General features: G+C 41.2%; 1 protein-coding gene, 2 long non-coding RNA genes and 1 pseudogene across 12 annotated transcripts; 2 read left to right on the top strand and 2 right to left on the bottom strand.

Annotated features, from left to right (window-relative positions):
- Window positions 1–57,911: 57,911 nt before the first annotated feature.
- On the bottom strand, window positions 57,912–150,607 carry LOC119622481 (uncharacterized). The gene is made up of 3 exons (XR_012092853.1): window positions 150,251–150,607; window positions 148,492–148,641; window positions 57,912–61,495 (listed from the first exon to the last, which is right to left on the bottom strand). It is a non-coding gene; the product is annotated as an uncharacterized lncRNA (long non-coding RNA).
- A 2,465-nt stretch (window positions 150,608–153,072) lies between these two features.
- Window positions 153,073–272,724, bottom strand: LOC140711510 (chondroitin sulfate proteoglycan 4-like). 9 transcript variants are annotated; one of them, XM_073014767.1, is made up of 6 exons: window positions 255,940–266,345; window positions 249,760–250,239; window positions 247,481–247,655; window positions 231,732–231,931; window positions 208,025–208,175; window positions 206,424–207,694 (listed from the first exon to the last, which is right to left on the bottom strand). In XM_073014767.1, the coding sequence occupies exons 1-2, from the start codon at window positions 256,351–256,353 to the stop codon at window positions 250,216–250,218; spliced, it is 438 nt and encodes a 145-aa protein (XP_072870868.1). In that variant the 5' UTR covers window positions 256,354–266,345; the 3' UTR covers window positions 206,424–207,694; window positions 208,025–208,175; window positions 231,732–231,931; window positions 247,481–247,655; window positions 249,760–250,215. The 9 variants fall into 9 exon arrangements, 6 of the variants coding, with proteins under 6 accessions (XP_072870867.1, XP_072870864.1, XP_072870863.1 ...); XM_073014765.1 differs by lacking the exon at window positions 249,760–250,239 and having other exon boundaries at window positions 255,940–256,410; window positions 257,800–266,342; XR_012092771.1 differs by lacking the exons at window positions 206,424–207,694; window positions 208,025–208,175; window positions 249,760–250,239 and adding exons at window positions 153,073–154,523; window positions 155,472–155,662 and having other exon boundaries at window positions 255,940–266,347.
- On the top strand, window positions 248,136–249,451 carry LOC140711579 (uncharacterized; annotated as a pseudogene).
- On the top strand, window positions 271,899–278,335 carry LOC140711511 (uncharacterized). Of its 2 annotated transcripts, none has more exons than XR_012092775.1 (3): window positions 271,899–272,007; window positions 277,708–277,965; window positions 278,233–278,335. It is a non-coding gene; the product is annotated as an uncharacterized lncRNA (long non-coding RNA). The 2 variants fall into 2 exon arrangements; XR_012092774.1 differs by having other exon boundaries at window positions 271,965–272,190.
- Window positions 278,336–288,358: the final 10,023 nt, after the last annotated feature.

The raw sequence follows: 288,358 nt of genomic DNA, 5'->3' as shown, positions 1-288,358 counted from the left end.
TCTACCTCATTCATTCATCTAACAAAAACTTTCTGAGTGTCCATTATGTGCCAAATATTGTTCAAGGTACTGGAGATTCAGGAATGGAGAAGACAGATGTGGTCCCTGCTCTCGTGAAGGTTTCATCCTAGTAGAGCAGACAAACACATTATAAAAATGCCAGCTGACAGTATGATGGCTTTTCAAAAAGTTAAACATAGAATTACCATATGATCCAGCTGACAGTGTGATGTCTTCTCAAAAAGTTAAACATAGAATTACCATATGATCTACTATTAGGTATAACACCCAAAGAATTGAAAGTAGGGATTTAAACAGATATTTTGGGCACTGACATTCATATGAACATTATTCATCATAACCAAAAGGTGGGAACAACCCAAATGTCTACTGGCACATGAATGGATAAATGAAATGTGATATGTGCATGTAATGAAATACTATTGTCTTAAGAAAGAATGACATTTTGGTACATGTTACAACATAAATAAACTGTGATAACATTACGCTAAGTGAAATAAGCCAGAAACAAAAGGATATTATGTCATTCCACTGATATGAGGTACTTTGAATAGTCAAATTCATAGAGACAGAAGGTATCATAGAGGTTACCAGGGGCTGGGGGAAGCAGGTAATATGGTGTTACAGAATTTTAGTTTGGGAAGATGAAAAAGTCCTGGAAATGGATACTGGTGATGGTTGTGCAACATTGTAAATATGCTTAATGTCATAGAATTTTATACTTTAAAAAATGGTTAAAAGGGTAACATTTGTTATGTATATTCTGCCACAACAGACAAACAAACCAAAAATGGCATGCTGGTAAGGTAAGAGGATGACTGGATATTGATTTTAGATTGGGTGGCTAGGGATGGCCTCTCTGAGGAGTGTCATCCACACTGAGATCTGAATGTCAAGAATAAGAAGGAAGTAATGCGCAATCAGAAGGAAAAGCAGTCCCAGAATATGGAACTGTAAGATCAAATACCTGAAGGTAGACATAGGCTGGATATTGGAGGAACAGAAAGGAGACCCTCTGGTCTTCCTCTGGTGGAGGAAGTGGGAGGGATGGCGAGTGGTCAAAATGTAAGATCTAAGATGTAAGCAGGAGACTTTCCAGTCAGCATGAGGCCTGACTTCTACTGGACTTTATTCTACCTTAACAGGAACTTTCTGGAGGATTTTAAGCAGTTGAGTAACATGAGAAAGAGGAAATATATTCTGTCTTGGGTAATTTTAGATGGATTCATAGAGGTAACATTTTACGTGGGACTTAAGTCATAGACATTCGTGGGGAGAAAAGCTAGCAAAATTGTTCCAGAGTAGTACCAGCAGAGACTCAGAGTTAGGGGCTTAGACTTTTTTTTTTTAAAGAAATATTTAATTTGAAGATCTTAGAAAATATAAAGCCACGCTTATCGCAGTAGTGTTATGAATAAGGAACCACATGGGCCATAGAGTAATCATCTTCTTGGAGGTAAACTTTGCTCAGATTACTGAACTTTTTCATGTAATTTTAATTAAAATTTTTAAATTGAAAACAATATTTTTTAAAAAGTTTAATTATATGTTTCCTTTAACCCAAAATATCTAGAATAGTATTATTTTAACATAATCAACATAAAAATTATTGAGATTTTTTATGGTCAATTTTGAAACTTATTTATTTATTTTTGAGGCAGGGTCTTGCACCGTCACCCAGGCTGGAGTGCAGTGGCACTATTGAGGCTCACTGAAGCCTTGAACTCCCGGGCTCAAGGGATCCTCCTGCCTCAGTCGCTCAAGGAGCTAGGACTACAGGCATGTGCCAACGCACCTGGCTAAATCTAAAAACTTCATTTTTGTAGAGACAGGGTATCTATCACTTTGTTGACCAGGCTAATCTTGAACTCCTGGGCTCCAGCAATTCTCCTGCTTCTGCCTCCCTAAGTGTTTGGATTATGAGTGTGACCGGCCGCGCCCAGTCTAATTTTGACACTTTAAAAATATGTCACCACTTTTTAACAGTCATGTCTTCCTTTTCTTTGAATTGTGGTAAAATATACATAGTATAAAATTCAATGTTGAAAACCGTACTTTTATATTGCAATAAATAAAGATGTATTATGCAGTGTAATGTACTATTTGTATAGATTTTCCAGGTGTTTCAGGTTTTGGATGGCTGCCTGTGGCTACACATCAGACCTCCATCCATTCATACATCTACTCTCATCTATTGTTAAGGAATATTTCATTGAAAAAGTTTGTGAATGACTGAATTGTAAATGACATCCCTATATAAATGGTTATCAGATAATTCTTATGTGAATCTTCTTTTGCTATTGATTCATCTATCATTAAAAAAATCAGTTTTCAAGTCATTAGGCTGCCTCTGAATTTTTTCTTGCCTTTCTTTGTATTTCCAGGTTAGTTCCTCTAAACAGTTACCCAGCTTTTGGTCTTTATGATAGTGAAGACATCTGACCTCTGGTTGGCCATTACATTGTTGAAGAGGACTTCGAGAGACCAGGTAGTTCACTGGGTCAGTTGGCTCAGTTTAGAGGCATTCGCTCATTCTTGCCCTTCGTCCCAGCCCAGAGTGTCCTGTAATCCAAATGAACTCTCCCTCTCTGATCTAAGCATTTTTCAGTTTGAAATTTTAATGGAGAGAATTCTAGGTTCACATGCAATTTTAAGAAATCAGATGGCTAGATCTCATGTATTCTTCACCCAGTTTCTCCCAATGTAACATTTTACAAAACATTAGTATATTATCACAACCAGGAGATTGACATTACTACAATCCATCAATCTTTTTCAGATTTTCCCAGCTTTATTTGTACTCACATGTGTGTATGTGTGAAAATTGCACAGTTCCACAAAATGTTATGACCTGTATAGGTTTGTGTATCCACCACCACAGTCAAGATACTGACAGTTCCAACATCACAAGGATCCCTTATTTTGCCCATTTACAACCACTCCTACCTTCCTCACCCACCCCATCACTATACCCTGGCAACCATTAACAAATATGTCCTCCAGTTTTGAAATGTTGTCATTTCAAAAATGTTTCATAAATGGATGCATACAGTATGCATTCTTTTGAGAAAGGCCTTTTTGTGGTTCCTATGTAATAATAATGAGTCTGACTCCATTTTCTGATGTGTGCTAGTAGCTTTTATACCCCACTCTTCTCTTTTCCCATTTTGCCCCACATCTGGGCAACCTGATAAGAAAGCCTGGGTTCTTCCGTTGGCTCTGAGATTCCAACCAAGTGGGCTCCCACCTGCATACAGGAACCCTCACCCCAGCCCTACTCCCCAAAGCCTAAGAAAATTCAAGTCAGTTTTCTTTCCCTGTTCTCTTACGCTGCTTTTGGACCTGTTTGGGAAACTTTCCCAGCTGTCTCCAGAAAACTTCATTATGTGCGTAATAAACCTTTTCACACTTTCTCGATGTCTATCTAGTGTCATCATTTGAACCGTATTTTAGGTGGGAATTTATCCTATTTCTACAGAATGGCTACAATAGCATAATTCTTGGATATTCATCCAAGTTGTTGCCTGTATAGTATTCCATGGTAGGTATGCATCACAATTTGTTTAACCATTCACCTGTTGAAGGACATTTCTGGCCTTTACACTCTTTACCTATTACAAATAAAGCTGCTATGGGCCAAGCACTGCGACTCATGCCTGTAATCCTAGCACCCTGGGAGGCTGAGGCAAGTGGATCACTTGAGGTCAGGAGTTCACGACCAGCCTGGATAACATAGCAAAGCCCCATCTCCACAAAAAAATACAAAAATTACCCGGTTGTGGTGGTGGATCCCTGTAGGTTCAGTTACTCAGGAGGCTGAGGCAGGAGAATTGCTTGAACCTGGGAGGCAGAGTTTGCAGTGAGCCAAGATCACGCCACTGCACTCCAGTCTGGGTGACCAAGCGAGACTCTGTCTCAAAACAAACAAACAAAAAGAAATAAAGCTGCCATAAACCTCACGTACAGGGTTTCGTGTGAACGTAAGTTTTCCTTTCCCTGGGATAAATGCCCAGGAGTTCAATTGCTAGATCATATGGTACTTACACATTTGCTTTTTAAAGAAACTGCCAAACTATTTTCCAGAGTAGTTGTACCATTTTGTGTTGCTATCAGCAATGTTTGAGGGATCCAGTTTCTCTGCATCCTCATCAGCATTTGGTGGTGTCGCTATCTTTTTCTTTAGTCTTTCTGATAGGTGTGTGGTGATATTGTGGCTTTAATTTGCCTTTCCCTAATGGCTAATGGTACTGAACATCTTTTCATGTGCTTATTTACCATCTGTATAGCCTCTTTGGTGAAATGCCTCTTCATGTCTTTTGTCTATTTTCTAATATGACCTGTGCTTTTTATTTTTTTATTGTATTGTATTATTTTTAAAGTTTTCTTATTTAAAAATAGAGATGGGGTCTCACTGTGTTGCCCAAGCTCATCTTGAACTCCTGGGCTCAAGTGATCCTCTTACCTTGGCCTCCCAAAGTGTTGGAATTACAGGCATAAGCCACCACACCCAGCCACCATGCTTTTTAAATAAAGGACTGTGACCTGTTTGTGTACTGACAAGTACTTATTGGGATATGGAGATAGTCTGAGCTGTTTAAATAGTGTTGTGAAATCAGTGTTGAAAAACACAGTTAAAGAAGGAAGGATGACTGGTGTGTCTGTGTGGGGGTGTATATGTGTATGCATACTCGTGTATGACTGCAGCAGATATTAATCTTAGTTCCCTGTATTCAAGTGTGCATCACTTTATTCTTTTTAAATCATTTGGTTCTCTTTATTCACTTTATTCTCTTTAAATCCTCTTAAACCCTCCTAGGCTGGTGGGAAATTCACACTCAGTCCTTGGTGTCTCTCCCTGCCCTCCAAAGTGTGTAAAGGTCATTAGGTCTTATTAAACACTCTGGCACAGGGAAGACTGTCACTGTGGTTTACAGTTGTGGATCCACACTGTTTTCGACTGAAGCACCAGTCCATTGTCCCAACCTGTGTATCTCATGCTGGGTAGCTCAGCTGCTAATTCTCCATTCTTAGAGCACAGGACTCTGTGATGAGGCTGGGAGCATCTAATCTCCCATGTTTCCTCACAGCCTCTGAGGTCTTGACACCTTCTCACAGTCCAGTAGAAATTTCTGCAATGATGGAAATGTTCCATAACTACTCTGTCCAGTATGGTAGCCACTAGACATATGAGGCTATAGAGCACTTAAAATATAGCTAGTGCCACCGAGGAGATGAATTTTTAATTACATTTAATTTTAATTAATTTAGAACTTAAAAACCACACATTGATAGTAACTACTGAGGTAGGCAGAACAGCCTAGGGGGTACTGCCACATTCTTGGTTATGATTTATCCTTCTATTTTGGCTTTCTAGCACCTGAAGAAAATCTCTCTGCCTTTCTTGTTGTCCCCAAAAACACATCTTATCTCTCCTTGGGGACATCAGCCACAATCTCTATGATGGTATTCATTTTCTATTTATTTACTTATTTATTTATAATATTTTATTTTTTAGAATCAGAGTCTTGCTATGTTGCTCAGGCTGGCTTCCACTCCTGGCCTCAAGTGATCTCCCACCTCTGCCCCCTAAAGCTTAGCTTTCATAAAAGACTGAAAGAGCCTCAAATCCCTCTGTTTGCCCTACCCTGCAAAAGGGCTAAAATAAAAAAAAATGCCGAGGATTTGGCTACCTCCTTGAAATTGAGAAGAAAGAAGTATAGGGAAGACAAACACGAGTCAATAAATTGCCATGCCATGGTGATATAGTTTGGACGTTTGTCCCTGCCCAAATCTCATATTGAAATGTAATCCCCCATGTTGGAGGTGGAGCCTGGTGGGAGGTGATTGGATCATGGGAGTGGATTTCACATGAATGGTTTAGCACTGCTTGGTGCTGTCCTTGCAACAGTGAGTGAATTCTTGTGAGATCTGGTCATTTAAAAGTGTGTGGCACCTCCCCTCTTCCCTCTCTCTCCCTTTATTCCTACTTTCACCAAGTGACATACCTGCTTTCTCTTTGCTTTCCTCCATTACTGTAAGCTTCATGAGTCTTCCCAGAAGCTGAGCAGATGCCAGCACCATGATTCCTGCATAGCCTGCAGAACTGTGAGCCAAAGAAACCTCTTTTCTTTATAAATTACCCAGTCTTTGTTATTTCTTTATTGCAGTGCAAGAACAGACCAACACACACAGTAATACAGTAAGACTTAGGTAGGTATCTCAATGATGTGACACCACCCTTGTGTCACATCTGTCAAGAGCTTCAGTCTAATGTGTGTATAGCACTCTGTGGTTTACCAAACCTCACACCACTGAACATGTTGGTACATTGCTCCGACTTTACACACAAAGGAATGGAGGTTGGAGCAGTTCGCAGAAGCTTAAGCAAATGATTTCTCTGGCTATGGTGAGACTTGAATCCACCCCTGCACAGCATCCTGGGCTGGCCACTCTGCAGGGCAGAGGGAGTGTGATTTACAAGCAGAGCTTTCCACTCAGCCAAGATTGGAGATTCAGATGCTTCCTCTCTTGGCCATATTTTCTTTTGCAAATAACCAGGCAAATAACCTGATCAGGCAAATAACCAAAGAGATTATTTGCATAATGTTATTGCTTTGGTGTGTTATTTGTTGGAGTGTGTTAAATAACTACAAATGTTTATTAGTCAGATCTTCCTCTGCCAGCAGAAGAATGTGGTCCCTGAGATACTTTCGCGTCCTGTTGCGGTCTTGAAGTAATTAGGGGTGTGTAACAGGGAGGGGGTTAACCCTTGTTGCAGCCTTGACTGAGGGGAACATATAGATACAAGCTCTTTAAGAGCACAGTCACTTAGCAGTCTGATATTAGCACTTGAGAAGTTACCCTTAATCAGACATCCAAATTTCCCTAACATTGTCTGATTCTTTAGGAAAATACAGAATCATCTATTGGCTACATTTACAAATGTTTTAGTTGATTTGTATGGTCACCCTCTACCCTAATCCAGAACAGAACAGATTGAATATTTAGGGATCATCGTATGTAAATTCAGTCCATTCATTCAACCCCTGCTTTTTAAAAAATCTCCTTACAGGCGTTTGCCCCATAATCTTTGCTTACTTTCCAGGTTTTGAGCTTGACCTGCTGAAGAGTGTCAGTCTCAGGCTGCTGCTAGTCCCTTGATAAGATAGATGCACTTCCCTGAGAGATATATTTTAAACATATCACTTCCTTCTGGTTTTTAAGATCATTCTGCTGTCCCTTGAACATCTTCAAGGTAGCCCTAAGCCTGCTGGGCTCACCCGCCCCAGTAGGAAACATGCCCAAGAGGGTCCTTTCCCCACCCAGAGAGAGAATCACCATGTCCTGTCTCCTGAACATGACTTTGACTCTACAGTAAAATAAAACCCTTGGACCTTTGTTCCCTACTTTACCCTGTGAGCCCCAGGGTAGCCTGCTGTCTGTTGTCCTCTAGGTCCCCTTCCAGATTCCATTCTCCTGCTGACTAATGGTGTCTGGAGTGACATTCTAGCAATTATTTCCTCTCCAGGAACAACTTAAGGGGGAGGAAGAAGAGGATGCCAGCTAGAAAATCACGATTGCCTGCAATGTTAACCCCCGGTATTTCCAAGAGGTTTCAGTCTGTACCTACTTTAGCTTATTCCTGAAAGCATAAACCCCACTCACATAAGCCTTTATCTGGTAAAAGAAAGGAGAAGTGGGACTGGGGGCTGGAAGTGATGGGGAAGCAACTTGACCGGTTTGAGGGGGAATGTTTACAGTGTTGGGGTGAGGCAGGGTGCCTGGAGCAACACATCTTGAATTCTGGAATTTTCTCCTTCTTCTTCTTCTTCTTCTTTTTTTTTTTTTTTAGTTAGAGACAGGGTCCTGCTCTGTACTCCAGGCTGAAGTGCAGTAGCACAATCATAGCTCACTATAACCTCAAACTCCTGGACTCAAGTGATCCTTCTGCCTCAGATTCCCAAGTAGCTAGGACTACAGGTGTGCTCCACCATGCCTGGCTAATTTTTAAATTCTTTAATGTAGAGATGATGTCTCACTATATTGCCCAGACTGATCTTGAACTCCTGGGATCAAGTGATAACTTGTTGTTATAATAGTTAATATTATTGTTAGTAATGAGCTATTCCTAATAAGGACCATTCTAGTTACTGCTTTGGCAGAGGAGCAATTAAAGAGTAGATTATTTCCAATTTTCCTCTTAGAGGGTGGGAATTTTTTTTTTTTTTTTTTTTTTTTTTTTTTTTTTTTTTTGAGATAGAGTCTCACTCTGTCACACAGGCGGGAGTACAATGTCATGGTCTTGGCTCACTGGGCCTCCCGGGTTCAAGCAATTCTCTTGCCTCAGCCTCCAGAGTAGCTGAGACTACAGGTGCATGCCAAAACACCCAGTCAATTTTTTTTTTTTGCATTTTTGTATTTTTAGTAGAGACGGTGTTTCACTGTGTTGGCCAGGCTGGTCTCGAACTCGTGACTTCATGATCCGCCCGTCTCGGCCTCCCAAAGTGCTGGGATTACAGGCGTGAGTCACCGTGCCTGGCTGGGAGTGGGATTTTTAAACTTGGATTTTATCGGCATATGCACTGGGGCTTACATTTGTCATAAATACTAGAAAAAACAAAACCTTGTCCACTTAATTTCAAGGCTATAAGACATGGGCAGCTGATCTGTTTTCCAAAGCTGCAGCCATAGGTCCCTCTTCCTTTTCCACTGTCACCCGAGCCCTGTTCCTAGCTGATCTCTCTTACAGTCTTCACCAGAGGTAAACACTGACTCAGGGGACAGTGACAGGAGGCAATCTGTCATGTTTCTCAGTCAGAGACACTCTCCCAGCCAGCATCCCTCGACCCACCCTCACCCCAGACACTAGATTCCCACCCTAGGGCAGTTAATCCAGACCTAGGACATCTAATAGGAGACCTTTTCCCTTCCTCCTTTCCATTCCATCCCCCACAGCAAAACTGTCATCTTGTGTGTTAAACATTCCTGGCCTTGCCAAGTAACTGACTAATGGGATAAGCTGCTTGTACTGTGACAATGGGTTGTAACAGCCAGAGCCTGGGATGGGGGTGGTGCTCAGATGCCTTCAAGGGCAGGTGGGTACCAATGTGAGATGTTGGGTATGCCATAATTGGGAGATACTGGGCTAATGGCAACTCGGGTAGCAGCAAAAACTCTGCCTATAGGGATTATCTTAGTTCGTGTTATGCTTCTATAACAGAATACCTGAGACTAGGTAATTTATAAGAACAGAGATTTATTTCTTACAGTTCTAGAGATTGGGATGTTCAAGGTTGAAGGGCTGGCATCTGGCAAGGGGTTCTTGATGCATCATCCCATGAAGGAAGGCAGAAGGTCAAGAGATCACGCACATGAAAGAAAGAGGGAAGGGGCTGAACTCATGCTTTTATCAGGAAGCCACTTTTGCAATACAGGCCTTAATCCAGCCGGGAGGTCTCTGCCTCTTCACCCTCATGATCTACTCATCTCTTAAAGGTCCTACCTCTCAGTGCTGTTGCATTGGGGATGTTTCCAACACAAGAACTTTGGAGGACACATTCAAACCCAAGTAGGAAATTAAATTTGATTCAAAATACTGGTGGCTATAGTTTGCTGTCCCACATGAAAGTGTGAACCTTTTTGTTTTAATCAATCAGTAAAAGGGTAAGACCCTCTTTTTTGTTGTTTATTTTTTTGAGATGGAGTTTCGCTCTTGTTGCCCAGGCTAGAGTGCAATGGTGTGATCTTGGCTCACTGCAACCTCCGCCTCCTGGGTTCAAGTGATTCTCCTGCCTCAGCCTCCCAAGTAGCTGGGATTACAGGCATGTGCCACCACACCCTAATTTTGTATTTTTAGTAGAGATGGGGTTTCTCCATATTGGTCAGGCTGGTCTTGAACTCCCGACCTCAGGGGATCTGACCGCCTCGTCCTCTCAAAGCACCGGGATTACAGGCGTGAGCCACGGCACCCTCTTTTAAGAACCCCAGTTTAGTGTTCTGAGGTGAAGGGCTGCATGAGATAAGAATATGTTTGGGATAATTTTGAGCATGGTCTTCATTAGCAAAAGAAATGTTTCTTCTGAACAGAAGTTGCTAAGGGCATTGAAGTTAAACTGCTTTGATAAAGATAATGGCAAGCAGCTCTGCCAGCCCATTGGCCATCATGGTTCTCAAAGACTTAGGGAGGAGAAAAAACTTTGGAGCTGGAATCTGCAATTCTGTTGTTGGTTCTGGGACTAGAAATGGAAAACTAGGCCCTGCTGGAAACAAAAAGAGCCTCTCCCTGATAAGACCAAGTAGGCAGATAAGAGTGGTTTGTGGGATTTTATTAGGATCAGAAGCCTCAGAGCTAAACTTCTAGATTTTAAACAGTTTAGAGTAAGATTTATGGAACAAGATCAGTGATTAGTAACGTCTAATTATAGTGCGATCAAGTACTACTTGTATAATATACATGTTCTAAGAATTCATAAACAAGGATAAATAATAAGAAAGATTTAAGGGCTAGGCACAGTGGCGCATGACTGTAATCCCATCACTTTGGGAGGCCGAGACAGGTGAACTGCTTGAGCTCAAGGGTTCAAGATCAGCCTGGGCAACATGGCAAAACCCCATCTCTACAAAAAACAAAAAAATAAAAATTAGCCAGTCGTGGTGGTGTGCACCTATAGTCCCAGCTACTCACTCTGGAGGCTGAGGTGGGAGGATCGCTTGAGCTCAGGAGGTGGAAGTTGCAGTGAGCCGAGATCACATCACCCAAGCCCGGGCAATTAAATCTTTAAAAAAAATTTAAAAGACATAGATGCTAGAAATAAAACTAGTTGAGTATTCTATTCCAGGTACCGTGTTAAGCACTAACTTAAACTGTCTTACACACTAACTTAAACTTCTTAACAACACCCTAAGAAAAAGTTATAATTATTCACATTTTACAGATGAGGACATTGAGGATCAGAGAGATTAAGAAACTTGTCCAACTCACCCAACCAGTACATGACTCTAGGGGCCATACTCTTTCTGCTTTGGTTTTTATGGAAAAAACAGTATAGATGGAGGGGATGTTCAGGGCTCTGGAGCTTAGTTAGAAAGGTTTGGGAGAAGCCTGACCCTTATGGGATCCATTTTGATCTAACAATATGATCATTCATGTTCCAAGCCAAAATTGGAGTACATAAAATATTTTTGTCTCTCAACTTCTGGATGCCTACCAGGTAAAGAGAAAATTCTTGAACACAATCTAGAAGGTTCTGTCTAGTTCCCAGCTACAATTCTAGCCTGTCTCCCCTCTCACATGCCTGTAGTCTACCCACCCTAGACTAGCTTCCAGTCTCTGGGCTTGTGTCCCTACTGCTTCCATTCGCTGGGTGTACCCCAAGTCTGCCTCATGCATTCCTACTCGCTTTTTAAAATCCAGCTTGGGTCACCTCCTCTGTAAGGGTATTCTACCCTTGCCCCCTCACTTCCCAGTCTGACAGACAGAATTCGTCACTGCTTTCGTGCTCTCATACCCCAGGGCACATTTCTCTTAGCGACGTGATTGCATTGTATCACAACGTGTGTTTCAGTCTGATGCAGTCTTAAGATTTTAAAAAACTTCTGAAAATACAGTGCCTATCTTGGGTATGCCACCTAGTTTGGGCTTTAACCAAATGTTTCTAGACTCTAATGAAGAGTGTACAGTCCTTCAGTTAATAGGGTAGCTCTTGAGGAAAAAAAATATGCATGATCCTCAGGTAAAGCACATCTATTATTCATATCTTCAATAACAGGTGCTTTGCCAATTAGCACAGTTAATGCCAGAATTGTTTTTTACAGGTGAAATTGGTGGCATGTTGATTAACATGATGAAAGTTAGAAATAGGATCTCTTTGGTGAATATAAAGATAAGTAGACTAGTTAAAAGAGCTTGAAGACTCTCCACTCTTGCATGAATAAAATACCCAGCACTCTCAGAGTGATGTCTTTACCTGGTGTTGGGCCTAGCCATAAACTATGGAAGATTCTGGTTGCTCAATGCTGGCTAAACTGGCAGCATTATTCTGCCTCTGGAATTCCAGAAATTGTCTTAGAGAACTTTGCAAGGAAGATTATATGAACTACTTTTTTGCTGGCTTATTAACAAATATTTAGTTAACAAGTGTCTGTGTGTGCAGCAGAATTTGGCCAGTGGCTTGCTTTGTTCATGATTTCATAACGTTTGTGGAGAAGAATAGTTAACAGTTCTGACTTAACAACTCCTAGGTTGCAATCATTCACACATGACCTATCTGGCTCAGGTCAGTTTTCAACACCCACTCACTGGAGTGTGTCCATACTGCTTCTCTATTTTCCAGGTGGTTCTTATCTATTTAATAACAACTTACGGGAGGCTGAGGCAGGAGAATGGCGTAAACCCGGGAGGCGGAGCTTGCAGTGAGCTGAGATCCGGCCACTACACTCCAGCCTGGGCGACAGAGCGAGACTCCGTCTCAAAAAAAAAAAAAAAAAAAAAAAAAAAAAAAAAAAAAAAAAATAACAACTTACTTCTTTAGGGGAAATAGACTATCGCATTATTACATGAACTATTCACTCTGATTGTAGAAACACATCCTGATTTCAGAAGCATTAAAAGATGAGAGAAATGTGCATCTTGGCCAGGCACAGTGGCTCACACCTGTAATCCTAGCACTTTGGGTGGCTGAGGCAGATGGATCACTTGAGGTCAGGAGTTCGAGACTGGCCAATATGGTGAAACTCTGTGCCTACTAAAAATACAAAAAATTAGTCAGGCGTGGTGGCAGGCACCTGTAATCCCAGCTACTAGGGAGGCTGAGGCACGAGAATCTCTTGAATCCAGGAGACGGATTCAAGCTAAGATTATGCCACTGCACTCCAACCTGGATGACAGAGCAAGACTCCATCTCAAAAAAGAAAAAAAAAAAAAAAGAAAGAAATGTCCATCTTAGAATAAAAGCAAACACAGTGTCAGATCTGCCTTCATAGCATGACTGTGTTTTAACCAGGTGCTCACTGCCTAAACTCAAATGCAAGGTAACTGTGGGGTTTCTTATCTTGTGCTGGGACAAGCCAATGGGAGACATTTGGGGACAGGGAAGTCTCTCCAGGGACCCTGCAATCACATCAAGCTGGTTTTTATCTCTGAGTCACAGACTTAGCTTTCTTCCCCTAGTTCCTTCCACATGAAGGAGGTCTCTTGATTTTGAGATATAAACACTGAGGCAATGAATGAGAGTAAACAACCTCGTCAAAGGCCCCTTCAAAGAAAGTCAATGGTAAAGCAAAACACACCAGCAGTGTTCCAACTCTCAGTTAATTCACCAGTGAAGCCGCAAGGCCTCTCCTTTCCATGGGCTCCAGCATGAAGCATTTTGATGGATGAATTCCTGACCTGAACAATTCCTTGCCTTTAAAATTCATAAAAGCATAGCAGAACAGAACAGAACACTGAGTGCAAATAAAACTGTCCACTAGTAGTTCTTATAGCTCCTGTTTGGTTCCACAAGAAAATAACAAGTGAAAATATTTCTTTAAAAAGCAAGGTAATATTTAGAAAATATTTCTTTAAAAAGCAAGGTAAAAATGGTGTGCTTCCCCCTCCCAAGTAAAACTTCTCAAAATTTTCAGTTTTCAGGTTCTCCTGGTCTGTCCATGGCGTTATTAAAGATGTCCTGTGTTTAACAGAGAATTGAAATAGACTGTGGGAGGGATGGAGAGAGGCGTGCTAAAGAGACAGAAAATATGGTTTCAGCCCTCAAGAAACACAAGTTCAAGATTAGGAGACACACCACAAAGAAGATAATTATAGCACTGAGTGAAGTTCTGGAAAGCATTTGTTCATGTCTCTGTTGACGAATCTCTCTTTTTTCCCCTCTCTCTTTTTCTTTTTTTTTAAATAGAGACAGATGTCTCACTATGTTGCCCAGCCTGGTCTCCAACTTCCAGCTTCAAGCAATTCCTCCTGCCTCAGCCTCTCCAAGTGCTGGGATTACAGGAATTAGCCACCATGTCACAGGCAAACTGGCGTGATTTTGCAAGGGTTTATTTACAGTGTGACTTCTTGGGGAGGTGTGGACATACAGGAGGCATAAGAGATGGTGCAGTATCCCAGGGCAAATATCAGCAGAGCTACTGTCATCCCTGGAGCTTTGGGGAAGGAAAAAGCTACCAGAACCTGGAAGGAGAGTCACATAAAGGAGGCTACCTTAAGAGAAGATGTCATCTTCAACTGAGGGATGCAGTCAGCCTGAGGTAACCTGTTAGAGAGGAGTCAGGTGAGTGAATATACTGAGGTCACTGTCGACTTCCTTCTGTTTCCCTGGGTGGCCTCCCACTTGCCAAACCCAGCCAGAAGGCAGAGAGTATTGGAGCCCATTGATGTAGCCCATCCTGCCTTCAGGCAGTCAGCAGATCTGTAGGGGACCACAGAAAATATCTGACATAAGAACAGAGGTGTTGCGGTGGAGGAGGAGCCAGATAGGAAAAGAACTAGAATTTGGCTGGTACATTAGTTGGGTAGAGTAGCAATAACAAAATACCATAGACTGGGTGGCTTAACAGAAATGTATTTCTCACAGCTCTGGAAGCTGGAAGTCCAAGATGAAGGTATTGGCCAGCTTGGTTTCTTGTGAGTCTTCCCTCCTTGACTGGCAGGTGGCCACCTCACTGTGTCCTCACATGGTTTTTTCTCCGTGCGCATGCATTGCTGGTGTCTCTTCTTTTAACAGCAGTCATATTGGATTGTGGCCCCACCCCTCTTTTACCTCATTTAACCTGAATTACTTCTTTTAAGGTCCTGTCTCCAAATCCAGTCACATTAGGGGTTAGGAGGGGAACACAGTTCAGTCCATAACAGTTGGCGATAGGGTTTACACCCCCAATAAGCCCTTTATGGTTGCTATGAGTATGTAATTGGAGTAGCCCATGGAACTCCCAAAGTCTCTCATTCTGGTGTGACTGTTCATCACATTATTCCTCCAAACCTCCTTTTTCTGGTATTGGATGTCCACTTCTAACCCTCTGGCCACAGGCACTCTGGCCTGGGTTATTGATTTCCAGGTGCTGACCCGGAGAACTTCATCCTAGTCTAGCATTTCATTCAGTCCTATGAGTAACTTTGCATTCTTACCAGCATTATGAATCAACAGTCTCCCTTTTTACAAGTCTATTTAGTAAAATCTGAGTTGGATTCCTGCCAGTTGTGTCCCCAAGTCCTGACTAGTCCTGACCAGGGATAAAGGGCACTTATTTGTGAGAATTTTGTTCTAGTAGCAGGAAAAATTAGAAGTGTCATCCTTAAGATTTAAGGCTAGTGTTCTAAAATAGCAACAGCTTATCCCTTCCCCTAGCAGATAGGTCTACCCCTTCAAGGAATCTACAGAACCAGGGAGGAGACACAACACCCCTGTTTAGTGACCGCTGCAGCCAGTCATGATGTTCCTCAACAGGGACTTTTAGAAAGATACCAAGCACAACGACGTTACTGTTCACATTCAGAAAAACGAGAAAGTGCAATGAAAGGGCATTCACAGATTACTCAGGTATCAAAGAAGGGTTAAAGATAGATCCCTCTGGCTGCTCATTTAGCCGCACTCCTTGTTCTTGATGAGATGGGTGGGTTGTCTCCAGGATGCCCTGGAGACAAAAGCAGCTTAGTCAACCCTCCAATAAAACGCCCTGAATACGTTGTCTCAGAGGCTGTAGACAGCCACTGTGCTAAATTATTCACCCTGACTTTTACTGGATACCTTCCTCCCATTTCAATTACTTGAGATTTTTATAGAAAATTGGCTGTGGGAATTTGACCGCTCCAACTGCCTGGTAATAATCCGGTCTGAATAGTAAACTCAGCATGGGCTGATTCTGGGACGAGCCAGAGCATTCTCAAAAGAATTCGAGAGGAGCTGCCCTTGGCTGCAAAGAAAACTAGGAATCTGTTTATACAAAATGATGCTATTTATTTGTGAGAATATTGTGCTATTTACATAGTAGGAGGAAAATGTTAGAAATGCCACCCTTAACAAAGATTTGATGCCAGTTGTGAAAAACAGCAACCAGAGCCAGATGTGGTGGCTCATAAGTGTAATCCCAGCACTTTGGGAGGCTAAGGTGGGAGGATCACTTGAGTCCAGGAGTTCGAGACCAACCTGGGCAACAAGGTGAAATCCTATCTCTACAAAAAATACAAAAATAATCTAGGTGTGGTGGTATGCACCTGTAGTCCCAGCTACTCGGGACAGTGAGGTGGGAAGATTGTTTGAGCCCAGGAGGTTGAGGCCGCAGTGAGCCGTGATTACTCCACTGCACTCTAGCCTGGGCTACAGAGCAAGCCCCTGTCTCAAAAAACAAAAGAAAATAAAAAAAGCAACTAGCTCTTTCATAAATACTTTGACCACTGTAGGGCCCTGAAAATGCTTTTAAACATCTGTATTAGAATATAAACATAATATATAATAAATATAAATACATATAAGTATATATATTAAATAAATACATAAATATAATACAAGGAAATCTTGACACAGTCACACATCTATTAGCTAAAACCTTGGCCAGGTGCTTATTCTGTGCCAGGTACTATGCTCTATTTACATCTATTAATTTATCTAATGTTAACAAGAAGCCAATTCGTAATGATGGTGTTATCCCCATTTTGCAAATAAGGAAGTTGAGACTCTAAGATTAAGTGACATGGTGACTTTAACACAATCTCTAAGTGGTGGTTTGATTTCAGAGTCTAGTTCGTCATTGCAAGCTAAAATACTTCAAAGTTAGATATGTTTGAAGCAGAAAATAATAAATATCAAATCCTTTAGTTTTCTTACACACCATGGTTAATGCAAATCATTTCTTGAGTGTTCTTTCATTCATATCAATAGTGCTTATAAATACAATAAAAATCATTTTGGATCCCCTTTCAAACACATGACATTATGTTTTAGACTGTGGGCTCAGTCTCACTTGATTAGTATCTATAGTGATTATCTGCTTATGTGAGTACTGGAGGGTGTCTAAGTTTGAGGGCAAAGACTGATGCCCAGAGGGGTGGCAAGACTCACCCTGAGGGCAGAGAGAGTCGTTAGGATAAACTTGGTTTGAGAATAGGAGGCAGAATGAGAAGGGAGTTCAATTAGAGCTTTCAGGCTTTGCTCTTTTTCTGAATCCTCCAGAACATGTTCCAGAGCACCAGGGAGAAGAACTAGTAAAACTCAAAGAGCCAGGAGCCTTTTCACTAGTGTCTTCAAGAGCTCAATGGCAGGAGGCAGTGTAGCCCAGCGTTGCTGCACTTCAGTGAGGGGTCTGCCTGAGCACAGGCCAGAGGGCTGCATGACTCTGAAACAGGGCAGGGTGGATGGATCAGACCAGCCTAGATCCAGCATAGAGAGGTAGCAGTCTCCAAGCAGGAGAGAGGGAACTAGCAGGTACTACATTGTAGCTACAAGAACTTACCAGAGGAGTAATGTTCTCTATTCACAGTCAAGTCCTCTCCATTCCCACACTCAGTTAATCTACCCAGGAGCTTATGTAACTACTTGGGAGAATTTTGAGGGAGCTAGACTTTCCCCAAATGCATGGGGTGCATGGGTTGGAGCTAGATAAATACTGTCCTATTGCCATTAGTGAGACTGTGATGGTCTAGACATTTTTGAGGGGAGAAATATGTAAAGAAAGACCAATAAGCCTCTTACTAAACAGGTGGGACTCTCATTGCCTTCACTCTTCAGCAGGTTCATTAGATGCATCACTCTTCCCCATGGCTTCAGAATTTGGAAATTTCTCCAACTTTGAGGTTGGAGAATAGAATTCATTTAACCCCAGTTATGAGTAACCATATCTTTTCAAGTGTGCTCAGTTCATTATAAATAAATGTAGTTAGTAAGAATCTCAAGGTTTATGGAAGGATTACAGCTATCCAGTAGATCATTGAGCAGCTATTTATCTGAAAGCACATACTGACTGAATCCATCAACGTCCCATTCAGCATCTTACAAGATCAAACTGCCTGGAAAAATAAATTAATCAATCAATTGCATACTATATAGTATCAATTATATACCGCACTATGCAGTAACTGCACAAAATAATATATTCTCAATGGTCCTAGGTAATAGTGTCATGATGTTGAATTCTCCTGGTATTCAAGTTCTCACCACTTTATGACTTTTCATCATGGGCAGTTAGCAGGGGTTTGGGCTCCAGGGGGTTATCATTAGCAAGCCACAGTCTCCTTAGTACTTCGCTTTCACTCTTTCTAGTGATCAGATATTTTACAGGGATTTTACTTTTCCTGATATATTTACCATGAGCCAGGTATAGTAAATGAAGATATAGAAGTGAGCAAAACCAGGAAAATGCAGTCCTCCATATAACATATATTGGAGCACCTGAAGCAATTCAGAGCTTACAAGTACTGTATTTTAGTACTTCAGGGATATTTTGGAAGAAAAATTTTAATCAAGACCTCAAAGCCAATATTTCAAAATTGAACTGCACATTCATGATACCATGGCAAAAAGTTCATGGATATTTCAGCTGCTTCTTGGATTGTTCAATTTCCTGTTTAATCGGGAAGGGAAATAAAGTATCCCTTTTAATAGAGAGTATGTCAAAGCTAATATAATAATGGAAGCTAGGCATCCAGAGCAGACAGGTCTAAAGCAATAGAAAAGTTCCACTCAAACTCAGTCTCCAGCAGTTTCTGTCTCAGGGAGTGAATGGAGGGTAAACAGCTGTCAGCACCAGGCCAGCATCCCGCAAACCCCGTAAGATGTGGTTTTGCAAAGTTTCTTGGAAGCCAGGTTGGTACAAATCTATTCCTGATGAAAGTTTACATTTTTTTCCCTCTATGGGTAAGATGTCAGAAGAGTGAGCAATTTCTTTTTGTATTTTGAAACTTATATATTCAGTTAAAAGAGCTTACATGGGATGTTATAATGAATATGTGTTTTTGAGTGCCAGAATTCCCTTGGGGCTCTGATTTCCCCATTCTTAGGCCATAGTGTATGAGGGGAAGGGAGAAGGGGATAGTAGTATTCGTTTTCTATTGTGTATAACAAATCACCCCCAAAACATAGTGGATTAAACAACAAACACTATCTCACAACTTCTGTGGGTCAGAATTCTGCGGACCAGGCCTTACTGTATACCTTTGCTTCAAGGTGTGTCACAAGACTGCAATCAAGTTGTCAGCGAAGGCTGTAACCATCTCAAGACTCAGCTAGAAGCAGGGAGATCTGCTTCTAAGCTCGCTCATATGGCTGTTGGCAGCCCTTAGGTCCTTGCTGGATCTGGGACACAGTTATCAGTTTTGTGACACTTGGATCTTTCCAAAGGTTAGTTCACAACATGGCAACTGGCTTCACTCAGAGTGAAGGCTCTGAGGGAAAGAGAGACACGGTGGGCAAGGCAGAAGTCATGCTCTTTTTGTAACCTAATCTCAGAGGGTGGCATCCCATTGCTTTTGCTGTATTCTATTTATTAGAAATGAGTCCAACCCATACTGAGTAGAGAAGGGTACACAATGAAGACTAGGAGACAGGAACCAATGGAGGCCATCTTGGAGGCTGTCTAGGGGAAATTATCTGGAATATTCCATTTCTCTGACTGCAGTCATTGGCTCATGGATAGGCACGTGATCCAAACCCGGCCAATGAGACTTCACCCTGGAACTTTGACTGGAACTCTTGGGAAAGAAATCTCTTTTTACTAGAGTTTGTATGATGTAAGCATGGACCCTCAGTGGCCAACTCTGTCACCATCTGGAAAAAGCCCCTTGAAAATAAGAGCAAAATAGAGGAAAATATGATCAAAAGATGAAATATTGCTGGTGCCATTGTTTCAACAACTTGATGCAAATACATCTAGAGCCAGGCCTATCCCTAGATTTTTCTGTTCCATGATCCAATAAAAAAGACTTCTCTTTTTGGCTTAAGCTAACTTAAGCTACCTTAAGTTGGATTTATTTCACTTTCTACTGAAAGACATCTGACATACAGATACAGTATAATAAAGATATGTCATTACCTTTTAAAAATTTCTGTCTGGTAAAAAAGAATCAGCAAGAACTTCGGTGTGATTGGAGTGATGATAGACAAATGACTTCTCAGGACTGTAGTAAACTATTTATTCACTCAGTACCCTAAATGTGAGATAATTTCTTTTCTTCTTTTTTTTTTTTTTTTTTTTTTTTTTCTGAAAGACAGGGTTTTATATGTTGCCTAGGCTGGTCTCAAACTCCTGGGCTCAAGTGGTCCTCCTGCCTTGGCTCCCAGAGTGCTAGGATTACAGGCATGAGCCACTGCATGCAGCAAAGAGAATTTCAGTTTACTTGTCCTAAGTCCTTGTCTCATTGTAATACCATGTAGAGAGCAGCTCTCTGCTTTGCTTCTGATGCTTAGCTGGCTGCTGTGTCTGGATGAACTTTGGTTTGAAAGGTAATGTTACCATAAATCAGTGTTCCTCAACCAGGGATAATTTTGCAATGTCTGGAGACATCTTTGGTTATCACATCGGAGTGGGAAGTGTGCTACCATCATTTAATGGGTAGAGGCCAGGCATCCCTCTACACATCCTAAAATGTGCAGGACAGCCCTGACAACAAATAATTATCCGGTCCAAAATGTCAGTAGTGCTAAGGTTCACAACTGCTGCTCTAAACTATCTGTGGGTAACACAGCAAAGTACAGGGGGAGGCTGTGTTCCCTTGTTTATGGTTAACTAGTAATATAAGGAGGTCCAGGCTTGAACACGCATGTAGAACATGTTGCTTGGAGGATAATCTGTTGTCCTTCTGCTTCACGTGGTGGGCCTTAAGGCTTGGAAGATGGCATAACAGAGAATGGGTTCTTAATGTTTTTCAATAGCTGTTCACTGATGGATTCCTCTGACATATATTCCTTCATGCTCTCCGTTCTGTTCTCATAGAGCAATGTCCATTTCAGGATGATCTGGTGTGCTCAGTAAGAAAAATAAATGATTTAGGATCCCCTTGATGGGATCTAGTTCTACACCATGCTCACAAATGTAAATTAACATCTACGTCCTGATTTTAACAATGAGGGACTTTTGTTGTAGCTGAAAAGCTGAGCAATTAATATTTTAATCTGACATTAAGATCTGAATGGAAAAACTGGGAATGAAAAATATAATTGTACTCTTCCTATTAGTAGGAAATTTAATTTTTGCATGATCTGGTGGTGTTTAGCTTCTCTGATGCTTCCTCTTACCTTTTCCTGGGAATATGTTTTGAGACCCATCCAGTATTGGATGGCCATATCCAGACATGTTATTTGTTTATTCACTTATTTAATGCACATCTGCATAATCACCTGGAATGCCTAGTGCATAGTGAGTATTCAATACTCTTTACACTGTTCTTTGTTATAAAGATTTTCCAATCTTCAAAAACAGCTTCATAAGTCTGGGCCCTCCTGGGGTCTGCGGGCTTGGGAGGCTTAAGGTTTGTTATTCAAGATCCAGGGCTGCCTCACACGGTGGCTGAAGCTGTGTCAAGCAGGAGGGAGCATGTAGGGGGACCAGTGGTGGGAGTACAGATTCCAGCCCATGCTCCCCTTTCCAAGCTGTGTGCTTGACATGGGGCTGTGTTCACCAAAGATCCTGACCACTGGCCAAGCCACACTCCCTATAGGACTACATCCCTCCATAAGGGTGCCCTGCTTTCAGTGGAGGCCAGAGGAGGCCCTGTAAGGATGAGAACCCGTAACTAAACACCCATTGGCTATTTGGCAAAGACTTTTCAACATGCATGCAGGTGTTCTTGAGCTCCTGGAGCCTTACTGCAGATTTCCATTACCCACATCTACACCTTAGTTCATGGGCGGTATAATTATCATTGCAGTGAGACCCTATTAAGTCCTACTACCCAACCAGGAAAAGATGGCAGGTACTTGTTAGGCCCTGACACACACCCAAAGACAAATTACTTGGGCACTGTACTGAGAGCAGGGGCCTGTGTCTTCCACTTGAGGTCCAGGATGTCTTTAGGTTTTACTGCAGGGTAATCATTTGGAAGTAGAGCTGGGATGTTGTGCTTCACCTCCTGCAGTTAATAATTAGCTAAGCTGCTTAACCAGGAAGGTGAGTGAAAGGGAACCACTTTGAATCAAAAGGTGAGGTCTGAGAGGTCATCTGCAGTGACCCAGATCCAAGAAATGAAGCGGAGAGGCTGTTCCAAGCCCACTGCACCATTCTCTTCCCTCCTGGGTTTCCCTTCTCAGTGAGTGGCACCGCCACTCTCCCCATTCTCCCCAGTATTCAAGTTGGAGACCTGGTTGTCACTCTGGTCTCTGCTTTCCCTCCCTCCAAGCTGGAAGAGTGACTAGATTCTGTATCTGCCTCTTTAGTGCCTTCTTCATCACCCCCACCTCTTCACCCTCAGAACCTCACCACCTTAGTCCATTGGTCACCATCTGTCATCTGGCCTATTACAGTGGGGTGTGCCCCCACCTCCAATCCCCTCTCCAGGCAGCTGCCCCCAAGAAGGTAAAACACAAATCTGATCATCCATTTCCTGGTGGGGACAGTGCCTATGACTTGGCCTCCACCCAATCTTCTTGTCTCATCTCTCTTGAGCCCCTATCTCCTGGAGTCTGGCCTGGGAAACACCTTGCAATGTTCTGGATCAACCAGGTTGCCTCATGGCTCTGTACTTTAACCTGTGCTGCAGTTTTGGCCTTAGCCTCCTTTCTGCCCATCCTTCTGATGAGCATCTAGCTCCTCGACCATACAAGTCCGCTCATGTGTCTCCCCTTCGACAAAACCCTTTGTTTTCACTTTTCCAGAATTGGTGTCTCCCTGCCAGAACCCGAACAGACTTCTCCAGCACACCTGTGTCCCCTACACCAGAAAGTCCTTCTTCAAGGTGGGAGATCTTCAAACTACAATGTCCAACATGGCCCCTGGGGCTGAGTGGCTGCTTATTAAATGCCTGTGATTTGCCAGAACACTGTTTCATTCTTTATTGCTTATTATAGAAAACACTGTCCCACTTGAAAGGTCTTTCCTGGAAACTTGCATTCTGGCTCTCGGGAAAGTCTCCCGATATCTTGCACCTCAGTGTCCCAATCCACAGCTATTAGTGGACTAAGGTCCATGTTCACATGGGTATGATCACAGCTATTAGTGGACTAAGGTCCATGTTCTCAGTCCTGCAGTTGCTTCTTGAATGTGAAGAGGAGCCACCATTTATATATGTTAGTGAGTTCAAGTGCTGCCAGGCAAAATGTAAAACTTTTCATCATTAGCCCCAACTTTGAAAGGAAAATACACATTTCAATTTCCACTTTTCTGTGCACTCAGATTCTTATGTTTTACATGCAGAGTACGCCTCACTGTAGAAGTTTTTAAAATGAATCTGAATAGATAACAAGCATACAACTTAATACCTCTGATGGACAGTTGGACTTCTGACCCGTGTTTGAAGCTTCAAGGCAGGTCAAGTCTACTATGGCATGAATATGATTACCATTGTGCCTAGGGTGTTGCATTTACCCTGATGAGTCTCCTTCCTACTGAAGCCAAGGAATAATTCAATTAAAACATTGATTAAGTACTTACTGTGTATTTTCCACAGCAACTTTCACAGTGCTTTGTACAAAGTTATCTGAGTTACAGAAGTCTTGGCTCTTTCTGGAAGAGTTTGTGGACATCTCATCCTTCTTATAGATTAGAACTAAAAGAGTAGTTTAAATGTGACCATTACTGAAAGAGAGGATTAGAAACTAGGAGCATAAACAGGCGAGATCATGCCCAGCTGAGAGATCAATCCACCCTTGCATTATGGAAGGAAAATTAGACTTTCCCTTAAGAACAAGTAGGAAATAATATTAGCTGATATTTATTGAGCTCTTATCATATTAAACACTTTAAAAGATTATTTTATTTAATCTTTGAGAGTTCCATGAGGTTGGTATTTATATTCATATTTTACAGAGGAAGAAACTGAAGCACAAGGAAGCAGAGTCAGATGAGTGGCGGTGATGGGATTTTGAACCGAGAGAGTTTAGTATCAGGTTCCTCTCGATTTACCCATTGTCTATACAACATCTGCCAGTTTCTGATAACTGCATCAGGTCCCACCTCTGCAAGTGAACAATTGACAAATGTGCCCCAGCTCTGTTGTACTCAGTGCCCCCAGTCCCTGTTCTGTGAACATGGTGGGGAAAATTGATGGAAGAGTCTGGATCAGCTCTCTCTCCAAAGTTGGAAGTTCCAGACTACTTACACAGGATGGCTTTGAGTTTGGGAGAGAAATGGAGTAGACTTGTGTACCTGTGTGTGTGTGTGCATGTGCACGTGCAGGGAAGTGAGGAGGGGAGGCAAACAGGCAGGAAGACCCCTTGGAGTATCTGCACCCTCACTGCTCTTGGAGCGTCTTCTCATTTTGAGAGCTGACCCACCATCTTGGTGAAAGTGCTGCTTCTGGTCTGGATCCATTGATTCTACTGAGAGTGAAGCATAACCTCTGACTCTTTTGCCCTTGAACTAAAGACCTCATGGCCTTTAAGACCTCATGGAGGCCAGGTGTCGTGGCTCATGCCTGTAATCCCAGCACTCTGGGAGGCCAAGGTGGGCAGATCACTTGAGGTCAGGAGTTCAAGACCAGCCTGGCCAACATGGTGAAACCCTATCTCTAATAAAACTACAAAAATTAGCTGGGCATGGTGGCATGTGCCTGTAATCCCAGTTACTCTGGAGGCTGAGGCAGGAGGATCGCTTGAATCCAGGAGGCAGAGGTTGCAGTGAGCCAAGATTGCACTGCACTCCAGGCTGGGCAACAGAACAAGACTCAGTCCAAAAAAAAAAAAGAAAAAAAAAAAAAAGGCCTCCTGGAAAGACATACCAGCCAACATCTGGTGCAGTAAGCAGAGCTCAGGCTACAGATCTGCCACTGCATAGTCACTGTTGATCTCTCTTTCAGGCACCCAGAGGAGCCCAGGTTTTCAAGCCTCTCTTCACTGAATTTAAGTCACCTACAGAGGCAAAAATGAATTTTAGAAAACTGTAGAAATTCAAAGCCAACCATAACAACCCATCTCCCTGAGGGTATTTGAATTTAGCTTCTGATGAAAATAAGGCCACTTCAATGACATCATATAGCCACGTTTATATCATCCTGCCATCTCCATTTGGAGACAGCTCAGTGCTTGTCCCCAGCCAACTAACAGCCGGACCTCTTTTGCAATGTTTAGAAGGCACTCTTTTACTTAGTGCTGAGAAATCCTCTCTAAAGGAATGTTTCATAGAACTATGCTCAAGATCCTGCTCTTTTGTAGGAAAATAAATCCAGGATGGTTGCAAGGATAATCAATTATCATAGAGTAAAAATTCATACTTTTAAACCAGGCTATTATTTCAGCAGATGTTTAGCTTATATCATTATAAAGGCTTCAAATAAAACAATTTGGTAAGCTTTTTTTTAACCTCTCTTTCTGCCAATAAATAAATGCTGGATATCATAGTCCACATGATGAGTTTATTCTCCTCTATACCAAGCTGTTATTCACATAACTTTTATTGAGCATCTACTGTATGTAGGCCTCTATTCTGGGTGCCATGGCAAATGTAAAGTTGAAAAAGATACTCTTTTGCCTCTCTGGAGGAGACTGGGAAGATATTGTCACATATGAAACATCTCAATGTACCACATTACAGTCAGTACTAGCTGACAGATTCCCCTAGAAGTCAAGAGGAGGAATCTTAAAGGATGGGAATTCGAATGGCACCTACAACTATGTGCAAGGCTTTCTTGAGTAGATGTGAGATCAGAACAGTCATACATGATTATGTCGTACAAGTGATTGGAGAATGGCCTCATTCACTATAACCATTCCTTATCAATGAATGCTGAAGTCTGTTTCAACCCCACTGTAAAACCTCAAACTGGCCCAGAGCAGATTACACTAAAAAAAAGCATTACCTCTTTAACAGGGACAAGAAGAACTTTACTCCTACCCCCTGCACCTCCTCTCCTGGGGAACAGAGAGGAGTTCATCAGAGATTTCAAGAAGCCTGGCATGTCCTTGCTCCCATCAGCAGTCTGATCTCCGAAAAGGTTGAGGGGTGCATGGCAGTCTTGGGAAGATGCTGGTCCCTGGTCCATAAGGAGCTGATCTCTGAAGCCCATTTCCCATGTGGGGTCCTGTGTTTAACCAGACAAGAACCCTGGCTCCCCTGCTACCACTTGGGCCATGTTTCTCTCTTAGCATAGCTTCCCAGAGATGTGCAGACGCCAGGGGAGTGGATCCAGCCAAAACATGTCCTTGGCAGAGATGCCAAGACAGAGCCCTGGAAAACAAAGGAAGTTTGGCAGATAACTGGCTCTCCCTGAAGGAATCTGGAGTTTTGACTGCCCACATTGAGCTGTTGGCACCAGCAGGAATGGAAACTGGGCCTTGCAAACACAGTCCCAGCTTGTCTGTGCACCACGGCGGCCTGAACACAGTCAAATCACATTCTCCCACACCCCCAGCCCAGCACACACGCAGGCTGAGTGAAGGCTGCATGCAGGACATTGCAGGGCTCCCTGTTTGTGGTGTGGTCTTTCCTAGAAGCCCAGTCAAACTACTGAGAAGGGAGCATAGACACACACAAGCACCTGTGGGCTCCAACTACCAGCGAGGTCTGCTCCAGGCTAGGGAGGGATGAGGGGATTTGTTGTGATTTCCTCACATACACACTCTTTATATTTATCCAAGCCACAGATAAGAAATAATCCTTCTAACCCAGAGCAGTAATTTTTTTTTGAAACGGAGTCTTGCTCTGTCACCAGGCTGGAGTGCAGTGGCGCAACCTTGCCTCACTGCAACCTCCACCTCCCAGGGTTCAAGTGATTCTCCTGCCTCAGCCTCCTGAGCAGCTGGGATTACAGGTGACTGCCACCATGCCCAGCTAATTTTTGTATTTTTAGTAGAGATGGGGTTTCACCAATTTGGCTGGGAGGGTCTCGATCTCTTGACCTCGTGATCTGCCCGCCTCGGCCTCCCAAAGTGCTGGGATTACAGGTGAGCCACCACGCCCAGCCCAGGGCAGTATCTCTCTGATATCAGAATCATTTGGTTTGCTCGCTAAAAAGAGATTTCTGGTCTCCAACCCGAATCGGAGGATAGAAACGGAGAATTTGCACAGTTTAAGAAATGCCTCAAATGAGTCTTCCGTCCTAGATCAGTGAAATAGTATCTCAAGTTGCAAATAGAAAGGGCAAAGGACGGAGAAGCTTGCGTTTTGTATCCCAAGCAGGGGGTGATGGCATCATAGAAGACACAAATGGAATTTAAGACATTCACTCACTTCCCCAAACATACTTAGATCCTGAAGCTGAGGTGCTGTGGTAATTTAGGTAGTAAACAGTGTAGTAACTGCACTGGCATCCCTCCTACCCTAACTTGTTTTCTTATCTCAGGCAAGAGAGTTGATACATCTGAGCCTTGGTTTCTGCATTTTAAAAGGATAGAGTTGGGTGGTTGAATAAAGCTGGAACCAAAAGTGTGCCTGGTTCTGTCTGGGTTAAACATAGGACCTCACAAGGAAATGGACTCCAGGAACCAGGTTTATATTGTATCAGTAACAAGCATCTGCTTTTATCCTTCTGAGGGTTAATGCTTAAGAACCTGGGCTCTGATCCTATCTGAATCCAAGTTCTGACATTTAGTAACTGTAGGATATTGGGCAAGTTAGTTAACACCCCTATGTCTCAGTTTCTCCATCTAAAAATGGTTATAATATTATATACCTCATAGGTACTATAGGTGTGTAATGCGCTTAGAACAGTGCTGCATGGTAGAAAAACACTCAACGAATGTTACCTGTTACTATGCATTTTGCATTGCACTAATGATCTTTTGGAAGATCTTCCAGCTTAATTAGTGAGAACTTAATGGAGCTTGAACATTAAATTTCACTTTGTGTGCTGGGATAGTAAGCCATGTTCCTTTAGAGTCAACACATTTTTACTGAGGCCCTACCTTGTGCAAAGGTGCAGAGGAAAGGTGTTTTGCCTTCATGGAGCTATTCATCTTGTTGGGAAATACTTATTTTATTGTTGGCTTACTTGTCCAGAAACACACAAAGTATTATGAACAAGAGAAGCATCTGTCAGTACTTGGAATCCTTTCTGCTTTGCTTTCACGGCTATAATTTCATTTTGACCCTAAACAACAGCCCTGAGCAAAGTGTGTAGTACTTTGGAGAGTGGTTTTCAATACTTAATGAGTTTGTTGGTCCTTGGAAACCAACAAGGGTGGCAAATGACATTGATTTAAGGGTCTCCCTCCTCCCCCATATACACACTTTTTCCAGCCAGAATTCCTCTCCTCTAACATGGTTATTGGATTTCCTTATAAGGCTATGGTTGAATCAGGGTCCTGCTAGGTGTAGAGGGTGGGGTGGAAGAAGAATTCCAAGGTGTGGCTTCGTCCTGGGCAAGTTAGGACTTCTGAGGAACCATGCCACTGAACTGATATACTCAGGAAAGAGGGGCAGAGCTTAGTATTTGCTTCCCTTTGGGTTATTCTCAGTGGATAGGAACCTATAAGCCAAACTTGTCCAACCTGTGGCCCAAGGGCTGCATGCAGCCCAGGACAGCTTTGAATGCGGCCCAACACAAATTCATAAACTTTCCTAAAACATTATGAAATTTTTTTTGTGATTTTTTTTTTCCAGCTCATCAGCTATCCTTAGTATTAACGTATTTTATGTGTGGCCCAGGACAATTCTTCTTCCGATGTGGCTCAGAAAACCCAAAAGATTGGACACCCCTGCAATAATTTAGACCCCACTAAAATAATTTCTGAGCACCACTTCTTCACTTACAGTTACACACATAAACCCTGCAAATATCATGATGAAATAGGGGAAAAGAACCCCAAATTAAAAAAAAAAATGCATGACAAGTCTGAAAGACATGTAATACATTTCTAAACACACACCGTTTTGGAATATTTTTTAAAATTGAGCCTCTTATTCATAAAATAAGCATCTTTAGGATAGTTAATATTTGTCGGCATACTTGTTTCAGTGCACTGGAAATTAACTAACTGAATTTCCTTTAAAAGCTAAATTTTTGTTACAAATAGAACTACAAGCTATTGAACTTACAATTTTGCAATTTTAAAGCAGCCAGAAAATAATTTTATAGTGATTCATTTTTGAACTTTGTGTCCAGAATATATTTTTCCAGAAAAATATATTTTGAAATTTGTGTCTAGAATACTTTTTTCAAAATGTGTTTATGTCTTCTATTGGTAGACATAAACGCACTTTGTGTTTTCTAGCGTCTCAAAATATATTTGTGTTAATCTGGGCCATTTGATGGAGAATATTCTCAAAGTCATGCTTATTATAATCATAAGCCTTAATTATTGTTATTGACATTATTATATTACATATTGTTTTCCCTTCTAGTCTTTAGCAGAGTTCATTTTGAAAATGCCAGCTTCTCTTTGCTGTGGAAAGGGAAAATACAAGAAAATTCTTACAGACAATAAAAACAGTAGAAAAGCCACCAGGTTGCTAAAGTACTTGCTGGTCTTCCATGTTTCCCCGTAAAATCAGTGCCTCGGATCTTCTGCTCCAGGCTTTAAGGAGTGGCACCATTTTCCCTGGTGCATTTCCTGGCATTTTTTTCTCCTTGCTGTTTGCCTTGTTTTATTTTATTAAAGTGACCTCATCATGTTGGTCCCAGCAGGTCAATCAATTGCCACATTGATTTCAGGAATGGAAAATAATGGCCATCTATGGACTGGAGGTAGCATACGTAGTGGATGCTGTGGTCTCAGCACAGATCTTTCAGGATGAGGTACTCATATACCAACTACGGGGAGAGTTGGCAACTGAAGTGCTGGTCTCTGTCTCCCTGGCAATAGCCCTTGCCCAAGGCCATGCCCTCTCCCTAGAGTGGCCTGCATCCAGTGACTGCTGGGTGTACAATGTGGTGAAGCTGTAAAGATTCTGGTCCCTTGTCTCTGTAGGAGCAACCTCAGCCCCAGGGTTCAGGGTTTCTTGTGGGATCACTGAGGTCTCTGCTGCAACTGTATTGCAGTTCTGCTTCTCCCCTTGCCGATCCTGCTTCCCTCATCTCCTTACATATGCGTTTCCAAGAGCACTCCCCAGTGAGCCTCCGGCATGCTGATCTGAGGCATTCAATGTCTGTTTCCAGGGAACTGATCTAGGGCAGACAGGGCTGACTTCATGGGCTTACAACCTGTGTACAGGGCCCCATGCTCAGAAGGCCTCACATTTGATTTAATGCTCTGCTGCTGCCATCTTGAGATTTTTACTACTTTTTGAACATTGGCTTCAACATTTTCATTTTGCACTGGGCCCTACAAATTATATATCCAGTCCTGATGACCGCACTCAAGGGGAAACCTACCTAGAGCATCATGTGCAGTGGAAACCTGAAATGTTCCCTGAGCTCATCAGGAGTGACTGCTTTGATGTGTTGGCTCTGCCTACCATGGATGTGGGAAGAGGTGAGGGGCAGTGGGGATGCCAAATGCTTCCCACTCCTGGCTGACTGGGGCAAACACCAGCTTAGAAGAAAGGCTTTGTTGGGTGCTCCAATCCTCTGGGCCCACTCACTTCTTTGTTCTGGTCTAAGAGATGCTAGATTCTAGCCTTCCTAAGCTTCTGAAACTTTCCATGATGCTCAGTCAGGGACGTCCACTCTTCTTCTTCCCTCTCCCCATCAGGCCCATTCAGAAGTGGGCCTGAACTGGGATGAGGCTTTTAAGTCTACTCATTTCACTTTTTCATTTTCACAACACAACAGTACTTTACCTGCTAAACAACGAAGCTCATGACATTTTGATGAAGTCTTCCTGGTGCAACCTTTTAATCTCTAGAGCATTTTGCTATGGGGAGAAAAATCAAGCAATAAAACCTTCAGTGAAAAAAAAATTGAGTTGTATGCACAACGGAAACATCATCTCATCTCTTCTGTTCTCCTTTAATAGCACTTTTACAAAACTACCCAGTAAACCTGTACATTGTTCATGCCTGAGCCATGCTCAACCTCTATACCTTTTCCCAACCTCTACTCTGCTTCTTGCCCCAAACCTGCCTCTTTCCACAACCACAATTTCTATTCCTAGAGTTGCATCAAAACTGAGTAAGAAAAAAGAAAACTGCTTATTATTACTAAGTGGAATGTTCATCTAAACAGATAATGCACACAATTTTAAATTAGTAAAAATAATTGCTAACATGTATATAACACTTTAAATAATGTCTGGCACAGATAATAAGCACTTTATATAGAACTCACTTACTCCTCACAGTGTATTGCAGCACAAAGAAATTAAATGAATTTCCTAACATTACTTTACAGTGTAAGTGGATGGGGCCAGGATTCAAAACCAGGTTGCCTGTATTCTTTCTTAACCACTATGCCATCTCCACATGTGTCCTCAAGTCAAATGGTGAGGACTTCATCAAACATGTTATTTTTTTAACCTTAAATATAAAGTTTAAGAGACCAATGTGGCAATGGCCACATAGACAACTTGGTCAAAGTTTGCACATTGACAAATGCAAATTCCAGTTCAGCGTGGAACAGTGGATGTGTGACAATTGGTAAATCAATTTTATTTATTCAGTCTTGAAAAGACCAAGAATATGAGCAGAACATGTAAAGGGAAGAGCCATCATAGAAGTGCTTAAATGTACGAGAATGGAGAGAAGAATTTTGAGACTTTGAGCCTGAAAAAGGAATACAAAGGCAGAACTACTTCCAAATATCTGAGAGAAATTTCCTATAATTCTCTTATGAATCATAAATGCAATATTATCTTTCAACCTTTTGTACATTTTGAATAAGTGTTATCATAATTCATTTTAATCAAATATCCTTTGATTAAACCTGCCTCTTTTCACAACCACAATTTCTATTCCTAGAGTTGCATCAAAACTGAGTAAGAAAAAAGTGGATTTTCAGATATTTTATTAGTGTCAATTTTATCAAAACAAATTTTCTAATAATATAGATTTTGCCAACTGGTACCAATAAGGAGGAATGAAGTGGTGGTGGGGTGGGGTAGGCTAGGTTCAGGGACAGGGAGTGGAAAGAGGTGTGCTAGAAAAGATAATAAAATTAGTACATAGTAGGTAACAGGTTTCAACAAAAATGATAATTGAGGAGACACGCCAGAGTGATGTGAGGGTCAAAATAGGGCAGTTGACATTACCTGATAATTTATTCTTTAAGCTCCGTGTTAAAACAGTTGTGTCAAAATAGTCTCTTGGTAATCCCCTGCATAACAACTCCATGGGGTAAGATGTGTGAAATGCCTGGGATGGTGCCTGGTCCTCTGGAGGGTCTGTACTCTACATGACCCTGCAAATGGCTTCTCTTCCACAGCTCTCCAGAAGAGCAAACCTAAGTGAGAGGGGCTTGTTCCAATGAGCTCTAGGCTTTTGCTTTCACACAGCAGGAAACCTTGGGCTGCTCTTCAGCTTCTGCCAAGACTTCTCCCAGCTTTCAAACTGCTGGACTGGAGAGACAGAGAGAAAGAGAGAGAAAAAGAGAGAGAGAGAGAGAGAAAGTACATTTTCTCCTATTTCAAAATCTCTGTACAGAACTAGTTGGATGATTTCCTGCACCTCGTGCAATTGTCCAGTAATCACCAAGGTGCAGGCCTCCATCATTCTTTTTGGAATTCATTCCCCATTGATATTCTAACTCTACATGAAGCTTTCTTTAAGAATGGCTGCTGCATAGATAGTATGCTGACTTTGGTAACTTAAAAATAGCTGCCAGGGTGCATTTTTAGATATAGTTAATGGTACTTTCTGAGAATTTCTGGTTTTTGAAAAACAGTGATCTTCCCCTCAACCCCAGTCTACAGATATATGAAGCTAAAAAATAAAAAGGGGGAGGGACTTGGAGACAGACATCCTGAGCTTATGCTATGTTTTTCTGACACCTGTGAGTTTTATAAACTTAGAGAACCATTCTTGGATCCTGAGTTTTTGTACTTATAAAATGGATGTCACATTACGCCTCATCTTTAAATGAAACTTGAGACAGCTGAATTGTAGCAGATTACATTTAAACAATTTTTTTGGTGAAGAATTTTTATTTTAAGAGGGCATTGGTACCTTTTGTTTATTTGTTTGTTTTTTTACACCTATTTCCTGACATAGGGTATTGGTATCTAAAAGGATCGCTCATGAGGAAAAAATATAGACCAATGACTGGCACTGACTGCTAATATTTATTGTATATGTACAAATGTTTTACATGTATCACTTCATTTTAGCCTCATAACACTCTTACAAGATATGTATTTTTATTATCTACCTTTATAGAAAAGAAAACAAGCATAGAGAGAGTTGAGCCAGCCGCTTGCCTAAGGTCAGCCAGGAGAAATGGTAGAAGCTGGATCTGAACCCTGGCCACACCCCTTCAGGGCCTGACCTCAAAACCTCGTAACATCATCTTTTGAAGGCTTGACGTGGGACCCTCTGCACCCCCACTCCATGGACCAGATACTAGAGCAGTAATTCTGCTCAGACATAAGGTCTCTTTTAAAATATTATTTACTTTTGATGCATTCTACAGGCCTCACTTTAGATTGTATTTATCTCAATAGAGAGGAATACAAATGTGGAGAAAAATCATGTCTACATTTTGAAAACTTCATTAGAAAAAAACATTTTAATCTCCTGCCTTGAGTTTCCTAACTTAGTCCTTTTGATGCTGACAGTAAAAATTTGCCTTCAGAGGTAACAGTAGGTAGACCACCAAATGCTCTCCCAATCAGAGAACTTGCAGTTTATAACCAGGAATCTGGGGACATGAGCATTTTAAAATTCGGTTTTTTTTTTTTTGAAGGCATATCATGTTTAAAAAAATAAAAAAACTCCGGAAAAAGCAATGCATTAGAATCCATACATGTGTTTGTAGAATGTATGGAGTGGCTGTTCTTAATTGTGGCTGATCACAATAGCTGGCATATCATAGGGGATCAGTAGATACATTTCAAATGAACAGATGGACAAATGAACTTGGTAAAGCCAATGTCACTTCCAGTTCTTGCCAAAATAATAGTATCTAATATTTATTGATAGTTGATTATATGCCAAGTATAGTCTAAATGTATAGAATGCCCTCACTCATTTAACTCTCAATTGACGCTAGGAGGTAAGGACTATTTTTAATCTTCATTTTTCACAGGAGAATCTTGAGGACCCGAAATAGTAACTTGCTCAAAGTAAGTTACGCACCCAAAATTTAGACTTGGGTCCTGTGGCCAGGAAGCTATGCTGGAAGCAACAGGGACAAGCCTTCTCTCGAAGAAACAAAGCTTATCTAGGCCTGAATAAGCTATGCTCAAGCATTCTCAGGGGGGAAAATCTGCGATTTGCAGATTTTCTGAAGGGGCCTCCTGGAGTTAAGTGATTAGGCTGACCAAGGAGGTTATGCAAGGGTATTATATCTCAGCAAAAGCAGGTGGACAATGAGAAAAAGTAAGCGATGGGCCCAGGCACTATAAGGAAAGGATTAAAAGAATCATCAGTTCTTGAGGCCAATGGAGATGACACTCCATTGTAAGGATTCTGTTGGGGATCCAGTTAGAAATATTCTTTGATAAGTGAATGAGACTGAACATATAGGGATTATGACCTTCAATTTTCAACATCTAACTTCAGTGCAGTGTTCAATATCTCACCCCTGGCAGAATGGGCAAAAGGTCAGAGAAGCCTAACCTCAAATACTGTGTCTGGAATTGGTGGGTTCTTGGTCTCAATGACTTTAGGAGTGAAGCTGCAGACCTTCGTGGTGAGTGTTACAGTTCTTAAAGATGGTGTGTCTGGAGTTTGTTCCTTCAGACGTTCAGATGTGTCTGGAGCTTCTTCCTTCTGGTGAGTTCGTGGTTTCGCTGTCAGGAGTGAAGCTGTAGACCTTCGTGGTGAGTGTTACAGTTCTTAAAGGCAGCGCGTCAGGAGTTGTTCCTTCTTCCCGGTGGGTTCATGGTCTCATTGGCTTCAGGACTGAAGCTGCGACCTTCGCAATGAGTGTTACAGCTCATAAAGGCAGCGTGGACCCAGAGTGACCAGCAGCAAGATTTACTGCAAAGAGCAAAAGAACAAAGCTTCCAGGGTGTGGAAGGGGACCCCAAAGGGTTGCCGCTGGCTGGCTCAGGCAACCTGCTTTGATTCCCTTGCCTGGTCCCACCCACATCCTGCTGATTGGTCCATTTTACAGAGAGCTGATTGGTCCACTTTACAGAGAACTGATTGGTCCGTTTTGACAGAGTGCTGATTGGTGTGTTTACAATCCTTGAGCAAGACACAGAGTACTGATTGGTGTATTTACAAACCCTGAGCTGGACACAGAGTGCTGATTGGTGCATTTACAATCCTTGGGCTAGACACAGAGTCACAGAGTGCGAGTCCTCCAAGTCTCCACTAGGTTAGGTAGTTACAGAGTACCAATTGGTGTATTCACAAACCCTGAGCTAGACACAGAGTGCCGATTGGTGTATTCACAAACCCTGAGCTAGACACAGAGTGCTGATTCGTGTATTTACAAACCCTGAGCTAGACACAGAGTGCTGATTGGTGCACATACAGTCCTCAGGCTCAAAAAGTTCTGAAAGTCCCTATCCGGTTCAGAAGCCCAGCTGGATCCTGCACCCAGTGGATCCTGCAGGGGGGCTGCAGGCAGAGCTGCCTGCCAGTACCCAGCGGCGCCTGTACTCCTCAGCCCTTGGGCTGTCATGGGACCCGTCGCCACAGAGCAGGGGGCGGCCCCCCTCGGGGAGGCTCAGGCCATGCTGGAGCCCACTGCAGGGGGAGGAGCTCAGATATGGGGGGCTGCAGGTCCCAAGCCCTGCCCTGCGGGGAGGCAGCTAAGGCCCCTCGATAATTTGAATGCAGCGCTGGCGGGCCAGCGTTGCTGGGGGACCCGGCGCAACCTCCGCAGAGTAAGCCCCTCATTGCCCTGGGCCAGGGGCGCTGGCTGGCCGCTCCCTGTGCGGGGGCCTAGCCGGTGCCCGTGCCGGCGTCCGCTGTAACTTGCACTGGCCCGCGAGTGCAGCACCCGTTCCCGCCAGCGCCTCTCCCTCCACACCTACCCGCAAGCAGAGGGAGGTGGCTCCGGCCTCAGCCAGCCCAGAGAGGTGCTCCCAGGGTGCCTTGGCGGGTCGAAGGGCTCCTCAAGCGCAGCCAGAGTGGACACCGAGGCCGAGGAGGCGCTGAGAGTGAGGGCTACTAGCACATTGTCACCTCTCATTACCTCCTTAAGCTACAAGGACCGTGACATGGGGGAATAAAGTTCATCACTGTCTGTAGAAATAGAGTCTCTCTCTCTCTTTTTTTTTTTTTTTTGTTGTTGTTGAGACATGGTTTCACTCTCGTCACCCAGACTGGAGTGCAGTGGCTCTATCTCAGCTCACTGCGACCTCCACCTCCCAGGCTCAAGCGATTTTTCGGCTTTCTCCTCCCAAGTAGCTGGGTCTATAAGCATGTGCCACCACACCTGGCTAATTTTTGTACTTTTTTTTTTTTTTTAAAGATGGGGTTTCGCCATGTTGCCCAGGCTGGTCTTAAACTCCAGACTCAAGCAATCCACCTACCTTAGCCTCCCAGATTGCCGCGATTACAAGGCATGAGCCACTATGCCTGCCAGAGTAGGGTCTCATCTTACCCTCTGGCCTATAAGACGAAATAGTAATTCCCAGCAGGAGACCATCTGGATAGATTAAAAAGGTATTCATAAAATTGTGCACCCTTTACAACCTCTCTTTGACCATCATATTGAGTAAAAGGAGTTTGTGGGGACAACTCAAAAGAGGGTTCTCCTAGGGCCCTTCAGTAGAGGGGGATGGGGTAATCAAGGCTTGGGAATCTGTCTATTAAAATCAGATTGATTTAAAAAAAATCAGGAGGCTGGGTGTGGTGGCTCACACCTGTAATCCCAGCATTTTGGTGGGCCGAGGTGGGAGGATCACTTGAGGTCAGGAGTTCGAGACCAGTCTGGCCAACATGGTGAAACCCCATCTCTACTAAAAATACAAAAATTAGTTGGGTGTGGTGGCACGTGCCTGTAGTCCCAGATACTCCGGAGACTAACACAGGGGGACTGCTTGAATGTGGGAGACGGAGACTGAAGTGAGCCGAGATTGTGCCACTGCACTCCAGCCTGGATGACAGAGCAAGAATCTGTCTCATTTAAAAAAAAAAAAAAAAATCAGGAAGGAGTATAAAGAAGTTCTGAGAGCTTGACATGGTCCCATCACTCTGTTTCTTTTCTTGAGACTCACCCAGAAGTTCAATACCACCTTGTTCTTCACCAGAGTCAGGCCAGAAAAATACAAGACAGTCCTTTCACAGGTGTGACCTGTGCACCAACCACTGCTGCTTCAGTATTGTTGTCATATCCTGATCTATTTTTACAAAGATGTTGTATTATTATATATTATAATACATATGTATATGTTTGTGTGTGCAGACACACACATACATATAAACACATATATATGATGTGATATTCCCCAAATTCAATGGATACAAGAGACCAGTAGCTTTCAAAAATGTTTTTAAAAAAGGCCTTTTTTAAAAAGATTAATAGAATTATGTTTGGAATCTCAGCACATAAAATAAACAGGAGCTCTCTGGTTGAAGTTGGCGTGGCTTGGGGCTGGAGCCATTCTGCCAGGAGTAGTGGAGGGAAGGCTGGGGGGTCTTCCTACAAACCTAGCCACCCACAGAGAAGAGCACCTTTAGGGCACTGCACTCAGGGTTTTGGGCATGCACTGCAGAGGGTGCACCACAAAGGTTTTCAAAGAGCTTTGAGTATCTACTATTTCCCACAGCACAACAAAGATTTTTATCCCTTGAGAAGTGACAGGGAAACTACAGAGTCACACTGAGGAGGATGCTTTGCTGCACCTCGTTTTCCTGCAGGCTCCTTAGCCCGTTATAAAATCGTGGGTACTGAATGTGTGTGTGTATGTGTGTGGGGGTAGCAGGTGCAATGCAGCAGCATTGCTTATCACCTCCCACCAAGAGCAGCCATGCCCCAGTTCCTTGCTGAGTCAAAAATATTCCCTTCCATACTTCCTTTCAAAATGATTGGTGGTGACTTGCCTTAGATCTACTTAACCAAAGAGCTATTCAAGGACTTCTTGAAAAATCATAGACGGCGATTTTATAATAAAAGGCTGACAGTGTCTCTGGGACGGAGGGACGGACCTGAGTGAGTACTAGGATTAGAAATGGAGGAGATTGGTGAAGTATATGATCTGCCGATGCTACAGCAGCAGCACAGCGGCTCATTCCCCAACTATCAGGAACCGTGAAAGGTCTGAGAGAAGGAGGCTGGGAACTTCTTTGTCCTCCGTCGGGTCACAATGCTCCTGTAAATGTTTAACAAAACATAATTAGTTGTTTATCTACTTCCCCTTTAATCCCAGAGTTCCATTTACAAAATATTTGGTTGCTGTTTTTGCATATTATCTCAGTGCTCTAAAATTACCCTACCCAACGTGCAGGAATGGGTAAAGGCCCCTTAAATAAAAATGGAATTAGTTATGTTCGGTTTTTTTTTTTTTGCTGTTTCACTGTTACAATTCCCCACTGTCAAAGGCTCATTCCACAATTCTGTGGGATTAGGGACAATGGGATGTCATCTCTCAGTTGGCTACTTCCTGCTGAACAGGGTCAATGTGGGGCAACTGTGGAATGAAACTTTTTGACCTGGCAGTGAGCTGATGTTCAGGCCCTTGTTCCTTCTGGGTCTTTAGGAGGATCTATTTCTTGGTTGAAAAGGATGCAGGTCCACATCCATGGGATAAGTGATTTTGCTAGAAGCAAACTTACAAACAAAACTTAATATACTACCTAGTGTCTTAACATATTTGGCATTTGTTAAATCTCTTAAAGCATTGGTTGGTTCTCACGCCAGGGCAGAAACCTGGAATGGCCTACCATATTAGCAAGAAAATCAATACATATTTTCCCTACTGTCAATTGCATCTAGGGCTCCTGTGGGGATATGATGATAGATTGGCTCAACATACATATTTAACAGGTTACAGAAGTAGCTATAAATATTTATGAAGGTGGTCTTGACACATGTGTACTGAACAAACATGCATGTAACACATGACCCACGTTTATCTTGGGGTGGAGACTTAACCCTTGCCGGCTATGGCCTTAGGTCCTGTTTATAATCTGGTATCTTATTGCCACAGGCTGTGCTGCCAGTCTCATGATCTCTACTTTAACATTAATGCTCTTGTTGTGTCTAAACTATAAAGGCAGGGGGGATAACAAGGCATACCCAGCCTCGTTTCTCGTGTCTCACTTTCAAGCAGTGGGCGGCTGAACATGGGCTCAGTTACACCAACATGTTCAGGTAGAAGGACTTCTTTTTTTAATACTTGAATGCTACATACTCTCACATAATGGTCATTATATTTTCAGTATCTAGTGATTGCTTTTTGCCATAATGTATTTTCTCAGATAAAAATTTAGTCACATCTTAAAATATTCACTAATTAAAATTCACTAATTTCACTAATTAAAACTGCACCTATAGGACTTGAAAAATAGTAATAAATAGAAATGAAAAACACATTCAATTTATAGCAATGCTTAGCACACATATAGAGTCATGGATTACTCTCCTCCCCCACAAAATCTGATGGTTGAATCCATCTAAATAAATCATATTACCTTTTTTTAAAAAAGCAACTTTTGGTTAATTTATATAAATTATTTTCCATGAATGTAGTTCTAGTCATAATGAATGAATGCGCTGTTTATTGAATTTGCAAATTGTTTTTGTTATCTCAGATTGAGATTTTGGAGGGATCAATTCCTTGAGATGGGAGGAGAAGGGAAGGAAAACAAACAGCTACCTTTTTCTCTCCTGTTGTGGCTGATGTGCACTTTCCCTGTCTTCTACATCATGACTCAGGAATCGGGGGGCATCTCAGAGGGCACCCTGCCTGTGTTCTCTGTTATTGCCTGTGAGCCACCAACAGATACCATCATTTTAATCACTCAAGAAGCCTTCCTTTCAGGAATATATATTGCTTCTTAGCCTCTGCCTACTCCCTGGAAATCCTGGGCAAAGAGCCAGGGAAAAACTGTGAGTGCTCAGCCTGAAATCAATGGGCTGGAATTGTTTCTTCACTTTGGGTGACTCCACTGTTACTCAAGGAATGAACTGATTGGCACCAAGCAAGAAGAACAGCACATCCCCTTGGACTCATTCCCTTATTTATAAGCCATAACCTTAAGGACAATAAGCTACAGACCCTGCCAGTATCCTTGAGCCAGGATCTCATCTGATGTCACAGTAGCCATGTTTCCCTGACATCCGAGAGCACAAGGACGCAAATAAGCCCTGGGTCAAACCAAGCTCTGACAATTAATGTTATTGCAAAGAGGAGGCAGTGAGGGTAGGAAGTTCTGGTCCCCCTCATCTTACTTCAAGTTTCACAGCCAAGGGTGATGATGGCTTTAGTCAATAAGCACAATCAAGGAGCCTATGAGACAGAACTTGTCACAAAGACAGCTGATGTTTCACATGGACCTTAACAGAGTAACTGGTTTCTCTTCAGGAATGAGGCACAATCCAGAGGTTACTAACCACAGGTGAGTAAGAGGATCCACAACAATCTCATCTGACTCATAGTAGAGATTGCTGGCATCTACCCAGCATTCATTCTCCCTTCTTCCTTACTAAGAGAAACTCAATTCATTGTAATCAGCAACATATTCCCAACAGGAAAATCACATTTCAAGCCTTCCTTTAGATAGGTGACTACACTTTTGACCAGTGAGATATGAGTGAAAGTTGTCAGCTGGGCTCCTCCTGACAGCTCCTTTAGAAGAGGCTGACCCAGCTGTGCAGCCATTTGTCCTGGTGCTTCCTCCTCTCTGCTGACTACAATAGAGGTGTGATGGCTAGAGCAGCAGCTGCTATCTTGGGACAAGAGGAGACCTTGGGGAAACAGATCCTAGGATAGTAAAGCAGAAAGATAGAAGAGTCTGGGCTTCTGATGATGTGGCAGAATGGCCATACCAGGCCTGGACTGCTAATCTCTGACTTAACTTTCAGGAAACAAAATTAAACTCTATCTGGCTCAAGCCACTGTTACTTTATGGACCAACAGCATTGGCAGCACTTGGGAGCTTGTTAGAAAGGCAGTTTCTCAGGCCCCTTTCCAGGGCAAATGAATGAAGATCTGCTTTGTAGCAAGATCCACAGGTGATTTGCATGCACAGTAAAGTTTGGGAAGCCCTGGTCCAGATGTAGTTAGTTTTTCTGTTTATGAAATTATTAACTGATATATCCAGGGAAATAATGAATTCTATTTGCCAGTACTAAAATATGGTAAGAATGATATAACCATAGGATAGAACAACTAAAATGGCCTGAGTTATTTAGATACAAAGAACGAAAGCATTCATGTCAATTAGTTAATTAATATTCCAGCCACTATACTCGGCACCAGAGAAGTAAAGATATCCCTGCTCTAGAGTTCATAGTCTAACAAGGGAGACATATAGATACTGTGTATTGTGTTGCATTGCATTATAAGAACCATTTGGATGCAATAAGAGATATGCCCAGGTGTTCTGGGAAAACAGATGAGGGGTCTAAGCCTTCCCTCCTGGGCTAAGGAGTAGGTTAGAGGAAACTTCTTGGAAGAGATGTCACCTGAGTAGTTAGGAATTATCTTGCTTCTTCCACCAGATTCAGGAATCAGAGGCCATCCTTTGTGGGCTTAAGTCAGCCTACTGGCCTCCCTAGCTCCTTAAATTCTCAGATTTGGCATAAAAGACACAGGTTACAACATGAATGTCTTGGCCCTACACTGTCTTTAGTTTCTGACTTTACAATGTGGGTTCCTTGGCTCAATTTTACATATAAAGGAAATTTGGACATTGAATAGAGAGTGAATTTCAAAGGATTCAGAGAAGGCAAACCCATATGAGGGTTTAGAGTTCGTTGATCGCTAATATCTTCTTAATTTTGTGAACACCGGGTTCTGAATTCCTTCATTGAGTAGCCATTTCTCTTCATCTGTCATCTACAAACAATCTGAAGTTGGAAATCCTTTTTATTGGTGTTTAGAATAAGTCAATGTTTTCCTTCTCTTTATATTTCTACTTGATATTCTTCAGTTTTCTATATTATTAAAAATGAAATCACATTTTTGGATACTTGTGGTTTGGCTGGCTGGTTGGGAAACTGTTTTCTGGCATTCATTATTGCTTTTTTCTTTCCATTTAAAGAACATTTACTAGATTTGGTACTTGGAGAAAGAAACTGACAACTTAAGAAATGAGAGAGAGAATAAATGCACTGTGCATACTGAAACCCCCAAAAGACTTTTTTTCTCCGATTTCTTATGGAATTGAGGTGTTGGAAACGGAAACATTGTTTCAAACAAAATCCAGATTTTTATCTCTCTCTCCAAGAGATATGACTTTAATCCTTTTTCTTTTTTCTGCTGTTTTTCTGAAACAGTCTGCTAGGGGCTGATTTCCTCTTCTTTGAAACAGACCAAAATATCCCTGTGGGTGAAAAACATGCCGGAAGTGAAACAGAAAGACTCAGCTTGCCCCGTGTTCGTGGTCTGTCAACTTCTCTAGCCAGTGCCTGGGTCCACAGCTCACTGCTGCTGGTTGCCCTGAGTTAGCCACAATGCGGGGAAGACAGGAGAGGCTTGAAGGCTTTTTATATTCTATTCTCTTCTGAAGAATTCACAAGTTAGCAAGCACTCAACCACTACTAACTAGAAGGTGTTGCCAAGCATAACAAACTACACACATCAACAAGGCCTCCCTCATATTGCAATCTCAGCAGAAAACGATGCAGGAAAGGCACTCCCCAAATCTTGGTTGCCTGCCACCCAAGTTCTTATGCCAAGATATGTGTTTAGCCAGTTCTAAGATGCTGCCACCTTTTCATGTGTCCAACATTAGGCTTTCTACCATAGTTCCCAGTTCCCTCTACCCAGAATGTATTACTTGGCTCCTACAAATGCAAGAGGAAGTGCCCTTCCCTGAACAGAAATACAAACACAGGGTGAAACCACGACTTGTTTTCAACAGGCCTCCCATTGTGAGCCCTCCCAACTGTGCTGGCTTTCTCCAAGAGAGCTGGGACTGGTGACTTGAAGCGGTATAACTGGCCTGTGCCTCTTCCTGAGGCTGCCTATAACAAGGGTCTCAAGAGCAATTCGTCATCAGCTGGAGATTTACCAACTTGGCTCACTGAGCCAGATCGTGCTTTGTCAGATGTGAAATTCTGATGTTCTAATACACGACTTGTTTGCAAACTATGCCTTAAATAAATATATTCAGGATATTTACCAATATAGTGCTCTGAACTAGAGCATCATTTACATCTTTGTTTATTCAATAATGATTTACTAAGTGCCAAATATATGCCAAGTACTATGCCTGGTGCAACAGTTAAAACGCAGGAAAGAGATAGTATTGCCCTTACTGGGTTATAAATTCAAATCTCTGTCTCATCTCATCAAGCAATCCTTCCGCCTTGGCCTCCCAAAGTGCTGGGATTATAGGCATGAGCCACCACACCTGGCCCAGGAGAGCTTTCTTTAAGGAGTGATGCTTGATCTCAGTTTTGAAAAGTATAGAGGTGTTCACCTAGAGGGGAGGAAAGAACAGAGCATTCTGGAAAGACAGGACTGTGGAGCTAAGGCAAAGAGATATTACATAGCCTGGCATGGTCTGGGAACTATAAGTAGCTGAAGTTGGTGGTGAATGGGGCATGAGAGGAAGTGGAGCTAGGCAAAGGCCTGATTGTAGAGAATGCTGTATTCCAAGCTAAGAACCAAAGTCATCATCCTGAAGGCTGTGGGGGCAATATTGAGGAGGTTACCCGAAAGTGAGTGATATTTACTTGTCTTCATGACAGCAGCAAATTGAACAGTAGGGGTTGAAAACAGGGGTAGGCTCAGTAGCAGATCATAGCAATAGTCCAGAAGAATGAAGGCTTGAAACTTCAATGGGCAACAGGGATGAAGAGGTGAGAATAGATTTGAGAGAAGTGAAGGGAGCAGGATCTGCAGAACTTGGAGACTGACTGGATTCTCGAAGATTAAGGAGATGGAGAAGTCAAGGGTGAATGGTTCCCAGTTTATTATTTAGGCACCTGAAGGAATGCTGGTGCCTCTCATTTGAAAGGGATGTAGGAAGAAGAGCTTAATAGGGTACTCTCAGAAAGAGAATGCCAGGTTCTCTCTTACTGATGGCTTCCAACTGTTGATGGCACTGCTCTATCAGCTGTGAGGGGTGTGGCAAGCAAAGTGCAGGGGAGCTTATCAGTCCCAGCTTCATGTCGTAGGTGGCTAAAGAGCTTTCACTCATATCAAACCCAGAACAGAAGCTGCCTGCTTTAACACCACAGAGAAAAATGTCCTTCCAAAGCTGTGGCTCCATTGGCTTGGACCGCATCGGGGTCACACTTCATCACACTGAAGAAGCCAGTGTGTGCCATTGATTCTAGGGGGAAGATGGTGCTGGGACTTGGCCTGACATCCCAATCAAAGTAAAGCCACCGAAGCATATTCTTTGACACAGGCTGATACGATTGATGTGCCATACAAAACGAAAAGTCCACACTCTGTAGCACGAATAAAAGACACTACTGTTTAGCTGCAAAGTATGCATATACTCACATAGCAAAAAAGTGGCCTGGACTAAATCTCTTCTTACTGTTTGCTATTTTATATGTATGTATATGCATATATAAATGGTTTATATGATATGTAAATTGGTGTACACATATATGTATATACAGAATATCATATAGTCATCCCAATATCCATGGGGGATTGATTTCAGGACCCCTATGGATACCAGAATCTGAGGATGCTCAAGTCTCTCTTGTATAGAATGGTGTAGTATTTGCATATAATTTACACACATTCTCTTATATACTTTTATTGTCTCTAGATTACTTATAATACCTAATAAAATGTAAATGATTTGTAGATAGTTGTTATACTGTATTGTTTTTATTTGCATTATTTGTATTGTCATATTTTTATTTTTTAATTGTTTTGTATATTTTTCTGAATATTTTCTGAATATTTTTGATCCATAGCTGGTTGAATCCACAGATGTGAAACTTGCAGATATGAAAGGGCTGGCTGTATATGTCTAAGTATACATATATATAAAGTGGTTTTTGTAAGAGATGAATTATATATATCGTAAATGTATGTTATATACTTATCTTTTTAGTTTACAATTTAATGGGAGTATTATTTTTTAACGTTTTATTATGGGGAATTTCAAATATGTATGAAAGTAGAGGAGATAATGTAATGTATCCACCCATGTATCCATCACCCAGTTGTAATCATTAGTAAGTCATGGTTAATCTTGTTTCCTCTGACAACTCAATATCAACAGATATTGCCCCCACCAATATCTCCTCTTGCCTCCTGGATTATTTTAAAGCAAATATATTGGAAGCATGTGTATGTATGTGTACCTGTGTATTAGAAATACTTTTTATTTTGGAACAGTTTTAGATTTAAAGAATTATTTTAAAAATAGTACAGAAAATTTGTCTCTACTGCACTCTATTTCCCCTATTAATAACATTTTACAATAGGATGGTACATTTGTAACAATTAGTGAACCAGTATTGACACATTATTGTTAACAAAAGTCCATGCTTTCTTCAGATGTCATCAGGTTTTCCCTAATGTCTTGTTTGCGTTGCGTGAGTCTGTTGGAGGGATATTTTATTCTGTCTTTACAAGTCCTTGTGGACTTGGGATACATGCTCCACTTCACCTATTATCTGTGAGTTTTTCAGGTCTAGGAAGCCCGTATGACATTTCAAACCCTTTCCTCCCCTCACCTTTCTCTCTTTATCTCCCATGCTCCAACTTAATTGGGAAAGGATACCAGAGCACACATGTCCCCATTAGGAGCACTGATACCTCTATCACCCTTTGGAGCACTGAGGGCACTTGCTGGATTCCCTTTAAACTGCCATTTTGGAACTCATGCCAAGGCACCACTGAATGTAATTTGGGACAGCCTATGAAGCAGAGAATTCAGAAAAAGCCCATGTACCTTTAAAAATACATTTGAGAGGACCACCACATTAACCAAATGAAATAGAACCAACGGTTCCCAGGCTGTTTGGGTTAATTTCTACTTTGGCTGTTCACAGTGTGGGGATTGGGGGCAGTGATTTAGAGGCTCCACGGAAACCCTGGGAGGCTCCACGGAGACCCTGGGAGGGTCCAGTCAGTTTGCCCTTCAACACCAAGCAGCCCCCTGGGAGGAAGCCCTGTGCTGTCTCTGCTGATGGCACAGGAAGTCAGTTCTCTCTGGAGGTGCTTTGCTTAAACCAGTGCTGTTTATGGTGCCAGGTTTCTGATGCAATGGCTGCCTCCAGCCAGCCTATCAAACAGATCGAAGTGTGATGGGTGGCTGGCTTGGGGCCAGCGTGGCGTCACTGCCCATTAATAGAAGTTGATGGAGCTCAGAAAAACGCTTTCAGTCTGGCAACAATCCAACTCCTCCTACACTTTGTCTGCCTTGAGGCAACTATATGGAAAAATCAATTTAGGGATGCTTATTTTTACCAGTTTGTGTTAATTTAAGCATCAATTTGCCTAGTTACTGTTGGATTTTTAAAAAATGTTTTGTGACACATCTTGTTTTTTTCCTGATTTATATAGTCTTTCACAGGTTCTGTTTCCTTCCAAAAAAAGATTTGAGGTGACTTATTACAAAGGACGCTTATTATTAGCATGGAAGTTTTCTCTGCTTTGTCTTGATAATGTTCTACTTATGTAACTATAGTTGATTAATTAGAGCTTATTTATCTGAGTATTGATATTTTACTTTATTCCACAAAACAGGGGTGCCCAACCTCCAGGCCATGGACCATTACAGATCCACGGCCTGTTAGGAACCCGGCTGCACAGCAGGAGGTGAGTGATGGGCGAGTGAGCATTACCGCCTAAGCTCTGCCTCCTGTCAGGTCAGCGGCATTAGATTCTCATGGGAGGGTGAACCCTATTGTGAACTGCACATGTGAGGGATCTAGGTTGCATGTTCCTTATAAGAATCTAATGCCTGATGATCTGTTACTATCTGTCATCACTCCCAGATGGAACCATCTAGTTATAGGAAAATAAGCTCAGGGCTCCCATTGATTCTCCATTGTGGTGAATATGTAATAATCATAGAAATAAAGTGTACAGTAAGTATAACACGGTTGAATCATTAGAAAACCTCCCCCCACATTTGTAGCAAAATTGCCTTCCACAAAACTGGTGTCTGGTGCCAAAAAGGTTGCAGACTGCTGCCATAAATGGTATGTACAAGATATACAGATACTTACGCCATACAACAAGGTAACACAAATTACAAATATGTGAGAAAGGAAAAAGGAAACACAAGTTAGTAACATAAAATATAGCTGTAAAATAGGACTTCACAGAAATTCATACCATGAAGTCCTATATACTTACTCCAAATGGGTCGCACATCAGTAAATAAGGCTCAGAAAAGCCAGTAATAAAGGAAAAACATGACCATTTGGGCAAACTATAGTTCCAATAATCTAAAAAGAAGCCACACAACTCTTTCTGATACTCACATCAGGAAGAACTTAAAGAAGACACTATGTAATAAACATCTTTAACAATCTTCTTATTGGAGACTGTTATGGGCTGACTTGCGTTCCCCTCATCCCACCCCTTGTCCTAAATTTATATGTTAAAGTCTTAACCCCCAGTGTCTCAAAATGTAATTACATTTAAAGATAAGGTCTTTAAAGAGGCAACTAAGTTAAAGTGAGATCTTTAGGGTAGACCCTAATTCAACATGACTGGTGTCCATAGGATATAGACAGGCACAGAGACAAAACCATGCGAAGACAAGAAGATGCCAAGGGGAGAAGACTCAGAAGAAATCACCTCTGCTGATACCTTCTTCTTGGACTTCTCGCCTCCAGAACTATGAGGAAATAAATTCTATTGTGTAAGCCACCTAGTTTGTGGTACTTAGCGATGGTAGCCCTATCAAACTAATACGGAGATACAGTAATATGTTTCCTAAGGGCTATCTCTAGTGCCATCCCTCTTTTCAGGCTGAAGATAGCACCCTAAGGTACCCAGATTCCTCCTTCCCCACTTCCCAAGCCTGCCCCCACATCCCACTGAAATTCACATGGCCATTGTGGGAACTATGTGACCTTGCCATGCTGGCCACAGCTAATTGGCCTGGAGGCAAAAACCTGACCCCAGCTGGCCCAATCAGTCTTTTCCTGGGATTTTTCCACCTGGAACTGAGAGTGATTGACATTAGTCCTCTCTGGCAGCAGAAGTTATAGGATGCAAGCCTCATAAGCAGTCAGTGGCCATATATTATCTCAAGTAGGGAAGGTGAATCTGTGAGAAGGATGAAGCCAGACAAAGACAGTCTTAGCTTCATTCCAATCTCTAGTTCATTCTTTTATTCAACATTATTTATTGAAGGCTTAGTAAGTTCCAGGTACTGGCTCAGTCACTCCTGAAGTCCGTTGCATCCCTGCTTTCCTTGCAACATAGTTATTCCTACCCTTTCATTGATTCCACTACCAATAAAGCCCCCTTTTGCCTACGTCAAATGGGGTTGGATTTCTGTTGCTTATAACCAAAGTATACAACACAATCCCCTACATCCTCCTTTCCCCTCTGGTTACTCTGGATCGCTGGCAGCTTCTTGAACAATTTCTGTTGTCACAGGGTAACAAGAATCAGGTCAAGGGGTAACTATGCTTCTTTTTTTCAGTGTTTCAGTGTTATATAAAAATAAACAATGTTGAAATATTAATTATGCTGGTTTCTTTGTTCTGCTTGTAAAAGCTCATGTTTTACCCCCAGATACCTGAGCTGATCCAGACACTCTTCACTCTCCTAGACTTGAGGGGATGGTCACAGAGGCTTTTACTTACAACCACGTGATTATTTCAAAATGTAGGAAGTAGCTAACCACTTTTATAACCTCTCCTAGTGCAGAAATGACTGGTGGTGATGAAATTCAATCATGAACTCACATTGTATGTATTAATGACACTTCTTCCATGTAGCGAACTCCTCTCATTTCTTCAATTTTACCGTTAAGCATCAAGCTGGTACATTATTTGTCCATTTCATATGAAATTTATCTTTTAAGAAAGAGGCACACAGATTTTTGTGTAGCTTACTTATATTCTCATTTTGTGGCTTTTATATTTTTCCCAGGACAGAGATCAAAAAACTATTAACTAACCTTCAGCCTTAACTAGGAAATGGGCACTCAATCAAATACTTTTTTGGAAACATTTCCTCATAGTAGGTACCCATTACATATATGTAGAATAGATGTATTCCTAGTCTGATAAATAAGACCGAAGTGGAAGACCTAATACTGTTTTTATTCAGAAATATCGGCATTATTTCTATTACTGGGTGGAAACACACGGTTGTTAGCAACTTGAGTTTGCATACCAGAACCGCTATTTAGTAGGTGGTAGGCCTCTGTCAAGTAGGTAACTGGACTGCAGAGCCTCAGTTTTTCTCACCTATAAAATGGGAATTAAAATACCTATTTTGCAGAGTAGTGAGATGATTAAGTCAATAATGTATATAAATGACTGTCATGAGTGCCTGCCATAGTGTGAGTGTGACTGTTAGTTTTAGGTGTCAACTTGACAGGATTAAGGAATACCTAGAGAACCAGTGAAGGATTACTTCTGGGACGGTCCATGAGAATGCTTTCAGAGCTGACTGGTTTGTGTGTTTGTGGACTGAGTGGGGGATATTTGCCCTCAATATGGGTGGGCACCATCCTATTGGCTGGGGACTTGATAGAACAAAAAAGGCAGGGAAAAGGTAATTTTTCTTCTCTCTTTCCTGTAATTGGGCTACTCTTCTTCTCCTGACCTTGGACATCAAAACTCCAGCCTTTCTTGCTTTTAAACTCCAGAGCTTACACCAGAGGCCCCCACCTCTGGGTCTCAGGCCCTCAACCTTGGACTGAGAATTATACCGTCAGCTTTCTTAGTTCTGTAAAAGCTTTCAGAATTGGTCTGAGCCATGCTACCAGCATCCCAGGGTCTCCAGCTTACAGACATCATGTCATGAGACTTCTCAGCCTCTATAATCATATAAGCCAATTCTAATAAATCCCCTCTTATGTCCTTGTGTCTGTCTATCTATCTATCTACCTATCTATCTATCTATCTATCTATCTATCTATCTATCTATCTCTTATTGGTTCTGTCTCTCTGGAGAATGCTACTATAATGGACATTCAAGAAATTGCATTATTGTTCAATTCACTGTATAATTGCTTGCCTGTAATCTTCAATTGCCTTATATGTTACTGTCTATCCTTTCTTTTATAATTTTCTTGTTATCATTTGATACATATGATTGTGCTTTGGGTGACAGAAGACAGCTACCCAGACCTCTTTTTTTTTTTTTTTAACTTTAGTATGCCTTTCAGCCAAAGATGGGCAGGAACACATCTGTTGATTTTATTACTATTGCAGGGAAGGAAACCACACACCATGGGGAACCCTCTTAGTAAGAGGGAATTAGAAAGGACTTACAGGATTTAGGCTTGCATTAGGTGACTTAGGGAGCAGTAAAATAAATTTTGTATGGGTTGGATGATCTCAGGAAGAAGGAGTAATTCTATGATTGGGTATCTTAATAATAAATCTTCTGTAAAAAGAGGGAGACTAAGATTATAATTGGTAAAGAAGCAGCAGTCACTCAGAGTAGCAAGAACAGGGGGATGATTGGTCCTTGTTGTGGTTTGGGCAATGTTCATATTTTTGTCTGTGTTCAGACATGATACACAGTGGTCTTGTTTATGTCTTGATCCATCACGGTCAACAGAGAGACCTTGAAGATGCTGATGTTCTGAGAAATTGTTTTTATTCAACAGAAGAACTTTTGTCTGTGTTCAGACATGATACACAGTGGTCTTGTTTATGACTTGATCCATCATGGTCAACAGAGAGACCTTGAAGATGCTGATGTTCTGAGAAATTGTTTTTATTCAACAGAAGAACACTATGACCCATCTCTAAGTGCCAGGCTAGTTCCTAACAACAACAAGACCTAGGTGTAAGTCTAAGGCCAGTTTCCAGAGGTCAGGCTGCTTTTCTCATTCTTCTGTATTAGCATGCTCTGTAATAGAATTTAGGTGCAGACAACAGATACCACTCTAGCTATCTCACGAAAGCATGACTTAATATAGGGAATTAGGTGCTTACAAAATCGTTGGAAGGACTGGAATAACAGATCTGGCTTGGAATCTGGGAACAACTCCAAGAACTACTCCATCGAGCTAGTCCTCCATGGAAGCTGCCAGGTATTCCTTCTCCACCTTTGTGATTGTGGTGACCACCACTGAAGTTCTTGGCTCCAGAACACATTAGCTAATTTGCTCTTCAGGGATCAGGAAACTGCTGTTGCAACTATTACTTTTATTTATTTATTTATTTATTTATTATTATTATTATTATTAGATGGAGTCTTTCTCTGTTGCCCAAGGTGGAGCGCAATGGAGCGATCTCAGCTCACTGCAACAACCTCTGCCTCCTGGGTTCAAGTGATTCTCCTGCCTCAGCCTCCTGAGTAGCTGGAATTACAGGCATGCATCACCACACCTGGCTAATTTTTGTATTTTTAATAGAGACGGGGTTTCACCATTTTGGCCAGACTGGTCTCGAACTCCTGACCTTGTGATTCGTCCACCTCGGCCTTCCAAAGTGCTGGGATTACAGGCAAGAGCCACCGCACCCGGTCTACTTTTTTTTTTTTAATGTTTTATTTATTATATTTGTATGTGTTATTTTATTTAGAGATGGCGTCTTTCTCTGTCACCAAGGCTGGTGTGCAGTGGTGAAATCATACCTCACTGCAGCCTCAAACTCCTGGGCTCAAGAGATTCTCCCACCTCAGCCTCCCAAGTAGCTAGCTAGGACTGTAGGCTAATTTTAACGATTACCTTTAAAGCCATACAACACCTGCTAGGTCCATAGTAACTCCTCTGAGTCCTGCATCTTGGCTGTCACCAGTAGTGACCAAAGCAGCACAACCTCTGGTACCTCTGCCACAATATAACCCAACATTGCAATGACCACCTTTGCCAACAGCAGCGGCACAAGTTTCCAGTAGCCTATTTGCTATATCACTTCCAGTTTCCAGCTCTCACTTCTACAGTATGATTGCCTTAACCCAAATCATATCCAAAACCCTAGCTGCAAGGGAGTTTGGGAAACATACGGTTTTAGGTTCTCCAGTCGCTACAGTAGGAAGGCATACTATAAGGAAAGTGGAACGGATGTTAATTTCCAAGCCAGCCTATTCACCACCAGCCCTAACCAGAGAAGTAAAGAGGCCTGGATCTAAGCCTGATCCAGTCACTAATTTGCTATACAAAGTTAAAAAAATTCTCACTTTTCAGAGACTTAGTCTCCATGACCAAGTTACACTGGTTGATAACCAAGTTTCTTTCTGATTCTAGAATTCTATAGCTCTATTACGAATTTTGTTGACGTTTTCTTAGGTGTGTTCATTTTGAAAAGCATTTTCCATACTTTTTAACATAGTAATGTTTTTCTCATTGATACCCAGAGTAAGAATAGGAAACTTCCAAGATACCCCCCAATGAGTTTTACCTCCCAGTATTGTCACCTTCTCATGTTGAATATGGCTGACCTGTGTAACCAATAGGATATCGTGCAAATGACAGCATGTGGCACCCAAGGCTAGGTAATTTAAAAATTGCAGCTTCTATCTTTGCTGTCTCTTGGATCACTTACTCTGGGTGAATCCAGCTGTCATATCATGAGGACACTCAAGAAGCACAATGAAGAGGTCCACATGGTGGGATCTGAGCCCTCTTGCCAACAGCCAGCATCGACTTGCCAGCCATATGAATGAGTAAGCAAGCCGCCTTGGAAGTGAAGGGCTCAGTCCATGTCAATCCTTCTGGAGACTCCACCCCTGGCTGATATCTTGACTGCAGCCTCACGTGAAGCTTTGAGCCATAACTACCCATCTGAATCACTCTTGAATTCCTGTCCCACAGAAATCATATGAGATCATAAATATTGAATGCTGCTTTAAGACATTAAGTTCTGGGGTAAACTGTAATTATGCAGCAACAGAAAATTAATGCATTCCCTGATTAGTATACAAAATAGTATGAGAATTACTAAATTTTGTTTCCTAGTCTCCAGCATCAAATTTTATTTGCTTGTCCTTTCTGACATGAAGCTGGTAGCCTTTGAGATTGTATCTCTAGACATATCAGAAGCCATTAAGAAGTGTGTAAATCTGAATGAAGATTAAGTACTTCTTTTCTGATATTTAAAAAAAAATGTGGTAATGGGAAGACAGAAAAATTCCTTATTGTTAACATTCTAAATATAATCTATTTTCTCAGGAAAAATGCCAGGCATTTGAAACTTATCATAGGACTAATATGTCCTTTAATAATAAAGCTAGCTGGAAATGGTGGATCACACCTGTAATCCCAGCATTTGGTAGGCCAAGTCAGGAGGATTGCTTGAGGCCAGGACTTCGAGATCACTCTGGTCAATATAGTATGACTCCATCTCTCATAATAATTAATAATAAAATAAACAAATAATGAAAATAAAGCTAATGAAAACATAATCATTGAAATGATTCCTTCACAGATATCCCAATCAACTCTGCAAAATGACTCTTTATCTTAATGAAGGAACTCTGCTGTGTTTAGAGGTTAAAAAGAGTCCCATCTGTTAAGGAAAATCAAAGTTGCTTGCTAATGAATTATTTTGGGTTTTAATTTAAATGGTAAAGAAATCAATCTAATTTCTTGTATTTTATGATGGTTTAAAGTTTAGTCTAAGAAAGAAAGTTCAACAAAAGTTATTATATATTTTTTGACTTTTATTTTTATTTATTTATTTTTAAAATTGAGACGGAGTCTCTCTCTGCCACCCAGGTTGCAGTGCAGTGGTGCAATCTCAACTTACTGCAGCCTCTGCCTCCTAGGTTCAAGCTATTCTCGTGCTTCAGCCTCCTAGAGTAGCTGGGATTACAGGCACCCGCCACAGCCTCTGGCTAATTTTTTTGTATTTTTAGTAGAAACCGAGTTTTACCATGTTGACTAGGCTGGTCTTGAACTCCTGACCTCAAGTGATCTGCCCACCTCAGCCTCCCAAAGGACTGGGATTACAGGTGTGAGCCACTGCTTCTGGCCATATTTCTTGACTAACATTAATTTTTATTAATGCTCTTTTCTGGATCCTGCACCCATGTCTGGTAAGGACACAGTTACTTAGAGCAGCAAACTTCTTATGAAAAATGAGACTGAGTGAGTTTTGGAGAGGTTAAATAGAAGTCTGAGTTGTAAGTACCACAGACTGTTTATTAATCGGCTTGAGGAAAAAAAAAAAGAATTTACTGGACGGCCACTTTAGTGTCCTGGAATTCAAGTCACAGCCAAGTTAGGATAGAGCTAAGACCTTGGGCACCAATGGCGTTAGAGCGGGAAACCCTCACCTCTCTCCCCTCGCCTCACCTCTGTCGCTCTGGATGCCAGCTTTGTCTTCTGCAGACTGGCTTTCTTTTTGTTGTAGAAAACATGGTTGTTGGCAGTTCCTGAGTTTCATACTTTTCAGCTTTAGTCACTGAAGACTTGTTCTCTGGTTTCAAATGCCAATTTTCAATGATCTCTACCGGGGCAGGAGGCCATGTTGATCAACATGGCTGCTCCTGCAGTAACTGGGGAGGGAGAGAGATTTCCCAGAAAAATAAGTGGGTTGGGAAGACAAAACCATATGTACCATATGTTAGGTTTCTAGGGCTGCTGTAACAAACTACCATAAACTGGCTGGCTTAGACATCAGACATTTATTATTTCACAGTTCTAGGGGCTAGAAGTCCAAGATCATGGTGTTGTCAGGGTTGGTTCCTACTGAGGACTCAGAGAGAATCTGTTCCAGGTCTCTCTCCTAGTTTTTGGTGGTTTGTTGGAAATCTCTGGCTTTCCATAAGCATCAGCCTGATCTCTGCCTTCATCTTCACACAGCATCTGTTGCCCAGGCTGGAGTGCAGTGGCACGATCTTGGCTTACTGCAGCCTCGACCTGCTGGGCTCAAGTGATCTTCCCATCTTAGCCTCCCAACTAGCTGCAAGTTTCCCTCTTTTATACAAAGCATCAGTCATATTAGATTAGGGCCCACCATATGCCAATATGTCCTCATCTTAACTGAGCTAATTATATCTTCAATGACACTGTTCCCAAGGAAGGTCTCATTCTGAGGTCCTGGGGGCTAGGATTTCAACATATAATCAAGTTTATCTAACTCGAGGCCCGCTGCAAGCCGCATGTGGCCCAGGACAGTTTTGAATGCAGCCCAACACAAATTAGTAAACTTTCTTTAAAAAGTATGAGATTTTTTGTGTGATTTATTTTTTAACTCATTAGCTATTGTGTTAGTGTAATTTTTTTTTTTTTTCCTGAGTTAGAGTCTTGCTGTGTCACCAGGCTGGAGTGCAGTGGCGTGATCTTGGCTCACTGCAACCTCTGCCTCCCAGGTTCAGGCGATTCTCCTGCCTCAGCCTCCCGAGCAGCTGGGACTATAGGTGCACACCACCATGCCCAGCTAATTTTTGTATTTTTAGTAGAGACAGGGTTTCACCATGTTGGCCAGGATGCTCTTGATCTCTTGACTTTGTGGTCTGCCTGCCCCGGCCTCCCAAAGGGTTAGGATTACAGGCATGAGCCACTGCGCCCGGCCAGTGTTAGTGTATTTTATGTATGGCCCACTACAATTCTTCTTCTTCCAATGTGGTCCAGGGAACCCAAAAGATTGGACACCCCTGAAAGGGTCTATCCAACCCATAAGATTTCATATAGGACAGTACCTCACACACAGGGTATCAGAGATCAAAGAATGGAGGCAAGAGGCGAGGGCAAAGAATCATAAACTAGATTGATGAATTCCTTCAGATTTCATCTTCCAGGAGAGAAAAATAAGTAACAAAACCTGCATCCAGAGAAAGAAATGCAGAATTTTTTTTGTGATAGTAGAGGTAAGATAACCATCAAACATGTAGAATATAAACTAATGTGAAATACCACTGTGGCTGTAGTGGCAAATCAGACATGTCAACCTGCTGGGCCTGCTCCATTTTTCTTCCTCATGCTCACCTCCATTTAGTGACCTCTATTTGCCAGGGGTGAGGGTGGGGTGGGTAGGGGGTGCTAATGGAAATCAGCAGAACAAAAAACGCAGCTTCTTGTGCTCCCCAGCAAACCTGAACAAGAGAGGGGAGCAGAGAGACTTTGGAGAGAGGAGGAAGTCAGGTGCGATGGTGAAAAGCCCTGCTTCCACTCGTACCTCCGAGTGCTGAAGGGGGCTTGTAGTTTGGCGTTCAAGAGTCCCAGCACTTTGGGAGGCCAAGGTGGGTGGATCACGAGGTCAGGAGATCGAGACCATCCTGGCTAACATGGTGAAACCCCGTCTTTACTAAAAATACAAAAAATTAGCCGGGCGTGGTGGCAGGTGCCTGTAGTCCCAGCTACTCGGGAGGCTGAGGCAGGAGAATGGCTTGAACCTGGGGGGCAGAGGTTGCAGTGAGCCGAGATTGCACCACTGCACTCCAGCCTGGGCAACAGAGAGAGACTCTGTCTCAAAAAAATAAATAAATAAAGTGATGGTGGACCTCTACCTCATTTCTCATTTTCTGCTGGGGCCCCTTGAGAGACAAAGCCCTGTAGATGTCCCCTGTTGCCATGAGTATTTGGAGGGCATCGAGACAGCAACAAGTAGCTCCTGGGGCCCAAGATGACAGAGGAAACCAGCAAGATCCCTGGAACCTTCATCTCCTCGCACTGCCCATCCCAACAGACCAGATGGAAGTCTCCACTGTAGCAGCACCCGCGGACAGATGCAAACCAGCCACACTGCCATAGCGGCTGCCTGTGAACCCAGGTCCATCCCAAGGCAGGGGAGGGGCAGAATCTATCATTGATGGAGTGTTTAATCAGCAGAGACTGATAAAGTACTCAATTAAGCTAGATTTGGTACCTGAAATTAACATAAATTAACAGAATTAAGGTTTTCACTGTCGAAGTGGAAAATCAGAATCAGAGATCTGATTGCTTATAAAGTTCAATGACCAAGATGAGTGTGTAAAAGATGAAAAACTATTCTTTGTGTTATGCTTTCATTTATTTAGCCATGGGATAGACTGAACACAAGCATCTCATTTGCACAGCAAATCAGAGGGTTGTACTATTTTTATTACCATTTTACAGATAAGAAGACTGAAGCCTAGGGAAGCTGAAAAACTTGGACTCCAAACCAAGTTTGAGTGAATTGTACGGCATGTGAATTTTATCTCAAAAATGCGGCTACAAAACAAAACAAAATGAAACAGGTCTGTTTGGTCATAAAACCCATATACCATACACCACAGATTATATCTGGTTTAAGTTGGGCTATTGCTGATAGGAAGAAATAGGTTACTTCAGGTCGCATTTTTCCTTTTTAAGAGAGTGTGATATATCCCAAAGCAGAGATTTATTAATTTTCTATTAAAAACAGTTCAAAGGCCAGGGCCTGACAAAACAAACTGATAAAAGTTCTGCGTTTGGGGAAAAAAACAACAAAAACAAAAAAAACAAAAACATTTTGCACTTGTGCATTCACTGGGATGAGACTTCCATAAAGAGTTACATTGTCTCCTCAAAGCACTAAGCCCATACTGAAGTCCGCTTTGCTTAAGAAAGGGGAAAATTTACTTAGTTTTATTCAATGTGGCTTTAGTGCTTTGGACATTAACTTAGATTCATCACTATTCTTTTTTCTTTTTTCTTTTTTTTTTTTTTTTTGAGACAGAGTCTCTATCTGCCACCCAGGCTGGAGTGCAATGGCACGATCTTGGCTCACTGCAAGCTCCATCTCCCAGGTTCAAGTGATTCTCCTGCCTCAGCCTCCCGAGTAGCTGGGATTACAGGCATGTACCACCATGACCGGCTAATTTTTTGTATTTTTAGTAGAGACTGGGTTTCACTCTGTTGGCCAGGCTGGTCTCAAACTCCTGACCTCAAGTGATCCACCCTCCTCGGCCTCCCAAAGTGCTGGGATTACAGGAGTGAACCACCACACCCGGCCAGATTCATCACTTTTCAAAACTATGTTTTGTGTGATATTAATACAAATCTTAATTTAATCCCTTATTTAAGGCACTGGTACCACTTTGAAGAGGGAATCACCAAATACACTAGGAGGAATTCATACTGTTTTTATGTCCTTCTAAATGCAAAGTGGATCATCACATTATAAGATTTATGAAGAAATATTCATTCTGTTTTTTAAAGTTTCTTCTAAGTTTGCAAGCACGATGACCTCTTGTTTCATAATTTATGGTAATGAATTCACGCTGTAGCTCATTTTGTAATACATTCTCTTAGAAAAATTAATTGACCTGGGGTGTTAAAATGGGTATGTACTGAGATGACAAGTTTGAAAGCCTTTCAAGAGTTCTGTTCACAAGTCATCAGAGGAATGAAGGCGACATTTCAGAGTCCTTTAATTATCTCAGATGATGTGATAAGGAAAATAATATCCTAACTGACAAATCAAAATCATACGTTGGGATGAAGTCAGTTACATACACAATAGATTCCTTTCTCTTGAAAGCCATGGTCTGGACACATTTCAGTAACTTTCTTCTTTAGCCACAAACAGTGAACCACAGAGAAAGCATGAAGTCTGCATTTCTGCATGGGGCACTTTCAAAACGCTGACTTGCTGCCATGGAAGTTCGCCCAGGATACTGAGCAAAGTGAAAAAAATGCAAGTTGCACAACAATGCGTGCAGTGTGACACCATTCACAGGGGAAAACAGTTACGATAAGATGTATTATGACCTGATACAATACTATACTATCTTATGTTATATAGAAGGACAATTCTGAAAAGACCCAAAGGAAACAGTTAATAATTGTTGCTTTGGGGAAGAATAAATTGGGGATGATGGTGTCTTTTACCTATTATATTTCAAAAGGTTTTATGTTAGTGATATTAAGAATAATAAAATAAACAAGTAAGGAAAATAGAGAAGAAAAGAGAGTTGCCACATTGTAAAGAATAGCAGGTAAGGAGGCTGGATTTGTCCAGTGGGAATGGACCCCAGCACCCCCAACTTGCTCATCCACCAGCGATTAGTTGACTCCTTATATGTGAACATCCTCATGTACTGTCTCATCTCCTTTGATACCATACACTGAGCTGTCAGGAGCTCAGAGCACATTGCTGGGGTGTGACTGAGCCTTCTGGAAGTCTCCACAATATCTCTTCTACCTTCTGACGTCATAATTACAGCACATGTGGAACTACTACTATGGTGGTGGTGGTTGTTAGGATGTATATACCACAGCATTTTAGTAGATACTGAGGTTCACTAAAACTGGGAAAATTCACACATAAAAAATATTTTTCTTTTGAAAGAAAGAATAATTAACTGAGCTAATTATGTTTTCACTGATACTGTTTCCAAATAAGGTCCCATTCTCAGGTGCTGGGAGCTCGGATTTCAACATATAATCAAGCTTGTCTGACCTGCGGCCCACAGGCCACATGTGGCCCCAGACAACTTTGAATGCAGCCAGACACAAATTTTCTTAAAATATTATGAGATTTTTGTTTTGTTTTCTCATCAGCTATTGTTAGTGTGTTAGTGTTATCGTATTCTATGTGTGGCCCAAGGCAATTCTTATTCTTCCATTGTGTCCCAGAGAAGTAAAAAAATTGGACATCCCTGACAGGGTGTCCATTAGATTTCATGCAGGGTAGCAACTTATACGCAGGTTGGACAAGCTTGATTAGCTCATTTGGTGTGAGAGAATCAACAACAGAAAAATAAACCCTGGAGAAGTTCAGTTTTGACCTTTTCCTTGTTCCATCGTCCTGCTGATGTGGAATATTGAAAACATCTATTCTATGAGGTTTGTAGAATACAGTTTGATTTATTTTACTTTATGATTCAAATGTATGCTTTCACTTTTTAAAAGAACCACATATCCATATGGAAAGATAAACATCTATTTTCTAGACATTTTAAACCTTCTCTGAGCCGTCATTTTATTCTTCAGAGTCTATTTTCCTTCAGCTGGAGATCTGACGTGCTGTTAGAGAATCAATGGTGGTATGTTTGAAAAATCAATGCTAATGGGTTCCAACATGAAATCAAAAGGTGGGCATTTCCAGTGAACACTTTCAAGTGTGTTAAAAATAGCACTCGATTGGTTATTTCTTAATAGAATGTAAGATTTTGAAGAATTTGGCAAAGTGTCAGAGATAGGCTACAAGCAAGTCTGTGTATAGGCAAATACCTGCCAGCCACGTTCTCTGAGCCAGGGGGCTTTGCTGTGCTTCTCTCTGATTTCTGAGATGTGACATGCCCACAGAGAAAACCTCCTTTCCAGGATATGACAGAGAAAACTAGATTCCAGAGATGTGGCCTTGTTTTCATATTTCTGTCCCTTAAAAGTGCTATGTTCATTCCCACTCCGGGTTCTTTGCATTACTTTTCCTTCTGCTTGGAATGGTTTTTCCTACAATCTTCACATAACTGCCTTTGTTCCATCATTTAGATCTGTGATAGGCAAAATAACAACCCTCTTCCGTGCCCATGCCCTCCTACCCTCAAACCCTGATGATGTCCTAATCCTTAGAACTTTATGGATGTGATTAAGTTGAGGATGTAGAGATGAGAGGATTATCTAGGTAGGTCCAATGTATTCACAAGGGTGCTTTTAAGTATAAGAAGATAAGAAAGGGAGTATCAGAAGCAGAGAAGGATCCGAAGATGCCAATCTGCTGGTTTTGCAGTTGGAGGAAAAGGACCACAGGAAGGAATGCTGACATCCTCTCAATGCGGGAAAAGGTAGGGAAATGGGTTCTTCCTAGACCCTCAGAGAGAATGCAGCCTTGCTGACAACCTGCTTTTAGCTTAATGAGACTTGTGTTGGACATCTGACTTTCAGAATGATGAGCTCATAAATTTGTGGGATTAAGTCATTAAATTTCTGGTAATTTACCATGGCAGCAATAGGAAATTAATACAAGGTCATAACTCAATTGTCACCTCTTCGAACTTGTTCATACCCCAATTAAAGAGTCTTCAGTCACTCTTTACTGTGCCATTTTATACTCTTCATAGTATTTATCAATACCTGAAAAAATCTGAGATAGTAAGTACAATTTTAAATAGTTTTCTTCCATTCGAATATGAACTCCTAGAGACAGCAGGGACTGTCTTGTTCACCATGGTGACCCAGCACCTAGAATAATGTCTGGCACATAGTAGGTCCTCATGAAAACAGTACTGCTCCTTCCTTTACAGTCTTTCTTATTCCTCCTCCTCTTCTTTCCAGAATATATCTGTGGGAAGAAAAAAAAAATTTTATTTAAAATGTTTGTTTTTATTGGAAAATAAACCATTTGGAGCAATTTTTAAATGGATGGGCAGAAGAGTCCTCTTGCACCTCTCTCCTCACCAGCTTGCTTTTTTCCCAAGGTTGAGAATGAGTCTGACCAAGTAAGTTATTCCAGAATTCCATCAGATCATTCAAGCCAAGAAAGGGGCGAAATTCTAAGATTTGTATCTCTGGTAAATTCACTGAGGGATGAAAATTGGGCCTGAGCCTGATATACTTCTGGATATGACGTTACTGTTCATTGGTGGTTTAGTGGAAATCTTCCACAGGCAAGTACTACAGAAGAGATTGGGGGATGGGTGGGTGGAGGCATTTGTGAAATGCCTGTGCTTGGCACACAAGAGTCCTACCTTCCTTGGCCACTGTGGACTTGTCCAGCCTCATCCTTACCCAGGTTATATTCCAAGATCCCTGGAATTCTTGCTGATCCCTTGAAACACTGTGTTTTCATTCCTTGTGTCTTTCTCTTGCTGCTTCTGAGCTTGAAAGGTCTGTCTTTGCTTTGTACCTGTGGTAAAGTCCCAGTCTTCCTTCAGAGAACGGTTCTCCTCTTCTATTCCTGTCTGTGTCTCCCTGGGTAACCTGCATCTGCTAAGAGTTCTAACAGATATGTCTTCATGGTCATCTGTCTGAAGACAGGGACAATGTCTTGTGCCCTCTTGAATCCCAAATGCAAAGTATAGATATGGCACAGTCATTTTCCGGAGGTAAGAATCTCTGTTCTGCATTAGACTGCACCAAGATCATGTACTATTCATTCCTGAATCTCAGAAACATGATGGCTCAGAGTGGCACTGCATATGTGTTTAATGGCTAGACTTGAATTAAATGGCATGGGTGACAGAGACTACTCGCTATCCCCTGGTTAGTGGTATTTTTAACTTATAAGATTTTTACCTTGACACCTAGCTAACTAGAACATTTCTCAGCTTTATAGCTAGGTATGGCCAAGTGATCATGTTACAGTCAATGAAATTTGAGCAGAAGTGTCATGTGGCAGATTCTAGAAACCTTTGTTAAGAGATGGATGCAATGTGCCCTTTGACTATTCTTTGAGTTCTGTCTCTCATCCTCTGGTTTGGAGCATAGATGCCTTTAGTCATGTGTCATCAGAATCCCAGTGCAGTACCCTGGGACTAGTAACAGTGAGATAGTGTTACCACTCCAGGCCTGCGGCAAAAGAAAGGAGGTGTTAATTGGGTACCTGGAAGAAGAGTGTTCTTGGAGAGGGCCTCCCATCAGGAGCCATAACTTTCTATGGAAAGAACTAGCAGCCTGCAGGGATGTCGCTAAGAAAACAAATATCTGACCCCTCACCCTTCTGCATCCTCAAATAGATGCTCCCTATAAGCTGAACCAACCATAAATCAGAAAATAAGGGAGCCCATTGATGTGAACCTTGGAGGCCCATCTCCAGGGGAATAACAGGTGGAGTAGAGATATCGAGCACACCTGGGTAGACCTGCTTTCTCATTTTTAAAATAAGGGAATTAGATTGAATGATCTCTACTATCCTTTCTGGTTGTGATATTTCAGTGGATTTTCTGCATTTGAGCATTTTACAAACCTTCCTGTTACCTGTAGTCAGGCATTCCTGAGCATCAGGTCTTATAGACCAATGTTTGCAACTCAAAATTATGTTAATTGATGAAAGGAAGACAACTAGAACAATGGGTCATATTAAAGAGTCCATAAACAGACCCACACATATATGAACAATTGATTTTATGACAAAAATTGCACTGTAGAGTAGTGGCAAAAGGAAGATCTTTGTAATAAATCATGCTAGGTCAATTGTATTCTTATGCAGAAAAAATCTTAACATGTAACTCACACATAATTATATTTGGACTATGAGCCTAAATGCAAAATAAACAAAGCTCCTAAAGAAAATATAGGAAAGTATCTTCATGGCATTGCTGTAAGGTAAAAGAATGAACAAACGACTTGAACAAGCATTTCATAAAAGAAGCGTATCCAAATGGTCAATAAACATAAGATAAGGCATCTAACTTCACTGGTTGTCACCAGGATGACTAACATTACAAAGACTGACAGTAATACATGTTGATGAAGATGTGGAGCAACTGGAACTCTCATACTCTGCTAGTGAGCATGAAAATTGGTATAGCCACTTTGGAAAACTTTTCTAGTATCTTCTAAAGTTGAACATATACAAAACCTATGGCCCAGAACAAATAGGTATATCCACAAAAGATATGCATGTATATATTCACTACAAAGCATATACAAGAATATTCATTGCAACCTTATATGTAAGGGAGCAAAACTGGAAAAATGAAAGTGGAAACCAAGAGTACAGTGGATACAAGACTTGAGGTGTGTTTATATAATTAAATACTAATGTAGAGCAATAAAAATGAATGAATAATTGCTACATGCAACAAAGAGGCTGAAACTAATGAAAAGTACACAGAAAAGCAAATACTGAATGATTACTTTTACATAGATTAAAAACAGGCAAGCAATAATGATGTCAGAAAGCAGGGTTAAGATTACCTTTTGGAAGGATGTAGTGATGGGGTCAGGGCAAGAGGACAGCTACTGGGGTGCTGGTAACTTTTCGTTTTTTTGATCATGGTCATGGTTCTCTCAGTGTGTTTACAGCAAAACCTCTTTGAGCTATACACTGATTTGTGCCAATATTTTTTTGTGGGGGGGGATGGAGTTTTGTACTTGTCGCTTAGGCTGGAGTGCAATGGTGTGATCTCGGCTCACTGCAACCTCCGCTTCCCAGATTCAAGCAATTCTCTGGCTTCAGCCTCCTGAGTAGCTGGGATTACAGGCACCTGGCACCATGCCCAGCTAATTTTTGTATTTTTAGTAGAGATAGGGTTTCACCATGTTAGTCAGGTTGCTCTTGAACTGCAGACCTCAGGTGATCCTCCCACCTCAGCCTCACAAAGTGCTGGGATTACAGGTGTTACAGGTGCCCAGCTGGTTTGTGCTTATTCTTATAAATAAAGACTTAGAAATTTGTTGACTTCAGTAAATAATTTTTTTCTTTTTATGAAAGCTGGGGCAAGAACGTGAACACTAGTCCTTCCATATTCAATAGTAATGTAAGGATCAGGACAAGAGCATGTCTGTGTTGCCATAGAGGAAGTAACAACAGTGAACACTTCCAAACAAGATTTCTTTGAACAGGTGTTCAAAACCAAAAAGGTTTCCTAAGTCATTTGTGAAACTAAATTTTACTGCAGTCTGGAGCCCCGGGTATTGTGTCAGGAATCATATGCAATGAGATCATTTTCTTTTGCCCACATTTCTGCCTGATAAAGAAAATAAATCTATTTGACAGAACAAAGAATTGCCTCATATGAAAATATGTTGAGAAAAAGGCAGCATTATTCTCAACTCCTAATGCCTAGGAGAAAAATGATATGAGGTTTAAAAGAGTTTTCTGTCCTGAGAAAGATTAAATTTTTACAGATTCTCTCAGCAAATAGTGCATTTATGAAATAAACTCTGGGCCATCCACAAGCTAATTCCAACAAGTATTGTAGGTAACTTACCTAAAAGACATCAAAATAACGACAAAAACAGCAATGATAACCACAACACCCCAAACAAGAGCCATGTTGATGACAAGAGGGGTGAGAGGTAACAGTTTTAACATCAAATCTGTCTATGCTAAAGAAAGTTAAACAAACTGAGCACCACACTTAACTATTACCATCCTGGTGGCCAAGGCAAAAAGAAACTTCATAAATAGTTTAGCTCATTAAAAAAAAAAAAAAAAAAAAAAAAAAGGAAGGAAGGAAGCATGCTAGTGCAACATGAGAGAAAAACATTCCTAGCATACTAAGAGAAAGTAATCAGGAGGGTTTGCTTTACATATGGTTTTAAACATTGTAATAGAATTTGTCATTATAGGAGGTTTTAGAGTATATGTGAAACATTCTCAATGATCCCTGGCAAAAGGCAAAGGCATAACAACATTAAGTCGTGGTTTCTTAAAGGCACAATGTAATAGACGAACTCCTGGCTTTGAAGCAGTTGTGTAGTGTCCTAGAGGATGTGATGGATTTGTGTAGCCTGAGTTTCCTTGGTCACACTACTCTGGGGCAAAGTTAGAGTAACCAGCAGGGTCTGTCTGGCTCTGACCCTCATCAACACTGCAGAATCCCTCCAGCTGCTCCTGGGAACCCCCAGGGGATGGCACATGTGTGCTCACCATATGGCCCTTTCAGCTACCATGTGACCCTGCACTCAGCTTCCCCCTGCTACAGTTCACTGCAGTGATGTTTGTGTTGGGGTATGACAGACCCACCCCCACTGAGGACACTGACACCTCCAAGCCGCTCTGGCTATGCTTCAAAGCCACAAAATGTATCCCCTGCTGCTGCAGCTGTTGGCACTGACCCCTCTCTGTCTCTCTCATGCCCACCAAATGTGATGCCTCCCTCTCCTTCTTCTGCCCACACTGGGGCAAGGTGGCCCCAGTGCAAACTGTTTTTTCTGGACTCCATACTACTCCAATCCCAACCCCAACCAGATGGCACCATAACACTTTCTTGTGCTCTCCTCTGGCCCATCCAAACACTGCCTTCTGGACTGCCTGACAGTCATAATCTTAGTCTTACATGTTCCTACAGCGTCTCTTCTTTAGGACCCAGCTGAGGGGGGCTAGACCAGAAATGTTCTGATTTTGAGGAAAGTGTGGAGTTTATGAATTTTCCTTTCTGATATGGGTCTATTACCTTGAACCAAGCCAGTCTGTATGCCAGACTTTATATCCCTAAAATGCTCCTTTCCCAAAAGGAGGACCATCTTCCAGGGATGTCCAGGCATGTGTGAATCCATGAGGAACATGGCGTGAACCCGAGCAGAGACTCCACCCATATCAGCATGTCCTTAATATCTCCCCAGTGTTTGTGTTTACTGCCTAGATCTTGTCCAAAGTCAGGCTTTTCCAGAAAGTGCACATTCCTCTTCTGACCTTGCATCATGCCAGAGAGGCAGCTCCATTTAAATAGCCATAGTCATAGTTGCTTAATGCCGGTTTCACACCATATACTGTGAGGCATTATTTCTGCTTTTCACAGTCACTGCCAGGAAAGTGCTGTTATTCAAATTTTAAATACAAAGAGGTCAAGTAGGTAGGTTAAGTGACTTCTCCAAGGCTACAATGAGTGGTCAAGCTAATACTCAAACCCAGATTGGTTGGAATCAAGCCTAGGCTTGTCTTGTGTAATACAGTTCAGTATTACACAGGCCCTGGAACCGGAATCTGCGCAGGAACAGCTCTCTTAGGACATATTCAAATATTTTCATCCTCTTTGCTGAGAATTTAAGAGATGAATGTGAACTCCCAAACACACAGCCTCTTGAGTCCTGGCATAAAGTCTGTTCTCAGATTTCTTTTCTTTAGACAGATTTCACACTGTCATCATTTTCTAACCTAGGGTAGCTTCCACCTCAAGTACAACAGGAATAAATTCTAGTAGTTGATCAGTTCAAATTTCCTCCATTTCCACGATTCATTCTTGGCTCAGAAAACCCTGAGCCGACTCAGGCTGAGGGGGACCCCTCTTCTTGTGCTTCCAGGTGTCATGTGATTGAAACCACTTTTGCAAAGATTATGACAGCAAGAGAGGTCTAGCATGGCTGACTCCATCTTGCTTCTAGTCTCATAGGCTGGCCGTCCTTGCTCATTCCTGGGCATACACCAATCTAACCATGGGAGAAATTTAGTTTATAGATTAACTTTAGAACAAGGATGATAATAGTCCCTCCCTAAAACTAACCTCCTTCTTGCTTAGGGACAGAAGCTGTCTTTGTAAAACTAATGGAAGGCCATGAGATTAAGATTATGGAAGGGGCCCAAATTCTGCTAAAATGTAGGCATAGTTTTTATAATCTGTATGCTCAAGAGCATGTGGCCAGAGGCCATAATATTTGTGACTTTCCCAATTATTGCTATAGATAACATCACTATTGTAGAACCTAATATTGGTCTTTTGAGACATTTTTCAGACTTTTGCATTCTAACAACTGACTGACTCCACCTGGACACGTAACTCATGACTTAATCATACCCGTGGTCCCAACCCAGAGGCAGATTCAGTACACAAGGACCATTTTTCACACTCTTATGATTTCATCCCCAACCAGTCAGCAGCATCCATTCCCTACCCATTTGTCCACCAAATTAATCATAAAAACTCTAGCCTCTGAGTTCTTGGAGAGGCTGATTTGATAATAATAAACTCCTGTCCTTCTGTTTGGTCAGTCTTGTATTAACTAAATTCTTTCTTTATTGCAACATTGCTGTCTCAGTAAATTGGGTTTATCTGTGCAGCCAGCAAGAAGAACCCATCAGGCAATCACATTAATACACCTGTGAAAACCCTGTCCCTGAAATCAACATTTCTTGCTATCTTGCTTTTTCCTGTCCCACAGCTCTGTTTCCATTTAGGGATTCCTGTGCAGCTGACTCTCACACCTGCCTCCAGGGTGGAGCCTGTGACCATCTTTTGATCATGTAATTGATTAGCTCAGCTTAGCCACCAGCCCCACCCTGAATGACACTGAGTCTCAGGACATTTTCCAGGAGTGCTGGGACAAAGACACATTCTTTCTCATGGGATTTGAAAAAGGAAGCATATTACTCTGAGAGTTGCTTATGGCCATTTTGGGACTCTGAGTGGGGCCAGCCTTAGAATGCAGCCAATATCCCAGAAGGCAAGTGGAGAAATGGAAAAGAAACCCAATGGCTGAGCTGCTGGGAGTGAGCTTGTCTGAGGCAAACCTTCCTTGAGAGTTTTCAGTCATGTGAACCAATCAGTTTCCTTCCTGGTTTGGGCCTGATTGAGCCAGATTTTCTGTTGCTTGCAATACAAGCATCTTACATATACATTTTGCATAATGGTCAAATTTTTTGTTGTCTCTCTCCCTAGATTGTGAGCTCCTTGATCCCTAAGAGAAAACTGGTTGAAGGAATGAAAAGACAAAAAGAAAAAGAAATCTGTTGCTCATACGTGTTGAGGACTTGTTTAAGGCCATTGCTATTTAACTAGCTATTCATTGCTCTTCCTGATTCATGGACATTCCAACTAAAGAGCTGGATCCTTTGAGAAATCTTCAATACCAAAATCCATGGTCAGGAACAGTGCTCATTTAGTAGAAAGGAGTTCAGCTCCACCAGAACTTACGACATCTGCAGAGCAAGGAACAACTCACAGAGAATCCTGCAAATGAACTTGCATTTCTTATCATGTGATAAACAAAAGAAATTTTAATTTATCCATCTGTAAATTAGGGTCTTGGAAATAAAGCACTGGGGAAATGGATGTCTATAGGCGCCCTCTGCAGAAATGTTGCCCCTTGACTCCAAGCTCAGAGAGGCTTGTATTTGAAGATGTCAGCAGCCTCCTGCTCCACAAATGAATCATGAGAAGGAGGGAATGAAGGTGGTTGAAGTAGGTGCGGGCCTTTCATCCTTTACAGTATGCCTATCATGAGTACCTGATGTTGTTATGTGCATTCATTTGTACTTGCACACATGCACCCATCTAAGACAACATTTTCTGTTGGGAATTTCAAAAGAAAAAAGTGAAGCTGTGACTGAAGCCCCAGGAGAAAAAAATCTGCATAAATGAGGATGGATTTCTTGCAATCTCCCCTGGTGCTGCTTGTCCCAGTCCTTACCGTACCCACCTACTATGCACACTGGAACAGCTCCGCAATAATGTATTGCAAAATGTATATGCAGGAAATGCTAGACAGGAGGAAGTGCCCTGGCCTTGACCTCTTGCTTTCACAGCATCACAGGTCAGTGGTGGTGAGTGCCCTGGAGGAAGCATTGCATGCATAACTGAGTTAGCAAATAGGAAAGAGGGCTTTCAGAGAGCAGTGGGGAGAAGAGAAGGGGTGGCAGAAAGTATTGCTGCAAGAACTAGGCTCTAGACCTGGCACTGCCATCATATTTGAACAAATCCTTATGCTTCTCTACACCTTTATTTCTTCAATGGCAAACTGGGGAGGTTCTGGGTAACAAGATAAGGCACAATGGCTGCTACCACCTGGATATATCTATTTGGAAACAAGAAGGAACACAAAATCCATTTTTCCAGCTCCTCCAGGGTTTGTCCCACCACCACCACCAGCTACCAGGGAGACTGTGTCCTGAATTCCTTCTTTTTTTCCCATAGGTGTTCAACAGCCTCTTCCACACTCAGAGTGTCTCATTTCCAGAAGGCTCATGACTCCTGCCATGCTGTCCCATTTATGAACAGAGAAAAGGAACATTTACTAGGTACTCCAAAACTGTGGGGATCACAACACAAAGACCACCTGAAAGAGTGTCACAAAGAAAAATACACCTTTAAGAGGCCACTAACCAGCTGTCATCCTATCAACAGCCACACACTCATTCATTCATTTACTTGTTCAACAAATAGTTATTGAAGTTAATCACTTACTCAACAAATATTATACTGCCAGGATCTGGAGGTACAAGAGTAAATAAAGTATAGAAATTCCTTTTCTGCTGTTTAATTTAGTAGGAGATACAAGTAATAAAGCAACCCTAAAAGCACTATAATTTGATTGCCTTGGATAGAAAGTTATAGAGTGCTATTACAGTGCACATGCTGGTGGGGGCAGTGGGTTGTTCCTAGTCTGTCCAAAGGAAGGTAGAAGGGTGAGCAGCAGAAGTGATCAGGGAAAGAAGAGGTGGGATTGGGTCTACAGAGAGTGTTCCAGGCAAGGAATAGCCTGGGTGAGGCCTAAAGGTGAGAGTGAGAGAGGACAGGTGGGTTGCAACAGAGATTGCATGAGGACAAGGGTGTGGAAGCGGGGAAGCCTGAATAAAGTGGTGGTAATAGGGTACTTCGGTAGATTCTTGGGCAAGAGCACGACCTTATAAATATACTTTAGGGAAAAAAAACCAGACTGTTTCCTATATTCAGCATGCATTGGAAGTGACAGAGACTAGAGGTAGGGAGAAGGGCAAGGGAATTTTAGTAGTAGTGAGGACAAGGACCAGAGTGCAGTCCCTGTAAACAGAGAATAAAGAACAGATAGAGCAAACACATGGAATCAACCCAAATGCCCATCAATGACAGACTAGATAAAGAAAATGTGGGACATATTCACCGTGGAATACTATGCAGCCACAAAAAGGAATGAGATCATGTCCATTGCAGGGACATGGATGGAGCTGGAAGCCATTATCATCAGCAAACTAACACAGGAACAGAAAACCAAACACCACATATTCTCACTCATAAGTGGAAGCTGAACAATGAGAACACATGGACACAGGGAGGGGAACAACACATACTGGGGCCTGTTGGAGGGTGGGGTGGGGGCAGAGCATCAGGATAAAGAGCTAATGCATGCAGGGCTTCATACCCAGGTGATGGGTTGATTGTGCAGCAAACCACCATGGCACACGTTTACCTATGTGACAAACCTGCACGTCCTGCACATGTATCCCAGAACTTAAAATAAAAATTAAAATTAATTAAACAAAAAAGAACAGACAACCAAGAGGCTGTCTTTCAGCTTAGCCATTGCTGTACTAGGAGAGCCTGAGAGAGAACTCTGTTTAGAAATAAACAAGCCCAGGGATTGCCATCTACTTGCCCTACATTCACTTGGACTTATTTATCATAGTGCTTTTTCAAACTGTGTTCAAAAATCCCTGGGGTTTTCCAGAGGTGCTTTAGAGACCCCATTCAACCATGTTGACCTATTTTGGACAAACAAAGGCTTGAAAACCACCAGCATACCTTTTCACAGTGTACATGCTCTGTCCGAGGTCCAGTGCTCTTGGTGGTTATTAAAAGTGGATTTGTGTGCGTGTGTCCAGACTGCCACGCACTCTCAGAATTTCACTCGGTGCCCCCCATTCAAGCCTCTCTTGAAGACAGGAATCTCTCTATTTCTGGTTGTTCTGCCCCTGCTCTCCCTACCTAAATCCAGACCCTACTGAAAAAGGAAAATGCTTTCTCAGCATTCCTCCCCATGTTCATTATCTGGCAGGTCTTCTCTGGAGGTTGGAAAGAATTAATCCATTATTGTTATCAACAGCAATCATAATAAGACATGAAAACGAAATGATGAGATTTTTTTTTCAGTCAAATCTCTTGAAGAGAAACAGAAAAAAAAAAAAAAACATCATTTTATCCTTGACTAAAATGATTATTTCTCAAAGGAAATAACTTCAGTCCCACACTCTGTGGGAGGAAAGGCACAGGACATGGAGGATGTTCAGCACTGTGCCTGGTTCACAGACGTTGTTCATAAATGTTTGGTTCATAGTTCCTTTCATTCATTCTATAAGCATAAACTCTGATCTCTAGGAGGAGAATTTTATTTGCCTCCTGAACTATCTCTTGGCAATGCCAGGTCACCACACAAATGATGCAGGCGACTGCCAGCTGGTTTGCAAATTTCCTGAGTTGCCCAGGTATAGCACAGTGAGCATGAAAATCAAAGGCTCTCAAACCTGGAAGGAACCTTTAAAAATGACCCGAGGTCAATTGCCCAGGAAAATCCTGCCAAGTGCTGCAAATTGAGGTTGGAAGTGTCCAGTCTCTGATGCAGCCAAGTCTGTCTTTGAACAACTCTGTTAGAAAGCTCTTCCTGATATTGAGTTGAAATCTATCACTTCATAGCTTTTCTTTATTGCTCCAGTAAATCCTGCATGAGAGACAGGGAGGCAGAACAGAATTGTTCTAATCCTCCTTCTTGGCAATCTGTTGAATATTGGAAGACAGGGGCCAAGTTATCTGAGTCTTCTCTTCTCCAGGGCCTCTGTCTCCCTAGCCTTTCAAACATTTCCATGGGATAAGGTTTTCAAATTATCCTGGTCCTTTTCCCATTAAGAAGCTTTATTTTCCTACTCTTAAAATAGGCTGTCTAGAATAGAAATAATCCCACGTGACTTAACCAGTGCAGAAGGGAAGAGACTCTGCTAAATCTGATTTCAGAGACTGCCGCTCACTAGCAATGTGGCTTTGGCAAGTTACTTCCCTTCTAGGAAACATGGTTTAATATGTAGCTTCACATAAAGTGCCTACTACAGTGCCTGGTATAAAGGTGTGTCAATACCTGGCATCTGCCTATCAATTGCTATTATTCTTCTGTCAATGCAGTTTCACATGGCACTAGACCTTAAGGTGACAACATCACACTATTGACTCCTAGGTTTTACCCACAAGTAAATTCAGAGTATTAAGTGGTTTTAATCTATGGCTCCCCCATCCTTTACTCACACTGTGTGTGTGTGTGTGTGTGTGTGTGCATGCGCGCCTAAGCATCAGAATTTCCATTTATCTTATAAAATTGTATTTGTTCATTTCAGATCATTGTTTAATGTGAGCAAATTTCATAAACAAGCCTATTTCTTTTTATCTAAAGCTAAAACTAACAAAAATGCCTCCAAGGTCGTGGTACAGAACCAAGACCTGCTACCACTAGAAAACTTTCTTCAGGCTGATCCCTATCTATGAGCCATTATCTTTGAATAAATTAATTCAACATGTAAATAATTCACTTAATTTCATTTTATCTTGGAATAATTTTTCCTCTAAAATAAAAGAATATCATAGCTTTGTCAAATGATTTGGGCAAGTCCAGAAAGACCAGAACTGCTGGGTTTTCTTTCTCTATCTATCTGGTAAACGATCACAGGAGGAAACATGCTCTTTGTGAACTCCTATAGCTTTCTCATGATCACAGTTTTCCTGCCTGGATGTTTATACCTTACCTTAATGCCACACTTGGGAACCTCAGTGAGAAATAGAACTTTTCTATTTCCTAAAATAATTTTACTCATGAACTAAGGTAATGCTAGCAGTTGAAGCAGATATATCCCCACGTTTTTGGTGACTTAACCCAGCAGAAGTTGTTTGTTTCTCATTCATGTCAAATCTGCCAGGGGTGTTCCTGATCTGTGGGCCATCTTCTCCCTAAGCAGTAATTCAAGACTCTTCTATTTTGCAGTTCTGGAATCTTCCTAATAAACCCAATACAAAGGATAATGCAGGATTAAATGGAAAATATTTCAGTAAAGAGAAGGAAGAGACTTTCAGACTGACAGAGAAATAAAGGAAAGACAAAAGCAGGGACGCAAAGAAGTATAGAGTACATGACATTTAAACCAGGTGTGTGGGGAAGGCTTCTAGATGGGATCTGTGCCTTCGGGTGAGAGATGCAGATGATTTGTGTGTAAGGCAAGGAGGTAGCCGAGGAATATATACCCTGAACTCACTCTCCCTCTCCAGGGCTCCACGTTGTCAAAACTGAACTAGTAGCCAGAGGGGAGGGAGTTTGCTGATGTGATACAGATTGGCCATCAGGACAGAAAATGGGAAGAAGGGTACAGAATGAGTCTGCAAAGGCAAACAAAAGATAGCAGCATTTTAGAGGTGAAAACAGCACACTCTGACCTGTGCTTTACAGAGACTAATATGGTAGCAGTGGAAATGAGGATGGGAGTGGGCAGATATTGGAGGCAGGAAGACCTTCAGGGAGGGAGGGCCAGGACAGAGGGGTAATCACAGGACTAGAGGTAAGAGTTGAAAACTGGAATCAGTGAATGGTTAGATATGAGAGGCATGAGGAGAGTTGAAGGGGACTCTCAGATCATGGTTTTGAAAGGCAAATGACAAGTTCATTTGGGGACATGATGAGTATAATTTGCTTTGGGACATCCATATGGAGATATTTTGAGTTAGCTCAGCCCCGGGGGAACTGATTTTGTCATCTGGCTCTGCTCCCTTCGGGAAAGCTCTCAAAAATACATGGATAGTTAGACCTGGTTCAAAACAAAATCTTAGATGCCTATCGTAATCATCTTCCTCTTAAAAAAAAATCTGGGGATAAAAAAACATTTTATATGAATTCCATATCTTTAAAATTTTTTTGTTTGATGCTATATTGCATTTGTTTACAGAAGATGCATGTTATGGATGAGTAGAGGGTAACATGGGATACCTGAAATTTAAATTGAACTTAAAAGTGCATGCTGGATTATCTCCCAAAGGGAAAAAACTAAATTAGAGTTTGTGTGTAAACTTTAGCCCTTGTCTTAAATGCATATTTTAAATCTCAAATCATCTCTCTTTAATTCCTTGTTTAAAAACATAAAAGTCCATAAAACAGCTCATGAAGCTCAGTTTCTTGCTTGTCAAATATTTGTCCAAAATTAAGACTACTTTGGTATAACAAACTCAATAATCAAACTTATTCTTGACTGAATATTGGAAATATAATTCTAAGTTGAATACAAGTAAACAAGTCTGAAATTTACTATGGGTGGCAGTAATCCCTGTGTAGCCCCACATTTCCATTCACTTAGAAAATATCTTTGTACTCAAATATCTATAATAATTATCTTTATCACTATAACCATCTAATTATCTAATTACCTTTCTAAGGGGATTTGGTTAATTTCAGGCTGAAACATTTTAAATAAAATTATGGCGGCTTTAAAATATTTCCATATTTACACACTGAAGTACAAATAGTTATTCTTGTATTAATAGACAGTATAGTATCAGTGAATAAAGATCAGAAAAGCATTTCGAAAACAAGGCAAGATGTTGCAGACAAGATTTAGGATAGATTAGGCAGCAATAGTTAGCCATGCATATAATATCTCACCAGCCTAGCTAGTGTCATAAACATTTACTTTGATAACATTTGCAGTAGGTGAATCACATTTTTAAGGTGATTGACTTTTCAGGGTCCCCAGTAAATGGGAAAATGTTTGATTCTTCCAAAAAGAAGTTTCTCTGAAAATAAAGAAGTATGAAATAGTTTTTGGCTTTAGTTATTGCTGCCTTGCTGATCAGTTACTCTAAATAAAATAGAATGGATTATCCTGCAGTAACAAACTAAATTCTCAGTAGCTTAAACCAACAAAGTTCATTTCTCACTCAGGCCACATGTCCATTGCACTCCAGCAGGAGCCTCTGCTCCACGTAGGCACTCAGGGAGGTAGGCTGATGGGCCTCCACTAAATGGAACACTGCTGATCACATTGACAAGGGGGAAAGGACCATGGCAAACTATCACTGGCAAACCCTTAAAGACTTCCACCTGGAAGAGATACATATGACTACCATTTAACTGTCATTGGTTAAAGCAAAACACATGGCTATGTGTCTAAGATCAGGAAGGCTGGGAAGAGTAATCCTACTAATGCCTAGAAAGTTATAGTACTGAAAATTTTCTTGTCAGGCAGATTTTCGGACAGCTCAATCTGTGTCAAGATGACCAAATGTACATTGATTCTAGCACTGTTTTCGTCCTCTAAATCCAGGAACTCCCAAATACCAAGTTCAATTCTCTCTAATTTCTTGATCTGGCAACTCACTTTTGAACGTCAAAACAAACTTTCAACAAAGGTGGGTGTGGCAGGCACTGGTACTTTTCACCAGTACAGTTGTTGTTATTCAGCACAGGCTGGAGTGCAGTGGCACAATCTCGGCTCACTGCAACCTCTGCCTCCTGAGCTCAAGCAATTCTCCTGCCTTAGCCTCCTGGGTAGTGGGGATTACAGGTGTCCGCCACCATACTTGGCTAATTTTGTCTATTTTTAGTAGAGAAAGGGTTTCGCCATGTTTGTCCTGGATTTTGAGGACAAAAACAGTGCTATGATCAAAGTACATTTGGTCATCTTGACCCAGATTGAGCTGTCCGAAAATTCACCTGACAAGAACATTTTCAGGAATATAATCCTGATGGACGATGAGTGTGTGAATATTGGACAAGTCCGAATGAGGGAACATTTCTCTTCGGAAGGGTGATCTGCCTTCTGATCTCTCCTCACCAATAAAGCTGCTCATTCTTGAGGAGCTCCAGCATTTTTGCTTTGGGAACGCCTCGTATATTTGTAGCTTAGGGAAATAATTCCTGCCAAATGGTTTTAATTAAAAAGAAAAAAAATCCTCCTTTCTTGGTATCATCTGTATTCAGTTGAGAGGAATAGTTTGGGAGAACATTAATTTAAACCATCCTAATTTTCTTATTTTCCAATTCATTACTTTTTATTTTGGATCAACTGACTTTTACCCTTCCATTTTTACATTTTTTCCCCTTAAGTGTCTTACAATGTTGATTCTTTGGATTTTTGAAGAATGTAATAATTTGGCATTAAACACAGTGTCCCACATTGGATCCAAGCACACACTGATTTCCCTGTCACTCTTATTTTTTATCTGTTAAATGTTTTCTGAAGCCAGGTGGGATGTTTATTTTAAAAAGGCAGTCTCCAGTATGGAGTCGTTTCTTCTGAATATTGAACAATCAAGAAATTTCTTTAAGCCATCCTATAATTAGAAAGCATCAGAGGTTGGAATGAATTTAAACTCTAGTTTAAATTTTCATTGAGGACAGACAAGATGAAAACCCAAATTGGCAAAGAGAAAAAGCTGGCTTTAGAGAAAAAGTTGGCCCCAAATCTTTATGGAGTGGCTCCATCCATCAGTGGGCTCTGGAATTGCTGTGACTGCTGGATGTATAGAGATTTTTCTGGAGGACCGAAGTGAGAAAAGAAGGAACTAGCTAAGTCCTACTCACAGAGCTCCTCATTCTCCATTCCTCATTTCTCCATAAAGAAAATTTTTTTCAAAAGTTAGCATACCTTTTACCCAGTCAGCATGAGTATAAAGACCCATAGGCAAACTACCCAGAGCTTGAGTTTTGTAAAGCAAATTAAAGTTTCATTTAATAAAAAATTAATAAACTATTTTTGGAGCAGCTTTAGGTTCACAGCAAAACTGAGTGTAAAGTACAGAGAGTTTGTACATCCCTGTCCCCACAGGTGCACAACTTCCCCAAGTATCAACATCACTCACCACAGTGGTACATTTGTTACACTGAAGAACCTACATTGACACAACATTACCACCCAAAGTCCATAGTTTACATCAGGGTTCACTCTTGATGTTTTGCATTCTATGGATTTGGAGAGGTATAAAATGACATGTATCCACCATTGTAGTATCCTATAGAATAGTTCCACTGCCCTAAAAAGCCTCTGTACTCTGCCTGTTCATCCTTCCTTCCACCTAAAACACCTTGCAACCTCTGATCTTTCATCATCTCCATAGTTGGAATCATGCAGCATGCAGCATTTTTAAATTGATTTCTTTCATTTAGAAATATGCATTTAAATTTCCTCCATGTATTTTTATGGCTTGATAGCTCATTTCTTTTTAGTGCTAAATTATATTATGTTATCTGGATGTATATTAGTTTATTTATCCATTCATCTGCTGAAGGACATCTTGATTGTTTCCAAGTTTTGGCAGTTATTTACAATAGATATCCATGGTAGATTTTTATGTGGACATAAATTTTCAACTCCTTTGGGTAAATATCAAGGAGCACGATTTATCAATCAAATGTAAGAGTACGTTTAATTTTATAAGAAACTGCCCAGCTGTCTTCCAAATTGGCTATTCTGTTTTGCATTCCCACCTACAGTGAAGGAGAGTTCCTGTTGCTCCTCATTGTTTTCAGCATTTGGTATTGTCAGTGTTTTAGATTCGGGTCAATCTAATAGGTGTGTAGTAGTATCTCATTGTAATTTGTAATTCCCTAATGACATATGATGTTAAACATCTTTTCATATGCTAACTTGCCATGTGTGTATCTTCTTTGGTGAGGTGTCCATTCAGATCTTTAGCCCATTTTTTAATTGGGTTGCTTGTTTTCTTATGCTTCAGTTTTAAGTGTTCCTTGTATATTTGGAATCACAATCCTTTATCAGATATGTCTTTTGAAAATATTTTATCCCACTTTGTGGCTTGACTTCTCATTCTCTTGATGTCTTCTTTCACAGTGCAAAAATTTTTCATTTTAATAAAGTGCAGCTTATCAATTATTTATTTCATGGAATCATGCCTTTGATATTATATCTAAAAAGGTATTGCCATACCCAAAGTCATCTAGGTTATTCCCTACTTTTTGTCTTTTAGGAGATTTATATATAATTTTGTGTTTTATGTTTAAGTTTATGATTTATTTTGAGTTACTTTTTTGTAAAGGGTATAAGATTATGCCTAAATTCTTTTTTTATTTTTGTTTTTCTGAATGCGAATATTCAGTTGTTTTGCCACCATTCTTGAAAAGACTATCTTTTCTTCGTTGCTTTGTCTTTGTTCTTTTGTCACAGATCAGTTAATTATATTTATATTTATATTACTGAGCTCTCTATTCTGTTCCATTGATTATTTGTCTGTTCTTTTGCCAATGCCACACTATTTTAATTACTGTAGCTTTATTGTAAGACTTGAAGTCACGTAGCGTCAGCCCTCCAACTTTGTTCTTCCCTTTCAGTTCTGAGTTGGCTATTCTGAGTATTTTGCCTCTCTATATAAACTTTAGAATCAATTTTTTAGTATCCGCAGAATAACTTGGTGGGATTTTGATTGGATTTGCTTTGAATCTATAGATCAAGTAAGGAAGAAATGACATCTTGACAATATCGAATCTTTCTGTCCATGAATATGGAACATCTCTCTATTAGTTCTTTTAAAATTTCTTTCATCAGAGTTTTGTAGTTTTCCACATATAGGTCTTATACATATTTTTCTAGATTTATACCTAAGTATTTAATTTCAGGGGTGTTCATATAAAAAGTAATGTGTTTTAAATTTCAAATTCCATTTGTTCGTTGCTGGTATATAGAAAAACAATGGGCCTTGTATATTTCTCTTTCATCCAGCATGATAATCACTTGTGATAATCACTTATAGTTTCAGGATTTTTTTTTTTTTTGTCAACTCTTTTGGATTTTCTAAATAGATAATCATGTCATCTATGAAAAAAGAGTTTTATTTCTTCTATCCTAATCTGCATACTTTTTATTTCCATTTCTTGTTGTACTGTATTAGTTAAGACTTTCAGTACAAATGTTGAAAAGTGATGGCAAAAGGAGACATTCTTATCTTGCTCCTGATTTAGTGAGAATGCTTCTAGTTTCTCCATCAATTATGATGTTACCTGTAGGCTTTAAAAAAAAAAAACAGGGTCTCACTCTGTCACCCAGGTTGGAATGCAGTGACATGATCACAGCTCGCTACAGCCTTAACCTCCTAGGCTCAATAAATCCTCCCCTCTCAGCCTCCTGAGTAGCTGGGACTACAGGTGCGCACTACCACGCTCAGCTAATTTTTTGATTTTTTTTTGTACAGACAGCGTCTTGCTATGTTGCTCAGGTGGTCTTGAACTCCTAAGCTCAACCAACCTCTTGCCTTGGCCTTCCAAAATTTTGAGATTACAGGAGTGAGGCACCATGCCTAGCCACTGTAGGCTTCCTGTAAATATTATTAATCAATGGAGAAAGCTTTCCTCTACTTAGTTTGCTGAAGGTTTTTATTATGAATGGGTGTTGGGTTGTGCCAAATGCTTTTTCTGCATTTATTGATATCATCATGCAATTTTTTGCTCTAGCTCATTGTTACGATGGATTACATTGATTTTCTAATGTTGAGCCAGTCTTTCATACCTTGGATAAATCCCACTTGGTTATGGTGTGTAATTATTTTTAAACATTGTGGGAACTGATATGATAATATTTTGTTGAGAAGTTTGCATCTATATTTATGAGAGTTATTTGTCTGTAGTTTTCTTTTCTTATAATCTCTTTGTTTGATTTTGGGGTAATAGGTAATTAGGGTAATGGGTAATGCTGGCCTCATAGAATGAATTACAAAGTGTTCCCTATATTTTCATCTTCTGAAAGCAATTGTAGAAAATTGGTATAATTGTTTCCTTAAATACTTGGTAGAATTCACCAGTGAACCCATCTTGGCCTAGTGCTTTCTCTTTCAAAAGCTTATTAATTGTTGATTCCTTTTTTTTTTTTAATGGATGTAGGCCTATTTAGATTTCTATTTCTTCTTGTATGAGTTTTGGCAGATTGTATCTCTCAAGAAATTGATCCATCTTATCCAGGTTATCAAATTTGTGGACATAACATTGTTCATAATATTATTTTATTAGTCACTTAATATCCACAGGATCTGCAGTAATGCTCCCTCTGTCAATTATATTAGTAATTTGTGTCTTCTCTCTTTTTTTCTTAGCCTGGATAGAGGCTTATTGATTTTTATTGATCTTTTCAAAGAACCACATTTTAGTTTTGTTAATTTTCTTCATTGATTTCCTATTTTCAATTTCATCGATTTCTGCTCTAATTTTTATTAGTTCTTTCCTTCTGCTGAGTTTATATTTAATTTACTCTTTTTTTATCTAGTTTCCTAAAATGGAAGCTTAGATTATTGATTTTAAATCTTGTTTTCTAATATATGCATTCAATGTTGTAAATTTCCCTCTAAGTATTGCTTTTGCTGCATCTGACTAATTTTGAAAAGTTGTATTTTTATTTTCATTTGGTTCCAATTATTTTTAACTTTCTCTTTTCTACTTCGATCCACATGTTATTTAGAAATGTGTTGGCCAGGCACAGTGGCTCATGGCTGTGATCCCATCACTTTGGGAGGCTGATGTGGGTAGCTCACCTGAGGTCAGAAGTTTTCCAGCTATCTTTCTGTTACTAATTTCTAGTTTAATTTCAATGTGGTCTTAGAGTACATTGTGTGATTTCTATTATTTTAAATTTGTTAAAGTGTGTTTTGTGGCCCAGAATGTGGTCTATTTTGGTGAATGTTTCATGTGAGCTTGAGAAGAATGTGTAATCTGCTGTTATTGGATGAAGTAGTTTATAGATGTCAATAATATCCAGTTGATTGGTAGTGCTGTTGAGTTCAACTATGCCCTTACTGATTTTTTGCCTGCTGGATCTGTCCATTTCTAGTAAAGGAGTGTTAAAATCTCCAATTATAGTAGTGGATAATCTATTTCTCCTTGCAGTTCTGTCAGTTTTTTTCTCTTATTTTGATGCTCTGTTGTTAGACGCTTACACATTACAGATTGTTATGTCTTCTTGGAGTACTGATCCCTTTATTATTATATAATGTGCCTCTTTAACTATGATAACTCTGGTTGTATTGGAGTCTGTTCTATCTGATGTTAATATAGCTGCTCTCTTTTTTTATGATCAGTGTTAGCATGGTATATCTTTTTCCATCCTTTCACTTTAAATCTATACATGTCATGGTTTTTATATTTAAAGTGGATTTCTTATAGACAACATATAGTTCAATCTTAATTTTTTTATTCTTATGTTTTGGCCCACCATGACAGCCTCTGTCTTTTAATTGATGTATTTAGGCCACTGACATTTAAAATGATTATTGATATAATTAGATTAATATCTATCATATTTATTACTATTTTCTATTTGTTGCCCTTGTTCTTTGTTCCTTTTCTTGTCTTCCACTCTTTTTCTGCCTTTTGTGGCCTTAACTGAGCATTTTATATTATTCCATTTTCTCTCCTTTCTTAGTATATCAGTTATATTTCTTTAACATTTTTTAGTGGTTGCTCTAGAGTTTGAAGTTTACAACTAATTTGAGTCCACTTTTAAATAACACTATACTAATTCACAGGTAGTACTAGTATCTTACAAGAAAATATTCCTAATTCATTGCTCCCATCCCTGGTATCATTGCTGTAATTCATTTCACTTGTGGATATATGCATACCTATTGAATACATTATTGCTATTATTTTGAGCAAACTGTTATCTGTTAGATCAATTAAGAATAAGAAAAATAAAAGTTTTCGTTTTGCCTTTACTTATTCATTCTTTGATGCTCTTTCTTTCTTTGGAAACCTGAGTTTATGACCTTTATTATATTCATTTCATTTCAAGAGCTGAGCTTCTCTTAACTTTTCTTGCAAAACATATCTGCTAGCAACAAATTCCCTCTGTTTTTTGTTTTGTTTTGTTTTGTTTTCCTGAGAGACGTTTTATTTCTTCTTCACTTTTGAAGGATAATTTCACAGGATACAGAAATCTAAGCTGGTCATTTTTCCCAGCACTTTAAATATTTTATTCTACTCTCCTCTTGCTTGCATGGTTTCTGAGGAGAAGTCATATGTAATTCTTATCTTTGCTACTCCATAGGTAAGATGTATTTTCCCCCTGGTTTCTTTCAGTATTTTTTTCTTTATCTTTGATTTTCTGAAGTTGAATATGATATGCCTAGATGTAGTTGGGTTTTTTGTTTGTTTGTATGTTTTATTTTTCCTGCCTCATGTTTTCTGAGCTTTCTGGATCTGTGGTTTGGTGTTTGACTAATTTGGGTGAATCCCTCAGTCACCATTGCTTCAAATATTTTTTCTATTCCCCTTTCTCATTATTCTCCATATAGTATTTCTTTAATTTGTTTTAGTTATTTATATAAACATAAATAACTCCTTTTGTAGTTGTCCCCACAGTTCTTGGATATTTTGTTAAGTTCCCCCGCCCGCCCCCCGCATTTCTTTTTTAATCTCTGCTTTTCGGTTAGTTTTAGAAATTTCTATTGTCATATCCTCACGCTCAAAGATTTTTTTCCTCAACTGTGTTCAGTCCACTAATGAATCCATCAAAGGCATTCTTCATTCCTTGTGCAATGTTTTTTTCTCTAGAACTTCTTTTTGTTTTTTCTTAGAATTTCCATCCCTTTGCATACATCGTCCACTCGTCCTTGCATGTTGTCTGGTTTTTCCATGAAAGCTCTTAGCATATTAATCATAGGTTTAAGAAATTTTGAATCTGATAATTTCAACATTCTTGCCATATCTGACACTCGTTCCATTGCTTATTTAGTCTTTTCAAGCTGTGTATTTTGGCTTTTAGTATGCCTTATAATTTTTTCTTGAAAAAGGGACACAATGTGCTGGGCAAAGGAAACTATGGTAAGTAGGTCTTTAGTAATGTAGCAGTAAGGTGTGAGGGGAGGGGATGTATTCTACAGCCCTGTGATTAGGTCTCAGTCTTTTGGTGAGTCTGTGACCCTGGGCTGTGAATTTTGCCAGTGTTTCTTAGTTTCTCTCTCTCTCTCTCTCTCTCTCTCTCTTTTCACTCTCCGAGTGGGCAAGAGTGGGTTAGAGTTGAGTAATTATTTTCCCCCATATGAAAGACTAGAAAGAACTGAAGTTGGGTATTTTTCTTCCCCCACCTGGAAGGCCAGAGTGAGCTGGAATTGGGTAATTACCTCACCGCATGTGAAAGGCTAGAAAGAACTGTAGGTGTATATTTCCCTTTCCCCAGGTGGAAGGCTAGAGCTGGCTACAGCTGAGTTATTTTCCTTCTTCCAGTAGGTTTAGGCTGTTATAAAACCACAGTAAGTGAAGCTCTAGTACAATAGCTTCTCCTGGGCACAGGTCTTGTTAAGAAGAACAAAATGCTCTGGTATATGTTAAGATGGTTCCCTTTCCCGTTCCCTGACCAGAAACCCAAGAGGATTTTTCTCTGATACTTATGGTGAGAACTTGGTAGAGTTCCTGGAGGTAAAACCCATGAAAGTGTGCCACCTCCCTCATGACTTAGCCCTCCTGGAGTTTTAATCTTCACACTTGTTCACATCTAGTCTACAGCAATTTATCAATTACAGTTCAGGTTTCTCTACGCAGAACTGATTCCTATAGAGATTTCTACTTCTGGATTTCTGTCACAGTAAGTTGTGATTCTCTGTAGATGGTTGTCTGTCTTTTTAATTTTGGAGACAGTGGTTCTCCTTGTGACCTCACTTCTTTGGCAGACCTAAGAAGAGATGCCAATTTTTCAGCTAGTTCAGCTTTTTGCTTATTGTTAGGATGGAGTGATGAATTCTAAGCTCCTTATGTGCTGGGCTGAAAACTTGAAGCCCCACTCACTGGTTTTTAAACTTTAAAATATTGAATGAACACCCCACATTATAAAATGAGTCAGAATTCAACTATAGTGGTGTTAAAAAGAAACATACACACACACACACACACACACACACACACGCGATTGTTTTATGATCTCTAAATCAAGCTTTCTCTAGGCTGAGGTGTACGTTTTCTCTCTTCCATGTTGTGATGTTCTCTGTTATGGGTCTTTACATGGGAAAGCAAGAATTAGAGTCTTGGGATAGATTTAAGAGCTGGTGAGGCTCCTTCTCCTCAAACTTCCCACCTTCCAGAGCCTAGAATCACTCAACTGGGAATGGACTTTGGCTCCTTCTCCTTTAGGAGTTCCTAACAAGGCTTCTAGAACCAGTGACTACAATCTGAACCACTGGACCCAGGGCAGGAGGAGCTTGCTCTTCCATCTGTCTTCTGGTCCTTTAGGGCTCCCTGCAGAGAGGCTCTGGGGCAATTGCGCACAACTGGCTGGTGATATGAATGTGGGTAGATTCAGTAGGGGCATGAGTATGGACTCCCTGTTCCTAAACATTTTCCCAAGTTTTTCTGAAATCCATCAGTATTTACTGCCTTCTCCTTATCTGTTGTTGTTGTGGGTTATGGTGATTTTTACAGAATCCCTTTTAAATAAGATAAGGCCTTTCTTTTCCCATTATTTTTTAAAATTCTTTTTCAAAGCTGATCCTTACAGAGCCAATATTCTCAAATTCTGTTCTCACTGCTCTCTCATTTCCCTTCATCCCTGTTCCTCTGTTTGAATATACACAACACACACACACGCACACCCCAAGAGGGGACTCCACTAAGGATAACTCACCCATTTCCCTAGGAGGGAGCTAGGCACCTGCAGGTCAACATGGACTGAGAAGCCAGAGTTGTTTAGAGTGTGGGCTCCGCCTTAATGTGAATCTGTTTCTTTAATTAATATTTCCATGAACTAGGCTGGTAATGTATCCTCTCTTTCTTCATTTTCTTCATCTGTAAAATGGGGGTGATGATCATAGTACCTACATGTAAAGTACATTACAAAAGGATGCCACTCCTTTATTCTTTGCTAATAATGGCCACATTTACTGAGGCCTTCTAGGCCAGATGCTGTTCCAAGTGCAAGTTTTGGTAGGCAGAATAGGAGAGATTGGTGGTGGGGGTGGGACTGCTATGAGCATGACATGGGAGAAAGAGAAAGAGCACCAAAAACGGAGCTAAGAGTTGCAGAATAGCAAAAGCTGAAATTCAGTTCAAAACAAATTTCATCTCTTCTATCTCCAGTTTTCCTAGACTTAGTCTTGATCAATTATTCCAGAAAACCTACAGGAATGTGGCTGAGGGAGACAGTGAGGACTAATATTTCATTTCTCCCCACTCCTCCTTCTGAGGAACCCAGGACTTCATTGTGGACCCCTGTATTAGTCCATTTTCACACTGCTACAAAGAGCTACCTGAGACTGGCTAAGTTACAAATGAAAGAGGTTTAACTGACTCATAGTTCTGTGTGGCTGGGGAGACGTCAGGAAACTTAAAAAGGTGATGGGAAGCAAGGCACGTCTTACATGGTGGCAGGAGACAGAAAGGGCAAGGGGGGAAGTGCCACACTTTAAAACCATCAGATCTTGTGAGAACTCACTCACTACCATGAGAACAGCATGGGGAAACTGCACCCATGATCCAATCACCTCCCACCAGGCACGTCCCTAACAGGAGATGAGATTTGGGTAGAGACACGGAGCCAAACCATATCAACCCTTTTCTACCTCCCTACTCCAAGCACCATCTCCCTGGGGGGGGGGGGGGGCTCTGTAAACTGGCCCTTACTTGAATGAAAGAAGCCGGCTCAGATTCAAAGTTTTGAGTGTTTTTTGCCATGTCTCAGCTGAGTCAACCAGGTGAGCACCAGGCATTCTGGCTTAGGGTGTGGAGGATGGTGTTTTAACTGCAGCTTGAGGTATTACAAGTCCAGAAAATCCCAGAGGACAAGACTACATCAGCAGCTGACAGCAGGCCACATGAATAGCAACCCTACATGATATGTGTTCAGGGCTTCCCAACGAACCAGTGAGAAACACAGGGAAACATATTGCCTGCTTTACAGAGTTCAGTGATCTTCTCAAGGTTAAACACTTGGAAGAAACTGGTGGGACTTTCTGATGCACATTTCTGTGTTTTCTGTTTGCTTTTAATGAGTTGTTGACTACTTCCTGCTATATAAACTGCTATACTTCATTTTGCAGCCCGGATCAGATTACAATTGTATATAAAAAAGAAGAATATGATCTCAAAATAGAGAGGAATTTTTTCCATAAGTCACGAAAGCAGCACCTACAAAGCAAAAGATTACTTATAGTGTTTTTGTTGTTTTAAGTTTTAAAATTTAATGTAATCTGAGTGAAAAACCAGCCACTGACTGGGGAAGATAACTGATCTTCGTGTAATCATCAAAGGAAAAGTATCCAACACATAAAAAGACTTTCTATAAATCAGTAGGATGAAAAGTCAAAATATTCAATAGAAAAATGGGCAATGGATATAAACCAGCAATACACATACACACACACACACAAAGAAACCAGAATGTGAAATCAACTAAGAGTAGGAAAATGCAAATTAAAAGAATGAGCTCCCATTTCCCCACAATATTTCCAATACTAGGGAATGTTAGACTTTTCCACTTTTGTCAATCTAATGAGTGTGAAATGATAACTCTTACACACAATGTGGGAGATGGTCCAAACTGGTGCAATCAATTTGGAGAAGAATTTGACAACACGGAAAGATAAAGATGTACCTACTCTTAGACCCAGAAATTTCATTCTATTTATCTACCCCTCAAAGACTCCCATACACATATAAAGATACATTAATGAGAAAGTTCATTTGTGGTATATTCATAATTGTAAAAAATGAAAATAAATGTACGTCAACAGAATAAATAAATAAACGCAGCATATTCACAATGGACACATCTACAGTAGTTAAAATTGATAAAGAGATGCATGTATCTACAGATATAAATCTCAAAACATATGGTTGAGTGAGAAAAGCAAGCTCCTCTGTGCTCCTTTCAGCTCTAACTCTCTGTGGATCTGATCCTTGAAGGTGGGGAGGAAAACTAACGATTCTGTGCATCCCTCAGTCAGTGAGGGTCCTCCCTGACAGATAGGACTAAGCACAGGCCCCCAAGCATCCCATGCCCAGTGCTGATGAGTTTGCTCCTCAGCTGTGGTACTAGAAGCTGCTCCCCCAGCAGCCCAGAGCAGATTCCAGGGCCCTTCCCCTTGCTCTTCTTTCCACGTATCAATGTGGGGCAAAGGTATCAGTTCCGCTGGGGCAGGAGGAAGCCCCCAGCAGGCAAGGAGCTGGCATAGTGCTTAGGGCCTGAGCTCAGAAAACAGTCTGGGCCCTGCATTAGGTGGAGAGTCTGAGGCTGGGTGGTTGTGCTGGGAGCCAGAGCACTTTGGGAGAAGCTGCCAAAATCACTCAGACAAGCACTTGGGGGAATTTCAGTTGTCCCCAAAGTACCTTTTAATCTGAAAACAATCGGGAAGCAGGTCAGAGGATTTTTCATCATTTGGCAGTGAGTGGTCTTGGAGAGCCTGGGCTGTGTTGCTGCAGGCTCCAATTAGGTGTGAGAAGTGGGGGCTAGTGCCTGCCAGCTGGGCAGGAGCCAAGCAGCTCATCAACCCTGGTCTAATCAACATCAGGGGCTCCAGCGTCAAGTACACAAAGACCAATGGTACCATTCATCACACGGAGCTCTCCAAACACGGAAGGGTGCTCAGGGGTTCTGTAGCAAATCTATGCACTGAGGGCCCAAGATGATACCACTCAGAGGTTTCATAAAGTAGAGATGCTGGTGACATAGTTATAGTAAATGTAAGTGGTTAAATGGCGCTGGGCAACTTCTCTCTGTCCAGGCAAAGGAGGAGGGGTAAGGACAGCTTTAGACAGAAACTCAAGACAGATACGGAACTAGGTGACTGCTTCCTGGAGGGGGCTCTGAGGTGTGGGCTCTGGGTCAGGCCAGGATCTCAGCTGGGTGATCACGGCCAACTGTTTGACCTCTCAGACCCAGAGTCCCTGGTTGTAAAATGGGGTCATGATAGTGCCAAATTCATAGAGTGGTGGTGAAAAGAAAGAAATCAACTCAAACACTGGATACAGTGCCTGAAGCATAGAAAGTGTTCAAAAAGACAGAGAAGATTATATAAATAATAAACTAACAAACTGCTTTCCTGAGGCCTAGGAGGTTTGGATTAAAGACTGTCAATTGCATGACACTTAGCATTGAACCTGAGAAAGGCTTTTGTAAAAATGTCAGATGTTATTAGCAGCTGGTTTTATAGATGAGGAAATTGAGGCTTCAGAAAGCAGTTGCTTGTATGAGTTCAGGTAACCGGTTTGTTAAAAGGTTGGGATAAAAATCCAGGACTTTTGACTCTAAATCCTATCTTGTCATCATAGCACACAGCAAGCCATTTAAAAAATTATGTCAATTATATCTTCTAAAGCTAAAGTATGCAAGGTATAAATGTTAGAAGAATAGAAAAAAAAAAAATCTCTAAATGTCCATGTTCCCTAATGTGGAATATCCCTTAATGGTGAGATGGTCCAGGTTGTATCAGCATGGCCTGCACTGCACTGTGGACCTGCCTGTCAGAAAGAAATCTTCTTCCCCAAGAAATTCTGTACCTGTAGCAACAGGTGCCATTTGAAGAGGGTGCCACTGCCTTCACAATCCCTTTCTAGGCATTATTTCATTTATTTTTGCCCTGATACAGCAACCCAAGAGTCACTCATTTTTATTATTATTTTTTTCTTAAAAAATCACTTCCATGGAAATATAGAAGTGTGTTTATTTTTTGTTTGGGTTTGTTTGTTTTAACACAGAGTCCTGAAGGGAAACACTCAGAAAGTTGCAGTGCCTAGAAAGGTACTTCAGACACAGGCTCTTAACAAAATTCACACTAAGAAGGGTTGACCCATCAAGGCTGAGGTTCATTGTAGTGTGTTTATACCCGATAAGGCATGAACTGCCTTCTACGACCCCTGCATTTTTCCTCATTGCTGTATCAGTGTACTCGTCTTCTTGTATTCATTTATTTACATATCCACTTTTACTTGAGAACAGGATCAGTGTCCTTCTACTCTGTGCCAGGCAGGGCCTAGCACTGATGATACTGAAAGCCTAAATGCATTGGAAGAGAGTGTTCCCACGTATTCTGGATCCTGCCGTTTGGGACGTCGTGCAGATTTTACCAAATGATATTTTACTTCCCATTGTCTTTATTACTCAAAAGTTGTGTTACTGAGTCCCTGGCCCTTGGAGATCTGGATCAAATTAACTCAACCCTGCTCTCCCAAATCCACCACTGGCAGGAGCCCATGAGTCCAACGAGTCTCCACTTTCTCATGAGGTCCTCCTCCTATGCTTGTCCCACACTATGTGTTATACCATGAGGACCATACAACAGAACACCTGTCCCCTTTCTGAGTTCCACGAAAAAGAAAATATGAACAGAAGAGTCTTTATGGATGATTCTGGAGCAGAAATGGAGTCTCGTGACACAGCAAGGCAAGGAACTTCATGTGGAAGAGCAGCCTCACCATGCCTCTCCCACAGCCTCATCCAGCCCCATGACTGTGCGCTTCACCTGCCGGTACCCGCACCTGGTCCTCTCTGTCCACTTGGCTCCATGCTCTGTCTCCCTCCTCCTTGCATTTCTTCTCTTCTTGTGTATCTTCTCCCTTTATCCTCAAAGCAAAATGTGAATTTCTCTCATATCCAGTGCAAGCCAGTTTTACATTATACTTTGAAGTTTTGTGGCCAAGACACACCCAAGCCCTTGGGGTCCCAAAACATTTCTAAGCAACAGCTATTAAGATAATAAAACTTTATTTCATCTCATTATGTAAGGATCCCATAAAGTTTATAAATATTGCCAGATAGAAAATCTTCTCAACTCTGCTTTCTATCAAGAGGAAAGTGAATGTTTTCGTATTCTGGGACAAAATCAAAACAGAAGCTAATTTTCAACTCATCAGCCTGGTTCTCATGCATCATGTGAGTATCAGTGCCAACCTGCCCAAGCTGTAAACTCCAGAACCAGAATGTCCCTCAGACACATTCTTCCAGGGCTGCAGAATTTCCTTTTTACCTTCACTCTCTCCTCTCGTTTTTTCTTCTCTCATGAAAAACCAGTCACTGATGAGATAAGTAAATGGGCAAAGTGGCCCGCCCCTCCAACTCTGTGAGTCCTGTCAGCCTCAAGCCCCTCCTTTTCTTGCCCTCCGGGCAGAAGTGCAAAGCTGCTGCTGCCAGCAGGCCAGAGCGCAAAAGGACAGGGTTCTCAGCTTTAGAGCTGGGGAAGGACGGCGTGGGGAAGCTGTGGAAGGTCAGTGTGGGGAGAGGAAGAAGTATCTACTAACTACAAGACTCACTGACAACTGCTTGGCTCACAGCCTTTGAGGCCTGAATTTGAGGAAACAATTTTGCTTTGGATCTGTCAAGAAAGTACATTAAGCACTTAGATCATTTACAATCCTAATAGACTTTCCCCCTCGCATTAATTGCAGGGAATTCATATGCATATGTATTCCTTTGACTGGCAGCCTGGGCAAGTCTCTTTCTCCAGGGCTCTGGGTTCCAAGTAACCAATTTGCAGGGAAACTTTACAGAATCCTATTTAGTGTTAATGCTGGGATGCCTGGATGACACTACTGGTTGTCTTCTTTAAAAGGCTTTAACTTACTTGTTCCCTCTTTTCCTTTAACCCCATGGCTCCCCAAACCAACAAAGACATCTAAAGGTAAATAAGTCCATGAGGTAGCTCATAACTGAAAACACCTATGTTATACTGGAACCAGTAAAACAGGCCATGGTCGGTTAAACTTCCCCACTGCTCTTCCACCTCCACTCCCAAAACCAAAAAATAGCCAGCTCTGTTTTTAAGAGTGTCTATTTTTCTTGTTAAAAATAGATATTTCTAAATTTAGTGTTTGTTAAAATTAAAAAATCTGAAAGCTTATTTGCAAACCAGCAAAGAACCTAATACCAAGAAATTGCATTTAGATTGATCTGGAGGGAACAAGAACAAACGGGCTCCGCATTAAAGTGGTTCCCACAGCTGTCGTTTCTACTTGATTACATTAACCTCAAAATGATACGAATATGTGAGTGTCCTCGAATAGAGGCTAATTTAATCAGAGTCTATTTGCAGTGGTTTGGGAGATGGGGCATTGTTGTGGGGAAGGAATAAAACTTTGTCTCTACCAACGCTCATAGTAAGTGACCCTTAGTCACTTAGTGATTTTAGCTAAAGCAACTTGGTCATACAGTGGCCTTCTCTAGGGGCACTACATCTGAAGCTCTCCATGGGATAGCCAGCGGCTTGTCCCCCATGTCCCTATTTTAGTGCTATTCCTACAATTTCCACCTCGTTATCGATGCTGCTGGCATTAGAGTGGCCCACTATCAGTAAGAGAAATGGCCTGGGTTCTTAAAGCTAAAATGCAAATACTTTGAATCAATTGAGTGTTTTCGGCTGTGAAGAGGGATGGTCACTAGCTTCCCCCTCCTAAGAATCTGGACTTTGTTGGTTTCTCTGAAGTCATTGTCAAATATGGGAAGAAGTGGGATGAGTTTGGTAGGGCATATACCAAATGTCAGGAGTCCTGATGCTCCTTGCAGAGTGATTTCTAGGAAACGTCCTGAAAGCTTGTCCAGATTGTCAGAAAGCACAAAGGCTTCCTGTCCCTTAGATAAGGTTCTTAAAATTAGAGGATGTCTGAAGAAGAAACATCTGTACCCCAGTAAGGTACAGAGGCTCAACTCAATGAAGACCCGAGTGTCACAGGCTGGGTCTCCTGAATAACAGACTTGAACACAGGAAGTTTACACAGGAGTGCTTTGGGGATTGAACACGTGTAAGAGAAGAGAAGAAAGTAGGACTGGGCACAGTTGAACTGTGACGCTGAATATCTCAATGGAAGACATGGTCAACCCTGCAGGGAGTTCTGAAGGTGAAATCATCTTTAGAGGTGCCCCACATGGAGAAGAGGAGAGAAAGGGGATATTATGTCTCCATATTCATTAGTCACTGGATATGAGCCACCCAGGAAGGAACCCAGGAAGTGTTTAAAGGCATTTTGTTTGTTTTTACAAAAGTTGGGTGGTGCTATTGGACTCTTTGTAGTTTCTCATTCCTTGGAAACATGTTTATTTCTTTAAACATAATACACTGGCCGGGCGTGGTGGCTCAAGCCTGTAATCCCAGCACTTTGGGAGGCTGAGACGGGCGGATCACTGGGTCAGGAGATTGAGACTATCCTGGCTAACACGGGGAAACCCCGCCTCTACTAAAAAATACAAAAAACTAGCCGGGCGAGGTGGCGGGTGCCTATAGCCCCAGCTACTTGGGAGGCTGAGGCAGGAGAATGGCGTGAACCTGGGAGGTGGAACTTGCAGTGAGCTGAGATCCGGCCACTGCACTCCAGCCTGGGGGACAGAGCAAGACTCCTTCTCAAAAAAAAAAAAAAAAAAAAAAAAAAAAAAAATACACATTTTGTAGTCTGTATCTTATAATTCTAATATTTTAGGTCTTTATGATCTGATTCTATTGTCTATTTTTTTCTGCTGGTTCTCATTTATGTTTTCATGTTTGTGCAACTGGTCATATTTGACTGTAGACTGGTTGTTGTATTTGAAAAATAATTTGAGAGTGATTGAACTCTGAGATGACAGAATTTTTCTCTGGAGACCATTCTTATTTGCACCCAGAGCATTACCAGTAAGGGATCTGCTTAGTCTAAGTTCAAGGATTGAGGCTCCTTGGACCATCCAGTTGATGCAAACGTGGGTGGCAAATCCAAGCAAAAGTTGGTTTCCTTTAGGCTTTCCATTTCCCTGAGGGCATAGACCTTGGACCCAGTTTAATATCTATGAAGACAATAGGCTCCTCACCATGGGTGGACCCAAGCTTTCACTTTTTCCTACTTGCTTTGTGAGGCCACCAAGACAGCACTTCAGTTTTGCATGTTTCTTCAGGTTTGGAAAATGCTATTGGGGTCAAAGTAGATTTGTGTACTCAACTTACCTTCCTGGGATTTTGTCTTCTATACTTTTGTAGATTAAATCTTCACTATCTTATTAACTGTTGGATTTTTTAAGAAAAAAAATAAGTAAGAAAATTATTTCTCCCAGCTTTTTAAAAACTGTCCTTATTGGGAAGGAAGAAACCTCTAGTGTTTCTTGTTTATAGTCAAACCCTGTAGTATTTTCTATGAGAATTCAAGGTAGGTGGGGAGGCATTTTAGTAAATACCTTAAATTTGCAAGCTTCTTTTGCTTGTTGAAGTTGAGGTCAATTAAGTCATATATTAGCTGTGCATTTTTCTAAGAATTTAGAAATAAAATTTAAGACCCATACTAAGCATGGATCTGATTTTCTACTTAGAATGTAACAACATAAACATAAAATTTTATATCAAACTATCAAAATTTCTCTCAATCCGATAGGATATGATACCTAAACTTTTAAAATAAAGCTGTAGAAATATCTATATCATCAATGGTGTTTTTAAGTTCTTCATAGTTTACCAGTTTTGATACCTTCTTTGAGGATAAGAAAGTCCACTATTTTTTCAATATAGTAGAGACATCATTTTCAGTGACAGGAAGAAAATTCAGGCCCTCCTTATAATTAGAGAGTCAGCACATAGTAATTACATGAGAAAAGCCTCTCAGACATAACAATGTAATTGTAACCATCCAGTGTAGGATAATTTTCCTTACCTAAAAAGTGCCAAACACAATTAACGTTGACTAACTTTCAAAAGAATTATGAACTTTCATCTCTCAGATTCAAGATTAGTCCAGCCTAGAGAGACGAGTTCTCTATTTCGGGAACTAGTCACCCACAAATGGACCCTCATGACATAAATGAAACCCGAAACTCTTTTAAGTGCCAGATTTATTTCCGTGAGGTCGATTTAAACCAAAAAGATTTCATTCTCTCAGAAAAATTATTCCTTCTTCCTTGCAATGCTGTGGTTTATAATAGAGTTATTATTAGCTTTGACCACAATTATGCCACTCTGACAGCTCCCACCTGCCTGGACCAAGAGTGACCTCTTATCCCTGGAATGCTGATTACTCTTATTCTTCATGCTACTGGGCTGGCAATCAGCATTGCACAATGACGCTTAGCCTTTTATGGGCATGGCTATTTCCTGAAGGAGACTGAACTCTTGGAGGACAAGGACCCTGCCTTGCTATATCTTACTATAGATCCCCGAAGTGCCCAGTACTGGCCCCTTTTACAGAAGATGCTCAATATTTGTTTATGATGGTAATGATGATTCATGTTTGACTTGGGTGACAAATTAATTTTATTCATTCTGTTTCCTCAACCCCTAGCACATTGCCTGGCCCAAAGTAAGTACTCAAGAAAAGCTTACTGAATGCACGAACAAATGAATTAATGAATCATTAGAATTTTAAAAACTAGTTAGAAACACACACATACAGAATGGAGAACATTGTGACCAGATTATTTCTTAGCCTTTGTTTTTAAAAATACAAAAATAATCCCGCTTTCTTTTCTTTTAGTTGACCACAAGAAGATAGGTTGTGACTTAATTGTTTTAGCCAAGTGCTATTAAATACCACACTCCTTTTTCTTGACTGAGGAATACAGAATATAAATGTAGAGTGCCCTCCTGTCTCCCCAATGTCATTGCCTTGTTCTGTGAACAAACGCAGAGGTCCAATGTTTGTGGCAGGCAGTCTTCTACTCACTTCAGAAGAAGAATACGACAATGTGACCCATCCCCGGAGACGGTGAGCACACAGGACATTGGAAAGCTCCCTTTGATCATACCAAGAAGAAGATGTCAAAATGATGTAAAGAAACAAGTTTAAACTTCAGCTAAAAGTTAAATGACCAGCACTGATTTCACATTGAATCATTCCTTTGCTAGAGTATTACTTTCCTGATTAGACATATTATGCTCTAAGAGTCCTTCCAGCTCAAAGATTCAATGCAGTATAGTAGGAAACAATAGATTTTAAAATGTGAAGACCTGGGTGTCAAATTCTAGTTTCACCTTTTACAAGTTGTGTGACTTTGAGTAAGTCACATAATCTGTCTGACCCTTCAATTACTCCTGTGTGGACTGGGATGTACCATTCCTGCATGATTTCTCACAGGATAACCCTGAGTCTCATTGAGGACATGCATATGAAAATGCTTACCACTAGTCAGATGTTAGACATTAATTGATAGTTAAGGAAACAGGGGCCCTGAGAAGATAAATATCTTCCCAAGAGACTCTAGAGATCCTCTGGCTGAGCACTTCCTGAAGCATTTCCTTGCCAACAGTGTTAGTTCCACAGAACACTCATTTCACAAGTGGCAATAGCCATGACATAACATAATTATTTCAAACAAGTATGGGAAATTCTGTGCTGAACAAAAATAAGCACATTCTTTAACTGCAGGACTTATCAGAACCATTAATATGGTCATGTCCTTTGTGACTGTCTAAGCATTTCCTCCTTTTAATAGACAGGCCGTCACAAGATTAGGATTCCATGGAGCACAATGTAGGAAATGCTGACCTAGTTTATTGCCTAGGCTTGATTTCACAGTCTGCTAATTCAGTGCTACTGCAAGTACCCAAACACCAGGTTGCAGGTTGATAAATATTTGTTCCTCATCTGTGATAAGAAAAAAAGCTTATGAAATTGTAAATCCACAAGTCATCAAAAAAAGTCTTGCTACCACCACCACCACCACCACCAACAACAACAACAGCAAACGTCTGTCAGTGGAACATAGTGAACTTATTCTGGTGCAAGCTCCACTGCTGTGCATACCAGCAGTGGTCCCCAGGCTACGCTTTGAGTAATACTTCTCTAATTAATTGGATAAAGATGCAGCTTTAGTGAAAAAGCAGAATCTAAAGAAAGGAAATCTTTTTCACACCTTGTGCTTGGTAGCACGTGTGAAGTCTGGAAGTTGTCTGATTCAGAAAGCCCCAGGCTCCCAGTGGTCAGAGGGCTGGCCATCAGGCAGATTGGATTGCTGGTTGGCAGCGTCCACCCCAGCCTTCCTAACTTCAGTTGCTAGTGCACTAACTGGATGCTACCCTTAGTCATCACACTGAAGAGATGATCATCCCAACAGGATACAAAGCCAAGCCCTGCCAGGCTCCTTTCCAAACAAAAGCTGATCTAACTGAGGTGTATAAAGGGTAGGCAAATTAGCTTCCCATTAGCTCTTCAAAAATACTGCAGAAACGCTCACTAAACAATAATCCCCAAGTCAGGGTTTCCATGAGAAACAAGTGAAGCAGTTGAATGAGGGAAACTGAAGAGTTTCCAAAAGGGCTAATTTGCAAAGTTGTACTGGGTTAAAAGAAACCAGTGAGGAATAGTGATTGCTGAGCATGGAGTGCTGTTACAACCCTTAGAGGGAAGGTCACTGGACCTGAAAGGTATGAAAGAGAGCCACCTGCTTGACAGGTGCTTGGCCTTAGATGGTGGAACACGGACTCAGACTCATAGCCCTGCAGGGAGAGCAGGCAATGCCCCAACCTCACTTTTCCCTCTCCATGCAGTCTCTGCCTGTGTATCTCATTGGCCCTCTAACCAGAAGCCAGGGGACAAAGGAGCTTGTCGCTATGGTCTGTAAATGTCTATCAGCAGAACAGAGTGGACAGAGGATCTGGAAAGGTAAATGAAAATCACTCATCACAGCTCACCCTGCGTGCTCCTCTGTGGCTCTCAACTTTGTGAGAAGCACATGAAGGGTGTGGGTCAGTGTAGAGAAGTGGAGAGCAGATCTGGGAGGAAAACTGAAATCCATCTAGCACACTGTCATTCTCTTCTGAGCTCAAAAACAAATTGAGTTACACTTGCAAAGGCTTTTGGTTTCTGTTGGCCTCTCCTGTCAAGACTTTTGTCAATCCAATCATTTTTCTCCCTTTCAATGCTTTCGTGGTACCAGAGTACCGACAGCCTTTGTGCTGATCACAGTTTTTCAGAATCCAATTCTCAAGACAAAATTAGGGTGGGTATGTTTGTGCACTAAAAACTCTGCTAATAAACACTAATATTTCAAGTATCGGTCTTACTTATTTAATTTTTCTCTCATTTTTAGAGATAAGGTTGATTCGATGTTATTTTCATGTACTCAGACTCCCCATTAAACACATTTTCCTGGTATAAATCTGTTACTCCCTACCTAACTACTCCTTACAGGCTTTTTGCCTTTAGGGTTCTCAAGATGTTATTACTGTTACAGACACATGGATATTAAGTGTTTACATTAAGCATCTGTCTGTAGGAGTGAGCTGTGGATTCAGGCTGTGCAAGCTGTGAAACGCCTGGATGCTGAGTGGAGGAGATGGCTAAGTAATTGCACTTTGTGCATACGCATTACAGCACTTAGAGTGGGCATAATGCTTGGTTGGGTGTCTGACCAGAAGCCCAGGAGAGAAGAAACTCTTTGGAAATAAATACTCTGTATTATCTTCCTCTGTATTACTTCCATTCTCTCCAATGGTTACCAAATAAATTTGTATTGATTAACACAGTGACAGAAAGCCTACATCCGGATGAATAGTTCTCTTTTAACAGGATCACTTTTGGAGGCAATGTAGTGGTTTCAACAATTGCTGAAAGATCTTTGTCCGCATCTGCTTCCACTGGGCAGTCTCAGTCTTGTTAGTAGGAAATATTTGTTTTGTGAGCAGATTGATTGATTGATTGATTGATTGATTTGATTGATTTTTTGAGACAGGGTCTCTCTATGTTCCCCAGGCTGGAGTACAGTGGCTATTCATAGGCACCATCACAGCACACTGCAGCCTCAAACTCTTGGGCTTGAGCAATCCTCCCAACTCAGCTCCTGACTACAGGCACATGGCACTACAGGCACATGCCACCTGCCTTATTTTTACATTTATTTTGTTATTTTACTTTATGGCTACCAAGTCTGGCAGTTATGCATCTGACAACAGTTTGAGTTAAAAAGAAAATTATAGCATGGTTGGATCGGTGTTGCTGTGTGGCTGGCATACAATTTCAGGCTCAGTTGCAGAAGACAGACTCTATTCTAGCTAGTTTGAGCAAGAAATTATTTATTACAGGGTGTCAAATGGAGGTTTGAGAACAAATTTCAGGTTGTGTTTCCAATAGTGACTCCCAAAACTATACCCCAAGATCAGGCCTCCAAGAAGTTGTCTACCTTTCTTAAGATCGGGAAAATGCTGGCTCCGAAACCATATCATCATTGTCACCACTGCAGCCATTGAGGAGCCTCCCTCAGGAGATGTCCCTACTGCTGCCAAGTGCCAGGAGCATGCCACATTTGGTATAATCAACATCAGTAAAACAGATGCTCCATGTCCTGCCTTTCAACAACGATGACAACAACAACAACAACAAGCGTTTTTGCCTATTTACAGGCAAAAAAGCCAAATACTTGATTCTTAATTACAGTTCACAATCCCTTGTTTGATCTCCTTGGGGGCCACATGTGCTTTGGAATTCAGAGCTGCAACATTTTCTAGAGGAAAATGAGTACTCACCCAAAGTAGGACAGGAAAAGGAAGACTATGAATGAACTCACAGCAAGGTCAAGTTTTGACGTCAAATGAATTTGTGCAAATTTATGAAAGCAAATCAGTGCTTAGAGTTTTGGGATTTTTTGAATTGTGGAGAAGGGATTTGGGACTTGAAGTTTATGGGGGACTCCGAGTGAATCGCCTATTAGAGAGGTGATATAACAAAATTAAATATCCCCATGTAGACTCCATCCCCTTGTGGAGTTCACACTCGTTCTATTCCCAATATTTCCTAAAGCGTCGCCTCCTGTTTTCTTCTCTACCAGTTTACCAGTGTTACAACTTGGGGGAAAAAAGTGTGACTCTGAGATGTACCAGCTGTTATGCCGGAGACAACCCTCAGATCACTTGGGACTTGCTTCTTGTTGCCTCCTCTTTGATCTTGGTAGCAGAGGGCCTTGCCAGTCTCTGTCTTCACAGTCCCCAGTCTCTTGGTAAGTGCTACTCTTCATACCTTCAAACGAGCTCTAAGAAATAGATGGAAAGCTGACAATATTTGGCAGCTGTTCTCCTCCATGAACAATTGAGATAACTTAAAAATGTTCTGCAGCAATGTAGATCTTCTACTTTTTGCCCCACCTTTACTAAAAATAAAACGCTTCTTGACTCCAAAAGATTGGTAAACATTTGCTGAACAGAAGAGTAGCAGATTCATTTCCTTAAAACTCTGCCGTGGTCATGTCATTTTTCTGCTCTACTTTCCAAAGTTCTTGCAAATTTTCTAACCTGCAAAGCTTTCACAAGCTCTCCATGCACACCGAACAAAGTCTTTCAGGACCTTTATGCTCTTCCTTCTGGCCTCTTCTCTAGTGTCCTGGAGATGTGCAATGTGGTTGCCCTGACTCTGCTAATCCTCTGTCTTTTCTTCCCTCTTTCCCTTGCTTCCTTTCTTCCACAGCTATTTAGTAAGCATCTTGTATGTGTCAGGCAATAGATGTACAGTGGTAAATAGAACAGATACAGTCCCCGCTTTCATGGAGCTTTCGTTGATCCCCTACCCATCTCCCCTCACCACTTCAATATGTCTGTCCGACTTACAGTGCTTGCATTTTTTTTTTTTTTTTTGCCTGGGGGTTTTCTCTGGGCCACAGAGCTTACTTTGTCACCCATATGGCAGGCTGCTTAAAGTGTTAGAAAATTAACAGCCCCCTCAGCATCCTTTAGCCAGTAGCTGGAATACATAACTACCCCAGCTCCTTCACCCCCTTGGGGAGGTATAGCCAGGAGGAGCAGGTTGTGTGCACTGAATCCCTGAATTCCGCAGCTGGACTGAGCTCTAGCTGTAGTGGCAACTTGCTTAATAAAGAACGCTTTATCAGTTCTCTTTCCTTCTCTGCCTCCTTTCCCCATTCCTTTACCAAAGTTTCTTGGAATCAACTGCAAAATAAATTACTTGCACTTGAGTTTTATCTGGTCTGGCTTAGGGGAGAACCCAAAATTATTTTTCCAATAGCTTTACACTGTGTTATGTTTACATAAGCGGCAGCACAGGATGGTAGGAACACACAAATTTTGCATAGGCAGACCAGGATTTGAATCCTGGTCCTGCCACAGACTAATAGGTGATTCTGGGTAGATTTACAGAAGGGGAAGCTTGGTCTTTAGCACCATATGAGGCTGATATTGATAACGACACATAGTTGGTATTCTAGCTGAATTTTGTCTTTCCAAATATCTGTATCTTGAGTCTATTCTTATTGGCTGAAATCTCCCACCGTTTTTGCCTATAGGAAACTTGCGTTTGCCTTTAAGTCGGCCTCAGCCATGATGTCTTCTGTAAGTAATGCGACAATTTTAAGTCTTACTTTTGATACTTACCTTCATATTTCTGAGTAACATGCTTATATTGCTAGTTCATTTTCCAAAATGGCTAAAACTAAAGAATCAAGATTTAACTTTTTTTCATAGCATCAACCCCCTCCTACAAGCCCACTTCTCATCCCCTTATTCTCTCGATACAGTATATTTATATGATAATGTAGAATGCATCAATAATCAGTGTTTATATAATTAGGACTATGTAAACACTGCTCACCATGGAACCATGTTTTTTATATATATATATATACACTCTTACTTTTTCTCTCTTGTACATTTTCTGTTTTCCTAGAAGTTAGTGATTAGTTGTCTTATTTTATAATTGGCTTAGTTTTCAATGTACTTATCATTAATTAGAACTGATATGTAAATAGATATCACCAAAAAGTGCCTCGGGAGCTCTTCACAAACCTCAGCTCCAAATACTCCCATAATGTTTAAATGTTCTCTTTGTATTTTCAAATATATCAAATTCAATTTCAACTTCTCGAAGACATCTTTTTCAGATGGAATTGTTCTGATATTTTCTATTCCAGACCGGTCGCTCTCTACCTTAGTACACAATTGTCATCTTGAGAATCTCTCTTCATTATAATTCCATGTGTCCCTTTTACTTCTCTCTTTTTAAGACCTTGCATGTTTGAAAATATTTGTATGCTGCTGTCATATTAAATTGAAAGTTTGGCTGGCTGGGTAAGAGAGCTCTCACAATTTTAAAGGCAAATTCTCTATTGTCCTTTAACTTCCACTGAGGATGTTTAGAGATTCAAAGCAATTCTAATTGTTGGGCCTTATACAGGAACTGTTACGTCTCTCTGGAAACTGACAAGATGTTGTTTTTTCCCAGTGCTCTGAAATTTAGTGATGACATGCCTTGGTGTGGATCTACTTTTATCCATTGGGCTTTGCATCAGTGGGACTCTCAACTTCAAAACTCATGTTTCAAATTTACTTAAGTTATTCTCTTTGTTAATTTATTTCCCTCAATTTTATACTCATTCTGGAACTCCTATTATTTAAATATTAGATCACCTGGATGGATCCTTTAATTTTCTTTTCCTTTTTTCCTGTTTTCCTCAATTTTATTTTCCAACTTTTCTAATGCATTTTACATTCCTGCCATCACAGTTTTAACTCCCCAGATTTCTTTCTTAGTCCATGGTTATTCTGTTTCTGTGGCATCCTATTCTCCTTTCATGGATATAATAATTTTAAAAAATCTCTCTAGGATCAAGTTAATTTAAAAAAAATTTATCTACCTTTACAGTTTCTGTTTTCTCCAAGCTGCGTTTGTCTTTTCCTGTACGTTTTGTTTGTTTGTTTGTTTGTTTTGTCAAGAATAATGAAGAGTCTAAGACTTTTAGCCCACTTTCAGTCTAACAAGTTAGCCTACTACAGTTGCTTGGATGCTTTAAGAAGGCATTAGACTTCTGGGTCAGAGACAGGACTATGTTATTCACAGCAATGGCCACAGCCAGAGTTTCAGCATTTGTATCAGTTTCCTGAGCATTACTTCCCACAGGGCAACACAAAGAAGCCTGGGTAATGCCTGTATGCACAGTAGGTCATTATAGAAAAGGAACCCCAAGCTTAGGGGACTCCAGTCTTTTATAATGGACAGTGAGCCTATCTGACTTTTGTTCCAGAGTGAGACAGTATACTGAACAGCAAATGAATCTGCCCTTTGCTGTGGTAGGGCATACTGTTTCTTTTAAGGCTGTTTGCTGTACAAAGGCCCTTGAAAGGATAGCCTAGAAAAGCATTCTGTGCCTCTGCTTGAAAGATATGCATAAATATGAAAGACCAAAGGGAATTATCTCCCAACATTTGTTTGTTTTTATATTTCATATTAAACACTTTCCTCGAACGCTTAGTAATCCTTGGTTATCTACTTATACTTAAGAACTGTCTTAAAGCTACTACAAACTTGGCCACTTGGGTTTTGAAAACCAATGGAAGAAAGAAGGCTGTAGGGGGATAGTGCAGTAGGAAAACAGGTGTCAACATTTAGGATTTAAGCTTTTACATAGACCCCATTTTCAGTGTAGTTCTTTTGCTTTCAATTATGCCCGGTATCCCTCAGTCCAGATTATGTTCTGTAAGCTGCACCGTTTAACGCAGTAGCCACCAGCCACGTGTGGCTATTGAGCACTTGAAGTGTGACTAGTTCAAATTGAGATGAGCTGTCAGTGTAAAGTACTCAATACTTTCAAATACTTAGTATGAAACAGTGTAAAATATCTCTAATAATTTTTATATATATCATGTATTACAATAATTTATTATTTATTTATTTTTGAGATGGAGTCTCACTCTGTCACCCAGGCTGGAGTGCAGTGGTGTAACCTCGGTTCACTGCAACCTCCACCTCGCAGGTTCAAGTGATTCTCCTGCCTCTCAGCCTCCTGAGTAGCTGGGACTACAGGTGCGTGCCACCACGTCCAGCTAATTTTTTGTATTTTTAGTAGAGACGGGTTTTCACCATGTTAGGCAGAATGGTCTCGATCTTCTGACCTCGTGATCTGCCTGCCTTGGCCTCCCGAAGTGCTGGGATTATTTTTAGATACATTGGATTAAATAAAATATATTATTAAAGTGTGTTTAACACTTTTTAAAAATGTGGCTAATAAAAAGTTCTGAGGTTCGTGAAGGTCTTCTTCAGTACTTTCTGGTGATATCTTTTCACCAGAAAACTCACATAATTTTTTAATCAAATGAAGTAAATGTTCAGGGATATTTATGTCCTTTTCCACAATTACCCAGAAAGTCCTTTGGCTATCACAGCATCTTTCTCTTTGAGCACCCCTAGGAAACGTTCTTTGCTTTTAAGAACTCATGCAAATGTATTTAGCTCACCTAGATAATCTAAGTTAATCTCTCACCTCAAGGTCTACATGTAACCTTAAACACACAAAGTTCATTTTCCAGGTAAGGTGACATAGTCATAGCTCTGAAGATGAGGACATGCGCAGTTTTAAGGGCCATTATTTTTCCTATCACACTATTATTGTGTCCATTTGATATGATTTGGCTGTGTCCCGACCCAAATCTCATCTTGAATTGTAACTTCCACAATTCCCACATGTTGTGGGAGGAACCCAGTAGGAGGTGATTGAATTATGGGGACAGGTCTTTCCATGCTGTTCTCATGATAGTGAATGAGTCTCATGAGATCTGATGGTTTTTAAAATGGGAGCTTTCCTACACAAGATCTCTCTCTTTGCCTGCTGCCATCCATGTAAGACTCGACTTGCTCTTCCTTGCCTTCCACCATGATTGTGAGCCCTCCCCAACCACATGGAACTGTGAGGCCAATAAATCTCTTTCTTTTGTAAATTGCCGAGTCTTGGGTATGTCTTTGTCAGCAGCATGAGAACAGACTAATACAGTAAATTCTTAACAGTAGAGTGGGGCACTGCTGTAAAGATACCCAAAAATGTGGAATTGACTTCGGAACTGGGTAACAGGCAGAGGTTCAAACAGCTTGGAGGGCTCAGAAGAAGACAGGAAAATGTGGGAAAGTTTGGAACTTCCTAGAGACTTGTTAACTGACTTTGACCAAAATGCTGATAGAGATATGGACAACAACATCCAGGCTAAGGTGGTCTCAGACGGAAATGAGGCACTTTTTGGGAACTAGAGCAAAGGCAAGTCTTGTTATGTTTCAGCAAAAAGACTGGCAGCATTTTGCCCCAGCCCCAGAGATTTGTGGAACTTTGAACTTGAGAAAGATGATTTAGAATATCTGGCAGAAGAAATTTCTAAGCAGCAAAGCAATACAAGAGGTGACTTGAGTGCTGTTAAAAGCATTCAGTTTTATAAAGGAAGCAGATCATAAAAGTTTGGAAAATATGTAGCCTGACAATGTGATGGAAAAGAAAATTCCATTTTCTGAGGAGAAATTCAAGCTGGCTGCAAAAGTTTTCATAAGTAACAAGGAGTTGAATGTTAAGCTGCAAGACAATGGGGAAAATGTATCCAGGGCATGTCAGAGGTCTTCACAGCAGCCCATCCCATCACAGGCCCAGAGGCCTATGAGGAAAAATGGTTTCAGGGGCTGGGGCCACGGTCCCCGTGCTGTGTGCTGCCTAGGGACTTGATACTTTGCATCCCAGCTGCTCCAGCTGTGGCTGAAAGGGGCCAACATAGAGCTCAGGCTGTGGCTTCAGAGGGTGCAAGCCTCAAGCTTTGGCAGCTTCCAAGTGGTGTTGAGCCTGCCAGTGCACAGAAGTCAACATTTGGGATTTGGGAACCTCTGCCTAGATTTCAGAGGATATATGGAAATGCCTGGATGTCGAGGCAGAAGTTTGCTACAGGCATGGGGCTCTCATGGAGAACCTCTGCTAGGGCAGTATGGAAGGGAAATGTGGGGTCAGTGCCCCCACACAGAGTCCCTACTGGGGCACTGCCTAGTGAAGCTGTGAGAAGAGGGCCACTGTCCTTCAGACCCCAGAATGGTAGATCCACTGACAGCTTGCACCATGCACCAGGAAAAGCCACAGACACTCAACGCCAGCCCATGAAAGCAGCTGGGAGGCAGCCTGTACCCTACCAAGCCAAAGGGGTGGAGCTGCCCAAGACCATGGGAATCCACCTCTTGCATGAGCATGACCTGGATGTGAGTCATGGAGTCAAAGGAGATCATTTTGGTGCTTTAAGATTTGACTGCCTTGCTGGATTTTGGACTTGCATGGGGCCGGTAGCCCCTTTGTTTTGGCCAATTTATCCCGTTTGGAATGGCTGTTTTTGCCCAATGCCTATACCCCCATTGTACCTCGGAGATAACTAACTTGCTTTTGATTTTACTGGCTCCAAGGTGGAAAGGACTTGTCTTGTCTCAGATGAGACACTGAACTGTGGACTCTAGAGTTAATGCTGAAATGAATTAAGACTTTGGGGCACCGTTAGGAAGGCATGATTGGTTTTGAAATGTGAGGACATGAGATTTGGGAGGCACCAGGGGAAGAATGATATGGTTTGCCTATGTCCCCACCCAAATCTCATCTTGAATTGTAACTCCCACAATTCCCACATGCCATGGGAGGAGCCTGGTGGGAGGTGATTGAATTATGGGGCAGGTCTTTCCTGCACTGTTCTCGTGATAGTGAATGAATGTTACAAGCTCTGATGGTTTGCACAAGCTCTCCCTTTGCCTGCTGCCATCCACATAAGATGTAGTTGGCTCCGTCTTGCCTTCTGCCATGATTGTGAGGCCTCCCTGGCTATGTGGAACTGTGAGTCCAATTAAACCTCTTTCTTTTCTAAATTGCCCAGTCTCAGATATGTCTTTACCAGCAGTGTGAAAATGAACTGATACACCATTTTACAAATGATAAAACTGAGAAGTGCTATGCTCAAAGTCATACACCTAAGTGTTAGAGTTGCATTTTCAACCCACGCTGTTTAGAACCAGATCTTGTGCTACATTAGGGCTGGGATAACTGGGAGCCAAGAACAAAATAGGGCAAAAGTCACCTCTTAGCAGAGGCCTCACACATGTCAACTGCATTCCTGCTGAGGGCTTATCTCGATTATTTTTAAAGGCTTAGATAAAGAAAAAGGAAGAAACATCCTTCTTTTGTTGTTGTGAAGTGGCTTAAATCATGTAGGGGCCCATTCATGATGACAAGTATATAGGCTCTAGGAAAACCGATCAATTGTGTATTTGTTTGAAATTGACAAAAATTCCTGACCCCCAGGAAACTGGGGACAGAGAGCTATGTCGTTTATATCTTTCCTGACTCATCAATTTGATGAGGCCTTTGTTTTACAGCTGGGAAAAATGTAAGGAAGGGCATTGTGGATGTGATTTTTTCAAACCAGGATTCAACTAAAATTTATTTTATTAGTTCTCCTTCAATCTATAACCTTCATTATTGTTATTGTTGTTGTTACTCTCCTGGCCAGAGTATTCTTGTCACTAACAGTGCCTTGCTGTAATGATTCTCACTGGGGGTGGTCAGGGTTCTGAGGGGGTGGTGGCTGGAGAACACCTGAACAAGAGCAATGAGATCTGGGTCTACATGGGATGCAGTCTGGGCTTGGGGCACCCCAACAGAGGCACTACCGATCAAGGCTGTTCTTAGGTACTAGAAGAGGATTTAGACAAATATGAGGAAGACACTCTAAGATGGGATCCCTGCTGAGGTATGGGGTCTGGGACAGGGGCCCTACTTGCCCAGGTCAAGGGAAGTATAGGAGGTAGGGCAGGGATATGGAGAATGATCTCACAGTGGTGGGAAAGGTGAGTCGAAATGTGTCTAGGTAGCATATTCGGGAGTTGCTCTCTCAAATGCCACCAGAACTCTAGGCATGCTCCTCCCATTCCCATTTTCACATCCTTCATTTATTCAGCAAGTATTGATTGAGCACTGAATGTGTACCAAGCACTGTTCTAAGTATACTTCTAGCCAAAAATGCCTGCCCTCATATAACACACATTCTATTAGGGGAAACAGACAACAACATATGTAAATAAAAAATATGTGTTATATAGTGAAAAGTGATAAGGAGGAACCATTAATGGCATGTGGTGAGAGTGAAGGATAGGAAACACCAGCTGAGAGTGAGATGTTATAATTGTTGATAACGTGTTAGTTACCTCTTGCTGAATAACAGACTACCCCAAATATGAGTGGCTTAAAACAAGAAACATTTATGATCACAGTTTCCGTGACTCAGAAATCGTGTGCCCAGGATCCTCTGGCTCAGGAAGTCACAGGCTGGGCCAGGGTCTCAGGTCTCACAAGGTTGTAATCAAGGTGCTGGCCAGGCATGCAGTCATCTCAGGGTTTGAATAGGGGAGGATCCACCTCCAAGATCACTCACATGGTTGTTGACAAGGATTCGATTTCTGGCAGTTTGTTGGACCAAGATTCTCAGCTCTTTATCAACTGGTTGGCAGAACCCTCCCTCTTATCCTGGCCACATCAGCTTCTCTAGGGCAGTTCACAGCGTGGCAGTTGGCTTCACCAAAGGAAGCAGGTGAGAGAGGAAGGGAGGGCAAGCTGTAAGTAAGCCAGATTCTTTGTTACTTAATCTTGGAAGTGACATGCCATCCCTCTTGTTGTTTTCTTTTCCTTAGAAGTTGGTCACTAGATCCCACCCACACTCAAGGACAAGACTATAGAAGGACACAAAGACCAGGGGATGAGGATCTTTCAGGGCCATCTGAGAAACTCCTACCGTCGAATAGGCAGATTGGAGATGGCACGGAGAAAGTGGTAGTTGAGTAAAGAAATGTAGGAAAGCAGGAAAAGAGCAATATCTGGAAGAAGAGCATTCCACGCTCAGGGAACAGAACAGGCAGAGGTTTCCAGGCAGGAGTAAGGCATGTATAGTCAGTCTGTAAAAAATAATCTACTGATAGTCTCCAACAATTTACCTGACTTTAGCATATTTTGATCCCATAAGCACTAATCAATAAGATCTCTTTATCCCATAAATATACACCATCTTCCATACGTTATGATCTGTGCATGGCTAAGAGTGTCAGCAACCCTGAGCTCAACTAATCAAAGGGAAGCTTGTCAGGCCTGTGCACTGGCCCTGCAGTTTTGATGAGAAGAGGATGGTCTGTAATATTTATTACCCCACAGCATTTCTCTTTAGACACAGAAATTGTCTAGGGAGTGACATCAGCACAATGGTGGACTAGGAGGATCCGACCCTCCTCCCCCCAAATAAACAGCAATTTGACAATTATCTATGGACTGAAAGAGCACTGGGAGAGCTCCAGAGTGAGGTTAAGAAGCTGCAGCCACCCAGTGGAGGACAAAAACTGAGGACAGTCAAATAGAAAAGTATAGAAAGCGTTTTACCTGAGTAAGTCTGCTCCCTTAGGGCCAGCTTATACACTGAAAATTATAATACATTGATGAAGAAATTAAAGAAGACACAGATAAATAGAAAGAAATCTTGTTTTCATGGATTAAAAGAATATTGTTAAAATATACATACTCCCCAAAGTGATCTACAGACTCAATGAAATTCCTATTAAAATTCCAAAGGCATTCTTTATAGAAATAGAAAAAAAAATTCTAAAATTTATATGAAACCACAAAAACCTCTGAATAATCAAAGCAATATTGAGCAAGAAGAGCAAACTGGAAGCATCATCTGTCTAGATTTCAAAATATGTTACAAAGCTATAATAATCAAAACAGCATGACACTGGCATAAAACAGACATATAAGCCAATAGAACAGAATAGAGAATCCAGAAATAAATACACTGATTAACTGATCTTTCACAAAGGTGCCAAGAAAACGCAATGGGGAAAAGATTGTCTCTTCAACAAATGGTATTGGGAAAACTGGATATCCACATGCAGAAGAATGATATTGGACCCTTATCTCACACTATACACAAAAATCAACTCAAAATAAAGACTTAAATGTAAGACCTAAAATCAGAAAGACTACTAGAATAAAACACAGGGCAAAAGCTTTTTGGCCTTTGTTTGGGCAATGATTTTTCTTGGATATAACCCCAAAAAGCACAGGCAACAATAGCAAAAGTAGAAAAATGGGATTCTATCAAACTAAAAAGCCTGTGTACAGCAAAGGAAACAATCAACAAAGTGAAAGGTAACCTGTGAAGTGGGAGATAATATTTGCAAACCATGTATCTGATGAGGGCTTAACATCCAAAATATATAAGGAATTCATAAAAACTTGATAGCAAAAATCAAACAACCCAATAAAAAAAAAATGGGTAAAGGACATAGACATTTATCAGAGAAGACATACAAATGGCCAACAGGTGTAAAAAAGGTGCTCAACGTCACTAATAATCAGGAAAATGCAAATTAAAATTACAATGTAATATCACCTGTCACCTGTTAGAATGGCTATTATCAAAAAGACAAAAGATAGCATGTGTTGGTGAGGATGTGGAGAAAAGGAAACACTTGTACACTCTTGGTGGAAATGTAAATTGGTATAGCTATTATGGAAAACAGTATGGAGGTTCCCCAGAAAGTTAAAAATAAAACTACCATATGACTTAGCAGTCTCATTTCTGGGTATATATGCAAAAGAAATGAAATCAGTATCCTGAAGAGATATAAATACTCCAATGTGCTATGAAGCATTAGTCACAATACCCAAGATATAGAAACAACCTAAATGTCCACAATAGATTTTAAAATGTGGTATATATGTATACATATATAAAACAATATCATTCAGCCTGAAGAAAGGAGATCCTGCCGTTTGCAACAACATGGATGAATCTGAAGGATATGATGCTAAGTAAAATAAGCCAAACACAGAAGGACAAATATTTCAGGATCTCACTTATATGTAGAATCTAAAATAGTCAAACTCATAGAAGTAGAGGGTAGAATGATGGTTACCAGGGGCTGGGGGGAGGAAGAAATGTGGAGACATTGATCAAAGTGTATAAAGTTTCAGTTTTGCAAGATGAGTAAGTTCCGGACATCTAACATACATCGATGTGACTATAGTTAAATTATGTGAGGTGAAGATACGTTAATTAGCTTGATTGTGGCTGTCATTTTACAATACATGTGTATATCAAAACACCAAGTTGTACCTTAAATGTGTACAATTTTTTATTATACCTCAATAAATTGTGGCTGTGATTTCACAATATATACATATATAAAAACAACAAATTGTACACCTTAAATGTGTTCAATTTTTTAAATTATACCTCAATAAAGCTAAAAAAAAGTCATGAATAAGAAAGACTAGAAATTGCCCGGAAACAAAGATGCTTTCAATCTATCAGAGATTGTTAACCTGAGGTCTGTGGCTAGATTTCAGGGTCCAGGAAACTGGATGAGAAAAAAATTTATGTCTCTATTTTTACTAAGCTATAATGAAAATTTAGCCTGTCCCTCTGTCATGAATGTAGGTGTGATAGTCGGCTTCCCAGGTGGTTCCAGGGACCCCCCCTCCTGATGTTCACATCCCCGTGCAGTTCCTCCCATGTAGCCCCACATTGGTCCTATGTGACATAGGGCACAGGAGGAGTGATGGCTGTTACTTCCGAGGTTAGGTTATGAAAGCCTGCAGCTTCTGTCTGGAACTCTTGTTCGTTTTCTTCATCACTCACTTTGAGGGAATCCAGCTGCCATGTCTTGACATGTGACAAGGAACTAAGGCATCCAGCCAAGAGCCAGCAAGAATGTGAGCCCAGCCAACAGTCACATGAGTGAGCTTGGAAGTTGGAAGTCTATCTTCCTGCCTTCAGACGGCTGGACTCCTGGCCAACAACTTGACTTCAACCTCATGGGAGATTCAGAGGAGAAACAACCAGCTAAGTGACTCCTAGATTCCCAACCCTTAGAGACTGAGTGTGATGTTTGTTATTTTTAAGTTGCTAAGTTGTGTTATACAGCAGCAAATAACACCATAGGCAGCAAACACTGTGGTATTAGCAGTACTTGTGATTCTATCACTTTATCACTAAAATATTTTGTTTACTGAATTTTAATATGATTCGTGTCCGTTAGGTCCTTTACAATTCTAGGTATGTATTTAAATTTTTGCGTTTAGAAACATTATTCTGAGAGGGCCTCCACAGGTTTTACCAGACAGTGAAAGGGCACAAAATAAAGGTTAAGAACCCTGAATTTGCAAGTCATAGTTTCTTCCTGGTGATGTACAGGAGGACAAAAACCACCTCCCAAAGGTGTTAAGTAAATTCTGCACAGACCACAACTGCAGGATCTTCCAGGGGCTGGGGCCAGCTGTCTGCTGTGGGGACAGGGATGAGCTTGGTGGGCTGGGCAGGGCTGTCCTCCACAGGAGGGAGGAGCAGCTTCTGCATCCGGTCTGGACTCCTCCAGCACCACGAGCGCCTCCTGCCCACACTTTGCACCAAACACAGCTCTCCCTTCCCTTTTCATCCAGTGTCAGAACTGCTCTTTTAATTGGCTGCCAAACCTGAAGCCAGGAGAATGCAGAGGAATGCAGTCAATGTGTTGACGGCTCATGTGAGAGTCAGCACAGAGCACCTGCTGGGCTGAGCAGTATGAGGTGGGCTCCTTCCCAGGGCAGCCCAGAGAAGGAGCTGAAGGTGAAACTCCTGTTTGGCATTTCCTGGCCCAGGGCAGTAGAGATCATGACACCTCCCCTTGATCCTCAGGAATCTGGATGCTCACTGTCTAGAGGGGAATGGACCTCAGAGGCATCTCCACAGCCCTTCATGGAAAAGTAACCGGCACTAGTACCTCCATTTCCAAGATACGAATTTGTGTTCCTGGTCCTACAGGTCCCAGGTGGAGCTAGGAAAACGTTAGAAAGTGTTGGCCACCCTCCAGTCTCAGTGTCAGCTTACAGATGTGGACACTGAGAGCAAGAAAAGTGAAGTGTCTTCTCAGGGTCACAAGATTCGTTTGGCAAGAGCCAAATCAAAACCCTGGTGTCCTGACACACTGTATCCGTCTTATTGACTGTTATATTCCTAAGCCCTGGCAGAGGGTCCAGCACATAGAATGGTTGAAGGCTTAGTGAGCACATCCAATCTGAGTGTTCTTTCTGTCCCATCAAACCTTTCTCCACGTTCACACAAGGAAATGGAAAAAACAGTGCGCCTGGGTGAATCTTTTCATTGTCATTTTCCTCTTTGTCAAAACGAATGATGAGTTGTCTCCCCATCTCTACTTCCTCCTTTTCCACTTCAGAATCTAAAAATCACCCACATTTTTTGGCAAGCTGTTAGATTACAAGAGTGAATTTTGTTGTAAATTTGGTAATCCTAGGATCATTACTAGTTTAGCTGTAAAATGAAGATGTACTCTAAGACTATTATAACAAGACAGGAGAGATGAGGAGAAGAAAGTGCTGGGGACTCTCTGGCCCACGATGAGATGGGAGGGATGAAGGAGGGAGCCTCACCTCCTCTGAAGCCAGAGTTGAGTCACAGGTATCTGAAGAATTTGTATCTCCCCTGCCTAGAGTAGTGCCATGCACACATTGTATACAGTAGGTGCTCAATAAAGATTTGTTGACTCCTGATTGACTGACAGAGGGGTGAAAGCACCCTGCAAGCTGACCCAAATGGTGGTCACCACAGCCTCCCATGTCTTCTCCCTGCAGATGAGATAGGCCACCAAGAAGTGAAGTCCTAAGGGATCCAAGTCAGAGCCAAATCTCCAATGCACCCTTCCAGGCTCTGGTAATGAAGAAATGAGAAGCCCAGGGTGGCAGAATCCAGGTAGACCTCTGTATTGCACGTGTGTGCATACATGTCCCTTGCCAATGTGTACCTCTGTAATCAGCTAATAGGAACTGGTAGACATCTACAGAGGACAGTCAGCCAGAACAAAGCTGTGGCATCATGATCCCAAAGCTGAAGGAGTTTATCTTCACCATCTCCATTACTGGTCTTAAGTCTTAAGGAGACACATGGCCACACTGTGGCTTTCAAAAGTCACCCCTGGCCTGAAGTTTTTCAATGAAGTATACCTCATGACACACAGACACACACACACACAACATATATACATATATATACATATATATACACACACACACACACACAACACATATGAAAAGTATACTCTTTTATCTAGAAATACTCCCAGAAAAATCAAGGAAGAAAAACCTCAAACATAAAAAAGTATATTCTATTTTAGTGTGTTTCCTTTTTTTCCAGTCTCCTGAAAATCCTTGGATGCATGTTAAGTTGATGAGTTCATGAGTTGGATACAGTATGTGTTTTGAATTTTTATAAAATCCTTGGAAGATTATACCGGATAAGGCAGTTTTTTTCTTCCTGTGACATATTTGAAAGGCAAGGAAAAACAGGAGGCATATGCCCCTGAATAGTTTAAGGTAATGTGGTTTTAGCCATTCAGAGCAATAAGACACTATATATAAGACACTGAGCAAGTGCCTTAGAGAATCAGAAGTGAACATGATACGTCCCCATAGTTAAGGATTTGTGCCTCTGGGTACCTACAATCTACTATATACACAACAGATGAAGTGTATACACAAATGATAGAAAATGCATGCAGAAAGTGCTAGATGTGGTAAAAGACTCCAAACAACATATTCTGGAATGACAAAGAGCAATTCTAGGAGAATGAAGGGTTTAAAGGGTGAATGAGAGGTGAGATTGAGGAGACATAAGTACAGGAATTTAGAGTTAAGAAGCTGAGGACAGTACTGAAGTGAATGACAGGGTCAAAAAAAGAATTCTTTCTCTCCAAAGGGGACGTATGGAACCCATTTCTACCATCCAGTCATGCGCTTGCTGTTTCTCTGTCTCTTTCTCCCTCTAGGTTTCAGAATCAAATGTACAAAGTTAAAGGTTAGCATGCCAAAGACCATTTTTTTTCTCAGAGACCTGAGAAAGGAAGGTTGAAAGGTCCTATGAGCAAATTATTTTTCACTTTAAAACCTGTCTTTACTTTCCCTAAGTGGTTTTCCATGTCCCTGTCTCCTTAGCAATAATGACCAACGTCAAGATGAAATAAGATGAGAGGAAGTATCTGAGTGCTGTGTTTTGTATTTCAACCAGGCACCTAAATACATCCACAAATCAACTCTACTCAAAAGGGCAGCAGCCCGGAAGGCACTGGCGTAGGCCTTGATAGAGTTTGCATTTTTTTCTTGGCCAATTTTCTTCAGTAATATTCTTCCTGTTTTCTTTCTAGCCACAATGTTTTATCTATCCTACCTCTGAATATTATTTCATCTCTAGCCACGCATTAGCTTAACTACTTATTCTTTCCTGACTATCACCTTTCTACAAACTTCCCATGTCTCTTTGGCACTTTTCCAGCCATTTTCCATCTTACCTCGTATTTTGTGCAGAGTTCATACAAATGTATATGTATTATACATATAACTCATTCTCATGGGCAAGCTTCACAGGAAGTGTCTTATGAGGCACCATTCATCACATCCCACACTATACCCTGGCCCCAAAAACTTGTTTAAAGGTTTTCCTCTGATAGCAGATTCTTTGTAAGGCAGGCAGAGCAGCATGCTGAGAATGGAATCTAACTCCCCCTTTCACTCTCATTTGTCAAATGAGATCACGTATGTGAAAAGGCTTTGAAATTTATTTTATATTATATTATATCATATCATATTTATTTTGAGACAGGGTCTCACTCTGTTGCGCAGGAGCACAGTGGCATGAGCACGGCCCAGTGCAGCCTCAAGCTCCCAGGCTCAAGCAATTCTCCAATCCCAAGTAGCTGGGATTACAGGCACATTCCACCATGCCCAGCTATTTTTTGTTTCTTTTGTTTGTTTTTGTTTTTGTAGAGATGGGGTTTCACCATGTCTCCCAGGCTGGTCTACAACCCCTGGGCTCAGGCAATCCCCCTGCCTCAGCCTCCCAAAGTGCTTAAATTACAGGCATGAGTCACAATGCCCAGTCCAGTTTTGAAAATTTTAAAGCATGTCCCTGTTGTTAATACAGTTTGTTTTCTTGCACATTAGTTAAACAAGAATTTATTGAGAAACTTCTGTGTGTCCGGCATTAGAGGTAAAACGTGAACAAGTAGCATGGTCTAAGATGCAAAAGGAAAGGAAGGATGGACAGAAGGAAGGAAGGAAGGAAGGAAGGAAGGAAGGAAGGAAGGAAGGAAGGAAGGAAGGAAGGAAGGAAGGAAGGAGGGGGGGAGGGAGGGAGGGAGGGAGGGAAGGAAGGAAGGAAGGAAGGAAGGAAGGAAGGAAGGAAGGAAGGAAGGAAGGAAGGAAGGAAGGAAACAAGGAAGGAAGGAAGGAAGCAAGGAAGGAAGGAAGGAAGGAAGAAAACCGCACAGTTCCTGGCTTCATAGGTTTTATAGTCTACAGCAGAACATGGGTGTTAATCAAATAGTTATATGACTAGGTATAAAATAACCACTGGGCTCATTTTATACCCAGTGCTATGAAGAAAAGTTTTATCATACCATGTAGTAGGGAGTAGGCACATGATCCAGTCTTAGGAGGAGTCAGGAGTCACCCTGATGTATCTGAGAACTGGAGGATGATTGGGAGCAAATTCTGTCCAGGCAAACCATGAAAAAGCACCCCAGGCCCAGTGCATGGCTTTTGCGAAGGTCCAAAAGTGGGAAGAAGTAGGGCTGGTTTCTCCAGGACCTGGAAGAAGGCTGATGTGACAGGATGAAGTCAAGATGAGTGAGGGATGTGGTCCATGATGGGCTGGAGAAAAGCTAGTTGGGCTTTCTAGACAAGGTCAAATTTCATGGGGAATACTAAGGGTTTTTAGCTATAATTCAGGTAACTGTGGGAAGACAGCAACTTTGAATACAATAGCAACAGACAGTATTAGAGGGAAGAGCAAGCAATAGTCCACCTAAAGAGTCCATGGGGGAAGTGTAGGTGAGAAGGATGATCATGATTTAAGCTTGTGTAGTGACACCAAAGTTGGAAAAAGTTAAGAGAGTCAAGCAATACTTAAGAGGTAAAGGTAAAATTGTCAGAATTTGGTAACAGAATAGTAGTAGAGGATGAGGAAGAAAGCTCCGTAGAAAATTTCTACAGGCTTTTCCACTTGAGAGATTAGATGTACATGGAGGCATTCACTTGGCTCTTTGCCTATGGAGTAGCAAGTGCAGCCATTCTGAAAGAGTGTCAACTCCAGCACAGGGGTGTTGCTGAGTAATGCCATATCACAGGGGCTGAGACATTCCTGGATGGTATCTACAAAAGACACTACTGGACAGTGTCCCTGAGCTTCAGAGAAGAGGATGGCTCCATTCAACTACAGATCAGCAGCCTGTTGTTCAACAGCCCTCCTGAAACACAAGGTTGTGACCGATGGTCTGGTCCAGTCACTCCACAGGCACTATGCAATGTCCACTCACTACAGTCCTTTCCTCAGTCCACCAGCCCTGGACCCGCTAGAGCCACAGAAGGATCCCAAGACTGGCTCTCACGCTGAGCATCCAACAGACTTCCTGCCCCTTCTCATTCCTCAGAATGCTGGTACCTCTTTTCGCTATGCCCTAAAGCACAAATGCCTCATCCTAAATGCTTTCCAGGACAAGAGACCTGGATTGCCTTTCTGCTGAAGAAAATACAAAATGGCCTGTTTACGGGTTGTTGCTATGGGTGTAATGGATCCCAATACAAACCTGGAAGCTTCTTTTCTTTCTGGTCTTCTAAACTCTAAAATGTTGACCCCTACCTCCTTTTTAGACAATAAAATATGATTTCCTTCAAGAGAGCTCTCACCTACAAATACAATAGATCTGTTTACAACCCCACCTTTGTAGCAAGAGATGGCAGAAGAAATGTCTTGAGTCACTGTCTAAATGCTACTGAAAGATCTTCCATGCCTCACTTTCACAGTTCAAAACAAAAGTCATCAGTTTTTAATCTTCAGCAAGCCATTCCACTACATTGTCAGTGAAGCTTACATTTGTGGAACATTCCAGATGTCCTACAAAATCCTGCCTCCTCCTTGACCAGCTTAGCTCCCCCAACTTCCCTTGTAGTTATGTGTGTCCATAAAACCCTCTCACTGCTGGCTGACTGTAAGGTGGATGCTCAAGGTGACTTTGAGATCCACATGTTGAATATGACAGAGCAACCCTCAACCTGGGTTCCTGAATAAGGGAGCCTCTCCTCCTACAAGAAGACCCTCCATGACTCTTACATGAGAAAGAACAGCTTCTTTTCTTTAAGAACCTAAACTTCTGAAGTCTGATAGCTACTAGCAACGCCTTTTTAGTCATGTATGATGCTCATTGGACATTTCTGGACCATAATCTTGATAGATTGGGTAGATGGCTCTCCTATCATCTTCTTGAACTTGCTTTAATTATAATACTTAGGCAAGTAAACAGATTAATGACCTGAGATGGCTCTCCTATTAAACCATGAGCTTCTTGAAGGAAAAGACTACACTACACCTCATCTTTCATTCAATCTACAGTTCCTAGCAGTGCTTGGCATATATGAAGCTTTCAACAGATAAATTTTTATTGTATAGTATTGCTTACGAAATATTGTGTGATGGGCTTGCAAAATTTACTCACATAACAGTTCAGATGTGCAGAGAAGATATACCTCTGGGCCTAGTCTTTCTCATGATGCTTCCCTTGCTTGGTTGTTGGGATATACCGAAGAGGATGACTCAATGCCGAATCCAGGTAAACCTTTCTCTACTGCTACAATGTAAATAACCTCTTTGAGTAATACTTGTACTGTTGGAATAATTGCTGTTATTTATGTTCACTTTTCTTTTTCCTAGGTGGTGTCTAGGATACGAAAGGAAAAACACTGGAGTAAAACAGTCTCAAGCCCACCTGATGTCCTCCCAATCCTAGGTGGCCTTGCCTGTGGGGAGTCTGCTTTGCAGTGGGCAGCTGCTGAATTCTTTCTCAGTTTAGTCAGGATCCTGTGGCTACTTTCTGTTAATTTTGTGGGGCAGACTTCTCTGAGTCTTTGTTATGTCCTTCCAGAGCCCCAGACCACATTGTTCTTCCCCAGCCTTTATTACGTGATTATCTCACTCCAACCATGATGGCCCTAAGAATGACCCCCTGGCTCTCTCCTGGTGTTTATGCCATACAGAAATCAGGAGAGACTCAGAAGTGTAATCCAGATCCTCTGTCTAGCCTGCTGCTCTCTTAGCTGAGCTGTGCCTTGTTGGCATGATGTCCATTGCACAGATGCCTCTTGCAGATTTCTAGCAGGAAGTAAAATTAAAGCCTATCAAAGGGAATTCAGGACTCACATGTCTGACAGCCTTCCTTACCTACCTCTGCCTCCCTTCTTTTCATTGTCTCCTGGAGCTAAAAGGGATAGACTTTTCCTGCTTCCTGCACATGAAATCCTCCTTCTATTCAGGGAACACACTTCCTGGCCTGGTCATTGTGGCAGAACGTTTATCTGATCCAAATACTTATTCCTTGGTGTAGAGAAATGTGGTCCAGGTATGATTCTTGGTATGTTAAATGAGAGAGAAAGAATTTCGGAAATCCTTTCTTTGTCATAAATCTGTCTTTCAAATATTTTTAGAAAACTCGTTTTCAATGTCAGATGCTAACAAATCTGAAAATGTTGACAAAACTCAAGGGAACAAATCTTGTAAGAGCCATGGTTGCTGCTGGGCATGGTGGCTGGCACCTGTAATCCCAGCACTTTGGGAGACCAAGGCAAGCAGATTGCTTGAGCTCAAGAGTTTGAGACCAGCCTAGGCAACATGGTGAAACCCTATCTCTACCAAAAATACAAAAAAAGTAGCTGGGCATGATGGCACACATCTGTGGTCCCAGCTGCTCAGGAGGCTGAGGTGGAAGGATCCTTTGAGCCTGGGAGGCGGAAGCTGCGGTGAGGTGAGATCATGCCCCTGCATTCCAGCCTGGGTGAAAGAGTGAAACTCGGTTTCAAAAAAAGATATAATTGCAAGTTGTGTAAATGCTTTCTGCAATCCTTTTATAATAAGCCCTCCCAAATAATCAAATAAGTCTCTGGGATACAGATATACCTTCAGTTGACTAGAAAGTCACACACTAGAAAATAATATTCCAACTCCATTTGGGACTTAGAACATCCTAAACCAGTGGCTTGTAAAAATAGGATGAATAGTGTGTGAGAGGACCATGATCTCATCTACTATTGAGGTTTTTATCAGCTGAGATGTTGGAGTAAGTTACTGTTGCTTAAAAGCTCACTCTCTCTCTCAAACTACATGGAATACAATTGCATTTACAAAGAAACCCTATCGGCTCTGACTTCTTCCCAAGTTTGGACAGAGGATATCTTGGAAATGAATGTAGAATAAGACAAACAAGAAGTAGTTAGTTAGTTGCAGTGAATTCCCAAATTATCTAGGACTTCATTAAACTAAAGATGCCTGAATAATCACAAGACTTGTTTATCTCTTTTTTCAAAAAGGTTAAGTCAAACATTCAGGTCAGACAATCTAAAGTAGGCATCTTATAGAAAGATAGGAAGACTAAAGCCTTACAAAGATATTCGTGTGTATTAATCATTCTGATATGACAACAACAAAAGAGGTTTTTTTTTTTTTTTTTTTTTTTTTAAAGAAATTGTTGTGAAATCTTCACAGCAACCCAAGGAAATACTCACCATTATTATTATTATTATTTTTATAGATGAAAAAACTGAGGATTGGAGAGACTAAGTGGCTTAATAAGGCACAGTTAGGAAGCAAATAGTAAATAGAGTCATGACTTGAGCCCAAGTCTTCTAACTTTCAGGTTTCTTTTCATTCCACTGCACAGACCATCAGTCTTTGTGTCAAAATCTTATTCCTCCTGATTTCTATCATCTGCTTCTTTTTTTTCTTTTTGATACCACTGTTGGCATGTTACTTGACCAGAGCCCAAACAAACAGATGATGATGCTCTACAGACTTCCATTACCTAGGAACTGGCTTATTAGCAATTTAATTCATGCTAAAAAATAATCCCACTCCTACTCTATTGCTTTATGCCATCTGCTTTGCAATGATCAGAGTTTCAGCCTAATGGGAAAAAAAAATTGAATTAGAGTTTTTGTTTGTTTGTTTGTTTGAATGCTAATTTAATACCAGGCATTGCTGGAAGGCATTTGCCACAGACTTCAACTAGGTCATCTGCCTTCGTTGTGTGCAGAGCAGACACCTGCCAAGGTTTGCCTTTCCAGGATCTTTGTCTGTGAGAGAACAGGGTGTGGGCAGCAGGAAGAGCTTGTCTTCCCACTGAGCTCCATAGGCTTGCCAAACCAGAAACAATACTGGAGCAAGCCAATATTGCAAAAAATGCATTTATACATTAACCAATTTGTCTGGGTTCTGTTTCTTTTTCTACATTACAGTTTGTAACAGTTATTACAAATTTAAATTGTCCAAAACCACAGACCAATTTTTTAAAAAGGAGAAGGAGGGAAAGGAAGAGGAAGAGATGCATTTCTCTCTTTAAGCACTCTAAAACCCTTTATGGAATGAAAGACTCTTCAAACACTGAGCCTGGCCTCCCCGGTCCCTTTTTTGCTGTGCCAAGGCAAGCCATGTCCTACGTCTACCCTTCACTTTTCCTTTTACACTAGTTTACCTCAACAAAACATTCATTAGTCTCTCCTGGTGTGCTCACTCTAAGCAATAATTCATCACTTTATTAATTTAAAACATAACTACTAGCTTATGTCTTCATGCTATGAAACTTAATTCTAGAATTGATTTTTTTTTAAAAGCCACTTAAATGTAACTGGCTACATGTGAAAGTGCATTAGTAAATTTGAGCATTTAACTGACCAGAGTCATGTCTGCCGTGCTCCTGTATCAGGTCTGAGCTTCTCCCTCTTGCTGAAATTTCTTAGCATTGCTCCATAGGCACTTCCCTATTAGTATCACTTCTTAGGAACCTTTAGCAAAAGATTTAAGCATTTTGGAAAAGCTTATTTATTAATTTACACATTAGCAGAGATTAACTTCAGCAATCCCTATTCCCATTTGCTATAGAAGCCTGGCACTTAATGCCCGAGCCAGGCTGAGTATACGATGATGAATAAAAAGGTATTTGAAAAGAAGATGTAAATCAGTTTAGTCAGAATACCATTTTCAAGCCAGCATGTGAGTTGTTCTCAAATGTATCTCCAACTTCCATTTGGTAATCACTGGTTTATGTGTTCACTAGAAGGACAACTGAGTCGTTTTTCATGATAGAAATCAAATTTCTAAAGAGATAAGACCCCTGAACTCATTGACTTTGAAGAGGCAAGGTGGTCAGGACCATGGATCCTTAGTGACCATTCCCCATGTGGTTCTAGAGGTTCTGAGGAGAGCAAGAAGGTTGCTTGGGGAGCTGGCAGGGACACTGCCAACAGTAGAAGATCTAGTTCCATTCTTTCTAAACTTAGCCCTGTTTTCTGTCTCCAGTCTTTGGTCTCGTTATTAGTTTTCTCTGTAACCAAACAGCAAAATGTCCGCAACTCCCGTACTTCAGTCACATCTATATGACTTATGAGAATGTTACCATCATAATGAAGAAACCCTACTTTTCTTCTGGAAAGTGTTTTTGTTTGTTTGCTTGCTTTGTTTCTTTTTGTTTTCTTTTTCTGAGACAGAGTCTCGCTCTGTCACCCAGACTGGAGTGCAATGGCGAGATGGTGCGATCTTGGCTCACTGCAACCTCTGCCTCCCAAGCTCAAGCAATTCTCCTGCCTCGGCCTCCCGAGTAGCTGGGATTACAGGTGCCCCTCACCACACCTAGCTATTTTTTTGTATTTTTAGTAGAGAGAGGGTTTTGCCATGTTGGCCAGGCTTGTCTTGAACTCTTGACCTCAGATGATCCACCTACCTCGGCCTCCCAAAGTGTTGAGATTACAGGCATGAGTCACCACATCCAGGCTGGAGAGTGTTTTAAAAAAAATAGTTGCAGAACCTGCCTCTTACTGAGTGAAAATGAAGAATCTTTCCAGCAACTCGGCACCTTTTCACTTAAAGAGGCTTCAGGAATTAAAATTCGGATGAGCACAACAGATATCCCCTACTGCTGCTGACAGCAGCATCTTTTGGTCAGACCAGCACTTCCTGGGGTCATGTCTTTCATCATCATCACAGATTTCAACAGGAGCTGGCAGGCAACAGCTATTGAGCACCTAAATAAATCTAAAGAACACTCAGTCATAATTTGGAATTTGTGAGGCACATTGGTATTATTCTTGCTTTCAAAGCAGATTATAGAATCAAAGATTAAGAACATAGTTTTTCTAACTCCTGACCATAAGAGAACCTCAATAATTAAACTCCACACTAAGAATCAGGTGTAGACTGCATGCTCTCACTCATAGGTAGAAACTGAACAATGAGAACACTTGGACACAGGGTGGGGAACATCACGCAGTGGGGCCTGTGGTGGCGTGGGGGGAGGGAGGAATAGCATTAAGAGAAATACCTAATGTAAATGACGAGTTAATGGGTGCAGCACACCAACATGGCGTGTGTATACATATGTAACAAACCTGCACGTTGTGCACATGTACCCTAGAACTTAAAGTATAATAATTAAAATTTTAAAAAAAATATTACCCTGAGAGGGCCAGGCGCAGTGGCTCACGCCTGTAATCCCAGCACTTTGGGAGGCCAAGGCAGGCAGATCACGAGGTCAGGAGATCGAGACCATCCTGGCTAACACAATGAAACCCCATCTCTACTGAAAAAAAAAAAAAAAAAAAGAAGTGGAAATCTTATATTTTAGAATGCAAACTTTCAGAAGAAAAATATACATGTCAGAGGAAAGAAATTATATGTTGTTTACAGTGCTTAGGCCTAATACGGTAGATTACATTTTGTAGATGCTATTGTAGTTTTCTCACCATTACATTTGATGGTAGAAGAATTAATAGCTCAGGGATTTTGAAAATCTATTATTTGGAGCAACATGAGACTCAAAAGCTTGGTCATATGAAATAGGGAGAAAAATTTAAAAATATTTATCATCTTTGGAACCAAGAATTTGTATCAATATATGTCTCCTTTTTTTTTTGTAACTCTTAAATTGACACTTCTAGAAATTCACCTAGAAGCTTATTCAGATCTCAAGTATCTAAAAATGGAAGTTATAGATAAGAAGCACCATCTGCCTCATGGAGTACCTTACTGACTGGAAACTGAATCATCCCTAAATTATGATCAGAATTTAGTGCAGAAATAGAATTAATAACTCAGCAGCCTAATATGTAGGCAATTATTTATTCTATCTCAGTTCCTCATCTGTAATATGGGGAAAACATATACCTTATTTATCTTACAGAATTGATGTAAGCCTTGAATAATGCATTATATTTGCAAAGCCTTGCCTGAATAAGTAAATATTATCACAGTACTAATATTACAAACATTTATTTAGCTTTATGTGTCTAGCACTCTTCTATATTCAAGAAATACCAAGTTAAAGAAGACATGAATTCTTGCCTATAAGGAGATCACCAGCAGCTAGCTCTTGCTTTGTAATCCAATTTAGCAATCTACATTTTAATTGGAATGTTTAGACCATTTACAATTAATGTGATTACTAATACAATTGAATTGAAGTCTACCATTTTACTATTTGTTTTCTTTTAGACCCATTGATTTTTTTGTGTCTCTTTTCCTTCTTTTCTACCTTCTCTTCAATTGAATATTCTTAATAATTTTATTTTTTCTTATTTGTTGGTTTATCAAATGAAATTCTTTGCTGTGGTTCCTTTAGAGCTTTTATTATACATTTTTATTATGCATTTTAACTTCTTGTAATATTATACTTATTCACATGTCAGAGCCTAACAAAATTATACTTCCATTTTTCCCCTCCAAGCTTTATGTCAGGGTAGTCATGCATTTTTCTTATATGTATGTTACAAACATCACAATGTGTTGTTATTATTTAAAGCAAAAATGAAACTTCATAATACATTATTATTATTTTTGCTTTAAAAAGTAGATTACCTCTTAAAGAGATTTAAATCTCTTTAAAATAATAAGAAAAAGTTTTTATATTTACTCATGTAGTGATCATTTCTGGTGATCTTCCTTTCTTTATGTAAATCTAGGTTTCCATATGGTATCATTAAAACTTTCTTTCAAATTTCTTATAGGATAGGTCTGCCAATATGTGTTCTTTCAGCTTTTGTATGTCTGGAAAAGCCTTTATTTTTGCCATCATTTTTGAAAGTTATTTTCACTGAATAAAAACATTATAGGTTGATAGTATTTGTTTTTCTTTCAGCACTTTAAAGATGTTGTTCCTCTGTCTTCTAGCTTGCACTGTTTCCAAAGGTAAATCTGAGGTCACCTTTGTGCTGTATGTAACATGTTTTTCTCTGGTTGCTTTTATGGTTTTATCTCTATCAGTGGAGTTAAGCAATTATACTGTGCCTAAGTTTAGTTTTCATCACATATTTCATGTGTATGAGGTTTGTTGAGATTTCTGAATATGTGGGTTTAGCTTTCATCAAATTTGGAAAAATATTGACCATTATTCCTTTAAACGGTTAATTAGGCTCCCCGCCACCACTTCTTTAGGGACTTGAATTACACAGTATTTGGTTGCGTAAATTTGCCCCACAGTTCAATTATTGTTTTGGGTTTTTTTTTAAGTTATTTTTTCCCCATCTTTCATTTTGGATAGCTTGTTTTGTCTTGAAGTCTACTAATCCCCTCTGATGTCTTCTACAATGTCAAATCTGCTAGTAATCCCATTCAGCTCATTTTTTATTTCAGACATTATAGTTTTCATCTCTGAATTTTTAACTTCGATCTATTATATATTTTCCATGTCTCCATTTAACATGTTAAATCTGTCTTCTAGCTTCTGGAAAATATGGAATATATTAATAATAACTTTTAATGTTTTTGTCTACTGATTCTATCAGTTGTGGCATTTCTGGGTGTTTTGATTACTTCATTTTTCTCCACATCATGGGTCTTATTTTCCTAGTTTTTTTTTTTTTAATCCTAGTAATTTTTGATTGAGTGACAGACATTGTGAATTTGGCTATGTTGGGTGCTGGATATTTTTTATTTGTGTAAATATTCTTGAGTTTTCTTTTGGATGCAGTTATTTTATCTTTCAGGCCTTGCTTTTAACTATCATTAGGCTCAACCAGAGCTGCATCTAACTTAGGGTCAGTTTTTCCCCATTACTGATGCAACATCCTTTATAATACTCTAATTCTATCCAAATTGCTAGATTTTCCCCCTCAGGCTGTTGGGAACAGGCACTTTTCTCAGGCTTGTGTGAAGTCTAAGGACTGGTCTGTTTATTCCTTTTAGATGAGTCTTTCCCTGGCCTTGGGTAGTATCCTCACATGCATGCACTCAAGTGAATACTCTAGAAGGACTCTTTTCACATCTCTGGAGTTGTGTCTCTGGGGAGCTCTCTTCTTTCCAGTATTCTGCCTTGTAAATTCTAGCCACTTTGGCTTCCTGGATTCTGAGCTCTGTCTTCTAAACTCAGTGAGACAATTGGGCTCTTCCTGGGTTCTCTCTCCCTGCGCTGCAACCTGGAAACTTCTCACATGCAACAGAGAAAGTTTCTTGGGCAATTGTCTGGTTCATCTGATTTGTTTCCCATCTTTCAGTGATCATTGTCCTTCATTGCTTGATGTCCAATATCTTGAGTGACATTGTTTTCTATATTTTTGTTCAGAGTTTAAGCTGTCTCAAGTGGGAGGGTAAATCTAGTTCCTTTTATTCTGGTTTACTCAGAAACATAAGTCTTTTTAGGACAGATTATAATTACTTCAATAGAAGCAGTCATGATGGTAAGCCTTGTCATGGAATTAGAAGACAGAAAACTTGACTTCATTATACTAAGCAACATTATAGACTATCCAAGGCAAAGGAAGCTAACTCTTCTCCTCCTCTAAGCTTGTCTTACTTGAGCAGTTGAGTGCCATCAACCAGCTTAAATGAACAGCTGGAATTATAATATCCCAAGAGCTCTGAATTAGATTTGTGTGTAGTGTTATTGAGGAGCTGCATTCTAGTCCTAGAAGGATACCCACAGGCATCTGATATCCCTTCATGCCTGCGATGTTCTGAATATTTGTGTTCCCTCAAAATTCATATGTTGAAATCTGATTTCCAGTGTGATAATATTAAGAGGTGGGACCTTTTGGAGATAATTAGGTCATAAGGGTGGAGCCTTCATACACGGGATTAGTGCCCTCTATAAAAGAGGCCTGAGCAAGCCTATTTGCCTCTTCCACCATGTGAGGACACAGCAAGAAGAGACCATCTATGAGCCAGAGAGTGAACCCTCACCAAACACTTAATCTGCTAGTGCCTTGATTATAGACTTCCCATCCTCTATAACTGTAATTAATACACTTACATTGTTTATAAGCTACCCAGTTCATGGTATTTTGTTATAGGAATCCAAATGGACTAAGACAGTGCCCAAGAAAGACATTAGGGGAAGAGTACCAACTGATAATACATTCCAAAGATGCTGTCTCCAGCACTGCATGGGACAAGGATGAAGCCTCATCAGCCAGCTGAATTGCAACAAGTATGTTCTAAAACTCCATCCAATTTTAATTTTTCTATTTTTAATGCAGAGTTCATCCATACCAACTTTCTTAACCATAAAGCCATTCCAAGCACTAACTTTTGTTTAATTAGCACTTTGCAAATTAGAACTTCAGTGTGAAAAGTATGTTAAGCATATTGGATGGAACAAAGTACAGTTTGAGAATGTTATCAATCATATAGGAATGGATTAGACAGAACACTGTGAAATCAACAATGTGCTTTTATTAATATTCCTCAATCCCAGTCATTATCCAAGAAACCTGATTTCTTCCTTCCTTTGTACATTTTGACACTTGGGATCATCACTAAAGCCCCTTTCAAGCTTCAACATTCCGTTTTTCCCAGACATTTGCTAGTCTAGTCAATTAAGAACTGAAATATAAAGAGGTAAAATGTAAAATAATCCGAGTAGTAGAAAGAACACTGAATTTAAGAATCAGAAAATCTCTTTCAGTCAAGAATGTGTACATTTGACTGTAAACTTGGGGCATAAATCATTTTAACCTCTCTAGGTTCTATTACTATCACTATTGGGGGGAGTGAATAAATTATAAGTCTAGACTCACCTATGATGTGAGAATGAATTAAGCAATATGGAAGCACTTTTGAAACATAAATTGTGATTGCAAATGCCCAAGGCCACAAAAGAAATTACTAAAATAACTCAAAGGAAATGTTATATATCAAGGATTCAAAACACAAGAAACATCCCCAAAATATAACATTCTAACTAATTTTCTTAATGATTGATGATTTTTAAAAGTCACATAAGAGTAATAACTGAGGGATGATCTGCCACATCTTGTGGCCTGTGGTGTGCTGTTCGGTGACATCATTGTGGCCAATGAGGTACCAAAGAGCAGGCGATCACAGTGACATCATGGCAGGATCACTGAAAATGCTCATAATGTGACAGCTCTTTATCATTTATATGCTGGGCTGGTTATAAAGTATTTATTTGGTATTGTTCACATCTATATCATGTGATAAGACATTCTTGTCACCATTATTCAGTTTCTGAATATTCTTGGTGAATGATCTTCAGGGAGCCCTGGCTTCTGATTGAGAGTTTCTATCCTTTGTCAAGCCACCCTATTCCCTCACTTTTCAATCACTTTAGCTATGACTAACAGGAAGTTCAAAACAAAAACCTATTGATTAATCTTCAACTAGCAATAGATCATAAAACACATTTTGCATGTACATTTTTTGATTCCCATTCTCCTGACTAGAGCAAACTGACTGGAAATAAAGACATGTAAAAAATCTCAAGCAGTTGTAATAATTGATCTAAGAGGAAAAACGTAAAAGATATAGATACCTTGATTGTCTCCTCTTCATCCCATTGGTGAGGGAGGGATTCCACGCTATGTTTATGGGGATGGCCCAACACATGACAACTAATACCGGACAGATGAGATTGATAGTAGTGTACAGTCCAGGGGAGGAGAGGAAGATACTGCACCATGCAGGGCTGAATGGGGGTGTGCTCAGGAACAGAGTGAATAAGCAGACCTTGTGGAGAGCAGGCTTTATAGTAGCAAGAGCATGGAGTAACTTCTTGTTTCTACAGATGGATATGATAGGCTTGTTTGAATAATTCAGTGGGCTGGCAGGGAACTGAAGTCTACTACTCAGGGATAAGCAGGCACTGTGCCTTGTCCCTGTAACAAGGAGGGTTGTTTGGCTAGGAGACCTTATCAGTAGGAGCAAAGTGGGCAGGATGATACAGTTAGGACATCAGAGGCCCTCCCAGTTTAGATGTCAAAGTAGCACACCATTGTAATTTTAAACCTTACACCACAATCAACATCATATAAAGACACTTACTGATTTGGACCAGGAGGCACATCTCCCATAACTTCTATCGTCCATCACCTTTTACCCCTGCTCATACGTCACACAATAAAGGAAAGTCTTAGACAGAATTAGGAGTGCTAAAAGCATTGTTGAGGCCATTCCTAGCCTTCCTTCTTGTTCAGAAACCATAGATCTAAAGTCAAGGGGCCCTCCTTGGCAGCCTGCAGCTGGTGACTGCCCTGTCTCCAGCAAAGGTTTTTGTGACTGTTCAGACAGATGACTGTGACTCCCCACGAGCTCCCCTCACCTTAGGCAGGCCCACTTACATTTACCAAGACAAGATAACACAGTTAATTAGCCTTGTCAGTCACTGTGACTATAACTTAGAAGAATAGAAGCCCAGTAATCACACTTAATGAAAATACAAGGTGACAAGAAAGTCATCTGCAGCTGTTTATGGACAAGAATTTGGGGAAAGTGTATTAAGAACAGTTATAATTAGAGATATACACAAAAACAGATATGCAATATGCTATCTTATAACAAAATTGACATTATAATGTTTACTATATTTACATACTGAATACATTTAAAACAATAAAATTAAGCGAAAACACTTTTGTTGTTCTTTTCTGTTCAGTGATACTGTCTTGGTTTTTTATTAAAGTTTTAAATGTTAAATGATGGCATTTCAAATATACAGCCAAGTACCAAAATTATTAATAGACACTCATGTACCAACCTACCATATTAACAGATATCAACATTTTGCTTTACTTGCCTTAGAATCAATTTTCTCTGTTTTAAAAAACAGAAAGCATTAAGCATAGATAAAGCACCCCCATCTCATCCTCTACCTCTCTTTCCAGAGGTAACCATCACCCTGAAGTTAGTATGTTTCTTTTCATGTACGTACATTTAAACTTTTGTTAATATTATATAGACATGTCCATAAATGATATATACTGTTATTTTGTGTTCTTTAAATATTTATACAAATACTAGAAACCATATGGTACATTTTCTTTTGTAACTTGCTTTTCTCATCAACATGTTTTGACATTTATCTGTGTTAATATATTTAGATCAAGTTTGTTCATTTTAACTTTCTGTAGTATTTTATTACATGAATAAATGAGTTTATTTACTCACTGGCTTACTGAGAACAGTGGTGTTTGTTTTTTGTTTGTTTCTGAAGCAACAGGAGATACAACAGAAACAATCTGTGCTGCAAGGAAGATTTTGTCCATGTCTCCACGGGCACATAATGTAATAGCCACTGTAGGCATTAGCCCTACATTTGATAGATGGAAAAACATTCGTTTTTGATGGCTCAGCTTAGATAAATACGATATATTCACTTTTGTTGTTGTTGTTGTTTTAACAAATCTTCCTTTCATGATTCTTCTAATAACATTAAAAAGTTAATTTTTCTTTCTTATGGGAACATGAAATGCAAGTTCCCTGATAAATAAACACTATTACCCAAAATTCTTCAAATGAATTTATGTCATCTGTTTTAATATATAAATGTTGATACCACTGACATGTAAAATAAAATGTGGGTAGAAACAGGGCATTTAACATTAATATACCTCACACGTCTACCTATGTTAACAAACCTGTATGTCCTGCACATGTATCCCAGAACTTAAGATTAAGTTAAATTAAAACATTAATATACCCAATGTTTGCTGATGGCTAGCTTACTTCCAGAATAACTGCAGGTTCTCTATTCCTCCACCTGGGCCTTGCACAGTTGTTTCCATGAGTTCCTTGGGTGCCTGAGATGCTCCAGTGAGCTGTTGCACAGTCCTCTCATGGTGTCTGTGTCTGGCCTCCTCCTCAGTGTCTGCTTTCCCCAAGCCTGTGAGGTTTCATCTCATCCTTGTCTCAGAGCACCGTGGCCTCTGCAGCTGTAGATGCCCCGGTCTAGAGTCCTGCTTCCGGATCTACTGTCCTCTCAACTTACGCTGGAGAGGAGCCAGCCCTGAGCCCTCACTGTGACTAAGCTGTGCTGACTTCCAGGGAGAAGTGGAGGAAACATTCCTCTTCCCAACTCAGCATCACTTGGGCCTGGATGTGGCACTCGTTATGCCTAAACCCCACAAAATATGACAAAGCCTTTCAAAACCAGCCTGCTGGGCTTATGGGTCTAGCCCCTCTCTCCACGGGGCTAGGTTGGGGAGCAGCCAATGGTGACCATTGTCCTTATTCTCTTCACTGTCCTTTCTCTACCAATGTACTTCACAGGCATCCCTGCATAAAACTCCCTCTTGGCAGCCCCATTCTCTACGCAAATACTCATGCAAATACACTTCCGAGAGAGCCAGTCCCACATAACCTGATAGGTCAGGTCTAGATTTCTCTTTGGGTACAGCCAAGATCCCTGCCCACAGATACAACACACAACGCACACACAGTCGACATACCCCACACCACACCAAACATACTATCAGTATCTTCAGTCTTCAACAGCTCTCTCTCTCTCCTGGCTCCTTCCCACGGCTCCTTCCTGTGTTTCCACGTGTTCAAGTCTCTTTCATCCTGAACTAAACAAACAACTTAGACCTTCCATAGACTCGCCTCCTCTCTACTGCCCCAACTCTCTTTCATCCTTCACAGACACATTTTTTTCTTTTAACCTGATTTTAAAATTTTACCAATGTTAACTGCAGACACATCAGTATTATTTAATGTTTACAGTGAATTTTAATTTATAACTAAAAAAAAAAATCATAGTCTCCACGATGGGTTGAATTATGTCTCTCAAAAAAGGAAAGTTCAGGTCCTAACCCCAGGACTGCACAGTGTAATCCCATTTGGAGACAGGATAATCAGGTTAATGAGGTCATTGTGATGGGCTCTAATCCAATAGGGCTATCGTCTTTATAAAAAGGGGAAATGTGGACACAGATGTTGGCACAGGGAGAACACCATGTGAAGATGAGGGCAGAGATTGGGATGATGCTTCCATAAACCAAGCTACACCCCAAATCATCAGCAAACCACTAGACGCAAGGGGGGAAGCTTAGAACAAATTTCTCCCTCAAAACTCTGAGATCAAGTCTGACTTGACCTCAGACTTCTAGCCTCAAAACTATGAGACAGCAAGTTTCTGTTATTTAAGCCATTCAGTATTTGGTACTTCATTTTGGCGGCCCCAGGATACTGATACTGTCTCTGAATCTCCATTCCCAAATTTCAATGGTGTCCTCCATCCATCTCTCTCCACCACCTCATCTCCCACGCATGCATCCACTCATCGATACTAGACCTCTGTGCTCACCATTCTGCTCTAATTTTCTCATCTAAGCCACCAATGACCTTCTTGTTGCTAATACTAATGGAACATTCTTTAGCTCTTTCCCAACCCCTCTGCAACATTTTACCTTGTTTCTCTGTCCCTTCTTCCTCTTGTCTTTCATGGCACTGCGCTGCCGAATCTTTCTGCTGCTTGTCTGGTTTGCCTTAGTGCCCTTTGGATTTCCCCTCCCATTGCCCCTTCCTTAAGTGGAAATGTTCCTCAGGGTTCTAGTTCAAGTCCTCTTAGCTTGCCAGGTTAGCCTATTCTTGAGGACTCTTATCCATTCCTGTTGGCTTTAAGCATCATCTGTCATCAGAATCTCATTTAGATTTTTCTCCCGGATTTCAGACTCCTTTGTGATCAGAGCTCATTTGTTTGATGGAAAAAGAAACCCACTCAAAATAGTATGCATGAAAGGGGGTTTATTGGGTGGAATCAGGGTTACTTGACTGCTCTAAATAGCAAGAATCACACAGTGCACAAATGAGGGACGGAAGACTGGAGAACAAAGCCCAACTTTCTCCACACCCCTCCCCCATGCCACCTGCTCTCCATTTTTTCAGCAGATTCTAGGGGAGAAACACCCAGAGACTTCCCCTGGGTTCCCTATGCTTGCCCTCGAAGGAAGTGCAAGCTCAGTTACCTATCTGTAGTCTGGTCTCTGCTTTCCTCCCCACCCTCATCTCTCTGCTCACTCAGTCACTTTCTAGGTGCCAACCACACCAGCTTTCTCCAAATCCTTGCAGGCCTCCAGCGTGCTGGCCTCCAGACCCTGGGCATGACTCCTTTCATCTTCCTGGAAAAAGCCACCTCCCTTTCCACTTGGCTAACTCCAACTCCTCCAGTACATTGTAGCTTACGTCCACTTCCTTTTGGAATTTTTCCTGCTCACCTCTACTCCACCCCCAGCTACAAGTCTGAGTTTATTATTCTGGGTTTGGGGCCCCCAGCACCCAATGTTTCCTACATCATGCACGCAAACGGTGTGGCATTTCCATCTATTCTTCCATGCCCCTCCCTGAGCTGAAAAGCTGGAAGCATCTGCGGAACACGGCTGAGCTTGGTAAGGTGTGTTTGTTAAAAATCACAGGAACCCTTGAGCTAGTACAGGCCAGTGTCAACCTCAGTACCACTGACGTTTTGGGCTGAATCATTCTTTTGGGGGAGAGCTGTCTTGTGTGCATCACAGGATGCTACACAGCACTCTTGGCCTCTACCCACTAGATGCCAGTTACACTCTCCCCTCCCTCAGTAAGAAGAAAAAAAAAAGTCTCTAGATGTTGCCAAGTGTTGCCAAAGTGTTGCCAAAATTGTTCCTGGTTGAGAACCACTGGTTTAGGCTAACAGGGGTGTTTGTCACAGGGATACTGATGAGAACCAGGGGATTAGGGATTCCAGCAAGGGACCTTCCTATGTTCCCCAGAATCTTGACATAGGGGCTGAAACAGCTCTGCAAATGGCATCTGCCTGGAGGGTGACGTCTGTGAACTACGAAGAGCAAGGTGCAACCAGCAGGAGCTGATGCCCAAGCGTTAGGCAGGTCGTGGAGGCCATGCAGGAGAGTCGGGCTTTCTCCTCCTCGCATGCTGGATGCAGACAGAAAGCAACATGGTGACATTTGCAATGTAGACAGATGGAGGCAGCAATGTGAGCAGATGTGCAAGGGTGGAGGTTTAAGACAAGAAGTCTGGACTCTCCATTAGAGGGCTGAAAGGCTGTCACAATGGTGTGAATGAGAATGTGAGAGCTTCAACTGAGGCAGCAGTTATGTCACCTTCTCCCTCTTATTATTTGTGGTAATGCTTGGATAAGTATACTTTTTAACCTTTTTATTTGGTAATTTGTTTCTTCTTGATAGGAACAAAGAGCTGGCTACAAGAAAGGAAAATAGGGTACTTAACTAATTTCCTAGGCTACCTTAAAAACTAAGGTAAATGAAATTGTATGTAGAAAAGAAACATAATTTGTTTATAACAAATTACATCGTAATTTAAATGTGAGGCATTAGAACAATTTAGTTTTTATTCCTGTCCATATTATTATGTACTATTCTTCCTTGTTTTGAAACCCTTAACTAGGTGAGGCAGAACTAGGAACTGTCTCCTGGCATACTTTTCCTGAACAATGGAATTCCAAATTTTTGCTGGCCTCATAGCTTTTGGAGTAAGGTTTTACAGGTATGATAAGGAGACTAAGTTCTGGCCTAATATAGCAGAAGTGAGGAATGTGATTCTCAGAAGTTTTCCTAAAGGAAGGAAGTGAATTCTTTGTTCTCTTTTGCACTGGCTTGAAGGCAGACATGGTGGCTGGCGCTTCAGTAACTATATTGGGCCATGAGGTAAAAGCACATGTTGAGGATGTGACACAGCAAAATAAAGAAGCCCCACTTCCTAATCCTACAGAACAAGGGCCAGCAAACTTTTTCTCTAAAGGGCCAAATCTTCAGTTTCGTAGACCTACAGGTCTCTGTCACAACTAGTCAATTTTGCCATTTGAGAGTGAAAATATCCATGGATAATATAGAATAAATGAGTTGCTAATGTTCCAATTTGTTTTTCGATAAAACTTTATTTACGAACATTGAAGTCTGAATCCCTTATAATTTTCTTCTTTTTTAAAATTCTATGCAAAGAGACAGTAGAATCTCTCGTCATTCTCAGCCATTTAAAGATGTAATAGTAATTCCTAGCTCCAAGGCTATACAAAGACCATGGGGCCAAATTTGGCACGGGGCATGTTTTGTCCACCCCTGAAATAGATCACCCTGCAGCCCCAAGTTGCAGATCCTTAGGCTTTACCTACAGAACAGAGACACTTCGGTGTTGCTTCTGCTAGATGGAGTTCGCTCCAATTCAGCAAAATGAATTCCTGACTCATGGTTAGTAGACGTAGCAGCCCCTGGGGGTGCTCCACCCACACAAAACCCATATCAATTCTTTTCCAGCTCTGTGCACCTTTCTGGGTTTCTGTGGTTTGCTTCCAAGGCTCAAACTTGCAACTCTCTTTTAAGATAACCTTAGGTCCACTGGCACCTGCGGCTGGAAAGTTGGAAGTACCTGAGAATTTACACACCCTCTGGGCAGCCCTTCCCTAAAGAACCTCAAAGCCTTGCTGACTTTTGCATCTGGATGAAGTCAGAGAGAATTTATACCTTGGAGTTCCCCTGTAGAATCAGGCAGAAGCCTCCCTCCTCAGGACTTTGCCTGACATCACACCTTTGTTTGGTTTGCTCCCAGCTCCCGTCCTGTTTCTCCTGCTCTTTCCTGGACTTCCTATGGGAGCACTTCCTTCATAATTCATGTGTACACAGCCCTTGTCAATGTCTACTTCTGGCATCTTCCATCTAAGCCATAGTAATCGTCTTTGCTCAGAAGATTTTTCTCCAGACTCCAATAAAACAGAAGAAACAGCAGTCTCCTCTTTATAGAAATAAAAAAGAGTGTTCTAGCTAAAGCCCTTTTTACAGAGCAGCATAATGGGTAAGAGCAGGGGTTCCAGAGTCAGCCTGCTTATAAACAGTCTTTCAGAGCCTCGAGATTCTTCATCTGTAAAATGGAGCTAATGACAATGACGGCACAGGGGTTGTGTTGAGGCTATGTTAAATATCACCGCACTTACACATCCCGTCCAGCACACAAGAAACACTCCATAAAAGTTAGTTACTATGAGCATCATTAATATGTTGTCTGAGGCATTTTGACACAACCACTGCTACTTGTAAATTCCAACACAGCATTTTCTTGGTACATAATAGAAAAACAAGTGCTATCTGCTGCTCTGTGAGAAGCTGATGATGAATTACCAAATAAGATTTTCTACTTTGTAGGTATATTTGAATATCAGTATGTCCAATTAATTACAGTATAAATATAAAGTAAAGGACACATCCTGCTTGAAAATGTCAGCAGTAAGTTAGACAAATGGCTGCATTCTGAAACCAGGCATACCTGGACCATACTCCCAAATATGCTGCTTCTGTAGAGATATTAGCATTGATTTACCCAATCAGACTGCCAATACTTACCTCCTAAGGTTATTGTGAAGATCAGACAAAACTGTGCACAAAAAGCACTTAGCTACTCTTTATTAGGAACTTACTATGTCCCCGGCACTGTGCTATTATTATCCATGCCCTATTCTCCGGAAGAGACGTTGAGAGATTCCAAACATTACTGGGATACCTTTACCCTGACGACAAAGGCAGCGATGGCACCAACTCCCAGAAGATAATCTTTTAGAAGATAATCATGTGTTTTTTTCCTCGGCCATTAGCCTTCTTGGGTCAATTTGCTAGAAACCAACCCGCACCACAACAAAGAAACATCAAGGAAAATGAGCCTCTTCATTGCTGCTGAAAGCAGGGGGAGCCGCGTCCTCTTACAGGCTCTTTACTATGGTTGATACAAGTCTCCATTTTTTAGCTTCAGCACCATCCAGTCAATGCTTTGTAGGAAGAGCTGCATGTCAGGGTGTTAACATGCCAGTGTTTGTGTATCTCTCTGGGAGCCCTCCTGGCAGAGCCCTCCTCTGCACCAGCACAGAGGTCTGATGTGGGGCAGGCAGGCTGTCAGAGCTCAAAGAGAAAACAAATCTCTTCTGTATAGGCCACAAAGGCCTCACCAAGGAGACTTTTTGCTCTGCTTGGGAGGGAATGGAAAGCAAAAAAGGGAAAACCATACCCTTCGAAGTCCTCAGTAAATATTTGAAGCGTGCCTAGGTTTGACCAAACGAGAACTCCCCTTATTTAAGTATTTATGAAATGATCAAATAGCAGGATTGTATTTCCATGAGCTAGAGAGTTCTTATTTAGTGGCACAGATTTTTTTTTTGTTCAAACTTTTTTCTTTTTTTGCCACATTCAGCAATTGCTATCAGATGCTGAATGTCTGTGGTCACATACTCAGCTTCCTGTTTATAAACACGCTCTGTTTTCAGTGAGTCAGCAGTTTCTTGTTCTACAGAGAGGTAAAACTGGCCATGTCAGGGCCGTGGGGGGTTGAATGAGCTTTGTGAATGGCCCAGTGTGTGCTGGGTCTCATGGTTGTGTGAACAGGTACTCACACTGTCTGCGGCTGTCCATAAGCTAAAATAATTCAGCCCAGTGAGTTTGGTGGTTTCTCATCTGATTTTGTCCAAGTGCAACAAAGCCAGACACTAAAGTGTTAAGGACAGATATTAACCAGTAATAACTACTGCAGTAGGGAAGAGTACAATGTAAACTGAACTCAGCTTTGATTTGTGCAGAGGTGACTGGACTTTTTTTTTTTTTGAAATGGAGTTTTGCTCTTGTCACCCAGGCTGGAGTGCAATGTCACAATCTCGGCTCACTGCAACCTCCGTCTCGCAGGTTCAAGTGATTCTCCTGCCTCAGCCTCCTGAGTAGCTGAGATTACAGGCAACTGCCACCACACCCGGCTAATTTTTTGTGTTTTTAGTAGAGATGGGTTTCGCCATGTTGGCCAGGCTGGTCTTGAACTCCTGACCTCAGGTGATCCACCCGCCTGGGCCTCCCAAAATGCTGAGATTACAGGCATGAGCCACCACACCCAGCCTGACCAGGCATTTTTAAGGAAGAATGAGGGAATAGGAAGGAGGCCAGAGAACCAGTAGGGTCAGGGAAGTGAAAAATTACAAAGTGCTGTTCAGTATAAATGCAATCAGACCAGTTGTGCCTGCTAGCTGGCAATTAGGAAAATTAGGATTCTATCCTCTCTGAGACTGGGAGACAGAGGTCCTTACCTGTCCTGATGATTGCATTTAAAGGAATAGCTTCCAGGGCCTTGAGAAACACACTCCTGGGTTATAAGAGATACATATACATCTCAAAGGTTACAGAGCAGGAACTCAAAATTGCCCTTTTAAGTAGGTGCTCTAAGAAAGAGTGGTCAGGCTAGCTCCAGGTGTGGGCTGGAGCAAGCAGTCGATTCCCCTGGCAGCCTTGAGCTTTCTCAGACAGTTGTCCTGAAGCGGGTAGGAGCATCCTAGGGATGTGGCCTTGAGGTATTGGAAACTTTGTTAGCAATTGTGCAAGTGTTTTAGGGCAAGGCTGAGGCCTGGCTGAGAAGAGGGCTCAAAAGAGCCTGGCTAGAGTCTGCTGAAGGTCAGAGTCTTTGTCACTGGGAGGCAGCCCAGGGTCTCTCTTTTCACTTCACTCACTTTGGTGCTACTGCTTCCTGACCTCGCCTACCAGTCCCCTTGTCAGCTCCCGTGACCTCTAGCTGCCAGGTGGGCTGGAACTTCAAATGACTGATGTTCTTGAAGAACCTGGGAGTTCTGGACTTTCCGGCCTCCCCTCCCCTGGCCCCAGCACACGCTGCTCCATCCGCCCCTCCTTTCACACCCCCTTGTAAGCCAGCTCCACATAGCCTTTGGAATTCGGTTCTTCATCTCTTCCTGTGAAAGCCTTCCCTGAGCTCCAAGACCTGGGTTTGGCATTCCCACAACACCAAGCTCTTCTCTCTTGGAGCATTTATTGCACTGTATTTTAGAGCATAGTTAAGCATCGGTTTCCCCCACTAAACTCTAAGCCATAGGAGAGCGGGGACTAGGTGCAATTCAATCAGCAGGTGCTTACTAAGTGCTTGCTGAGGAGTGGATGGGTGGTACCCGTCCTTTGATGCCTCCTCTCAGGACCCTGTTCCTGATTGGGAACACAGGTTCTGGGTTTGAATCCCAGCTTTTCCAATTACTTGCTGTGTGACCTTGGGCAAGGTGCTTCACCCCTCTATGCCTTAGTCATCTCAACTGTCAGGAGGGTAGATGATGATCTCCATCTCACCAGGGGCTATAAGGGTTAAAGTTGTTGTATGTGTACCTGCTTGGAAGAGAGCCTGGCACAAGGAATCCTCGGTATTACTATTACTATTATTACCATTGTGTGCTCCAAGGAGGCCATCAGCTACTCTGCCAAATGACTGGAACTTCATTCGTTGAGTGAATAAACACCCAACAGAGCACTGGTCTTTACTGCTTCTGTTTTCTAACCAAGAGGAATGACTTTGAGAGACTCATTGCCTTACTACCCACCTAAGCCTGGCTGGCTGGTGTTCTGACGTGGGGCAGGTGCCACGTGGAGCCATGGAAGCTGAAGGGCAGAGCTGTATCTGGCCAGGACACTGCCTCCGCCTCAGCAGCTTCCCTCCCTGCTCTCGCATTTCTGTTTCCCCCAGAATTGCCTGCACTCAGGTGCAGCTTTCCTTCCCTGCCCGTTCCAACCTGGACCCTCCCCACAAACTCTCTCACACTCTCTCTCCATCTCTCTATCACTTACACCCTCACACACACATCCTCGCAGGCACACTCACACTCTCACATGCACACTCTCACGCATATATCCTTACACTCACACACATTCTCATACACACTCATGCACACTCACACACACACACTCATTCTCACACTGTCTCATACTGTCTTCATCGTTCACAGATACACAGTCACAAACACACACTCTCACATGCACATTTACGTTCTCACATACTTACACCCACACATGCACACACTTTCTCATGGACATTCACATATACGTGCATTCATACTCTCATACTTTCTCCTTGTCTCTCCCATGTACACATACACACACATACTTTCTGATGCACTCACACTCCCACATGAACATTCACAGTCACTCACAGACTCTTACAAGCATACACACGCACACTTTCTCATGCACACACACTGTCATAGGCACACTCACACATGTTCATACTCTGCCTCATGCTTTCTCTTTGTCTGTCCCATGTACATATACACACACACTTTCTGATGCACTCTCATATGCACACTCATGCACACTTATGCCCACACTTATACACACTCTCACACTGTCATCCATAAAACAACAGGAGCTAAGATCACCAGTGGCCTCTGTGCCATGCAGGCCCGGGACATTTTCAGTCTGCAGTTCCTCAACCCTTCCCAGGAGCATCAGAGTTGCTGGGTCCCCTTCCCCATCAGGACACTCCCTCCTTGGATTCCAGGGTCCAGCGTTCTCCTGGTTTTCCTCCCACCGGTTCTCTGTCTCCTTTGCAGGTCTGCCCTTTCTTACTCGGCCAGTAAATTCACAGACTCTTCCTTCTCTCTCTTCCTGCCCTCTGCCAGGACATCCGGCATCCCTGTGGCTCCAAAAACCAGCTACAGGCAAACAGATGATAAGCAACCTCCCTCCTTACACCTGCTCTTCCTTCTGCCTGGAATGTATCTTACTTCTCAGTCTCTGTTCAAACATCACCTTGTCAGAGAGAACATCCCTGGTCACCAGAACTAGAGTAGCCCTTACTCCTTGTCACCTTCTATCCCGTTAACCCTGGTTTAGTTTTCTTTCTTCCCTGTTACTGCCTGAAATACTCTATATTTGTTTATTATCTATTCATCCCTACAAGAGGGTAAGCTCTGGGAGAATTTGCAGCAGATGCTAGTCTAGGTGCCAGAGACATAGCAGCAAGCAAAAATGTTAAGGTCTCAATGAATAACTGAATGAAAGGAAGGAAATGAAATTTTAGCTAGAGCATTCCTCCGAGCTCCAGAGCAATACAGTCAATTGCCAGCTTGACAGCTTCTCCTGGATGTCTCAGCGACATCTCAAACTCAGTCTCTCTAGACCAACAGAACTTTCTATGACAATGGAAATAGCCTATATCTGCACTATCCATGGGGTAGCCACTAGTCACATTTGACTGGAGCACCTGCGATGTGGCAAGTGTGACTGATGAGCTGAATTTTTAATTCCATTTATTTTTAATTAAACCTAAAATTAAAGAACCATATGTAGCCAGGGGCTGCCATACGGGGCTGTGTAGTTCTTATCTGAACTGATGATCCTCTGCCCATACCTGGTCCAGAGGTCTCAACTTAACAAATGGCACCACTATCCACCCAGATGAGAAAGCCGACAGCTAGGAGTCATTTTCAACCAGCTGTCTTTCCTGTGAGTCAATCCATCACCAAGTCCTATTGATTTTGCCTCATATATATATGTATTTCCATTCATCCCACTACTGACACCACCCCAGAGGAAAATACATCATCTTTCATCTTGATTAAAACCTCTTCACTGAATTGTTTACTCCACTTTCCCTTTCTCCTATTCAGTCTCTATATTCCTCCAAAGGGAGCCACAATGCATGGGGTGCACCCCGACTTTGCATCACCCATTCACGCAATTGAATATCCTCTAATGGATGGCTTCTTTGGATGGCCTGCAGGTTCCTGCAGGGGCCTGAGTCCTGCTCACCTTTACTGCAGGCTCTCTGCCATTCTCTCTGGGCTCCAACCACAGGGGCATTGCTCCAATCCTGCATTTGGGTCATGCTCCCTCCCACCACAGTGTCAGTCTTCCCTGATCACCAGGCAAGGTCACATCCCTATTACATGTTTTCACACCACATACCTGTCCTTGGCACTTTTATAGTAATGTAGCAATTAACTAACATTTTCCTTTTCCACTGGACGGTAAATTTCCTGGAGCAGGAACCTCATGTGTTTTCATGACCACTTTGCAATATCTGTCTAAGTAGAAACTCCATGAATATCGTTGAGTAAATGTTTAGCCAGATAGTATTTTGAGATAATAACTATGTTTTTCTTTCTTTCTTTTCTTTTCTTTTTCCTGTTGCCTGATTGAGTCAATGATAGTGGATACAGCTTAGAACAACAGAGTCAACTGGGGAGACCAGCTTGGGAAACATGGCAAAACCCCATCTCTACTAAAAATACAAACATTAGCAGGGCACGATGGCACATGCCTGCAATTCCAGCTACTTGGAAGGCTGAGGCATGAGAGGCATGCAGAGATCATGCCACTGCACTCCAGCCTAGGTGACAGTGGCAGACACTGTCTCAAAGAAAAAAAAAAAAAGAGTCAATTAGGTACCTCAGTGAATGTTTTAGACCCATACCAAACACATGTTAAAAGGGTGCTTGAAAAAAACAAACATTTTTTAAATCTTAGCTTTGAACAGTGAAGTCCATGTTCTGGTTATTATAGCCACATGATAAATCATCCGCAAACCTAACGACATAAAGCCATAGCTATTTTAGCATGCTCACAGATCCTGTTATAGGTGAAATTGTGCCCCCTCCATCAAAATTCATATGTTAAAGTCCTAACACTAGGGGTACCTTAGAATGTGACCATAATTAGAGGTAAAGTCTTTAGAGTGGTAATTATGTTAAAATGAGGTCACCAGGGTGGGCCTTAATCCAATAAGACTGCTGTTTTTGTTTTTTGTTTTTTGTTTTTTTTTAATGGACATAGACATACAGAGGGAAGGCTCAGGGGAAAGACAGCCCTGTACAAGCCAAGGAAGAGGCCTCTGAAGGAACTAACCCTGACATACCTTGATATTGGACTCCTAGCCTACAGAACTGTGAGAAAAATAAATTTCTGTTGCTTAAGCCAACCAGTTTGTGGTACTTTGTTATGGAAGTTCTAGCAAACTGATGCAGATCTCATCAGTCAGAAATTAGGAAAGGGCTCCATAGTGACAGTCGATCTCTGCTCTGTGATGCCTGGAGCCCCAACTGGGAAAACTCATAGGAAGGGGGTGATCCCATGACTGGAGGGCTGCGGTCACATGCAAGCTTGTTTACTCACACATGTGGTACCCGACTTGCTGGCATGGGGTGAATTTGTGTCCCCCCACTCACCGTCATTCATATGTTGAAATCCAAAATCCCAGTATCCCAGAATGTGACGTTAATGTAAATAGGATTGTTGCAGATTTAATTAGTTAAGTTAGGATTAAGGTCATACTAAAGTAGGATGACCTCTAATCCACCATGACCACTCTCCTTATGAAAAGGGGAGAGTCGCACACAGGCACACTATACACAGGGAGAACTTCATGTAAAGGTGAAAGCAGAGACGGGGTGCAGTGGCTCATGCCTGTAATCCCAACACTTTTGGAGGCCAAGGTGGGCGGATCACCTGAGGTCAGGAGTTTGAGACCAGCCTGGACCAACATGGTGAAACCCTGTCTCCACTAAAAATACAAAATTAGCAGGGCTTGGTGATAAGTGCCTGTAATCCCAGTTACTCGGAAGGCTGAGGCAGGAGAATCATTTGAACCTGGGAGGCAGAGGTTGCAGTGAACTGAGATCATGACACTGCACTCCAGCCTTGGTGAAAGAGTGAGACTTTGTCTCAAAAATAAAATTAAAAAAAATTAAACCAGAGACTGGGTGATGCAGCAGAGGCCAATGAATGCCAAAGATTGTCAGCAAACCACCAAGAGCTGAGAGAGGCATGAAATCGATCTTTCCTTGCAGTCCTTAGAAGAAACCAACTTTGCCAACATCTTGATCGCACACTTCCAGCCTCCAAAACTATGAGACAATACATTTCTATTTGTCTAAGTGTTGTGTAAGCCACTCTGTTTGCAGTACTTCGTTACAGCAACCCTAGAGACAGAACACAATCGGGAAGACTTCGGACCAGCACACCTATCCATGGACTTTCTGCGTAACTTTCCATGGACATTTCTGGCTTCTTCCATAACAGCTCAGGATTCCAACCATGTGTGTGTTCCAGTGAACAAGGCAGAATTTGCATCACGATTTATGGCTGAGTTTTGGAATTTATTCACTGTCACTTCCACCATACTCTATTATCAAAGCACCCCACTAACTCACTCAGATTCGAAAGGAGGAGGATTCGTTTCCATCTCTTCATGAGGGACTGGGAAGATCTCATTGTAGATGACCATGTGAAATGAGAGATATTGTTGTGGCCACTTTGGAAAATGCAATCTGTCACTACCCAGAACTTGAAGAAGAGAGCATAAAGCATTCAACAACAGATAGAAAGAGACTAGATGAAGAGCTAGACCTATGCCTTCCTTGGGTGGAGACACGTGGTTAGTGACACGTACAGTTCTCCGAAAAACGTGTGAGAACTCTACTCTGCTGAGTTGAAGCCCTGGCAGTGACAGTGAGGGGACGAGACCCAGGACACATCTAGGAGGATGCCAGGGATGGGGACCTGAACCTTGCTGCCCAGATACAGTTCAGGAGATGCTGGTCCCACAGATAAGCTCCTGACCGCCACAGCGCCAGTGTGGTAGAATGAGAAAGGCTGAACGAGGCACTTAGGAAGACGTGCTTGAGGGCAGCCACAGAAAACCCCTACCACTCTAGCACTGGTTGGAGACAGCACACAAGAGTTCTCCTGGGAAGTGTCCCCTGGGGACGTGGTGTGTGGATGTAGAACCAAGGACATTGGCAATGGGGGTCATCTCCTTGATAATTCTGCATTTTTAGTGCCTTTAATTGTGTTTTTTCAGTGACATTATTCTGAGGTTTGCTTTGTTATTTTTAAATTAACATATGACTGATTAACATTACAAATTTTAAAACCTACTTCTACTTGTTGCTTTTAAGTGAAGCTTGTGAATAAAGTTTGCTAGTCTTGCAAACATTTATATTTGAACAATAACTTTTTAGAGGATTTTTGCTTAATATTTGGTCCATTTACAAAGTTAAATACATTCAAATATTTCAAAAGATATTTATACTTTCAATATATCTATTTCCACTTAAAGGTTTTCCACTTCATGTCCACTTCAAATTTCTAACTTCCGGAGTTAGAAATTTATTAGAATTAGAAGGACTACTTAAACTTAAATATGGTGAACCTAAGTTATCTTAACTGTTCCAGTGCTATATAAAACAGTAAGACTTTTGCTTAAAAATAACAAGGTAAAATCAATTACTCAATTACGCATTTTAAATTGGACTTATAAGAGTGGCAATTTATTTTATTTTATTTTTTTGGAGATGGAGTCTCGCTCTGTTGCCAGGCTGCAGTGCAGTGGCACCATCTCAGCTCGGCTCAATGCAGCCTCCACCTCCCGGGTTCAAGCGATTCTCCTGCCTCAGTCTCCCAAGTAGCTGGGACTACAGGCATGCGCCACCACACCTACCTAATTTTTCTATATTTTGTAGAGATGGGGTCTCACCATGTTGGTCTTGATCTTTTGACCTCGTGATCCGCTCACCTCGGCCTTCCAAAGTGCTGGGATTATAGGAGTAAGTCACCACACCTGGCCCCAAGTGGCCATTTATTCTAAGTCCAGTTCTCTTAAACATTATAAACAAATGGAATAAAACATATTGTATATACCCTAATATAAAATTAATATAAAATATTAATATTATTGCTTGAAGTCCTCAAATATTTTTATATGTAATTCCAAATCTTTCCAGTTCCACCAAGGAAACTACTATATAACTCCATACAATACTTACGGCTAACTTTTTCAAATTTCTTGTTCTTGCATTAGATCAAACAAGGGCCTGGGAGGCCTGGCAAGGGCCAGAAGACCCTGGTGGGTTTATGCAGTGGACAACAGAGCTTTAAGGAGATGACCTCTGCCTGCTAAGGTCAAGTTATGAATGTCCTAATTCTACTGTCTGCTCAAAGAGATTGAGACTCGTATCAGGATTGGTGTTAATTAAAGCCTCTTGAAAAAGATATTGATGTATTTTAAGAAGCAGAGAAATGGAAAATCTAAAGAGGAACTTGCATTCTTTCAGATCTGTCCAACCTTTGGCCCTAAGAATAGTAACATGCTCTGTGGCAGAACTGTGTGCAGCCCTCATGCCTTCTCCAATCAGGGAGTCATTCAGCTGACACACACTGAGATGAATTTTACCTCCATCTATGCTGGCCTCTACTGATGACCACCATAGACCAAACAGCTCTGCCCAGGACTCTGCTATACTGTCCTGGAGCCTTTGTGTGAATCACTGAGAGATGCCTCTTCCTCCAAGTTGAAACCACCCCACGCAGGGCTCCTACTTGGAGAGGTGAGCAGAAGGGAAGAACTGCAGCCTTTGCTTGCCTCCAGATCCAGGCACTTTTTTTTTTTTTTTTTTTTTTTTTTAAAGAGATGAGCTCTGGCTATGTTGCCCAGGCTGGTCTTGAATTCCTGGACTCAAGCAATCCTCCCACTTCAGTTTCCCAAAGTATTGGGATTACAGGGGCGAGCTATTGTGCCTGGCCTCCAGGCACCTTTTGAGAGGCAAACAGCACAACTGCAAACAGCATAAACAGTTCTGCCCCACCTCTTTGATTTCAGAACTAAGGATAAGACCCCCAGTCTCTTAGCAACCCCTGCATAGAAGGGAAGGAGAAAAGAGAGAGGGATAATCCTGAATTAACTGTTTACTCAAAAGAGACTGAGAAAATCCAGAACTGCCAAATTACTCTGATTGGGCAAGATTAAGATTCTCTAGAGAGCACAAATCGGGTCTCAAAAGCAAGGTTCTCTATAAAGCACAGCTTGCATATCCACCATGAAGGAAGGCATCAAGATAACATTCCTTAGCCTGTCTGGGTCTCAGTTTCCACATCTGTGAAATGGGATGTTCTCTAGACCAATGCTTCTCAAATGTTATTATGCATAGAAATCAGCTAGGAATCTTGTTAAAATGCAGCTTCTCTTCAGTGGGGATAATGCAATGCCTGGGATTCTGTATTTCCAGCAAACTCTCAATTGTTTCAACTCTCTGGATCACAATAAGTGGAGATAATTCTATGGTCTGCTACACTATGGTTACAAATTATCTGTTGTGAATAGACACCCGTCTTATGCTGAGGACCTGCCCTACAAAGCTAGAAATCACTTTTTAGTTGAGCTCTATGTCTAAGAGCCATAAAGCTGCAATGTTTCTCTATTTTTGAAAAAGAATGACCCATCTCTCCCCTCTCTGGTTGCCCCTTATCCTCTCTAACCTCAATGCCATCCTTTTGTTTTTCTTTTATTCACTTCACGATGTCTGCATCAAAGAGAGAAAAAAAAAAAAAATGGCAGTGCCACCAGAACCAAAGCTGAATGCTTGAGAGAGCCTTCAGAAATATATTTAGGGGAGGACAAAAATATATCTCTTGATGAACTTTAAATGGGTGATTGTGGAGGGTGGGCACGGGGACTGATGAAGGTTTTAGAGAAAACTGAGTAGATGGTGAAATATCTTAATGAAACGTGAACATTAAACACTGAGACCACATATCCTGTTGACCAGTTCAGAAAATATGTTTTGAGACAAAACAGTTGAAATAGCAATTGTCTCAGAAAATTCGTAGCAAAAGGTCTCTGTGATGCTGATTTTATAGCAATTGTCACTCTTCTTCCCAGCAGCAGTGTGGGGGGAAATACATAGACTGCATACATGCACACATACATGTATACTCACACATAAACATATGTATTATACACACATACACCATATGCTACACACACACATACACACACACTCTCTTTTTTAACTGGCAAGGAACTAAAAAAAAATAACCAAGCAATGTTCTTTAATAGAAGCCTCACTTCCTTCCGCACAAACTCATTAAGCCTCTGTTAGTTACCTCCTCTCCTGCCCACTCCAAGTGACCCCATGCGCTGTGATAGGTCTCACTTTGGTTGCTGTTCCCCAACAGACTTAAGAGTCCTGAACGGGGGTCAGGCTCCAATGCACAGAAGCCCACACAGAAGCCTGCCAGCTTCCCCTTGAAGCAGAGCATCATGAAAAGGCAAGCAGTGGGGTTCCACCTTTTTTTCCTCCAAAGGTTTCAGTGGGCCATTGAGACAGCCTTGCTCTTAAGGCTCCCAGGCCAGGGATATTCCCAATCTTCCATCAGAGCAACCTCTGTTCAGTGGCAGTGAGAGGTGACAACGTGCTCGCCTCTAAGCCCTCACTCGCTCTAGGCGCCTCCTCCGCCTGGGGCTCCACTCTGGTGGTGCTTGAGGAGACCTTCAACCCACTGCTGCACTGTGGGAGCCCCTCTCTGGGCTGGTCAAGGCTGGAGCCGGCTCCCTCCGCTTGTGGGGAGGTGTGGAGGGAGAGAGGCGCAGGTAGGAACCCGGGGCTGTGAATGGCACTGGGGGTGGGCCCCGGCTCTGTGGGCCCACACTCGGAGCAGCCAGCCAGGGCCACCAGCCCCAGGCAGTGAGGGGCTTAGCACCCGGATGAGCAGGTAAAAAGGGAGCACGGGGTCCCCCAGCACTGCCTACCGGCCTTCGGGGAACTTGAATTCTAGCCAGGCCTCAGCTGCCTCCCCAGGGTCAGGGCTGGGCACCTGCAGCCTGCCATGCGGGAGGCTCCACCCCCCACCCCCAATTGGCACTCTGTGTCTAGCTCAAGGTTTGTAAACGCACCAGTCAGTGCTCTGTGTCTACCTCGGGATTTGTGGATGCACCAATCAGCATTCTGTATCTAGCTAATCTGATGGGGATTTGCAGAACTTTTGTGTCTAAATACAGGGTTGCAAATGCACCAATCAGCACTCTGTGTCTAGCTCAGGGATTGTAAATGCACCAATCAGTACTCTGTCAAAATGGACTAATCAGCAGGATATGGGTGGGGTCAGATAAGGGAATAAAAGCAGGCTGCCCCAGTCAGCAGTGGCAACCAGCTCGGGTCCCTTCCGCAGTGTGGAATCTTTGTTCTTTCGCTCTTTGCAATAAATCTTGCTGCTGCTCACTCTTTGGGTCCAAACTGTCTTTATGAGCTGTAACACTCACCACGAAGGTCTGCAGCTTCACTTCTGAAGCCAGCAAGACCACGAACCCACCAGAAGGAAGAAACTCGGAACACATCCAAACGTTAGAAGGAACAAACTCTGGACACACCATCTTTAAGAACTGTAACACTCACTGTGAGGGTCCACGGCTTCATTCTTGAAGTCAGTGAGACCAAGAACCCACCAATTCCAGGCACATCAGGACAGATAGGAGTGTCAGTCACCTGTTCTTCCCAGCAGGAGCCCTCATGTTGAGATTACAAACAGACCCCGAGTTTTGTCACCTGTTCAATAATAAAAATGGGTCTAACTGACAAGGTTAAATTACCCTGGGCCCATGGTACAGGGGCAGCATCCCCTAGTCTTTGGATGTGCTTCTTTAATTGTTGTCTTTAATTCTCCTAAGGAGAAGAGGATGATTCTCCTCCCAGTTTCTGATTGTTGATTCAGGTTTTTGATTTGGTCTAACTTTAAGAATTTCCTTGTGACATCGGTGAGGGAAAACATCCATATGGATTCTGAAACACCTACTTCTAAATCAAAGAAACCCGTTTTAGAGTTTGTTTGTATTTAGAAAGCTAGCACTTCCTCCCTCCTTCCCTTCGTTTTTTCCCTCCTCTCCCTCCTTCACTCCACACACATCTACCACAGGGCAAAGATGAGTACTAGGCCTTATGAGACTCCCAAGACATATTTCCTTTACTGGATTGTAAACTACTTGATGGCATAGTTAAGACACAAATACAAATGTTTTCAATCTAAATAGCCTAAGAGAATTGTTAATGAGATTTCAGAAAAAGGAGTGATACCAGCTAGTTGGAGATAATTCAGATTAGACACAACTGAAACCCAATGAATGGGGCCTTAAGTGCACAGGAAGTCACCTGGCATTCCTAGAAGAGAAGCCCAAGTAAGGCCAGTTGCCAGAAAATCAGGGGCTGCCTAGGGAATGGCACATAGTTCACTCTAGCTGGAGTGTATGTATGTGAAGGATATAAAGATGGGGGAAGTATGTGGTGGCCAGAAGGTCTGGGTGCCAAACAAGGACATTTGATGACATGGGTCTACACTGCAGTGACGTTACACAAGCGGCTTTGGGAGGACTCATTTGGTGCTGTCTTTTAGGAAGGACTTGGTGGGAACAGAGAAGAAACACCAATTAGAAAGCTAAGTGGGGCATGATGGGGGCTGGAGTTGAGAAGATGACATTGGGAATGGACAGGAGGTAAAGGATGGACTAGGTAGATGCCACTTGGGGACTGGTTGGATGGGGGTATGTGAAGAGGGGCAGGGAGTAAACATTGACTGCAAAGTAGCAGGCCTGGGCAGGGCTGGTCCTGCACCACCAACCAGGTTATGCACTTCCCAGCTCTGGGGACGTCATGCACACAGCTACAGTACAAATGGCACCTGCCCCCAGCCATTGGGCAGCCAGAGTTTGTGAACCTGGCTGACTGTGAGGAAGGTAGCACCAGAAATGGAGATCAGAGCTGACAGGAAGAGGAATAACCCCTGGAGGAAGTACGTGTGGGCAGAAGTACTTATTAAGAGAAACAGAAAAAGATAACGAGTTTAATTTTGGACGTATTAGAGAACGTTTCCACATTAATGGTTATGAGAAGAAAAGAGTCTATATCAAAAACTAGAAGGGACTCCTTGACAAGAAGGATGCTCCTGTCTAGCTCAGCCTCCCAGCCCCTCCTCTTTCCTGCCAGTGCTCCCCATGCCTCTAGTCACCGTATTGAATTAGAAGCACAACTGACAAGTATGCAAAGCTCAGAAACCCCAGAGCTACAGTGGGTAAGAAAAACAGGTCGGCGAATGCACTCAGAGCCTAGGAAGACGGGAGGCAGGGCCCATGGCAGTACCCAGGCAGTACACAGAGAAACATACCTGTGCACATCTGGAGAGAGAGAAGCTCCTGGAGTTCAGAGACCATCTTGCCATCATCCCATGGAAAAATGTCAGGTTCTGTTAGGATCCCAATCCCTCATTTCCTCAGTAATGATGTGTGCAATGGTTGCTGGTGGGTATGGAATGGGTGAGGTGGAGTAGTGAGTAGGAGGATGGTTTCAAATGGAAACTCTGAGTTGTTTTCATCCTGGGAATCAGACATGCCTCAGCATATTTAGAGGACTCAGGCTTGCAGAAACTATCTGGCATACTTTCTTCTCTCTTCCTTTGCATGAGGGACAAGGACACTTGGGCATGATTCATGTTATTTGGTTTAAGGAAAATATGTTGGGGTCGGGGTAGGGAAAGAATATTTTGAGCACAGGAGCGTTGCTGTAAGAAATCATCCCACAAGACTAATGTCCTGTGAATCAAGCCTGTGTCCCACAGAGGAGAGCCTTGGGGCCAAGATGCCTGTGGGTTGTGGCAGCATTGAGCAGTCCTGGGTAACACTGCAGTCACACCCACAGGTAGCACAAATTCAGGCATTTATTAAATGTTCAGTATGGAATAGGCTTGCACAGATCCTGGTACAAGGAAAGTACCCATTTAAAAATTTTCTTTTATTATCATTGCTTCTTTCCCATTAGGTGGGCACTGTTATAATTTTCATTTTACAGATGGCAGAGAGGGGTTAGGCCACCCACCCTCCCACAGTGATACCAGCTGATATGTGACAGAGCTGGATGCTGATCCCTGTGCTCTCATCCCCCAGGCAGTGTTCCACGGAACTGAGAGCAGCCTGAACAGTGAACTTTGTTCATCAGCAGCATCAATTGCTGGTGATATTATCATGAGGAACTCACTTGATAGAGGTAGTTGTTTTCTAACCAGAGGCATCAATGCCTAGAGCAGAAGCAGAGCAAAGATGCCATGAGGTAGGTGAAAGGTGATCAGGTTCTCCTCGGGGGCTTTCAGAACTGGTTAGAGAGGAAACCAGTGGAACTTGGGCATCATACATTAATTATGATTGGATTGAGCTGAGAGAACAAAAAACTCCAAAATAGCAGTGGCTTAAGCAAGTCGAGGTAAGTGTTCCAAAATTGACAGGGCAGAGTCGTGAACCTCAGGGACCCAGGCTTCTTCTACCTTGTTGTTCCATCATCCTTGGCATAGCTTCTGTATCTGTAAGCGTCCACAAGATGGACGCTTAAGCCTCCATTGTGTGTCAACATTCCAGACAGCAAGAAGATGACAAAGAAAAGAGAATAGCATGCTCCCTTGTGTGACCACGCTTCTCAGAAGTTGCACACAGCACTTCTGCTTACATCGTATGGACTGGAATTTAGTTACACATCCAACCTAGCTTCAAGTAAAGCTGTGAAATGTAATCTTTATTTTAGGTGACCAGGAGTCCAGCTAAAAATCCAGGAGCAATAAAAAGAAGATAAGTGAATAATTAGAGAAATAGCCATCCTGCCATACAACCTACCCAGGATTTTCCCTTCCCTAAATTCCGGGCTCATGACTGTCCTGTGGTCAGCTCTAAGAAAGTGACTTTGGGCTACTCTGTCAGATGCAAAAGCTCAGCAGCTGGAGACCAACAACTGAATGGGTCCTGAAAGGGTAGCCAAGAAGACCTTATGGTGACCTCAAGGAATTTACTTGTGTTGCTTAAGTATTTCTTTTATTTTCAATCCTTCCTTTGAAAAAAGTTTAAAATTGATTTTAGAACTACACAAAATGAAATGGCAGTCTACATTTTACAGTAAATTAAATAAAAGCTAATATCATATACTTTATCTTATTTTGTTTTATATCTTTTTATTTTTTCAAGGAAACTATGAGAAATGGGTTGTGTGATTTGCAGAACTTATTTGTTGAAGAACTGAATCATAGTTGCTAAACTAAGAAATTCTTGCAAAACTACAGGTAAAGGAAGGTGAGGGCATGTGTACACAAATGCCCGAAAAATGGATATAAAAATATTTCTATTGAGAAGGTAAAATTGTGAGAGGGAAATTGTCAGAGCATGGTGGTGCCTATAGTCCCAGCTACTCGTGAGGCTGAGGCACAAGAATTGCTTGAATCTGGGAGGCAGAGGTTGCAGTGAGCCAAGATCATGCCACTACACTCCAGCCTGGGTGACAGAGTGTGATTCTGTCTCAAAAAAAAAAAAAAAAAATTGTGTTTGGGGGGTATTTGAGGATTTTTAGATATTTGGGTAAACTTTTAAATAAACATTTGTTTGCCATGATCTCTTTCAGTCCCAAGTGGTAGTCCTTCATATCTAGCCCCAGGCTCCCATTGTCCTGAAATATTTTGTCATTTACTATCTTTTTTCCCAAAGCAATACACCCTGGATTTACCACTATTTTCCAGATTCCCAAACTTGAAGCCACCCTCAGTCACCAAATCGTAATAACCACTCACCATACTAACTGCATCAACCACCATGCAGGAGCCCTATAGTGGGGAAGCAGGGGAATAAGTGCCTTGACTCCACCCTCCTTCCTCCTTTCCTCTTTGCTCAGGCTCTGCATCCACTGAGCACAGAGGAAGACAGAGGGAAAGGGAGCCTCTTGATATAGCCCATTCAGGTAACCTTCCTGGACACAGAGCAGGGAAAAGGGAGAAGCAGGGAGAGTGTACATGATGGGACACACTAAGAGGTCACTGACACATTTGTTTCTGTGAAATGTCCCACAGTCAACACAGCCTCTTCTTCCCCCTCCTCATGCACACAATATTCATTGGAAGTCTAATTTTATACTTTTAATTATCTCTGGGCAGTATAATATAATGGATTATAATAGCTAACATTCATTGAAGATTTAACATGGGTCATGCACTTGAGAAAACATGTTCACAGATTAACTTATATAATCTTCATAACAACTCTGTGATGCAGATAAAGTATTAATTTCCAAGGGCTTGTTTTTAATAAAGTAAGAATAAAGAGAGGCCAGAAGGATAAATAATGTGTCCACAGTGGCTTCTAAGTTAAATTTTAAAAAAAATCAGGACAGCATCTTAGAAGTTAGTAAGTGCTAGAAAAATTTTAGCCATGATTATTAATGTATATCTACACAGTTACTAACCCTAGTCATAACAATTCTTTGAGGGAAATATTGTCATCATCACTTTGCATATGAAGAAAACAATGCTCTGAGAAGGCAGGTCACCTGCTGGCCAGCGCAGTTCCTTGGACGGTGGCCGGCCTCTTGGGGCCATATCACAGCTTCTGTTCATTCACATTCTGTTCACATCACATTCTGTTCAGCATGAATGTGATGTGAACATCACATCTACCATCTACCTGGTGAAACTGATGATCACCTTTCCAGGCCTGTCATTTTCCCAGTTAGATATTGACAGGCCAACATCTCAATTACATTCCAGTTAGTCTGCCTGGAGTTTTTTCCTAAGCTCTAAATGATTGTTAGAGAAAGGAAAGCTTGGGTTTAGCCACTATTGGCATTTCTTTAATTTTGATCCTAATAGGTACTCAAATCTGCAACACTTGCAAGATTTCTTTTAAATTGGTCTTAACTTTACTCTTTATTTTACTGTGAAAGAGTAAGTACACTAGCCTAGCTCCAATCACAGCAGAGTTGAAATAACCCTCGCCTTGGAGCGTTTTCCATGACCTGCCACCCACCACCTAGCTTTTGCTTCCTGTGGTGAAATGCGATGTTTCACAATGATCACACAGGCTCTGCCATTCTGCCCATATGAAACTTTCTTCATCTGCTGTAATCTGGAACCTCTTGATTTAAAACGCATAGAATCCCTGCTGGCAGAGCAGGTTAAACCCAGCCTGGACATTTTAAGGTTTAAGCCTCAGCTATCTGGGAGAAAACCAGTGGTGAGTCTGGACTCATACCAGAACAATTCTAGGAGTTCCGAATTGGTACTGAAAGCAGTCTTGCTGGACTGCTTGGAAATGAATCTGTTATGTTCTGAATTCTGCTATCTTGGACAAGAGATTTATCTTCTCTGGGTCTTGATTTCATCCATCATTCACTCACTCACTTGTTCAAGAAAACTTCAACACCTACTCAGGCAATAAAAGTCCAAAGCAGAATTAGACTCAAATGGTATCATTGAGCACAGCTCTAGAATAAGGATGTTGAAATAGATGATGACAGAAGTTGCTTCCAAATCTAAATGTTGACAAGTAGAAGATTCCATATGTGGAATAGGTTAGTAGAGTTCTTTCTCTTTCTATCATACCAGCTCCCCTGGGATGTGGTCTTGCTCCATCATGGAACTGGGAATGGTAGGAAAATGACAGTGATTCATACATGCATGCTAAACAAACATCTTTATTGCAAAAGCCCCATCCCAGGCAGAGCAAAAGTCAACACAGCTGACCTGAAGCAGTTTGAATAAATAGGCAAGATCTCGGTCATTGTTCTTGGGATGGCTCTGCCTTCTAGATTGAGAGATCATCAGTTTTCATTAAAGTGTTAACATATTTTTGAAGAGACGCAGTTTGCCGGCAGGACATCTGAAACTGGGTGCAGAGTTAAAGAGTGCCACATGCCACTGCATCTGCTTCAAATTATGTTCTCCAGAAGACAAAAATACAGCTCCATGAGTCTAAAAATACTTCTTAGCTGTTAGCCAAAAATGCATTTATTCTTGGATTCATAAAAATGCAGGCCATGTGAAATATGTGGGGGGCATGCACTCTCATAGAAAAATAAATTGACCAAAAAGAAGAAAAAATTAATATAAACCTTAAGTATCCTTTATTGAAAGAACGGGGAGAAGGTGGAAATGGTAAGGCTTTAGAGTATGACTGGGAAGCAGAACTAGGAAAGCTGTGTCTTCAGGGGGAAGAAGGGTCCTAGGACCCAGCTGCCCTCTGTCCCCATCCCATCCCCAGCAAGACCCTGAGCAACTGTGGATTGGGCCCTCACTTCTGCCCACTTGGGGGAATTAGTAAAGCCAGTGGCAAGGACCCATCGCAACCCCAAATCTTGGCATAATGGTCTGTGCAGAGCTTCTCCAAGAGTCTGTGATTAGGAACCAGTTTGTCCTTTTCTTCCAATTCATGTGGACCAAGATTTTTATAAAATATAGTAAGAATGAATTACTTTAAAAAAAATAAAAATGTTGTATAAAAGAAGCCCCATTTTAAAATTAGTAGATTAACAGATATAAAATTGCCTTTCAAAATCAGAATGAACGTGGGAAAAAAGAAAAGAATTACCATGAGACCTTTCTCAACATGTAGTCTCAATATCTGCGTTTATTTCAACACGGATCAGGAACAGTCTGTGCAGCCCACATTCAATAGCACTCATGTGACAGAGTGTGGATCTGAGAGGTTTGCAGCCCATCCATACTTGCTAATGGTGTGCCACTGACCACGTAAGCCTTTCTAAGTCTCTGATGTTTCATCTGCAAAAAAAAAAAAAAAAAAAAAAAAAAAAAAAAAAAAAATTGGTATAATACATTTTTATCAGGATAAGGAAGGATAGCGGCAAAACTCAGCTGTTGTTTCCATTACCATCTATATTAGTTTCCTATTGCTGCTGAAACGTATTACTACAAATTTAAAGGCTTAACACAAATGTATTCTCTTATAGTTCTAGACATTAGAAGTCTTAAATTGGTTTCACTCAGCTAAAATCAATGTATCTCTGAGGCTGTGTTCTTCCTGGAGGCTCTAGTGGAGAATCCATTTCCTTGTCTTTTCCACCTTTTAGAAACTACCTTCATTCCTTGGCTTGTGGCTCCTTCCTCCATCTCCAAAGCCGGCGGCATAGCATCTTCAAATCTGTCTTTGCCTCTCACCTCCTCTTCTTTCCTCTTCCACTTCAGTGGACCTTTGTCATTATAAAATCCACCAGAATATAGTCTAGGAGAATTCCCTTATATTAAGGTCAGCAGATTAGCGACCTTAATTTCATCTGCAACATTAATTCTCCCTTGCTATGTAATATAACATATTCCTATTGAGCATATTCAAATTCATGGGGATTCAGATGTGAACATCTTTAGGGAGGGGGTCATTATTCTGTTTACCTCTTATCTGATGTCATTTACTCAGCAACATTTATTGAACACTCACTCGACGCACATAGAGTTCTAGGCTTAAGGAATATAACTGGATAAAGGCTGAGATAGGCCCTGAGTTACAGAATATGTTACTGAAGAAGACCATCATCACACAAATTATTAAGTACTAAAAAGGAGAAATATAGAGTATTATAAATGCATTCATTAGAAATTTTGATGTCAGCTGAGGGGGAAAGTGTTTAATAAATATCTATAGATACAGTGCACTACTTTGCATGTACATTAACAAAAGAACATAATTTAATGAAAAGTATTATAACAATTGTTTCAGACCACTTATATCAGAAAAACTTGGCAATTTTATTAAGACTATCAAAATCTCAGAATATGAAGCTGAGAAATTTACATTTTATAGAAACATATTAATATTTGATATATCAACTACCTCACTGCCCTCTCTCTTCCCCTCCCTACACCATTCACACAATGAGTCCTTTCCACAGTACAATCTGAGAATCAGGATTCTAGTGTAGTTTCTGAAGCTTGCCTATTCAAGAGAACCGCTGAGGCTTGCAGACCAGGTGTCCCCTACCAGGCCTACTGAATCAGATTCTTTAGGAGAGGCATCTGGGACTCTGTATTTAAAGGCATTTACATAAGTCTTATAATGAGACAAGTTTGGGAAACACAAGTGTAGTAAAAAATAAAAAATAAAAAAAAATAGCCAGTGGCCAGGGAATGAAGAAGTTTAGCTTCTAATCCCAGGTCTTCTACTTCATCACCTCTCAGAACTTAGGGATCTACATTTGTAATACTTAAGCAGTGGTTCTTGAATGGGGCAATTTTGGTTCCCAGGGCCCAAACTGGGCCTTGTCAGAAGACATTTTTGATTGTCATGACCATGGGCGAGGAAGGGAGGTGATACTGGCATCTAATGGGTAAAGCCCAGGAATGCTGCTAAACATCCTACCATGCACAGGGCAGCTCCCCACATCAAAGGATTATCCCAATCAACTTGTCAACAGTGCAGAGGCTGAGAAACACCACATAAAGGTGATTTGTTAGGAAGTGTTCCCAGGTAGAATCCACAAGGGAGAAGGAAAAGGAAGGACAGGAGGCTAATCAAGGGAAGGTGTCACACTAAGTCCCATAGGGAGGCTCTGGAGACAGTGCAGTTCTCACCAAAGTTGTCCTAATGAGCAGCAAGACAGCTGGGGTATTTATACCCCTCTCTAGGTCAGTCACTGATTGAGGACTGCTCCCTGTTTCAGTTTTCTAAGTGCAGGCAAAGCAGGCTCTGGCACCTCTTTGGGGACCACCTCAGCCAAAGCCCCAGGTACAGGCTATTGTGAGTAAAGGCACCCAGGGAGCTGTGAGACGAAAATGAGATTCCTAACTTAAGGCAGAGTATTGATAGGCTCAGCTACACAGGAGCAGTAGTTTTCCACTGCTGCTTTTTCACTACAAATCTTTAGTAGACAGAATATTCTTCCTGGAAGGTCAGTATACAGAACCGCTAAAAAGACTTATGCTGATTAAAGAAGAGAAGAGTGAAGTCTGTCTCCTCCTCCTCAGTTCCTCCTCCCTTGACTTAAGAGACTCTCCTCCATAGACTTAGAGCTTCTTGGAAGACACATATTGGGCCACTGCATTAGCCTACTGGGGCTGCCATACCAAGTACCACACCTAGGTGGCTTTCACAACAGAAATTTATTCTTTCACGGCTCTGGAGGCTAGAAGTCTAAAATCAACAGGGCCATGCTCTCTCTTTGAAGACTTTAAGGGGAAAATTCTTCCCCCTCTCTTCCAGCTTCTGGTGTTGCTGGGAATTCTTGGAATTTCTTGGCTTGTTCGTGGCCAGCTGCTCCCTGTGTGCTCACATTGTCTTCCCTCTGTGCGTCTGTGCCCATATTTCCTTTTCTTACAAGGACACCAGTCATACTGGATCAGGGCCTACTCTGACGACCTCACTTTGACCCAATTACCTCTTTAAAAGTCCTATTTCCAAATACAGTAACATTCTGAGGTATTAGGGATCAGGACTTGAACATATGAATCTGGGGAGGAGATACAATTTAGCCCATTACAGACACAATTTCGAACATCCTTTGCATCACTAAGATTTAGTATCCAATGGTTTTATATTAAGTGCTCAATCATTCTTCAATGGTAAATTCTTAAGTATTTGTGTGTTAGATTAAGTGGCTTGCATGCTATCCTCCAGAAGTCATCACCTTTAGTGGACCCCAACAGCACCCCAAATAACTATTTCATTCACATCCAATGCAACAGTCAAGGAGGAGAGACCTGAGGGTCACTGATGCAGACTGAGAGGAGCCAAGCCTTCTTAATGCACACTAATTATGTCATATGCAAGAAGACAGAGTCTCCCACATGATCTCTAAACCACCCAAGGAGGTGCCCAGGGTAGAGATGTTATTCCCCTCAGAAAGCTGGGAAAACCAAGGCTCAGAGCATGATTTGCCCAAGGCCACATGGGCTCCAGCCTTCACTACTCATTAGCCATGCCTTGTGATTTTTTCTGCAGAACCAGCTTACCTTGTCTCTTCCAGTTAGTCAGGAAAGGCCTTATAAAGAGTGAAATCTGTGACCAAGGAGTGAGAAAAGATGATATAATACTTTGACTACATCATATCTTCCTTTGGAGAAAAAGTAGTTATGTCTTTATAATTTGGTCAAAGAAATTTAGTTTAAATTGAAAGCACAAGAACTTTTTTAGTGGACTTATTGTGTGCTAACCACTCTTCTAAGGGGTTTACATATGTTAATCAATTTAATCCTCATAAGAGCCAACAGAATTGATACCATTATTATCCACATTTTATGGAAGAGGAAATGAAGACACAGAGAGGGGCTGGTTTACTAGGAGAGAATTCATTTCTGTAGACACTTCTAGTAATGCCAGCTAATAATAGAAAGAGCAATAAAAATATCTGCCAATTATTGCATGCTTCACATACAGTTTTCCCACTCAGTCCTCTCAAAAACCCCTAAGAGGTAGTATTTCTGTCTCCATTTCATGGATGAATAAACAAAGGCTCCGAGTTCAAGTAACATGGCCATGATCCCACAGTACATACATGGTAGAGCTCAGATGGCTCCATCCAGATTTTTGGTCCACTTTTGGACCCTTTTGTATAGCTGGTCTGACAAAAGTCACTTTTGCACATAAGTTAGTCTTTTGGGAAATGGATGTTAGCTTCAAGCTCCAAATACCCCTGGGGCAAGAAGTAATGCATTCCTTTAACAGAATTGGAAAACTCCAAGCGATGGACACTGTGGCTAGGCATTCACACATTTTCTAGGTAAATGTGTATCATCATCATTTTTCTAGACTTTTAAAAGTTACATAATTTAGTATCATTCTATTCAGGTAGCAACAACCTGAAATATTAAATTAGCATCTACGTAAATAAAATCATGTGTTATAATTAACTGAAACATAAACGCAAACCATTACTTCATACATTTCAACATATTTTAGTATACTTAAGATAGAAATAATAAATTCCAATTGCCATAGTTTTAATACATAAAATAATAATAAATAAAACAATTTCTAACATAGAGTAGGCATTCAATAAGGGCTATTTAAGTGTATTTTCATGTATTAACTCATTTTATTCAAAGGCTATTCTAAATAATCAAAGAGCAGATGGGGTCATTTTTTTCTTCATTTAAAGCTCCTCCATTTGTAACTTTAGGGCTAGAATTTGGGTATTTCCTTAAAGTACTTTATGTACTGGTCAAGAAAAATGCACTAATAGTACTAGACAACAGGTAGGTAGGAGTAGGAATAGAGAGATCTTTGTCTTATTCAATACTTTTGTTGATGGCTTGGATAATCATTTTTAGCTTGAAATAGGCTCTTTCTCAAGGTGGGTTAACATGCTCTGATTTGTAATAAGGTTTTAAGATTGCATGATAGACACTGCGATGTATCACTTAGTCTTCAGGAATACAGGACTTACTCTCCCAGCCACTGGGAGCGCTGCAGGCAGAGCCCTCAGGGTCAGCCTCCTACAATCAGTCACACTGCTGTAACTGATGACAGCAGCCTTGCCCAAGGTTACACCTCCTTCATCAGATAGTCTATAATCAGTGACTGATCAACTTGGATTTATAAAGGTCAGCCCCTTGCCCTCAATTCAGAACAACTCTGAAAAGTCATTCCAATTTTAGAATTAGCTAAGTCCTCCATTCAGAGGATATCACAGCTAACTTATTCCTCTACCCAATCTTATTTCCATCCTTTTCACAAAGGTTGATCTCAAGGTGCATTCTCTAAGACATTTTCTGCACAACAATTTCCATTCCAGAGTATGCTTCCTAGGGAGCCCAAATTGTAATAGTTGGTACCAGGAGTGGTTTGAGAAAGCCAACACTGAGATGGGATTTTGGAACCAAATTGTCTAACCAACACCTGGCAAAGAGGACGTCATTGCTGGTGGTAGGTGAGCAACAGATAGCACTGGCACTAGGTAGCAATGCAATTGTTCAAACTTTCAACCAATCATTGATACAGTGATGGAAGGGAATTCATTAGGTGCTGCAACGTACCAGGTATTTGAGAAGTATGAGGGAAACTAACTATAAGGACAATGGAACTGGCTCTGAGTAAGTTCAACTGATGATCTGGAAAAAGATAATAAGAAGCTCAGAGTGATTAACTGGCAATTATAAGCTAGGAGTGAAGACCAGAGAGTATTTTCTTGGTAGCATATACAGAGGTATCGTCTTCTACAATGGGAGGGCTAAGGAAGCTGAGAAGTAGCCCCAAGAATTATTTGACATAGTATTTGAGTTCAAGGGAAGGTTAAACTCCCAACCATGGCAGTGGACTATTCCAAGGTTAGGGCTCTGGTTAGGAAAGAATGGGACTTGGACACATGAGACAGGAAAATCTAGATTGATGTCCCCCAAAATGTTTACTTCCCAGATTTCTCTTAACCTTCTGAGCCTGCAAAAGTGGCCCATCCCTCCCTACTGAGGGATAACATCCTAACTTTACTTGAAGAAGATACAGAGGTCCTTCTCCCATAAGACAACATACATCCTCCTTGCCTCAGAATCTGTGCTACTCTCCTCCTTGCTATTACACCAATAAATAGGGTTAAGTTATAATATAATTGGGCTTTCCAGCTTTACACAGCATAGCTACTCTACCATGCTGCTTTCTCTAGATGTTTTAATTTCCCTTTCACTGCATGCTATGACAATTTCTGGTCTTTGCACCTCATTTGGCTGGACTGTTTCCTCTACCATCCTTATAGGGATCATCCTAGATTACACCATCTCCTGGGGCCCTCTCCAGACTACTTAGTCCTGTGCTATTGAAGAGAATTCCCAAATCAGTAAAGTCTCCCTCATTCGCTGTTATATTCATCCTGGAAGAGGTGGTGGTTATCATATCTCCATTTAATGCGCTAATCTGCACCTTGTAGAAACCAGACAGACACAGGAGAATATCGGTAGTGGACTCTTTATTGTAAACTCAGCCAAGTGGTAGCCCCACTTGCAGCTGCTGTGACAGTGATATTAACATGGCCTCAGCCTCAGTGGTGTGGGGCCATGAAGCTGGCATTTTCTATTTCTACAAGGAAAGAAGATTAGATGTTTCACATTCATTTGAAATGTACAATGGTATATGTTCATTGTTTTGCTCAAGGTCTGTGTGAACTCTTCTATTCTCTATTAAAATGTAGTCTGAAGAGACCTGGACATCCCACAGAAGCTCACATTGTTCTACTCTTTTGATGGCATCATATTAATCAGATCAGATGAGCACAAAATCGCTAGTTGATTGGAGGCCTTGTTAAGACACACGCATTACAGAAAATGTGAGCTAAACAGTTCAAAGACTGAAGTAGTGTCACATCATCAGTAAAAGTTTTAGGTGCCCATTAGTCTGAGGCAAGCTGGAACATCCCTTCCAAAGTAAAGGAAAAATTATTGCTTCCAGCACCTCCAACCATGAAGAAGGAAGTACAGCACCTAATAGGCCACTTCAGATTCTGGAGGCAGAATATTCCCCACCTGGGAATACTACTTGAACCTATACAGTGGGTGACAAAAAAAGACTTCAAGCTAAAATTAAGCTCAGAGTAGGAGAGCGCTCTGTAGAAGTTCCAGGATGAAGTGCTTGGACCATATATCCAGCCCACCAAGTCATGCAGTTGAGGAGGTCCAGTAGTAATCCATCATAAAATGGAAGTGCTATCATACAATAAAGATTGAGCACAGGTAGCAAGTTGTCTCAGTAGGTAGTCCAGATTCCTATGTTACCCATTACTCTTGCACCAGGACCTGTCCCTCAGCGCACACCTGTGGCCACATGTGGGATTCTTTATGACCAGATAATGGAGGAAGAAAAAGGCTGGACTTAGTTCACGCAGGGGTGGCCTTGAAAGACACTGGGGAAAGGAAATCATCCCAATGAGCAATACAACTTGTCATCCATTTTATGTAGAAGGAGAAATAGCTTGAGGTTGGATTATGCATGGATCCCTAAAGAATGGTGAATCAGTTGGCCAGTAGGCAGGGCCCTAGGAAGAAAATGATAGGAAGACAGGAACTAGGAGATCTGGAGTAGATGCCTGCAGATTGTGGTAGGCAGAATGAGGACCCCCTACAATGCCTATCCCCTATCCCTGGAACCTGCACATATGTTACCTTACACAGCAAAAGAGACTTTGCAGATATGCTTAAGGTTATGGACCTTCAGGTGGTTTTTTTAAGTGGGCCTGGTTTAATCACATCCATCCTTAAAAGTGCAGAACCTTTCCAGGCTTCGGTGATAGAGATGTAACAATACAAGGAGGATCAGAGAGATGGCAGCAGGAGAAGGATTCGGTGCCTGTTGCTGATTCTAAGGTGTGGGGAGCTATGTGCAAGAACCAAGAGAAGCCTCTTGGACTTAAAGTCACCCCAGGTGACAGATTAGCAAGGACTTGGAGACATCAGTCCTATGACAACATGGAACTGAATTCTGCCGACGCATGGATGAGCAGGGAATGGGATTCTCTCCTAGAGCCTCCCGAAGGGAATGCAGCCTGGTGACACTGATTTTAATCCAATGAGACCTGAACTAAACTTCTATCCATAGAACTGTAAGATGATATATTTGTGTTGTTCTAAGCCATAAAGTTTGTGAAAATTTGTGATGGCAGCAATAAAAAATAAATACACAAATAGACATGGGTCTGTGTTTGCCTTAGCTGATTTTGAGAAATTTGTGAATGGGATCATTCTTTTGCTGCTACCTCATATAATAGTCCACTCAGTTAAACTCAGCTCTCCTCTATTGAGCATTTACTTGGCTTTATTCAGGGCCTCTCATAAGGTAAGATTTGGTTCCTGCCCTGGAGAAACTGATAATTTGGCAGAAGAGGTGGGTATATAGTAAGGACATCTGCAGTATGTAGCACCTGCTATCACAAAGGAGAGACTGAGATAAGAGGAAGGAAGACAGAAAAGGAGAAAGGAAAGAAGGGAGGTAGAGAGAAAAGATAAACCAGATATAATGATAAAATGAAAAAAAATGATAAAGAAGAAAAATGTCATTTTTAAACAAATGTTTAACATTGAAAAGACAGTAGAGAAAGACTGTCCTGATTAGCTATTGTTGGAGAGTAGAGTTTAGCCCATTTAAAAGAATTCACCAATATGGAATACATATACAATAAAATATCATTTAGCCTTAAAAAGGAAATTCTGACACACGCTACAAGAAGAACGAACGTTGAAGACACTATGCTAAGTGAAATAAGCCAGTCACGAAAGGACAAATACTGTATGATTCCACTTATATGAGGTGCCTAGAGGAACCGAATTCATAGAAACAGAAAGTAGAAAGGGGCTGGGGGATGGGAGGGGAATGAGCAGTTATCACCCAATGGGTAAAGAGCTTCAGTTCTGGAAGATGAAGAGAGTTCTGGAGGTGGGTGGTACTGATGGCTACACAACAATGTGAATGTATTTACTGCCAAAGAAATATACACATAAAGTCGGTTAAAATGGTCAGTTTTACTTAATGTAAATGTTACCACAACAAAAAACATCTAGCCTTTAAATACGTTTTTAAAAACTGGCCAAGATTCACTTAATTGAACATTCTCACTACAAGTTCAGAAAGCAGAATTCAATTCTGCTCACTTATGAAATGGGCTGTGTCTCTCAGATTTTCATGTGGATTTAGATAAGGAATTTAACTTAAGAGAGGGACAGTGTAAAATGCATTCTCCTTCATTGGTAACCTCTGTGTTTGAAGGGAAATGGAGGCAGAGAATGCCTTCAATTCTGTGGCCGCCATGCAACCATAAAGCTGAGGACCAGCAAGCTTAACCTTTTTCCTCTTCCCCAAAGCCTGCCTTTCTCAGAGACACAACATTTCAATGTCTGCTTTTTAATTTCTTCTCTGTAAATGAGTCCTTACGCAGGCAGTGTTATTATTTCATATCTCAGCTCCTAATCCTGAAACTCAGACTCTGGTTTCTCTGGTAGCTGTCATTTAAATTGACTACAAAGTAAACTTTTTTCCTGTGAGAAAGAGCATATTTTAAATCCTGCTTAATTTACAGCTTCCCCTTCTGTGTTTTGAACTTTCAAATATGGGTCTATGTAAAGGAATTTTTATCAGACATCTATGAAAATCATTAAATAGAATAAACTTTGAGAATATAGTTTGGTTGACCATCTTTTAAAAATAAACAAATTAAACATTTTCCTCTGAAAACTTCCAGAAAACATACTTTCTTTTGCTAGTGAGGAATTCAGGTTCAGTCTGGGGTTATGCAAACCCAACATGAAGTGTGGCAGACAAGTGAAGGTACTTACTGGATTGCTCAGAATGGCAGCAGGTAGAGGAAAACCCAGCTAGGAAGCAAATCTTGAAAATGGCCTGCCACCCCACCTCCATGGATTGTCTTTTCTTAAAGACCACCATAAAACCTCTTTCTGAAAGCAGCTTTCGAGTTCAGAACCTCCTAAGGTTAGTATCTGAAATTCAATCTATGCCTAAAACTTTTTTTTGGGGGGGGTAATACTTCTGAATTTCATTTTTTAATTCTTGCTGAGTTGAAAATCATTGCCTAAACAATGAATCTGAGAAAATGCACTTATATTTCCTGAACAATAATAAACGGTGGATGTAGCAAATGGAATTAGATAGTAAAATCAGGACGCTTTTTCATCTACTGTTGATAATAACTCTGGCTCCAATTTTTATAAAATCTAAGATTTTCTCTTAGCAACACTCATGGGAAATTAACATATCCTGGGATAACTTGTACTAGACTGTGGTGTCTGCCCATGTTGTCCACCTAGCAACATTTCACAGCTCTCTTCTTCAGTAACACACTTGTTCCCTTGCTCCATGGGGATATTATTTGTCTGCTGCTGTATAAGAAGTTACTAAAAATTTTGCGAACTAAAACATACATGATTTATTATTGCTCATGAGTACTGTGAGTCAGGAATTCAAACAAGGCAGAGCAGGGTGGCTTGTCTCAATTACACAGTGCCTGGTGCCACAGCTGGAAGACTTTGAAGGTGGAGGGACTGGGGGCTCAAGTCATGTGAAAGCCCATTCGACTTATGCACCTGCTGGCTGTTGACTGGGGCACCCACACGTTGCCTCTCTAGGTGGCCTGGGCTTCCTCAGAACATGGAGGCTGGGGTCTAAGATGACTGTCCCTAGAGAAGAAGTGTGTGTGCCAGCTATAAACTGTCTCCTTTTTGTGTCCTAGCTTCGAGAGCTACATACCATTTCTGTAGTATGGCTGGATGGGGCCGTCACAGCTCCCACCCAGATTCAAGGGGAGGGAATATAGGTCCCTTTCGCTCTTAGTGGGAGATGCGTCAGTCACACAGCAGGAAGAACCTATGCAATGGAGTAAATATGTTGGTGGGGCCATCTTTGGAAAACAACATCTGCCAAAGTTGGGCGTGTGACCCAAGCAAAATTGATCCGAATATTTCCCTTAGAATGATCAATAGACCCTGAGAGAAAGAAGTTCTCTATTTTCTTGGAGTTTCTAACGTGAAGGGTGTAAATGGGGGGTGGCAGAAAGCAACTTCTCTATATACAGAAAGTGTCTAAATGCAGAACTGAGACCGAGTAAAAATAAGATGAGAAAATAAATAGAGAAAGAGTTCTGCTGGTGTTGCTGTTGTCCCTCCCGCACCCAGCACAGTGATTGGCATATTGTAAGTGGTCAATAATAGCTACTGAATAAATAGAAGAAAGTCTTAACAACTGGAACACAATCAAACGTGGGTAATACTATTCAGAATAAGAACTCAAAATATCGGTGGTCCTTATTAATCTGTGTTTCTTACTTTGTGTGCGCTGTGTTTGTCTACATGTATCTGTGCTCCTTCGGTCTAATTTTACCCATCTACCTGATTTCTTTCTTTTTTTTTCTTTTTTTTGGGGGGGAGGTGGCAATGGAGTCTTGCTCTGTCGCCCAGGCTATAGTGCAGTGGCACAATCTCAGCTCACTGCAGACTGTACCTCCCAGGTTCAAGCAATTCTCCTGCCTCAGCCTCCCGAGTAATTGGTATTACAAGTATGCTAATTTTTGTATTTTTAGTAGAGACAGGGTTTCACCTGTTGACCAGGCTGGTCTCGAACTCCTGACCTCAAGTGATCCACCCATGTTGGCCTCCCAAAGTGCTGGCATTACGGGTGTGAGCTACCATGCTCGGCCCCATCTACCTGATTTCTAGGGATGACTCCTTGTTCTCTCCTATCCAGCTGGGTACTATCCCTGCAACTAGAGCACAGTTAATTTTATTTATTATTGTTACAGGCCAAGGTCATTTTCCTAGAAATATCTGCCTTACTCCATTTTTCTACGAATGAGGTATTTATTCCTAGATACTGCAACTCTTCCTGGTTTTCTATCCCCCAGGCTTTTTAAATTGGCTATCATCTTACCTTTGTGCCTCATATTTACACTTAAAAGAATTTTTTTTCAGTGATTTTAGAGTTTCACTCTTAGGAGTGGTTCTTGTACATACCCCAGTTGAGAAAACTGGCAAATACGTGAACTACCTTACATGAGAATCACTGTAGAACTTTTGAAACTACACAAAGCTAATGCCCTGTAGCCCCTTCCCACAGGATTAGAATACTTGGGTTTGAAGCATGGCATTTGCATTTCTAGAAAACTCCACAGGTGATGTCAACACATACCTAAGAGCCACTGGGATTAACAGAGTATTTGGGATTAGAAGTAACCCAGTAGGTTCACGTTCTCCTGGCCCTCAAACTTCTAACACCATTCTTGATGTCAAACTCTTAGGAGTGCAGTTGACAGGGATGTAGAAGAGTTCTCTTATATCTTCCCAACCTTAACTTCCAAGGAAAGGTGCAGATTCCACCATACATGCTCACCAAGGAAAGATGGCCTCTTTCTCTCCCCCGGGTCTGGGCTGGGGTCCTTAAGAGATGGTGCCCTAGGAAGTCTGTGTATTGCCTGATCAGTGCAAGCAATGAGACCTGGGGTGAATCTGATGAACTTTCACCTTTCCTGTTCCCTCTACAGGAGGAGCCATTAGATTAGACTCCTAATGTACCACAAGGTGAGAAGGAGTCTAAGGTGAGAAGACTCCTAATGTACCACAACAAGGAAGGTGAGAAGGCACGTCTGAAGCCTGAAACAGATGTGTATTAGAAACAGCCTGATAGCCAACTTTCCAAGGATATTTCTTAGGAAACTGGAAGAAAAGTCTTTAGCTGGCCAGCTCTGCTCTGACCAGGCTGGGGTGGAAGGAGCATGGAAACTCCAGAACATAAATTGGAAGAGTATTTCACTTAAACGTCAGGCTTCATTTTAATTTTGTCTGGCTGAAAAAGGGCCAACTGGGAAATAGCTTTTTTATTTCCCTCTGAGTATAGCCAATGAAAGCATGGATTTAGAATAATTGTAAGGGGCAGTGGGCGTGTTTGCAGTTCTGCAAGAACAGTTTGCACAGCTGCAAAAGGGAGTTTTCTGTGTGCTTTCCTCCAATGCGGGTGAGGGCTTGACGTCAGTGGTGGCTCAGAGCATAGAGACCAGGTCCCGCACCCTCTCCCAGCACTCACAGAGCCGCCCTGCCGCCCCACCCTGGCTGCTTCTTCCCAACATGGGCCCTTTGGGGAGGTGCCAGTGTTCTGTCTGTGAAAGAGAAAGCTGTGCAAAGGAAGGGTGGAGCACAGCATTTGGGCCGGGATAACAGACACAGGCCATCATGTTGCAGGGCGTACTTGGAGGAGATGGAACAGACTTTGTGGTGGCTGTAGCTTTGGCATAAAACCTTTGTTTCCATCTTTGCTCTGAGCTGATTTAGAAAGTTTCTCTTTCTTAAATAGGAATGTATTTTAGATGTGCAAAATGTGCCTACCATATTCTCTTTGCCGAGTTGCTCCCAATCAATTTTGAAAACCTATTTTGTTCGAATTGTGCCCATTCCTAGTCCAGTTTTCAAAAAATCCATGTCTTGAGAAGCAAAGATTATTAGGCCAGAAACATTTTCTTTCAGGTGGAGATTTTCACAGTGAGTAGATTGTGAGTCTGCCAGGATAGTGTAATTCTAATTTGGCCATGGGCACAGTGACAAGGAGACCATTCCCACAGAATCGTGTTAGCACTGTGAGCATACCTTGAGCTTCTGCTTCATCACTTTTCTGTTATGGCTCTGCCGCTAATATCAGTTGCTAGTATCTAATCTTGGCAAGTCATTTAACCTGTTAGGCACTCAATTTTTTCACTTGTAAGAGGAAGGTAATCATTTCTATTACATCATCAAGTTGTTATAAATATAACATTGTGAATGTGGAGGTGCTTTGAAAAAGTTAGAAATGCTAGACATGAGCTTTAAGACGTTCAGGGATAGAGGAATGGAGATTATGAGCAAAATTCCAAGAGAAACAATGAATTCGAAAGCACCATCTGCCAGCTACGTACTCACTACAGGGAATTTCAGACTCCCCAGCCCTGTGGAGAAATGGAAGATCCAATTAGACATGAGCATAGATGAAAAGATGATCCATAGAGCAGCAATGAAAAGATGTTTGGGTGAACAGTACTTTTTTTTTATGATTTTTATTTAATGGCACTCACAGACCAAGGACTATAACTCTCTGTCCCTCCCTCTGGTTCTCCCCAACTTCAATTCACTCCATTCTCTGCTGTTAGACCAGAAACAACTCTGACCATAGAAATCAAGAATGCTAGAACTGGCGGAGAACTGTGAAATCATTTTACAGATAAACTGGTTGATTTGTGTATGTTGCCAACTCTCTCACTCCAGACATCAATGACCACCCCAGATAATTATTGCCTTCTATGATCCATACATAATTTTATCCCGTTTTCCTTTATCACTCACATGATCCAGTCAAACTGGAATACAGCCTGTTACTTGGAAATTGTATGCTTTTTCAGGATTAAGAAAGATGGGAGGGGCAACTTAAGTAAAGGGAAAAGCATGGTTAAGAGTACAGAAGAGGATGGTATAAATATATTCAAGTGAGGTCAGGGATGTGAACTGGAGGAGCTGAGCACTGAAAGATGCTGTCCTAGTCCATTTCACTGCCGTAACAAAATACCACAGACTCAAACAACAGAAGGTGGCTTAAACAACAGAAATTTATTTTCCCACAGTTCTGGAGGCTGAAAGTCTGAGATCAGGATACCAGCATGATCGGTGTATTAGTCCATTCTCATGCTGCTAATAAAGACATAACTGAGACTGGGTAAATTATGAAGGAAAGAGGTTTAATTGACTCATAGCTCCACATGGCTGGAGAAACCTCACAGTCATGGCAGAAGATAAAGGAAGAGCAAAGGGGCATCTTACATGGCAGCAGGCAAGAACGCTTGTGCAGGGGAACGCCCTATATAAAACCATCAGATCTTGTGAGATTTATTCCCTATCACGAGAAGAGTATGGGAGAAACCACCCCCAAGATTCAATTATCTCCACCTGGCCCTGCCCTTGACACATGGGGAATTTTACAACTCAAGGTGAGATTTGGGTGGGGACATAGCACCAAACCATATCAGTGGGGTTCTGGTGAAGCCCTCTCCTTGGCTTGCAGATAGTTGCCTTCCTGCTATGTCCTTACATACCAGAGAGAGAGAGAGAGTGAAGGAAGAGGATGTCTTCTAAGGACACTAATGCCATCCTGAGGGCCCATCCTTTGACCTCATCTAACCCTAATTATCCTCCAAAGGCCCCATCTTCAAATACCATCACTTTGAGGTAGAACTTCAACATATGAATTTGGGGCGGGGAGACAGAAACATTCAGTCCATAACAGATGGGTATGCTTTTGATTGGTGGAGAGGAAAGATCAGGGCAATTATGGTTGTACAGTCACACAGAATTTTAGAAGAGGAAGAGAGTTCAGAGTTTATCTCATCTCGGGATTTTTAAATGATCTTCTAAAGATTGCTGGGTGTTTTAGGGAGTCCCCCATCCAACCAGGGAAAAGGAATGGAGAGTTGGGGGAAAGGAAATTCCCAGTTCATGGGAATCTGGATTCTGTATTTGTTATCAATAAAAATTATTTTTTTAAATCTGCTTTACTTATAAGATTTTACCCGAAGAAATGGTTTTGAGCTGAAGACAAACAAGCAAACAAAGGTTATAAGAAAATAAATATCTGAGACAGGTACACTCGCTGGCCAGCAATATCCTATCTTATGCAGCCTCTGCTGCTGATACCCAGGCAAACAGGGTCTGGAGTGGACCTCAAGCAATCTCCAACAGACCTACAGCTGAGGGTCCTGACTGTTAGAAGGAAAACTAACAAACGGGAAGGACACCCACACCAAAACCCCATCATGTCACCATCATCAAAGACCAGAGGCAGATAAAACCACAAAGATGGGGAAAAAACAAGGCAGAAAAGCTGGAAATTCAAAAAATAAGAGCTTATCTCCCCCTGCAAAGGAATGCAGCACATCGCTAGCAACGGATCAAAGCTGGATGGAGAATGACTTTGACGAGATGAGAGAAGAAGCCTCCAGTCCATCAAACTTCTCAGAGCTAAAGGAGGAATTACATACCCAGCGCAAAGAAACTAAAAATCTTGAAAAAAGAGTGGAAGAATTGATAACTAGAATAGTTAATGCAGACAAGGCCATAAACGAACTGACAGAGATGAAAACCATGACATGAGAAATACATGACAAATGCACAAGCTTCAGTAACCGACTTGATCAACTGGAAGAAAGAGTATCAGCAATTGAGGATCAAATGAATGAAATGAAGCGAGAAGAGAAACCAAAAGAATAAAGAAGAAAAAGAAATGAACAAAGCCTGCAAGAAGTATGGGATTATGTAAAAAGACCAAATCTACGTCTGATTGGGGTGCCTGAAAGTGAGGGGGAAAATGGAACCAAGTTGGAAAACACTCTTCAGGATATCATCCAGGAGAACTTCCCCAACCTAGTAGGGCAGGCCAACTTTCAAATCCAGGAAATACAGAGAATGCCACAAAGATACTCCTCGAAAAGAGCAACTCCAAGACACATAATTGCCAGATTCACCAAAGTTGAAATGAAGGAAAAAATCTTAAGGGCAGCCAGACAGAAAGGTCGGGTTACCCACAAAGGGAAGCCCATCAGACTAACAGCAGATCTCTCGGCAGAAACTCTTCAAGCCAGAAGAGAGTGGGGGCCAATATTCAACATTCTTAAAGAAAAGAATTTTCAACCCAGAATTTTATATCCAGCCAAACTAAGTTTCATAAGTGAAGGAGAAATAAAATCCTTTACAGATAAGCAAATGCTTAGAGATTTTGTCACCACCAGGCCTGCCTTACAAGAGATCCTGAAGGAAGCACTAAACATGGAAAGGAACAACCGGTACCAGCCATTGCAAAAACATGCCAAAATGTAAAGACCATCGAGGCTTGGAAGAAACTGCATCAACTAACGAGCAAAATAACCAGTTAATATCATAATGGCACGATCAAGTTCACACATAACAATCTTAACCTTAAATGTAAATGGACTAAATGCTCCAATTAAAAGACACAGACTGGCAAAATGGATAAAGAGTCAAGGCCCATCAGTCTGCTGTATTCAGGAGACCCATCTCACATGCAGAGACATACATAGGCTCAAAATAAAGGGATGGAGGAAGATTTACCAAGCAAATGGAGAACAAAAAAAAGCGGGGGTTGCAATACTAGTCTCTGATAAAACAGACTTTAAACCATCAAAGATCAAAAGAGACAAAGAAGGCCATTACATAATGGTAAAGGGATCAATTCAACAGGAAGAGCTAACTATCCTAAATATATATGCACCCAATACAGGAGCACCCAGATTCATAAAGCAAGTCCTTAGAGACTTACAAAGAGACTTAGACTCCCATACAATAATAATGGGAGACTTCAACACTCCACTGTCAACATTAGACAGATCAACAAGACAGAAAGTTAACAAGAATATCCAGGAATTGAACTCATCTCTGCAGCAAGCAGACCTAATAGACATCTACAGAACTCTCCACCCCAAATCAACAGAATATACATTCTTCTCAGCACCACATCGTACTTACTCCAAAATTGACCACGTAATTCGAAGTAAAGCACTCCTCAGCAAATGTACAAGAATAGAAATTATAACAAACTGTCTCTCAGACCACAGTGCAATCAAACTAGAACTCAGGACTAAGAAACTCAATCAAAACCACTCAACTACATGGAAACTGAACAACCTGCTCCTGAATGACTACTGGGTACATAACGAAATGAAGGCAGAAATAAAGATGTTCTTTGAAACCAATGAGAACAAAGATACAACATACCAGAATCTCTGGGACACATTTAAACCAGTGTGTAGAGGGAAATTTATAGCACTAAATGCACACAAGAGAAAGCTGGAAAGATCTAAAATTGACACTCTAACATCACAATTAAAAGAACTAGAGAAGCAAGAGCAAACACATTCGAAAGCTAGCAGAAGGCAAGAAATAACTAAGATCAGAGCAGAACTGAAGGAGATAGAGACACAAAAAACCCTCCAAAAAATCAATGAATCCAGGAGTTGGTTTTTTGAAAAGATCGACAAAATTGACAGACCACTAGCAAGACTAATAAAGAAGAAAAGAGAGAAGAATCAAATCGACACAATTAAAAATGATAAAGGGGATATCACCACCGACCCCACAGAAATACAAACTACCATCAGAGAATACTATAAACACCTCTACGCAAATAAACTGGAAAATCTAGAAGAAATGGATAATTTCCTGGACACTTACACTCTTCCAAGACTAAACCAGGAAGAAGTTGAATCCCTGAATAGACCAATAGCAGGCTCTGAAATTGAGGCAATAATTAATAGCCTCCCAACCAAAAAAAGTCCAGGACCAGATGGATTCACAGCTGAATTCTACCAGAGGTACAAGGAGGAGTTGGTACCATTCCTTCTGAAACTATTCCAATCAATAGAAAAAGAGGGAATCCTCCCTAACTCATTTTATGAGGCCAACATCATCCTGATACCAAAGCCTGGAAGAGACACAACAAAAAAAGAGAATTTTAGAGCAATATCCCTGATGAACATCGATGCAAAAATTCTCAATAAAATACTGGCAAACCGGATTCAGCAACACACCAAAAAGCTTATCCACCATGATCAAGTGGGCTTCATCCCTGGGATGCAAGGCTGGTTCAACATTCGCAAATCAATAAACATAATCCAGCATATAAACAGAACCAAAGACAAGAACCACATCATTATCTCAATAGATGCAGAAAAGGCTTTTGACAAAATTCAACAGCCCTTCATGCTAAAAACGCTCAATAAATTCGGTATTGATGGAACGTATTTCAAAATAATAAGAGCTATTTATGACAAACCCACAGCCAATATCATACTGAATGGGCAAAAACTGGAAAAATTCCCTTTGAAAACTGGCACAAGACAGGGATGCCCTCTCTCACCACTCCTATTCAACATAGTGTTGGAAGTTCTGGCTAGGGCAATCAGGCAAGAGAAAGAAATCAAGGGGATTCAGTTAGGAAAAGAAGAAGTCAAATTGTCCCTGTTTGTAGATGACATGATTGTATATTTAGAAAACCCCATTGTCTCAGCCCAAAATCTCCTTAAGCTGATAAGAAACTTCAGCAAAGTCTCAGGATACAAATTTAATGTGCAAAAATCACAAGCATTCTTATACAACAGTAACAGACAAACAGAGAGCCAAATCAGGAATGAACTTCCATTCACAATTGCTACAAAGAGAATAAAATACCTAGGAATCCAACTTACAAGGGATGTAAAGGACCTCTTCAAGGAGAACTACAAACCACTGCTCAGTGAAATCAAAGAGGACACAAACAAATGGAAGAACATACCATGCTCATGGATAGGAAGAATCAATATCGTGAAAATGGCCATACTGCCCAAGGTCATTTATAGATTCAATGCCATCCCCATCAAGCTACCAATGAGTTTCTTCACAGAATTGGAAAAAACTGCTTTAAAGTTCATATGGAACCAAAAAAGAGCCCGCATCTCCAAGACAATCCTAAGTCAAAAGAACAAAGCTGGAGGCATCACGCTACCTGACTTCAAACTATACTACAAGGCTACAGTAACCAAAACAGCATGGTACTGGTACCAAAACAGAGATATAGACCAATGGAACAGAACAGAGTCCTCAGAAATAATACCACACATCTACAGCCATCTGATCTTTGACAAACCTGAGAGAAACAAGAAATGGGGAAAGGATTCCCTATTTAATAAATGGTGCTGGGAAAACTGGCTAGCCATAAGTAGAAAGCTGAAACTGGATCCTTTCCTTACTCCTTATACGAAAATTAATTCAAGATGGATTAGAGACTTAAATGTTAGACCTAATACCATAAAAATCCTAGAGGAAAACCTAGGTAGTACCATTCAGGACATAGGCCTGGGCAAGGACTTCATGTCTAAAACACCAAAAGCAACGGCAGCAAAAGCCAAAATTGACAAACGGGATCTAATTAAACTAAAGAGCTTCTGCACAGCAAAAGAAACTACCATCAGAGTGAACAGGCAACCTACAGAATGGGAGAAAATTTTTGCCATCTACTCATCTGACAAAGGGCTAATATCTAGAACCTACAAAGAACTCAAACAAATTTACAAGAAAAAAACAAACAACCCCATCAAAAAGTGGGCAAAGGATATGAACAGACATTTCTCAAAAGAAGACATTCATACAGCCAACAGACACATGAAAAAATGCTCATCATCACTGGCCATCAGAGAAATGCAAATGAAAACCACAATGAGATACCATCTCACACCAGTTAGAATGGCGATCATTAAAAAGTCAGGAAACAACAGGTGCTGGAGAGGATGTGGAGAAATAGGAACACTTTTACACTGTTGGTGGGATTGTAAACTAGTTCAACCATTATGGAAAACAGTATGGCGATTCCTCAAGGATCTAGAACTAGATGTACCATATGACCCAGCCATCCCATTACTGGGTATATACCCAAAGGGTTATAAATTATGCTGCTATAAAGACACATGCACACGTATGTTTATTGCAGCACTATTCACAATAGCAAAGACTTGGAATCAACCCAAATGTCCATCAGTGACAGATTGGATTAAGAAAATGTGGCACATATACACCATGGAATACTATGCAGCCATAAAAAAGGATGAGTTTGTGTCCTTTGTAGGGACATGGATGCAGCTGGAAACCATCATTCTTAGCAAACTATCACAAGAACAGAAAACCAAACACCGCATGTTCTCACTGATATGTGGGAACTGAACAATGAGATCACTTGGACTTGGGAAGGGGAACATCACACACCAGGGCCTATCATGGGGAGGGGGGAGGGGGGAGGGATTGCACTGGGAGTTATACCTGATGTAAATGACGAGTTGATGGGTTCAGCACACCAACATGGCACAAGTATACATATGTAACAAATCTGCACGTTATGCACATGTACCCTACAACTTAAAGTATAATAAATAAATAAATAAATAAATAACAAAGAGACAGAAAGTTAACAAGGATATCCAGGAATTGAACTCATCTCTGCAGCAAGCAGACCTAATAGACATCTACAGAACTCTCCACCCCAAATCAACAGAATATACATTCTACTCAGCACCACATCACACTTATTCCAAAATTGACCACATAATTGGAAGTAAAGCACTCCTCAGCAAATGTACAAGAACAGAAATTATAACAAACTGTCTCTCAGACCACAGTGCAATCAAACTAGAACTCAGGACTAAGAAACTCAATCAAAACCACTCAATAGATGTAGAAAAGGCCTTTGACAAAATTAAACAGCCCTTCATGCTAAAAACGCTCAATAAATTCAGTATTGATGTAACGTATCTCAAAATAATAAGAGCTATTTATGACAAACCCACAGCCAATATCATACTGAATGGGCAAAAACTGGAAAAATTCCCTTTGAAAACTGGCACAAGACAGGGATGCCCTCTCTCACCACTCCTATTCAACATAGTGTTGGAAGTTCTGGCTAGGGCAATCAGGCAAGAGAAAGAAATCAAGGGGATTCATTTAGGAAAAGAAGAAGTCAAATTGTCCCTGTTTGCAGATGACATGATTGTATATTTAGAAAACCCCATTGTCTCAGCCCAAAATCTCCTTAAGCTGATAAGAAACTTCAGCAAAGTCTCAGGATACAAAATCAATGTGCAAAAATCACAAGCATTCTTATACACCAGTAACAGACAAACAGAGAGTAAAATCATGAATGAACTTCCATTCACAATTGCTTCAAAGAGAATAAAATACCTAGGAATCCAACTTACAAGGGATGTAAAGGACCTCTTCAAGGAGAACTACAAACCACTGCTCAGTGAAATCAAAGAGGACACAAACAAATGGAAGAACATACCATGCTCATGGATAGGAAGAATCAATATCATGAAAATGGCCATAGCCCAAAGTAATTTATAGATTCAATGTCATCCCCATCAAGCTACCAATGAGTTTCTTCACAGAATTGGAAAAAACTGCTTTAAAGTTCATATGGAACCAAAAAAGAGTCCACATCTCCAAGACAATCCTAAGTAAAAAGAACAACGCTGGAGGCATCACGCTACTTGACTTCAAACTATACTACAAGGCTACAGTAACCAAAACAGCATGGTACTGGTACCAAAACAGAGATATAGACCAATGGAACAGAACAGAGTCCTCAGAAATAATACCACACATCTACAGCCATCTGATCTTTGACAAACCTGACAAAAACAAGAAATGGGGAAAGGATTCCCTATTTAATAAATGGTGCTGGGAAAATTGGCTAGCCATAAGTAGAAAGCTGAAACTGGAACCTTTCCTTACTCCTTATACAAAAATTAATTCAAGATGGATTAGAGACTTAAATGTTAGACCTAATACCATAAAAACCCTAGAAGAAAACCTAGGTAATACCATTCAGGACATAGGCATGGGCAAGGACTTCATGTCTAAAACACCAAAAGCAACGGCAGCAAAAGCCAAAATTGACAAACGGGATCTAATTAAACTAAAGAGCTTCTGCACAGCAAAAGAAACTACCATCAGAGTGAACAGGCAACCTACAGAATGGGAGAAAATTTTTGCCATCTACTCATCTGACAAAGGGCTAATATCCAGAACCTACAAAGAACTCAAACAAATTTACTAGAAAAAAACAAACAACCCCATCAAAAAGTGGGCAAAGGATATGAACAGACATTTCTCAAAAGAAGACATTCATACAGCCAACAGACACATGAAAAAATGCTCATTATCACTGGCCATCAGAGAAATGCAAATGAAAACCACAATGAGATACCATCTCACACCAGTTAGAATGGCAATCATTAAAAAGTCAGGAAACAACAGGTGCTGGAGAGGATGTGGAGAAATAGGAACACTTTTACACTGTTGGTGGGATTGTAAACTAGTTCAACCATTATGGAAAACAGTATGGCGATTCCTCAAGGATCTAGAACTAGAAGTACCATATGACCCAGCCATTCCATTACTGTGTATATACCCAAAGGATTATAAATCATGCTGCTATAAAGACACATGCACTCGTATGTTTATTGCGGCACTATTCACAATAGCAAAGACTTGGAATCAACCCAAATGTCCATCAGTGACAGACTGGATTAAGAAAATGTGGCACATATACACCATGGAATACTATGCAGCCATAAAAAAGGATGAGTTTGTGTCCTTTGTAGGGACATGGATGCAGCTGGAAACCATTATTCTCAGCAAACTATCACAAGAACAGAAAACCAAACACCGCATGTTCTCACTCATAGGTGAGAACTGAACAATGAGATCGCTTGGACTTGGGAAGGGAAACATCACACACCAGGGCCTATCATGGGGTGGGGAGCGGTGAGGGATTGCATTGGGGGTTTTACCTGATATAAATGACGAGTTGATGGGTGCTGACAAGTTGATGGGTACAGCACACCAACATGGCACAAGTATACATATGTAACAAACCTGAACATTGTGCACATGTACCCTAGAACTTAAAGTATAATAATAAAAAAAAAAAAGAAAATAAATTTCTAAACTGGGAGGGGCCTTTGTAAATGACTGGAGACATTTTAGTGAAATTGGAAAATTTCACCTACGTTTCAATTCTCCTCGCCCAGTAGCTCTTCTTTGATGCTCTCCTTTCAGAAATTTTCTCTTTTATTTCTGATTAATGCTCAGATATAGTGTTAAAATGGTTGAAAAGTTAGGTATGGACACAAAGTTGGTGAGATTAAAAAGTTAGACACTAAGAAGGACAAAGAAACTTCCAGACAAGATAACAAGTATAAAATAAGTCTCTTTTCATAGTAGGAAGAACAATTCAGAAGAGGTTTTCAGAATATAGACAAAGGGGAAGAAATTCCCAAAGGTATTACTGGAATTCAGGATAGGATGGAGGAATAAAAACTGTATCTGATCAAAAAATTCGAAGAAAGTAAAGTTCCTCTGCACCATTAAAAATAAATAAAGAAAAATAGGTTGACCTCATTTTTTAAAAATATTTTAAGACAGTTCCGGCAAATAAGCTAATATAAGAATGTTTGCAGGCACTATCTTAGAGAGGTTGTTTTCAGGTAAAATAGATATAAAGAAAACAGGGAATGGGAAAAAGGAGGAACTAACTCAACTTTTATAATCACATTACAAATTATTTTTATACTATGATATTCCCAGTGGAGAGAGGAAAAGAGTTCAAATAAAATAACATGACACTTCCTCTCCCGCCCCCCATCCTCCACGGAGTAAATGCTCCTCTTCTTCCCTTCGTGTTCCAAATGAGGATGTCCACCGGGCAATTTTTCCAAAATGGGTCAGCATTATGCATACCTGACCTGAATTAATGGCATCCCTGAAGGAGTTCTCAGTTTGATGTTTAACCCTAGGTTCCTCTTAAAGAGGGAATGTGGTGGTAGGAAATAATCTAGGGAAAAATCCTCACTCACCAGAAGCCTTACCCTTTCAAAAGAGTATTTCCAGATAATTCCTGAAAGTTGCCTCTAGTCACCAGCTTTGCATACTTGTGAACATATACACATAATCACCCCAAGGCAACACTGAAGGCTGAAAGGCTGAAAGCCTTCTTACTTATAAAGCTTTACCTGTAATAGCCTCACAAATAATATTTTTCTGAGTACCAAGAGCAGTTTTTCACAGAAGGAAACCCAAAATATAGAGAATAGAGATGGAGGTGAGGTAGCCAGCCTCCCAGAGGGTCCCTCAATGATTTGTCCCTACTGGTATTCACATCCTTGTGTAGTCACCTCCCACACTGAATTAGGATTTGTATTTGTGACTAACAGAATAGGTCAGAAGTGATAGCTTGTGACTTCTGAGACAAGGCCACAATAGACAATGTGGTTTCACTCTCTTTAAGATCACTTACCCTGGGAGAAGGCAACTGCCACGTCATGAGGACACACAAGCAGCACTCTGGAGAGATTAACGTGGTGAGAAACTGAAGCCTCCAGCTAAAAGCCACATGGGTGAGCTGCAACCTAGATGACTGCAACCCTGGACAACATCTTGATTGTAATCTCATCAAAGACTATGAGCCTGAACATCTAGCTAAGCTGCTCCTCAATTCTTGACTCACCTAAACTGGGGTAATAAATGTTAGTAGTTTTAAGTCACTAAGATTTGGTGTGATTTGTTACACAGAAAATGAACTAACACAGAGGGGCCTCCTGGACAGGCAGGGAGAAATCTCATTCTGTGTTAGGGATGTGATCGGGGTAATATTAAAATATCTTTTAAAAAGAAAAATGATTTGATAAGTTATTGATAAGCTAACATAACACTTATTCTAAAATCTGACAAAATAGCACACAGAAAAGTACAGACAAATGTCACTTTAAGAACATACAGGCAAATATCATAAATATACAAGAAAATACAGTAATATATGAAAACTCATAATCAATTAAGGTTTGCTTTAGGAATGCAAAGATGTTTTAATGTGGCCATTTATTCATCCAGCATATTTTTGAAAAATTGATTAATAGAATGTATTATATTATTACTAAAAAAAGCTATATGATTGTCTGGATAGATGTCAAAAGGTAGTCAATGAATATCCAACATCCATTCTAATAAAACACATACACCCATACATACGTATTAAAATTTAAAAACAAATCAAGAAGGAAATTTACTTATTTTGAGAAAAATATTTGTTAAATGAATAACACATATACTTAAATTCAGGATAGCTCTGGTGCTTTTACATTATACTAAAAAAGGTAAATATGATCAATTCTATACTGTTACATTTATATTATATAAATCATGATATATACACTACCTAACATTTTCCTGAAGATCCTAACAAATTCAATAAGACAGGTATAAATATTGTTAAAGGAAGAGACAGATGACTGTTATTTGCAATATGATCGTAATCTCAAGAACAATTAGAACTAACAACAGGGAGTTTAGGAAGATGTTCATATAAAAGAAAAAATGATTATTAAACATTTGTTTATATACCAGCATACCCAGCAATAGTTTAGAGACACCTAGATACTTTATAAAGTTCCAACAATAGTTTCTATGCTATTATAAATGGGGTCTTTTTAAAATTATATTTTTCTAAGACTTTCATGAAAAAACACTTTATTAAAAAACATAAAGAACTTAAATAAATGGATTTACATATTGCATTTCAATTTAGAAAGATTCAATCTTATATAAATTCTACTTTCTCCCAAATTAATTTATCAACTTAACACAATCCTACTGAAAGTACTGTGATGGTCAACATTATATGTCAACTTGATTGGGCTAAGAGATGCCCAGATAGCTAGTAAAACATTATTTCTGGGTGTGTCTGTGAGGGTGTCTTGGGAAGAGATTAGCATTTCAATCAGTAGACTGAGTAAAGAAGATGACCCTCACCAATGTGGGCAGGCATCATCCAATCCTTTGCGGGCCTGAATAGAACAAAAAGGCAGAGAAAGGGCACATTTGCTCTCTCTGTTTGAACCAGGACATCTATTTTCTTCTGTTCTTGGACATTGGTGCTCCTGATTCTCAGGCCTTTGAACTCAGACTGAATTACATTACTGGCTTTCTTGGTTATCCAGCTAGCAGATGGCAGATCACGGGACTTCTTAACTTCTAAAATCAAGTGAGTCAATTCCCATAGTAAATTTCCTCTTCTCTATCTCTCTCATTCTCTCTGTCTCTTTCTCTCCAATATCCTATTGGTTAAGTTTCTCTGGAGAACCCTGATTTATACAAATCCTAATTGCTTTTATTCTTTTTCTTTTTCTATTCTATTGATTCTAACTTTTCTTTGGAAAAATAAACACATGAGAAGGTTAATGAGAGTGGAGACTTGACCTACCAGATATCCAAACCTACTTTAAAACTACCTTACATAATTGAAACAATTTAATTCGACATAAGTATAGAAAAAAAGTCAGTGAAACTTAATATAGGATCTAGATTAAAATTCACATATGTGTAATTCATTTTCAATATGTGTCATTCATTTTAAATATAAAACATAAAGATGTAATTTTAAAATACCTGGAATATTACAATATGTAGCAATATGAAATGTTTCATATTTCAATATGTAGCATAGCAACAATTGGCTGTCAAATTGTTAAGAATAAGTTAAATTCATTTGGGTGGAATTTATTTTTGTGTAGGATGAAAGATATAATATTCATAGTTTATTTTTCTTTTTACATTTACAAATATTAGGATAAAATGTAGACTAGTTTTTTATACCTAAGATGGAGAAGGTTTTTCTAAGCTGGCCACAAAACTGAAAGCAGCAAAGGAAAACACTAACTTTATGACTTTTGTTTTTACAGAAGCATATGGTACTTTAAATCAAATCTTTCAGTATGAGTGACTAACAAAAAGGTGTTATAAATATTTTCAGCATATATTATAAACGTGCTATATAAAGAGTGATATATAAAGAGTTTTTAATATATCAGAAAATATAAAATAAAATTTGAGAAAAATTAAGAAATTGGCAAATTTACATACAAATGAGTATTACTATCTGAAAAGTTGTTGTTCAAATTCAATGTCAGTCAAAGAAACACAAATTTTAAAGAAATCAGAGATGACCCAAACATGCTCGGGGATAAGAAGAATCAATATTAAAATGGCCATACTGCCCAAAGTAATTTATAGATTCAATTATATTCCTATTAAACTACCATTGACATTCTTCACAGAACTAGAAAAAAACTATTTTAAAATTCACATGGAACCAAAAAAGAGCCCAAATAACTAAGGCAATCCTAAGCAAAAAGAACAAAGCTGGAGGCATCACGCTACCCAACTTCAAACCATACTACAGGGCTACAGTTACCAAAACAGCATGGTACTGGTACAAAAACAGACACACAGACCAATGAAACAGAATAGAAAACCCAGAAATAAGGCTGCACACCTACAACTATCTGATCTTCAACAAATCTGACAAAAACAAGCGATGGGGAAAGGATTCACTATTTAATAAATGAGATAACTGGCTAGCCACATGCAGAAGATTGACCCTGGACTCCTTCCTTATACAATACACAAAAATTAACTCAAGATGGGTTAAAGACTTAAAAGTGAAACCTAAAACTATAAAAACTCTAGAAGACAACCTAGGCAATACCACTCTGGACATAGGAATGGGCAAAGATTTAATGACAAAGACACCAAAAGTAATTGCAACAAAAGCAGAAATTGACAAATGGGATCTAATTAAAGAGTTTCTGCACAGCAAAATAAGCTACCATCAGAGTAAACAGAAAACCTACAGAAGGGGAGAAAATTTTTGCAAACTATGCATCTGACAAAGGTCTAATATCCAGCATCTATAAGGAACTTAAACAAATGTACAAGAGAAAAACAAACAACCTCATTAAAAAGTGGGTGAAGGACATGAACAGACACTTTTCAAAAGAAGACAGACATGTGAGCAACAAGTATATTTAAAAAGCTCAATATCACTGATCATTAGATAAATACAAATCAAAACCACAATCAGATGCCATCTCACAGCAGTCAGAATGGCTATTATTAAAAAGTCAAAAATCAAAGCTGACAAAAACAAGCAATGGGGAAAATACTTCCTATTCAATAAATGGTGCTGGGATAACCGGAGAACCATATGCAGAAGATTGAAGCTGGACCCCTTCCTTGTACCACATACAAAAATCAACTCAAGATGGATTAAAGACATTAATGTAAAACCCAAAACTATAAAAAACCTGGAAGACAACCTAGGCAATACCATTCTGGACATAGGAATGGGCAAAAGTTTTATGATGGAAACACCAAAAGCAGTCACAACCAAAGTAAAAATTGACAAATGGGATCTAATTAAAGAGCTTCTGCACAGCAAAAGAAACCATCAACAGAGTAAACAGACAACCTAGAGAATGGGAGAGAAATGTTTGCAAACTGCATCTGACAGAGGTCTAATACCCAGCATCTATAAGAAACTTAAACAAATTTACAAGAGAAAAACAACCCTATTAAAAAGTGGGCAAAGGGCATGAACAGACACTTTTCAAAAGAAGACATACATGTGGCCAAAAAGTATATTTAAAAAAGCTCAATATCACCAATTATTAGAGAAATGCAAATCAAAATCTTGATGGGATACCATCTTACACCAGACAGAATGACTATTACTAAAAAGGAAAAAAATAACAGATGCTGGCGAGGTTTTGGAGAACAGGGAATGCTTTTAAACTATTGGTGGGAATGTAAATTAGTTCAACCATTGTGGAAAGCAGTATGGCAGTTCCTCAAAGAGCTAAAAGCAGAACTCCCATTCGACCCAGCAATCCCATTACTGGGTATATACCCAGAGGAATATAAAGCATTCTACCATAAAGACACATGCACAAAAATGCTCACTGCAGCACTGTTCACAATAGTAAAGACATGGAATCAATCTAAATGCCCATCAATGACAGACTGGATAAAGAAAATGTGGTGCATTATACACCATGAAATATTATGCAGCCATAAAAAAGAATGAAGTCATATCTTTCGCAGGGACATGGGTGGAGCTGGAGGCTATCATCCTTAGCAAACTAATGCAGAAACAGAAAATCAAATACCACAAGTTCTCACTTACAAGTGGGAACTAAATGATAAGAACTTATGAATGCAACAAGAGGGAAAAAACAAACACTGGGTCCTACTTGATGAGGGAGAGTGGGAGGGGGGAAAGGAGCAGAAAAGATAACTATTGGGTACTGAGCCTGTATCTGGGTGATGTAACAATATGTACAACCAACTCCTGTGACACGTGTTTGTAACAAACCTTCACATATACCCCAAAACCTAAATAAACATTTTTAAAGTAATAATAATAAAATTTTAAAAAGTAGAAAAATAACAGATGCTGATGAGGTTGTAGAGAAAAAGGAATGTTTATACACTGTTGGTCGAAGTGTAAATTAGTTCAACAATTGTGGAAGACAGTGTGGTGATTCCTCCAAAGACCTACAAACAGAAATACCGTTTGACCCAGCAATCCCATTACTGGGTATTCACCCCCAAAAATATAAATCATTCTTTTATAAAGATACATGCACGCACATGTTCATTGCAGCACTGTTCACAACAGCAGAGACATGGAATCAACCTAAATGCCCACCAATGATAGACTGGATAAATAAAATGTCATACGTATACACCGTAGATTACTATGCAGCCATAAAAAAAAATGAGATCATGTTCTTTGCAGAAACATGGATGGAAGTGGAGGCCATTAATCTTAGCAAACTAATGCAGGAACAGAAAACCAAATACTGCATGTTCTCACTTATAAGTGGAAGCTAAATGATGAGAATTCTTGGACACATAGAGGGGAACAACACACACTGAAGCCTATTAGAAGGTGGAGGGTAGAAGGAGGGAGAAAATCAGAAAAATATTATAACTACTAGGTACTAGACTTAACACCTGGGTGATGAAATAATCTGTACAACAAGCCCCTATGACACAAATTAACCTATATAACAATGACGCACATGTACCCCTGAATTTTTTTTAAAAAGCTAAATTTTTAAAAATTACAAACTTTCAAGAGCAGAATTTATTTTAACCTACCAAAGAAATAGGAATGGTATTAGTAATAAAGGTGTGACAAAGCAAGCAATCTCCTAATAGTTGGTAGCAATATAAACTCTTACAACATTTCTGGAAGGTAATCTGCTCACAATTTCTTTTTATTATTATTATTATACTTTACATTCTAGGGTACATGTGCACAATGTGCAGGTTTGTTACATATGTATACATGTGCCATGTTGGTGTGCTGCACCCATCAACTCGTCATTTACATTAGGTATATCTCCTAATGCTATCTCTCCCCACACCCCACAACAGGCCCCGGTGTGTGATGTTCCCCTTCCTGTGTCCAAGTGTTCTCATTGTTCAATTCCCACCTATGAGTGAGAATATGCAGTGTTTGGTTTTCTGTTTTTGATAGTTTGCTGAGAATGATGGTTTCCAGCTGCATCCATGTCCCTACAAAGGACATGAACTCATCCTTTTTTATGGCTGCATAGTATTCCATGGTGTATATGTGCCACATTTTCTTAATTTAGTCTATCATTGATGGACATTTGGGTTGATTCCAAGTCTTTGCTATTGTGAACAATGCTGCAATAAACATACAAGTGCATGTGTCTTTATAGCAGCATGATTTATAATTCTTTGGGTATATACACAGTAATGGGATGGCTGGGTCTAATGGTACTTCTAGTTCTAGATCCTTGAGGAATCACCATACTGTTTTCCATAATGGTTGAACTAGTTTACAATCCCACCGACGGTGTAAAAGTGTTCCTATTTCTCCACATCTGTTGTTTCCTGACTTTTTAATGATTGCCATTCTAACTGGTGTGAGATGGTATCTCATTGTGGTTTTGATTTGCATTTCTCTGATGGCCAGTGATAATGAGCATTTTTTCATGTGTCTGTTGGCGGTATGCATGTCTTCTTTTGAGAAATGCCTGTTCATATCCTTTGCCCACTTTTTGATGGGGTTGTTTGTTTTTTTCTTGTAAATTTGTTTGAGTTCTTTGTAGGTTCTGGATATTAGCCCTTTGTCAGATGAGTAGATGGCAAAAATTTTCTCCCATTCTGTAGGTTGCCTGTTCACTCTGATGGTAGTTTCTTTTGCTGTGCAGAAACTCTTTAGTTTAATTAGATCCCGTTTGTCAATTTTGGCTTTTGTTGCTGTTGCTTTTGGTGTTTTAGACATGAAGTCCTTGCCCATGCCTATGTCCTAAATGGTATTACCTAGGTTTTCTTCTAGGGTTTTTATGGTATTAGGTCTAACATTTAAGTCTCTAATCCATCTTGAATTAATTTTTGTATACGGAGTAAGGAAAGGTTCCAGTTTCAGCTTTCTACTTATGGCTGGCCAATTTTCCCAGCACCATTTATTAAATAGGGAATCCTTTCCCCATTTCTGTTTTTGTCAGGTTTGTCAAAGATCAGATGGTTGTAGGTGTGTGGTATTATTTCTGAGGGCTCTGTTCTGTTCCATTGGTCTATATCTCTGTTTTGGTACCAGTACTATACAGTTTTGGTTACTGTAGCCTTGTAGTATAGTTTGAAGTCAGGTAGCGTGATGCCTCCAGCATTGTTCTTTTGACTTAGGATTGTCTTGGCAAAGCGGGCTCTTTTTTGGTTCCATATGAACTTTAAAGCAGTTTTTTCAACTCTGTGAAGAAAGTCATTGGTAGCTTGATGGGGATGGCATTGAATCTATAAATTACCTTGGGCAGTATGGCCATTTTCATGATATTGATTCTTCCTATCCATGAGCATGGAATGTTCTTCCATTTGTTTGTGTCCTCTTTTATTTCATTGATCTGCTCACAATTTGCAAAATGTAACTTTACATATGCTTCAAGCTAGTATTTCTAATTCTAGTTATTTAGCCTAAAGAAATTATAGGACAGATATACAAAGATATACTGGAAGGCAGCTATGCTCACCACTATACCACCAACACCCCTAGCAAAAATGTACTGTATAATGATGCTTATTGTAGCATTTATCATAATAAAAAATGGACAAAATAAGCTATCAATGAAGAACTAAGAAATAAGTCATCGGCCATCCTGAGAGTTAAACCTTGTGTAGGTTTTTTTTTAAGATAAAGTAGATCCTATTGACATGGAAAATGTCCAAATACATTAAAATATAATAAAAATGAAAGTTACAGACTATAATATATTTAGTATTACCCCATTTGCCATTTAAAAAATATATGGATATAGGTAAGCATTAAAATATAGAAAAAATATATGTCAAACTGTTAATTCATCTGTTAGAGAGACTTAGGATTAGAAAATACCTTATTCTTTCTATTCTAATGTTTTAACGTTTATAACTAAGATACATTAGATTTTTTAAAAACAGAAATGTCAAGAAAGCCAAGTATTTGTCACAATATTCCCTTGGTTTTACACACAAATCGCTGGGTTTTACTGTATTTGCTAATCTCATCCTGCATTGTGATACTTGCAGAACCCAGCAAAGACTGTGTCATTACTAGTGAAAATGGAAAAGGTCAGCCCCTTTATCGGAATTTCTCCTGTTATCTACCTCATCAGCTACCACTGACTGTCCCCTCCAGCTGTATCACATCCTGTCTTCTGCCACGTCTGCATGCAATGAAACCACTAACCACAACCGTAAACAGCCAGCCTTATCTCAAGTCATGTCAAGTGTGGGTATGAGAGTTGGGCCTTGGACGTGCTGACACTGGGACTTGTCTCACTGAATGTCCACCAGGGAATCTCTCTGAAACAGACACCAGCAATGGAAGAGGCCTGGCACAGACAACCCAGCACTCCATCAATGGGCCACGCTGCTGTAGGCATGCCAGGCTCAGTGCCAGGAAATGCAAGGATGACAAGGCCAGCTGACTAGAATTCAGCATTGGGGACAGCAATCCACATATTAATTTGAGGTCCCAGAGCCAAAAGTCACCCAGTGATAGCCACAAAACCAATAGCCCAGTAGAGAGGATGCCCTGCCTTTCCTCTGTCTTTTTTTGGGCTTCTCTCTAGAGTCACAGCTCTGCCCATCAGGGGAAAGTGATGTAAGTTCTCAGTTCAGAACCAGGTCCTCCAGGCCCATGGCAGGTGGGAACATGAAGTGGGACCTGGAGCAGAGGTTTCATAGAGAAGTGGCATTGGGTCAGTTCCTCTTATCAGTTCCCAGCACTCTGGCAAGGAGGGGGCATGCAGCTGGGCTCAGGCTGAAAAGGCATATGGCCATGACCCACCCCTGGAAGCAGAGAGAGAACTGAGATAGAACACATGAGTGTTGCCTGACCCAGCCTTCTCTGTGTCCATGGGAATGTGACTTCCTGAAGAAGAGTGGGAAGGTACACTTAACCAGCAACTACCATTCTCATCTTAACTTTAAACTCTTGCCGTCTCTCAGCCCTTCTGCTTTTTAGTTGAGAAATGAGTGTCCAACCACTGAGTGTCACATTTCTGTTGGTTTTTTCCAGACGGCAAACTGCCATTGCCAATCCTTTTTCGTTATGTCCGGTTCAGGCAAGTTGGCCCAGAAGTAGAAGCCTATTGGCCTGGGGTAGTGAATCCTAGTTGCCATAAAGGTCAAACTCCTGAAGTCCCAATGGCTTAGAACAGCAATCATTTATTTCTTGTTCACATAAAGTCTCATATGGGTTGGGATACCTTTCTATGTCTTGTAGCTTTGCCATAAGTTCCACCTGGTCCCTAAGGTTTCTGTTTCAGGGCACATAAAGAGTAGAGGAGGAACACCAATCTGAACTCACTGGCCTGAAGAACATATGCACTCCACTCCTGCTCACACTGCAATGGCAGGATGCTCACACGATTACAAATTAAATGCAAAGGAAGCCAGGAAGTGTTAGAGGAGCACATGGAATAATTGCTGTGATACACTCATAATATTTCAACTGTTTCAAGAAATTTTTCAAATAGAAGAGCAGAGCAATAGAAAGAGCCCTTGAGTGGTAGTCCAGGCGCAGGGCTCCAGAGCCATTTCTGTCACTGACTAGCTGGGGAAACTCTCTGCTCCTTTGTACTTCCATGTCCTCATCTATAGAAGACAAGGGGTTGCATGACCCACAATGTTCTTTCTGGGTGAAAAAGACACAATTCTATGAGCTTGTGGCTTGTGAAGACAGAATGCAGATGATGTCTCACCATTTCACCAAGGACTCCACAACCTATTGGAGAAAACAGTGGTGGCTTCTGCCCTTCTTCTAGTGCCCACCCCTTGCAGTATCACTCAGGGGCTATCAATTCTTAGGAGCCAAACTTTCACTGAGCTTACACTCTTAGAAGATAATCAGAAAACAATAGGGAACCTCAATTCTGCTAAGTAACAGCAGCAACAAATCACTCCTTGTACGGAAACAGATGTGGGTGCGGAGGAAACCTCCTACTTTCTTCACCATTACACACATGCATACATCCCTTCTCAGTGAACAAACACAGAGGATCTGATATTGGCAAGAATTCCCTCTGTAAAAAGAATTTTGATTTTATGCACTAATATGGGGTTGTACTACCAGACTTTTAAGGTCCCTCCCAACTTTAACAATGATACCTTTCTCATGAGTCAGTAGAAGGCATTGCAGAGCCTGGCCTATGGAGCTATTGGCCCAAGCTTAAACTCAAGCACTGTCAAGGCTTGGGTTCCTGGGAAAGCAGACTCTGAGTTGATGTTTAGAGGGTAGGAGGTTTATTAGGGAGTGCTCCTTGGATCAACTGCTATGGAAAGAAAAAGAGAGAAGCAGAATTGGGCAGAGGGGGAAGTTGAGCCACAATGCAGTCCCAGCAAAGACCTGAGCCAACACTTGAGGGACTCTGAAGCCGAGGTGAACCATCAGAATTATCTTGATGTGGAATAAGGGGATGAGCCTTTGTACCCCTGTGTCAATCAATCACTGATGTTGGCTGCCCTGGGAAATGAGCATGGTCCTCAGCCTCATGGCTGTCTTCAGCCAAGGCCAATCCCAAAGAGAGCTGGCTGCGTTCTGTCAGCCTCACTCCCACCAGTTGGATGTATGAATCCTTCATTCCAGAAACAGACCAATCTGAGAAGCACTTTACAACGTCGCTATAAGCTTACCAGTTATATGTCCTTGAACAAGTTACTTGGCCTCTTTCTCTAAATTTTATTAGTGAGAAAACTGAGGTACTATACAGCAGTCTGTACTTTACAGAGTGTTTGTGACAATTAAACAAGTTAAAACATGTAAAATATTGAGTGCTTATTAAATGCTTGGCACTGTCCTAAGTGTTAGCTTGTTTTGTTTTTTTGAGACAAGGTCTCATGCTGTCACCCAGGCTGGAGTACAGTGGCGTGATCAGGGCTCACTACAGCCTCCACCTCCTGGGCTCAAGTTATCTTCCTACCTCTCAGCCTCCCGAGTAGCTGGGACTACCAACGTGTGCCACCACACCCAGCTAATTTTTGTACTTCTTGAAGAGACAGGGTTTTATCATGTTGCCCAGGCTGGTCTCGAGCTCCTGGACTGAAGTGATCCATCTGCTTCAGCCTCCCAAAGTGCTGGGATTACAGGTGTGAGCCACTGCGTCTGGCCCCATAAGTGTTAGTTATTAGGTGCCTCTCATAAGTTCCACAACAACAGGAATGTTTGCATCTGGAGATTAATGGGGACTACAGAGTCTTATGAGAACCCCCGAAAGGGAGAGATGCCCCTCATCTACTTATCTAAGATCCAGCCTGTTGTTGACTCCTCAGAGGCCCAGATTCCCAACTAAAATATTGACCCAAAGGGCTTGGCATCAGTTCACATTCATACCTAATGTTACAACTATAAAAAGCTCTAGGAAGAAACAGTTGTAATTCTACCTCCAATGTCCTTTTTAATGCTCCTGAATGTGATCAACTCCGATATCTCTCCAATGGAATGAGGAATATGTTCTATCTCTTATAAGGAAAGGCATGTAAGAGCCCTGTCTTCTCAAATTGGCCCCCAAATCCTCTATATTTTTCAAAGCACTGGAGAATGTGTGTCAGATCTACTGGGAGACTCTCCAGTCATGCTGCCTGCAGGGTTGGAAGTACTTTGCTTACACAGGGACGTATTCCAAGTGTAGACCTACCTGGCAAAGACCCAGTGGGCATCTGCACTTGGTATGGATCATTTGCCTAGGAAGAAAATTATGACTCGTACAGAAAGGCTAAGGCTAGAGAATATGAGGCCTGTAGGAAATAAAAGGCAAAGGCTATGTTGGGAAGAGTATTCTAATCTGCCTTGTTGAAGTGAACTGATGACTAGAAAGTCAATGGCAGGGTTCCTTCTGAAAGCTCAGAGCACATCCCCTGCATCTTCCTCACAGCTCTGTGAAATAGTCTCCCCTGTCTCCTCCTCTTTAGAGCAGGTAGGGTAAACACCTCTCCCTAACTCACTTGCTTCTAGAAGGCTAGGGTTCCGGTCCTGCTCTGGACTTGCCTTATTGCTGCCTGGATCTGATGCTATGTTGTCACCCTAAAAAGTCACCCGGATTTTCTACTTCGTAACCTATTTTGCCATCCAGGCAGCTCAGATGGAAATGTACTCTACATGGAAACCTCAAATTATATTTTTTTCTTCTAACCTATAAACCTTGTTTTTTTCCCTGCTCTGGCCCAACCACCATCTCCCCCTCCCCTTGCCCAAACCATTTCTCCCTCACCCTCTCCTTGATTGGTTGGCAATATTGATTCCAGTAGAAGCAGAATATGTTTTAGTAGAAGCAGAACAGTTGTTTTCAATTACATTCCAAAGCATAGGAGAGGATTTCTGAAAGCAGCTTCCTAGATTGCAATTGACCATGGCAATAACAGTCTCAGAGAATAAAACTCTTTCCAGGAAGAAAGCAAACCTCACTTACTCAGAAAGCAACACGAGGCTTATTTTTCCATTGCACACATGCACAAAAATTATTGGGGGCTTTCCTGTGCTCATTAGGAGGAACCGCTCAGCAAAGCCCTCAATCTAGAAGTAGAGCCACCGAGAGTCAGGATGGAGGGCACTCAAGATACGCTTCTGGCTTCCAGAGCTGGGAGGAAACCCGAGAAAAGCAGGAGACAAGGCCCAGGGCTTTCTGTATTGTAGAGTGTGTGGAATGTAGGCCAAAATGAGCCCCTTTCAGTTTGCAAAACTCTAAGCTTTTCCTTTCATCTGTAACAAAAAGAACCTTGAAGCAGTCTAGAGTAGGAGAAAATGAGAAGGCAGCACTGTGGAGAGGTAGAAGGAGTATGATGACTCAAGTGAGTAAAGCGGGCTTCTAGGGTGACTTGGCCACACGTCAGCTGTCTGTCCTCTACTGGACGCCTTCCATGCGCACCTCCAGACCCACTGTCTACCCTGGGAAGCTGCTCTCTGTGGGCTGAATCAAGAGCAAGCTGGCCCTATGGCTTCTCATTGGGTTCAGTCAATAAAAGTCACAGGCAGGAGATCAGAAAAAGGCCTGAGGGTGACATGGGAGTACCTGTGCCCCAGCTCCCTCCCTCCCGTGTTCTAGCAAGGCTGGCTGCCTCTATCTGCTGAAGGTCACAGCTCCCAGCAGCCATACTCTCCATGATCCAGGAACCAATCCTTCCTTTTATCCTTTCTGAATGAGGGGTGGTGACAGCTTCCTACTTTTGCTAGCCCTGGTGTTCAAGATTGTGGTTTTGGTGGAAATCCAAATAGAGTGTGCAGTTTAGATAGTACTGTTATACAAATAGTAGATTCTTAGTTCTGATAACCGTACCTTTGTTCCACAAGATGTTAACATCAGAAGAAGCTGGGTGAGGGTACATGGGGATTCTCCATACTATCTTTGCAACTTTTTTGTAAATCTGAAATTATTTGATGGCCATGATCTTGGTGGCTACAGATCCAGTAACTATTGTCAAATTCATACCGCAGAACTGGCCTGACAAAGACTCTGTGGCCACCACTAGGTGCAAATATTGCAGGCTTCAACACCACCAACAACACTGGGCACTATTCTCTGTCATTGTTGCCTCTGGAAATGGGATGTAGTTTCTGCTACTGCCACCTGTCACCAGAATACAGACTGTGGACAGCCCCTGCTTCTTTCTACTGCTGGCTTCTGATTTAGGCAACATGTTTGCACATGAGCTGCAGGGAGGCTGGAATGGGAATACCTGGCATTTCAGTTTCTATTCCTGGATACTGGCTCCCCCTCATAAAGAAGACATTTCTTAGACATAGGGAGGTGGTTCTGATGCTCAGTGGCCAAAAAGGGCAAATATTCATTATGGTGGTTGAGATCACATCTAACTGATGTGGTCAGACAAGGCCCTCTGGAGGAAGTAAAATGTTGATAGGGTATTATTTTAAAGAAACCAAATTTTGAAATGAAAGTCAATAGCATCTGGCACTCAGTCCTGTAGAAGAGGTAAGATTTTACTAAATAGAAATGAATCATTCTCATGTAAACATCATGCTGAACAAGCAGGACAGAAGGTAAGCAGGAAACAATTTTTGCCTCCTAATGCCCCTTTCAGTCAGCTCTGCAGGACCAAGCCTACTGTTATAGACAGGGACAGGGTAAATCCTCAATAATTTTCTGATCCAGTACCCACAGTTCTAGGGTTACTTCAAGTCATAAATTACAACTTCAGATTAGCATTAAAATGTCCAGCCTCATGTAATAGTCAAAATTTCAAATTTGCTTTTAGCTTGAGGCTTTTCCCCCTCTTATAATTTGGGTCTGTCTAGGGAGGAAAGACTCTCTCTTCCCTCCTATTTGACCTTCCTCTTTTGGCTTATCACAGTTTCAACCACTTCAGGGTTCAAGCTCAGTAAGGATGAGTAGGTCAGGGGAGCAGAAGATTCTGCTCAACTGGTGCTTCCATAAGGTTTAGAATTTTGGATCTCCATTTTTGCAGATGTTGAAAGCTGACTTTCTTGTGAGCTCTAACATAGTTCCTCTGAGATTTTGGAGCTCTCTCATCCAAAATCCCCTTGGCAGGGCAAAGGCAACTGTTCTCTGGCTGGTTGCTTTCTTCGTACTCATCCCCTAGAAATCCAGCAGTCACCTGGCTTCTCTCTGCTTAGGTCTTAGGTCTCTATCCCCCTCTAGACCACCCTCTTCAATGGGATCTAAGATGACTCCATGCCAGCTTATACTCTGGATTCTGGATTTCTGGTTTAAATAAAACATCCACATATTCTTTCATTGGCCTGACAGACCCCAAAAGATCTGGCCTCCTACCATGAACACTTCTTCATTGTGCCACTCTCAAGCAACTAGTCAGTCTATCTTTAGCCCTTAGATTATTCTGTGTTCCTCAGATGCAGGGGACATACACTAAGGTCTCCATGTAGGCCCTTTGAAACCTCTTTTCCTAAGCTTAAGTTAAAGTCTAAGCACTCCCATCTCTTCCCTTGAGGGCAGAGGTGGGGTAACACACAGGTAAAAGAGCAGTTTTCTCTAAACTTTTCTTCACCAGCTTCTAATTCCTGAGTTTTCTCCATTCAAAATGTCAATGAGGGGTTTAAGGGTCATGTAGCCTGTTTTCTATCATTTCTTTTAGAAATAGTACATTGTACTGAAGACCTTTGCTTTGAACTGTGATATCTATTGTCTTGCTATTTCAGCACACTCTTCCATGTTAACATCCTGCAGTGCTTGCATGTTCCATCCTCAAAGCAAACAAAGCTTGTATGATCCCTCCTGGCTCTCCCAACTTGCTAGAACAACTTAACCTTTGACTCTCACCTGGAATGGGCTGCGGTAGGGGCAGCAGCTGACACAGCCAAATAGTGTAGAACAGCATATGGGCAACTCCTCCATCACAGTTGTGGTAGATACTTCTGCCCCAGAGACCTACTCAAATGCCAGCTACCATTCTAAACATGATGTGTGCACTAAACCAAGACAAAATATCTCAGCTTCCTCTTTATAGACTCAAACATTTTAAGCCCCAATCCATTCTATTTCTGTTTCACAACAACCTTCCTAGATTAAAAATCTTTGATGTCCATTCAATGCACATTCTTCTGCTTGAGTTCATGTCCCTAAAGTCAGAGGTTTATAGCAAGAGTGATAAAATAGTGGGGGAAAACCCACAAAAAATACTAGCAAACCAAAATCCAGCAGTATATACAAAGGATTATACACCATGACCAAGTGGGATTGGTGGGTTTAATATCTAAAAATCAATGAATGTAATACACTACGTCAACAGAATAAAGGACAAAAAAACACATGATCATCTCAGTGGATGCAGAAAAAGCATTTGACAAAACCCAACACCTCTTATGATTAAAAAAAAAAAAACACTCGACAAACTAGGAATGGAAGAGAACTTCTTCAATCTGATAAAAGACACTTATAAAAAAATCCACAGCTAGGAGTATACTTAATGGAGAGGGAAAGAAAAGTTTCTCCTAAGATGAAGAACAAGACACAAAGGCCCACTCTCACCACTTCTATTCAACACCATACTATGGGTTCTAGCAAGGGTAATTAGGCAAGAAGATAAATAAAAGTACTCAGACTAGCAGGGAAGAAATGAAAGTATCTTTATTTGCAGAGGACATGACCTTGTATATATAAAATTCTGAATAATCCACTAAGAAACAATTAAAACTAATAAATGATTTAAACTAAGTGGCAGGTTACAAGATTGATATACAGGTTGGGTACCCATTATCCAAAATGCTTGGGATCAGAATTGTTTGGGATTGCAAATTTGTTTGAACTTCGGAATATTTGCACATACATGCCAGTTGAGCATCCCTAATCTCAAAATTCAAAGTACTGCAGTGGGCATTTCCTTTGAGCATGACTTTTGAGCATCATGTTGGCACTCAAAAAGTTGTGAATTTTGGAGTATTTTGGATTAGGGATGCTCAATATTACAAAGATCAGTTGTATTTCTGCAAAGATATAAGCAACCCAAAATTAAATTAAGAAAACATTTCATTGTAATAGCATCAAGAAGAATAAAATACTTAGGAATAAATTTAACCAAGGAAGTGCAGGTCTTATACATTCAAAATGACAAAAACATTATTGAAAGAAATTAAAGACCTAAATAAATGGAAATAAATTCCTTGTTCAGGGATGAAAAGACTTAATATTGTTAAAATTCAATAGTCTCCAAATTTATCTACAGTGTCAATGCAATCCCAAACAAAATCTCAGTTACCTTCTTTGCAGAAATTGACAAGTTGATTCTTAAGTTAGTATGGAAATTAAAGAAACCCAGAAAAGCCTAAATAATCTTGAAAATGAGCAAAACAAAGTTGGATAACTCATACTACTTGGTTTCAAAACTCATAGTAATCAAGACAGATTGCTACTGGCATAAAGATAGACATATAGATCAATGGAATAGAATTGGGAGTACACAAATAATCCCTCATATTTGTGATCAATCCCTTTTTGAAAGGTGACAAAGACAATTAAATGGGAAAAAATAGTTTTACTAAGAAGTGATGCTGAGGCAACTAGATATCTACATGCAATACAATGAAGTTGTATTACTACCTCACATTATATACGATATATATAAAAATTAATTCAAAATGGGTCAAGCATCTCATTGTAAGAGCTAAAATTACAAAACTCTCAGAAGAAAGCATAAACATAAATCTTCATGACTTTGGAAAAGGAAATGGGTTCTTAGATACAATATCAAAAGTACAAGAAACAAAAAAATAGGTAAATTGGACATCACCAAATTTTAAAACTTCTGTGCTTCAAAGAACACCATCAAGAAAGTGAGAAGATAACCCACAGAATGGAAGAAAATTTTTGTATATTATATATATACGATAAAGGTTAGTATCCAAAATATATAAATAATGCCTACAACTCAATAACAAAGAGACAAATAATCCAATTTTTTAAATGGCCAAATGATCTGAATAGGCAGTTCTCTAAAGAAGACGTACGAATAGCCAGTAAGAACACGAGAAGTTAAACATTGTCAGCTAGTAGGGAAATGCAAAGCCGCAATAAGATACCACTTCACACGCAATAGGATGGCTAAAATAAAAAAGTGGTATAGTGAGGATGTGAAGAAATTGGAGCCCTCATACGCTGCTTGTGGGAATGGAAAATATGGTAGTCACTTTGGAAAACAGTCTGGCAGTTGCTCAGATGATTAAACATAGTGTTACCATATGAGTCAATCAATTTCATTTCTGGGTATAAGAGAAATGAAAATACATATCCACACAAAAACATGCACATGAATATTTCACACAGAATTATTCATAATAACCAAAAAATGGAAACAACCCTAATGTTCATTAACTGATGAATAATAAATAAAATGTGGTACACCCATGCAACAAAATATTATTCAGCCATAAAAAGGAACTGTTACACGCTACAACACAGATGAACCTTGAAAACATGATGCTATTTGAAAAAGGTGATCACAAAGGACTACATATTGTATGATTCTACACACAGTCATGAGTCATTTAAGGATAGTGCTACATTCTGAGAAATGCATTGTTAGGCCATTTCAGTGTTGTACAAACATCACGGATTGTGCTTACACAAACCTAGATGGTATAACCTACTACATATCCAGGTTATATTGTATAGCCCATTGCTCCTGGGCTACAGCCCTGTCCAGAATATTACTGTACTGAATGCTGTAGGCAATTGTAACACAATGGTAGGTATTTGTGCAATAAAAATTTTTCAGCTTCATTATAATCTCATGGGGCCACCACCACACATGTGGTCTGTTATTGACTGAAATGCTGTTAGGCAGTGCATGACTGTATATGAAACATCCAGAATAGACAAATCTATAGAAACAGAAAGTAGATTAGTCGCTGCTTAGCGCTGGAGGAACTGGGAGTAAATGGTAAGTGACTGCTATGGGTACAAGAATTCTTAGGGGGTAATAAAAATGTTCTAAAATTGATTGTGGTAATGATTGCATAACTCTGAAAATACTGAAAACTATTGAATCGTGTAATTGGGTAAATTTTATGGTATGTAAATATCTCAATAAAGCTATTACTTTAAAGAAGAGAGCTGATGTAGTCTTTGCAGAGGCAGGAACCATGTTCAAATGAAAAGCATGAAAAGAAGCCTTTCTAAAATATTACAAAATACAGCAAATCTTGGTCTTGCTAAAAGTTGGGGTAAAAGGGTTATTGTTTCTGAGACCCAATATGACCAGCAGAGAAAGTGCACTGAAGAGTAAGGAGATGTTCAGCTAGAAAATGGTTCAGTGAACGCCTGTCCCCTCAACGTGATTCCAAAAGAGAGCCTTGGGCCATAGTCTCTCACGGGCACAAGGGTCCCTGGATCCCAACTGAAGGCAAAAAGCAGTGTCTCCACAGACCTGAGCTGCCACAGGCAAGGGGCCCAGCAGAAAGGGGGTCCTGGAGTCAAGTGACCCAGACGTAACTGTGTGCCTAACGGTCATGGAAGAGTCAATAGGCAATGGATCCCTGGCCCCAGAGTCTGTAATCGTAGGGGTCACAATCAGGGAGAATGTGAACTAATGTCTTAGCGTGGGTTTCCTCAAAAGCAAAGATTCATCTGTGAGTGGGAGCAGGAGTGAGGGACAGGGATGATAAACAGGGAGGGAAAACAGTCCACACACCAGTGTATTGTGCTCAATCTTCAGGATGTTCTGAGAAGTCTCAGAGAATGAATTTCAGAACCGTTCACTTAGGAGATGAAACGAGGAAGCATTTATCCATAGGCTCCAGTTTTCCACTGGACCAGAGCCATACTTCTGGGTGGTGCAAGCATAAGTTCCCACCGTCATGCAGTGGAGAGAGAGGAGCCCTCGGGTGGGTAGCGCAGGGCACAGTGCACACTCATGGCTGCAAACATGCTTGGAACTTGTAGCCACGACTACGGTTGGAGCCAGATGCAAAGTTCAGAGAATTCTAAACTGTGCTGAAGAGGTGTCTGATGCAACTATCAACTAAATTCTATGAGGACTCAGAAACATCTGCATAATGTGTGGGGCCCAGTGAGAAATGAAAATGTGAGGCCTCTTGTTAAAAAATTATTCTAATTTCAAGATGTGACACAGAGCATTCGACCAAAACCAAAGCCCTCTAAGGACGGGCCCTCTATGGCTGCACAGGTTGCACATCCATGGAACTGCTATTCTCTGGACTCTTAAGTAGCAAATTTGCCCCTCACTCCCACTGCCACTCCTCCCCTACCGCATATGTACACATGTACCAGGGACACCTGGCCACACCTTCTAAAGAGCACCAACATTGAGGAGCCTGAGTTCCCCTCTGCCCCAGCTTCTGCCTCTGCTCTAATCAAAGCACCCATAAGCATGGCCTCCAGAGGTGAATTCCTGACCCTGCTGGTGTGTCCTGAGGTTTTCCCAGGCCAAAGTCAAATCTGGACAAAGAGAATTTTTCATAAAAATCTGTTCTTCCCACCATAAAGTTCTTTGTTCTAAGATTCTGCCCTTACTTTAAACATGGACTTATGGTGATAGTTGGATACTTTAAATTTTGCTAGGGATATTAATTTTTTTAAGTGACAGTCGTTTGTTAATTCTGGAATTAAAAAAGAAATTATCAATTGACGAAAGCCTGAGAATAACCAGGTTGGGAGGAGGGAAAAGCAGGTAACGGTTTCCCATCCAGGACAGGGTTGTGCAGATGTGATACCTGCTTGAACAGGAAGCGAATAGGGCAGGGTATTTTATCAGTGGTTCAACCCCCTCTGCAAGGTAAAGAACTCTCAATCTCTCTCAGCTTGAGTCTGCCCCTTGCAAATGTTCCTGTCATGCTGTTTCCTCCATCCATTTTCTTACCAAGTCTCCAAGGAAACGGCCCCGCATGCCGGGTAGAGTTTGAGCATTTGGGAAGTTCCCTTCCTAAACACACCTCGTCTATCCTAAATCGTTCACCTGAAGTTCCACCAGCAGTAATATACTACTTTGCGTAGAATATGAGCCTCTGGTTTATTCAGAGACTTCATAGATTCGTTCTTTTACAGCGCATTAAAACCCTAAGAAAATTCTTTTATAGTAGTTAGTATAGTGCCTGATGCATTGAAAATACTGCATGATTATTATTATTCTACTAACTTCAGGTGATTATGTCACTAAATTCTAACAAAACTCAGAGAGGTAGGTACTAATATCATTATCCCCATGTTTTTGACTGATGAAACTAGGTTCAGAGAAATTGAATAAGTCATATTGTTAGGAAATAGAGGGCCAGGATCCAAAACAGACCAAGAGTCAATTATTTAACCACTCTGGAACGTCACTAGGCCTGGGGCACACCAAGGGACAGGGAGTGCAAAGCTGGGCTGAGAAACATGGAGGGTGGGGGACACACCACAGTGGGCCATTGTGCTCCAACTCTTGCCGCCCCTCGGGATGGGCAGCACTCACTCATGAGCATTCGAAGTGAAAACACAAAGCCCTGTCCTAAGCTCTGCCTGTCTTTGTCCTCTTTCTCCCATACCCTCATCTGTCCTGGCACTTTTTGTGTCACTGTAGAAGGGCCTACCAGAAGAAGCAGACCAAGAAGACCCTTGCAAGATAGCACCTTGCATCTTCAGACCAAGCAGAGGATCTAGCATTTCACATACATGAGGTGCCTAATAAATGTTTGTAGCTCTCTATGAGAAGGCAGCCTCATCCTGGTCTCTATGAAATAGTCAGTGGTGTTTTTGTGTATCATAAGCAAAAGATCCATCATTCAGCAGGCCAAACGGTGGGCTCCCAGCCCACTCTCATCCTCGTGCCTCCCCTCGCGCAGGGCTAACTTCATTATTAATTATGATGCCTCTGAAAGATGCAGGAGTGGATAGCTCAGTCCCATCCAAAATTGAGGATCCATCACCTGATATGTACCACCACCTGATATGTACCATCACCTTCCATCTACACTGCAAATGTGTCTACTTCAGCTCCAGAAATCTGAAGAACCAGAGAGTAAAGCCAGCTTCTGTTTCACCCTCACCTCACCTAATTAATGCAGGACTATAAGGAAAGGTACCCAGATGTTTGAGAAGGGACCACTAAAGGTTGGAATCTGCCAAGACCTCTTAATACGAAAAAAAGTTTGCAGGAGGTTAAAAAAAAAAAAGAGAGAGAGAGAGACTGTCCACTCCCAGCCTAGCCCAGAGTATACCCTCTCTTAAGCAAAATCCTGCCAGTCTTCTGATATTAATCTCTGCTATACACTTATTTATTCACCAGTCATTTCTTAGCAGTGACTCCATTATGATAAAGAGTCGAAACTATTCCGTTATGCCTCTGCATATGGGAGAAGCCATTTTGGTCTGATTTTTCAATTTTCTAAAACTTCAATTTTCAATGCTAAATGAAGTTTTGTCAAAAATATTTCTTTCACACTTTGAGCCAGCACCAAATGGTAAGCATTATTTCCTTTTAATTGAACCCATCTGTAAATCAGTAGAATATTCCAGAGCCTCTAGAAGAAAACTTTCCAAACTCTGTTAATTACCTGATTAATCACTGAGGTTTGACATCTGGATCTCACACTGATATTCTGGCTCCAGGAGGCATAATCACAAACAATAACATGGATTATTATTTTTAAATATCTGTGTGTATCTCCTTCCAATATGGACACCAATTTTATGTGTGCAGTTGCAAAATTAAGAGGAAAAAGAGGAGAGGAAGCCAGACTGTTTTGTTTCACCAGGCTGGTAATCCTAGCTCCAGAGACATTGTGGCTGAAGCAAGGAAGAGGCCCACATGCTCACTGAGCCAAGTATGACTGGCTTTTCCACAAAGAGCAGGCATTCTCCCTGCCCAGCCGATGGGGAACAAAACCCACTTACTGGATTCAGAGATGCTCCTCGGCTTCCCTTGCATGTGCAGATTCAGGTACACACTGCCATCCTACTCCTTCTAAGTGCCTGGATTAAAACAGGCCTAAGAACGATTCTGAATTGTATAATGACCAAGCCAAGCTTGGGTTAAGCCTCTCATTCCTCCTCCTTTTAAACAAAACACTTGAAAAGGACTACACAATTTGGAAGTACAGACACACTGGATACAAACACTTTTGGCAGAAGAGTAGAGAAATGTTCTTCAGCAACAGTTGTCCATGACATTAGATCCAAGTATCTAAGGCATGGGTAGTCATCTCTAGGCCCAAACATTCTATGATTTCATTTATTCTGTAGATTGTGAAGTGTGTTTTCCTAAAGAGCAGTTAAAATTGAGTTGGGAGGAAAGTGCGACTCAGAAGAACAGAAAAGAGATGGGGTGAGAACAAAACCTTTTCCATATGAAACATATTAGAGGCATCAGACTTTTGGGGACACTTTGACCTCCTCTTTACCTTTGTGAATTTTCTGTCTCATTTTTACTCTCCTGATGTGTTCCACCTGTTAACACAAGGCAAAATATTTTCCTTAGACAAGTAATATGAAGAAATGAGCTTGCTGCCAAGTTTTGCTTGGTTTTTAATACATCCTCTTTTTCAAATGTTCATGTATACCACTAGCCAATCAGAGTTTCAAATATACTGTGAGATTTCCACTCTATCATGAAGTTTTTAGAATATACTTTTTGCTAGACTTGATAATAAGTATATCCTTCATTGGGTATACAGGAAAACTCTTCATTGTGACTTAAACAGGGTTTCTCAATCTCTGCACTGTTGGCATTTTCAACCTGATAATTCTTTGTTGTGAGAGCTGTTCTGTGCATTTTTGTATGTTCGGCAGCCTCCTTGGCTTCCACCCACTAGATGCAAGAAGTATTCTTTCCCCATCAGCTTTGAAAACCACAAATGTCCCTAGCCATTGCCAAATGTCCTCTGGGTGGCATGTCTCCCCTCACACACACTCCCATCACAGCCTTCCCACCTCTATTGAGAAAAACTGGCCTCTGGCTTCAAGAAAAATCATTAAACATGAAAAGGAGATATAAGACACTAATTTGAAAGATCAAAATCTTCCTCAGCAAACATCTTACAATTGCAAGAAATTAAATAAAAGAATGAAATATCAACAGCTTAAGGAAGGTAGAGCAGAAGTCACAGAAGAGCTCAGTCCTTGGTGCCATTCTTGAACTACGAAACCAGTCTTAGAATGCCCACTCCTAGCATGTTCATTACTTGAGATAATTCAGTACATCTATTACCTACATCAGTGATTGGCAAACTATGGTATGTGGGCCAAATCCAATAACTAAGAATTACTTTTACATTTTTAAAAGGTTGTTAAAAGGAAACAAAGCAAGAAGAATGTGTGAGAGAATATATATATATATATGGCCTACAAAGCCTAAAATATTTACTACGTGACTCTTTACAGAAAAAGCTTGCCAGTCTCCAACCTAAACCACTGATAGAGGATGTCTTGCAAATTTGCAGCCCAAAGCATTCCTGATACGAGTACTAATATCTTCATTTTACAGTTACAGAAACTGAAGTTTCAGTTGGCCAATGGTAGGTTCAATTAGACAATGCAAATACAAATTTGTTATTATTACTTTTTTTTTTTTTTTTTTTTTTGAGTTGGAGTCTTGCTCCGTGGCCCAGGCTGGAGTGCAGTGGCGCGATCTGGGCTCACTGCAAGCCCCGCCTCCCGGGTTGACGCCATTCTCCTGCCTCAGCCTCCCGCTTGTAGCTGGGACTACAGGCGCCGGCCACCACGCCCAGCTAATTTTTTGTATTTTTAATAGAGACGGGGTTTCACCGTGTTAGCCAGGATGGTCTCGATCTCCTGACCTCGTGATCCGCCCACCTCGCCCCCGCAAAGTGCTGGAATTACCGTCGTGAGCCACTGCGCCCGGCCTACATTATTTATTTATTTTCTTTTTGAGACAGTATCGTATATCGCAGCTCACTTCAGCCCAAATTTCCCAGGCTCAAGTGATCCATCCACCTCAGCTTCCAGAGTAGCTGGGACTACAGGCACATGCCCCCATGCCTGGCTAATTTTTTTGTTTGTTTGTTTGCTTGCTTATTTTGCAGAGATAGAGTTTCACCATGTTGCCCAGGCTGGTCTCAAACTCCTGGGTTTAAGCGATCTGCCCGCCTTGGCCTCCCAAAGTGATGAGATTATAGGCATGAGCCACTGGGCCTGGACCATTATTTTAATTCATTGTAAAGTTACGCCAAATTGAGGCATCACAAAAACATTCAACAAACTTTTCTGTCCCATAAGGCTTCAAACAATATTTCTATTCTAGGCTTGACTTTATAAATTAGAATAGACAAAGCCTCCTGATGAAACACAATGTATTCAGTAGATAATTTCAAAAGGGGCCAGACTGTCCCAGCACTACCTAGAGCACTGAGGCATTTCCTGCACTAGGAAATCAAACCTAGAGACTCCAAGGAGGAAAAGACATTACAGAAAAACATTACGTAAACATACTCATTGATGTGATAAATTACTTCTTCTACACGCTGAAATAGTTCTTGCACTTCCTGCCGACTCACTCAGAGGGAATTATCAGTGTAAAGTATTCAAAGCTTTCCTCCTTTAACTCTATGCCCCAAGTTAATACTGGCATTCTCCGTGGAGCTAACTCGTTCTGTACCACCTTAGTAAAGGATTTAAATATTGACCAACTGATGGATACTGAGAAAATCAGGTCCAGAAGATGACACAAAGAGCCCATTATGGAAAGCCCATGAGTGTTGTACAAGTCACAATCAACAAGCCAGCAACATCTAACCATGGAGCTAGGATTGAACATTGAATCACTAGCAGGGCCTGACTTTTCTCAGTTGATCCAATCAGCATTTATTTGCTTTATATCCCAATGCCTATCCCAGTGCCTGGAACACGGTAGGTAGTCAGTAAGAAATGTGAGCCCTCAATCTACACCCAGTACTGGTTGTGCTTCAGCGTTGGGTTGGTTTGTTGGCAGAGTTTGACCATGTCAGGGTCCAGGTCCATTCACGTCTCCCAAGCAGCACATTTGTCCACTGGCTTAGCCACTGGAGAATACATTTGTTCACACTGCGGGGCCCTGAAAAGACAGACTGGGGGGCTGCTGGAGCTTTGTAGAAGGGGTGTCACTGTGACAGTGGGAACCGTTATGCTCCCTTCTGGCCTATGACTTGCGGTTGTGTGTTCCAGGCTGGTCTGGGGCTTGATAAGGGGTTTTGCCTTTTCTACCTTGTGGCTCAACAGCCAGACAGACAAAACCACTGCAGCCACTATCAGCAGGAAGACCATGGCAGCCAAGGGTACGATGACCATCAGAGGGTACCTGCTTTCTCTGGGCTGTGTGGGTGCCCAATGGCTGACTATTAGTGGTGGCTGGTGGCCAAATGACCTTGATGGCAGAGACTCTCCATCCACACTGAGCTCTTCACCACTGTGCTGTCCCCAGGGATCTGCTTTCTGCCATCTGGTCTGGGTCAGTTTCCCTAAAGTTTCTGTCTGTGCCGTGAGTCCTAAGGAAAACACAGGCTTCTCCTGAGAGAGAACTGAGGTTACAAGGTTGTCTTCAGTGACAAATAAAGGAACATCTGGTGTAAATGTTTGCAAAAGTGAGGGGTCAGGTGGCACTATGGTGAAGGGGAGATAACCTATCACTGGCTGTACATGATCTACCCTGAGCAAGAAAGTGAAGGAGTCGTTCAGCATCCCCACGCCTGTTGGTGGAATACCAGCCGCCCTTGGTCAATGTCCCTCTGAGTGAATACAGTAGCCTCTTCCATCACACTGCTGCGAACCCCTCTTCGTCCCAGTCTTCTATGTACAGGGGACTCTATCACTTCAAATTTGGGATCACTGTTAGTCATATTAGCAAGCTCGGTAGCATCTAGGTCCCTTCTTCTCAGCCGATGAGCCACTTTGTCAGCAATTTCCAGGTCTGACATAACCTGCAGTAAAGGCTGCTCTCTGATGTTCAGTGTTTGTCCCGTCAGGTTGCTTTCTGATGTAAACAGTGAGAACTGTAGCTGGTCCTGTGTGGCAGTGAGATTTGTCATGTGATAAGAGAGTCTTCCTGACTCCAAATCTTCCTGTCCAAAATTGCTGACCACCTGGTCTTCAATCAGCAGGTGCCCATGTTGGAGGGGCCATGTTATCTTGTAAGAGATTTGGGGGCTCCTCCCACTGCTCGTGGCTGACAGGTGAGCATTGGTGATGGAGATGGTTGTCTGGCCTTGTGGGAGAAGTAGGTCAGTAAGGTTCACAATGCTGATGGAGACGGGAATGACATCCAGGTCAAGAGCTTACATAGGGGCGGTGTGCACCATCTGTCACACTAAAGTAGAACACTCCAGAGGAAGGGCTTCCATCCTGTGTGAACCACACCTTAGAGTTATCAATGTCAGCTTATGCAAAATGGCGAACAGGTGTGTCCAGAAGGTAAGCCATTGCCAAAAAGCCATTATTAGGATTACAGATGATCATAGATCTGATTTCATCTGGAGGACTGTCCAAATCTTCCACTTTCAGATGTTCAGGTCCCACAGGCAACCTACTGCCCTGCAGAACTTTCAACCAAAGCCCCTTTGTCTTTAATTCTGGTGCCTGGTCATTATAATAATATCACCTGGAGAGATGGTGATATTAAACATTTCTTCAACAAAGTCAGCTTCCGGCTTGGTATTGAACTTGCTCTTTTGGTTTGGCCAAACCACAAAGGTAAAATTATCAGCCAGTAATTCAGAGTCATCATGAATGTATGTAATTCCAAATTTATTAATTATATACTGGGACGAACTGGGTTTTCCTTTGGTAATATTTCTTTCTCCAACCATAATTGTTCCGTGGTAAGGAAGAGATGTCGCTTGGAACCAAATTTTGTAGGAAGAGCGCTGAGATTCAGGCAATTTAAATAAGAGGTTAGAGGCATCTAACTTAAATTGGTCAATTAGAACCTTGTCTCCCTCCTTGACAAAAGCTCCTGTTAAAAAATAAAGAATAAATTGGCATTTCATTAGAACTTTTAGATGACAGCTGTAAAGCTCTTTTTTCCTCAAATTTGTCTAGTGGATTATTTGTAACACTTTGGTTGCTCAAGTACTTGAATTAGCATTGCTACTCAAGGCATATTAAATAAATACATTTTAAATACACACACTCACACACAATTAAGTCAACATTTCAGGCAACTGAGCTTTAAAATCTTTATATTCATTTATAAAATGTTAATTTCCTAACTTATCTACTACTGGACTTTCTCTTGCCATGGAAACGTGCAGTTTTCAATACCCCTTTCCTTTTAAGAACTTACCCTATTTGTCATTTTAATTTTCTATCAACAGTTTTCTGTCATGGGCACAGTGAGGTCTTCAGTTGGAGGTGCAAATAAAATTCTTTAAAGCTAAGTTGCCATCCTTCCCCCAGTACAACTATTTAAGCTTCTGAGATAAAATAGAAGAGACCTGGAGAAAATGGGCATGTAAAGAAATAATAACGTTTTATAACTCTTTAAACTTTATTTCAAAGGTTTATATCATGGCATTGACAATTAAAAAGGGAAAGATTTATTTCCAAACTCTCCCTACTTTAATAATTATAGATGAGGCACTGCTCATCTTGGCGGCATTACCTGTGTTTGCAAGCAGACAACTCTGCTTACCAGGCTTAGCGATATCATATGAAATGGTAATACAGAACTCCTCGGGTCCCAGGGCTGCTGGTGGGGAGGAGGCCGAGAATGTAAAGGAGTCTTCCACAGTCCAGTCAGTGTTCTCACGGTCTATGTGCTGATATAATATCAGCCCTTCACTGACCTGACCAAACAGTAAGATAAATTAGCTCCTGGTTTCAGGGGTGATACACGGACTGACATATATCCTAACTGGAAGAGATACATGTCCTTTGAGAGTTCACCTTACTCATGCTCAAATTATTGCACATACCCATCTAAATGCAGGAGCATTAAAAATGTAGTAACTTATTTTCCAACCTAGGGGATTCTATTATAAAAATCATCTATTCACCAGAGAAAGAAAAGCACATTGATTTTGAGACAACTAATGTCTAAGGTATTTGTATAATATTATAGAAAGTTTATAAGAAACTTCTACTTAACTTTCCAGAAGCTTCAACAACTCAGAACCAGTCTTGTTGAATATATACTCCTACCCACTTTTCTGCCCCATAGATTATTTTTAATCAAATCACAGACATCATATAATTTCATCTTACTATGAAATGTCTGAATGTTGGTCCCCTCCAAAACTCATGTTGAAACTTAGTCCCCATTGTGGCAATATTGAGAGGTGGGCCTGTAAGAGGTGATTGGTCATGAAGGCTCTGCTCTCATGAATGGATTAACCCATTCATAGATTAATGGGTTAATGGGTTAATGGATTGTCATGTAAGTTGGACTGATGGTTTTATAAGAAGAGGAAGAAAGACCTGAGCTAGCACACTCAGCTCCCTTATCATGTGATGCCCTGCACTTCCTTGGAACTCTGCAGAGTCCCCACCAGCAAGAAGGCTCTCACCAGATGTGGGACCTCAACATTAAACCTCTCAGCCTCCATAACTAATAAATTCTTTTTCTTTATAAATTACCCAGTTTCAGATATTTTGTTATAAGCAATAGAAATGAACTAAGACACATCTGTAAATGCTTTAGTAAGTATTGGTTAATGATGACTCTTAAAAACATAACCATAATACCACAATCACATCAAAATATTACAAATAATAACTTAGTATTTTCAAATATCCAAATGTTCAAATGTATCTGGTAATCTAGTACATGTCTTTTTTTTTTTTTTTCACCAGTTGCACTGTTGAGTCAGGATCTTAAGTCCACATCACATTTGTTTGATGCTTCTCATAGGTGTCTTTTCATCTATGGGTTCCTCTGATTTTTTTCTGCAATTTGTTTATTGAAGAAATTGGGCTGTCTGTCTTGAGAGTTTCCCACATTCTGGATTTTGCTGACTGCATTCCTGGGATGTTGCTTCGCATTTCCTCTCACCTCTGTATTTCCTATGTACTGGTAGTTAAATCTAGAGACTTAATAGGAATCAGATTCAGCTTTTGGATAAGAATATTTTACAGGTTGTATTTTATATTTTCTCTTGCTTCTCATTGCAAAGCAAAATATTAGGTTGCCTCTCTCTTGGATATGTTAAGATTGACAGGCAGATTCAAATGTTGGCAGGTTAGTCCTTCTATTTTAAGGTTCCCCATTAGCCTGTCACCTAATAGATTTAAAGAGTCATTGATACCATTGCCTAAATCCATTATTGTTGCAGTGGCAAAACACTGATACTCTTTTATCATTTCTTCTTTATTATCTGGAAGTCTTTTATAAGAAAGAACTTTCCTTTGTCTGCTATTTGGTTATAGTGAGGTATAGGAAAGACAGGATAAATGCTTGATTCTTTCCCTTTATGTACCAAACTTTAATCACAGAAGGGAAGGCTACAGATAAAATATTCAGCCCTTAGTTCCTATGGGTCACTTCTTTTTCTGACCTGCTAGCTATTATAATACTCTGAGTTTACAGGTGTGTTTTGCCAAGGTATTCTATGTCCAGTTCAAATATGCCTAGGATAAACTATCATGTAAGTTACAGAGCAGTTGGGTCCACCTCATCAATCAATATCTGGAAATGCTATATTTCCAGAGGTCTGTTATAGGTTCTATTTTTTAAAAGGCATTTCAAGAGTAACTAACAAAGGTTTGGGTCTCTGAATATATGTTGCTCTGGCTCAATGCTGATACAGAGGCTATATCTTGAACTCGAGTTCTAGAAAGGCTTTTGGTCTGGTGAGTTTCCATGGAAGATAAGCTCCCTGTCCCAAAGTAGCCAAAAACTGTTGGTGAGGACTTTTTTTCTTTCTTAGCCCATTCAAGGTTGAGGCAAGGAAATGCTGTCTTTTGAGGATTTTAAGCGGGAAGAAGAAAGAAAAATATCTCTAAACATTACCTTATAGAGAAACAAGGTTACTCAGGAGAAACTGGAGTTTCTCCAAAAATAGCAATTTCTGGTACTAATGAGTGACTCAGTTCCTCAGCAGTTCCTGGGAAAGAAAGTCTGCTTTATTTGGCAGCCCTAGCATTTCAATTCCTAGCTTAAGATTTATGGTTAGTCATAAATGCATTTCCCCTCCCAGACACAGGTGACTGTGCCATGAATTTTGGACCAGAGGATGCTTTTTAGTCTACTTGAGAGAGGCATCATATTATAAAGCAAAAAAGATCCAATTCCCTAAGATGAAAAGTAACATTGTCTATTAACCAGGAGGAAAGATTTTCTTGGAAGCTGGTCAATCTTGTCCTTTGGTATAAGTGAAAATTAGCTTCCCTGAAAAATATATGAGAAGTTATTAGAATAATCTAAGGATCTTCTGATGTCCGCAGTGCAGAGAGTGGTTGTCCCAGGAAAGGAATGGTGCTCACAGACAATTGAGATGAAAGTCAGAAATGTTCTGAGGGAAGAGACTGGGGAAGAGTCCTAGACATAGCTTTGTATTTCAGGAACCTAGTGGAGGAGAGGTCTGTTATAGGTTCTATTTTTGAAAAGGCATTTCAAGAGTATGAAATTAAGTGTGAATAACTAATTGCCTAATTTTACCCTGGAGAGTGACAGAGAGGATTTAACTAGATGCATCTTGAGTGTCTGGACTTTAAGACTGGATAGGGTGTTACTGAAAGTGCTGACCTAGAAATAAAAGGGAGTAAGGTGCCTGTGGAATGTGCACTTGCCAGCCATGCCCTGAAAGAAGTTTGCAGGTGAATAGACTCTTTGATGTTCAGAAGAGAGCTTTTCCTTCTGCAGCTTTAAGAGCCAGGTTCCAAGGGGTGTGTGTGTATTAAGGAGAAGGCCAGGAAAAGCAGAATGAGACCAAGACTTCAGGAGAAAATGTGTGGGGTAAACCTGAGGAGAGAAGGATCTAAGAGAGGATTAGGAATGTTGTCACTTAAAATAGAAAATGGCCTTAGAAACAATTTCCAACAGCTCTGCATATTTCCATGGTATTAAATATGGATAGATAAGCCATTTAGCTGAATACCTGGGCTCTGGGGTTAGGGAGAGGAGAGAAGAGAGGTTTTTATTTCTTATGGATTTAGTTTAGCCCAGATATTTTCTCTTTAACAGATGAAATCTTTCTGGAATGTTGTTAAAAAAAAACCAGTGGTGTTGAATTTCAACTAATAAACATAGTAGGAAAAACAAAATGAGAAAAATCGCCATTTGGCAACCTCTACAGCAATAAACATTTCAGGCAAGAATCCTAAAACTAGTGCGTGAAAATGTGATGAGAAACAGGCTATTTAAATCTTTCCAAAGTGTCTCTTCACATGATATTTATTAATTACAAAGGAGAGAACGGTACCTTCAAGTGGATAAACATGAAAGCAACACCTGACCAAGTGACAGAGGTAAACATCCTCAGTCCTGGGCAAAGTGAGCCTTAGGGCCTCTGATGGGAAGCTCTGAGAACCCAACAGCTCCTCCAGTATTCCTGCCCTAAATGCACAACCTAAATAGATTTGATCATAAGGAAACAGGGTAAAACACCAGGCTGAGGGATATTCTACAGAGAACTGTCCTGTACCTGGCAAGAAATGGCAAGGTCATGAAAGGCAACGTGACCGAGGAATGATTCCAGATTGAAGGAGACCAAATGTCAGAGGCATTCAAACCAGAGTAACTCCATCTTGAATAGGGACTGGGTATAAAATAAAGCTGAGGCCTACTGGGCTGCATTCCCAGGAGGTCAGGCATTCTTAGCCACAGGATGAGATAGGAGGTCAGCACAAGACACAAGACAGGTCACAAAGTCCTTGCTGATAAAACAGGATGCAGTAAAGAAGCTGGCCAAAACCCACCAAAACCAAGATGGCAATGAAAGTGACCTCTGATTGGCCTTACTGCTCATTATATGCTAATTATAATGCATTAGCATGCTAAAAGACACTCCCACCAGTGCCATGACAGTTTACGAGTGCCACAGAAATGTCTGAAGTTACCATATGTAGTCTACAAAGGGGAGGGGCCCTCAGTTCTGAGAACTCTCCACCCCTTTCTCACAAAACTCATGAATAATCCAACCCTTATTTAGCATATGATCAAGAAATAACTATATGTATATTCAGTCAAGCAGCCATTGCCGCTGCTCTGGATTGTGATCCCTTTCTGGTAACATAAAGATATGGGACAATTAAATGCTATGTTTTATGCTGTGCCCTTTTTCTTTTGCTAAAAAAAATGTACTGAAACCACTTGTGAAATTTGAATAAGGTCTATAAATTATGATAGTACTGTGGCAATGTGAATTTCGTGGGTTTGAAAATTATACCGTGATTCTGTAAGAGAATGGACTTAGTTTTAGGAAAAACACACTGAAATATTTAGAGGTAAAGGGGCATGGCAGCAACTGGCTCTCAGAGTCTCCGAAATGTGTTTGTGTGTGTAAAGAGAAAAATGATAAAGCAAATGTGGTTAAATGCTAACATTTGGGGAATATGGATGAATAGTATATGGGAATTCTTTGTACTCTATTACAATTATTCTGTAAGTCTGAAGCTATTTCAAAATAAAAAGTTAAAACATGATAATTTAAAAAGTAAACTTCATGGTGTTTTACTACATCAACTTCAAGAAGGGACAAGTAATCCCTCTTCTCTGATGACTCGGAGTATGCAGAATGCGGGAGGGAGACCCACTCACAAATGCCTTGGGCACTTGAAAATCAATAAGTAATTTTAAGATCAAGATACAGAGTCTAGTTGGTCCCCATACCTGCCCCATCTCACCACCACCACCCAGCTGCCACCTCTAACCTGGGCCATTTCTCTAGGACTTTAACGAGGCTGTAATCCTGCCTTGCCTATGAAAAGGTGGATATGTGGTTCCAAATCCTACAACTTCCCAGAGTAGTGCTGTTACAGGTAGTTAAGCACTAGTGGGACAGGAGAGGGCTTTCCCCCACAACTCACTTGAAATGCCAGGTGATGGCTCGGCAATTATTGCATTGCCTCTCTAAAAGTGATACATTGGCAGCCAGCACCAGGGAGAGGCCATTTCCTGATGGTCCACACCTGTTAATGTTAAAGCGTTAATGAAAGGTAGATCCCAGGGAGAAGGAACTTCCTGGGCATGCATATTAAGAGACAAAAATGGCAAAGTATGGTCTTCAGGGCACACTCCACCAGAAAAAGGAAGAAAGCCTCAGAAGGACATGCATACAACTTCCTAAGCATAACGCATGTGTTCAATTCCCAAGGGTAGCAAAGGTACTGTGCATTCTGGAAGCCCACCCTAAGGGAAGAATCATGGGAAAGAGGCGAGCCTATAGAACCCTAGAATCAAGGCAGATGTCCCTTTTTTCTCTTTGACCTTCAGGTGCCCACTTCAATCTCTTTCAAAGGTTCTTTCCTGTCTGTTCTAAAACCTTTTTAATAAACTTCCACTCCTGCTCTGGAACTTGCCTCAGTCTCTTTTTCTGTTTTATGCCCCTCAGTCAAATCTTTCTTCTGAGGAGGCAAGGCCTAAAGTTGCCGCAGATGCGTGTAGATTTACCACCAGTAATTTGGGGTGACTCAGATCTCCTCCACTGCTAACAGTGTTTTCATTTGAAGGGGCAATATTATAATATCCCTCAGATCTCTGAGATTTAAACTTTCTGGATCTCATATCCTTGATTTCTAGGGAACCACAAAGAAACCCATTTGTTAGCTACTAAAGAGAGATATTTGGTTCTAAGAAGGCCAGACTTTTCTGTGATGCTTTAACGTTTACAGCTGAGAAGCTCAGAGAAAATGGAAATTTAAGGAAAGTCTCCCCACATCTACCCCCATAACCTCATTGCACACTAGTTGGTAGCAGAGCTGGGACCCGGAGCCAGATCTGCAGATTAGTCGATCAGCGCTTTCTCCTGTAGCAATAACTGGGGCCTCTGGCTCCAATGGCTTGAATTATTGCTTTTCTTCCTCCAAGGAAGAAAAGGGCACTTGTTAATATGAGAATGCAAGCCAAAGAGTAGAGTAGATTTTGAATCATGGATTGATCAGACCTAAATTCAAGTATAAATGCCACCAATTTTCAGCTCTGTGGCCTTTGTGCAAGTCACTTAATCTCTCCGAGCCTCAATTTGTGCATTAAAATATGGAATAATACCTCACTTGTAGATATGCATTTGACTAAATTGGCCTATTGCATATCAGTGTTCAAAAAAATGCAGGCTCTGGGCATTTCTAGGTCTTTCAAGAAAGCTAAGTTCTCACCAATCAATTCCTTACTGGAACATCAGAGGATTCTGGTTAAGTATACTCTCTTTTATACTGAATCGTGGATGTGAATATTAAGCAATCAGAAAGTTCTAAAATATACCTAATAAAATATTTTCCCATAAAAATGAAGGAATTTATAGGCTAAAATCTTGGCACATTGCAAAAGCTTACTTCTGGTTGCTTTGTAAATAGATATTTGTTCACTTTTCTAAAAGTATTTGCCAAACGGACAGATAAACTACTTTAAAAGTGTCATACAAATCTAAAGTATGTACATTTTTTACCATGAAGCAGAATTTAGTCCATCAAAGATATTTCTTATTTATTTAACAAAAACACATAGACAACACCTAACTTTTATTGAGTCCTAAACACAAATTCCAGGTGCTCTATGAGTCACTTTATATAATTTATAATTCATGCATAGACAATAAGTTGGAGAGCCTAGTTTTGAACCTAGCCCTGCATGACTCCAGAGTTCATGCTTTTTTGGCTACCTAGGAGCCATGCCTACAGTATGGAAAATTCAATGAAGTTCTAGGCAGCAAAGAAATTCGTAAGAGCTCTCCAACTCCAAGAACCCTGGCAATGTGGAAAGTCAGTTGCAAGTATAAGTAGGGCAGATAGGTGCCATTTTTTGGTCTGGCCTGGGAAAAACACAGTCACTATTGACCAGGGCTTGTCCAGACTTGTAATGACTCAAATAAATAGCTAAATAGCTCATTTTACGTATTGTACTTATTACAAATGGCAAGGTAAAGAAAGGCTGTATTACCATTCTTCTATACTACTGCCTTTTTTTTTTTTTTTTTTTTTCCCCCCTGAGACAGGGTCTCACTCTGTCACCCAGGCTGGAGCGCAGTGGCATGACCTTAGCTCACTGCAACCTCCACCTCCCAGACTCAAGCCATCCTCCCACCTCAGCATCCTGAGTAGCTGGGACTATAGGTGTGTGCCACTATACCCAGCTAATTGTTTTATTTTTTGATAGAGACAGGATTTCACCACATTGACCAGGCTGGTTTTGAACTCCTAAACTCAAGCAATCCACCCACCTTAGGCTCCCAAAATGCTGGGATTACAGGCACAACTGCCATTTTTGATCAGGGAGAGACTCTTATTACTCTACTAAAGAGTAAAGACATCGGGATTAAAGAAAGAGGAGTTTTTCCTGAGGGCAATTCCTGTTTGGGCCCCAAGGTGACTGACAGATACCTGCCTATTCAAGGCTAAGCTTTAAAAACCTGGAGCCAGAGAGCTAAGGATCACTATGAGTGCCCTTGGATGAACCCAGGGATGAAGCAAGAGCTCAGATATACTATGCTTGGGTGGAGGGGGGTCAACTGTGGAATATAATTTTTTTTCCCTGAAGGTATTCTACAGGTCCACAGAAGTACACGGGGACAGAACTGGGGTAATGAGATCAGAACTGTCAAACTTGACCAAAAGGCAAGGCTAGAACACTCTGGAGAATATCTTCATTCTAAGGGTGTCTCTAAATACAGCTCCCTATGAATCTGATAAGAAAACTAGAGCACGAGTCCTTTCCATTGATCCTTCCCACAGTGGGGCTTAAAAGTAGCTTTGAAATTCCCACTGGAGAAGAGAGTAACCAAATTATCTCAAGGTCAGCTGGGAGAAGGACAAAGAAGAGATGGAGACAGGAATCCACTTGCTTAATTCTCCACAACACAATGGTTTTGTCCAAGGTTCAGGTCTCTGGACAGGACAGCAGTTGGCCAGAAGGAAGAAGAGAAAGAGAACTGGCCAAAAAAAAAGGAGAAGGAGAAAGAAATCTCTATGCCAGATATTCATGGGGAAAGAGACTACAGAAAGTCAAACCATTCAAGAGGGTAAAGTCTGCAAGGATCCATGAAAATTAACCAAAAATTCCTAAAAGCTAACATTCTGAAGACACCAAGATGCTGTACTCCTGAAAGATGAGCACCAAGGAACAACTCCTCTCTGTTTGCCCTTTCTCTTTTCCACCAGAACTGACATGACCATGGCTACAGAGAGCAGCCAGATAGACAGGGTTCAAGGTTCCCAGAAGAGATCAGAAGCCCGGGCAGCCCAGGATGCCAAGGCTTAGAGAGGGCCCAGGAATCAGACTAAATAAAGTGGGGCTGAGTTAAGTCCCAGGAATAATTTCCCTTAATGGGAGTGGGTAGAAGAGGCATTTCAGAAAACCTAGGTTCCAAAATGGTGGTACTTGGAAATCTGCAGCTAGAAATGGGCAACTGAAACCTAACCCAAATAACTATCCTGGAGTTGTGGCTCATGCCCTTGCATAACTGGGTCAGTCTCTCCAGAAACCAACTAGAATAAAAATCTTTTTGAGGAGCACAGCAAGATAGCCATCTATAGCCCTACCTGGCAGAGAAGTCCAAATTCACATTTATATAGACCTAAACATAGATTCTCATATGCTTGTACCATTATATGTGTATAAACTTTAATAAAACTACCAAATGAGATCATATAAAAGACTGCTATTAGGAAACAGCAGAAGGCAGTATGAGATGTCTTACTTTTGTTATATGTGAGTGTAGTAAGCTAAACATTGCCCCCCAAAGATATCAGGCTCTAATCTCTGAAAGCTACATGTGAATGCTCCCTTATATGGCAAAGACCTTGCAAATGTGATTAAGTTAATGATCTTAAGATTGGAAGATCATCCTAGATTATCCAGGTGGGCCCTAATTGCAGTCAAATGAATCTTTACAAGAGTGAGGCAGAGGGAGACTTAGACAAAAAAGGAGAAGGCAGTGTGACCACGAAGGCAGAGATGGGAGGGATGCGGCCATGTGCCAAGGAATGCCTGCAGCCATCAGAAGCTGGGAAAGAGGCAAGGAAAAAACTCCCCCTCAGAGCCTTCAGAGGTTGCACAGCACTGCTGACATCTTGATTTTGGTCCAGTGAAATGGAGTTCAGACTGTTCTCAAGAACTGGGAGGGAATAAATTTCTGCTCTTTTAAGCCACCAAGTATGTAGTGATTTATCACAGCAACCATAGGAAATGAACGGAAGAAAAAAGGATAAATCACTTTCACAGAAATGGGAGTTTGTTCTATCTGCTTTTTGAAAGAAAGAGCCAACAGTTCTAAAAGAAAGAAACACTTTTGGTTATTCAAAGCCATTGGGCCAGGACCCATCAGCCAATTTCCAGCTTGAACAATGAACAGGTGATTAAATAATAATACAATAATACAAAATCATCAGTGAAGTTTAAAACAAATGGCTTCGAATACAGATTATACACACACATACTTATAAAGACACACTTATATTAAATAACGTATATAATATTACATGTTAAATATAAATGAAAACACATATATCCTGCAGGACTTATTTCCGCAACTATGCTTTGGATTTTAAGTCAGTCTTCAGTGATAAGGGGATCCCTTTTTATTTATTAAATACACAGTTTATATATGGGAAAATACGCTAGCACATAATTCAGTGAAGTGTAACGGCAAAGCCAAGATTAGCCCAAAAGAACAAAAACTAGTGGTAAATGTCTGAAATAACTTCTATGTCTAGTTGTCATTAAGTTTATTACTGAAAAGACCCCAAGAAAGCGGCAGTGGAGGTGGGGAGCAGGAGTAATCACTAACAGCAAGACCCTGATCCTTCCCTGCTCAGAATATTCAGGGACCAAAGTTTAATAATCCATTCAGTTGATTGTACTCTCCATTAAGTTGTAATAAATTAATTTCTAACCTATGGGAAGTGTGCTCACAACTTCTTAAAATGTGTTTTCTTGGGCAATAAATATAGATTCTGGGAGAAGAGGTAATTAGACAAAAGTCATAACCCAGAATTGATTGTATCATTTTCTAAATATGGCCCCGGACACCTGTGTCCATATTGCAGCAGCAAGCAGAGACAAAGACGAATGATCTCCCACCCACAACAGTACAATGGCTGAAATGAAATTGCTGGCTTTATGGAAAAGAAAAAGGGCCAGGCACTGTAAATCTCAAACTGGAACACTTTGCTTTTTAATGAATCTAAATTATTTCAACGAGCACTGGAAATAAAATCATTCAGCGAGCTTCATGCTATATTGGGAAGAAATTAGTGCCTCACAGAATTTAATTTTTTATTTTGTTTATACATTCTTTGAAATGAACAATAACTTTTCTAAATTTGTAAAAAGCTTTATTTAATTTTAAAATCTGATGATTTACCCTCTCTGTGTACTTGCACACTTAATTCTTCAGGATATAAGATTTTGGCAAAAGTTTTTATGGTTTAGCTTTTCCCATTTAGGCAGATATAATTTATGGTGAAGAGCAAAAATATTACTTGTTTATCTTGGGTAGGTTGACATGGTTTGGTTTGGAAAAATAGTAAATTTATTCTGGGATATGAAAGTATTTTTGGACTATGCCATAACAAGTATTTTCCTCACAATTATTTTGCGAAAGTATGATCTTAAGTATAATAGAGAGTGGAGATTCCTTTCGGAAGCTGTATCCATCCATATATTGCCTGGGCTGGAGCACAGTGGCATGATCATAGCTTACTATAACCTAGAACACCTGGACTCAAACAATCCTCCTGCCTCTGCCTCCCCAGTAGCTGGGACTACAGACATGCCCCACCACACCCAGCTAACTGGGTTTTAAAAAATTTTTTATGGAGACTGGGGGGCGGAGGTTGGGGGAGGTCTCACTACATTGGCTAGGCTAGTCTCAAACTCCTGGCTTCAAGCAATCCTCCTGCCTCAGTCTCCCAAAGTACTGGAATTATAGGCCTGAACCACTGTGTGTGACCAAGCACGAGTTTTACTTGTAAACAATATGGTGGTTTTACCTCCCAGTGAAGGGCGGTAGAGAGCTGGGAGCATTTACTGCTTTCAAGTAAAGGTGTGAAAGCACACTCAACCATCAACTGCCTGAAACACTCCCAACTTAGTAGGTTATTGACTGGAATTGACTCTTGAAATTAGAAAAACTTATCAAGGAAACCAGATAGTAATCAAAGCCATTTGATCATTTATACTCAGCTAAATAGTTCTGAACTTATTTAACAATTGAAATTGTTTCCTGGGTATTTTTTTTTCATAAGTGAGATTGAAGAGAACTAATTATAATATGTGTTAATAAGTGTCTTCATTAAGCATTTCAGAGAAAAGGTTTTGATCATCTTCACCAACTCCATAACCTGTCTCCAGGTTTCTTTTCCTTCTCAAAATGTTCTGGAGGTGCTGGATAATAAATCTGAGCCATTATAAAACGACTGAGAGTTGACCAGGGTCCTACTTGACAGAGGCCGTAAAACTGTAGACTTTAGGAAAAGATTCACATTCTATTCGCATGAGAAAAAGGAGACAGGATCTGGCAAAGGGAAAGCCAGGAAGATTAATAGTAAGTTTTTACTCTTCCCAAGTCACAAATAAATATATGCATTTTTGAACACACAAGCTAACCAGAATTGGAATGCCTTCAGATTAACAACCGTTGTACTGTACTTATGGGTGATGCTCTGTGCTTTCTCGACATAAATTTAATGTTTTAATGTTTTCTTATCTTATAATAAACATGTATTATTTTTATACTCAGAAACTCTCTCTCTCTCACACACACACACACACACACACACACAGAGAAACATCAAGATAACTTACTCCCCTGAAAGAGCCAGAGCTAGCATTTCGGTTTATATCCTTACAGAATTCTCTCTGCACAATCCCTCTTCTCCCCACATTATTGTTGTTCTTTATGACTATTAAAGTGGAAGGGGAGACAGAGTATTTCAATGACATGCACAGAAATTTAACCAAACATCTTTTGTAAAAACACCTTAGTTTAGCTAAAGTACTCTCAGCTGCTCTGACCCACTGGGATGAGGTTCTTGAAGCTCCCCTAGCCCCAGGCTTCATTGCTCCTCCAACCTTTGCTATGCCAGAAAATGAAGTGTTCAATCCCCACATGAGACCCCATTACATTTTTCTCAGCCCTCCCCTCTCATCGTCACTCAGGGAAATGTATTGGAGAACACCAGGGGCTCTACCCAAAGGGAAACAGTAAGTGGATTACAAGGTGGAACAAAAGTCACTCTCCTCTAACGGCCTCATTTCCATTCATTAAATTACTGTAGCACATTAGGGTAAGCACAGTGTCCCAGAAAATTCCCTTCGCCTGTGAAACTCGACTTTCAGCTATTAGGAAAGGAATTTCTCACATTTCCAAGAAAGAAAAGATAATAACATACACCTTAGCTACCATTTAGTGTTTGCTATATGTGGGGAAATGTGTCAAGCATTTATTATCTATACATCCATTATCTGTCTTATTCCACATTTAAACACTAGAAGGAAGGCATGGCTTAGTTGACAGGAGTATGACCTAGAGTCAGGGACCCTGGGTTCGAATCCTGGCTCTGCTACTTATAAGCTGAGCACCGGTGGATGAGTTGTTTAACCTTCCTGTACTTTAGGATCTAAATCTGTAAGTGGAGATAATAGTAATATAGTAGAAGGCTTAGAACAGTGCTTGGTACATGATGACTGTTCAAAATGCTGTCAATTATTATTGCTATTATTTTTCCCATTTTACAGATGAGGAAACTAAGGTTTAAAGCACAGGTAATTTGCCCTAAGTCACAGAGCTAATCCAGATCTTCAGACTCTAGAGGCCAAGGAACTTGTGCTCAGTCAGTAAGTAGTCAGTCGTAGATCAAAGAGCAGCAACAGGGTGCCTGATTCCTAAATTATAAGTTCTGTCTGCCCATCACACACCAAAGGTGCAGAAAGTGTGGGTTGCTGTGCTGAATTTCTATAGACTGTAAATTTATCTTAGATGTTCCTTTCAGGAGAAAGAAATTGTCATAGCCAGGAGTGTGTGCCTTGTATAAAAAGCCTGATAAACATTCTAATGTGTTATACATGATAAAACAATCTCTCATCTGTCCTCTGAGTGAAAGCACTGGACCAGGCCACTGGTGTCGCAGGTGCACACGTGGGAGAGGAAAGGGTGTGTGGTGAGAAAAGCTGGACACCCAGTCTATTCGGGAAGGAGAGCAACACTCTCTCTCCACCCCTCACTCATGGGACTTCCCAGGTTGTGCTTCTAGACAGAAGCCTTCTCCCATCTCCATATGGACCAGCAGTCAAGGGCCTTTCATCCTAGACACCCCTGTGTGGCCCTGAACCTTAATACAACACATCGCCTGCTCTGGTTCCACCATCACTTTCTCCCCCCTGCTGCAAGGACAGCAATGCCCATGAGAAGGGCTGCTTCTTCAACCCAGATGCTGGAATAAGGATGACATATAGAGCAGACCCATAGCCAGCCCACACGAATGGACAATGTAAGTGAGAAATATATTTTTGTTATTGTAAGCTGCTGAGATTTGTTTGTCACTGCAGCATCACCTAGAGGATCCTGGCTACTGTGTCGACTGTTTGGATAATATTGATCTAAAATACCATATATTTGCAAAAGCAGTTGAAAATAATGCTTGCAATGATTGTATTCAATTAAAAAAAACAAAAAAACAAAAAAAAAACAAAAAACACTAGGGCTACAGCCAAAGCGTCTTTATATGACTGCTATCATTCTTGTAAGTATTCTAAACGCAAACTGACTCTGGACATGTTTTGATGTCCTTGGGCACATTTCAGCTCCCCCACACAATGGAGTTTTAATTCTAATCCTTTTTTTCCTCTTCTGGGTGCATCTGTGAGCTAGAGAATTCATACTTCCCTTTTCAGCATCACATTCAGAGCTTTAACTAGCATCATGACCAGTTCTCTTAAACTGATTCCCAGACAAAGGCAATTGCAAAGCAAAAGCCAAATTCAATTTTGCCACATCATACTGGAGAGAAATGGCTCGAAGGTTAATGGCAGACATATGGTTTACACTTGCTATTTCCTCTAAGCTTAACTTTGGATTTTTTTTATCCCCTTTTTTTTTTTATCCCTTATAGTTGTGTAAAGCTATAGCCAAATCAGTTCTCAGATGCATGTAAATACTGTTTCAGAATGGAAAAAGAAAGTTGAATGGCAAACAAGTGAAATAGTTGTGTTCAAGAAGACTATTTGGAAGCATAGACTTTTAGAAAATAAAATCACATATAAGTAAACATGTCTGGTCAGTCAGATTCCTGGCTAGAATGAAAAAAAAAAAAGTTTGAAGGCTTAGCCAGTTAAATAAGCAAGTATGTGTGGTGGTAGTGGTAAGCACCAGTGAAGTTTAAAACAAATGGCTTCGAATACAGATTATACAAACACATATTTATAGAGACACACTTATATTGAATAACGTATATAATATTACATATTAAATATAAATGAAAACACATATATCCTGCAGGACTTATTCCTGCAACTATGCTTTGGATTTTAAGTCAGTCTTCAGTGATAAGGGGATCCCTTTTTATTTATTAAATACACAGTTTAAATTTTCTCAGTGTTTTCTAACAATTATGTCTCATATGCTCCCTACAGATTGTCCAGTTTTAAAACCTGCACAGCTGAAATGAGTAATTGCCTGGGCAAAGGGTCACACCTGCTTGGTTTAACAGGATGTAGACAAATGAGAGGCCCGCCTTGCAGAGACGCTCAGCCCTGCTCAACAGCACAGACCTCAGGACTCACCAGATATTGGGTAAATGCGGAAACCCTCTGTGCTGCTGTCAGAGTTCAGTCTCACCAAATTCCTGAGTCTAGGGGAACTTACAACTGGAAAAGTTACAGTTCTGTTTCCTGCACTGTCCACATCATTGGTCACAGCTTTCAGGTCATGAAATGAAAGGGGCTTCACGGAAGCTAAGTGAAGACTAAAACATGTATATAAGTATAAAGCACAGAAAAGCTGCCGGTTAACAAAATAATCTGTACAGATCCCTGAAAACTCTCTGGAAAACACTTGGCTATTACTTGGTTATAATAGGGGGCACTGGCTAGCTGTAACTTGAAACTGGGCTATAAGATGCTAGTGATCCCTGAGGCATCTATCTGTGGACATAATTTGCTACTAGTGCCCCAGATGAAACAGGCTTCTTACCTCCAGCCCAGGCCTTAGTGTCTGATCCCTAGAGAAAGAAGGCAATGCCAGCATGTGTGGCCCCAGGCTCAGCTCCCAGTACATGAAAGGGAAAGCAAACTGCGTAGTGCTGAGAACACAGGAGATAGCACTCTCCCCTTGGAGGGTGGGTAGAGGCGTCCTGGCCTGATGGCGGCTGCAGTTGCTCAATGGATTGCCCATCTGCTGATACCTAGGGGCAGAGGGTGGCTCTTGAACAAATGTGAGACATCTCCTGGGGACCCTGACAAATGCATGGACATTGTGGGGAGTGAAGGGCCCATGTGAATGCCATGGGGGAAAGAACCAGTGACACATGGGTTTGTGTGCTAATGTGACCTCATTAGTAACCAAAGGCCAGAGAGACTTGGGGACACTCAAGTTAGAGCCAGAGAGGCTTGGGAACGTTCAAATGCTCTGTGGTGAAGGATCAGTGTTACCTAATTCACCATGGACAAACAATTTTATAAAATACAATAAAAATGTCATAGCAACATCAAATTGCTATACAAATTTCTAAACACTTCCTGTTGCTTTCAATTCTTATCGGTTTACAGACTGGAAGGCCCGTGGACCACATTTAGAGGAGCACAAAGTTGGAGTATATATCCCTTTACTTTGCAATGATTTGGGGAACATCTCCAACCTTACAGGATGGCAGGTCTGAAATTGACTCACGTGGTTCTTCCAGCCCAGAATCTTCTCTCATCTCGTTTGTGTGAGCCTTTGCTAAAGGTTTTAGCATTAGGCCTTCGCAGGGTAGCCCTCTGAAAAGGCACTTCCTAAATTGTTTATGAAGTTGAGTTAACTATCTAACAATTATTAAGCTTCCTGAATGACATCATGTTTTGCTTTCTTTGCTCAGACATTGTAGTCTTAGAGAGCAAGGGCCACCAACCGTAGTACTCAAACTACACTAGGCACTAGTTAAGTCCAAGGAGACACCAGCATTGTATCTGCAAGATTTCCAAACTTGCAAGGATTGTCCTAAGTCTTCAATTTGGAGACTCCATTTAAAACGTCTGAGAACTTTGGGGTGGACACTAGGTCCTGGGGCTCCTTGGGGGTGAGTGCCTGAGCAAGTCAGCCACAGGAACACAGTTCCACGCCAAGTTCAGGACCGTCTTGGCACAAGTTTGTTTATTACACAACATGCTCATATGATGCTGGTAACTGCCACCTGCATTCCTTTCACTTCTTGCTGCTGACATTTTTTGCAGTCATTGCCACCTTCTGGCTTCTGGAGCTGGGAGGCTAGAATCAGAGGTCACCCCAGGGAGACTAAGAGCAGTGTTTCTGTGGCCTTAGTCTATGCTACATAAAGCCATACCGGGGACCTTCCTTTGTCACCTGTCAAAGTAGGATGCCCCTTCCTCTCAGACGGATTATGTCTCTAATGTGTGTAGTCTCTGGCCACCCCCACATCCAACTTGTCCATCTTCAGTTTTTCTTAGAAACCTTTCCCCACTGTGCCTTCTTTCTTATAAAGGGCTCTAATTCATAATTCACTTGTTCCATAATGTCCAGGGTTGTCTTTGGCAAGTAGGACTCCTTTTTAAAATATATATTATTTCATTTATCTCAACCTTTTGGAGTAGAGGAGCCACCAGAGCTGTCCCAGGCCAAGAGTGCTTTTCTCTCAGCTGTAGTACATCAATCTTCATCCTGTTCTCCAGCTATGTAAGCCAGAAGGGTATCTAGGTTTAATTCCTACTCAGCAGTCACTCAACATATTCAGTAAGCAAGACTAGCTCACCCCTGCAATTGCCTGACAAGCCTCTCTGATGACCCAGCCCAACTCTCTGAAAGGCAAGCATCATTTCCCTCCTGCCCACCATATTTCATCCAAGCAGTTCATATTTTCATCAATGAGCTCCAGGCATTTAATTTGGAAATGATTTCTCTAAGGCCCTACCTAAATCTATATCCATAGAATAACTGCCCAATAAAGGGTATGGTCATAAGAGGCTCTGAAACCACATCTGTCTGGCAAGACTTCCCTCCCTATGCCCTTCATGGAGATTTGAAAAAGCAAATCTACATTCTGAAGTCTCTGAGAAGTCATGGAGTAAAGAAATCTGTTTTATCCTCCTTAAAAACACAGGATTTCTCAAAATCCTTGTATCCCAGCATGTTTGTTTCATGAAAAACCATAGCCAGATTTTCATGGGCACTAGGCTTGGAAGCCTTAGATATTTCTTCAGTAAACACTATCAGGTACCTAATATATGAAAGACCCTACAGTGAGGAGCACAGCTATACCAAGACACAGCACAGACACAGCCCTACCCTCTGTTTTATATATCATAACCCTAAGAAGTATGCATTTGTTTCCTCATCACTGTGAAGGGATGATAAGGCTTAGCATAGTTAAGCAAATTCCTTGAGGGTCAAGTGTAAGTCTCGCTGACTCAGAAGTGAGTATTTATTTTTAAGTTGACGCTATCTCATCTATACTCTTCTACTTAGAACTCAATGAAGGAAATGACATCCGAGTCAGGAAACAATGGAATTGACCATTCAAGAAATCTGACATATTCTCCTCCCCACGTTCCAAACCCATCCTTCCTTCCCTGAGTCTTCACTTCATGGTCTTGCTGTCATCCCTGGTGTGCCCTCCCCTCCTCGACACCACCCACCAAAATGCTGCTCATTCTAAAGGGGCAGCTCGAGGCTTGTCTTGGCCAACAAGCTCCCTTTGACCCTTGCAGTCTATGGGACATTTCCCTCCTCCAAATTCCTGCAGCTCACCCATTCTGTACCACTCACTGGACACTTACTATATGTTTTACATGGTTAGTGTACTCTTGAGTGTAGAGCTCTCATTTCACCAATTAATAGGCCTTTAATTACTTCCTTGAGGATTGACAATCTTTTCTCATAGTTCTTGGTTACCTCCCACTAAATCTTACAATATTCAATTCAGTGTTTCAAGAGCCACTGACTAAAAGGTTTACAAATCCCTGCTCTAAACCCTTTAGTAACACACTGTGAGTCCCTCTCCTTTCTTTTCTCCTTTAGTTCTTACCATGGAGGACAGACAGCTGGTGGTGAGATGTAGCTCCTTCTATCTCATGACCAGAGACTGAAGTCACAGACTTTTCCAGGAAAACCCTTGGCTGAAGGGCTGCTTAATTCTGGGTCTATGTAAGCCTATATTCTAGACCATTCTAAACAAAACTCTCGAGGTCAATCCCTCCCCAGTACTTTTTGAAAAAAAAGCCAAGTACAATTTGGATAAGCAGAAAAACTAGGTCCTAAAGCCACAGTATATTCCAACACACCACCACCAAAGATAAACAAACAAAATCAATGGCAGCATTCAAGGTGAAAAGCTGGTTATAAAACTCCTTTCTGGGGAGTAAAGTTTACAGAAATAAATAGAATGTGTTTCAATTTATATACGTATAAAATACAACAAAATGAAAATATACTTTGGCTAATTTTTTTTCTTAGTTCATTAAAAAAATGTTCATTTAGAACTGTAATCCTTTCTACTTTAAAATAACCAATTTGAAAGATAATTTTCAAATTTGTCAGGGCATGGAAGTCGTGGTTAACCTTAAAACATTCACCATACTAAGTACTATAATTATTTTGGCTTACCATGCAAATTCTATGAGTCTCAAGCTAGGCCCACTTTTTAAGGCTGGGTGCAAGAAGGAAGCAAAAGGGAAACAGCCAAAGTCGGACAAGCTGGTAGAGGAAGTTCGACTAGTAGGGGATAAATGTGAGTCAAAAAAAAAAAAATTGTTGACTAATGCCAACTTGCAATATTTCCCTAACGAAGGAGAGTAAAACACAACATTTCTACGTAATTGTTGCTGTTTATTAAATTGCTATACATATTTTCCTGGTTGTGCATGTCAAAATTCTTCAGTAATATCGAGAAGGAGATAAAATAAACAGCTACCGTGATGGCCCCATTCTCAGGAAACCAACATTCTCCAGCAGACACAGCCCTGGGACACCGGCCCAGACATACAGCAGAGGAGTGGCCCCATGCAAGAACGGGATTTAGAGTTGGAATTTTCACTCAGTCATGAGCCTTAGGATCCCTATTAGTTACATGACCTTGAGTCTTCCCAAGCCTCCATGGTTTTTATTTGATTTTTTTTTTTTTTTTTTTTTTTTTTTAGAGACAAGGTCTTGCGCTGCCATCCGGGCTGGAATGCAGTGACACCATCATGGCTCACTGCAGCCTCAAACTCCTGGGCTCAAGTGATCCTCCTGCCTCAGCCTCCCAAGTACCTGTGACTACAGACACCACCCCATCTTGCTAACCCCATGTTTTTTATCTGCCAAATGGGGAGGACCAAAATTTGCTTTTATATATACTCTCATTTAAATCCTTATAGCAACCCAGTGCAATAGATAAACAATATAAAAGACTATAAAAACACAAAATAATTACCTGCACTTCTAATTATTTCACTATCTCAAGCGGGCTATATTCTGCTAAGAAGGGAAAGAAAAAAGGGAAAGACCCAGTCCTGCTCTTGTGAAATTTCTACAAGAAGAGAATTGTACTCCCACACTCCTATCAAGGGATTAGTGATATCAGTAAAGTTATAAATTAACTTATGTGCAAAGCTAAAATTGAGATGGATCCCTTATCGATCCAGTTCCCAGGAATGCTGGGACTCACAAAGCACCAGGCAAGATTCCTATGCAGACAGCCTAATGTTCATATCCCCATCATCCCTTGAAAATGTCCACCCAGCAGTACATTTGGAAGCCCACAGGTTGTTGCATCATGGAATGGGTAGAAATGTATCTTTGTTACCCTCAGGGACCACGTGGCAGGGAACAAAGGAGACATCGTCAGACTCTGCAATTCTGTACAAGTACTCCCTAGAAACATGATTTAATAAAAGGTAGGTCAATGGCATAACATGCTCTCAAGTCCTTGTTAACTAAGCAAACCCTGAGAGTTCTGATTCCACACACACACACACACACACACACACACACACAAGGTTACAGACTGTTAAAAAAATTCCCAGTATACTCAAAAGTCACCATTTAAAAAAGAAAGAGAGAGAGAGAAGTCTGTCTGATTAATAACAGGGGTCTACAACCAAATGTTCTTTTTCATTTGCTTGTTTTTCTAGAAATAGCACTTCAAAAGTTTTTAATGAAACATGCAATTAAGGAAAGAACATTTTCTGCCATTAGGCACTTTGAACTCTTCATTAATCCGGAAACAAAATGGAGATGGAATCAAAAGAATGATATCAAAGCGAATATAGAATTTTGTATCGGGTGTGCTCTGACAGACTGTGACCAAATAAATATAGGGAGGGAAACACAAAAAGCAAGGTTGACCTGCGCATTTTCCGCTGTACAATCTCAGATTTTTCCTGATAGACCTTCCAGAAGGGTGACCTTATATAAATCACTTAGCCTCCCACATATTGGTTTTATCAACCTACTTAGGTTGTTATGTGGAATAATGAATTCAATTACTGGTGGAACACTTTGCAAATATAAAACGCTAAGAGAGACTACTTAAGCCCAAGTCTTTGTTTAGGGCTGATGAGGGACAGATGCACCAGGGGAGAACCAGCTGGTTTCAGCAACAGCCTCATCTGCAGCTGGGCTGCAGCCACTTTGAGGGTTATTAGTTGCCTCCATATCCATTTAGAAAATGTAATGGATTGGCTCTCACGTTTAGCTTGCCTTTAACTCTCTTTCCTACTTTTCTAGGAGAAATTATTTTCTCTACTCACCAAAAAGTAAATATTGACCTGGTAGTGTACAAATAAATCAATCCAGCAAGCTAAGTTTTGTTTTAATCCTTCATTGAAAATAGTAACTTCAGTTCTTCTACCTACTCTACCCTTCAGTGGGTGGCAGCTAGTGGAGAAAGCCCAGCTTTAAGGTGTGACAAACTTAATCTTTCTGAGCTTGTTTCTTTCTTTTTTTTTTTTTTTTTTTTTTTTTTTTGACACAGAGTCTTGCTCTGTCACTAGACTGGAGTGCAGTGGCATGATCTCAGCTCACTGCAACCTTTGCCTCCCGGGTTCAAGCGATTCCCCTGCCTCAGCTTCCCAAGTAGCTAGCACTACAGGCAACCACCACCATGCACGGTTAATTTTTTTTTTTTTTTTTTTTGTATTTTAGTAGATATAGGGTTTTACCATGTCGGACAGGATGGTCTCAATCTTCTGACCTCATGATCCACCCGCCTCAGTTTCTTTATCTCGAAAATGGAGTCATTCCTCCCTATGGCCCAGAGGACTTCATGTGATGAAAAGACATGGATTGCAGAACTGCACCTCTTGTGGTGCCTAACAGGTGGTAGTTAGTCAATAATTCCTTTCTACTGTGGATTTCACAGTTTTAGAAAACCAAAACTTCTTTGTGCAATTCTCTAGAACAGTCCTCTCCATTTTGAAAATATAATCCTTTCATAAAAATGAAAAACTTTCTAGGCCCTCACCTAACAATACTTATATAATACTAGCAATACATAAGTGGCAGAAACATCCTATCAATTCAGTGCCTCTTCAGAGGAACTGTGTTTTATTTAACCAGCACATCTTCACACATTTGAAAAATAGAAACTTGTATGTGGAAAATACCATTTAGTCTAGAAACTAAGCTTTGGTACATATGTAGGTAGATTTAGGGCCTTGCTGCAATGAAACTAACCTCCACAAGTCCAGGCTACAGGTTTAGAACCACTATGTGAGAGCATTCGCATAGTAAATTCTTTTCCGATTCTTTGGGGAGCCTTTGCATTAACTGTGAAGGTAGTCAGGAAATTACTCCATTTGGATTTAGAGGATATTTTACCTTTTTTTTTTTTTTTTTTTTGCTATATTTTCAAAGAAGATAATTTGAAATAACTGAAAACAGGGCTTTTTAACTTTCTCGTCCAACCCTCCTAGCTCATGCTCCCTCCCATTCGTGCTGCAGACTGGGAATGGCCTGCTTCTCCTCTGACAAGGGCAGCCTGAAAACAAAGCCAAGCCACCCTTGCAGAGTGGCTGGGTCACCTTCAGCAGATTTACAGCAGTCATTTGGCCTACTGATTTATTGATGAACAGGAGGAAGAAGAAAAGGCCTTTCAAAGTCAGGATCTCTTAGAATTAAAGTTATATTCATTCATTCATTCACATATTCATTCATTGAACAAATTTCTCTTTGTGGTGTTTACTAATGTATTCCTAACATCTGGAACTTATAACTGGATACATAATAGGTGTTCAATATTATTTCATTCTTTCAACAAATGTTTATTAAGCACCTACCGTGTTTTATTAAGCACTGCTAGGTGCTAAGGATACAACAATGAACAAAACAAAGTTTCCGCCCTTATAATCTATAGGGAAAGACAGATAACAAACAAATATCCAATTCAATCTATACTATAAGGTCAGGTATTCTGGGAAAGGGATGGAACGTGGCAGAGAAGGGATTCTATTTTAGTGGTGTTCAGGAAAAGGCTCTCAGAGAAGCTTATATTTGAGCACAGACCTTACATGACAATTTGAGTAAATCAAATGAGAGTTATAGGAATGCTAATATTTGCTATTATTAGCCGTATTAAAACATGTCACTTTTTAAAAAAGTCTAGTGCCTGGAGAGTTTCTAGATGGCCTGTGGTTTTCAGTCATGTGATCATCACATTAACCACTGATTAAAGTGCATTTTAGTTTCACATTGTTTTTCTCTGTAACATACCGGCATGTACAAAAACTAGCTGGCCCTCATTGATTGGTGTCTGGGTGAAGTTCTGAATGCTTTGGCTGGGAAAGGACTTAAGAGCCAAATGCCCATTGCTGGGTGGAGTGACCCAGTAGGCCAGGTCCTGTGGAGAGGAGTCCCCATCTTCTGCACAGAGGTCACCACCGGTCATCTCAGTGAACAGAATTCATCCACACCTTAAAAAGAAGTGAATCACAGATCTGTTGAGGACCAATGTCAATCACATCACATTAGTAAACTGGATAACAATGACATCCTGTCCTCTTGCACAAAGATTTAAAATCCAAAGCAATTCACCAGAGTTTTTAAAGCATGAACTTTCTTCATTTGAAACAGATGTATAATTAAATGCCAGATGAAATACAAAGCATGAAGTAGTGTTTAGTTAATTTATGAGGTTTATGAGGTTTCAATAAAGAAATAATATTCATAATTAATCCAATTTCATTATGCAAAGTGCATGTACATTTGTATAATGTAGAAAAACACCAAAAATTGATGATGACTAAGCACCTTTTGTGTGTATGACACATGCTGGATACTCTATATGGGGTCTCAGATAATTCAGAACCTACCTCATAGGATTTATTTAAGGATTTCCATTCATTGCTGTAAGACACAAATTATTTCACTAGCTTTTAAATAGTTGAGGGGAAATAAAAACCACATACACTGCATATTTTTTAATTCTATTTGTCCTACCTGTCTTACAAGAAGACAGATATCTGGTTCTTATGACCTTGCAATGTTTGCTGTGCTGATAGCACACATCTACAATTGTATCTGAGTAATAGTCGCTGTTTTCCAATTACATTTAAAATCTATTCACATTGCCTAAACATCTTAATTCAATGATTCATCAAGCATTTATCGAGCATTTACCATCTTCCAGACAATGTTCTGGGTGTTTGCAGTACATCAGTAACCAAAAAGAGTCCTGTCCTCAAACGCCTCCATTCCAGCAGGAAGGGACAAAGGAACACAGAGAAGAAGCAATGGCATAATAAAGAAATGAATTAAATAATGTGTCAAAAAAAGTCATAGCACTATGAAAAAAGAAAACATAAAGCAAGATAAGGGGAGGCCTCAGGAGTGGGCAAATGTTAAGTATGAGGTTCAGTTTGAGGAAAGACTGGAAGGAGGTGAAGAGGGAGCCAGTGAATACATAAATATCTAGGGGAGGACCATCCAGGTAGAGGAAACAGCCCAAAGGCAGGCCTCACCTGTTGGAGGACTAGGAAATCGGTCAGTTGGAAGGAGCAGAATAAGCAAGATGAAGAGTAAAAGGAGATGAGTTGAAACATAATGAAGTCGTCATACAGTTTGGGGTCTTGAACACTACTGTAAAAACTCTGGCTTTTCCTTGAGTGCAATGATGGATCATTATAGAGTTTTAGGTGAGGAGTGACCCGGTCAGACTCATGTTTTCACAGAATCCTTTAGCTTCTGTGTCAGGAACAGACTGTGGGAGGGACAAGGTAGGGGCAGAGAGACCAGTTAGGAGGTGACTGCAATCATCCCAGAGAAGGATGACAACAGAAGAGAGCGGCCCCAGAAGTTGCAGAGGTGGTAGGAAGTGGCCAAATTCCGGGTGTCTGTTGAAGACAAAACCAGCAGACTATTTCAATGTGGTGAGGTGTGAAAGAAGGAAAGGTGGTGATAATGACTCTATGGCTTGGGCCTCAGAAAAGAGGACAGGGTTACCGTCAGTTGAGATCAGGAAAGCTGAATGTAGAGTAGATTTGGGGAGTAAGATCAGTAGTTCAGTTTTGAACATGGGTTTAAAATGTTTATAGGGACACCGAATCACATTTGATGGAATTCAGCTGTTTTGAGTTTCTCTAATCATGTAGTCACAGGATACTTCACTAACACTAAAGACAAGTAGTTTTATCACTAATTCAATTTTCACATTTCTATCTGTATTTGTATTTATATATATTTGTCTTACCCACAGAAACACCATGTGCACATACCCAAGCATATGTGTCATTCTTTATTCTCTGGCTAGAACCTTATCATCTTCTACGCCTTTTGCTATTGTTTAAAAATTCAGTCCTAACATAGGCATAGGCAAGGACTTCATGTCTAAAACACCAAAAGCAACGCCAACAAAAGTCAAAATTGACAAACAGGATCTAATTAAACTAAAGAGCTTCTGCACAGCAAAAGAAACTACCATCACAGTGAAGAGGCAACCTACAGAATGGGAGAAAATTTTTGCGATCTACTCATCTGACAAAGGGCTAATATCCAGAACCTACAAAGAACTCAAACAAATTTACTAGAAAAAAACAAACAACCCCATCAAAAAGTGGGCAAAGGATATGAACAGACATTTCTCAAAAGAAGACACGCATACCGCTAACAGATACATGAAAAAATGCTCGTCATCACTGGCCATCAGAGAAACGCAAATCAAAACCACAATGAGATACCATCTCACACCAGTTAGAATGGCAATCATTAAAAAGTCAGGAAACAACAGGTGCTGGAGAGGATGTGGAGAAATAGGAACACTTTTACACTATTGGTGGGACTGTAAACTAGTTCAACCATTGTGGAAAACAGTGTGGCCATTCCTCAAGAATCTATAACTAGAAATATCATTTGACCCAGCCATCCCATTACTGAGGATATACCCAAAGGATTATAAATCATGCTGCTATAAAGACACATGCACACGTATGTTTATTGCGGCACTATTCACAATAGCAAAGACTTGGAATCAACCCAATGTCCATCAGTGACAGACTGGATTAAGAAAATGTGGCACATATACACCATGGAATACTATGCAGCCATAAAAAAGGACGCATTCATGTCCTTTGTAGGGACATGGATGCAGCCGGAAACCATCATTCTCAGCAAACTATGGCAAGAACAGAAAAACCAAACACTGCATGTTCTCACTCATAGGTGGGAATTGAACAATGAGATCACTTGGACACAGGAAGGGGATCATCACACACTAGGTCCCATTGTGGGGAGGGGGGAGGGGGGAGGGATAGCATTAGGAGATATACCTAATGTAAATGATGAGTTAATGGGTGCAGCACACCAACATGACACATGTACAAACCTGCACGTTGTGCACATGTACCCTAGAACTTAAAATATAATTAAAAAGAAAAGAAATTCAGTCCTAAATGACTTAATAGATGATCTCTCCAGTTAAAGAGAACCATTTCCATTAGTAGAATGAGCAGTTGGTGAAATAACTTACTCCAAGCCCACCTATCATCTAATAACTAAACAGAATTTGAGACAGGAAATTCAGAAAGTATATAAGATTCCTATGTTTTCATATCAGGCATAATGGGGCTGGAAGACAATCCATTCTGGTTCCTTCTAATACACCAACTACTAATAACACAGGAAAAAAACTATTTTGTGAATTATCGTTTAATTTCTTAAAAGTTAACAGCTGAGACCATAAAGTAATTGTGCATAAATAAATACCCACATACTCCACATATGTACACATGTGCACACACACACACACATGAACTTACACCGCCAAACCAATGTTTAACTCCTCAAAGTAGTTATGTTGAAAAATAACATTTTCCAATAACAATATCACTGCTTGAAATTCTTTTAAAATTATTTTCAGGTTGTTCAAGAATATTTGGTTTAGTTTCTGTCCAGTTAGACTACCTAGGTTTGGGTCACTGCTTTGTTGCTTACTAGCTATATAACCTTGGGTACATTTCTTAACCTCTCTCTGCCTTAATTTCCTCATCAGTAAACTAGAAATTATAGATCGGTTACATAGACTGAGTGATTTAATATATGAAAAGTGCTTAGAACTGTTTTGCCGGGCACATACTAAGCATTCAATAAATATTAGCTTTATGTGGCCCATCTTCTTCAACAGATTTGGCTTTGAGGACAGATGTGATTTTTTAGTATTTCCAAAAAGTCACTTAAGGTGTGATTATTGCCGTTATTGAGGCTATTCTATAACAGGTACTGCAGATTTTGTTTAATCTCCCAGCATTCCTCCTAATTTGGGGTGAATAGTTTATCTGTTTAATAATTGTGTTGTTGATGGACATGCCTATATCTTGACATTTGAATATGCCCACTGAAGATTTTGCAGCACTAAGTTCTAAGGACATCAACTTTTAAATAGCTACCAGAAATGCAAATCAATACAACGTTCAAATAAGAAGGTTTTGGCCTTCATTTAAGCCCACGGAAAGGCTATAATAAAATGTACAAGTTGGACCGTTTAACAAAATTCCCAGCCCACTCATTCTGGTTTTTCACTTTTTACATTTTTTAATCCATCCGCATATCTCATCCTCATTTCTTCTAGCGCTCCAGCTAACTTGGAAATGTGCTGCCATTTCTCTTCTCGTGACTTGTAGAGACAATCATTTTTTCCAAGGCCATGCACACCAAGGCTGGGCGAAGCATGTTTTCCACTGTAGCTACTCTGCTATGGAACACTGCTTTCCCTCCCTCTCGCCTCTGAAATATACCATCTTCCAAAACAAATGGAAAACCTGCCACTCAAAACAAGATCTAGTAACCTCAGGTCTCATTTCCACTCAAACCAAATTTAGTTCAATTAACGACCCCATTGCTTCAGGTAAGGCCTGATTTAGTGCCCAGTGCTTGGTAACGGAAACTTCAGGCAGACGAGGAGAAGGAAAACAAGGACCCCCAACTTGAATTCAGATTTTAAAGTGATCCAAAGCCCAAAAAAGAATGGTTCAAAGCATATATCAGAAAATAACACAACCCTGGAATAATAATTTTTAAATTGACCTTTAGCTTTAAGAGGAGGTTAGTGGCATTTAGAAACCGAATTATGATCCCATTTAATCCTAGTTGTAAACTTAATATTTAAAAGCCCAGACCTTTGGAGGCAGAGGCTGAAGTGAGCCGAGATCGTGCCACTGCACTTCAGCCTGGGTGACAGAGCAAGACTTCGTCTCAAGAAAAAAAAAAAAAAAAACCCAGACCTTTGCTGAGTTTCATACGAGGGATGTGAAATGCTCATGAATTCACTCTCCCACTGTTGGTCCCCCAAGAGCTTCAGTTGGCATTTCAAACTTTGCTGCCCTAATTCTTCTACTCTGCCCAGCTCTCAAAGCTCCTTTAGTGATGACAAGTATTTCTCAAAAGCAAGCAAATGGTTCTATTTTCAGTAAAAAATCAACAAAACAAAATGTACAGTATTACTGAAAGAGAAACTTGAAAAATAGGAAAATGAAGCCCCCTTGTGGACAAAACATGTTTTATCAGGTATGCACAAAATTCACTGATCATATTTGTATACAAAAATACTCAGTAGAATATATTTCAGAGTAAAATGCAAAGGATTCACCCAAGATGGTCTAACTCCAATTCCCAATTCCAGTTTGTTGGGACACAAATGATTTCTTGTACCATCGAATGACCTTGGAGACCAGCCGAAAGCCCCGTGGCTTAAGGAAATGTTTTACTTCGTCAGGAGAAAGAAGTGTGTCTGAAATGGTGGGACACAGAGGTTAACATTCAGATTGCTGGCTATGAACTCCCCCCAGAGTCTGAGATGTTATCAGCAACTCTACCCCCACGCTCCCACCTCCTTCTCCCACTTAGGCTGCAGACAGACTTTCTTGCCACCTCCTCCAGGCCCAGATGACAAGTAGGGAGAGTGAGTCATCATGCAGGATAATCTGAATGTCTTGAGAACATGCTATTTGAAAAGTGAGAAACAGCATTGAATCTGAAGACTTTATCACATTTGCATTTGCATAGCTGCCTTTGCCCCAGACTCCGCCACTAATTTTGTTATTTTGGGCAAATAACCTCTTGATCTTTAATTCCACCTTCTTAAAATTAGAATAAGAGCAATACTTTCTTTCTGTACTTAACCAGGTCCTTGAGCTTCTTCGCTAACTATGAAGGAAGAAGTGGGAGAACACGGTGGTTCCAGCTCCAACTCGCATTCTAGCTCTGCCACTTGCTGCCACCAGCAGCCCTTCTGCTTTGGACCTTGGAGAAGTGTCAAAGCCTGCAAATTTCTCATCTTTAAAATAAAAATCATATCCCAGAGAGTTGTTGAAGATTCACTGGGTAAATGTAAAGTGCATAGAACAATGCTAGGCATTGTAAGTATGATGTAAGTAATAACTATTGTTAGGACCATGTAATGGACCATGTAAATGGTTGTTATTATTACTGTTTGATATGCTCTGAAATACAGAAATAAGAAATGTCACTGTCTGAAATAATCTCCTAAGTTTAAAACTTTGCCTGGAAAGAAGTAACTCGTAACTATAACTTTGGAGAAACTATGTTATTGAAAACTGCATCCTCGTGGCTCTACTATTTTGATAAATGCATATGCTTTATCTATTAGCTTTCACAAAAAAAGTAAACACACCTGATGTGTGAAAATTATTTAATAACGTTGAAGGCTGTCAATTTATGAGAACACTCTGCAATTGATCAATACACACAGTCTTTCAGGAAAGTTTCTATGCTCATTTGCCATTGTTATACATTCTAGTGGATAAAAGAGAAACCACACTCCAATAAAAAAATGAGGAGCAGAAATTAAAAGGATGTCTTAAATGTCATCAATTGCCTACACAGGCTATCAAAATCAGCGAGGCCAATTCCTGGATGCCTCTTGGCTCTTATTCATCAAGTCTAAATTATGTCGACATTGGTAATAGCCATTGTGATTATATCATAAAATTTCAGTGCACAAGACTTCATCATTCTAAAATCCTGACAGCAATTTCATTCACATTATACTATAGACACAAAGAAAGCAACACTGTGATTATATACCCTCATCTACATCCCTTTTTCTTGGAATATTTAAAATTTCATAATGTATTATTTTTCTTCCTTCATGACTTTGGACCACAACAGCAGTATATAAAGTGGATCTGCCAGATTTGCAGACAGTGTCGCTGGTACTTCCATCCCAATCTCCTTTCCTGCTGAAATGAACAAGGCAGAGGGTCAGGGTCAAGGGCAGGCAGGGTTAACCTGCAGGCAGGGCTGGGACCTTGAGAAGTCACAAGGAGACTTCAAAGCTGAGGGAAACAATCTGACTCCCACCTAGAACACAGAGCCCTCTTACATGCGGTAACGTATCCTGATAAAGTGGGACTTGGGGGTTGTTATAGGCTGTGTCAACTCTAGCATTACCCTATAGTACAGTTTCGAGTGTCCTGGTGGATAGAAGTTCTAGTAGATGAACTTCTGGGACTTGACTCAATCCCATAAAAGGACAGATTAGCCCAGAAACAGGAGGAGTGATGAAAAAAATGTGATTCATATCTATAAAAGAATCTAGCTTTGCTAGGTCAGTGGCTTACAATGTTTTTTCTTTAATACCAAAACTAAAGAATACATTTTACAAAGAATACATTTAGTATACATATGTATACATAATAATACCAAAACTAAAGAATACATTTAGTATACATATGTATATTCGTGTGTGTGTGTGTTTAAAACTCTATATATATCAAGTGAAATTTTCACAAAAACAATATTTACCCTCATTATACACAACACATTCTGATACTACCCATCCTATTTAATTTTTTAAAAAATTGGTTCTGACTCAATTAATTTCACAGCCCACTCCACAGGTTGCAACCTGCAGTTTTAAAATGCTATTACAGAGCATTCCCATTGTAGATAGCAGAGTGGGGGCTCTGGACAAAGACAACCTGGCCACAAGACCCACCCACTCTTCTAACCATATGACTTTGTTCAAGTGACTTAACCTTTCTGTGCCCCAAGTCTGTTGCAGTCTTCGTTTTATTTCAAGAGTCGTTGAGAGAATTACATGAGAAATCATTTAACCACTTATGCGATACTTTTAGAAATGAGCCTGACTCCTAGCAGGGGGTCAATAAGTGCTGGCCTGCTTCTCTGTCATTATCTCTGAAAGGCCTGTGGAACAAAACTGTCTGGCGTTGGGGGGTCCTTATGCCCAGAAATCAAGTCTCACCATGGAGAGGTATCTATTCACTCTCCTCCTCCCTCCATCTGCTCCAGTCACATGAGCTTTCCATGTCATCAAACACGCTCCAGACTCACTGTCTTTGCCCTTGATCATTCTTCTGCCTCAAGTGCTCTTCCTTCTAATATTCCTATGACTCCTCACTTCCCAGTCTAATCACCCTCCCCCAGCTTCCCATCTTTACTCAGAAAAGAGTTCACTCACAGGCTGAAGGCTGCCTATCCTGAGAAAGCCCTGCTCACAAGGTTGGCACTGCACTGGTGTCTGGGAACTTGGCTATTAAAAAGTTTCCCATGCTGATATAAAACTTTCCCTAAATTATAAGGGAGGCTCGCTGTGTCTAAACTGCTTGTGTAAATCATGTGGTTTATGCTGGACACCTGTTTCCTTCTAGGGGTCAGGGATTTGGGTACATACTAAGCAGAGTGTGTCTACCTAACCACCTCCCAGTAAAAATCCTGGGCACTCAGTATCTCATGAGCTTCCCCTGTATCAACACTTTGCATGTGTCATGACAACTCGTTGCTGGAGGGATTAAGTGCATCCTAGGTGACTTTCCTAGATAAGGACTCTTAGAGCTTGACCCAGTTTCCTCTGGACTTCACCTCATGTGCTGGGTCCCTTTGCTGATTCTGCTTCACATTATTCATTGTAATAAATCTTAGCCATGAGTATGCTAAATCCTATGAGTCCTTGCAAATCAGTGGGGGAGATCTTCGAAGCCACCCACACACAAGCCTCCACGCCTTGAACAGACCTTCCCTGACCACCATCTCTGTAGTCTCAGTATTCTTTATTTGCAGTCATTCTCTATCTCCTCAAGTGCTTTACTGAAGAGTAGAGGAGATCTTATTCCATTTATAAAATAATTGTATTGTCTTCCCTACTGAACATAAGCTCCATGAAGGCATTAGGCACTCAGTATTTGTTGAGCCTCCATAATGTGCCAGATACCATGCCACGCACTGAGGACACCACAGGGAAAAGACAGATAAAGCCCCTTCCAAATGGAGCTTACATTTATGGGAGGAGACACAAAACAGATTTGCTTATTTGTTTAATACCAGAGAGTGGTTGGCACTAAAAAAATAATAATAAATAAGAGTCCAGGGATAAAGGATGGCATGATGCTATTTCTTCTGGGGTGGTTAGAGAAGGTCTCTTTTGAGAGCATCACATCTAGAAGCTTGGGGAGCCATAGTCTAACTAGGCTACCTTCCCAGAGGAGGTAACACACCCACACTTAAAGGGAAGCCATCTAACTAAATTGTGTACCACATGACTAAAAATCAATAAAATCCCAAAAGTCATTATTCACAATAGTCATAATTTAAACAAACAAAAAATTATTTGGCAAATAAGCTAAAACACCTTGGTTTGGGAGGACTTTCATTTAGCACGCCATGACCATTGCTTAGAATTCGAGAAACAAATCCTTGGATTTCTTTCATTTAAGAAAAAATCAAGAAAGTCCTCCCAAAACTTCTTCTACATCTTTACATGGCTAGTAAGTATGTCCCACAGTAGTACCTAGTCACCTTGAGACGTTAGACACACTGACTTTAAAACCAAAACTATTTGTACGTTTCTCAAAGAGAAGGGAAATGGTTCATCTGAAATGTAAAACCTCCACCTAGTCTAGACTAAAGTGAGTCTATCCAACGTAAAATGGCAGCTCTACTGCTTCTCCATCTGTCTAAGTCCAGCTTCAACCAGAGAATATCAACAAGCTTTACAGCCATAGACTCATAGGGCATTAGAACTGGGAGGGACTGAGAGATCACCAAGTAACACAATACCCCATCCCTGGGGTTTTGCTATTAAGGGAAGTAATGCCCAGAGATATTTTGCTGAAGTTCACATGAGCAGTTTACAAACCTTAAACTCCATTCTCCCAATTTTAATCCAAAACCTTCAAGGTAAGGAACAACTTTCTATACTGATAAATAAACGAATAAACTCAGAAAGAGCCAGCATTGAATGACACATCCTTCAAAAACTGGGAAGTCGTGCACTTCCTGAACTGGATCCACACTATCCAGGGAATAAGGTAAGAATAAAGGAAACAGTTCTCGGCCACAGTTAGTTTTGTTTTTTCCTTGAGAGAAAACACCCTTATACCAAGGTTGGAGAGAGGCGGTCTGGGCAGACCCTTGAAGCAACCCTGCAGTGTCTGACGGAGACTGTTTCTCCCTAATTCCAAGGAAGGACAGAGACAAAGTCTAGGGTACATATTTTCCCTCTCACGTTTTAACGTTTCTGAACATCCTAATTTGACAGGTATATTTAATATCGTAAAATTGATATTAAGCTGATGGTGCATCATATGAGACTTAGGAACTGAAAGCCAAGCCCAAAATGGAGCTTCAATTCCTAAAGAGGCCTAAGAGTTTACTACTTATCCTTTGGTTTTCTCTTTCATTGGTCAACTCCAGCACTTCTCCAGTATCTTTCTACATCTCAACCTCCCTATTCCCTCTCTTGCGTCTCTCTCATCCTGCAGTTCTGTACCATGTAGCCAAATGCCCAAAGCCTCTACTGAGGTTCCCGGGTAAACCCATACATGCTGATAACAACTGCTACAGCTCTATCCCATAAAAGCCACTTCAGTAGAAGCAAGAGGCACAGCAGCTGTGGTACTTTTCTTTTCTTGCCAATAAAGACACCCCCTGACAACTGGATGCATTGAAAGAGCTTGAGTCAGTCGAGAGGAGCAGGGAAAAGTGTCAGAATGTGGGGGCAAAATGTCAGGTTCAGACAGACTTAGCATCAAGTCCACGCCTCCTTTTTACCTCTCTGTGCCTCAGTGTTCCTGCAGTATAAGTAAGGTTATGAATCATAGACGTTTCCTTAGAGGGCTGTGAAAATGACACCAGTTACAGAAGAGGCCTGGTACTTGGGAAGCACACAATAAATGTAAACTTCTATAACTGTATTTAATAACAATTGACACCTAAAATTCCTCGTTGTAGCTGCCAACCTATTTCCCGGATCACTTTGCAGAGAGAGTTCAGGAGGCATTACTACAACATGAATCTGTGGGGTGGGGAGATATGGCTGAAAACAGTGGGGCAGCCTAAATTGTGACCAACTGGAACAGACCATCCCAGATTACCTGAGCCATACTGTGGAGTCAAACAATAATGTGACAAGTTCTTAAGGTAAAAACACTATTAATTTTTCACTTAAAATATAAAGACTGAATAATCAATCAAGCTCTAAGATAACTAAAAGCACTAAAAAGCCTATTTCTAGATCCAATTGTTTTGAACAAATAAAAACCCTTACAATTTTTAACCCTGTAAAGTGCACTAGTTACATAGCCTCTGGGGGGTTCCTGGCTATGCCTGCACAATCATTTAATTGGCCCTAGGGTGCTTTATAAATTAAGGTCAATGGTTTACTGCTTCGTATTTCTTTGCTATTCTCCCTGCTGTCATTCTGTCTCTCCCTGTTACCTATGTGGCCACCACTCTCACCAAAGACTGTTTTCCTGTTTGTATCACCACCACCCAGAGATGGTGCATCTGCTGTGCCAATCTGTAGCCTGGTGGTCTAGATCATCCTTGCCACTTAGAAAATAACCTTTGAGATCTATTGGGTTAGAATAATACTAGCCCTAACCATTATTTTGTTAGTTAAAATGGTCCATTTTTTAAATCCTCCACAGTAGCCCCCCCGCCCAGAAAAGCACAGTAAAGAAAGCAGGGTCACAGAATTCTCAGAAAAGAAGTCAGGAGACCCCTACAACCAACGAGTTACAGCACCTTAGGCTGCACACTACTCCCTGGGTTCTAGTTTACTCACCTGTAAAATAAGGTTAGGGATAACATTTGACCTTCTTTTTAACTGAGAGATTATACATAAAAAATATTATATCATATTGGTATATGCATACGCATTACACATTTATAAATACGTATGAAAATAGTATATATACTATAGAATATACAATACATAGGTGTGTTTATTTTAGATCAGTTGATCTATTATGTTGGTGCCAAAGTGATTGTGGTTTTTGCCGTTATTTTCAGTGACAAAAACTGCAATTACTTTGGCACCAACCTGATACATCAATGGCTATTAGGCAACACTGTCAAAACTAAATCCAGCCACATGGCCAGTCAGAGACTTACATTGGTTTCTTATTCTTTAGCCATGATGGTAATGAACTTCAGAAACAGAGGGAGGAAGGATAAATGCAGATGTACTTTAAAAGTCACTCTGGGATCACACTGAAAAGGATGAAAGGCCGTCTGAAGGAAAGGGAGAAAATTGCTCAAATGATGAAAACAATATCATGCTTTTCTTTTTTAAAACATTATGAGGGTAAAGTGGCTTTGGAAGCTCTATGTTCCCTCAGCCACTCCACACAGATAGAATATATCTGCGTGTTCTCCCATGGCTACAAAATCGTCCAAATCATTTCCTAGAATTCAAGGCCCTCATTTCCAGCCTATGCTGTGAAACATGGATCTTTGATTCTAGTGGGTTAGTTTTCTCCCTGCCCTGTAAATGTAGTTTTGAACACATTCTTGCCTCTGCCTACCAGAATCTGCCCCATCCCTTACTGTTTAGAATACTACTGTTCAATACAGTAGCCACTAGGTAGATGAGACTATTTAAATTTAATGTAAACTACTTAAATTATATAAAATTTAAAATTTCATTCCTTAATCATACTAGTCTTATTTCAACTACTTTCCAACTGCATGTGACTGGTGGCTACTGTATTGGAAGCACAGATACCACATTTTATCACCACACAAAGTTCTACCAGATAGTGCTGGTCTATAGCAAGGGTTGGCAAATATTTTCTTTTTTTTTTTTCCTTTTTTTTTTTTTTTTTTTACTTTAAGTTCTGGGATACATGTGCAGAGCATGCAGGTTTGTTACATAGGTATACATGTGCCATGGTGGTTTGCTGCACCCATCAACCTGTCGACTAGGTTTTAAGCCCCTCAGGCATTAGATATGTGTCCTAATGATCTCCTTCCCCTTGCTCCCACCTCCCGACAGGCCTTGCTGTGTGATGTTCCCCTCCCTGTGTCCGTGTGTTCTCACTGTTCAACTCCCACTTATGAGTGAGAACATGCAGTGTTTGGTTTTCTGTTCCTGTGTCAGTTTTCCGAGAATAATGGCTTCCTGCTTCATCCAGGTCCCTGCAAAGGACATTAACTAATTTTTTTTAATGAATGCATAGTATTCCATGGTATATATGTGGGCTGGCAAATATTTTCTATGAAAAACCAGAACTAAGTTTAGGCTTTTGGGGCCATGAGACAAAACAGAGGATATTTTATGGGTACTTACATAACAAGAAAAAAGTTTTTTCACAAATTTTTTACCGATAAAATTCAAATAATAATAATAATAATTGAGCCAAGTGTGGCGGCTCACAGTTGTAATTCCAGCACTTTGGGAGGCTGGGGCAGGAGGATCACTTGCACTCAAGAGTTGAGACCAGACTGGGCCACCTCTATCAAAAATAATAAAAACCAATTAGCTAGGCATGGTGGCATGTGCCTGTGGTCCCAGCTACTCAGGAGGCTGAAGTGGGAGGATCATTTGAGTCTGAAAGGTGGAGGTTACAGTTAGCTGGGATCATGCCACTGCACTCCAGCCTGTCTGACAGAGTAAGATCCCATCTCAAAATAATAATAATAATAATTGAATGTAATTTGTTTTTGTAATAGACGCCTACTACTGAGAAGAATGGAATTCTTTTTTCAGGGAAAACATTTTGCTTACATGAGCTTCAAAGTTAATGTTTCCTATAATTAAATTAATTGCAAATGTTCATCTATAAAAACCATTCTCAGCTTGTAGACCATGCAAACAAGCAGGCAGCAAGCCTGATGGGGCCTGTGTACTGTAATTCCCAAGTTCTCTTCCTGGAGTGTTTCTCAGCAGGACACTATCAACGCTTTGGGTGGGTCATTTCTTCATTTTGTAGGATTAGCCCATACATTGAAAATAGTATGCATCCTTGGCCCTCAGGCATTAAATACAGTAGCATCTTCCAGTCAATGTGATAACAAAAACGCCCCACCACATATTCAAGCTCTCCATCACCCAAAGGGAGGCACCACTGCCAGACAGAACCATAGAATCTTTCTCACATCCACCTTTTCTGCACCTCTGACCATACGACTTCCTCTGACCTTCTAAATAATCTATTATTAACTATTGACCCTCATGGGCAGTATAAACAAGGCTGAAATTGCCAAATATGTATGTGGGAACATTCATCTCAACCAAATTTCAAGTTGAACACATTCAGATTCCCATGTCTTGACATACTTGATGAATGAGCCCACTATGGGCTCATTTGTGTGAGAGGCTAAGGCTTCTCCCAGAAACACAGTCACACTAAAGGAAGAGAGTCAAGATAGAAACCTGGTCTAGAAAACATGGACCAATGCTGGGGGAATTGATGGTTTATATCTCCATTCATTCATTCCTTCAACAAATATTTCCTGTTTACTCTGCGTTAGGCACTGCTGGAGATCATGGACAAAGGCATGTAGGAGCCATCAGGCTTCCATGCTGTCCTTCCATCCTCAGCCTGTTGTTCAGCGGTCATGCAGTTCCCTCATCTGTCCAACAAGACAAATGGTAGCACATATCTCAACTGGCTTAAGCCCTTAGAGAAGTACCTGGCACATAATTACAGCAAATACTTACTTTTTGAGCACTTATTGTATTAGTTACAGTTTTTCTTCAAGCCAGTCTTATGGATTCATGCACAGGTTCTTAGAAGAAGAGACAGCAAGAAAGGGTACATGAAAACCACGAAAATCTATTAAATGGAAGTTTTTGGATACTTGAGTGTAAATTGGCATGGAAGAGTTTGCCAGCTTCAATGCTGGTGGTGCTGGTGTAGCAGGTAGTGCTGCTGTGGCAGGGAATGGAGCCACTGGTGTCAGGAGGCTTCCAGCACATCATCCTCTCAGTGTGGGCAACAAAAGCCACAGCAGCAGCTATCACCTCAGGGCTCCTGCTCAGGAGAGGTGTAAAATGGCAGACACCCTGCACAACCAAGAGGTACTTACTGTGAGCACTTGGGAAGTAGCCCTGGGGGATCATCTGACAGCAAAGGGAGACTGAGGCTCCCAGAACCAGAAAAATACTGTCCCATGACTCAGTAGTGGCCTTATTTTACCCAAAAACTGATATGACCTTGGAGCATTTTTTTTAGTAATAAGAGTTATCATTTAGCCTTAACCATGTATCAAGCACTGCATGAGAGCTTCACATCATTTTATCATTTAATCCGCACAGCTCTGCCTCCATTTCCCCCCACTCATATGAGAGCAAATTAGCAGACTAAGTAACTTGCCCAAGGTCACGTAGCTAATATTGGGGAGCCAGGGCTCATCCCCAGATCTATCCATCCACTACAGAGCCGTTCTCTTAACCACGATGCTGCCAGCCTGGCAGAGGCTGCCCACATGCATGCACCTCCCTCACCTGACTTGAAACAGGCATGCCTCAGGGTGGTGCTGCCTATGAAACAGAATATGAAGGTAACTCATTGTGATTCCTTCTCATCTCCCAACAGTACCCAGCTGAACACCCAAGTAATAAGTAATATCTATTTAAAACCAGTGGGAACTTGTCAACTATATACACAATCATAGGTCTTACTATTTATCATTAGAAATAATATAAATGAAAATCAAATTGGTAGCCCTCAGGTTCTTACGATAAGTCAAAAGCAGGTAGCACTTACCTGAAGGATGTTATTGGCTGTTACCACCGGAGCGTCATCATTTACAGATTCAACAGTCACAAAAAGAGTTTGGGGAAGACTATTTTCCAAGCTCTGAACTATTTGCAAAGATGGTGAAATTGTCATGAAGCTTCTCGCTGTCATCATGAACATAGTAAATCAATTCATTTTCCACCTGTAACAAACCACAATATCACCAGTTTGCTGAAATGTGACTTAAAAATATGAACAAATGGCAATAAAAGAAATCCCAATTTTTAAAGTCTCTCTAAAACACAAAAGCACGTCCTCATCCTGTGAAGTTTCAGTCTGATAATCAGAGTGCAAACTGTGATGGATGGCATAGTTTTTCTGAAATGATACTGCATCCTAGAAATAAGATTAAGGAGGAACAGCTTTTCCAGCACTGGCTCCACTTGGTCAGTGTGGTTTTGCCTTTATGGTGGTGGAGTCCACCCCAGCTGTGGACCGCAAATAACCCTGTACAAAGAGGAATGGAGATTGCCTCTATCCACCTAGATTCATAGGCTGCCCAGAGGCAATCTTGGCATCAAGGAAGGGAGCACTGAGGCACACTGCACCATCAGCTTCAGAGGATGGCAGCCACTGATTTGTCCCATGGGTTTTTTTCTGGGGAACCAATCTGCCCTTTTGAAGAAAAGACAAAAGTAGAAAGGATGGTGGTGGACTACCTGGCAAATGGTTGTCAGAAAGGGAAATACATCCTAGAACCAAATGGTCATCACTTCAGCAGGGTTTTTTGAAGAATCAAATATTCAATGGGATATGAATGACAAGAGCCTACAGTGGATGGAAACTCTGTGACTGTAAGAATTGTGGAGAGGTCTTCAGTGAACAGTTTTGCCTTAAGACACACGTGAGAGCTCAGAATGAAAGGATCACTTCTCAGGGTAATTGTTATGGAAAAGATGTCCTCAGTATGCACAAGAAACCTTCTATTGGACAGGAACTTTCCAAATTAAATACATGTGGAAAAATCTTTGCTCTAACTGCAGGCTTTGCTATACATCTTGAAATTCTCAATGCAAGACAATCCTACAAATGCAAGGAATGTGGAAAAGGCTTTAAGTATTTTGTGAGCCTTGATAATCACATGAAAATCCACACTGGTGAGAAACTCTGTGAATTTCAGGATGTGGGAGAGCCATCACAGCTTCCTCACACCTAAAGCAGTGTGTAACAGTTCATACAGCAAAGAAATCCAAAAAGACTAAGAAATGTGGGAAATCCTTCACTAATTTTTCTCAACTTTATACACATGTGAAAATTCATAAAGGAGAGAAGTCCTTTGAACATAAAGAATGTGGAAGATCCTTTAGAAATTCCTCATGCCTTAATAATCACATTCAAATTCACACTGGAATAAAACCAACAAGTGTACATACTGTGGGAAAGCCTTCACTAGATCAAATCAACTTTATTGAACCTTTAAGAACCCACACTGGAATAAAACCCTATGAATGTAAGGAATGTGGCCAAGCCTTCGCTCGGTACTCGGGCCTTTCTACACATATATGAAGTCACAGTAGAAAGAAACCCTATCAGTATAAGGAATGTGGGAAAGTCTTCACTATGCCCACAAACCTTATTCAACATACAAGAATTCACACAGGAGAGGACCTTTATGAATGTGTTGAATGTGGGAAGACTTTCATTACTTCTTCCCATCACAGTAAACATTTTAAAATCCATAGTGGAGAAAAGCCCTTTGTATGCAAGATATGTGGCAAAGCATTTCTGTATTCCTCACGCCTTAATGTTCACCTGCGAACTCATAATGGAAAGAAACCCTTCGTATGTAAAGAATGTGGGAAAGCATTTGCTGTTTCCTCACACCTAAGTAGACATGAAAGAATTCACACTGCAGAGAAACCCTATGAATGTAAGGGTATGAGTGTTATCATTTAGCCCATCGGTTGCCATCTTTAATTATTGGCAATAACATCAAAGATTATCAGATTTGTCCTAAATGCCTTGAGGAGGTTTAACGGCTCATGGATTGGCCTTAGATGCCATCCCGAGGGTCTGAAATTAAACCTACAGGTTCTGAATACAACTCCTTCATGGTTGCCTGAGTCTGGGCATCTGTGAAGAAGGGTCATGGATGGTAAGGTCAGTACTGCAGGCTGCCTCACCTTGGTGATTAGATTCCTAAGATCATAGCATTAACAAGCTCTGTATGAGATCAGTCACACAGACTGGTCCCAGTCCCTGCTGGTTAGTAGCTGCCAGTGTGGCACATTCATGTCAAAATTTACCAGGAGCCAAGATGATGTAAGCCCCAGAGGTGGATTGTTAAAAGATGCTCCTCCAAAGGTCTCTTCTGTTCCCTCGGATCCTGCAGAGCATGGCAGGAATGAAACCATCCATAACTGCCAGTAAACTTTCACAGCCAATTATTTCTGTGTCCCCTTCTTGTAAAATCTAAGAACTGTGACAGCCTTGCTTGTTCTGCCTTGTATGTCTATTTTAGGTGGCACAGTCTAAGTGGCAGTGTGTCTTCTAGTATAATCCAGTCTCTCTCCTCATTTCTGTTAAGATGGCTGATATAGTCCATGAATCTCATTCATGATCTCTTTATCAGATGATTGTTCAGCCACACTTTCAGGAGTCTCTTCAGCACAAGTTCTCTAATTTTTGCAGTATGGATAGGCTGAGAATTTTCCAAATCTCCAAGCTCTGGTTCCTTTTTCCTCAACAATTTCTTCTGCAATTCAAGTCTCCTGTTTTGCATTTTCCTGTAAGCAGTCAGGAAGAATGAAATTTCCTGTGTACTTTAACACTTTAATTACAGGTCTTAGTGATACATACCTAATTTTATCTCTCTCAAGCTCTACCTTCCACAAAATGCTAGAATACTGTTCTGCCGAGTTCTTCACCACTTCATATCAAGGGTTGTCTTTTCTTCATTTCCCAATAGCATGTTCCTCATTCCCCAATGACACCTCACCAGAATCACCCTTACCAACCTTATTTCCAGCTTGCACATCAGCATTTTTCCAGCCTCTACTCATTTGTCAGTTTCAAAGCTGCTTCACATTTTTAGCTTTTTGTTTCTTTGTTTGTTTTTAATTACAATACCTCACTTCTCAGTACCAAAATCTGCCTTAATGAGCTCAGGCCACCATAACAAAATACCACAGACCAAATGGCTTACAAATTCATTTAATTTTAAATCAATGAGGTTAAAAACAGAAATTTATATGCTCATATTTCTGGAGGCTGGAAGTCTGAGATCAGAGTGCCAGCATGGTCAACTTCCGGTGAGAGCTCTCTTCCCGGTATGTAAATGCCCACTTCCTCATGTCTTTACATGATGGAGACCAACAAATAGGTTGGTCAGTCTGTCTCTCTCTCTTTCTCTCTCTCCTCTCTCTTTCCTCTTTCCTCTCTCCTCTCTCTGTCTCCTCCCTTCCATCTGTCAACATAATTTCATGATACTTCCTAAAGATCCTATTTTTACATACAGTCACACTGGGATTTGGAGCTTCAACATATGAATTTTGGGAGTTATTGTTCAGTCCAAAGTACTTAATATTATTCTTTTCCCTTTTAACATAGGCAATCACATAATCTGTAAATAATGGCTCTTATTTTTCCACTTTAGTTGTTAGGTTTTATCTCTCTATATATATTTTTTCTTGCTTTACTGGACTGATTTCAAGATCCAGCACAACACCAACTAAAAGTAGTAATACCAGCATAACTGTCTGCAATTCTGCTGAGATATGTGCTCCATTTTATTGGCTTGGCTGTAGATTTTTATTTTTTTATTTTTTGAAGAGGCTATCTCCAAAGGAAAGGTTTCTTTTTATATCCAGTTTTTACATGACGAATGATTTCTCAATATTTCATAATTTGTGAGGCTGAATTCCTCTTGAATTTATTGAATGTTACCTGTGCATCCTCAAAAAAAAAAAAAAAAAAAAAAAGATTAAGGAGGAACAAAGCAATTGAGCAATGTGGTGTAGCACAGAGAATGCTGGACTGATCATCAGAAGATGTGAGGTAAAAGTGCTACTTCTAACATGAAAGTGTGTTGTGAGTGACTAATTTTTGAGGTTGCTAATTGTGAGTGACTAAATGTTGAGGTTTGTTTGACAATTCAAACTGTTAAATTTCAGCTCTGAAACTTCTATTCATCCATTGGTTGGATTTCTCCTTTAGAGACATATGGACCAGAGCAACTATTAAGTTTGCCCAAATTTCTCTTTTCTAAACTAAATATGCATTGCTCCTTTAACTGTTCTTTGTATGTGAGGTTATACTTCCTACTGAGGTTATACTCCTATAATCCTGCTCCTTCTCCTTCAGAATACAATAGGTTTTTGTGCAACTAATAAAGGATGCTACGCATAACTAGCTAACATACACCCGCTGTGGACAGACTGTCATGAATTACACCGAAATCAAATTACTCTAACAACACAGATTTCCCTCTCTATAATAACCCAAATGCAAACATTTACTTTTACTTCTGTTATATTTTATCTTTTTTTTTTTTTTTTTTTTTGAGATGGGGTCTTACTCTGTCACCCAGGCTGGAGTGCAGTGGCATGATCTCAGGTCACTGCAACCTTCACCTCCTGGGCTCAAGCGCTCCTCCCACCTCAGCCTCCCAAGCAGTTGGGAAGACAGGCACGCACTACCATGCCCAGGGAATTTTTTGTATTTTTGGTAAAGAGGAGGTTTCACCACATTGCCCAGACTGGTCAGATTTCATCCTTTTAATGTTTGCTCTGAAATCGTCCTCCAGAGAATTAGTTATTCCTCTTGGATTTGTCATAACCACAACTTTGATCAAAATGCCTTTCATGTCTTTAAAACTCGGATGGAAATATTGAAGAGCACAGAATCAAAATCAGAGACCAAGAGGATTATAAAACTAAAAGGGAACTTAGCTGCAGTGAGTCTGTGACCCAAACATACAGCAGAGAACTTCCAAATCCCAAGAGTAGCAGAGCTTCTGAAAAAGTATGTGGGATTGTGTTTATTTTGATAAAATACAGCCAAAATTTTTAACAGTTCAACTTCGCCCATTCCTGTGGCGTACTTCCTCTGAGCAAAGTCTTTTGATCTTTCAGAGGTGTTTCTGACAAGAGTTGAAAAGTTCATGAAGGGTCTCAAGAGAAAGTTGTGTCCACTCATACACAGGTGCTATGAGAATTTCTTTGAAGTTCTGTGGGCAGAGGAATTCCAGATCATGGCCTGTGAGTGTGCTCCTGGAACATACTGTCTTAAGCTATTCGAAAACAAACATGGAAGATGGCTCTGAGCAGAAGGTGGGAGAAGTTTTAATGCACTATAGGAATGTAACTTTTGAATACCAGTCATGTTCAGAGTATTTCTCCTGGAAAAATACATCATTTCTTTAATGGAGTGGCACTTCCCAAAATGACATGCCATTTAATAATATTAATCTAAAGGCAAAGAGAGGGTATGTTGGGGATTTGTCTTTCCCTAGACTTCTAAAACTGGAACAATATCCGCTGGCCTGAAATTAAAGGATAAAACAAACTAATGGAAAATCTTGACAGATTCAAAAGTATTTGGTCCCCTGTCACCAACTCTGTTCGGGGACATACTTGATGCTCCTCTGCTCACACCTTCTCATCCCCCAGTGCTCCCCTCTCACTCCTTGCTCCGGGTCAAAGGTGAAGCCTCGGGCCCTCCCATACCTGATCTGCTGGCTCATCTGCTGTGCTCCCCACAATGCCTGCAGCACCAGCCACACTGGGTGACTTGCTGCTCCTTGGACACACCAGGTGTGCTCCTCACGCAAAGCTGTTGCTCTCGCTCTTGTTCTGCCTGAATGTTTTTCGCATATACACTTAGCTTACCTATCCATCACCTCCTCCGGGGTCTGCTCAGATGCTGCTTTCTCAACGGTGCCTTCCTTCACCACTCTATTAGAAACTGAATGTCAATACACACACACACTTCAGTAAAGGTGCCAGCACTTCCTTGCTCCCTTTCCTGCTTTATTTTTCTCCGTAGCATAAATCATTCAACATACCATTTATTTCATATATTTATTTTATGTATTGTTTCTTCCTGCCTCTCTCTTTCCCTCATCAGGAAAAATGCTCCCTGTGGGCTGGGATTATCACCTGGTTAGTTCACCAATTTATCCCCAGTACCTAGAACTGGAATCCCTGACACAAAACAGATATTCAAAAACTATTTGCTGAATGAATGAAGGGCAAGAATGGCCAGGGAATCTCCCTCTCCCAGTCACTAAAGGCTGCAGCCACTAGTTTTTAGAGGTTAGAGTCACTGTAAGTGAAATGACTGTGTCTCAAAACTTGGTGACCCCAGGAGTCATCTAGGGAGAGACAATATGAAGGGGTCACCTCAAAAGCAGGGACCCGTGACTTTGACTCTTCTCTGTGAACAAGGCTACATGACAACATAAACAGCATGTTGTCACAGCAGATGCATAGGGAACACCTGCATCTCGACACATACATTTCAACCAGTCATTCTTAAATACATGCCTCTTACGGAGCACAATTAATCATTGAATTGACCAGGATTGGACCAAAATTTAGTGCTCAGAAGATAGGACTACAATTTACAAACTACTCTTAGAGAAGTATTCCATTCAACTCACAGCAGAGTGGGTTTGAAATGGTCTTAGATGGGTTTGTCCAGCCTTTGAGGGAGAAGCCATGACTGAAAGACACCTGCACAAGGTCACTAAAGCATCACCTTCCCTGGGACCCCACCTGCATGAGGTCGCTAAAGTGTCACCCTCCCTAGGACCCCCGCTGAGGAGCACTGATGTCTAAGGTCTTTTCCAACCCTCAGTATTCTCTGCTTCTCCCCAGGGCTTCCCAAGTCCCCTGGTTAAGTCTAGCCTCCTTGACGTGTAATTCAGGTTACATCTCCTGTGGTCAAAGGGGAGGACTCCTCCACAGACTAGCTCCAAGTGCACTCTGCCACTCCTCCACCTCCTGGACAACTCCCCATCCACCTAGAATGCCGTTGGCCATGCTGTTCCCTTTGCTTGCCCTGCTTTTCTTCGTTTCCTCCTCTGTTATCTCCCTGCTCTTTCACTCTCTCCTCAAAGTCTAGCTGAAACAGTGTTTCCTCTGTGAAGGTTCCCCTATGCGCTTCAGTTAGCATCTTTATTCCCACCGCACCACTGTGAAAACACAATGTGAGAGGCAAGAAAAGTGCACCTTGTATTAAACCTGGTGCCCCTGATTGCTTGTATTTCTTGAGGATGAGGAATATGTTTCACTGACCATGGTAACTGCACACAGTAACTCGAACAAGATGTTTAGTAAATTGATTCAAATCAATGGATGCGTTGAAATTCTTAGAAGCAAAATGAAGCATCAAACATGTGTTCTTAGCTGACTAGACAAAGACACTCTAAAATGGTAGGTGGTTGTTAATGTTTTCCAACTTGGAGAGTGTATATTCCTAGGGTCTTATAAAGGAAATGATGGGGACCTGCAAGTTACTTTTCAGCATTTAAAAAGAAAGTAATGGAAATCATTCTTTTATTCATGATAAGAAAGTACAGTCTGACAATAAGACCATTCTAACCCAAAGCAAAGAAACATGACAGCAGCCTGCAGTTGTCCTTGGTTATTTTATGCTGATTGGATGCCAAGTTGGCAATTGTGCCCAGATCCCTGATTGCAGGGACTGGACCATTTTAACTATCCAGAGCTTATGTTCATCATAGGGTGTAATATGGAAAATGTACCATGTAAGCATCTGTTGGTTGAGTGAGAAAATGAATGAATAAAAAAATCCACCAATGATTAAAGCATACTAGTGTTAAATACCTGGGCATTACCCCGACATTGCTGAGAGGGACAGTGACAACGTGGCACTCATCTAGAACTGGGCAACCAGGATAGTGCAGGAAACCCATGGCATAGAAGCAAAAGCTAGAAAGCTAGGGATGTTTAACCTCAAAAAGATAAAATTCAAGGAAATCTGATAACCTTTTCTTTCAAATACTTAAAAAGCTTTTGTGAAAGGATGTGTACGATTTATTCTGTACCAGAATAGTATGATTCTAAGAGAATCATACTATGAATGAATCTAGGAGGCGTATGTTTTATTCTGTACCAGACGTACCTCTGGTACAGAATAAATCTGGGGTACTAGAGCCAGGACCTAGGAGAAAAAGTTTTTAAATGGCAGATTTCAGCTCAGCCTAAATAACTATCTAAAAATTGGAGCGTGTTTACATTGGAAGGGCTCATCTCAGCAAATAGTAAGTTCCCCATCACTGACGACGTTTAAGCACTGGCTGAATGACCTCTCTATAGGGATACTGTGGAAGGGCTTCTAGCATCTATTGGGAGGTCGACTAGACACCCTGCAAGGTCCCATCATTCCCATGAATCTAAATAATAAATAGCCATTTTTTCTCCTACCCAACATTCCCAATTACATAAACTGAGAGTTATTACCTGTTTCCCGATAAATTTCATTAGCTTTCCTCTTGGAAAATTAGAACTTCTGACATCACTGTATTTTGGTGGTTCAAGCAGAACAAATTCACAGTCAAGTCCCTCAAAATATTTGCTTGGAATTTTGAGGTAGTCTTCTAGAAGTGCTCTGGAGCCATCTTCTTGAACTGTGAAATTCTGCACCTGCAGAAGAATCCACTTAGGCGTGATATCGACCAAGATTTCGACTCTGCTCACAACTTGAAAACCATTCATCACATCCAGGGAAAAACAGTCCTGTTCTTGGTTGGGGGCTGTCTGCACATAAAGGATATTGCCATCCTCCACATCCGGTTGTGTAAAAGTCAAAGGGGACTTTTCATCTTCACCCAAGCTGCCCTCTTCTGGTATAAATTTTTGGAGGTATCGATGCATTGGTGGAGTTTCGACTATGAACACTGCCTCTGAAGGAATATTATCTTCATGCCCAGCCTTGAGTTCACACACACAATATATAGACACACACACAAAAAAACATACTAATAAACATAAAAGTCAAGACTGTTGATAACCATATTGTCTTATATTAACATCCATAATTGGCTTAAGTTGTACTTAGGGTTGATACACAGTTTAAACCTGAGTCTATTTTGGTGCCCATGCCAATATTTTTAATATCGGCCCTGGTCACAAAAAAAGTAATGGTCAGCAACACTTGAGTAGCTACTAATGTATCAACAAAGTGTCATTCACAGCAGCAAAAACCCTAGGACTCGAAGGTTGAGGTGAAAGAAGGTAGAAGAAGCAGCAGTTGGGTCAGTAAACTTGTAAGACCTTGAGAGGAAAGTTTTCATCCCCCATTTTAACTCGCTCAGCATTTTCAATACTTTTTTTTTTAATTCAGCAAAGTCCATCTCAAATTTGATTATAACTGATGTGTAGTCATTGGGCTGCATATGCCCCCTTGTGGTGAAACTTAAGTATAAGCTTTTGAAAAAGAACAAAAAAGCTAGTTCTTATTCAAAACTCACTATTCAAACTCTTATTCAAAACTCACTGTTTAACCCATTCTGATTTGAATTCATTTTTAATTAATTTTATTGGCTGCATCTAGCAAAAAAGTAAACTTGTTTGCAGTCCTGAGGGTAGATTCAGAATAGCCTGCATTTGTGGCCAGTCGTTATAAATCACAGCTTACACATCCCACATCCTATACAGCATTACCCAAAAGAAGTACACCCCTTCCTAACTCTGATCAGCATGGCTGTGCCTGCTGGAAGTTTCCAGTAGGAGCCCCAGGAAACCAGGTGGCTTTTGGTCTCACCTCTGACATTCCACTGGTCTAGGCTAGTTTTAACCATCATTTTCAGGATACTAAACAAAGCCACATTCAGAACTAAAAAACTATATAATATAGTGTTTGCAGCTATCTTAGGAATGTTTCTTACATTTGTTAAATTACTCCAAGTTTTTATACTGTGCTTCAGCACATCATAAATATAACTCAAATCAAATGAAGTATTGGCAGTGTTGCTATGAATAATGAATAAAAGATCTCTTAATTTACCATAATATATACCTCTCTTCCTTAGTCCAAGTTTTCACTGTACTAAACGTATACATGCACACGTATGCACATGTGAGCCCAGCTTTAAAATAAACCTGAGCATTGCTTACATTCCATTTCCAACTGCAGGAAAATTGATAGCATCAAAATCATGAAACCTTCCAAGTTTTCTTCTCAACGGCATCTATATTTTTAAAAATTCATTCCTAATACCAGGGGAGAAATCATCACAAAAATAGCTTTCAGAAGCAAACAGATTATTAGCGCCTGTGAGAATGAGAATTCTTGGTGTTATGGATAGGATAATTACCTACCTGGAGCCTTCCGGTATTCAGTTTTACTGGTTTTCTTTCTTCAACTACAAGAGTCTTGATGTGCAGAACCTGTGTGTGATGTGGGTGACCTTCCACACACTTGAACACAGGCTCCCACTCCCACCTCTAAGCATGTGGCTTTAACTTTCACTGTCAGGTTGAATACATCAAAGTTGCCACCACCATTATACCTATAAATCACACATCATCAAGTCATCCTGAGAAAGTGAGTGGGAAACAGAATGATTGACCAGGATCCTGCCATGCTTTGGGGCCTGCACAACGTGGAATTCAATCTTGTGGTCTGTTCTGACATCTTGGTTTGTGGTGATACTTAGGTTGGCCGCTGTGAGGCTGCCATCCTTTCCTCTCTGTATGAACAGCCCCGTGTTGTTGGCTATCTGGACATAAGGGTCTGACACACTGACCTCAGGAACAGACGATGTGTAGTGGACACCATCTGTCACAAACAGCACAAAGCGGGCCGAGTCTGCACCCTGATGCCCAAAAAGCACGTGCCCTTACCACAGGTCCTCTTGCCTGAACTGGTAGAGTTTATAAGTGGGGTCGCTGGCTCACACCAAATCCCCATTTGGGATGCCCCGCCGGGTGTACAGCAACTGCCCATCGTCAAAATCTAAGTCAGGGTCATGGCAACAGAGATCTGCCAGGGTCAATAAGTGCTGGTCATTCCGCACAACATGAAAGACCTTATCTCTCATGCATACTGGTTTCTCATCATTCTTTAACCAAATGGAAACGGTGACTTTTATTTCCGTAGATGAATGCTCTGAGTCAAGATCCCTGACTGTTCCCCTAGTCCTTTGGTGAAGGCCACAACAAAGAACTACTCATCACCCTCAGTTTCAGAGTCATCTTGAACATACATCAGCTGTTCACTCACTTTGTCTTGATTTGTGAACATAGTGATATTGTCATTTCTTTCCAGAGAATCAGACAAGCTAAGCAGTTTCAACTTCCCATGTTGAGGGCCTTTGGAGATTTTATATTGGAAGATCTGATTGTCCAAAATTTGAACAAACAGTTCTGATTTTGAAATTAATTTCCCTTCTCCTTCTTTTAAAAATAATCTGTTAAAATAATGTATGTCTTACCTGCTTTAAAGTTGATTCTGAAAGTATAATCTTTTGATTCTATCTATTTTGCAACAACCAAAAACCTAAAAGTATCCTGTGAGTCTTCCCTTGGCTTTTCCTGAGGTTCACAACTTATCTTAGAGTCTGTAATATTTTTTTGGCTGAAGATTGAGTTTGTTTTTAGAACTTTATTGCCAAGTAGCAATTTTCCTTTCTTAGATGGGATCAGTAACTTTAAAAGTAGTTCCCTCTCAGCTACTTCTACACACTCTGTTGCAGCCTGCAAATGATCAGAATTCGATATGTGCTTGTTTAGTTGACTGATCTCTAGAGGAACATTTTCAGAAGGATAAACTTCAGCCATTGTGTTGTAACTGGAAATATCAGCTTTTCACCAACTTTTCCTTCTATGTTAACTTTAAATTTAAAGTGATATGTAACATTTTCTAGCTGCAATTCTTTGAATGTACTACAGTACCGGACCTGACTCTGATCAACAGAATACTGAGAAAAGGAACTAACTTGTCTCAATTTCCCACTTGACCCTCGCCGCTGGATCTGGCCATACTGAGGTGGATGAGTGATGTCAGAGCAGGTCTCCATCTCATGCCATTCACCATTAACTTCCACTGACAAGTTACTCCGTGTAATCAGAGGAGTGCCACCCTGTTCTATGACCACACCAATTCTATTGGCCACTGCAAAGTCCCAAGGAACAGCCATGATCCGCAACACTGCTGTATTACTAACCAGCTCTTCATCACTTGCTCTCAGAACAATCTGAGAGTTTTGATGACCCCTGTGCACATAGAAAATGTTGCCATCTCTTAAATCTTCATGTGTAAAATGATTAATGGCTTTCCCAGGATCATTTGCATTTTCTAAAAACCCAGCATCTGAATTGAAGTTGCCAAGAACTGAAATACTAAGACTCAAAGAATCTGTGTCAGAGTCTGACATGTCTGTCATACTTAGGGTCAGTTGTTTCTTAGAGTTCTCAAATAGAAGAAGCAAGTTTCCTTCTGGTACCTTAAGGTACGGGGGATCATTGACTGGAATGACAATAATGTTAAACATATGTGGAACACGTTCTTGCAGATATAATGGCATTTATTTCTTGCTATTGGAAGAAACCAAAAATGTAAAATAATCCATAGGTTCTTCTGAACCTTCGTGGACATACCAAACTTTTCCTTGCCATAAGTCTAACATGGTAAAAGCCATCTCCATTTCTTGCTCAGGTGGCACATCTAATGGAAGGAACCCATGTATAGGCCTTTCCTGTATTTTAAATAGTATTTGAGAATGATGGATACTCAAATCCTTAAATTTCATATGCAGCTTCATGTGCCTTTGTTCCAGTAAGGTCCACCTTCTTGGACCCCCAAGTTACTCAAAACCAAGAAATTGCTACTCTCATCTTGAAGAAAAGGCTTGATGACCTCAGAGATGACAGTGGAAAGGAAAACTTCTGACTAAAGCAGATTTTCTATCGCTGTTATGGAAGGATTTGTGTTGACAACACTCTCAGTTTTACACCAGCAGAAATACCTTTGAAAACAAGGGCATCCCTTAATGCTCTTTTTTCTGAATTGGCTTCGAAGCTTCTTAAGCACCCTTTGAAAGAGGTTTATCGAGCAAATTTCCCAGGCACAGAGGCAAGTTCTAACCTCTTTACTTCTTCCCACATTTGGTTATCAAGACCTCCCACAAAAAGGGCTCCTTCAGATACAAATGGTTTGCTTTGCAAAGGCAGTGACTTCCTTACCTTTTTTTCATCTACTGTTAGGTCCAGATACTCCCCTGTGAATTTGAATTGAATAACATGCCTCTTGTTGTCACTGACAAAACTAAAAGAAGAAAGCTGAGTTTTACTTTAAGCCTTTCTACACAAGGCTTCAATAGACGTTCATCTATTTCCAAAGCAAGAAAATCTCCTTCCTTACCCAACTGAAATGAAAGCAAGGCTTGCTGAGTTACAGTTTGCAAAGTAAATTCCAATAGCCCTTGTCCTTGCACTCTCCATTCTGGAAAAGTGGCAGAGAATCTGGAGCTAAAGAAATTGATGGCTTCATCCTCCCCTGCAAAAAAACTCATCATTGCATCCTAGTGACACCTCATAAACCTTCTTAAAACCAGGGTAAGATCTAAGGGATGTAAGGATCTCCCTCTGGTTAAATACCACATCTTTCATACATCCTCAAAAATTGGGGAGCTTTCCATCCAGATAAGGTACATCGAGTGCCCTGTGGCCTCCTACGTAGATTCTATGTTGAAAACTCAAATTACGCATCCCACCAGCTGCCATTTGGCCAGTTGTCTCATAACGTTTGTCAATAACAAAGGAAATATTATGCTTAACATAGCGCAGTTCCACAAAATGCCAAATAAAGTCATCCATATGAAATCTCTGCTCAGAAAGGAGCATTTGTTCACTTGTACCCAAATTTACTCTCACCTGAAAAAGAAAGAATCATAATTAATCAATCCCATCTCACTTTTCATTTCATACTGTTTTATTGAGAAAATGGGGCCTTTCACAAAAGAAAAAGAAGAGAGAAATTTGGGCATGAAAACTCTTCCCATGCTTATAGATTACATACTAAACTCAGAAAATATTAAAGTTGAAATATTTAAGACATGCTAGTAAAACTGGAGATCTCAACCTATACAAATGGCCCATCATTTTATTCTAGTGAAATAACAGCAATCAATATATGTAGCTATTTTGTTCTCTTTCTCTCTCACTGCTTTTCTTTCCAGCAATTCTATGCTTATATGTATTTTAAAGATTTAAAATCATACCCGTAAGGTTCCTGATTTAAGTTATATTATACAATAGTCATTTGTCCGAGCTGCAAGAAAAAGTAAACCCTGTGGTTTGCTGGTATGAAATTTTAATTGAAGAGATAGCTCAGAGGAAAGTTCTATGATGTAGAACTCCACATAGCTTTCACCATAAAAAGATGCTAAGGGGAAAATAACAAAAGAAGTATGTTAGTAAATGTATTAGGCAATGACTATTCCACTTTATATTATTATCTCCTTTCAGGGACTGATCCTGGTGAAGAAAGTTGCCTTTCCCAAGGCCATATCTGCTTCCTGGGGTGACCCAGAAATCTGACATGGGTTATAAAAAGCTCAGTGTTCTCTCACCCCAACTCTGGAAAGCTCTGAACAGTCATTCCCTCTTCACAACTCTCAAGAGAGGTAGCTGAGGCTTAAACTGAGATGAAATTGCGATTCAACTCCTCCATCTACCCCAGAATGCTGCTTTCCCTTCCACAGGAGTTGGTCCTACAAGCTTTCTCTAATAAACCTCCTGCTTGCTAAGTTCCATTTCAGATTCTGCCTCCCCAGAAGCCCAACTTGTGACAACTGGTACTGGAAGTGGTCTGAAAAAGCAGATGCTAAGATAAGATTTGGAGCTGGACCACCACTACTCAAATGGTAATTACGACGCTGTCACTGGTGGTAGGTGAACCACAGAGAGCCCTGGCAATGACTGCAGACTTCACTGGTGGTGAGCTGGCTTGGTGTAAGAGCAGAAAGGAATACATTAGGCCTGGCTCTGAAATACTGAGGTATTAAAAACAAGGCAAATACAGAGTAAGTATGAAGACAATGGAATTGGATGCCTATTGCCAAGCTTGAATGAAGCTTTGGAAAAGATAAGGAAAAGCTAGGAAAGATTAGTTGACAATTACAAACTAAGTATGAAAGCCAGAAGACCTTCCTTTTAGCAAAGTCCTTCTCATCTCCTACAGCAGGAGGGCAAATAAGCTGAGACTCAGACCCAGGAATTAATCATCAGAGTAGTCAAGCTCCAAGCAAATTTTTGGGGAATCTAGCCTGCAATATCTACTCCCCTCTCTGCTCCTCTGTTCATGTCTTTATCCTAGAACCTACCAAGTTGCATTGAAATTTCTTATTTATGCATCTATCTCCTGCACTATTCTGTAAGTTTTCTAAGATCAGGGATCATACCTTTTATATCTCATCTCTTCAGTACCTAGCACAGTGCCTGGCACGCAGGTGGTGTCATAGTTTCTGTTGGTGTCCCATTTCGATCCCTTTTAACAGGCTGGTGCACCCATCCTTCAGTTGCTGAACTGCCTTATCCAAAAACTCCAGTGAAATCACATCCCCTACCCTGGAGAGCAATCCACAGCCACAGATTGATTGGAACTGAGCTATAAAATATGTAGAACTCTGTGTTGCCATTCATATTTCAGATTCCCTTCTGGGATCAGGCTGAGGTTACATCAGCTGAAACCACATCTTCGCTTGGCATCTTCTCCTGCCTTATCCTGCTTCCCTCACTTCCTTACATTCTCTACTGGGAAAAAATCATTCAGTGATTCACTAGCACCACAATCCCTCACTCAGGCTTTCTCACTAAGGAAACTGACCTAAAACAGGCAAGCAGTAAACAAGCATTTATTGAACCAAACTATACTGACCTAGTAGACCCCTTATTCTATAGTTGAGTAAACTCAGACTTAGAAAAGCTTAGGGACTTGCATAAAGTCATCAGTTGGTTAGAAACAGAGCTAGGACACAAACCAAGCTTTCCCCACCATCAATCCAGTGTTTTTATGAAGACAGGAAGTTAATACAGAGATGAATATGATCCCTACAGACTCTCCCAAATATGCATAAGCACCCTTTTCTCTCATTAAAATATGCATTAATAATTAAACTTAATAGAACTAGAATGTAGAGCTAGGTCATTAAAGTTGACAGATGGCAGTTACATACCCACTGGCTAGCTGAGTTTATCCTCCAGGCCTCCCCATTACTGAATGCCCCCACCTCAATTTCTGACAGATTCAGAGGCTGTATTGTTAAGTTTTCAAAACCAGGAAATGTTTTCTAAATCATAAAAGCTACCGCTGAGAATGACTAAGTAACATTAATAAACAATATCCCTATATTTTCCCACGTTTCACCTCCCTGGCACTAAATCAATTCTAGTCCCATCTGGTGGCCAGAAATTTCCATTGCCTCTGGAGAAAAGCAAGGAACTAGGTTAAAACCTGGTTTGACAGCCTGAAGCCGGTTCATGTCCTCACATACCTCTAAGTAGATCCTATCTTTTGCAGCCCCTAATAAGTGTCTCAAAATAATAATAAAGAGCAAATAGAAACACGAGTGAAATTGGCCCCCGGAAAAAGAAACGTGATCCCTAACTTCAGCGAAGAAAAAGTGTGATTTCAGCATTAGTGAAACAAAGTTGAGCGATAATCAGATAACCTCTTGGTTTTGCGTGCTTAAAGAAATGATTAAATGACTGAGAGGGAGCCAGAGTCTTCCACTGGTAAAATATATAAAACATTTAGTTTGCTCTGCAATTTCTCCCAGGAGGGTGATTTTTTATTCATTATATCCTTCTTAGAAGTGATTCCCATTCCTTCTTCCAAACTACATCTCTCTGGTTTTTGGTTTTATTTTGGTCTGTGCTTTTGTTGTTTGGCTTACTATTTATAGAGTGCCTACTATGTGCCAGGTATTGCCAGGAGTTGAAGATGCAGAATCAATAAAACAAAGAGGCCTGTAGCCTACCAGAGAAGAAAGCCACTTGGAAAGAAGAGTGTGCACCCAAGTGATATTAGAAAGTTGGTCCATCAGAAGTACCTCTGGGGTCACCTGCGATATGAGGGAGGGAGCAATCCAACTATAAAGTGTCTCTCCCTATCCCTAATCTATAAAGTGAGATTAGTGACTTCACTTGGAAAGGGGCAGATTGAAGTGGCCTATCCTATGCATGGGTTATTCTGTCCACAAGTGATACCAAGCATCTTATTTAGTACTGAGGATTCAATGGTGAGCATGAGAGACTGCTAATCAAGTTATTACAGTTGCTTGATTATTAATTGAGAAACACACAACAGAAGCACAGGGCCTAATCAAGGTAGGTGTGGAGTCAGGGGGTTTCAGGCAATGGTTTCTGGAAAGACCTGAGCGATGGAGCAGACAGGAAGACAGGAGAGAAGAGAGAGAGGTGAACACAAGCACCTGAAGGTCCAGTCTGGCTGAGGGCAATGTGAGGAGAGGACAGCCAGGGTGGAGGCTGAGGGACGTGAGGGGTCACGGGGCAAACGTCAGAGAACAAACCCCACTTTGTCCTTCTGAAAGGCCTTCTCTGGCCACTCTGTTTAAAGTGCCCTCACACACATACATGCAAATGCACACAGGTCGGTGGCTGGCTACTCCTTTCAAGGCCCTTATCATAATCTCTAATTACCTTCTGTATTTGCTTTCTTGGTTATTATCCAGCCCCAAGACCACACCACCCCAAATAAAATGTAAGATTCTGAGGCCAGAAGCTTTTGTTAGTCTTGATCACTGCCTAATTCTCAGTGCCTAGAACAAGTGCCTGGCAAACAGTACTCACTAAATAAATGATGGTCTTGGAAAGCAAGTTAAAAAGGTCAGACTACATCTGCAAAGAGGGCTAGATAGGGAACAAATAGGGAAATGCATGATCAGATTGCAGTTTAGGAGATGATTGGCTGACACGCAGACTCTCAGCAAGTAGCTGGGTCTAGGGAAAGGGAGGAGAAAGGGTGGGTTCAAGAAATATTTAGATAGGACTGTCAGGGTAGGGAGAAGGGAGAGGACAAAGGGGCAATTCAGACTGATTTCTAGGTTTTGGGCTTAGTATCCACTTACTAAGTGGAGACAGGGAACCTGGGAGGAGAAGCTTTGGTTTCATTCTGTATTGTTTTGTTGATGCATATGTGACAAGAAATTCTCAATGAACTTCTGGGGAGCCAGCGAATGACTCACCAACTGGATCCCCATGGACAGGGAGGGCCTTATGAACATGTTAAGGAGGTTGAACCTTATTCTGAAAACAATAGGCAAGCATTAAATGATTTTCAGTTGAAGAGAGACAGATCAGTTTGGGGTTTTAGAAAGATCAATCAGTCTCATAGCTATGCGAGTTCAAAACTAGTGTAGGATGGAAACTGATTAGAAAGTATTTCAAAAAAGATTTTAGATCTCCTTTTATGGAAAATTAGAATTACCTTTTCATATTGTATTTTCACTAATTTTATAATTGTGCCTCTTTATGTACTGCTATTCTTCCAAATATATTCTGCAGATATCATAATTATAACTTATTTTCAAAATTAAAATTTAAAAAAAAACTTCCGTGATAAATTATTTGCATTACACAAAGTCCTAAGATGAGGTCTTAAGAGGAGGTCTTGCATTAATAAAGCAGCTCTTACTTATGTTGTGTCATCTGAGATTAGTGACTTCACTTGGAAAGGAACACCACACTTTGCATTACAAATCTATCCTTAAGAATCTCAGCAGGACGTGATGGCTCATGCCTGTAATACCAGCACTTTGGGAGGCCAAGGCAGGCGGATCACCTGAGGTCAGGAGTTCAAGACCAGCCTGGCCAACATGGTGAAACCCCATCTCTACCAAAAATATAAAAAATTAGCAGGGCATGGTGGTGTCCTGGCTGCTGCTTGGGACCATGCACAGGGCTGTCCTCTGGACTCTGGAGGCTGCACTCTGCGATCTGAGGTTAATAAATGGAAATTGTCATAATTTTTATACTGCTATTTATAAAGACATCACTTATAAGGAACTTAAAAAACCTATTGAATTCTAAAAATATTACATTAATTGATGTTAGAGAGACATGGGAAATTCTGGAGTATGGAAAAATCCCTGGGTCTATCAATATATCATTGGATGAGGTAGGTGAAGCTCTACAGATGAACCCAAGAGACTTCAAAGAGAAGTACAATGAAGTAAAGCCGTCCAAATCTGACAATTTGGTGTTTTCTTGTTTAGCTGGAGTGAGAAGCAAGAAGGCTCTGGATGCTGCAACATCACAGGGTTTCACAGTGCTCAACACTATGCTGACGATGGAAAGAATGGGTAACCTATGAATTTTCAGAGAAGAGATAAGGAATTTGAATTTCTGGAATACAAGATGCCTCTTTCCTTGTGTACATGCAGCTTAGGATAGTGGAATGAGCAAAATAATAAAAATCTAGTGCTGGCACCACTGATTATGGTAAGGGGAATTTTGTATAAGTCAGTTAGTTGTTGAATCATTTTCTCATCTGTAAACCGAAAATGCCACTCTCCCCTGAGATAATGCATGTTACTCGCCATGGAAATATAAGGGTTGGGATTCTAGGAATTAATTTTTAAGTAGCTTAATATCATTCAATAGTATTCTGAAAGACCAGGTTACTTACATTACCTAATCATGTATGACATTTGTGTTAGTATACCTTCTATTCGTCAAAGAGGCTATGAGCTAGACCTGCAGATTAACAAGCAGATGTAACCTTTAAAAAAATCAATTAATCTGGGATCCAGAGAAGTAGATGAAATTTGAACAATGAAAATACATTAACAGCTTCTAATGATTTATAGCAGTGTTATGACCAGCATGGTAGTGATGAAATTCATAATTTAAAAAATTAAAATATGATTATATGGGGATAGATAATCAGGACAGTGGTTGCTGTTCTAGAGGGAAGAAGATTAACTGGAAAAGGCAAGGAGGAGCTGGGCACGGTGGCTCAGGCCTGTAATCCCAGTACTTTGGGATGCCGAGGCAGGCAGATCGCTTGAGCTCAGGAGTTTGAGACCAGCCTGTGCATGGTAAAATCCAGTCTGTACAAAAAAAAATACAAAAAATTAGCCAGCCATGGTGGCACGTGCCTATAGGTCCCAACTCTTTGGGGGGAGAACTGAGATGATCACTTGAGCACTGGAAGATCACTTGAGGCCAGGAGGTTGAGGGTGCAGCAGTGAGCCAAGATCATGCCACTGCACTCCAGCCTGGGTGACAGAGTGAGACCCTGTCTCAGAAAAACAAAAAAAAAAAAATTGAAAAGAAAAAAAAGAAGGCAAGGGAAGAACTTTCTAGGGTGATGGAAATGTTCTGTATCTTGACTGAGGTATGGATACATAGGTATATACATTTAAATGTAAATGACTCCCACTAGCATGGGTAGCACGGGTATATTCCTTTGGAATATTAAGTCCTATACTTGTTAGTGTGCTAATGTACTGGTGGCAAAATAAACCTGTTTTTCTCTTGTCAAAAAGAAAGAAGGAAGAAAGGAAGGAAGGAGAGAGAGAGAGAGAGAGAAAGAAAAAAAGAAAGAGAGAGAGAGAAAGAAAGAGAGAGAGAGAGAAAGAAAGAAAAGAAAGAAAGAAAGAGAGAGAGAGAAAAAGAAAGAAAGAAAGAAAGAAAGAAAGAAAGAAAGAAAGAAAGAAAGAAAGAAAGAAAGAAAGAAAGAAAGAAAGAAAGAAAGAAAGAAAGAAAGAAGGAAGGAAGAAAGGAAAGAAAAGAACTCAGCACAAACATCCAACATGCCCTGGGAAGCTCAATCTCCTTTATTCACTGAAAGCAAACCCCAACAGGCAAAATTAGAAAAATCTCTGCCACAAAACTCAGGCCCACTAAGATTGTTGCTCCATGGCTACAGGACAGGCAGGTGACCAGATATTCAGAGGGCTGGAGTGAGGGGAAAGCTCTGGTGCCACATCCCTCTGCTGACACTTTTGGAGGAAGGCAGAGGAGAGTGTGCTAGGCCCAGGCCCACAGTGAAGATGCAAATCTTGGGTTTCCAGGTACAGCCAAAGCAATCTATAGCCCTAGACTTCTTGCTTTGCAGAACACAACCCACCAATCTCTCATCTATTCATTCATTCTCTAAATATTAGTTTTCCTGAAACTATTTTGTACTGAGATCTTAAGTAACAAAAAGAAAACAGCAGGTACCCTGCCCTTACTTCCTTTCAACAGGGCATTCCCCAGGACCCCATGTCCACTATGCATGGCCATTCAGATTGTGAGAAGAAGCTATTCCCGGAGTCTCTGATGTAAGTAGCACCCACTGGAATTCTGCAGTGAGGCAGTCCTGGTGCCCAGTATACCCCAGTTGAGCTGACAACTCTCTCTTAGGTGTCGCAAAACCTATGTCCTATCCTGTATGCCCCATGTGTGGCAATTATGTGTTCCTGTGTTCGTTGCCCAGCTAGCGTGGGAGTTTGCCAGGCCCCAGTCACAGGCATGGGAGTCAGTGCTGTAGCCAGGCTTGCTCCCCACAGGGACAGAACCTTCCCTAAAGCCCCTGGCCTAACATTGGTGGCTCTTCCAGCCCCTCATTCCTCTCTGATGGCATCGCCATCTCATGCCTCTGTAGGATTATACGGCCGTTGAATTATCTCTTTTACTAAGACACAAACTCCCTGTATAAGTTTCCTGTTGCTGCTATAACAAATTGCCACAAATTGAGTGGCTTAAACCAACACAAATTTATTATCTTACAAGTTCTGGAGGTTGGAATCTAAAAGAGGTCCCATTGAGCTAAAATCGAGGTGTGTGCAGGGCTGCCTTCCTTCTAGAGGCTCTAGGGGAGAATCTATTTTCTTCCTTTTCCAGCTTCTAGAGGCTACCTGCTTTCCTTGGCTTGTGGTCCCAGCCAGCAATTACACTTCTCCAACCTCAGCTTTCCATCTCCTCCTCCAACTCTGACTGTCCTGTCTCCCTCTTAAAAGACCTTTGTGATATTCAGGGCCCATTCAAATAACCCAGGATCATCTCCTCATTTCACAAATATAATCATATCTACAAAGTCCCTTTTGCCATATAAATCAATATATTCACATATTCAGAGATTAGGACATGAACATATTTGGGGAGCTGGTTTTCTGCCTATCACACTCCCCAGGGGCATTCTTTCCTTCAGTCACTCGTATTTAATGAGCATCTATTATCTGTAGGTTACTGGACTATGTCCTGGGAATACAGAGGTCAATAAGGCAGTAGCATAAGGGCCTCTGGAGCAAAGGCCGTGAGGGTTTTATGGTGATTTGTATGTCCTGTACAGCCCTATTTAAAAAGAAAAAAGTTAAAACCAGGAGATGTTAAAGTAAAACATGGACTTTTTGGCTTCTCTAGAAAAATCAGATGGTCAGGGCACCTTGGGACTCATTAGTTCCCACAACATAGCAACTATGTATGGGGTGTGGATGCTTCAACCACAGGGTACCCACCACTCTGTGTCACCTCCTGCCACACTAGCGGCTGCTTGGCTCACTATGACTCACTGGCTCCTGAAAACATTTGGGTTTGGGCACCACAGCTTTGGAGAAGAAATGGTAAAGTGAGATGCCAAGTTATTTACTTTGGAACTGAAAGAAAATGTTAGGACTTCTGGGGTTGCTATATCTAAAAACAAGTAAGAACTGAAAATTTTTTTCATCTTTAATTTATGGACTGATTGACATCCTGTCTCAACTGGCATGAGACAGCCTCACCTGTTGAGTGTGAGTTTCATCTGCTCAGTGCACAAGTCTCCTAAGGGATGGGTGGGGGTTCCACAATGCAGAAAGCTTGACTGCAATGCCCTCTCTCTCTCCCTACATTCAGTACACACCACGGGCAGGTTTGCCTGGAAAACTGGGTCTACTAATTGCGTTATCTCACTGTAACTAAACAAGTCTTGACAAATACGATCAGGAACTTACAAAATTCCTCCAAACAAACCACTGGCTAAAGCTATATACAAATAATGTAAGGACTAGTAATGCAAAGGAACAAGCGGTGCTGGTGATTCTCTTCCTGGACAAATTCTCCACCAGCCTTGTTATAAGGTGAGGCAATAATATGCTAAGGAGATTTGACAATAAAGTAGTCAAACAATGAGAAATTATTGAACTATTGAACCATTGATTGAGTTTAGTGCTGAGTGGTCTAGTTTTGGTAGCACTGATAGATGATTTACAGAGATACACTGGGTGTATATACTAAAGATATTTCTATCTAGACAGTATTTTTTCACTAGACAAAGGTGGCTTCCCACCATGATGAAACTTGCCAAGATTGTTCAAGGCAATAGCCTGAATCACCCAAGGAATTAAGAAAAAAACCTAAATTCATATAATGCATCTGGCTACTCAAGAAAATATTCTTCCAAGTACACCAAAGTAGATTTGAATAAGACTTTTTGGTATTCAATATTTGTCATGCCATCGGCGCCATGGATGAAGAACAGCATATATGCTAAAATATATGCTATGGAAATCTTTATTCAATAAATCTCCATTATCCACATTCTTTCCCCTAAATGAATTTCTAATCCACTGGCACTTACCCAAGGTAATTGCACAGATGGGGAGGAAAGGAGGGTAATGAGTAGGAAAGGATGGAAATGAGTATTTAATGAGTGGTTCTCAGGCTGCTAGGCAGTCTTACATAGTATTTTATTTAAGCCTCTCTGTATCATCATCTCCATTTTACAGAGGTAAAAATCAAGACTCAGAGAAGTAACTTCCCCAAATTCTGAGAATACAGGACAGCACCCTGATTGAAGCCACGTCCATCTGACTGCAATGCTTCCTATCACCCTACACTGACCACTTGGATCACTGGCTCCTCGCCCATCACCACCCGATCTGTCCCCACGTGGCAATCACTGCCCTCTCAGATCTCGCTGGCCTGCAACTCACACCTTTCCCCTCAAAGCCACAGTCACGGCAGCCCCAGGCCTCCAGCTCCCTGTCCTATCCACTCTAGGAACCAGGCAGGAATGGGCAGGGGGTGGGCAGAGGAAAATCCAGGAAGGAAGGAGCAGAGCTGAGAGCAGAGCCCGGCCTCCCCACCGCCACAAGGGGAAGGTGAGGTGTCCTCTACTCCAGGGGCGGGTCATCGCTGGAAGGTGCTGCAAAGCTCCCATGAAATCAGCAAGAGTGTAAGCAGCAAGGACACTATTTGTCTACGCCTAAAATGCAGTAAATAAGACTTCAGAATTTAATCCAAGTACTACAGCGATACAGGGCCTTTGATTTAGAATGTGTTCTCTTAAAAAGTCTCCAAGGGAGTCTTTTGTTGAACCGAATTCAATTTTAAAACGCCGTGAAGGGAGGGAAGAACCAAGTACAGGGCTCAATCACGTAGCAAAAAGTCAAAGAATTACGTCATTAGCAATCTTTAACCTCTGAAAAGTGCCACAGAAATGTAGAGCACGTCTTCCTCATGGAACCCAGAAATTTTATGCTGATAGGTGGAGGGGCTTATGGGACAGCGGGCTGGTGGCCAAAGAAGATTCCAGCGGTGAGTTTACGGCAACCAGAGCCCTGCCGGTCACTTGCGGCCGAGTAACTTGCTGGGGCAGGGTGAGGGGCAGAGCTAAGAAGGATCAGTAGGGAAGACAGCAGGAATCATTCATTCTGCTGGTAGGAATGCAGTCAGGAGGCCGACTTTAAAACTCCGATCCTCGGGGAAGGCCACGCGGAGGTGAGGAACAGGCCCTGCCCTGGAGGCGCCCGCCGCACGGACTTGGAGATGGAAGTTTTTCGCGGCGGCGCCCAGTCACTGCGCAGGACCGAGCAGTCTCCTCCCCCGGCTGCCCAGCTCAGGAATGCCCTGCCTGCGAGTCAAAGTCGGGGTCGCGGCGTGGCGAACCTGGCCCAGCATTGCCTGGGGCCAGCAGGGGCGCCGAGGGGGTCTCCCCGCCAGGGCCCTCCTCCCCGCTCGCCCACCCTCTCCAAGCGGGCTCCGCACGGCCGGGGATGGGACGGGGAGGAGAAGTTTGGGGAGCGTACCTCCTAGCGCCCGGCAGAGCCCCAGGCAGGCGGCCAGTAGTAAGAGGCGGCGGGCCCCGAACCGCCCATCCCTCTGCGGCGGCCCTTTGCAGTCAGATTGCAGTCAGATGCCCGGCGCTCACTCCCCAGCGGCGGCCGAGCTACCCGCGCTGCGGCGACCCGGAGCCCTGCAAGGGGGCGCCGCCCCCAACACCTCGGGGGCCGGGCCGGGGCGGGGAGAGCCATTTGCAGCCTGAAGCTGTTGTGCCCCTTCAGAGCAAGGAGCGGGCTGGACCTTTACCCCGATCCTTACACCCCGCCCGCCGCTTGTAGCATCAAACTGGCCTAATGGCACCTAAAGGGGCAGAGAGTAAGCGGCTCCTGCCCCGCCCGGCCGAAATCTGCGATGGAGTAAAGTGTGCATGTGTGAGCAGGTGATTGTGACAAGTCAAGAGTGAGGGCAGCAGGCTGGAGGGTTGGGAGGAGACAGAAGGATTCCTGGAGAAGATAGGACCATCATCCGGCCTTGAGGCAACCGCTTCCCCTGACCAGGGTGAGATTCAGGCGGTCAGAGGGTTTGTTTTTCTCATTTCTATATCCTCAGTGAGTGCCTGGCAGGTAGCATCAGTAAATAGGTGTTGGATGAGTATGAATGGAAGAGAAGACAACCTAATCATTCCTTCTTAAATGTGAGTCTTCTTTTTGTTTCTTTGAAAGCACGGCCCCTAAATTATCCCATTGGATTTTTGAAGCAACTCTCTGTCAGAAGAAGACCCAAGAGTCCCCACCGGGTGGATATCGCCCCTGAGTTTTGGCACGTGATCATAGATCATAGAGAGGAAAAGCCTCCACTCAGGTCTGCGGCTACTGGTAAAAATTAACTTAAGCAGGGCCTGAAGAGGATAGTGCTTGACAGGGAGGCGACAGGGACCTTCTAGAATCAGCTCCTCTGGGAAGCATTTCTTTCAGTTGCGTTCTCTGCAACATGGGTGTTTGTCAAAATGTCAACACTTGAGCTACAAGAACAATCAATGCTAGTGATATTTTGTTCCTAATGAAATTAACAATGTCATTTCCCCTTCATTTGCTTTTTTGGTTCTGTAATGAAGTGCTTTTTCAGCATAGAATCAAATTTTGACCATTTCTCCAGCAGATGACCTGTGAGACCACTGTTTTTACTTCTGAGCTGGAATGTTTTGTCTACCCAGCATCTTCCCTTCTCCTGGGAACCTCACCCTCTTTCTTTAAGGGACTGTCTACTCCTGCTCTGACCATGTGTAGAAAATGAGAGTTGGCCTCCACATTCATGGGCCACAGTGATAAGTCAAGGAGTGGGTTCTTGACCTGAGCAGGGCCAGTTTCTATTTAAAGACTTTCAGGGAAGATTTCTAAAGGACAAGGGTCTGCCCCTCTCTGGAGGGGAGGCAGAGAAATTATAGGTAAGACTGTTTGCCTTTTCAAAGAAGCTAGCCTCTAAATGAGAAGAGAGCAGACAAAAAGATTTGCAGCTTGGGCCTGGGATGAATGAGATCTGTCGTCTCCATTCATCCACAAGGCCAGCAGTATTCTTATCTTTTCTGGGATTTGATTACATGAGTCAGTCAAGTCCCCTTTCAACCTAACCTAGCTGAGGTAGAGTTCCATTACTTGTAAGCAAAAGAACCTTCTTAACTTCAATCCAAGCATGATTTATATCACACTAGCTATGGTTTGTGCTCTGCAGGCCACAAATTTGCAAGCCCCAAGAGGAGGAGCTGAATTCCGGCTGATCGCTGTCCTCAGCCCAGATTCCCCTGGCACTCATGACTGCCTTACATGCTGTTGATTTCTCCGGCAAGCACCTGCAGCTCTCTACATGGGGCTTACTCTCTGGGTGTAGGAACATGCCTCGCCTTTGTATGCCCAAGGCAGGCCAGGGGTAGATGCTCACAGGAGCAGCCCTCAACCAATTATGGAAGGGAATTGGTGGACAAATATCCAAATTTCCTCACTCTGGGGTGGGACAACACCAAAGTGGGATCTAAATAGTCTCCTAGAGGACTAGGCTCTAGTTACCCATGGTGGTAACCTGCTCATTAATGTGAGTACTTGGTGGAACTGCATATATAGTCCCAAAACAAAAAGTTGTGGGTTGGAAGGAGCCTCTGAGAATGAAGTAGAAGCAGCAGATTTGTTGTTAAGAACCTGGCCACTGACTTTGCATCCCAGACTTATGTCAGTGCCCCAGGGCAAGTCCCTTAGCCTCTTTGGGCTGTGATCCCAGGCCTGACACATGCTTTTTGTTGGCATAAAATTGGCATAGTGATAGTTCCTACTTCATATGATGGTTGTGAGGATTTGTTATGACTTTTTGAAGTCTCAGAATGGAGCTAAAGGGGCAGAGAGATTCCACTGACATGTGTGGTGGTTTTGTGCCTGATATACAAGTGAATCCAAACTTCCTCTTCTACAACTCCTTCCTTACTGGGTTGTAAGGACAGTCACTGTAGTTCTTTAGCTTCAGACTAAATCAGAACAGGATTTCAAAGTAGCTTGAAGAGTCTAGTTAGGGGTCCCCAACCACCCCTGGCAAGAACCCTTAAAGCTGCCTGGGCAGTTGGAGTTCTACTCCTGGCCTCGCTGGACTCATCTACATCTCCTAGTTCCTTTGTGTCCTATCAGCCCCTCCATCCCAATCGAATGTTGTGCACTTTGTCAGTATTGTTTCTCTAACAAGCCAGAAATGAGTAATCAGCTGGCTGAGAAGCATCTAAGAGGGGAACCAGCCAAAAAGGATTAATTAGATTTTCCAGGTTCCACACAAACCTGTTACTCCCAGCCACTATGGTCTCCCACATAGCCCAGTATAAACTAAACACACTGTGCCTTTGCTTTTTCCCTCTTAAAACGTGGAAATCACACCAAATCTCTACAGTCCTTCAAAAGCTTTAGCATTTTCAGCAAATGGAAAGCCTCTCCACAAGGAATGTGAATTAATAAGCACAGAAGTTGGCCCCACCCTGGGCTGTGTCCTACCAGAGTGCTGGAGATGAAGCTTGGGAAGTCTGCTGGGGTCTGAAAGGTCAGTTCAGCTCAGATCAATCCAAGCATGCAGAAATTATCCTGGCACGCTCAAGTATCCATATAAATTTAAAAGCACAGGCAGCATAGAACAAGATTACCCAGAGAGGCCCAAGCTGTCACCAATGTCTCCCAGAGGGGCCTCTTCTCAAATCTTGGTTGTCTCTGGCTAAGAACACAAGCTCAGGGGTTTGAAAGACCTGAGTGCAAACTCTACCTTGGATACTAGTAAGTGACATTGGTATATGACCTTGGCCAAATCACTCAAATGTCCCAACTGTCCCCTCATCTGTAAAATGCAGATAATCATTCTGATTCCATAGGCGTGTTGTGCAGTTTAGTGAACTCATGAGGATTGAGTATTAAATAGTACCTGGCTCATGGTAAGAATTCTGGGCACTATAATTACACCTAGGGGCCCAGTTGGGCCTGTGGGCCTTCTCTGCCAGCCTCTGAGTAGCCCTGACTCAATCCCAAGCCTCAGACACTCTTGAGAATGAGCCATCTCTCATCTTTCCTGCAGCATGGAGGACTGTTTCATTTTGTTTCTGTGTACTTAACCATGTATACTGCTAAAGACTACTCATGTTCTCCATGTTAATAATCTCTAGCACTTTCCAGCTGTCCACAGCAGTGTGGATTTTCTAGGGGTTGAAGAACCCAGGACCAGATAGGTAGGAGTTATAGCTCTGGTCCTAGATGTGTGACAAGGCACATATCCTTATAAAATGAAAGGGATGGACTAAGTGATCCATAAATTCCCTTCAGGCTCAACATTTTATGATTCTAATTGGTTACCATTAGCGTCAGATGGCTCCCCCATTTAAATACAGCTCTTTAAATGGGCACACAAGAAAACTTGTAAAGTTTGGATTTCTTTACACAAATCAAAGTAGTGATTGCCAATAACACGAAGCTTTTAATGTAGAAACATCTTTTAAATGTTGAAAAGAGATAACTAGGAATTTGCTCCCTGTAGGGCACCACTTGCTCCTCTTATCTGAATTAGTTCTAACTTATCACTCACATGCTTCAAAGATTGAATGTGATCTCCAGCCAATTTCCATGGTAGCTAAGATGGCTCTAGAATAATGGGAAGTTAAGATACTCAGTTGGTAGGGAAAACCCATGTTTGTGGTGACTCCAAGGATGTTTCTTTGTAGTGTCTGGTCAGGAAATCCACCCAAATAAGGGCCACACTCTAACCTAGTCATTTTGACTGGCATTCTCCTGCTATACCCCAGCAACAGGAATTATCCTATTCAGATATTGGCCTGAACATGATTCACTCAGAAATGAAGGTATAGAGAGCAGAACACAAATATAGCGATATACATTCACTGATTCAACAAATATTCACTGAACTCTTTCAAATGCAAAAGGCACATGAAAGATGCACTGGTGCATACAGAGATCAGTTACAGCCTCTGCTTTCTAGGAAGCTGCAACATAGAGAGAGACATAAGACATGCACAGCAGTAATTTTAATAAAAGTGAATTGGAAGTTGAGTCACGCCTCTGGGCTCAAATGTCTCCTTTCTGGAACTGTCCAACCCATACACTGTTGTTGATGTGACCAGCTTGAGCAGCTGTGTCACATTTGCATGACCTCTCACCCTCTGACCCCACACAGTTGGACCAGGTGAATTCCTCATCTAAAGGGCATGACCCTGGAGAAAAGGAATATCAAAGCTGATTCCATCTCAAAACTTTCAGCCAAGAAGCATAAAGAATGCAATGATCTGGTGGCAGTCACAGAACCAGTAAGTCATGTGGAGGTGGTGCCTTCATAAATACCAGCAGAGATCCAAGTTCCACCCAAGCTATGGAGGAACAGGGACTATAAGTCAGCAGAAAAAGCCACTTGCCTCTGTCTTGGTCTTTGCAGAGAGGAGATTGGTACCATGTTCCAGAGAAAAGCTGATTGTAAGAGACAATCAGAGCCACAGAAAATCATTGCCTGGTGGTCTTCTCATTCCTGTGAAGTCCAGATGTACTTCCTGAATTTTATGTCCATGAGATTCTTCTGGGTTCTTTCAATAAATCCATACTTTGCTAGAGCTAGTCTATAACTCTAGCTTCGCAGATTCTGGTGTGCACAAATTATGACTTTCAACATTTTTCCAAAACTCAACTTGATTTCCGTTTTGACCTTCAAAATCTGTTGCAGATGCAAAACTACAACTCAGCCAGTTGAAGGATTCTTTCCTGCATCCGCTGCCCCAAGTTGTTTTGCAGTTCCGTGGAATTTATGTAGTGCCAAGACATCAAGATGACTGAAGAAGGGGTGTGGCAGTTGTCTGTTGCAAGACACTCTCACCCTTATGCAGGCCCCCCTGAGACATTCTTCACCCCATGTGGTCTTCAGGTGTCAGTCCATGCAGGCTCCATGGAGACCGCCTCCTTCCCATCTGAATGGTCCCATCAGGTCAGCAACCTTTTCCATTTCTCCCTAGCTACTCTGAATGCTCTCGGGCCACCCCTAGTGCACGAGCTCTTTGTGAGGCTGGGTAAGGCCCTGACTGCCAATGCTCACCACACAGACATTTTCTCTCTTGGAATCTTACTGTCTTTTGGGACCCCATTCATCTAGCTGTGGGATTGGGCTGCTTCCATTGGTCTCTGACTTTCTGTAAGGCCCACCAATGTCATCGCACTGACCATTTTGCCTTGACTGTTCTGTCTCCCAACCCAGGAAATCCTTTTCCTCTTGACCTGCTGGGTAGTGAGGAGGAGGAAACGCTGCATAAACCAAGATGGAGTTTTAGCCACTCAGCAGAATAAAGTGTAAAATCATGAGTTTGATTATTATAATATAAATGTATCATTTGTGCAGATCTGAATTGCAGACAAGAGGACTTGTATTTGCCACATTAAAGGGACTACACAGGAATGCTAAGAATTCTTATGGAACCTACACTACTCCCAGACTGGTTAACAAATGGTTGAATTTGAGCCAATTTCTTTGAGGCAATGACTGTGACCTCAGTGAGCACTGATGTGTGAAAATGAGGTAGACTCTCAGAAGTCACTGCTGGTTTCAGAAAAAACAGTCTTTGAAGGAGTACCTCAGGATGCTTTCTGTCTCCCGGGAAGTCAACAGAAGGAAGGAAGAATGGCCAAATGAAAACTTCTGAGTTTTCTGCAGAGATTAAATTCTCTAATTTCTGGGAAGCTGCCTCAGGAAAGACACGGATCTCTTCAGGACCTCTGTCAAGGATTCCAATTTCTCAAAAACCAGAACCTTTTCCCAAGGAGAGTGGAGCAATTCTAGCTGAACTGGCTGCCTCCAGCAACCAAGAGGTCCCTTGTTACTCTGCAGAACCCACACAGCCCCTTAATGTCACATTAACTTAGTGACCTGGAGCATGTGCAGAAAAGGTCTATATCCCAGCTAGAAGGAAAACTCTGCCTAGCCCCAAGGGGAATATTTCCAGGTAGCTTCTCTGAGTAGAAAAGGGGAAATGTTCTCCAAGTAGAAAAGTGCTAATGGATTCTGTTCTTCCTTGATTTATGGGAAGATAAACACTTTATGGGAGATTCTACCCACAAAGAGACCCAGAACTAATAATGTGGAAACTGAGGTATATTTGGTACCAGGAAAGGTAGCTTGGGAAACCAGAAGAGAACTAGATTGGGGCCAGGCTGACTCTGCAGGAGCCTAACTCATTCAGCTCCCTTGTCCACTCTGAGCCCAGAGAGCCCCCAAGGCCCAAGTTAAAATAATAACTACCAGAAGGAGGAGAATTATGTATCTAAAAAGCAGTTGAGGTAACAGCCCCATTATTTAGGGAGGCAACTTTTCACGGAGGCTTTATAACCCCTCACTCTGTGAGTGGTTAGAGGTTCAAATCCCAGCTTCACCACTCAGCAAGCCAAGTTACCTAGCCTTTGTGCCTCAGTTTTGCCAGCAGAGATATGGACATAGTACAGTACCTACCTCCACTGGGATGTTGTAAGGTTAAACAAGATCATTCACAAAATATGCTTGAGACATAATGGTAGGCAGCATTTTGACTGTTAACCACTCCTGTTGCCTTTAAGCAAAATGAGATAGCTCTTCCTTGAAGAATACTGTTCAAAGACATGCAAACACCAAGGAGAAAAAGAAATGGCTGGGTGTGAGGAGTTGCAGGGATTTGTTTCATTTATGAAATATTACTCCACCGTAGTAGTTTGCTTGCAAGGAACAAAACCCCACTGAAAGAGCCTTAACTAGAAAGGAAAGTCACATATGAGAAACAGGAGGAGAGCAAGAGCCTTCTTGGGTATGTGAGGTGGATTTTAAAGAGCGGGTCAATGGAGATGTTGTACAAGGCCCTAGAAGGCAGGAGGACATGAGGGCCTGGTGCTTCCAGCCCGTTCTTTCCTCCTCAGGAGACAGCTTCTGTCCGACGGCTAACGGGAGAAGGAAGAGTAGCATCTCAGGATGTCAGGAGTTTGTGCAATTTCTCAAACTTGTTCAGTTTCTCCCCATCACATACACACATGGGTTCTTCCTCACTGGCAACACCCTCATCATATGGCTAGTGCTTCACCCCTTCTTGATCTTTCAAGGGTGGTAGGGATTGTGAAAGGCAATTTCCATATGATGAATGAAACTGGGGACTAAGTGAGGACTTTGATTCAACATCTTGTTGAGGACTGCCAGCAAATGCAAAGTCCTCACTTGACAGTAATAGAAGGAATAGCACACTTGGCCCTATAGCACAGGCATAGGGTGGGTTCTTTCTGATGGAGACTGGACAATCTGTGGACTGAGGCTCACAAAGAGGCAAGTTCTCCATGCTTGGCCAGATCCAGCCATCTGGCATCTTTGGCAAATTCCTCAGAGTCAACTGTCAGGGAAAGCTCATAACCCCCATTCTTTTATTCTCTTCTTCCCCCCGCCCCCACCACAAACACCTAGTCATTTTTTCTCCCTAGCACAGGATAATAATATCTTTTGACATGGGAAAGAATCTGCTCTCTTCCTCTGCTTTTGGCTGTGTTTTTGCTCATTTTCTCATAGAGGGTTGCAGCCCGGGAGAGAGTAGAAAGAGTCCCTGAGCTATTGTAGCTTTTGTGTTACAAAAACCTTAACGCTTATGGGTATGGGATTCAGAGGCACAAAGATTACTTGTTTAAATGATAAGTGAAAGGGTGCTCACAAAAGGAAAAACTAAATTAATATCTCAAACTATGATTCCAGTCACTTCCGGTTACAGCATAATATTGTGGGTAAGGCTGGTAGGCCTATCTTTCTGCCAATTCTAGAATTCAGAGCCCAGATCAAAGACTTGGCATTTAGAAACATCCTGAACATTTGCTTTCAGCTCATCCAGGTTCTGGGTCATGAAGCCTGAAGTCACCAGAAGGGTGGTATATAGTCAGAGAGAGGGGGAGAGGAAGTACTAGGACAGTGCAGGGTCTCTGAAGTTAACAGATTAGAGAGCTTCAAGGACTGACTGTGGTCCCAGAGACTGACTTCCCACCCTGGGAAGAGCCCATTGGGTGGTCTCTGGTAACACCTTGAAAACTATTTCTGATAATGGGTATCCCAATAGAAAAAGAGGAAGTCAAACTACTCCTGTTTACAGATGACATGATTCTATATCTAGAACACCCCGTAGCCATGGCCCAAAAGCTCCTTCAACTGATAAACAACTTCAGCCAAGTTTCAGGACACAAAATCAACATACAAAAATTATTCTAGCATTCCTATACACCAACAACAGCCACGCCAAGAGCCAAACCAGGAACGCAATCCCATTCGCAATCACTACAAAAAGAATAAAATACCTAGGGATACAGCTAACCAGGGAGGTGAAAGATCTCTACAATGAGAAGTACAAAATACTGCTCAAATAAATCAGAGATGACACAAACAAATGGAAAAACATTCCATGGTCATGGATAGGAAAAATCAAAATTGTTAAAATGGCCATACTGCCCAAAGCAGTTTATAGATTCGATGTTATTCCTGTCAAACTACCAACAAGATTCTTCACAAAACTAGAAAACACTATTTTAAATTTCATATGGAACCAAAAAAGAGCCTGAATAGCCAAGGCAATCCTAAGCAATAAGAACAAAGCTAGAGCCATCATGCTACCTGACTTCAAACTATGCTTCAGGGCTGCAGTAACCAAAACAGCATGGTACTGGTACAAAAACAGACACATAGACCAATGGAACAGAATAGAAAGCCCAGAAATAAGGCTGCACACCTACAACCATCTGATCTTCAACAAAACTGACAAAAATAAGCAATGGAGAACAGACTCCCTATTCAATAAACCGTGCTGGGATAACTGGCTAGCCATATGCAGAAGATTAAAGCTAGGCCCCTTCCTTACACCATATACAAAAATCAACTCAAGATGGATTAAAGACTTACATGTGAAGCCCAAAACTATGAAAACCCTGGAAGACAACCTGGGCAATACCATCTTGGACCTAGGAATGGCCAAAGATTTTATGACAAAGACACCAAAATGAATCACAACAAAAGCAAATATTGACAAATAGGATCTAATTAAACTGAAGAGCTTCTGCACAGCAAAAGAAACTATCAACAGAGTAAACAGACAACCTAGAGAATGAGAGAGAAATGTGTGCAAACTATGCATCTGACAAAGGTCTAATATCCAGCATCTATAAGGAACTTAAACAAATTTACAGGGGAAAAAAAAAAAAAGCAACCCATTAAAAAGTGGGCAAGACATGAACAGACACTGTTCCAAAGAAGACATATATGTGGTCAATGAGCATATGAAAAAAAGCTCAATATCCCTAATGATTAAAGAAATGCAAATCAAAACCACAATGAGGGCCAGGCGTGGTGACTCAAGCCTGTAATCGCAGCACTTTGGGAGGCTGAAGCGGGCAGATCACGAGGTCAGGAGATCGAGACCATCCTGGCTAACATGGTGAAACCCCATCTCTACTAATAATACAAAAAAATTAGCCAGGCATGGTGGCGGGCGCCTGTAGTCCCAGCTACTTGGGAGGCTGAGGCAGGAGAATGGCGTGAACCCGGGAGGCAGAGCTTGCAGTGAGCCAAGATCACGCCACTGCATTCCAGCCTGGGCCACAAAGCAAGACTCCATTAAAAAACAAAACAAAACAAAACAAAACAAAAAAAACCAACACAGTAAGATACCATCTCACACCAGAATGGCTACTATTAAAAAGTCAAATATAATAATAATAATAACAGATGCTGGCAAGGAGAAAAGGCAATGCTTTTACACTGCTGGTGAAAATACAAATTAGTTCAACCATTGTGGAAAGCAGTGTGGTGATTCCTCAAAGAGCTAAAAGCAGAACTACCATTCAACCCAGCAATCCCATTACTAGGTATATAACCAAAGGAATATAAATCATTCTATCATAAAGACACATGCACACATTCATTGAAACACTATTCACAATAACAATGATGTAGAATCAACCTAAATCCCCACCAATGGTAGATTGGACAAAGAAAATATGGCAAATATACACCATGGAATATCATGCAGCCATAAAAAAGAATGAGATCATGTCCTTTGCAGGAACATGGATGGAGCTGGAGGCCATTATCCTTAGCAAACTAATGCAAGAACAGAAAACCAAATACTGCGTGTTCTCACTTAAAAGTGGGAGCTAAATGATGAGAACACATGGACACATAAAGAGGAATCACAGACACTGGGGCCTACCTGAGGGTGGAGGGTGGGAAGAGGGAGAGGATCAGAGAAAATAACTATTGGGTACTAGGCTTAACACCTGGGAGACAAAATAATCTGTACAGCAAACCCTGTGACACAAGCTTACCTGTGTAACAAACCTGCACACGTACCCCTGAACCTAAAATAAAAATTTTAAAAAGAAAGAAAATGTTCTGTAGAGAGTGACGACAAATGTCAGCCGGCAATGGATTAACAGAGGAGTGGGGAAGTTCTGGAAGCTGATGGTGTGATATAGATTTGAGGAATTTAACTTTGAAAAACCTTTATGTTTTACATGGTTATCACTTCTTGTTTCACTGCCAGTGACAAATAGCTTGCCATTTTAGGAATGTAAAAAATTTTTATATCATATGACTTGATGCAATTATGGGGGGTGAATCACTACTGCATTTTGAAACATTTCTTAAATAAAATTAGAAGACTGGGCTAATTGGTCTCTGAGGTCCCTGTCAGCTCTGACATTCCATGATGCCTTGAACCTTTGGGCCATCACAAATGAACTTTTACAGAGCACTTTCAGCAACACAGAACATGCAAAGATGGCTCTTGTCTATAGTCACAATGGGAATTCTTATAAACTCCCTACAACTAGAGAGTCCTCTGCTTCTGACTGTCTCATCTCCTGCTTGGCTTTGCTCAGAATCAAGTCTTCATCAGTCCACAGGCTCGGAGGGGAAGCCACCCATCGAGCAATGAGGGGGCCCACATGGCCAGCTCTGAGTGGTAAACTGCTCCCCACAAACCCACCCCCAAGGTCCATATGGAGGTAGGACCCACCTGGAACCCTTGGTGGTTTAGGCCATTTAATATGTCAACTTCTCAGCCCCTGGAAAGCCAGAGAGTGCCGCTACCACCCTTCCCCATGGAGCAGCCCCAGGGGCTCAGACATAATACCAGCAGGCACCAGGCCTCATTAGGGGAAGACATGTTTCTGCTGAACTTGCATTTCTAGCACAAAGCTGCCTCTAGTAACCCTAGCGAAAGAAATACAAGAAGCCACAGGAAACTATTTTCAGCTATCTTAAAATTAGAAAATTGATTTAAAATTGTTGCATTCTGTTTTTCAAAGAATCATTTACAGCTGTCTTGCCTTGCTTTTATACGATTTACACATATGACTCAGTCCTACTTTTGCCCCACAACTGAGTGAGACTTGAAAAGAAATGTACACTAAAGAGACCTCCCTGGCCCCTCCAGACTCAGAGATAAGAGTGTTTTCAAGTCAGAAATAAAGAGAACTGCTTGCTTCTTTCTCTCTCTTTCATTTTCTTTCCTGACAAGGTCTCACTCTGTCAATCAGACTGGAGTGCAGTGGTGTGATCATAGCTCACTGTAACCTCGAATTCCTGGGCTCAAATGATTCTCCCACCTCAGCCTGCAGAGTAGCTAGGAACTGTGTGCTTTTCCAAAGCCAATTTCCGGTCCACCTGCTTATGATCCTGTGTCTCTGGTGCCATCTGCAGGAAGTAGACACAGCCAGATGTTTTATACAGATTGAGTATCCATTATCTGAAATTCTGGTGTTTCAAATTTCTGATTTTTTTTAATTTTATTTTAACGTATGTTCATGTACCTAATGAGATATCTTGGGATGTGACCCAAGTCTAAACAGGAAATTCATTTGTATTTTATATATGCCTTATATGCATAGCCCAAAGGTAAGTTTATACAATAACTTTAATTTGTGCATGAAACTAAGTTTTGGCTGCATTTTCTACTACAGCTTGTCACATGAGGTAAGGTGTGGAATTTTCCACTTGCAGAACCATGTCAGCCTTCAAAAAGTTTCCAGTTTTGGAGGATTTTGGATTTCAGATTTTCAGATTGAGGATTCTCCACCGGTATTTTTATGTGATATTAACTCAGCAACTGGTGGTGATTGACCATAGAGGGGACAACAAACAAGCAGCCTAAGAGAGGTACCAAGAGAACCATGGACTATGAGGAAGTCATGAATGTCCCTTAGAATCACTCGGCAATGCTAAAGGCATCACGAGAAGTCAAGTAAGATAAGGGTGGAAATTTTCTAGCGGTTTTGACCATTTGGAGGCTAGAGCTATAGAGCTAACTTCATGAGAGTAGCTTTATTATCTCAGCAGGAAACAGAAATTATACTGCCCTGATTGGATGCGTGCAAAGAGAAAGAAACATCATGTGCTTCACAGAGTTTGGATCAGAAGAGTAGGAGGGAAGTTAGTTATGGTGAGGGGACTATAATATCAGGAAAGGAATTTTTAGGATTAGAACATGCTTTTAGGTTGGAAAAATAGAGAAGGCGATATTGGAGATTAAAAAAGGGAAAGAGAGTGATACCTTGAAGAGGCAGAAGGGAATGGAATCCAGAGGCAGGTGGAGGTTTGCCCTTAACAAGGGACAAAGGAAGGATGAATTTGGATATATGACAAGTCTATAGGTCAGAGTACAAGAAACTGAGCTTGGAAGCCTCAGTTTTCTCTATGGAATGGGATGCAAAGTGTAGATGGGCTTAATACAAGCCTGGACAGTTTAGAATTATCCTAGGTCTGAACTTCTTTCCCTTTCCCTCTGTTATGTAAAATTGTTTATGAGTAGGTTGACCATTACTCCTAGTGTGTCCAAGACAGTCCCAGTTTATGCGTATTGCTCTGTTATAATTATTCATTCTCAACAATGTCCCAGTTGGAACAATAAATTATATGGTCACTGTATATACGTGTGTGCGTGTGTGTGTGTGTGTGTGTGTGTGAGGGCAAGGCTGGTGTTTTGTCAGCCTGCACAACTGTGGCATTTTCTCCTGTAATACGGACCCTTGCATCAGACCCAGAAGACACAAATAGTATTGATTCAGGGTTGGGGTTTTTCTAGGCAGGTGAAGTAGCAGGCTAGAGATACTTAAGATTTAAGAGTTCTGGTGATTGGGTAGCATAGGGACAATGGCATCTATCAATGCTTCCTCCTCCACACAGGTAAGAACATCTTAAACACTGTGGTTTGAGGTATCTCTCAGAGGAAAAGCCAGTGCTCTTTGTAGACAATGGTCTACAAAACCCTGAGTGACCTGCACCCACGTCTGACCTTCTATCACCTCCTTCTCATTTACTGCTCTGTGGAAAAGAAGACCACAGCCTCAGAATTTACCATAAAGACAGCACTGTGGAAGGAGGGAAGGAAGTGTCTAAGTGTCTAGCAAACAGCACACCCCAGATCCTTAACACATGAAAACTGCAGACTTTCTTTACATACTGATACAACCAAAGACACCCCCTCCTCCACCGCCTGAGTATTGCCTTATGCATCAAAAGGGGTGCAGGAATTTTGTAATTCATAGGCAGAGGTGGGGGGATACTGTGGTAGTCAGGGAAGGGGAAATCTAGGGATTACCAGAGGATGCAAATACTACAATCCTAAATTAGCAAACTTCAAAGGGCCATAGGGGAGGAGTGGCAATTACATACTTTTCCTAGTCAAACTTTAGCAATGTATTATTTCACTAGACATTAATTTTTCTTTCTATATAGTAGTTTGTCAAACTTGAAGCTCTGAGGAACAACAAGATGCCACATATGTCTAGAGTGGAGTATAAAAGAAGATTCAATCTCATAGTAGACAAACACTCCAAGGACACAGGCTCTTTACACTTGTCATTTCCTCTGCCTGCGATGCTCGTAATACAGACAGCATCCAACTTAGCAAGGTTCAACTTACAATGTCTCTGCTTTAGTATGGTGCAAAGGCAATGCACATTCAGTGCACTCCTCAGCTCCCGATGGGGTTACATCTGGATAAACCCATTGTAAATTGAAAATACCATAAGTTGAAAACACACTGTTGACTAACAATATTTTCAACTCATGATGAGCTTATGAGGTTACTGATGGGCTTCTAGGGACATAACCCCATTATAAAATGGGGAGCATCTGCATCCTCATGGCTTGTCCCATGTTGCTTTCTCTGCTTAAACGTACTCTAACTGGTGAGGCCTCCCATAGTCACCATAGAAAACAACTCCTCCATTCTGCATAAACTGCTTTTTCTCCACAGCATTGATCACCATCTGGTATACAGAGATCCTTATTTATAGTTTTCCTTCTCACTCTAATGTAAACTCTATGTGGCAGAGACTTGGTATGGTCACTGCAGTAACCCCAATGCCTGCAGCAGTGCTTGGGCCATAATGGGTTTTCAATGACTATTTGTAGAATGAATGAATGAATAAGTGGATTCTAAGGGTATTCATGCAATGTCTGTTTTCATGAAATTTTGATAAGCCCTCATGATCAAATTGTGGAGATATCCTAAGAGAATAATTACATCTTGATTCTTATGAGTAGGTGAATTGCCCCTTTTTTTCCCTCAGAAAAAAATCTGTTGGGCAGGTAAGCTACACTCAGTAGCTTGAGATGAGTCTCAGTCCTGGGACTCAAGCATTTTAACTCCAAATTCCATCCCATTTCCATAGCCCAACATGTATCCCTTCCTTTAGCACAGAGAACGGAGTCTCCTTTGGGAAAGCATTGTTTCCTTTCACTGTCTCCACTTTCTCACCTCTTTTGGGGTTTGGTCTCTTTTTGACCAACCTCAACCCCACCTCGTCATCCCTGCTCCCAGCATCTATTCTTGTTACAGGCACTGGAGTTACTTATTCAGGGCAAACCTCCACTTGCCTCTAGATCCCATTCCCTTCTGCCGCTTCAAGGTGCTCTCTCTCTCTCTCTCTCTCTCTCTCTCTCTCTCTCTCTCTCTCTCTCTGTCTCTCTCTCGTAATCTTCAATATACTCCTCTCTAGTTTTCCAGCTTTTTTAAAAAGGATATTCTAATCCTAAAAAACCCTTTCCTGATATTATAGTCCCCTCACCATACCTAACTTCCCCCCTACTCTTCTGATCCAAAATCTTTGAAGCACATGATGTCCCCTCCTCTTTGCACCCATCCAATCAGGGCAGTATAATTTCTTTTTCCTGCTGAGCTACTGAAGGTAGGATGAGATGAGAGCAGAAAGTGTCAATCACCACACCTGATGGTACTCTCTGTTCTCATCTCGCCCTGCCTTCAGTAGCATTCAAACTGACTGCTCCTTCCTTGAAATCCTTTCCTTTCTTGGCTTCCATAAAGCAACAGGCTCTGTGT

Source organism: Chlorocebus sabaeus, chromosome 4 (assembly GCF_047675955.1).
Source record: "Chlorocebus sabaeus isolate Y175 chromosome 4, mChlSab1.0.hap1, whole genome shotgun sequence".
In the NCBI taxonomy this organism is placed as follows: Eukaryota; Metazoa; Chordata; class Mammalia; order Primates; family Cercopithecidae; genus Chlorocebus; species Chlorocebus sabaeus.
This window is presented reverse-complemented; position numbering and strand designations above follow the sequence as displayed.

Bases quoted from the DNA above. Each gene is read 5' to 3' on its own strand.
- LOC140711510 (XM_073014763.1), bottom strand. From the start codon at position 206,424: ATGCTGAACGACTCCTTCACTTTCTTGCTCAGGGTAGATCATGTACAG.